General features: G+C 33.7%; 3 protein-coding genes and 2 long non-coding RNA genes across 15 annotated transcripts; 1 reads left to right on the forward strand and 4 right to left on the reverse strand.

The window, feature by feature from the left end:
* Positions 1 to 3,758: 3,758 nt before the first annotated feature.
* On the reverse strand, positions 3,759 to 78,253 carry LOC126890584 (uncharacterized). Its single transcript, XM_050659649.1, has 3 exons — positions 78,076 to 78,253; positions 37,403 to 38,360; positions 3,759 to 4,124 (listed from the first exon to the last, which is right to left on the reverse strand). The coding sequence occupies exons 2-3, from the start codon at positions 38,343 to 38,345 to the stop codon at positions 3,847 to 3,849; spliced, it is 1,221 nt and encodes a 406-aa protein (XP_050515606.1). The 5' UTR covers positions 38,346 to 38,360; positions 78,076 to 78,253; the 3' UTR covers positions 3,759 to 3,846.
* LOC126890586 (uncharacterized) lies at positions 16,082 to 26,788 on the forward strand. Its single transcript, XR_007700382.1, has 2 exons — positions 16,082 to 16,920; positions 26,203 to 26,788. It is a non-coding gene; the product is annotated as an uncharacterized LOC126890586 (long non-coding RNA).
* LOC126890585 (uncharacterized) lies at positions 25,901 to 27,699 on the reverse strand. The gene is made up of 2 exons (XR_007700381.1): positions 27,348 to 27,699; positions 25,901 to 26,950 (listed from the first exon to the last, which is right to left on the reverse strand). It is a non-coding gene; the product is annotated as an uncharacterized LOC126890585 (long non-coding RNA).
* A 29,609-nt stretch (positions 78,254 to 107,862) lies between the features above and the next one.
* LOC126890758 (uncharacterized) lies at positions 107,863 to 240,050 on the reverse strand. 3 transcript variants are annotated; one of them, XM_050659929.1, is made up of 4 exons: positions 239,907 to 240,050; positions 150,070 to 150,247; positions 122,572 to 123,262; positions 107,863 to 108,152 (listed from the first exon to the last, which is right to left on the reverse strand). In XM_050659929.1, the coding sequence occupies exons 2-4, from the start codon at positions 150,196 to 150,198 to the stop codon at positions 107,881 to 107,883; spliced, it is 1,092 nt and encodes a 363-aa protein (XP_050515886.1). In that variant the 5' UTR covers positions 150,199 to 150,247; positions 239,907 to 240,050; the 3' UTR covers positions 107,863 to 107,880. The 3 variants fall into 3 exon arrangements, with proteins under 3 accessions (XP_050515886.1, XP_050515885.1, XP_050515884.1); XM_050659928.1 differs by lacking the exon at positions 239,907 to 240,050 and adding an exon at positions 183,418 to 183,542; XM_050659927.1 differs by lacking the exon at positions 239,907 to 240,050 and adding an exon at positions 183,343 to 183,542.
* Positions 134,460 to 135,931, reverse strand: LOC126890759 (uncharacterized). 9 transcript variants are annotated; one of them, XR_007700451.1, is made up of 3 exons: positions 135,447 to 135,931; positions 135,209 to 135,412; positions 134,460 to 135,174 (listed from the first exon to the last, which is right to left on the reverse strand). XR_007700451.1 is itself a non-coding variant. In XM_050659935.1 (3 exons), exons 1-2 carry the CDS (start codon positions 135,696 to 135,698, stop codon positions 135,239 to 135,241), a joined length of 426 nt encoding a protein of 141 aa, XP_050515892.1. In that variant the 5' UTR covers positions 135,699 to 135,931; the 3' UTR covers positions 134,460 to 134,936; positions 135,209 to 135,238. The 9 variants fall into 9 exon arrangements, 6 of the variants coding, with proteins under 6 accessions (XP_050515892.1, XP_050515891.1, XP_050515890.1 ...); XR_007700449.1 differs by having other exon boundaries at positions 134,460 to 135,106; positions 135,175 to 135,412; XR_007700450.1 differs by having other exon boundaries at positions 134,460 to 135,038; positions 135,107 to 135,412.
* Positions 240,051 to 243,793: the final 3,743 nt, after the last annotated feature.

The following is a 243,793-nucleotide window of genomic DNA, read 5'->3' on the forward strand; positions in this document are numbered from 1 at the left end:
GTCTTTTGGGATAAAACCCAAAAATATCATATAAATACCTTAACTCTACCAGTTTCTGTTGCAAATTTTCATATTTCCGCCTCTTTCGGGATACACAATTATTCTCTGATGACTTTTGTGGTATTTTAAACACTGTCTAATAATTTTTATAAAACTATTTGGAAAGCACTTGTGATCAGTACACGCACAGAAAAAAAACAGTGATGCGCGGACGTCACTTGTCAAGAAGCTTAATAATCTTCTTTTTCTTCTTCTGCTTCTTTAAACTGTGATCAGCGGCCCGAAAAGACCACTACCATAAGTACAAATGTTCGAAATGTTATGTGAAGGACAATATATATTATTGTGTATCAATTTGGCAATCAAAGATAGAATAAAAATTTTATTTTTGAAGATATTCTTCTTTAGCGGCGAATCGATTGAGTGTAAAATTTGATTGAACCACGCGCATGCGCACACCGACAGTATGGTATTGGTGGTTATACGGGCTCTGATTGGGTGTTGAAATTTTGAAATGATCTGTCAATAATTGTTCAATATGGAGGTTATCGGTAAACAAAAATATTGTATAATATTAGTTTTTATTGATGTGTGGACAGAAATAAAATCAAATTTATAATTATAGTGACTTTTTAAATAGTTTTGAAAAGCCGCAGGTACGTAATTCTAAATGTTTCAGAAATACCTAATAGTTTCAATACCTATCAATTTGGAAAATGTAAACAAAATAATGTAGTTACCTATTAGTAGGCAATGCTTTAATATACATAATCTGATTACGAACAAACTTTCTACAAATCTTCATCTCATATATCGTTTTCTTACTATATATTTTGTTGTATTTTATTTCGACAAAACTCAAACTAATAATTTTATTAAATTCATATAAATTAATGGTGTAAACGTTTAGTTTGTGTATATTCCCACATGACGTATACGAGAGTTTGGTGCAGTTTGAAATGCCGTCAACTTTCGTACGGTGGGGTAGACGTGAAGTGGGTTCGAGTCCCAAGACAGTTATTATTTTTTTTATTTTTTTTATAGATTTTATGATTGAAGTATATTATTATATAATTTTTGGAGATATTCTTCTTTTTCGAAAGTGGTAGATAAGAAAGTTAGTTTGATTTTTAAATAAAATAAGTACAAATAACCTTTTAAGTATATTTACTTCGTTTAAATTACCTATTATATAATAGAAGAATATCTTCTTACGTGCGTACAAAGTACACACACATTCTTTTTTTTAATATAACGCGGGCACATAAATTTGATACACCTTGTATATTGATTTGTAACTATTTATTATAAAGTAGTTTTTAAGAAATGGGTTTATTTTTAATGAGTTTTTTCCCTGAAAAATAAAATACATTAGGAAAGAAAGTGATATGAATAGACAATAATTGTTCAGGGTATTTGGAGATTATAACGGTGCTTTGTTATGCACGAGGCCAAAAGCCACAGGTAATGATATCCTTAGAAAATAATGTAAAAGAAAATTTGGAATTTTAATCTATTTTTGTGTAACCCCGAGTAAATTTTGTAGAATTTCCCGAAAGTAGTTATTATGATGGTAGGAATATTTTGAAAGTATGAGGGGGTTTTTTGAATGCAAAAAAGAATGGTGAAGAAGAAATATCTCTGATTGGTTTGGCAATTTGGAATGGGAAGGAGAGAAGGTTGAATTTTCAGATAGTTTTGGAAAAAGGGATTATTATGTGATCGGCATCGCTGAAGAGCAGTCAACGTTTTTGTGGATAGTTAAAAAGCAAGTACCAGTGGTTGTTTGATAGTGGAGAACGGAGCTGAAAAGTGAAACGAGTGACAGATCAAATTGAGAAGAAATACCTCTTTGATTCTGTATTATTGTGAGAGGGAGAGGAGAGAATTTTGGAGTTGTTTGAATCGAGTACTGGTTAAAAGAGGTCTGGCTCGTTGTTTCTCTGGAGAATTAGTGCTGGTATGCTGCTGGATTGAAGCTTGAGAACGGAGAGGGCTTTGATGCGTAGCCTAACAAAGTCAACAAGGGAGAGCTGTTTGGGTCAAGAGGAGACATCATTATGAGTGAAGCAAAAGGTCAGTCAATTTATGTGAAAGATATTTTTATGTTCGGAAACTAAAACTTTGAGTAAAAGCATATGAATTAAGATTCCAATATTTCAAAAATTAAATAGGAAATATAAGTAATTTTGCGAATACCTAAATTTGTTTGTTTAGCTTGTTTTATCAAAGTCATCGGAAACAAACCGATAAATTTTTATTTGAACTAGAATAAATTTAAGTGGTAAAAATTTCATTCGGACAGCTATGTCCACAGGTTTTAATTGATCGATTTTTAGAGTATTGATTTTGATAATAAAAGGTATTTCTGTATGCTTATCTTATATTTCTATTTATTTCCCTTTCCTATTTTTCTTCCGATAAGAACCAACTAAGAGATACTGAAACCACGAGAGAAGATAAATATAACATAAGATAATTTAGATATTTTTTGTATTATAAAAAGGCACCATGAAATTTTTTCTTAATTTTTTGTATGATTTGCGACAATTGGATAATTGACTAAATAATTAATTAGAGTAATCAAATAAAGACTAATTGATATAAAAGTAATAAAAAGTAGATCATAACAATATAGATATAAAAATAAGCCTAACTTTTGTTTTTATTTTATCCCTATGAGCATTCGAGAATCTGGTCAAGTTTGGAGCGCTGTAAAACATATATAAATAATTAGAATTAAACAACTTTATAGTGAAAATTGTTCGCTGAAAAACCCTCTACAAAATTGCTATAGTGTTATTTTATCTTAAAATGAACTAAAAAAAAGTTATAACCTCCAAAAGGAAACTTTTTAAAAAAATTTTACATATTTTTGTTAATATCTTTTGTTGGTCACTTGACGATAAAAAGTAATAAAAACAAAATTGTATAAAATTTAATTTGCTACATTTTATGTTTAATTAGATTTTCCGTAGGGTTGGTAGTTTACGAGATATGGCGCGAAAACCCTTTGCTCCATATCTCCAAGATGGCGGCCGGGGGACAAGGTTGGCGACCCCAAAAACTTGAACTTAAACTTCTACTGATCCCCCCTACACATTAAAGAAATAAAATTGACTCCTCTAACAAATGCAAGGTATGGCTTAAAAAATGTAATATTTTAATGGAGTAATATTATTTAATCAACAACTCAAAATGTTCCCGATGCCATGTCAAATATTTTAAATTGTGACTGATTGTCAATGTCTGACTGATAATATTCTATTAGACTGAGTGCGTCGTAAGACGAAGATAGATTTGGAAAATATTACCACGGACATTGTGTTCATTTTTTTCTAATCCTGAAAAAACCAATAAATATTTTTAAAAAATTTAAACGCAGAATGAAATACTAAATTATTACCGAGGGCCGAAAGTCCCTTAGAATAAATAAAAAGTTTATTTTGAATGAGATATTTAAAATTAAAAATCACACTAAATTTTCTCTTAGATTTTGACCCCTGTAACTTATTAAAATAAACATTATAGAAGTTCTCAGGGGCTTTCAACCCTCACTAGTAACATAATCTTTCATTCTGCGTTTAACATTTTCAAAAATATTTATTAATTTTCTCAGGATTCGAAAAAAACGAATCCCCATTTGAATAGCATTGCAGCCGAAAATACGTACCCTTAATATCATAACCCTTAATATTATATTACCGTTAATATTATATTACTCTTAATATCAAAAACCCAAAATAAAATTACAGCAATATGTAAAAAATTTTATATTAATATTGTATTCACACTGTACCTACCAAACTAAAGTACTAAGTAATAAAAAAAAATTGCATCATAATATTATTGATTTTTGTGATCATTTCCTCCATAATGTATAAGATATCGTGGATAATATGTATTATCATCATATTTAACATATACGTGGTGATTTTCTTTGACACTTGTATCGTAACCAAATGGAGGAATCTTCATGTTTGCTGATCCTATACAACAGTTCGCTACTAGAACTGAGACTAGGATCATCACTTTGTTGTAAGTTGCATCTCCGTAGTGAGTGGAATAATAGGCAATGGGTGAAAATGAAACACCTTGACCAAATTGATATCCTTTGTAAGAACCTGAAAGAAGATAGCTTAACTATGTACAGGATGTTTGGTAATGAATGGACCATAGCTTAACCTTAGATTTCTGAGCTTAAAATAGGTCGACTTAAGCTAATGTACCTTAGTAGGAAAGTTAATATACGAAATACAGGGTGTAAATGTTAAAGATTTATTTTATTTATTTTTGAGTATTTCCGGACAGACAGGGGATAACAACACGAAATTCGCGTTTTTGGGAAGAGAAACCTAAATTCCCCACCAAAAATTATACATTACTCAGAGGTCGCCACATACGTTTTTCAGCGTCATTTAATACGTTAATTTTTTATCCCCCATTCTATATAATTTTGAGATCAAAATTTTTAGTCCACTATTATTTTTACCTTAAAAATGTATACCACATTCATCTCGCTAGACTCAACCATTTTTGAGATAAACGCATTTTAAATATACGGTGCAAAATTCAATTTTTTAAAAAAAAAAAAAGACTAAGTTTTCACTCTAATGGCATATAAAACAACATAATGCTATTCTACATCCCACCAGAATGAAAACAATGGGAACCTTCTCTGGTTACACCTCCGAGGCTTCTACAATTTGCAAGCCGTACAGATGCTGAGACTAAGGAAGATGAGGGAATTGTACAATTTACAATTCACGTCCCATCTGCTCAGCGCGGAAAAGTTCCAACGAGAATGGTTCCCTTCATACTCCACACAGAGTAAATGTAAATCAAAAATGAATAACCATTTTCAATTTCGTTGCAAAACGAAAACACAGCCGAACCATATTCTAGTCCAATCAGAGAGTGCTGCAAGCACCCCTACCGGTTTCGAAACTTATTAGTCTCTCATCAAGAGGCACATATGCTGCTCTCCCTGATCCAACCAAAACAAACCCCAGCGTGCAGTCCCGGATTGCAACGAACGAAATGGCATAGATGCCCTAGCGGCAACTGCTAGCAAAACGACTAAGTTTTCACTCTAATGGCATATAAAACAACATAATGCTATTCTACATCCCACCAGAATGAAAACAATGGGAACCTTCTCTGGTTACACCTCCGAGGCTTCTACAATTTGCAAGCCATACGGATGCTGAGACTAAGGAAGATGAGGGAATTCTACAATTTACAATTCACTTCCCATCTGCTCAGCGCGGTAAAGTTCCAACGAAGGGAACCATTCTCGTTGGAACTTTACCGCGCTGAGCAGATGGGACGTGAATTGTAAATCAGTTCGTTTTCGGTCGTCGATGTGACCAGTTGTGTTTTGTTTTGGTTGTCATCACGACCAACTTACTCAAATTTGTTTAAGTGTTTTTGTTATTGTTTTGGAGTGTTGTGTAACTAAACTCGTTGTAAGTGTTACCAGATTTGTTTGACTATTCTACATTTTGTTTACTTTTTTTACATTCAACGACCCAATTAAATATTGCTTAACCTTGACCACCATGATCTACAATTGTGATATTTGCTTGATTGAATTTTCCGAAAACAACAAATACAAGATACGTTGTCATGGGGACTGTAGACGATATTTTTGTCTCAAGTGTTCTGGTCTCAATAAAACCACCTCAAAAACTCTACTAGATCCAAAAAATGCCCATTTAAAATATTTCTGTACATTATGTGATTCACCTAGCTCAGATGTTTAAATGAAAAAGTAACAAATTTAACAAAAAATCAAATACCACAAGAGAACTTTGACGCCTTACTTCAAGTTACTAAAAAACTCACAGATAATTTACCTGTATTTATAGAGACATATGATTTATTAGCAAAAAATGACGACAAATTAGACTATCTTACAAAAAAAATTGACGAGATTCATAAATTAAATAACTTGTTAAATCCTGAGTATCTTTTAAAATCCATAAGGCAGGTGGAACAAGATATTTTCAATATATCGTCAGTTTTTTTCGGCTGTTCAAATGACACGATTAAAATACAAGTCCAAGATACAAATTCATCTGAGATAAAGTTGGGATTAGAGAGGCTCTCTTCACACATCAGTGAAATATCTAATCAAATGTGTAATCTTTCCAACAAACTACCTACTATACCAACGAAGAAAGAGGTATCGAAGAAAAACATAGTATATGCCACTTCAAGTACCCAAACAGAAGACACCCAGCATTTCGAAACCAGTACATTCAAAAAAACAAAAATTGTAGAAGATAAATGTCACTTTGTCGTCATTAGCAACTTAGCCCCAATATACACACCTATACAAGTAGTTCATTACATTAAAGAGAAGCTAGGTATCAAGGAATTTATAAGATGTTACGCCCTCCTTAAAGATGCCAACTCAGATACTGGCTCCTCATTCAAAATAGGTATTAAGTCTAAAACATCTATTGACTTATTATTTAATAAAGAAATTTGGCCACTGGGTGTAAACGTTAAGTGGTCTACAGAATCCTTATACTCCGAACCAACGACTTCATCTGAGACAGATATAAATCGGAAGAACATCAGAAGCACGGTTAACTTGGAAAATCCAATTACCATTCCAAGTAACAACAAGAATGAAGTTGATACCACAAATATACTGACAGACAAGCAGGCCATTGCAATGTCCAAATCTAAAGATCCTTTCCGTTCTCATATTAATTTCATTAAGAAGGATACTTTAGAACCATCGATAAATATGGATCCTTTGACCCCACCAAGAGTTAGATTGACCAAAAACTCGAATAGTCGATATCTTTTAGCCAGATTAAGGGAACCGGATATCTTGAAGGCCATTAAAATTCATCTTGCTTTTCTACACGACCAACCTGCATCAGTATTTTATGATGGGTATACCAACACAAGTGTTAAACTGTTTCTGGCTTCCGAAGGACTTCCGACTAAGAGTGAAGATCTAAGAAAAATTCTTCTAGAATTAAACGATGCTTATGGAATCGGTGCAGATGAAGTAGACGCTGATCTTGCTGCTTTTAGGTCTTTTCTCTCTTCGGAAAGAATTATTCACCTGCAAAAATCAAGGGAATGTCACCGAAATTATTATTCCACTAGCTCTCCAAGACGAAATTTTTAAATAATACGACGTGTTCTGAGGAACTAGAAACCTCGAATAATTTTAGTGATGACAACTTTAGTATGGTTCTGATTAATATTCGTTCTATAAGAAATAAAACTGACGAATTGTTTTTGTTTCTAGAGATATTAGGATTTCCCCAGATAGTTGCTGTTACAAAACACTGGCTTGCAGTCAACGAGCCTTTTTTTGTAGAGAAATATACCACAATTGCTAGGTATGATCGTCCAAACTCAGCTCATGGAGGCACCCTAATTCTTTCTGCAAACAATGATTTTTCTCTGATAACAAAATATGACTTTTTGTTGAATGAAGCCTTCTTTGAATTTTCCTTAGTTTTTAATAAAAATCTTAATCTTTACATTATTTGCATCTATAGATCACCTGACCCTTCCGTGGAACTATTTTTTCAGAACCTGCTAAATTTGTTAGATGACTTGCCTCACAAGAGCAGAAAAATTCTATGCGGAGACTTCAACATAAATTATGCTGCTGCTTGTGCTACCCAAATGTTCTTGGTCAACATATTTGAATCATATGGTCTCTCAATGCACGTTAATTCTCCTACAAGGACTACAAAAACTACATCTACCATAATTGATTATATTGTCTCCGATTTCTCACCCCTTATTTTTGCTCTACAGTTATTAATGCGGAACTATCGGATCATGAAGCAGTATATACGAAATTTAACATCTTCAGCAAACCCTCCTCGAAAACCCGACGTTTAGGTAAGATTTTTTCCGCTCGGAATTTTCATAAATTTCAAAATTTATGTTTAACTTCTGACTGGCATTTTCCTTCTACGGACGTGGACTATAATTTCAGTGTTTTTTTGGAGAAGCTTGTCTGTATCTTCAATAAGGCATTTCCTTTAATTACGATTAAGCCAAAACGTCGCAAACCCTGGACTACCAAAGGTATCCGCATATCAGCAAAAAATATGCGTTCACTACTTTATATCAAGAAATTTACTACCAACGTATCTGTCACTCAATATATCACCAATTACAGAGTCACATACCTAAAACTCATCAAATCAGCTAAAAAAGCCTACTATCAAAATCGTCTGGGAAGCTCCAAAAGTGTTGCAAAAGAAACTTGGTCCATAATAAACGATCTTCGAAATAAAACCCACGCAGCTCAAACATTTGCCCTTCCAAACCCTGAAAATCTAAACGAATACTTCATTAACGTGAGTAAAAATATAACATCAACTATTCAGTCTCACCAAGATCCCATTTCCTATCTCCCTAATTCAGAAATTGTCTCGAATTCATTCTTTATAAGACCAATCTATAAATCTGAATTGATCCAAACGATCAATAGTATCAAAAGCAAATCATCTTGTAGTACTGATGGACTATCCATAAAAATCTTCTCAAATCTCACAGGTAATGTGTTAGAACTCCTCGTGTCACTAATTAATCATTCCTTTGAAAACGGTAAATTTCCAGAGTGCCTAAAGACAGCCATTATTATTCCTCTTCATAAAGGTGGCGAAAAATCTAATGCCTGCAACTATAGACCTATTGCCCTACTACCGGTACTCCAAAATTATTGAGAGGCTCATAAAAACCCGACTTATGTCCTTTCTCTTTGATAACAATATTTTATCACAAAATCAGTTCGGCTTCTTAACTAATAAATGTACAACTGATGCCATGTTTTCTGTACTTCACGAGGTTTACCAAGCACTAAACAATAATCTTTATACTGCCACTGTTTTCTGTGACTATTCCAAAGCTTTTGATTGTGTAAATCACAACATTTTGATTAAAAAACTTAATTACTATGGAATTCGAGGTATTTCTTTGAATTGGTTCAAATCTTACTTAAATAATAGGAAACAATTGGTTAGAGCAAATGATACTGACTCTAGTCTCAAAAACATTATATGTGGAGTACCACAAGGTTCAGTATTGGGTCCTCTACTTTTCCTGATCTTTATAAATGACATCACTAATTTAAAAATCGATGGAAAATTTTTCTTTTTGCTGATGATACCAGTATCACTTGGAGCAACTCAGCTATTGCAACTCTTCATGCAACTATAACTTCTGATCTTCTTACGATAAGGGCCTGGTCTGACTCTAATTTACTCTCCTTTAACGTGGATAAAACGGTAGCATTATCATATAAAGGTGCTCTTCAACCCCTGCTTGTGAATAGCAGCCAGATCTCTACCGTTGATTCTGTAAAATTTCTTGGTATTCTTTTAGACAGCAACCTCAAATGGTCCCTTCATTTCGATTTGTTAAGTAAGGAACTCGCCTCGGCCTGCTATGCCATAAGATCTGTTTAACTGTTCTAAGATCTGTTCTAAAATAACATTTTTTCTTTATTCGAGTCTCATCTTCGATATGGTCTTCCTTTTTGGGGGTCTAGTACAGCTGCCCAATTTGATGTTATTTTCAAATTACAAAAAAGAGCAATAAGATATCTGTTTGACCTCAGAAGAACAACCCATTGCAGAAGTTACTTTAAAGATCACGAAATTTTAACTCTTCCATCTTTGTATATTTTAGAAACTGTTTGCTTAATTCGTAAACACATGCATGTCTTTCCAGCAAGGCCTCATCATGACTACTCCACCAGAAATTCAACTTCTGATGTCTATTTACCGATCCCGTCTTCTGAGTTAGTAAAGAAATCTATACTATATTCCGCAAAAAAACTATACAACCATCTCCCTTTACAACTCAAATCTGCAACATCCTTTCTCAAGTTCCGTAAAATGACAAAAGCTCATTTATCTAAAAGACCATATTATTCAGTAGAAGAGTTTCTTAATGACTAACTAAGAAATCACAGTAATGTACAAGTAACTAAAGTGTATTATTTGGGTGTCACATACAGCAGCTTAAACTTATTAGTTCCTTTGTTTGTGTTTTATTATATTATGTTGTATGTTCAATTTTGCAATATATAGTAATTTTGCAATATATTGGTTTTTGTTTTTTTACTTCACTTTTTTAACTTGTTTATATTTTTTTTATTGACGATTTATCTAATTTTATAAAATTGTATTTATTATTGTTATGTATATCTTTTTCGTGAATCTATGTTAAGCTTTGTCCATAAAATTGTATAATTTTCAGTGACAATAAAGCATATTTCTCTCTCTCTCTCTCTAAATTGTAGATTCCCTCATCTTCCTTAGTCTCAGCATCCGTATGGCTTGCAAATTGTAGAAGCCTCGGAGGTGTAACCAGAGAAGGTTCCCATTGTTTTCATTCTGGTGGGATGTAGAATAGCATTATGTTGTTTTATATGCCATTAGAGTGAAAACTTAGTCTTTTTGCTAGCAGTTGCCGCTAGGGCATCTATGCCATTTCGTTCGTTGCAATCCGGGACTGCACGCTGGGGTTTGTTTTGGTTGGATCAGGGAGAGCAGCATATGTGCCTCCTGATGAGAGACTAATAAGTTTCGAAACCGGTAGGGGTGCTTGCAGCACTATCTGATTGGACTAGAATATGGTTCGGCTGTGTTTTCGTTTTGCAACGAAATTGAAAATGGTTATTTATTTTTCAATTTTTTGAATTTCATTGTAGTTGCTAAAAACCATTTGACATATCCTTTTCATACTTGGCAACAAGTGTAGGTATTAATACTGTACATCCTACTAAATAAAGTTAAACAAACTTTTCTGACTACTACCAGTGGTGTACGATGAGGGAAAGTGAATGGTTGACCCTTCCCAAATTCTACGCCACTCGCTGAATTGATATTTTAGTTCAATTTTTGGATTGTCCAATACTTTCTATGTAAATAATATACTCTTCATTAGTAACGATGAAGTCATTAGTTTTCGAGATATTTGAAATTAAAACGAAGTGACCATAATACATTAATAAAAATAACTGTGCCGTTTCATTTTAACTTCAAATATCTCGAAAACTAATGACTTTGATCGTTATGAATGAAGAGTGTATTATTTACATACTACAAAAGTATTGGCGAATCTAAAAATTATACTAAAATAGCAGTTCCGTCAGTGGCGTAGCATTTGGGAAAGGTCAACCATTCACCATTCACTTTTACCTCTGGTAGTAGCCAGAACCGATTATTTAACACAACTTAGTAGGGTGTACAATACATACACTTTCTGCTAAGTATGATAAGGATAATATGTCAAGTAATTTTAAAGCACCAGGTACAAATAACAGTTCACAAAGTTCTAAATAAAGAATTAATTTAAAAAAATTATACTTTAAAACTATTTGACATATCCGTGTGATACTTAGCAGAAAGTGTAGGTATTGTAGACCCTACTAAATTATGTTAAATAATCGTTTCCGGCTAGTACCAGAGACGTACGACAGAGGAGAGTGAATGGTTGACCCCAACCAAATTCTAAGTCACTGACGGAACTGCTATTTTATCATAATTTTTAGATTATTCATTACTTTGTATATAAATGTTATACTCTTCACTCGTAACGATAAGGTCATTAGTTTTAAAAGGTAAAAATAAAACGGCACAGTTATTTTGATTAGTGTGTTATGCCCCTTCGTTTTTAACTTCAAATATCTCGAAAACTAATGACTTTATCATTACGAATGAAGAATATATTATTTACATAGTAAGTATTGGAGAATCGAAAAATTGTACTAAAATAGCAATTTCGTCAATGGCGTAGAATTTGGGAAGGGTCAACTATTCACTTTCCCCCGTAGTACGCCACTGGTAGTAGCCAGAAACGTTTGTTTAACATAATTTAGTAGGGTCTACAGTACCTACACTAGCTGCTAAGTATGGCAAGGATATGCCAAATGGTTTTTAGTAGCTACAATGAAATGCAAAAAATTGAATTTTGCATCGTAGATTTAACATGCGTTTATGTCGAAAACGCTTGAGTTAAGTTAGATGAATGTAGTATATATGTTTTAAGTAAAAATAATAGGAGAATTAAAGTTTTGATCTCAAAATAACGTAGAGTGGGGGATAAAAAAATTGAACCTATTAAATGAGCGCCGAAAGATGAATGTGGCCCCCTTTGGGTAATATATAATTTTTGGTGAGTAATTTTTTTTGGTTTCTCGTCCCAAAAAAACCTAACTTAACAAATTTCTTGTTTTTATCCTATGTCTTTTAGGAAATATTCAAAAATAAAGAAAATAAAAGTTTAAATTTGACACCAATCGTCAAGTAACATACCTACATTAAAAACAATCGATACTTTAAAGTACAGAAAAACACTACAACTTACTGTATTTTTGTGGAGCCATCATCATAACTTAAAAAGTTTCACCACATGTAGCAACAAACTACCGAGGTAGGCGGTGTTGTCGAATTTTTCAAATGGGTATATTTGACTGATAAATAGGAAGTCCAATATGCTGCAATATAGGACGCAGCGATGCACAACCCGAATAGTCACCGTGTAATAAATTAGTAAACATTGTCCAGCTGGCTGGACCTATGGACTGAGGAGGTTAACCAAATTTGAATCTTCAGGTTTCGCTTGACAATACTTATTAAGCTTGCTAGCATAAAACAGACGTGTTTCAGGTGCATCTTAGTGCAATTTACTATTTTTGAAAATAACCCTGTATTTCGGTTATTATTTCGGTACTTCGGTATTTCGTACTAAAGGTAAGTTAGTTTAAATCGACTTATTTTAACCTCAGAAATCTAAGGTTAAGCTATGGGTTATTCTTTACCAAACACCCTGTACACTGTATATGTCTAAGTATAATATCTACTGCTTATTATCATGTTCGATTATCACTTCCGCTTTTTCCAGAAGTTTTCACCAACTTTATTTGGATAGGGTTTTAAAGATCAACAAATTTGACAGGCAAATTATAATTTTGAATCAACTATTTTTAATGGGAAATAAGCCACAATTTTACAAAAAAATGATTGATTGAAAAATAGTTGATTACAAAAATGCCACAAGGAAATAGCTTCAGAATATAATTTTGAACAGTGATAACTTATTTATTTACAAAACCTAATCTCTGAACACTTATTAGTACCAATAAAAAGTAAAGTTTTTAGGAATATAAATCAGAGTCTGATCTTTAAATACAGAGTGTTTACACTTTAAATACATCATTCGTATGTCCATCGTGTATGTGCTCTACCTTTGCTTCTTCTGTGTACTCTTGGTCTCCACACTGTAATTTTTTGAGCCATTCCCGTCATTCACTGTCATGCACTGTACGGCAGTAACGTACTGATAGATCCGCGGGCCCTGGTTCCAGTTGGGATGCGGGCCCCCCGCCCAATGAAAACACACGTCGTATATCAAAAGTTTTTAATAAACATTAAATATAAAAAATCATCATACACTAAGTAGCAAAATTAACGCACCACCTTAAAAATGGGACTTTTTGATGTCTCATATTTCCTAAACTTGTTTTCCGATTTAAGCGATTTTTTGATGTTAGCGATATTTTTAACAATATCGCTGTAATAATACTGTTGCTAGACAGGTGAATCGTCATTGTATACCGGGTGGCAAATCAAAATGGTGTTTTTTCTCAAAGTTCGAAACACCCTGTGGAGAATTGTAGCATTTATAAAATACTAACATTAAAAACCAACTATAGCATCACGTTTTCTTCACATTTTGTTTTTTAATTCATTCAGTTTTATTGAAAAATAAAAAAGTTAGGTATTTTAACAACTAGCCATGTTTTTCGTCAATAAATCCTTATTTTTTGCTTAGTTTAATAAGCAAGCCTAAAGTAGGCTATGATAAATTAACAATTTGATAAATGTCAAATTGTTAACAGTCAAAAAATATCTTATTTGTTGTAAAAATTAATAGATTTATTAGTTATGTCTAAGACTACGACAGCGTTTGCCACCTCCTAGAACCTTACAAGAGCTAGAAACAGTAGCTCTCGAGACTTGGAATGATATTATTAAAGACGAACTAGCAAACCTAAGACTCATAATCCAAGGAAAACTATCAGGAAAGAGAAATGTGAGACGTAGGAGGATATCCTGGTTGCGAAATTTAAGGGAGTGGTACGGGTGCAGTTCAATACAATTGTTCAGAGCTGCAGCCAACAAAGTAAAGATGGCTGTGATGGTAGCCAACCTCCGATAGAAGACGGTACTGCAAGAAGAAGAAGAAGAATATTCCGCAGGGTGTTCCGAACTTTCAGAAAAAAAAACACAGTATGATTGGTACACCCGATATACAATGACAACTTACCTGTCTAGCAACAATATTATTAGAGGGATATTGTTAAAGAATAAAGCTATAACATATGACAGCCTTCATTACTGTTTAAAATTTCACTATCTTTATTTTTTTTCAACTGTCCCTGCAAAATTTATGATTCTTTCTTTGATATTAGGTATTATTTTAAAATGCTACCTCTGAGGTTCTGCTTCTATCTTTATATCTTTGACTCTCTAGTTATGTAATAAAATTTACAATTATGTCAAAATTCGATTTTATTTAGGACAGTTAATTCTGAGCAGAATTTTCACTAAAAATTTATTGACATTTAAAGGGCATTTTGCTGTAAAGAGGATTTACAAACGAATTTACTATACGTAGCTACCTGTTGGCCCTATTCTACTGATAAACAGTTCCAGTAGTGGCAGCACGCAAAATAGAATTATATTTTAGTGACGCCACGTTGCCTAGCAACCGTCGATTCTTCCATTGTGAAATTCGATTTTGTGACGTCAGCAAAATAGAATTCTATTTGGCGTGCTCTCACCCCTGATGGGTTTTCCCAAACAATAAAACTTGTAATAAAGCCATTTAGTAGATACATACTTGGAATAATGTAATAAAGTTATTTAGTAGATACCCCAAGAATGTGTGTGTGTGTTTTGTTTTATGGCACTGGAACTAAGCCAATTAGCCAGAACAAGTGTGTAAAAGTTATAAGGAAAATGCTTCAGGTAAGTATTAAATTTCACATAATGTGTATCTTATATTATATCTTATATTTAATGAACAACACATATTATTGTACATAATACTCAATATAATATTAATGATTATCCTTATAATGTAACTGTATTTTTTTTTAATATTATTATTTTTTTTAATATAGGTACGTATTGTTTTTTTTATTTATTTTTTTTTATCTTTATTGTTTACTTTTTAATTATTTTTTTTCCAATCAATAAATTTGTTAGTTATCACAAAGGAGATTTAGAAGGAGTGCTAATTTGCCGAAGGGTCGTCTCGGCGGGGTATTGTAACACGGGGGAAGGGACCCCTGGAATGGATACAAAAGAGTAGGATTTATGTTAGTGTGCTTATAATTTAAATTTACATTTAACCGTATGTTCATAAATAACCTCATATACTCGTATATCCTCAGTTGTAGGTAAGCTCGACAAGTTAAAAGGTGTGTCTATTTTTAATTTATATAGATTATTAAGTAGTGTAGAGATCTCCTGTTGAATAGACGGGCATTCTAATATAATATGTTCTAAACTACCATGTTTTCCGCATTCGCAATAATCTACGTTATGGATACCTAAACGGTGTTTATATTCCGGACACATTGCATGGTTACTTCTGATTCGTGAAATTGTTTTTATAAAATTTCTATTTTGTACATTAAAAAACCATGGTTTTGTTTTTATTTTTGGAAGCAACAATTTAAACTTTTTCCCAGAGTTGGATTTTTCGTATTTTTCTTGCCATTTAGTTTTCATAGTTATTAACATTTGGCTTACGTGATTGTTCAAAGGTAGCTTCATGTTAATCATCTCCCCCTCTGTAGTAGCTCTTTTTGCTAATCTATCTGCTATCTCATTATATTCTATCCCACAATTACTTTTCACCCAGGATAATGTAATTATCTTTCCATTTTTATTTAACTTTGTAAGTACTGACTTCATATACATCTTTCATTAAATCGTCATACTGGTCACAGTTTTTCGATTTCTTTCTAACGCATTAAATTGTATGTGACAGAAAAATAGGCACATTGTAACCCAATACTCTGGGTATTGGGATTTGGAAGAAAAAGAGCTGATGAAAGAGGGGGAAAAGAGAAGAGAAGAGGGTTAAGATACTAATGGAGAGTGGCTTAGCTCAGACGAACAAATCAAAGAGGCAGAGAGACACTATATCTCAAGTGAGGACTCGGGCTAGCTTCAGTGCACTAAATATTGGCTTTAAAATATACAAACAGAGATATGGGATAATGAAGGGGTAGAAACAAGGAAGAAAATGAGACTGGTTAATGCGAGAAGGGAACGCAACGAGATAAGAACGCTGGAGACAGAATAATATGAAGATACGACAAGGAAAGAAGAAGAAAAAGGGCGCCAACTCGAACGAACAGCTCAGATTTCTGAACCGAGGATTTGAAAAGTTCGAGATTTTTTGAAATAAAGAAAAACAGAATAAACGACCAATAAATAAATGACAGTGATACAATGACCTGAAATACAAAAAAAAATATTCACTATTTACCTTGTTCTGCTATATTATCAACTGGTGATACGAGACTGAAATAAAAATCAACCTTACTAAGAACAAATATATTTATAATATTTCACAACTTACAATGTATCCATGATACTTATAAAACATGTGAGATAAACAATAGTGGTGGAGTTGAGAAAAATAACAATCCAGAACCCAAAGGGTTACGCCAAGTAAATTACCACCGCTATTGCGCAATATAAAAATATCAATAACGAAAACCAGGTCAGTGTCCGTAAGCGTAGCAAAATCCTATACTATGGTTAGTATACTAATATTAATTGATCCTAGACTAGATAAGGTATAGTTAATACTAGAACAACTAATGGTTACACAAAAAAAGTTTAATACCTTATCTAGCAGAGACTTAAAGGGTGACGTACTCACCAATCGAACTATTAAGTGTCCGAAACAATCGAAATACCAGATCTATGTCTAAGTACTATACCTAAGTAAACATAGATGCTGGAAGCTATATAAAACTAACAAAATGAGTTTGGTTAAAGACTTATCCAGAAATATTATTTAAAACCTATCGACAATCTTTATATATGTCTTAATTCCCCTTTCCCTTATCAATTAATTTATTTTATTTGAATATTTATTTATTATTTACCATTACCTAGCTTTATTTAAAATCCTACTTCAAAAACCTATGTATATAGTGTAGTATAGGTACCTGTTATATGCATATAAACAGTTTACACAAATTTATTACTGTAGAGTAAAAACCAAAATATTTATAGGTATGAATTGAAATAAAGAAAAAAAAACTCTTATCTTTTGCAACTCCTGGGTATATTCATAGGAAGGTCCACTAGATTTGGGAAATCTCTGGGCACTATAACATCTGTGTGGAGCGGTCTGAAGTTGAGAGGTTCTGTGGATGTATTTGGTGAAACGGGTCGGTAATGGTTTATGATGTCCTACTATTAGTTATATAAAGTATGTTTATCCATTTATTTATCCATAAAAAAAATCCAATTAAGTATCCAAATTAGTTATATAAGGTATATTTAACCATAAAAAAATCCAGCTAAGTATCCATATTATGGGTGGAATGGAAATATGATGTAGAATGTAAAACGAACCTAAAAATACACATTTAAGACCTCTAGCCACTCTCTATAATGCAATTACATCCATTTCCCCGGACCCAAACAAAGCATTGCTGTCCCAAACAAGTAAACATTAGGTTATGTCCCGTCAAACTTGTCAATCTGATCAATGTCCCTTTCTGACATTTTCGCAGCTGCGCGTTTATAGAATGGTCTACACACTTACCAGTTTTTCAAATGGATTCATAAAAACCCAAAAAAAACCAATATGAATGCCACACCTTATACGCACTAATAATAAAAAAAATATCAAAGCACTCTCCTAACAGGACATAAAAACATGATTAAATGTTGGGTTACGATGAAACGGTAGCAATATGTATATGTACATATATCAGAACAGAAGGATAAATAATTTGATTTCGCTTACCCTGGGATCTCTGATACGTGACCACGTGGTATAATTTATGTTATAATTTCTTGAATTCTTGTTTTTTTGTTATTTGGAGATTGTCTGTTGAGTTTCCTGATGTTTAGTTTACTGGTGGTATGTAATATATTTAATTTCAGTCCATTATTTTCCCAGAGTTCGTCTACAAATAGCAACAGCTCACGTATCAGAGCGGATGTTCTTTAACCAACTGATTTTACTATTACGAGTTTCGCTTATCTCTCCGTCCCGTTGGTCGTTCGGCCTGCGCCGACACGTCGAAGCGTTAGGGAGTTATAAAGATACATAGGCGCATCAAATAAAACACTTACGGGGTAGCAATAAATGCTACATTCTCCCCTATCTTCAGTAAAAAAAAGGAAAACTTCCAGAAGTTTCCTTTTTTTTTTTCTTCAGGGATGACATGATGTTAATTTTACCACCTAAACCATTGGCAAAGGAGAGACCGGACCGAAATCAATGACGCAGTAAGAGAGAGATAGAGAATACGCGAGATACATTGAATTACGTTTTTCATAAGACATAACAGAGAGGGGATGTGTAACTGACCAGAGTTATCAAACGAGATAATGTAATTTAATTTAGTAGGACTACAGGTTAAGAAAGGAAGAAGATACAAAAAGAAAAAAAAATAAATTACATCTTAATCACCTACGTTTTAACTACAATACTATAATCTTATAGAGAAAGTTAACTATTTACACTACTTATCATCCATTCTCAAGTGTTAGTATAAACCTCATTAAAACTACATTATGGTTGTATATTAACAACCCTTTAAAATACTACTACCAAGAACCATTTACAACAACTAACCTAAAACGAATCCTATCAATATACCCAACAATGACACCAGAATGACCAGATTCTATTAATCACCCAAGAGTTCACTGAGGGCCTAATTTATTAGGACTAGTTAAAACTATATTACTAGAAACCTAAACATATAAGATGTGGTTCTGGATATCAAGAACATAGAAAATTCAAGGTAAAAATAATCCATAACATCTCTACTAGCTTTCATAGCAGTAGGAAGACATAATAAGGTAAAGACCCTAGCAATGCCACTATACTCATGGTATAGGGTATGCAAAAAGGTAAAGATACTGGCAAGCCCGCATCTACTCTTGGTAGAGGGTCTGCACAAAGGTAAAAGACATTAAATGTCCTAATTGTAATACCTAAACTGTACTATTTACGTGGTCCAATTCCACACTCACGACAAAGACAGTGAAGGACAGATTCTTAGGACTCTATACACAAGATAAAGGTAAGAGGTATACTCAATCAAGATATAGATAAGTGACAAACTCATCAAGGTAAAGGTACAACATGAACCCAAGATAAAGGTAAAGATAACGTCAATTCAGGTAAAGATAACGATAAACTCACATCTACCTTTTCATATTTAAGGCAGAAGAACATCTACTAGCATAATGCTCATTAGAGAGACAAATAAGGTAACTCACATACTCACATCCAAGCAGGTGGTGGAGAGAGAGGTAAACAACTTCAGGTAATGAGGTATATTAAACTCGAATCGTTTAAAATAAATAATAGTATAGGAGATGACATCGAAGTCAAATGGACTTACTTACTGCCGAATATTAGAACGATCCAATTCTAAATGACACATTCTAATTTCAGCCTAAGAGACACTCAAGGAACAACTGATAGGTATTAATATATTTCTGAGCCAAGTGGAGTGCACAAGTCCAGGGTGATCAATCCTGAACCCACGCTAAAACCCTGACACAGTTAAGTGACTATATAAGTTTTATGGCCATGGTTCGCGACCCATGCAAAACCATAAATCAAAAGAGTATTAAAAAAAACAACATTCCCTAACTATCCCTGTAAATACCTATTCAACCAAGAACTCAAGATGGGGAAAATTCCCATTATCCATCCTGTACTCCTATGATAAATACTTTGTTCTTTTAAGAGACAGCTAACAATAAAATGACCGAGTTAGTAACCGGGCTTTAGTGACCGAGCTACTAAACAATATTAAGATAAGATAAAAATTTAAAAAAAAATGGATGGCAAAGACATATGTTGGCCAGGCAAACAAAACAGGTAAATAGATCTTAAATAAACAAACTGGTCCCTTACACGTTAATCTTCGTCTGAAGATGAATAGTCTAAATTATCAACCAAGTTATGTGGACCTACTGTCTTATCCTCGAGTAGGTCTTTAATATGAAACCTTCCCAGTTTCTTACCAGTAGAAGTTTCCTTTAACTCATAAATTAAAGGAGAAATAACTTTAATGACAGTACAAGGTATGTATTTTTGACACAGCTTGGCAGATTGGAAATTCACTTTATCAGATTTGACAAAATTTTTCTTTAAAACGGAATCTCCAACCCTGAAAGATAAGGCTCGCTTTCTCAGGTTATAATGGCACTTATTTCTGTCATAAGATGCCTTTAAACGTTTTCGAACATCAACATAAATATCAGGAAGATTCTGAATGTCTTCTAAGCGGTGTAACTTATCTGATATAGTAGGAAAATTTGTGTCATTTTCTGAGATTTTACCAAAATAATCACCAGAGAGAGGAACATGACGACCAAACATTAAATAAGATGGAGGACATTTGGTTACTTCGTGAGATGAAGTCCTGATCGCTTGTACTATAGAGTGGATATGGGTATCCCAAGCTCTCTGATCAGGAAATGAATAAGATCTTAAAGCAGTCACGATTGATTTATTAACTCTTTCCGTATGATTAACTTGTGGATGATAATTTGCATTGTACCAGATCTTTTGTACATTATATTTTGTCATGAGATCACGAAAAGCCTTAGCTGTGAACTGGGGTCCATTGTCGCATGACACGATCTGTGGGACTCCATAAATCAGGAAAACTTCATTCTCCAGATACTTAATAATAGATGAAGTAGTTGCCTTAGGCATGGTATGAACCAAAGGGAATTTGGTAAAGTAATCAACAACTACTAAAGCATATTGCGAACCTTTATATGATCTAGGATAAGGACCAATGAGATCTAAAGAGACAAGTTGAAAAGGAAAATCAATCCGTCGATAACTACCCATTAAACCTGGTTGAGGAAGATTTGTCGACTTACACGTAGCACAAATTTTGCATCGAGCGATATAGCCACGAATAGTCTGGCGCATCTTCGGCCAGTAATAAAGTTCGGATATACGACGAAAAGTTTTGTAAAAACCAAAATGAGCTGCAGTAGGATGGTCATGAAAAGTGGCCAAAACCTCTGCTCTATTAGGAGTTGGAACTACTATCTTCCACTCCGACATTCCAGTAAGGGCATCCATAGAACTTAGCACATGTTTATACAAAACACCATGCTCAACTTTAAAATCAGGAAATTTGCCTGGTACATTCTGTACATCATACAACATTTTTTTATACCAATCATCTGGTTGTAACGAAGATAAGTCTAACAAATTAATATCAAATGTCCTAGAAAGTGCATCAGCGACTACGACGCCTGCAGCCTTGCGATGAACGATTTTATAATCGTATTGTGCCAAGTTTAAAATCCACCTAGCCAAACGAGGAGATGGGTTCTTCATGCTTTGTAACCACACCAGACTACTATGGTCAGTTATGACTGTAAAAGAACGACCCTCAAGAAAATATCTGAAATGTTCTATGCCCGTAATTATAGCTAACAACTCTTTTTCAGTTGTAGTATAATTTTTCTGGGCTTTATTTAATTTCCTGATTGTGTAAGCTATAGGGTGTTCTTCTCCATCAACGATTTGATACAGTACACCTCCAGATGCGGTGTTTGAACAATCTGTCATCAAATAAAAAGGTTTATTAAAGTCTGGGGCTACCATAACTGGGGAATTTGTGAGAGCCTCCTTGATTTTAATGAAAGCTTCATTAGCTTCAGGAGTCCACACAATATTTTGTCCCTTTTTCCTATTTTGAAGCAAATCAGTGATAGGGGACAACAAGGTAGAATAAGACTTAACGAACTTCTTATAATAACCCACCATTCCTAACAATCTACGGACCTGAGTGGTATTTTTAGGCACAGGAAAATCACGAATAGCTGACACTTTGTCAGGGTCAGTATGAAGGCCATGTGAATCAACAACATATCCTAAAAACTTAATCGAGTCACGACAAAAGCTGCTTTTGTCTAAGTTAATCGTCAAATTTGCATCTTTGAGACGCTGAAACAACTGTTGCAATACAGAGATATGAGTGTCGAAATCAGGAGTAATGACTAGAATATCATCAAGGTAATATTGACAATAGGGATCTAAAGCAGGACCTATTACCAAATCCATTAATCTACACATAGTCTGGGGAGCAGACACCAGACCAAAAGGCATTGTAGTAAACTGGTACAATCCTTTGCCACTTACTGCAAAGGCAGTAAGCTTCTTACTCTCTTCGCTTAATGGAATCTGTAGAAATGCCTTCTTTAGGTCAATGGATGAAATGTATTTAGCATTTTGTAGCTTAGTGAGGATGATATCTATACGAGGTATAGGATAGGCATCCCTATTCATCGTAATGCTGTTAAGTTTACGTCCGTCGAAACAGACACGAAAAGTCCCATCCTTCTTCTTTGTTAACCATAAGGGGCTACAAAAGCTGGACGAAGACTGCTCGATAATACCAAGCTTAAGCATTTCATCCACCTCCTTTACCAAGCTTTCATGCCAGGCTTGAGGCAAGGGATATTGGTATTGCCTGAAGGGCTTAGACGAACCCACTTCAATGTGGTGTTCGATGAGGTGAGTTCTACCTAACTGATTCTTCGAAGAGATAGAAGAGAATGATTTGATAACATTATCCAACTGTTCTAACTCCTGAGCATTAAGTTTACTCATATCTTTAACTGCATTCACACAAGAGACATTAAAAGAGGACACAGATAAGGAAAATTCAGTAAAATTTAATTCACTATTAAACGTTCTCAGAAAATCCATCCCTAGGATAACTGAATTCTTAACAGAAGGTATAACAAAAAATGTAACCATCCTTGTACACGAACTAACAGAAATCTCAGTTGTAAACTGACCTAAAATCGGTTGAACTTGACCATCTGCTGTAGTCACCTGCAAACTCTTATCCATTCCTATCTTAACATTAGAATTCTGGAGAAATTCCAGACCTAAAGAACCCAAATAGAGATATTGGACCCTGTGTCCAGCAAAGCTAAACAAGAATGTCCCAAGATAGAGATTTCAAGGTACGGACGATTATCCTTGGTTTTACGGACTAACAATGAATTTATGTCAACATCAATAAGTGAAGGTAAAGGATTACTTGGAGAAACTACAGAAGAATCACACTGTACATAATCGACTAACGTTGTCCTCTTTTCGGTTGGTGTTTGCCGTTCTGAGGTCGTTTGTCTTTCGATAGAGGGTGAGATGGTTGACTTGTCGAAGCTTGTGCTTCCAGGCTCGAGAAACCAGTTCCTTGGTTTTGAGGATTTTCGGTAGTATTCCCTGTATCTTGATGAGGGGCGGCTGCCAGGGACGATCCACCCCTTCTCTCGTTTCCCGAACAGAATTGGCATTCGAATTTACGGACCCCTTGACGTCCACATCCATAGCAAAACCGAATTCTAGGCTCAGGACAGTCGTAGTACCCGTGTCCTTGCTGACGACAGTTCCAACAGATAATCTTCGAATTAAAGGTAGATACGTTACCAGACCGAGAATAATTTTGCCTACCAGAATAGGATGATTCATGATTTTTAAAATTAGAACGGCTAGGGACACTAGATGCAGTGTCAGAAGACCATGACAAAACTTCTTCCAATTTCTTACATTTTTGAGTAAGATCCGCAATAGAAGAAATGTCTGTAAGTGCCAGACTGGAATGATACGCTGGCAACAAATTTCTGTTAATGATCCGGACAATATGAGATTCAGAGAGAGGAGTCTCCAGACGTTTACACAGACTAACAATCTCGTTAATAAATATGGTAACTTTCTCCTGTGGAGCTTGTTTGCGGGATTTAATTTCGTCCAAAAGGCTGTCTTCATAATTGTAAGGAAGAAAATCTGACCTAAGTTTGGCAACTAACTGTTGCCATGAAGCAAAACTACCTCGGTTATTGAGGTACCAAGTAAAGGCTGAATCCTTAAACAAGTCTCCTGCCGATGAAAAGCATTCATCCTCGCTGTTGCCACGCGCTAGACGCAAACATTCTACTTTCTCCAAGAAGCTAACTACATTTTCATCAGAACCACCAGAAAAACGTACACCCCATTTATGAATAGGAGCCGACCTAATAAAAGGAAATGAATTTACCGAGACACTAGCGTTATGAGGAGTGGAGTGAGCCTGTGGAGTTACTTTAAACTCAAGTTCTCCTTCCAGATTAAGAATCTTGAAGTTAAGAGACTTCTTGATGGCATCCTCTTCATCGGTCGCTGACTCTAACAAATGAACCCTACCTGAAACATGACCTAAACGGGAAGTCAAACGACCATATAACACATCATTATGGGAGCCAACAAAAGAGCTAATTTGGGCCTTGAGATCTGCAATAGTGACTTCTATTTCACGGACCTCATCATCAAACTTTAGGTGGAAAGCTGACAGAACAGCATGACTCCGATTTGCTGAAGCTTGCTTTAAGGCACCTCTCAACAAGACTACTTTAGCCTCATCCGTAGTTAACGATGGGTCGGTCAGCTGACGAATTTTTAATTCATAATCCAATTCAGGAGTTAGCAGATGCTCTACCTTAAAAGATGCCATTTTATGCAACTGGAGAATACACTTGAGAATGCGATATAAAAGTAGGCAAAGTTCAACTTACTCTCTATCCTCAAGCTAATGTTCACTATGAATGGTTTTACCAACAATGCTTATTTGTTCGGTCCAGCCGCTAATCCTGATGCAATTCACTGCTGTAACTCCAAAGAAACCTAAAATTTTAAGAGAATGTTACTTCAAGGTAGTGAAGTGAGCTATTTGGATGCTACGAACTTTTATAACGATGACGTTATTGATGTTAAGGTATTTAGAATTTTAAAATTTAAATTTACTTTAATTATTTTTAGTCCAAAATAGATCTCTAGTTAATAAAAAAAAACAAAGCAATTTATTCAGTCTATCCAGTATATAGCAAAACAAGTTTATTTAATATCTATAATAGATATAAAATAATGTGCAAAGCAAGTTGAAGTAGAAAAATAAATGTTAAAATACAACTACCCCAGAGAAAACCAAAAGTTCAAGGAGATATTTTTAAAGCCAGAAGTGCAAAAGAAGCCACACGTTGGGTCAGAGCCAATTTGTAACCCAATACTCTGGGTATTGGGATTTGGAAGAAAAAGAGCTGATGAAAGAGGGGGAAAAGAGAAGAGAAGAGGGTTAAGATACTAATGGAGAGTGGCTTAGCTCAGACGAACAAATCAAAGAGGCAGAGAGACACTATATCTCAAGTGAGGACTCGGGCTAGCTTCAGTGCACTAAATATTGGCTTTAAAATATACAAACAGAGATATGGGATAATGAAGGGGTAGAAACAAGGAAGAAAATGAGACTGGTTAATGCGAGAAGGGAACGCAACGAGATAAGAACGCTGGAGATAGAATAATATGAAGATACGACAAGGAAAGAAGAAGAAAAAGGGCGCCAACTCGAACGAACAGCTCAGATTTCTGAACCGAGGATTTGAAAAGTTCGAGATTTTTTGAAATAAAGAAAAACAGAATAAACGACCAATAAATAAATGACAGTGATACAATGACCTGAAATACAAAAAAAAATATTCACTATTTACCTTGTTCTGCTATATTATCAACTGGTGATACGAGACTGAAATAAAAATCAACCTTACTAAGAACAAATATATTTATAATATTTCACAACTTACAATGTATCCATGATACTTATAAAACATGTGAGATAAACAATAGTGGTGGAGTTGAGAAAAATAACAATCCAGAACCCAAAGGGTTACGCCAAGTAAATTACCACCGCTATTGCGCAATATAAAAATATCAATAACGAAAACCAGGTCAGTGTCCGTAAGCGTAGCAAAATCCTATACTATGGTTAGTATACTAATATTAATTGATCCTAGACTAGATAAGGTATAGTTAATACTAGAACAACTAATGGTTACACAAAAAAAGTTTAATACCTTATCTAGCAGAGACTTAAAGGGTGACGTACTCACCAATCGAACTATTAAGTGTCCGAAACAATCGAAATACCAGATCTATGTCTAAGTACTATACCTAAGTAAACATAGATGCTGGAAGCTATATAAAACTAACAAAATGAGTTTGGTTAAAGACTTATCCAGAAATATTATTTAAAACCTATCGACAATCTTTATATATGTCTTAATTCCCCTTTCCCTTATCAATTAATTTATTTTATTTGAATATTTATTTATTATTTACCATTACCTAGCTTTATTTAAAATCCTACTTCAAAAACCTATGTATATAGTGTAGTATAGGTACCTGTTATATGCATATAAACAGTTTACACAAATTTATTACTGTAGAGTAAAAACCAAAATATTTATAGGTATGAATTGAAATAAAGAAAAAAAACTCTTATCTTTTGCAACTCCTGGGTATATTCATAGGAAGGTCAACTAGATTTGGGAAATCTCTGGGCACTATAACATCTGTGTGGAGCGGTCTGAAGTTGAGAGGTTCTGTGGATGTATTTGGTGAAACGGGTCGGTAATGGTTTATGATGTCCTACTATTAGTTATATAAAGTATGTTTATCCATTTATTTATCCATAAAAAAAAATCCAATTAAGTATCCAAATTAGTTATATAAGGTATATTTAACCATAAAAAAATCCAGCTAAGTATCCATATTATGGGTGGAATGGAAATATGATGTAGAATGTAAAACGAACCTAAAAATACACATTTAAGACCTCTAGCCACTCTCTATAATGCAATTACATCCATTTCCCCGGACCCAAACAAAGCATTGCTGTCCCAAACAAGTAAACATTAGGTTATGTCCCGTCAAACTTGTCAATCTGATCAATGTCCCTTTCTGACATTTTCGCAGCTGCGCGTTTATAGAATGGTCTACACACTTACCAGTTTTTCAAATGGATTCATAAAAACCCAAAAATAACCAATATGAATGCCACACCTTATACGCACTAATAATAAAAAAAATATCAAAGCACTCTCCTAACAGGACATAAAAACATGATTAAATGTTGGGTTACGATGAAACGGTAGCAATATGTATATGTACATATATCAGAACAGAAGGATAAATAATTTGATTTCGCTTACCCTGGGATCTCTGATACGTGACCACGTGGTATAATTTATGTTATAATTTCTTGAATTCTTGTTTTTTTGTTACTTTGGAGATTGTCTGTTGAGTTTCCTGATGTTTAGTTTACTGGTGGTATGTAATATATTTAATTTCAGTCCATTATTTTCCCAGAGTTCGTCTACAAATAGCAACAGCTCACGTATCAGAGCGGATGTTCTTTAACCAACTGATTTTACTATTACGAGTTTCGCTTATCTCTCCGTCCCGTTGGTCGTTCGGCCTGCGCCGACACGTCGAAGCGTTAGGGAGTTATAAAGATACATAGGCGCATCAAATAAAACACTTACGGGGTAGCAATAAATGCTACAACATCGGTGATTACATTTCGTCGGTGACATTTTTATAACATTTATTCTAGTTATTCTAGTTGTCGATAGATGGCGCCATAATAAAAAAATATTTTTTTTTAATTAGATAATAATATTACAAATATAATCTGTATAATTTATAAGACTATACAAATCAAAGAAAATACCATTTTATAAATACAAGAAACACATTTGATTTGTTTTTATTCCAAATTGAAAATAAAATGTGAAAACTGTCAGATTTAACTAAAATGTCATGTTAGAATAAATGTCATAAATGTGTATTATTGTGGTATTATAATATCACCCTGTACAAAATATGTTTAAAACTCATTCAAAGTCATTAATCCATGTAGTATCTGTTCTTGTATCAATAACCGCAAGTAACATTGAATTGTCATGTTTTGTTATTATTTAAATGTGTATATAAACATTAACTCGGTGGAGAAAGATTATTGTACTCAGTATTTAATTAATGTAAGGTAGGTCGCTACTGATATATGTAAACAGATTGTTATGGTTAGTCATTGATGGAGTTGAGTGTAAATAATATAATGTATTTGAACTAAGAAGAGAGTTTTAATTAATTACGACCTAGAAGAGAGTAACATCACACTATTTAATACATGGCTGATCCTGCAGACTAGAGGAGGTCTTCTGAAAGGAGCAGAGATGGTGGCGCCAGCGTGGAAACGGAGACGGCGAAGATGGACCAGGACGAAGATGCAGAGAACCCAGGGAACAAAGACAAAGTGATAAAATGTAAGTAAGAATGTCTATCTTTATTAAAAATGCTTCCCTCGTTTTTATATTATTATTGAACATTGAATATTTATCTTTGCTGATTTTTGAATAATTTATGAAGTATCGATTTTTTTTAAGAATATCTATAAATTTTGAAACATGAAGTGATTTTTGAATTGAATATTTTTATAGAAGTTTATTATATATGCTATTCTTGAATTTTTATTGAATTTATTTGAAAAATCTATCCGATTTCGATTTTTAGTACGGTTATTTTTGAATATTTTATGGAATCTCGAATTTTTTTTTCAGAAATTTCTATCGAATTTTGAGATATGAACTGATTTTGAATATTTTTATCTAACTTTTGCATATGCTATTTTTGAATTTTAATTGAATTTTTTTTTTTCGATTATGTATACTATTATTGAATTTTATTAGCCAGTTGTTTTTGTTATTGAGTATATAGATACATTTTCATCGATTTTGTGTTAAATTTTGTATGATATGAACCTGAATTAATAATTTTTTGAGTGATAAATGATATTTTTTTAATGAATAATGATTAGGGATGACATACAACAAACATTGCTGTAAGCAAGAGATATATTTTTAACGAACCGACCTGATGCGTCGAGATAAAGAATTTGGAGAAGAACTATATAGATAAGAAGAAGAACTAACAATAGTATTAGCTAAATATTATGAGACAACTTGAGACAATAAGAAACCCACTGCTCTTGTCAAATTGGGAAGGTACTAAGTGATTTATAGAAGCTTGAAAGCTTATTAGAGACCCACTCTGTGTTTTGAGAGTACCTATTTTATTCATGATTATTCGTGAATAAACAACGGCCTCAAAGCAAGGGATTGAGGTTGTGATATTTTTAGAAGAATTTGAACCGCATAAAATACCTATTTCGTGTTTTGAGTTAACTATACCACCTTAATGGTGCGTACAGATCAGGGCGAAAATTCGGGTTAATATTGGCGGAGAACTAAGACATCCGAGTGAAACCTCTTTTATTAAGGTAAAACGAAGGTATCGGAGCTAGTATATGAAGTGATGATTATGATGTTATATGAAATGATATATGAGATAAATGATATATGATTGTTATATGAAAGATGTATATAAAGATGAATTATGTACACTGTAGAAGTGTTATTATGTGGAGAAAATGAAGAAATATAGTTGTAGTACCAGACAAGAAGAAGAAGAGAAAAAAAGATAATTTTTTTAATAAAATATGTGGGAAAAATGAAAGAAGACACATAAAAATTGCAAGAAAAGAAGCAAAATTAAGAGGATACTAAGCAAATAAGTAGCTAATCATTGAAATATGTCTAAGAATTAAAGCTGTAAATTTTTTTTTCTCTAAAGTAATGTAAATTATAAATAACTTATTTTTAAATTCAGGTTAAATTTTCGCGGAAAATGGAAGTATTTGAATTAAGAATAGACAATATCTTACAATAGTGTTAGTAGATAGTAAGTAAAGGGACGCAAAAAGTGAAGTTCTTAGAGAGATTAAATCTTTATTATAGGTACAAGAGAGTTATTAGAAGTTTTTAGAGACACATTAGAAGTTTTTTAGAGAGATTACATTTTTATTATAGGTACATTATTTTAGAGTTAGTAAGACATATATAAATAAATCAAAAGAAGACTGAAATAGGAATTATTAATAGAGTAAAGGATACATTTTTTTTACTTATTCGAGTAATATTAGCTTAGCTTAGGACTTTTAGGTAGATACGAGATTTTTAGTTAGGTATTCCCCCGCTTATATGAGATGCCTATAGGCTCTAAAAGACTATTTAAAAGTAAGGATCAATTTCATTCACTTTGGACACTGTTTTGAGGAAGTGAATTAGTGAACGAAAAAAAAAGGACGAAAAGACACGACGTGAAAGTACGTGAACTAGTAATAGGTTATAAAATACCAGTTTAGTATAGGGAAAATATGAACTTTTGTGTAAAATAGGAAAAAGAATATACATGTTTAGGGAAAAATTGATTGATCTGAAATGTAATGTTACAGTTAGTTAGCATAGTTAGGAAATTTAATTTTTCAAAATAGTATTAGGTAACCATAAACATTTTTGTAAAAGGGAAAGAGGAGCATCACATTTTAAAAATATGTAATTTTAACTTAACAAAACGGGGAGGTGTGGTATTATAATATCACCCTGTACAAAATATGTTTAAAACTCATTCAAAGTCATTAATCCATGTAGTATCTGTTCTTGTATCAATAACCGCAAGTAACATTGAATTGTCATGTTTTGTTATTATTTAAATGTGTATATAAACATTAACTCGGTGGAGAAAGATTATTGTACTCAGTATTTAATTAATGTAAGGTAGGTCGCTACTGATATATGTAAACAGATTGTTATGGTTAGTCATTGATGGAGTTGAGTGTAAATAATATAATGTATTTGAACTAAGAAGAGAGTTTTAATTAATTACGACCTAGAAGACAGTAACATCACACTATTTAATACATTATCACGGACTTACCCTTTTTCCTATCATTTGTTACGCACTGAAAAATGATCATGAAAAGGACAATATATTAGTGCCGGATAGGGATTGAGCATAGATTAGTGCATTTTTAATTCCGACTATCTCTGCAGTGAATATTGACGTTCCCTTAGGCAGTTTATACAGACGCTTTATCTTTTTATTAACGTGATAAAGAGTCAAATCGGTATTTCCATTAATTACAGAACCGTCAGTAAAGATGTAAACATGATTTTCCCATTGATGATGAATTTTATTAAGAAAATATTTATTTAGTAATTTTTCCGGGAGTCTAGGGTAGTCATCGATTAAATGGAATACAGGGCGATTATCGTAGTGTTTAAATGACGTGAAGTTGTTAATAGTCAATATATTGTCCTTAATTTCTGGGTAGTTATAATAACTTTCGATCAATAGAGGAGTTTTTTATATTTCCAATATCGATTCGTTAAAACGTCGATAGTTAACTGATGAATTGTGTGTGTAAGATTGTCATTTTTGAGTATATCTTAAATAAGTTTTTATTACTTAAGAATTGTCTCCTTAACAGAAGTGGAGGTATGCAACTTTCCGCCTCCATAACAACTATGGGTGTAGATTTCAGATACCCATTACAGATTCGTAGACATTTATTTTGGATTTGATCAATCTTTTTAAGCAAATATTCGGATCTGCCCCCCCCCCCCCCACTTACTATGGCTGAAGACTTTTATGATGTTTATAGCATTTTAAATTTTAGATGTTATATAATGAATATGAGATTTCCAGTTAAGTTTCGTATCTAGAGTAATACCTAGATACTTAATTGAAGCTAGGTACGGGACTGTGTAATTTTTTATTGTTATGGAAAATGGATGATGAAACCTCTTCCTAGTAAATGTAACAGCTGCTGACTTATTTTCTGAAATGAAAAATCCGTTATTCTTTATCCACTTTTCTAATGAACCTGAAGCTACCTCTAAGTTTTGATGACATTTTTCTATATTTTGTTCCTCCGTATATATACATATATCATCAGTATATTGTAATATTTTTATATTCCTATGGAATATAGTATCCAAGTCAAATGAGTATATAATTTACAAAATAGGACTTAATATGCTGCCCTGAGGAAGGCCTACAGCGGCTTTTTGAGGACCTATTAACTTGTCTACTGTACGAATATAAATATTTCTTTCGTTGTACAATTTATAAATATTAAAAATAAGTAGTTCCGGTAGTTTTAGCTTTTTCATCTTGTCCATTAAAATGTCTAATTGAATATTATCGTACGCTCCTTTTATATCTATGAATAAACAGGTTGTTGAAAAATTGTGTGAGAATCCACTTTGTATGTCAGTAACTAGAGTAGTCACATTATCTAATGTTGAACGATTTTTTACTAAGCAAAATAAAATGTTGAAATAATAAATATGTTATTTTATTTTAAGCTTTTATTAAAAAAGATAAAATAGAAGAATGCATGAGAAGAACAATAAAGAATGAAACCAAAAATGTATGTAAGGATGGGGCCAAGTAGGGAAAATGTAAATGTAAATGTAAAATTAATAATAAAAGATTATTATTGTAAGTTTTGAACATATTTCATGTCATGGGACATGAAATTACGAGTGGCAGGGATAACCAGACACATGAACTGAATAGAAGAATCGTTCTTGGGTGGGCAGCATTTGGAAAACTGAGAGAAACTTTTAAAAGTGAGTTGCCCACATGCCTAAAGAGAAAGGTATTTGATCAGTGCGTCCTCCCAGTCTTGACGTACGGATCAGAAACACTTACCTTAACTAAAGCCTCGGCTACCAAACTAAGAGTCACGCAGAGAAGAATGGAGCGCTCAATGTTAGGAATAACTCTGCAAGAGAAAATCAAAAACGAAGAAATCAGGAGAAGAACAAAGGTGACTGACGTCATCGAAAGGCTACCCAGGTTGAAGTGGAGATGGGCAGGACACATTGCCAGAATGACAGATGGGCGATGGACAAAAAGGTTATTGGAATGGAGGTCAAGCGAAGACAAGAGAAACGTCGGTCGACCGCCTACAAGATGGACTGACGACTTAAGAAAGCTAAATAAAAACTGGATGAGAGCGGCGCAGGATAGACGTGGTTGGAAACGAGGGGAGGAGGCCTATGTTCAGCAGTGGACATTTAAGGCTGAATGATGATTGTAAGTTTTTATTATTACCTCAAATGCCATTAAAATAATAACAAAATCCTTTTACCGAGTTTCCGGTACTTTTCGCAACCTCGTTTTCCATTTAAGTTCAAATGGCCACTTGGGTGTTACGTAACGTTTAGGTAGGGGGAGGGGGATACAGAAAAACGTTACGGTGCGTTACATGGGGGGAGGGGGGTCAAAAATCCTCAAAAATTGCGTTACGTAATACTTGAACGCTCCCTTACTGCGACAAGTAAAAATAACTGTTTTTCGGTCTTCTGCTGTTCGGTCTAGTGAGGTTTCGGTAAAGTGCTTTTCGGTCTAATGAGTTCGGTCTACTGCTTTCGGTCTAATGATTTCGGTCTCTTTACATTAAACCATGACTGCCATAGTTTAATAGAACCAAATCCGTATTGTCTATGGCATCTTGTAACCTGTTACCCTGAGAATTGGTTGTTAAACATCCCCAAGCGGTGTGATGAGCATTGAAATTGCCCCGATTACACATGGCTTCAGGAGAGATTCCAAAAACTCGCCCCACTCATCCGTCCCTATGGAACTTCTTGGAGTAACATAAATGTTTACAAAAAATATACTGATTTTGTTGGTTGATAGTAGTTAAATACAGTTTGCTTGCAATTTATTGGAGTGTCTTACAATAATCTCATTATATTTTAACTTTAACTTTACCAGAAAAGCCACCCCGCCGTACCCGTCAGGGTGGTCTTCCCTAATAACGTTATAACCTGCAAAATTTACATATTTTGATGGCTTAAACCACGTCTCTGAAAGCATAGCAATATCTATATCTTCATTTATTAACATATTTTGAAGATTTTCTTTATTAGATATAGCTGATCTACAATTCCACTGGCAAATCTTAAAACACCTCATCATCAGATATTGCATTAAATTTATCTTGAATAATACTAAGTAAATTTAATTCTTGAATTTCAAATTTATTTTGTTGTTTTAAGATTCCTATAATGGATAAAATTAAACCTACTAAAGCATTTTCCGTAACAGTGACACAAGTCTCTTGATGAGACTGATTCAATGTTAAGTTTGATGTGTAATTTTGATTTTCGAAAACGGCTGTCGATGAACTCGGTAAATGTATTGGTGATATAATTTTTTTGTGTAAATTCGGTGTATTATCCTGTTCTTGAGACCTCACGAACCTAGGTCTTTTGTGAATAACCGCAGAATGCTGGGAGTACACCGAACTCGACTTTTGCCCGCTTGGCTGCATTTGGGAAGAAGGAAATATATTAGATTGTAACTGAAAATCATGAGAATTATTGTTTAAATTATGATTACTGTCGGCTATATATTTATTGTTTAAAATTTCGGTACGGTCCCGGATTTTTATTAACCACTTGTGCATAAGTAACTTTAGGGGTTTTTTTGTTAGCTTCGACATAGGATAAATTTTGCTCAGTCATTAATTTTTTAATTGCTTTTTGTCTATCGAATTCTGGACACTCTTTTATTTCATTTGTATAATGTTATAATAATGTTATAATAATCCCACTACAATAGAAACATGTTTTTTCTACTAAATTTTTTTTAAATCTGTTGTCTCGTGTCCATCTTTACACTTTAAACAGCGAACGTTACTTTTACACTGCTTAATTAAATGTCCGTACCTATAACAATTGAAGCATAAAAGGACCTTTTGCTAGTAGGGTTCTACCGGAATTCTTACATGAGTAATGCATATATTGTGGTAACCTAGATGCTTTAAAAGTAACAAAAAAGGTTTTTGTAGGCACGGATTCTTTAGTACCGTCCTGTTTAATTACTTTGCGATTCATTCGTTTAACTGCCTCAACACTAAATTTACAATGCATATCAAATGGATTTATTTTCCCTTTAACATACTCTTCATCAAACTCATAATCTATATTTCGTATTATACCAAATTTATGTGTAATGAATTTAGGGATATATGCCAACAAATTATATTTCTTTAAATTAACCGATTTTAATAAATTATTTGCCGATTTATAGTCTCTTAATTTAATTCTTAACCTATTACGCCCTATAGAATCGATGCAATTAATTTTGGAATCCAACTCTGGATGTTCTTCGAACAAAATATCTCCTATTCTAATTGCGTTTAATTTACCATCGAATTTATCTAGACTATTTTCAACATACACGTAAAAAGGAGCGATATCTACATTATTATAAAAACTTGCAATACGTACTGCTTTCTGTTGTATATCTGTTGTTGTCTCCGTATGTTTTACGTTAGAAATATTATTAGTACTTACATTTGGAATGTTGATATTTTCTATTATTTTTTTGTCTAATACATTACGTTGTGATTCGACATCCATATCCCAATTATTTGGGACATCCATGTCACCACTGGATGGAGGTTGAGTTCCAATTTGGGGGGCTTCACCACCTCCCTCGGTGGCACTCATATTATACACTCACTGTTAATTAAGTTTCTTATAAAATCTACTGCACTCGAAATTTTAACACAATTATTCGAAATTGGACACTGGTATTAATTACTTCGCACTCAATAAATCGACCGGTCGATTCAATGATTACGAACGAACTGACCCCAAGGATATACCTGCTATGAATAATTTTAAGAAAGTATTATCTAAATGTATTTAGGAAACTATTTTATTTATGCAGTATTTTCTAATACATCAAAACATGCCGCAATATGCCCTTAATTAAATAAATATGAATAGCATACCTACGCATTTATAAAGAAACCCACAAATATGCTGCATGATTATGCACATGCATTTTGTATATAATCCTGGCTCCATTTTAAGTAACTACACAAAAATAAAAATTTATTAAGCAGCTATATCTCCTAATTTTTATTTTTACTTGTGTAGTTCAAAATGTCCCTATCAAATTAGAAAAAAAAAGAAACAAAAAGCGTGTTTGAGCGGGCCCCTGCGGAGTCCGGGCCCTGTTTCGGCGGAACCATGCTCTGTACGACATCTGTAACGCCTGTTTTTTTCTTATTATTTTGTTTCTAGCCATGTCTCTGAGAGTCAATCCAAGTAACGACCGTTTCATTCTCCTTGAACAGATGAAGTGACAATCGTCCATAGAGGCAATAACCCACCAATAAATTGTTGGTATAAAGAAAGAAGAAGAATTTTTTTTGGTATAAAGATCAGACAACATATTTTGATAAAATTGTGATATCAGATCCAATTGTCAGAATCTGTAAATACAATAATTAGTCCAGTCACTGAAGGTTTTCACCTCAAATTTCGTTGAACCTCCATCGATTTTAATGAAAATTGGAGTAGAAAGAGGATACCTCAAGAACCAAAAGTGACATGGGACCAACTTGCGCTTTAACCCTAGAGGTAGATATCTCCCCTTCTCGGGGCTGAAATTTATTTTATTAGAAATGACCCCATAAATCTATAAACGAAATAGAAAAACTTTTTAAAAAATAAAACTTAAGCTTTTTTAACCAACTTAAAAATTTTTCATGAATTTCCCCCGAAATTTGCTTCAAATTTTGGTTATTTCACGTTAAAATACTCGATTTGGGAGTTGACGAATAAGAACAAAGAACAATTTTTAATGAGCTACAACTTTGCTTTTACTGGGTCAATAGACTCCATGAATACACCATTTTTTTATAAGCTACATTTTTACTAAGAATATTTTTTCGATAAAATTCTTACTTTTTGTGTTACTTGCGAAAAACCGGCTGCGAAACCAGCTGCTTTTGTGTTACTTGCGAAAAACATTTTCACTCACAAATAACTCGTAAAGTATTTCCTTAGATCAAAAACTCTATAGAACAAGAAAGTTCTTAGAATTAGTCAATGAATCCATTTCCGGACTTTTTTTAAACGTATGTTTCTTTCACCCCCGAGAAGGGGTGATTTTCACCCCCCAAGTAAAAGCAACCAACGGCATAAGTTCAACTTTAAAGTAGAGGGTAACTAGAACCTAAATCCAAATTTTCAAGCAAATCCGTCGTTACGCTGAAAATTACACTCCAAATCGGTCATTTACTGTGCTAAATGAATGGTTTCAGATTTTAAACCACATGCCACATGTCAGATTCTTGACATGTATGTACGTACTCTTTGCGTTAAATATCCTGACTATTTTAGTTTTTGGGCCATTTATAGGTGGTTTAAATTATTTATTTTACTAGTTCAATTAAATATACTCCAATATACTCGAAAATTTATAGAAATACTTAGGATGAATGTACTTACATATACCTATGTACCTTTTTTAAATTACAAAAAATACGTACCTTTTAATCTCCAATTAAAATTTTCTTGGCAAATGCCGTCAATATTAGACTTCTTCGTGCCATGAAATAAGAGTTTCTCTTCAAGACTTATACCCCTTTTCACATATTCCAATTTTTTAAGTTCATATTGCAGTAATAAATATGTATTATGTACTTTCTCAATGCTATGTACTTTAAAAAACTTTTTATTGGTGCTAAAGAAAAGTTGTTTGACCGTTCTAAATTCGTTTGAATCTTGATTTAAAATCTCTAGCTTGTAAACATTTTGATTGTCTATAAACATAGTAAGAGTTCTCGAACTATAAGCTCGATATATTTCATTTAGTAGATTGTTGTTTTGGACAACTTTTGTGCCAGTGGAATTTTGTGAAATAACCAAGTTCCGGAAACTCCTCAACACCATATGACTTCTGTGGTGCAACGATTCAACATTAGAATTTTTTCTCTTTTGATCTGATAAATTATCTTCTTTATTTTTTCGTGATGAGTCTTCCTTTGGGCGTTCCTGCTCTTGTTGTGGCTGAATTATTGTATGTCTTTTAGAGCCGGCATAGGTTATTCTTAGGGTATCCATATCTCTTTTGGTTGTTGAAGGTATTGGTTTGGTTGGAATGTTTGACTGCCTTTCAAATCCATCCAGCAGATTTGGAATTCTTTGGGAAGTACTTGGACGTTTGAGGTAAGTGGCATTTTCATTTTGGACAGTAGTGCTAGTTCCTGGAGGCCTAACATTAGATATTCTTCTGTTATCTATCTGTGTTCGATTTGATTGTCTTGACGAGCTTCGTCTTAATTCAGTTTCTATGGTAAATATAGGATCGTGTGTTGAAGTTATGGGGTCTCCATCGGAATTAACAAAACCAGTATTATCACATGATATGACGGATGTATCTGGATCTACTTTTTCGTATAAAGTAGAGCAACAGCAACATAGGTTTCCCATTTTGAATTTCTTTGTCTAAAAAACAAGAGATTTCCTGGTTAGTATAATTTAATGAGGCATATGACAGATCGGGATAAAATTTTATAATAATACACACAGCGGCAAAATTCACGGAACATCTTAAAAATGGGACATATTAGATATCTTGAATTTTCTAAACCTGTTGTCCGTGATTTTTTTAGTATGTTATAGCCTTGTTATTTAAGGAAATCGATGTAATGTATATGTAACCGTCAAGGAGCATCGGAGTATATAAAGATATTCTATATTCTTATTATCTGATAACAATATAAACAAATTTGCAACATCATTTTCTCAACACAGGTACTCCATGGGGCTCTATATTATATTGCGGAATATTCATCCACTCTGTACTCATCCAGATTCTTCTTATGACATGCCAAGATCTTCTAAGTTTAGCCACATGACAACTACCATATTCCACACATGTTCGATAGGTGACCAATCAGCTGATTTTGATGACCACTCCAAAGTCTCTATACTATATTCTTGTATGAACTCCATGGTTTCACGGGCAATATGAGGTTTTGCTTTATTCTGTTAAAAGACTGCATTTGGAATGCTTTGTAGGTAGAGATGTAAAACCGGTGGAAGTACCTAACCAGTATATCTCATATACGTCTCATCAGATATCGATTATATCTTCTTCTGTCTGTCACGCTTTAATATAATCGCGCATGTTGTTTGGATTGCTTCTCTCTGAAATTTAATCTGAAAATTTAATTGGCATTGATTGAGACGGCCTGAATGTGTTGAGCATTTGTTCCTTATATGTATACTAATGGAATATTACCTCCCTCACCATTCCCATTTTGTATTGTAGGAAAAAGTCGCTATGAAAGAAACCTTAGCGCGAAAAGTGACATTGACTTATTCCTTATTTGTAAATCAATTTAGATTAGTTAGGACCCTGGATGAAGAGTAGGTAGGTACACTTATTAGTTAGCTTAATGTTTCCACTTCTTTTTTTTGTATTTTTCTCTGTTTCTTATTGATGAATACCTAGTGTGTATATGTACATAATATGCTTGTATTTAATATTTCAGCAAACAATATTAATTATCTATCCTGGCTGAATGGATTAAGCAATCCAAAGCCATTAAACAATATATTTTATCATATTATCTCAAATAAGTATCTTATCTATAGTTGATAGTAACACTTGAACCATGTAGACGTAAATAACATACTTACTAATTAATATCATTTTCTTATTGTCACAATTACCTATATTCAGAATTATTTCTGTAGTTCCCCAAACTTTCGTAATACTTTATAATATTTAAACGTACAATAATATACATACATATACATATACATATATATATATAAATATATATATATATATATATATATATATATATATATATATATATATATATATATATATATATATATATATATATATATATATGAAAATTACTAAGTTCTCGGGAAGAACCGCGTTGAGAATTTATAACTCGACGTTTCGGCACCCTTTTTGGAGCCATTATCAAGAGGGGTATGGTTCCGTTCGAGTTCGGGGTCTCAATCTGCCTACTCCCCTCACTCGTGACGTACCAGTAGTGTCTTGTTCTCTAGGAGAACGGTCAAGCGGCACTGAGGTCTCAATCTGCCTACTCCTCAGTGTCGAGTGACGACCTGTCTTCGCCTGTGTAGCTCCTTTTATACTCTCAGTGCGCGCGGGAACTGTATGCGCGGGAGAGGCCTGAGTGGGATCGACTGACGTGGGGATTCGCCGAAGCAGCGGTCGCCATGTTGCCGGCAGTCTTTTGGCGTCATCGCGTGTGTTTAGGCTGTGAGGGCGTTTTTCAATTTCGATGGCTTCACGGATGATTCTCGATTTTAAGGAGCGGACAGGGGCGATGGTTTTTGCTTTCTCGAAATCTATTTGGTGACCTATCTGAATATGATGTTGGGCAAGGGCTGAAGTAGTGTCGGAATGTTTTACAGATATGGAATGTTCGTAGATACGGTTTTGGATTCGTCGGTTTGTCTGTCCTATGTATGTCCGTGGGCAACTGGAACAAGGTATCTCGTAGACACCATGGTCTTCATTGGGGATTTGGTCTTTTACGGATCTGACAAGATTGCACAACTTGGAGTGAGTAGTGAAGACGGTTTTGATATTTAGAGGGGTAAGAATTCTACTAATCTTGTCAGTGACACCTTTGATAAAAGGTAGAAAGATTTTGGGTTGATCGGGCGGCAAGTTTTCTTTATTAGATGGAATGGGATTTAGATGTTTCTGAATGCTCCTATTGATTTGGGTTTTATGGTAGCCGTTTTGTAAGAGTGTTTGCCTTATTGAATTTATTTCAGATGGTCTGTGATTGTCGTCACTAAGCCTTATAGAGCGAGAAACAAGAGTGTTGACAACTGAACTGAGTTGGGCGGGGTGATGATGTGACTGGGCATTGAGATACCGATTTGTATGGGTGGGTTTTCGGTACACGGAATAGGAAAAACTGTGAGGTGGCTGTTTTTGAATAAGTACATCAAGGAATGGTAAAGACTCCTCAGACTCAACTTCCATCGTGAATTGAATACTGGGGTGTATTCCATTCAGGTGGGAGAGGAAGAGATCTAACGTATCTTTACCATGGGGCCAAATGACAAAAGTGTCATCAACGTACCGTAACCAGCAAGTGGGTTTGAGATTTGATGATGACAGGGCTATTGTTTCGAAATGCTCCATGTAGATATCAGCTATTACGGGAGAGAGAGGGGATCCCATTGGGGCACCTTTGATTTGACTGTAGAATTGATTTTGGAATGAAAAGTATGTGTTAGACATGCAATGTTTTATAAGAGATAATGTGTCTTGGGGGATTTGATGTTTGGAGTCCAAGATGGAAATGGTTTCATCAATAGGAATGTTGGTGAATAAAGAAACAATGTCAAAACTGACTAGAATATCTGAGGATGAGATAGAAATATTTTTCAGAAGATCAATGAAATGGAAAGGATTTTTGATGAATGACAAGGCGTTTTCGGCTAGTGGTTGTAGGGATGAGGCGAGATGTTTTGCCAATTTCTGAGTGGGGCAATTGTATGCACTGACGATGGGTCTTAGAGGAACGTTGGGCTTATGAATTTTTGGAAGTCCGTATATTCTTGGAATTCGGGACGATTTTTCTCTGGGTGTAAGAGATTTTTTGATGTCTGGAGGTAGAGTCGACTTATTTATGATAGATTTGGTCGTTTTTTCTAGATAGGTAGTGGGATCGTTTGGGACTCGTTTGTATTCTGTAGAATTAAGAAGTTCGGACATTTTGTCGAAATAATTAGAAGTGTTGAGAATGACGGTGGCATTACCTTTGTCTGCCGGAAGGATGACGATGTCAGGGTTGTTGTAGAGTTCTTTAAGGGCACGTCTTTCTGAAAGACTGATATTTGTCGGTGGGGGTTTGGAAGTACGGAGAATTCTGGCGACATCTTGTCTGGCAATTTCGGCTTGGTCGGAAGGAAGATGAGAAATAGCTTCTTCAGTTTGACAAATAATTTTCTCCGTTGGGATTGAAAGAGGAGTGACAGAAAAATTGAAGCCTTTAGACAGAGCTTTGGTAGCTGAATCGGATATGTTAACATCTGAGAAATTGCGTACAACAGTAGAAGGTTGTTGATTTGAAGGTGGCTGTGGATTTTGATGAGCGATGAGTGTGGCTAGTTTGCGTTTCTGGGTTTGGGTTTTGGTGTCAGAAATGTGTTGAGCTTTTTGATGAGAAAGGCGATCGAAAGTGTCCCATAATAATGGATGTATATTGTGAGAGTGGATATCATTGTAGGTTTTGAAAAGTCGGGAATTTGTTGTGTCTAAGTTGCGGCGAGTAGAATGAATTGAATTTCGAAGAAGTGAAAAGCCCGTTGTTCTAAGAATTCTGGAAATGGATGGAGATTTAGTATGATGTTTTACTTGAAGAGATATTGGAATAACCTGATGGTCACGACATGATTTGAGAAAAGCAAGGTCGCAGAGAAGACGGTATTTACGTGAAAGAAGATTAGAAAAGGATTTTGTAAGAATGAAAAATTCCTCCCCGTAGAGGCGTATAAAATGAATAAAATGTTCAAATGTTCCGAACATATATATATATATATATATATATATATATATATATATATATATATATATATATATATATATATATATATATATATATATATATATATATATATATATATATATATATATGTATACAATACGTATAATTATATTATTATATAGGTACATCATATACAGGATGAAGCAGATAAAAGGCCTATTAGAAATATCTCGAGAACTAAAGGCAACAGCATCATGAAAATTGACATGAAGGGGTTTTGAAGAGTGATCTATTTAATAAAAATATTTTCATCTATTTGTTACTTCCGGTTATACTGGAAGTTGCTTATAACTTCGTTTTTTTAAATAAGACACCCTGTATATTTTTACATCTTTGTATTCTCCTCGATGTCTTCTTTCTTAAAATATGAGGTTTTGTATTGTTATACAGGGTAGTTTATAAGATAATTACGTTTTTTTGTTAATTTCGTAGCAATTTTCCCACCTTGTAGAATTGTAGTAGTTTGACATTTAAAACTCTATTTATGTTCAAATCAGTTTTAGTATAGTCTAATATTGTTAAAAATTATTAGTAAAGCTAAATGTTGAATTTTAGTATACAAGGTGGGTTAAAACTCGGAACGATATTTTCTGAGAGTTTTCTAAATGGATCACCCTATATTTTAGTATTGTAATGAAATGATATTTTATGTTAATTTTTTATTTCTTAAGTATTCCCTATACCTAACTGCTTTAATTTGTGCTAAATTGTTAATAGCACCAACAATCTTAACTACGGATCTATTTTAATAGCTCAACCATTATTGGTAATTTTAAGTATCAGTCTAGATTAATATGTATTTATTTCCGAAAAATTATTTGTGATTGAATATTTTCACGGCCAACCTAATAAAATTTCACGTATTTTTTGTTGCAATTAATGTTTGGCTTGAATCACCAATAACTCACAAATTAAAGCAGTTAGGTATAGGGAATACTTAAAAATAAAAAAAGTACCATAAAATATCGTTTCATTACAACACTAAAATATAGGGTGTTTTATTTAAGAAACCTCAGATAATACTCATTCCGAGTTTTGACCCACCCTGTATACTAAAATTCAACATTTAGCTTTACTAATAATTTTTGACAATAGTAGACTATACTAAAATTCATTTAAACATAAATAGAAATTTTTGATGTCAAACTGCTACAATTCTACAGGGTGGGAAAGTTGCTACGAAATTAATAAAAAAAACGTAATTATCTTTTAAACTACCCTGTATAACAATACAAAACCTGATATTTTAAGAAAGAAGGCATCGAGAAGAACTCAAAAATGTAAAAATCTACAGGGTGTCTTATTTAAAAAAACGAAGTTATAAGCAACTTCCGGTATAACCGGAAGTAGCAAATAGATGAAAATATTTTTATTAAATAGGTCACTCTTCAAAACCCCTTCATGCAAATTTTCATGATTCTGTTACTTTTAGTTCTCGAGATATTTCTAATAGGCCCTTTTTTCTGCCTCACCCTATATACATGTGTAACAAAAATGCAAGGCATAAACTAAATCACATATTCTGGGACCAAAGGTAGTTCGATTGAACCTAACTTACCTTAGTACAAATGTGCACATAAAAAAGTTACAGTACTTGGAAGTTACAAAATGAAAATTGATTTTTTCCATCGTTACATCCAAAACCGTAGGCGTAACCAGGGGGTTTGGGGGGTTATAACCCCCCATTGGGATGAACCTTGAGCTCTAGGAGCTTACCACCATACCCCCAGAGACCTTCCAGTAGTTGTAACCCCCCCCTTTCCAGTAGTTGTAACCCCCCTTAGGATCATCCTGGTTACGCCTATGTCGAAAACTATTCGAGTTTTTTTATTGAAAATAAATATGTCATTCTTATGGCAGAAATTCTATATTTCAAAAAAGTAACTGTGAAATTTGTGGACCCATAAAAAATTATGGAGATTCTGTTCCCTTAAATCCCCCAAATATTTATGTACGTTCTAATTAAATTATTTTATTTTAGTACCATTAGTTAAACACAACGTTTTTAGGTTGAAAACTTTGTCTTTTATTTAGCAGATGCCGCTACGCACCGACTACCACACGTCAGTTGCAATGTGGGGACTAATAGATGTCGAAAATTTGGCTTAGGGCAGAGATAGCAACCTATACATTATCTGAAGAACCTCTAAAAAGAGGTGAAATCGTCGATAAGAGTGATGGTTGCGCTCTCTGAACTAAGTAAAAATTAAGACAGTTTTGGCTTCGCATTACAACTGAATAAAAATGGTATACATTTTTATTTTATTGCATGAATACAAATATATTTTAGATATCTGGAGAACTAAAGGTAACTAAATCATGAAAATTAAAGTCAAGGGGTGTTGAATAGTGAACTATTCAATGAAAATATTGATTATACAGGGTGAGACAGATAAACGGCAATTAAAAATATCTCGAAAACTAAAGGTAACTTTTGATTAATTATTTATATGGGAAATAAGCCACAATTAAAATGAAAAAAATAATTTTATTAACGTTTCGACGCCCAAATCGGGTGCCGTTGTCAAAATACAAAATATTACTAAAATAAACAAAAGAGTTGTTGTTAAGCAAAAAAATTTGTTTAAACTTTAAAAATTTAAAAAAAAAACAAAAAAATTCAAAAGGTTTAAACTATGCTGTTACTCATCCATCTATTCCAAAATTAGACATAATCAGCTCAGTGGAGAAAATATCCCAGTGTCTACCAACTCATGAAAAAGAACAATATAGGGTACTATGTAAACTTGAATTGGAAAAGTCTAATCAAATTGAACAGAACATCAGCAAAGAGGAAATGAAAGCTTTAAAAACTTTAAGAAATGATGACTCCATAACAATCCTACCAGCGGATAAAGGCAATGCAACTGTAATAATGAATAAAATACAATATGAGGACAAAATTACAGATCTAATTACAAATGGACCTTATAGCAAATTAACGAAGGATCCAACGAAGACACTGGAAAACAAAATATATAGAACTTTATTCAAATTTAAAAATGATCTAACATACTATCAAAGAAAATTAATGACACCTCACTACAGTAAGACACCACATTTTTATGGAGTGCCGAAAATTCATAAAGCGGACACACCACTTAGACCCATTTGTAGTACCATCAATTCTCCTTGTAGTGAACTATCAAAATTATTATTAAACATTCTAAAACCATCTGCTAATAATGATGACACTTTTATAAAAAATACAAAACATTTTTTAAACAAATTATCAACTATTGAATTTAATCCAAATAATATTTTAGTAAGTTTTGACATAAACAGTTTATTTACAAATGTACCATTAGATAAAACTTTAAACATAATCAAAACGAAATTAGAGAATGATAATACATTGGCAACTAGGACAAGACTAAATGTATCAGCTATAATGGAGTTATTGACATTATGTACCAATAATACCTATTTTCAACTAAACAATGAATTCTATAAACAAAATTTTGGTCTAGCAATGGGCTCTTCTTTATCTCCATTATTGGCTAATATATTTATGGAGGATTTCGAAACTAATATTATTTCTAAACAAAATTTAAAACCCACAGTATGGTGGAGATATGTAGATGATGTGTTTTCAATATGGCCTCATAGATCAGAATTGTTGGATACGTTCCTGAATATTATAAACGATCAAGAAGAGACAATAAAATTTACAATGGAAAAGGAATACAATAACAGCCTACCTTTCCTCGATGTTTTGATCTCAAAGAAGGATATTGGATATGAGACTCAAGTGTATAGAAAACCAACACACACCAACAGATATCTCAATTACAAGTCAAATCACAACATCAACGTTAAAAAGGGAATCATTAAATCCTTATATGATAGAGCCAAAATTACTTGTTCTAACGAAAATTCCTTTTTAGCAGAAAAACAATTGTTAACATCTGTTTTATTAAAAAATGATTATCCTTTATCGTTTATAAATAAGGAATTGTCAAGATTGGATCGAATGGAACAGAACAACTTAGAACGGGATCCTACAACATTCACCAGAAATAATACGAGGAAAATATCAATACCATATATAAAAGGACTATCCGAGAAACTTAAAATAATAGGAAATAAATTCAACATTTCAACAACATTCAAAACAACAAACACATTGAGATCTATTCTATCTAAAACTAAACCTAACAATGATCAAGAAAGAACAAAGAATTGCATTTATAAAATACCTTGTGAATGCGAACAATTTTATTTAGGTGAGACATCAAGACCATTAGACGTTAGAATAAGTGAACATCAATCTTATATTAAAAATAGAGAATTTGAGAGATCTCAAATATGTCAACACGCATGGGATAATGAACATAGAGTTCAGTGGAGAGATTCAAGTATAGTCCTAAAAGAATCAGATAGTAAAAAGAGAAAAATCAAAGAAGCGGCTCTAATTATGCTAAATGAAACCAATTGTGTCGCAAATTCCTCGGTAGAATGCAGTAGGATGTGGTTACCCATACTGAAAGAGGAAGTCAATAGAAAGAAAATACCAAGATTAGTAAATCAATAATATCGAGCTAGTACATATTTTATATTTTAGTATTACTTATATATCTAGTATTATTAATATTATTTATAATTTAAACACGTTACAAGTCAGAATTTGGTATTATTTTTTGAGAGTAAATTAATGTAAGACTAAATACTTACGATGTCGGGATAGTATCGCAAGGTTTTTTCCTGGTTTTCCCTTGTGATTTACTATGAAGTCTCTAACGCGAGAATTTTACTGTCGTTGCATTTGGTTGTCTTTTTAAAGACAGATCACATGCTATAATTTTTTATGACGGATATTCTTGATTTGGGGTTGATATCATGTAATCGAATGAACTATCTTTCAGTAAGTCGTCCCAGGAACGCAACTCATAAATATTGGCAATATCATTTTAAAGTCTTCTACTTTAAAATGTATAATATATGTCTGAATTGCCAATATAAATGAGTGAGATTAAATAAATTATTAGAAGAATTTTTTTGCTTAACAACAACTCTTTTGTTTATTTTAGTAATATTTTGTATTTTGACAACGGCACCCGATTTGGGCGTCGAAACGTTAATAAAATTATTTTTTTCATTTTAATTGTGGCTTATTTCCCATATAAATAATTAATCATAAAAATTCCACAAGGAAATAGCTTCAGAACAACATAAAGGTAACTTTAGTATTACATTTGAAATCAAGGGGTTTTGAATAGTGAACTTAAAACCAATAGAAGGTCTCGCGAAAGCTTTTTACTCGAGTGGTGATCATACGATAGAGCCATCTTCTCCGATGGCCGGCACGAAACAATTTCTTAAAAATCTTTTTATACCTATCGAACCACTGAAGTAAATGTTTGGTTGTAAATATAAAAAGTATTTACATCCTATATAACAGCGTTCTATTGCTTATATATGTATTATGTACCAGTTTCCTCTTGGTGTTAATTTGCGTTCTCTTGAGGAAACTTTATGAAACTTATGACCACTCACTAGAGATAAGAACACGACTGGAAAAGGCACTTAGGAAAGTTATATGCAACCGCCAGCTGGGTATCTCACTGAGAATTAGAATACTTAAGTAGGTACTAATGCTCCAAAAAATGCAAAATGCTAAAAAAACTGCTCCAACTTATAATCGAAGGCAACATCAATAGAAGGGGACCAGGAAGAAGACGGAACTCTTGGCTTAGGAACCTACGACAAAAAACGAATATGACCTCCATAGAACTATTCAGGGCGACTGCAAATAAGATTAAATGGGCAAATGTGCCTTATGGCCAACGTTCTTAATGTTAAGGTACCGTAAGAAGAAGATTAATGTGTGTCCAAGAGAACTAAGATACGGTCGAAATATTGTTTGAAAAATTTTTTTTAAACAAATTCACAAGAATATCTGTTTTTATTGCGAACGATTTTTTTTAGATAATTTGGGTTATTTTGAGCAAAAAAGGTCTCTTGTAATTTTTCTCTAAAATTGATTGTTGTCGAGTTATATGGCCATTTTCGCATTTTTCAAATTATAAATCGAGTATAATTCGACAACAATCAATTTTAGAAAAAAATCACAAGAGACATTTTTTGCTCAGAATGTCCCAAATATATAAAAAAAATTTGTTCGAAGTAAAAAAATAATAATTTTTGTGAATTTGTTTAAAAAAAATTGTTTAAAAAATTTTTCGACCACGTCACCGCTCGTCACCCTGTGGATATATTATAAGGACCTCGTTTTGAGTAAGTTTCTGCAAAAAAATGGAATCGGAATAATTTCATCAACGGGGGCGACGATAAATCCTGGACTATAGCGCTAATTGTTAATTCAAAATAACAGCTTTCTAATAAAATAATGGCAAAAATCTCTCCAGGACCTTGAAGAAGGGATTTGAAACTTGATTTGGTGACTTTTTGAATTTCATAATAATAATGTTTAATCGAGTTATTAAGCCTTGAAAATGGCCATTTCCGCATTTTTCAAATTTTTAATCGCATAAAACTCGACAACAATCAATTTTAGAAAAAAATGACCGGAGACCTTTTTTGCTCAGAATAAGCCAATTTATCTAAAAAAAATTTGTTCCAAATGAAAAAATTATTTTTGTGAATTTGTTTAAAAAAAAATTGTTTAAATTTTCGACCACGGCACCGCCCGGCACCCTGTGGATATGTTATAAGTACCTCTTTTTGAGTAAGTTTGTGCAAAAAAATCGAATCGGAATAATTTCGCTAGCGGGGGCGACGATACTGCCCGGTCTATAAATCTAATTTTGTTTCTCCTGTAAATAGACCAGGGCATTTAGCACTAAAAACACCCGAATAAATAAATTTTTAAATACATCACCTAGAGACTTGCAGTTTTTCGCATTATGTTCAAGATGACGTCAGGAAAAAAGTCTACTATTCAAAAATGGGTGGAAATGCATAATTGCACTGTAAAGTGCATAAAATGCATCCAAAACTGCATAAATATAAAAATAAAGTCAAAATCAGTATACTAAGGAACAAAATTTATTATTTGGGGGGTTTTTGGGGTCACTGAATACGATTACGCCATCATATTACGGATCACATGGTGCCCAAGGTCACGGCAAGAGACGTCATCTTCTGGAGTTTCGATGGTTTTCGACATTAAGTCGATGCAAACGGATTACTCACGGGTTTTAGGGGTCGCTAAATACGAATATGACTCTCCAGAATTGACCTCCGGAGTACCTGGTGCCCAGGGTGCCTACTAAGGCACGTCATCTTCTGCAGTTTCGAGAGATTTCGGCACTTAATTGATGTAACTGGACTACTCGGGGAGTTTTTGAGGTGGTTACATACGAGGATGCCATCAGGACAGACCTTAGGATCACCTGGTGCCAAGGCCACTGTAAGGGACGTCATCTTCTGAAGTTTCGAAGGCTTTCGGTATCATATTGATGCAAACGGATTACTTACGGGTTTTTGAGGTTGATAAATACGAATATACGATCAACACCGACTCTCTGTGCACCTGGAGCCCAAGCTCACTGCAAGGGACGTCCTCTTCCGGAGTTTGAGAGATTTCGGCATTAATTGATAAAAATGGATTACTTGGGGGTTTTTGAGTCGCTAAACACGAATATGCCATTAGAATAGACCTTTTGATCACCTGGTGCCCAAGGTCACTGCAAGGGACGTCATCTTCTGGAGTTTCGAGGGCTTTCGGTATTAAATTGATGCAAACGGATTACTTACGTGTTTTGGAGTGGCTAAACACGAATATGATCTCAGAATTGAACTAAGGAGTATATGGTGACCAGGATCGCTACTAGGGCACGTCATCTTCTGGAGTTTCGAGGGTTTTCGACATAAAATGGATGCAAATGTATTACTTGGGTTTTTTTGAGGTCGCTAAACACGAATATGCGAGAAATTTCGGCAATAAATTGATTCAAATGGATTACTGAGGGGTTTTTGAGGTCGCTAAATACGAATATGCCATCAGAACCGAATCCCGGAGAAACTGGTGCCCAAGGTTATTGCTAGGGGCGTCATCTTCTGGAGCTTCGAGAGTCTTCGGCACTAAATTTATGCAAACGGATTACTCATAGATTTTTGTGGTTGCTGAACGGGAATACGCCATCAGATCTCACCCTCGGAGCACCTGGTACCTAAGGCAATTCAACTTCTGAAGTTACGAGGGTTTTTGGCATTCAATTGATGCAAACATATTTCTTACTAATCGGATTTTGGAGTTGTTGAACACGATTGCGTCATCAGAACAGACGCCAGAGCACCTGGTACCTAGGGCACGTCATCTTCGGGAGTTTCGAAGGTTTTCGGTATCTAATTAATGCAAATGGATTACTCATGGGTTTTTGGGATTTATGAACATAAATACGCCATCAGAACAGACACCGTAGCACCTGTTGCCGAAGCTTATCTTCTGTAGTTTCGATAGTTTTCGGTACTAAATTACTATAAACGGATTACTCTTGAGTTTTTGGGGTTGCTGAATATGAATATGCGATCAGACCCAACTCACGCATTATCTGGTGCATAGGGCAGGTCATCTTCTGGAGTTTCGAGTGTTTTCGGTACTAAATTGATGAAAACGGATTACTCATGGGTTTCTGAGGTACCTGAACACAAAAACGCAATCAGAATAGACACCGAAGCACCTGGTGCCTAAAGCACGTTATCTTTTGGAGTTTCGAGAGTTTTCGGTACTAAATTGATGAAAAATGAATTACTTTTTGGTTTTGGGGTTATCGAATATGAATATGGCTTACATGAGGAATTCTGGAGTATCTTTTGATTACGGTAATCACTAATAACGTCAACGCATAATAACACCTATATAGAAAAAATAAATAGATCAACAGAGTAGAGTTCGTATTCCGCAAACCCAAAAACCCATGAGCAATTCATTTACATCAATTTAGTATCAAAATTATTCTAAACTCCATAAGATGATATACCTTAGGCACCAGGTACCAATCTTTTTAATGCCAAAAACCCTCAAAACTCCAGAGGATAACGTGCCTTAGGCCCAGGTGCTTTGGTGTCTCTTCTGATGGAGTATTTGTGTTTAGCAACCCAAAACCCGTGAGTAATCTGTTTGCATCAATTGAGTACCTAAAATTTTCGAAACTCTAGAAGATGACGTGCCTTAGGCACCAGGTCCTCCGGTGTTTGTTCTGATGGGGTATTCGTGTTCAGCATCCCCAAAAACCTATAACTAATATGTTTGCATCAATATAGTACCGAAAATTTCGCCTAGCGGATGACGCCCCTTGCAGTGACCCTGGGAACCAGGTTCTACTATGATTTGTTTTGATGGCTTGTTAGTGTTTACCGACCTCAAAAACTTCCGAGTAATTTATTTTCATCAATTTAATGCCGAAAGTCCCTAAAACTTTAGAAGATGGTATCGCTTGTAGTGAACTTGGCACCAGGTGCACAGGGGGTCGGTTGTGATGGCATATTCATGTTTAGCGACCTCAAAAACACTCCAGTAATCCATTTGCATCAATTAAATGCCGAAAGCCCTCGAAACCCCAGAAGATAACGTGCCCTAGTAGCGACCCTGGGCACCAGGTATTCCGAACTTCAATTATGATGGCATATTCGTGTTTAGCGACCCCAAAAACCCGTAAGTAATCTGTTTGCATCAATTTAATACCGAAATCCCTCGAAACTCCAAAACATGATGTCCCTTGCAGTGACCTTGGGCACCAGGTAATCCGGTGGTCTATTTTGATGGCATATTCGTGTTTAGCGACCCCAGAAACCCGTAAGTGATCCGTTTGCATCAATTTAATACAGAAAGCACTCGAAACTGCAGAAAATGACGTCCTTTGCAGTGACCTTAAGCACCAGGTGACCCAAGGGTTTGTTCTGATGCCATATTTGTGTTTAACCACCTCAAAATCCCCCCGAATAATCCAGTTGCATCAATTTAGTGCCGAAATCCCTCGAAACTCCAGAAGATGACGTGCCTTAGTAGCGACCCCGGGCACCAGGTACTCCGGAGGTCAATTCTGATGGCATATTAGTACTTAGTGACCTCTAAAACCCGTCAGTAATCCGTTTACATCGATTTAATGCCGAAAACCATCGAAACTCCAGAAGATGACGTCTCTTTCACTGACCTTGGGCACCAGTGGATCCGGGGGTCAGTTCTGATTGCGTAATCGTATTCAGTGACCCCAAAAACCCCCGAAATAATAAATTTTGTTCCTTAGTAAACTGCTTTTGAGTTTATTTATACAGGGTGTCCCGAAAAGATTGGTCATAAATTATATCACACATTCTGGGGTCAAAAATAGTTCGATTGAACCTAACTTACCTTAGTACAAATATGCTCATAAAAAAGGTTACAGCCCTTTGAAGTTACAAAATGAAAATCGATTTTTTTCAATATATGGAAAACTATTAGAGATTTTTTATTGAAAATGGACATGTATCATTCTTATGGCAGGAACATCTTAAAACAAAATTATAGTGAAATTTGTCCACTCCATAAAAATTTTATGGGGGTTTTGTTCCCTTAAACCCCCCCAAACTTATGTATATGTTCCAATTAATTCATTATTGTGGTACCAAAAACTGTAGCGACTATAGAATGATAAGCCTTATGAGCCACACCTTGAAAATCTTTCTACGTATCATCCACAGTAGAATCAGAGATAAATGTGAAGAAGACCAGGATGAAACACAATTTGGCTTCAGAAATGGACTGGGAACCCGAGACGCACTCTTTGCACTAAATGTGTTATTGCAGAAATGCCGAGATCAAAGGAAAGACGTCTTTGCTGTATTTATTGACTATGAGAAGGCCTTTGATCGAGTACAACATCACAAATTAATTAAAATACTAAAGGATAAAGGAGTTGATAGTCAAGATGTACGAATCATAGAAAAATTATACTGGCGTCAAACAGCGACAGCTTGCATAAATGGAAAATCAACAGAAATATGCAAAATACAAAGAGGCGTCAGACAGGGTTGTATACTGTCCCCACTGTTGTTCAATTTGTATTCAGATAGAATATTTAAGGAAGCGCTGCATAATTTGGAATGGGGTGTGAAGGTTAATGGAAGATATGCAGACGATACAGTTATTTTAAGTGATGATATGAATGGATTACAACACCTTTTAAATGGGGGTCCGGACAAATAATCCCCGGACAAATAATCCCGGACAAAAAATCCCCACAAATTATCCCTGGACAAAAAATCCCCGGACAAAAAATCCCCACAAAAAATCCCTACAAATAATCCCCACAAATAATCCCCGGACAAATAATCCCCGGACAAAAAATCCCCACACAAAATCCCGGACAGATAATCCCCATAAATTTTTTTGGACAAAATATCCCCACAAAAAATCCCGGACAAAAAATCCCCAAGAAATATTTTTGCCGAATAAAGTTGTCAAATGAATGCATATAATCCAAGGATGGTACTAAACTAAAGATGAGAAATTTAGACTGTCTGTCCGTCGGTACGTCCGACCGCGAATATAACTACTCCGTCATTATGCCAGGTAGAATGACAAATGGGGTGTCGAATGAACGGTTATAATCCAACGATGGTACTAAAGATGAGCAATTTGGTCAGTCGGTCTGCCTGACCGCGAATATAACTCCTCCGTCACTGTACCAGGTAGAATGACAAATTAGGTGTCTAATGAAAGCTTATAACCAAGGATGGTACTAAAGATGAGAAATTTGACGAAGGCAGTCTGTCCGTCAGACCGCGAATGTAGCTACTCCGTCATTATGCCAGGTAGAATGACAAATGAGGTGTCGAATGAAGGGTTATAATCCAACGATGGAAATAAAGATGAGAAATTTGGTACTTCGGTCTGCCTGACCGCGAATATAACTCCTCCGCAACTGTACCTGGTAGAATGACAAATAAGCTGTCGAATGAAAGCTTATAACCAAGGATGGTACTAAAGTTGAGAAATTTGACCAAGGCTGTCTGTCCGTCTGTCTGTCAGACCGCGAATGTAACTACTCCGTCATTATGCCAGGTAGAATGACAAATGAGGTGTCGAATGAAGGGTTATAATCCAACGATGGAAATAAAGATGAGAAATTTGGTACTTCGGTCTGCCTGACCGCGAATATAACTCCTCCGCAACTGTACCTGGTAGAATGACAAATAAGGTGTCGAATGAAAGCTTATAACCAAGGATGTACTAAAGTTGAGAAATTTGACCAAGGCTGTCTGTCCGTCTGTCCGTCAGACCGCGAATGTAACTATTCCGTCATTATGCCAGGTAGAATGACAAATGAGGTGTCGAATGAAGGGTTATAATCCAACGATGGTACGAAAGATGAGCAATTTGGTTCGTCGGTCTGCCTGACCGCGAATGTAACTCTTCCGTCACTGTACCAGGTAGAATGACAAATAAGGTGTCGAATGAAAGCTTATAACCAAGGATGGTACTAAAGTTGAGAAATTTGACCAAGGCTGTATGTCCGTCTGTCCGTCAGACCGCGAATGTAACTATTCCGTCATTATGCCAGGTAGTATGACAAATGAGGTGTCGAATGAACGGTTATAATCCAACAATGGTACTAAAGATGAGCAATTTGGTCCGTCGGTCTGCCTGACCGCGAATATAACTTTTACGTCACTGTACCACGTAGAATGACAAATAAGGTGTCGAACGAAAGGTTATAACCAAGGATGGTACTAAAGATGAGAAATTTGACCAAGGCAGTCTGTCCATCTGTCCGTCCGACCGCGAATGTAACTACTCCGTCATTATACCAGTTAGAATGACAAATGAGGTGTCGAATGAACGGTTATAATCCAACGATGGTACTAAAGATGAGCAATTTGGCCCGTCGGTCTGCCTGACCGCGAATATAACTCCTCCGTCACTGTACTAGGTAGAATGATAAATAAGGTGTCGAATGAAAGCTTATAATCCAAGGATGGTACTAAAGATGAGAAATTTGACCAAGGCTGTCTGTCCATCGGTCCGTCCGACAGCGAATGTAACTACTCCGTCATTATACCAGTTAGAATGACAAATGAGGTGTCGAATGAACGGTTATAATCCAACGATGGTACTAAAGATGAGCAATTTGGCCCGTCGGTCTGCCTGACCGCGAATATAACTCATCCGTCACTGTACTAGGTAGAATGATAAATAAGGTGTCGAATGAAAGCTTATAATCCAATTATGGTACTTAAGATGAGAAATTTGACCAAGGCTGTCTGTCCATCTGTCTGTCCGACCGCGAATTTAACTACTCCGTCATTATGCCGGGTAGAATGACAAATGGGATGTCGAATGAACGGTTATAATCCAACGATGGTACTAAAGATGAGCAATTTGGTATGTCGGTCTACCTGACCGCGAATATAACTCCTCTGTCACTATACCAGGTAGAATGACAAATGAGGTCTCGAATAAAAGCTTATAATCCAAGGATAGTACTAAAGATGAGAAATTTGACCAAGGCTGTCTGTCCATCGGTCCGTCCGGCAGCGAATGTAACTACTCCGTCATTATACCAGTTAGAATGACAAATGAGGTGTCGAATGAACGGTTATAATCCAACGATGGTACTAAAGATGAGCAATTTGGCCCGTCGGTCTGCCTGACCGCGAATATAACTCATCCGTCACTGTACTAGGTAGAATGATAAATAAGGTGTCGAATGAAAGCTTATAATCCAATTATGGTACTAAAGATGAGAAATTTGACCAAGGCTGTCTGTCAATCTGTCCGTCCGACCGCGAATGTAATTACTCCGTCATTACGCCAGGTAGAATGACAAATGAGGTGTCGAATAAACGGTTATAATCCAACGATGGTACTAAAGATGAGCAATTTGGTCCGTCGGTCTGCCTGACGGCGAATATAACTCCTCCGTCACTGTACCAGGTAGAATGACAAATTAGGTGTCTAATGAAAGCTTATAACCAAGGATGGTACTAAAGATGAGAAATTTGACGAAGGCTGTCTGTCCGTCTGTCCGTCAGACCGCGAATGTAACTACTCCGTCATTATGCCAGGTAGAATGACAAATGAGGTGTCGAATGAAGGGTTATAATCCAACGATGGTACTAAAGATGAGCAATTTGGTCCGTCGGTCTGCCTGACCGCGAATGTAACTCTTCCGTCACTGTACCAGGTAGAATGACAAATAAGGTGTCGAATGAAAGCTTATAACCAAGGATGGAACTAAAGTTGAGAAATTTGACCAAGGCTGTCTGTCCGCCTGTCCGTCAGACCGCGAATGTAACTACTCCGTTATTATGCCAAGTAGAATGACAAATGAGGTGTCGAATGAAGGGTTATAATCCAACGATGGTACTAAAGATGAGCAATTTGGTCCGTCGGTCTGCCTGACCGCGAATGTAACTCTTCCGTCACTGTACCAGGTAGAATGACAAATAAGGTGTCGAATGAAAGCTTATAACCAAGGATGGTACTAAAGTTGAGAAATTTGACCAAGGCTGTCTGTCAGACCGCGAATGTAACTACTCCGTCATTATGCCAGGTAGAATGACAAATGAGGTGTCGAATGAAGGGTTATAATCCAACGATGGAAATAAAGATGAGAAATTTGGTACTTCGGTCTGCCTGACCGCGAATATAACTCCTCCGCAACTGTACCTGGTAGAATGACAAATAAGGTGTCGAATGAAAGCTTATAACCAAGGATGGTACTAAAGTTGAGAAATTTGACCAAGGCTGTCTGTCCGTCTGTCCGTCAGACCGCGAATGTAACTATTCCGTCATTATGCCAGGTTTTTTTTTTTATTTAAACAATATAAATACACCTAATCTACAAGATTAATCAGTATTTTTTCTTTAACCTAATTTCCCTAAAAAATGTTTGTAAACTAGATGTCACCTGGTCCATCCTAGCTTTTTTTTACATGAAATGTCCACTTCTTTGTTGTGGCTACACAGCACAGCACTGACTCTGCTTTTCACTAATTGCTCACGTATTTGTTGTGGCTACAATACAATGCACAACAGTAACTAAGCCCGGCACAACTTCACACATTACACGAGCTCGAACGGTTTAGTCCTCTTGAGCCTTCGCATCTGGGGTTCGTTGACAAGAAGCTGAAGTGCTTCATGGTTGGGATGCTTATGGAGCCTGTCTTCATGTCTCCTGGCGACTTTCTTGATTTCATTTGGAATAGATTCGATTTTAAGATCTCTACGCAAATCGTCGTTCCGAACATACCAAGGAGCACATACAATATTCCTTAATATTCGGTTCTGGAGCGTTTCTAAATTTCGGTAATTACTTTTTTTGGTACAGCCCCATAATTGTAGGCCATAGGTCCACACCGGTTTCAAAATCTGTTTGTAAATTAGTACTTTGTTCTGGATGGAAAGTTGAGAGTACCTACCTTCAGTCTATCGCTAGTAGATTAACGACACACGTACATTTTTGTGCTCCTAGTAATTTTCAAGATTACGCTGTAAATAATAATAATTTCGCAAAGAAATTTTGCATACCAGTTTCCATATACCAATAGTCATTAGTGGTTGTAAAAAATTTTGTGTAAAAAAAGTGCAATTACAGTGAACATAAACAACTGTGAGTACCATTTCACAATTTATTAATAATAAAACAAACTATACTAATTACATACCAGTAAAAAACCCGATCATGCCTTCTACCTCAGTTTGTTCTAACTGCTCCAAAAACATAGCAACAGCTGACCGTAAACTTCAGTGCGATGGTTGTAAGCGACAAATACATATCACATGCACGGATCTTTCTTCCGACGATCGCGTTACTCGACAGAAAATTCGTGGGATAAGTATCCTATGTAATTCTTGCAGCTCAAATATCTCTAATTTTTCGGAAATAAAAGATCTTTTGCTGGACTTTAAAATGGAAATTCGTACGAAAATTAATGATTTTGAAAGTAAAATAACTGAGTTAAATAACAAGCTCAGCCAAATTGACTTGTTTAAGTCTACCGAATTCACGGATAATATTGCAAACGAAGCTGTAGATCGCATGACACGTGCGAAGAATATTCTAATCAGAGGCGTTCCAGAATCTTCCTCTGGGGATGCACAACGCAGAAAAGATGACGACGCAAATAAGATTAACCTTGTCTTGGCAACTGTTGGCTGTCAGGAAAAGCAAATCACTTTCTACAGAGTCGGCAAAGCGAACCAACGTTTTCCCCGAATGATAAAGGTAGTAATGAGTTCGGAATACCACGTTAAAGATATTTTGAGAAATAAAGCAAAACTTTTGGAAAACAAAGCCACGGAAAAATTCTCAATAATTGACGATAAGACGCCCATCCAACAAACACGCTTAAAAGAACTCCGAAATGAACTAGAAATTCGCAAAAATAACGGTGAACATGACTTAACAATTAAATACATTAATGGCACTCCCAGAATCACGAAATTTCGTTCATAATTTTTCTACCGATAGATTTAATGATTGGCTATTTCTATATACGAATTTAGATTCACTTTCTGCAAAATTTGATGAATTTGTATGCACAGTGCAACTTCTTCAGCCACACATTATGTGTATTGCTGAATCCTGGCTTAAACCCTCAATCCCTGATTCTTCTGTTAACATCAATGGATATACAATTTATCGTAAAGACAGAGAAAATCGTGTCGGTGGTGGTGTATGCATTTATTTATCTAATATTATTACCACAACTTTCAAAATTAACATTAACCCATTAGATATTCCTGGAATAGATGCTATTCACGTGTCTATTACTAAAAATCCATTTTGCCTTAATTTAGTCTGTATATACCGTCCACCTCTTACAGTACTTGCACACGATAATATTATGTTTACTAAACTTGAAGAACTATCATCTCTCGATAATCTCATTATTACTGGAGATTTTAATTTTCCGGAGATCACCTGGCCAATAACTTCGTTATCTGACACCGAAAACTCTCATAATTTATTTAAAAGTTTTGTAGTAAATTCGAACTTAATACAGCTCATTACAGAACCTACCAGATTTAGAACTAATAACCAACCATCTACTTTAGATCTGGTGCTTATTAACGACGAACAGCTGATTTCATCTCTCGAAATCAGCTCTCCTATAGGAAAGTCAGATCATGCAGTTATAACGGCTCACATCCAATTCAATCAAATTCTACCCCGCAAAAATAATATTGTAACATACACCATAACAGATTTTTCTGAAGTCGACGCTGAATTCTCTCAAATCAACTGGAATTTGTTTTTTGCTGACTTAAACGACCCTTCATCAATGTGGACTGCATTTCTCGATACCGTCCACAATATAATTTCTAAAAATACTACCATCCATAAGACTTATAAAAACAATCTTAAACCGTGGATTAATCAAACGGCAACAGAAAAAATTAATCACAAACGACATCTCTGGCGGAAATTTAAACAGACCGGGCTTTACAGCGATTTTCAAAACCACCGCAGATTTTCAAATAATTTACAAACATTTCTAAAAACTTTAAGACGTAATTTTGAAACAAGTGTTATTGAAAGCGGTAACATTAAAAAAGTTTACAAATACATAAGATCCTCATTGACATCTAAAGTGTCCATACCTTTACTACAAAAACCTAATCAGACTTTATGCTCTTCTGACACAGATTCTTCCGAAACTCTCTCCTTAGCATTTTCATAGGTTTTTACTAAAGAATCGAATGATGGCAATCTACCTCCTATTAGGTGTAACCGTGTCGGCGCATCCTTAGAGCAAGTCGAATTTACAGTGGATCATGTCAAACAACATTTAATGAAACTTCGCACAGTCGCTTCACCTGGTTTAGATGGTTTAACACCAAAAATGTTAAAAAGATGCGCAGACACGCTTGCAATACCTTTAACGTTAATTATGCAGACTTCTTTTATCCAGAATTCCTTACCCCCTAGTTGGAAATTAGCATCCGTCACCCCTATTTTTAAAAAAGGCAACAAACTCGATCCCAACAATTATCGTCCGATTAGCTTGCTGTCAGTAGTTGGTAAGGTCATGGAAGCCATTATTTCCGAGGAGATGACTAAATTCCTTCTCCAGGAACATGTCATTCCAACACAACAACATGGATTTGTGTCTGGCCGCTCTACTCTAACCAATCTCCTACATTGTGTTAACGACTGGACGCTATCCCTTAACAGTTCGCAGCCGGTCGACGTTGTTTATCTAGACTTCTCTAAAGCCTTTGACCGTGTCCCTAAGCGCAGACTTCTACATAAGCTAGAACATTTCGGAGTTCGCGGTACTTTACTTCGTTGGATAGATGATTTCCTGACAGATCGACATTACAAAGTTAGAGTTGGCGAATCTTTCTCACAGGACAGGTTAGTGGAAAGTGGAGTGCCTCAGGGTTCTGTCCTCGGACCTCTGCTTTTTACGGTTTATACCAGCGATGTTCCTTATTATGTTTCCAGTAAAATATCGTTCTATGCTGATGACACAAAAATATATGCCAATCCTATGACAAACCAGTTAACCCTCCAAATGGACTTGGACTCTATCTTTACTTGGTGTTCCCAATGGTTACTACCCTTAAACGCGGAAAAATGTGTAGTGCTTAGAATTGGTAAAAATAACCCACTTGTGCCGTATTTTGTTAACGGGCGACCTTTAGATTCAGTGTTCTCGTATAACGACCTTGGTGTTATCGTAAACAGCAGTCTAACGTGGTCCGACCACATTACTTCTATTTGTAAACGTGCGAACTCCAGACTATATCTTATTCGGAGGTGTTTTTCGAGAGTTTCAATGCAGTCATTCTGTAAACTTTACACTATTTACGTAAGACCGATTCTTGAATACGCTGGTCCAACGTGGCATCCTGATTTGGTTCGAGACAAAACATTGTTGGAAAACGTCCAAAGAAAAGCAACTCGAATTCCATTGGGACTGAGAAGACCCTCCTATGCAGAGAGACTTAGTATGGCCAATCTAACTTCCTTCGAACTTCGTCGACAACGTGGAGACTTAATAACCACTTTTAAAATATTAAAATTCAGTTTCGGAAATCTCGACGAAATGTTTACTATAAACCAAGATGAACGCCTCAGAGGTCACCAGTTCAAACTTAAAAAAGAGAACTTTTCTACGAGATCAAGGCAGAACTTCCTACCAAATAGAGTGTTCGAGAGTTGGAATAACCTTAGTGATAACATTGTCACGGCCCCCTCTACTAACACGTTTAAAAACAGACTTGACCGTTTCTTATTATAGCTGAACTATTTTATTTTTTTTTATGTAAACAAAAATTATATCTTTTTTCTTTTGTTTTATATTGTATCTACTAGTAGGTTAGTTATGTAATTTCTTTGTTTTTGGGCATAATAGGGACTTGTCCCTCTGCCCTTGCTTATGTATAATAATAATAATAATACCTATTAGCCAATACATATTTTTGTACTTTATCTTCATCTGTTCAGTTTTCTTTTTAACGTGCTCCTTCCATTTTAGTTTGACGTCGAGATTTAAACCCAGGTATTTCGCTGTTTTTTTATTAGGAACAACGTTGTTGTTTAGGATAATTGGAAGATTATTGATTTTCTTGTTAGTGAAGTTAATATGAACTGACTTCTGTTCATTAAACTTTATACGCCATTTTTTGGACCAGCCTTCTATACCATTAATTGCATTTTGTAAGTTAATCGTAGATTCCTCTATAGTTGCTCCTATTGTCATGACTGCTGTATCATCAGCAAATGTGGCCAGTTGGATGTTTTCCCTCTCCGGAATGTCAGATGTGTACAAAAGGTATAGTATTGGTCCAAGAACGCTACCTTGTGGAACCCCTGCATTTATTTGCTTTAACTCAGAGTACTCGTTTTCCATTTTAACTCTAAATGTTCGCTGGTGTAGGTATGACTTCAATATTTCAACGAGTTGCATAGGAAATATTTTCTTTAGCTTCATTAACAGACCGTCGTGCCATACTTTGTCAAATGCTTTTGCGATATCCAGGAATACTGCCGAACAAATTTTGTCCCCTTCCAGTGCTTTTTCTATTTCAGTTACTATTCGATGGATCTGGTCAATTGTGGAGTGTTTATCACGAAATCCAAATTGATGAGTTGGAATAATATTTTTTTGTTCAATTATATGGTTCATTCTTCGTAGTAGTAATTTTTCAAACACCTTTGAGATTATGGATAGTAAGGAGATTGGCCTGTATGATGTTAATTCATGGTTATCTTGTCCTACTTTTGGTATCATTATAACCTCTGCAGTTTTCCAAAGGATGGGAACATATCTAAGCCTAAAGGATGCATTTATTAGTGTAGTAAGCTTTACTATGGCTTTTCTAGGTAATTTTTTTAGTATCTCACCATTGATCAGGTCAAACCCAGGCGCTTTTTTTGTATTGATGTTTTTGATTAATTTTTGAACTTCTTTTGTAGTAGTCAGTTGTATGTTAACAGAATCAAAAGCTACTGGTTCATCGTCTACATGAGTTTCCCCAGGGTTTGGCTGAAATATGTTTTCTAAATAATCAGCGAACGCATCCACTTTCTCTTTGGGATTTCTTGCCCATGTTCTGTTTTCTTTTCGTAGAGGAGGTACATGCTGAACTGGCTTATTTATCTTTTTGGCTGCCTTCCAAAGGGAGTAATCGGTGCATTCATCATCAGTTAGTTCTCTCAGGTACTTATTGATTGATTCGTTTTTAATTTTCGAGATTTCCCTTTGCAGCTGTTGTGTGAGCCTATTAAGCTTATTTTTATTTTCTTTAATTCGAGTTCTTTGCCATATCTTCCGAGCCTTTCTTTTTTCCTGTATCAAGTCTCTAATTTCTTTGGGGTAATTGTTTCCTACTGTTTTTCTTTGGATTATAGGTGTGTTGTTCCACGCTGCCTGCTGGATGTTTATCATAAATAGATCGGTTTCTTGTTCCAATTGTTCTGTCGTTTGAATAAATCCACTGAACTCAATTTTCTCATTAATTTCTGATTGGAAGTTTACCCAGTCCGTAAACTTATTGGTCAACGCGGGTTTCATTTCAGTGGTAACAATTTGCTCACTAATTGTTAGTAGAATTGGAGAGTGGTCAGATATAAGCTCCTCTACATCCTCTACTTTTATAAAATTTGTTGCTACACCTCTGGATATGAAAAAATCTAGGAGGTCAGGGATTCTGTTTGCATCACTTGGCCAGTAAGTGGGTTTCCCAGTAGAGTGCCATCTACAATTGTGTCCGGTCACAACATGCTGCAATTCTTTACCTTTAGGTGTTGAGAGTCTGGAGCCCCAACAGGTATTTTTTGCATTAAAGTCTGCGCCAATTATGTATTTTTCACCCAAGGTTGACAAGAAGTTAGCATAGTCTTCTCTTTTGAGGTTATGTCTAGGAGGGAAATATGCAGCTGCAATGTTAAGTGTGTATTTCTTAGTTTTAACACTGATAGAGGCACATTGTATTTCTTCGGTTTCAATTTTTTCACGTTCCCAGTGGAGAATACTATTTTTAACAGCGACAGCAGCTCCGCCTCTGGCTGAATTTTGTGGGTGTATGGCTTGATAGATTTGATAACCTTGCAGCTTAATAAATGATTGTCTAGTTAGATGTGTTTCTGCAATTAGGCATATGTCTATTTTTTGTGTTTGTAGGGTTACTAATAACTCTTGCTGGTGTTGTAAGAGTCCATTTGTATTCCATTGGAGTATCCTAAGGTCCGGGGGCATTATAGTCTTATTATGATCGGCTTCTGATATTTTCAAGTCTGTCCAGCCTTTCAAGTACTTTTTTGTTAAATTCTTCTTGTTTGCTCATTTTCTCCATTATTTTTTGCAGCATTTCAGTTACTGTGTCTGTATTATTTTCAGTTTCTGGTTATGCTACTTGAGCATAAGATACTCCAGCTCTTCTTAAAGTTTGGTGTCTATCTTCCATATTTTCTATATTTAATCTGCTCTCAAGAGCCTTGTTATTTATATTTTTATTTCTTAGTGTTTGCAGAGCTTTTGCAGTGCTACATCCTCTATAATTAGCTGGATGGTCATTGCCGCAGTGAACACATTTTGGAGCTATATTTTTGGGTTTTTTACAGTCTTTTGTTAGATGTTTTCCAATGCATTTGACACATCTTGGTTCCCTTTTGCAGTAATTCTGTGTGTGTCCATATTCCTGGCAGCGCTTGCATTGGGGCAGTAATTTAGGTTTTCTGAAAGCCTCTATTTGTACTCTCATATTTAATATTTCATTAATGGCATATATTTTTTTTATATCTTCATCTTTATCAAAGGATAAAGTAAAAAGCGGAAGTGGCGTTTTATCTTTCCCGGTTAGTATTTGATTTACCTCCAGTATTTTGAAGCCTTTGTTCTTTAGGTCTTTTACAATTTGTGCAGCTTTGCATGACTGGTGTAAGTTTCTTGCAACTACCTTGACAGGTCTTGACTGTTTGAGCAATTTGGTATGTCGGTCTACCTGACCGCGAATATAACTCCTCCGTCACTATACCAGGTAGAATGACAAATGAGGTGTCGAATAAAAGCTTATAATCCAAGGATAGTACTAAAGATGAGAAATTTGACCGAGGCTGTCTGTCCATCGGTCCGTCCGACAGCGAATGTAACTACTCCGTCATTATACCAGTTAGAATGACAAATGAGGTGTCGAATGAACGGTTATAATCCAACGATGGTACTAAAGATGAGCAATTTGGCCCGTCGGTCTGCCTGACCGCGAATATAACTCATCCGTCACTGTACTAGGTAGAATGATAAATAAGGTGTCGAATGAAAGCTTATAATCCAAGGATGGTACTAAAGATGAGAAATTTGACCAAGGCTGTCTGTCAATCTGTCCGTCCGACCGCTAATGTAATTACTCCGTCATTACGCCAGGTAGAATGACAAATGAGGTGTCGAATAAACGGTTATAATCCAACGATGGTACTAAAGATGAGCAATTTGGTCCGTCGGTCTGCCTGACGGCGAATATAACTCCTCCGTCACTGTACCAGGTAGAATGACAAATTAGGTGTCTAATGAAAGCTTGTAACCAAGGATGGTACTAAAGATGAGAAATTTGACGAAGGCTGTCTGTCCGTCTGTCCTTCAGACCGCGAATGTAACTACTCCGTCATTATGCCAGGTAGAATGACAAATGAGGTGTCGAATGAAGGGTTATAATCCAACGATGGTACTAAAGATGAGCAATTTGGTCCGTCGGTCTGCCTGACCGCGAATGTAACTCTTCCGTCACTGTACCAGGTAGAATGGCAAATAAGGTGTCGAATGAAAGCTTATAACCAAGGATGGTACTAAAGTTGAGAAATTTGACCAAGGCTGTCTGTCCGTCTGTCTGTCAGACCGCGAATGTAACTACTCCGTCATTATGCCAGGTAGAATGACAAATGAGGTGTCGAATGAAGGGTTATAATCCAACGATGGAAATAAAGATGAGAAATTTGGTACTTCGGTCTGCCTGACCGCGAATATAACTCCTCCGCAACTGTACCTGGTAGAATGACAAATAAGGTGTCGAATGAAAGCTTATAACCAAGGATGGTACTAAAGTTGAGAAATTTGACCAAGGCTGTCTGTCCGTCTGTCCGTCAGACCGCGAATGTAACTATTCCGTCATTATGCCAGGTAGAATGACAAATGAGGTGTCGAATGAAGGGTTATAATCCAACGATGGTACGAAAGATGAGCAATTTGGTTCGTCGGTCTGCCTGACCGCGAATGTAACTCTTCCGTCACTGTACCAGGTAGAATGACAAATAAGGTGTCGAATGAAAGCTTATAACCAAGGATGGTACTAAAGTTGAGAAATTTGACCAAGGCTGTATGTCCGTCTGTCCGTCAGACCGCGAATGTAACTACTCCGTCATTATGCCAGGTAGTATGACAAATGAGGTGTCGAATGAACTGTTATAATCCAACAATGGTACTAAAGATGAGCAATTTGGTCCGTCGGTCTGCCTGACCGCGAATATAACTTTTACGTCACTGTACCACGTAGAATGACAAATAAGGTGTCGAATGAAAGCTTATAACCAAGGATGGTACTAAAGATGAGATATTTGACCAAGGTAGTCTGTCCATCTGTCCGTCCGACCGCGAATGTAACTACTCCGTCATTATACCGGTTAGAATGACAAATGAGGTGTCGAACGGTTATAATCCAACGATGGTACTAAAGATGAGCAATTTGGCCCGTCGGTCTGCCTGACCGCGAATATAACTCCTCCGTCACTGTACTAGGTAGAATGATAAATAAGGTGTCGAATGAAAGCTTATAATCCAAGGATGGTACTAAAGATGAGAAATTTGACCAAGGCGGTCTGTCAATCTGTCCGTCCGACCGCGAATGTAATTACTCCGTCATTACGCCAGGTAGAATGACAAATGAGGTGTCGAATAAACGGTTATAATCCAACGATGGTACTAAAGATGAGCAATTTGGTCCGTCGGTCTGCCTGACGGCGAATATAACTCCTCCGTCACTGTACCAGGTAGAATGACAAATAAGGTGTCGAATGAAAGCATATAGCCAAGGATGGTACTGAAGATGATAAATTTGACCAAGGCTGTCTGTCCATCTGTCTGTCCGACCGCGAATTAACTACTCCGTCATTATGCCGGGTAGAATGACAAATGGGATGTCGAATGAACGGTTATAATCCAACGATGGTACTAAAGATGAGCAATTTGGTATGTCGGTCTACCTGACCGCGAATATAACTCCTCCGTCACTATACTAGGTAGAATGACAAATGAGGTGTCGAATAAAAGCTTATAATCCAAGGATAGTACTAAAGATGAGAAATTTGACCAAGGCTGTCTGTCCATCGGTCCGTCCGACAGCGAATGTAACTACTCCGTCATTATGCCAGGCAGAATGACAGATGAGGTGACGAATGAACGGTTATAATCCAACGATGGTATGTACTAAAGATTCACGCACGCATTTCGTTTCCGAAAGTTGCACTTTCCCGCACGGCGTGCGTGAAGGTAAATTTTTTCCGCACGGCGTGTGGGAAAGTAAAATACCTTGTAATATGGCATTATAATATATTATAATACATTCAATAAACTAATATTTAGATATTATTTACTAATTTTTTTAAAATTATCTTATTGTGTTCATGTTTTAATGAAATTACTGCGATAATTCGATGAAATAAAATTATTTTGACATAATATTTAAAAGTCAGATCAGTCTTCTTCTTCTTCTTTAAGTACCGTGCCCAAATTTTTAGGCGTGGGTAGCTTCCATAACAATTTGCCGATATCGTTCTCGATCTTGTGCGGCATGTAACAATTGATCTGCTGATAAGCCAGTCCATTGACGAAGGTTTCGGAGCCATGAATATTTCTTTCGACCAATTCCTCTTTTTCCGTCGATCTTTCCATTGAGTATTAACTGCAGCATCCTGTATCTGCTACCTCTCATTATATGCCCCAGATATTCAAGTTTTTTTTTATCATCTTCATTAAGTCATCTTCGCCTTGACCTACTCTATTTAAGACTTCTGTGTTTGAAATGCGTTGAACCCAAGATATTCTGAGCATTCTACGATACGACCACATCTCAAAGGCTTCTAATTTGTTCATCATGTTAACCTTCATGATCCAGGTTTCACATCCATATAGTATTACAGGATACACATAACATTTTAGGAACTTGATTCTTAGTTGTAAGTTCAGCTGAGAGTTGCTCAGAATAGATCTAAGTTTCATAAATGCTCCTCTTGCAATTTCTATACGAGTTTTAATTTCTTCATCCGGATTTAGTGTCTCGTTTATCCAACATCCTAGGTATTTAAAATGGTTAACTTTTGTTATTGATTTATCATTGACAATTAGTTGCATAGGGCCGACGTCTTGTTTACTAACCACAAGTAACTTTGTCTTTGTTGCATTTATGTTAAGTCCGTTATTGGAGACATATCAGATCAGGAGAGATATCAGATCAGTAGACAACTACAATGGTTTTGAATTGTCGTCATGGAAATGGAAACCAATATCGTCGTCGTGGTAACCCATTATATTGAAAGTTTGGTTTTGACTACCTTGTCAAAGAATTGATTTGTGTATGTTCACTTCTAAATAAAAATTGATATAACTCTATTTTTTGTGGTTTTTTTCCAAACGTACGGCCCTAGAAAAAATATTATTCCTAACTCGTGCGGAAAGTGTCTTCCCCGCACTCGACTGCTTGCCCGAACTCCGCTATAGCGTCGTTCGGGTCAACGGCAGTCTCGTGCGTGAAAATATTACTTTCCGCACTAGTTAGGAAAATAACTATTTTATGATGTCGATATTTTCCGAGTTGTGGGGGAAAATAGTGACAGTTAGAGTTAGAGCATAACTATTGAATTGTCTCGATAATGAGTTTTACGATAAAAATGTAGGTACCTATACAAAAATAGAACTTAGTAGATGGAATTAACTTTTACATAATTTTGAGCTCTTTCATTTTTTTACGAATATTTAAAATTGTTTCAAATATGATTTCCTACAATTTCTTTTTGACAATGTTTGTCGTGCGGTTGATATTTTTTGAGTTAAGCGGGAATATATTAAAAAGAGGGGAAGCATAATTATTGAATTAAATCTTGTTTTCGAGCTGCCCCAAATTTTATAATTCTAACCTTTAGGGGAGGTCAATACTGCCGTGCTAAGCCCAAAGGCGGTAACTGATTTTTTATCGAAAATGACATTTTTGTATTTCTAGGTAGGTTTCATTATATTATAATGCTTCTACAACTCCAAAGACTTTGTAAATATATTCTAGATACCCATTATAATAGTTCAACAACTCTAAAGACTTGATAAAAATATTCTAAATACCTATAATCTACGTAGAAATACAACAATCTCATTTTCGATAAAAAATCAGTTACCGCCTTTGGGCTTAGCACGGCAGAATAGTGGTATAAATTTAAAATTGCGACTGAATTCCGCTGAAGCGTTAGCCGTCATCTTGATTTTAAAGGAGAACCGTTAATGCTAAATAACTCCACTATTTTCAACTTTTCTACTCTACTGCTCATTATTTATAATAATGAGCAGTAATATTTATAATAATGTAATAGGTAGCAAGACTGTTTAACGCGCTCTATCTGAATCTGCGTTCCATTAGTGTACAGATGGGCAACCGCTTTTTGGTACGAAAATATTGATTAGCAATTAAATTTAAGCATGAATTGTAATTTCGATTACCAAATATCGAATTCCGAATTCCAATTGTGAGTTCTTTCAAAAATCGTGCAGCATATGGGGAATGAGCTAAGGCTCTGGGAATCATGTTGTAATTATTCGCTTATATTAAATCTTTTGCTCACTCTGCTTTGTATAACCCTGTTCAAAACATTTCCTATTTGTGATGATAATTGCTGGTCCTGAAAACGATAATATTGGTTGTAATACAAAAAAAACCTGTTTATTTTTGTAAATTTAACGTAAAAAGTATTTAGTCATCATCATCATCATCAATGACGTTATAACTCTTCGAGACTCGTTGCCACATTTTTTATTATTTAAATCAATACAGATGTCCACGATGTGATATTTGATACCGTTCACGTTATCAACATAAATAATAAAAAATTAATGTGTTCCTCGGTCGATTATAGAAATGTCACATCAGCAACTTCTTAATTATCGTGTTTTGACTGGAATAAGGATGTGAATTTTAATCGAATTTTTAACGTGCATACAAAGTGCACATACAGTTTTTTTGGTTTATGCTTATTTTTTATTATAATAAATATGTTGATTTTCACCCAATCTTGAGCAAAAATTTGGTTTTGACTTCTGAGTAATACTAAAAAGTCAAAAATCGTTACAACTAAAAAATCTCGACAGAGTTATGCTCGATAAACTCATAAGCTAATAAAATATTTTTGATCTTTTTGATTCACATGATTCACTGAGCGTTGGCTTATTGTTTAATATTTTTCCTTATTTTTTTTTTAATTCATCGAATTATAGTGAATAAATATGCTTATTTAATTTAAAAATAAAATAATACTTTTTTTTTTCTTCTTGATGTGCCTATCCGTGACGAATGCTGGCGATCATCATGGCAATCTTCACTTTATCTGTAGCAACGCGGAAAAGCTGCACAGATGTTGTGTTGAACCAGGTTCTGAGGTTCTTTAACCAGGATGTTCTTCTTCTTCCTGGACCTCGCTTTCCAAATATTTTTCCTTGCAGGATGGCTTGTAGGAAGGCATATCTGGATTCATTTCGCATAATGTGTCCAAAGTATTCCAACTTTTAAGATTTGATGGTGGTTAATACTTCTCGGTTTTTCCCCAATCTTCTATAAGGACCTCCTCATTTGTGACCCGATCAGTCCATGGGATCTTAAGAATTCTATCATACGTTCAAAAAAATTTAAAAAAATATGCTTGAAATATTTATTTCAAACTCGATGCTCACCCCACCTTAAGGATAGCTATGACACGATTTTAATAGGCAAGCCATGCAAGTCGTTTTTGTCTATGTATGACATTTAATTAAAAAAAAAACGTTTTATGCGGAAAGCAGATGGATGCAGGTCGACATAAATATATTCGGATCTTAGACTATAACCTTGTTAGTAGGAAATCGTTTGTAGTTTCGTAGAGTTTTGCTATCAGCCGTTGATGATTTGCCGATGAACGCTACGTTCACAAGAGCATGTGTTAACAAGTAATTGGACTTCGTAAGTCCTAGGTTTTCATCCAAAGTAATCGAAAGTAGAACTGGAAGTCGATATTTGAACTCTTCGAGTAACTTTGCGTCGATGCATATAGGATTTTACTAATTTTGGATCATCTTCATTTACATTCATATCATACTTTGAGTCACTTTAAAACAGGTACTTGCGGTTGCAACTCTAAAACTGAAGTCCGATGTCAAATTACTCATTTCTAATACCATCCTTGTGTTATAAGCTTTCATTCAAAACCTCATTATTTGTCATTATATCTGTATTAATACGGAGGAGTTGTATGTAGGAGGACAGACGCAAAGACACTCATGAAACCGGAAGTATATATTTGTCCTCTCCTTGCGAAAGCTCGTCGAATAATATATCACTTTTACTATTCCGGTGACTTTAAAACAGTACTTCCGGTCGCATTTCTAAAACCGGAAGTCCTTGGTCAAATTTCTCACCTTTAGTACCATCCTTGGATTATAAGTTTTCATTCGACACCTCATTTGTCATTCTACCTGGTACAGTGACGGAGAAGTTATATTTGCGGTCAGGCAGACCGACGGACCTAATTGCTCATCTTTAGTACCATCGTTGGATTATAATCGTTCATTCGAAACCTCATTTGTCATTTTCCCTGGCATAATGACGGAGTATTTACATTCGCGCTCGCACGGACAGATGAACAGACAGCCTTAGTCAAATGTTTCATCTTTAGTACCATCCTCGGTTATAAGCTTTCATTCGACACCTTATTTGCCATTCTAGCTGGTACAGTGACGGAGGAGTTATAATCGCGGTCAGGCAGACCGACGGACGAAATTGCTTATCTTTAGTACCATCGTTGAATTATAACCATTCATTCGACACCTTATTTGTCATTCTACCTGGCATAATGACGGAGTAGTTACATTCGCGGTCGGACGGACACATGGACATCCAGCCTTGGTTAAATTTCTCATCTTTAGTACCATCTTTGTATTATAAGCTTTCATTCGACAACTCATTTGTCATTCTACCTAGTACAGTGACGGAGGAGTTATATTCGCGGTCAGGCAGACCGCCGGACCAAATTTCTCATCTTTAGTACCATCGTTGAATTATAACCGTTCATTCGATACCTCATTTGTCATTCTACCTGGCATAATGATGGAGTAGTTACATTCGCGGTCGGACGGACAGATGGACAGACAGCCTTGGTCAAATTTCTCATCTTTAGTACCATCCTTGGATTATAAGCTTTCATTCGACACCTCATTTGTCATTCTACCTGGCATAATGACGAAGTAGTTACATTCGCGGTCGGACGGACAGATGGACAGCCAGCTTTGGTCAAATTTCTCATCTTTAGTACCATCCTTGGATTATAAGCTTTCATTCGACACCTCATTTGTCATTCTACCTAGTACAGTGACGGAGGAGTTATATTCGCGGTCAGGCAGACCGACGGACCAAATTTCTCATCTTTAGTACCATCGTTGAATTATAACCGTTCATTCGATACCTCATTTGTCATTCTACCTGGTACAGTGACAGAGGAGTTATATTCGCGGTCAGGTAGACCGACGGACCAAATTGCTCATCTTTGGTACCATCGTTGGATAATAACCGTTTATTCGACACCTCATTTGTCATTCTACCTGCCTGGCATAATGACGGAGTAGTTACATTCGGGGTCGTACGGACAGATGGACAGACAGTCTTGGTCAAATTTATCATCTTTAATACCATCCTTGGTTATAAGCTTTCAATCGAAACCTTATTTGTCATTCTACCTGGTACAGTGACGGAGGAGTTATATTTGCGGTCAGACAGACCGACGGACCAAATTGCTCATCTTTAGTACCATCGTTGGATTATAACCGTTCATTCAACACCTCATTTGTCATTCTACCTGGCATAATGACGGAATAGTTACATTCGCGGTCGGACGGACAGATGGACAGACAGTCTTGGTCAAATTTATCATCTTTAGTACCATCCTTGGTTATAAGCTTTCATTCGACACCTTATTTGTCATTCTACCTGGTACAATGACGGAGGAGTAATATTTGCGGTCAGACAGACCGACGGACCAAATTGCTCATCTTTAGTACCATCCTTGGATTATGAGCTTTCAGTCGACACCTCATTTGTCATTCTAGCTAGTACAGTGACGGAGGAGTTATATTCGCGGTCAGGCAGACCGACGGACCAAATTTCTCATCTTTAGTACCATCGTTGAATTATAACCGTTCATTCGATACCTTATTTGTCATTCTACTTGGCATAATGACGGAGTAGTTACATTCGCGGTCGGACGGACAGATGGACAGACAGCCTTGGTCAAATTTCTCATCTTTAGTACCATCCTTGGATTATAAGCTTTCATTCGACACCTCATTTGTCATTCTACCTGGTACAGTGACGGAGGAGTTATATTTGCGGTCAGGCAGACCGACGGACCAAATTGCTCATCTTTAGTACCATCGCTGGATAATAACCGTTCATTCGACACCTCATTTGTCATTCTACTTGGCATAATGACGGAGTAGTTACATTCGGGGTCGTACAGACAGATGGACAGACAGCCTTGGTCAAATTTATCATCTTTAGTACCATCCTTGGTTATAAGCTTTCATTCGACACCTTATTTGTCATTCTACCTGGTACAGTGACGGAGAAGGTATATTCGCGGTCAGGCAGACCGACGGACCAAATTGCTCATCTTTAGTACCATCGTTGGATTATAACCGTTCATTCGACACCTCATTTGTCATTCTACCTGGCATAATGAAGGAGTAGTTATATTCGCGGTCGGACGTACCGACGGACAGACAGTCTAAATCTTTAGTAGCATCCTTGGATTATAAGCATTCATTTGACAACTTTTTTCGGCAAAATTATTTCTTGGGGATTTTTTGTCCGGGATTTTTTGTGGGGATATTTTGTCCAAAAAAAATTGTGGGGATTATCTGTCCGGGATTTTTTGCGGGGATTTTTTGTCCGGAGATTATTTGTCCGGGGATTATTTGTGGGGATTAATTGTGGGGATTTTTTGTGGGGATTTTTTGTCCGGGGATTTTTTGTCCGGGGATAATTTGTGGGGATTTTTTGTCCGGGATTATTTGTCCGGGGATTATTTGTCCTAGCTTCTTTAAATGCCATTGACAGAGTGGGAAGAGAGTTTGGCCTAAATATAAACTGTTGAAAAACAAAGTACATGGTATTTAGCCGTTTGGCCCATCAAGATTCACGGTTATATGTTGATGGTCATATGATTCAAAGAGTACCCAGTTTTAAATATCTTGGTTGCCATATTACTGAACAACTAGATCCAGATAAAGAGATAAAATGTAGAATCGAGATAGCCCGCACGACATTTTTAAAAATGAGGTCATTCTTCTGTAATGATACCTTGCAACTTCAACTTCGAAAGCGCATGATTAAATGCTACATTTGGTCAGTCCTCTTGTATGGTGTCGAAGCATGGACATTAAAAATATCCACCATTAACCGTTTGGAGGCCTTTGAAATGTGGCTGCACAGACGTATTCTAAAAAAACCATGGACGGCTATGCTGACAAATGTGGCAGTCCTTAAGAGAGCAAATGCTACCCGTGAGCTGCTTGATAACATCAAATATAGAAAGATGGCCTATTTTGGACACGTAGTAAGGGGAGACCGGTATAATATTCTTCAACTTATTATGATGGGTAAAATCGAAGGACGCAGAGGAATTGGTAGAAAGCAGGCCTCTTGATTGAAGAATATCCGGGAGTGGACAGGAATAAAGAAAGCAGAACACCTATTTAGAATAGCTCGAGACAGAGACAGTTTCGCCATGTTAATCGCCAACGTCAAGGGGACTTGATAGGGCACGTTAAGAAGAAGAAGGTACCAATAGTTAATAACAACGTTTTTAAAACTTTTTTGCCTCTTAGTATTTTTTCGATAAGCCAGTTTTTATCGAGATGCGGCTTATTTTTTAATATATTTACATAAAAATTTTATGGGGGTTTTGTTCCTTTAAACCCCTCAAATATTTGTGTACATTCAAATTAAACTATTATTTTGGTACCATTAGTTAAACACAGTGTTTTTAAAACTTTTTTGCCTCCTAGTCTTTTTGTGATAAGTCACCTTTTATCGAGATGTGGCTTCTTTTTCAAAATATACCTAAAAATGCAAATTATTAATAAATTTTCAGAATATTAACAGGTCTCTATAATCGTACTTGACCATATACAAATACGAGTATGTGGTGGATTCGACAAATATTAAAAATATCTCGATAAACAGTGGCTTATCGAAAAAGTACTAGGAGGCAAAAAAGTTGTAAAAACATTGTGTTTCACTAATGGTGCCACAATAATAATTTAATTGGAACGTACACAAAATTTTGGGGGGTTTAAGGGAACTAAACCCCTATCAAATTTTTATATGGCGTACAAATTTCACTTTAATTTTTATTTAAGATATTGCTGCCATAACAATGCCACATGTCCATTTTCAATAAAAAATCTCTAAGAGTTTTCGATATATGAAAAAAAATCGATTTTCATTTTGTAACTTCAAAGGGCTGTAACTTTTTTGTGTGCACTATTGTATATTGGTAAATAAGGTTCAATCAACCTATTTTTGACCCCAGAATCTGTGTTATAATTTATAACCAATCTTTTCGGGACACCCTGTATATTCATGCAGTAAATGCCCTCGTCTAAAAATACACGTTTTTGTTTAATGACAGTATAGAAATTAGCATGCGGTCTGTTAGTCGAGGAAATGAAGCTGAAAAAATGGCAAAACCTCGCAATTTTTTCGTCCAGCATCGATTTGTACAAAAATTTGGGATTAGGCTCATTACACCCTCTAGTTCATTTTCTATATTAAGCCGTTGTACGCTTTTGGTTTTTTAAGGGTGAAAACTACCCCTAATTGTAAAAAATGATAAAATAACATTTTAAACTTTAATATTGTCAACATTTGGTTCTTATTAGTTACATAATGATTGTTTTATGATTTAAGATATACTATCATAATATTTCAACCCTTAAAACCAACCTTGTTGGAGCTATAAAAAAAATTTACTTATCCTAAAATAATAATTTCGGCTTGCATCGATTTACATAAAAATTTGGGATTAGGATCATCTTACCCTGTACTTCATATTCTATATCATGTTTAATGGCGTTGATTATTTTTAGGGGTGTAAACTACCCCTTATTGTCAAAAATTGTATAAAAACATTGTAAAATTTAATATGGGTAAAATTTGGTTTTGATTGGTTAAATAATTATTGTTTTATACTTTAGGATATATTATCATAATATTTCAATCCTTAAAAACCACCCCTAATAACATTGCAGTTTTTATAAGTAGATATATTAATAGATCAATACAGAAAAAAAGTAGAATTAAATAATTACAAAAACATGTATTTACACAAAAATACGAATTTACAAATATGTACAAATACAAAAACAAATAGTTTTTTAGTCATCTTCCAGTATACGAACCGGTTCTGTGGTATTATACATACATTGAACATTATATAAGCGGACTATCCGAATTTTTCGAAAAAAAAAATTGTTTTATAAATAGCTCCTTCATTTTTGGCGATAAAAAGTTTTTTCAAAATTGACTTTGTAGAATTATTGAAGAGTTATAAGACTGTGCAAACCAAATTCCGTAAGATCCCTTAGTTTTCAGTTAGGGTGGGTTTAAAAAGCTCGAATAAGGGGGTGTTTGTTCGTAAATAGAGATTTTAAACAGATATATCTCGCTAACTGTTCACTGTAATGAAAATCTATGCACAAGAAAATTTTAGTTATTAAAAAAAGATACAATTTAGTAGTCCATAATTTTTTTCGTATCTCTAGTATTTTCGAAGATATTTTGAAGTAAAAGCGGAAAAATGGGAAATTCCAAAAAATTTATTTTTTTTAAACTTCAATTTTTGTAAAATTAGGCCTTTTAAATAGGTCAAATTTCTTGGGTGTATTGATAACACAAATTTAAAAGGAATTACAGAAAGGTAAAGACCAATTTTTAATTAGGAGGGTAGTTAGGGGGTTGTTTTCATTGATTTTTTCATAGAGAAAAGCAGGTACCGACGTTTTTTATCATAAGTCGCTTAATTTTCAGGCTAGAAACTTTTTATTATTATTTTTTGAAAGGCGTAACTGTATAATTGAAAAAATATTATTTAAGTTTTCCTCGAAAAATGCAAAGTGTTTCCGTTATTTTACTTTGAATATTTCAAATTATGCATTTGACGAAAAAAGCTTACTTTTAACATGCCGTATCTCGGTTTGTATTGGTCTTAAGGATATTACAGAAAAATAATTTCGTTTGTGTTACTAAAAAATACAGTTTTGATATCTACAGTTTTTTTGATTAAATATTTTCGAGGTATTCTCAAAAAAGTCGATTTTTTCATCGAAAAACTGTTACTTTCAAGCGCGAATAATTAGAAAAATATTAATTTTACGAAGAAAATGTAAAAAACATTTTTTTCTTAGAATTACTTTTTACATCGATTTACATGGTTAAAATGTAATAAAAAATTCCCGCCCCCGAGATGGGGTGGGAACCACCCCCAAGATTTTAGCGTACAGCGGCATGATATAGAAAATTATCCTTGGACTATTCTCTACCTTCTGTGAAAATTTCAAGTAAATCCATGCTGGACGAAAAAATTGCGAGCCAAAATGCTTCATTTCTTCGACTATGTTGTTTTTGTTCTACGGCGTATTTCTTCGTTTGGGATTCGGTCTCTCAGGGAGACACCTAACATCTGGCGCTCCATAGCCCTCTGAGTTACGCGAATCTTGTTGAGAATTTAATAATAAATAAATAATACACAACAAAATAAAACATTATTATTGTCATAGAAACAACCTTACTTTTTTAAAAAGTTTAAAGTAACAGTTGTCCTGGTACCATGGGTATAATAACAATTAACTTAAATTATATCATTTTTAATTACCTTGATTCCCTGACGATTGGAATATTTGTTAAATAATTACTATTTGCACTTTCCTGATTTTTTTGTTGCACACATTATGGGTATATTATATCACATATACAATACACTTGTATCTGACTACCTATCTAAACAGCGATATTGTTGTTTTGTGTAATCTTATCACAAAATAATATTTTTCGTCAATTATTATCCATATAGATAGTTTATAACGCGAAAGCATTGCATAATATCAGAAGGTGCTGCATGCGCAAAAGAAACAGTGATGTTTTGTAGATTCCTGAGAAATTGCTAACGAAGTTGCATTTGACCAATTTATCTTACTTGTCACTGACCAGCATCTTAAAAACATTATTGTTAAAATTTTCGGTGTTAATTTTCCTTATATGACTAAGAAAATAATAAACATCCTGGCTTAATAGTATATTAAGTATGGAGAACGGTAAGGGTTTTATACCGATCGAAGACAATTGTTTGGAGGAGGAGCGGCGCGACGACGACTCCAATTATTGTCTGAGATCGGTTACCCTTAACGTTCGACATGCTTATAACGTTTTTTGCACGATTGATACCATTATAAATTATAAAATTAAACATTTTCGTCATATTGACTAGTTTCATTCATTTTATCAAGATAGATACTTTGGTTGTTAGGTAGTAACTAGGGTGCATAACAACAATGGAGAATTGAGTTTTTATTTAGTTGTCAATAATTTTAAGTACAATTTTGATTATTATAAATTAAAATATGAGCGAAAGTGAATTTGAAGAAATTGAACGGGCTTGGGAAGAAGGGTGTTCCGCAATTATTCCCGAAAAATCCAAAATCCGTTATCAAAATACCTACCAAAGTTTTAAAAAATGTTGCGAAGGCAAGAATTTAAGAATCGAAGAAAAGACTCTATTGGCATATTTCGTTCAAAGACATATGTAGTTGAAAGCTCCTGGAAGCCTCTGGGCAGAATATTCAATGATTAAATCCACCGTTTTTCTTTATGATGGCATTGATATTTCCAAGTTTTCAACTTTGACCGCGTATTTGAAGAGAAAAATGTTGGCTATAGGCCTAAGAAAGCGAGCATTTTTACACGGGAGCAATTTGAAAAATTTCTGATGGAAGCACCGGGTGAAGAATTTCTAGTTCACAAGGTAATATAAGCTAGTTTAGGTAAAAGAAATACTCTAATGAAGATTTTTTCATAATTTGTAGGTCGCAATGATATTGGGAATATCTGGTGCCTGTAGAAGAGAAGAATTATATAATATTACTATGAATGACATCCAACAAACCGATGGTTTAATGATTGTAAAAGTACCCAATACAAAAACGAACATCCAGCGTACTTTTACAGTCGTTAATAAACCAGACGATAAAATTCCATATTTAGAAATTCTGCAAAAGTATATAAAACTTCGTCCATTACAAGTAAAATCAAATAATTTGTTCTTAAGATACGCCAAAGAAAAATGTTGTGCTCAAGTAATAGGGAAAGGGACAATCGGGGGCTGGCCTTCTCAAATTTCCAAATTCTTAAATTTGCCTAATCCCGAGAACTATACTGGCCATTCGTTCAGGAGGACACCAGCAACGCTTTTGGCTAATAAAGGTGTTGAAGTCCTCGGATTAAAGCGTCATGGAGGTTGGCGTTCATCGACAGTGGCAGAAAGCTATGTAGAAGATTCTCTTCAAAATAAAATAGATTTTGCCGAAAAAATATTGTGCAATACTAGTAATACTACTAATGTATGCGATTCTGCAGGAGTTTCTGTTAGAAGTGAAACCACAGCCCAAACAAGTGGGATTTCATTAAATAATTTAACAAATTGTACCATAAGTTTCAATATTAATAAATAATTCGTTAGTTTTCTCTATTCTTTTAAAAAATAAATTAAAATTAAGAGATTTTTTAACTCGACGGTAAGTGAATTACTTACAGTCGAGTTGGAGTACTTACCGTCGAGTTGGATTACTTACCGTCGAGTTGCTAGTAAATGTCACCTACTGACGTAAAATCTGTCACGGTAAACAGTCAAAAATGATCAATCGTGCAAAAAAAACATTTTAGAGACTGGTCCGGATTAATAAAACAGAATTTTTTAAGAAAAACAGAATATAGAGACGAATTTGGAATGGTTATAGCCAATCTTCATTAGCGGAGTCGGCACTAGAAGATATTTATTGAAAAACAGTTTATGAGACCATAGACAAAAATAAAGAGAATAAAAAGAATCGGGAAAGAATTACGACAATGAAACCAAGAAGCTAAAAATTCTGCAATAGGAAAAAAAAGAAGCGAGCGTATCACAAGTACAGTGGAATCCCGATAAGTTGGCCCCCGATAATCCGGAAGTCCGGCTAACCCGGACCGATTTTTATCAGACAAATATTTCAGCAATAAAAATATATGTAATATAATATTTGAGAGATAATGGGTATTTGTGTAATTTGAACTACATAATATGTTAGAACTTTTTTAAACAATGATCTTAGTCTTCACTGATATTAAATAACATAACATCGTTGCGTTTGAGACCGTATTGTGTGTATTACAGTCGTATAGTCGTATTGTTCTCTTCCGTTCTGTAATCGTTCGTAAATCTATTTAGATTTTGTGTTTGCCTGTTTTTTTGTCTACGTAATAGCAACAAAACGTAAAAATGTTGTAGTGACAATGGAAAAGAAACTAGAAGCTTTAGGTAGAATTGATACGTAATTTAGATGTGTACTGTGCATATATATTTCATGTTATTTCAATTATAACGGAGTTTATCTGTAATTATACCGCATTTTATTAATTTTTACCATTTTCTCCAGCTAACCCGGATTTTCGATAACCCAGATCGGCCGCGGTCCCGATTAATCCGAGTTAACGAGGTTCCACTGTACTTGCAAAATAAGATTAAAGAATAGAGGTAAATATACAGAGAAATTCGGTACAAAACGGATATCAAGGCAGACACATCTAATCCAAGTAATGAAGCTTAAAATATGTAGTACAAAGCTTCGCAATTTTTACAGAATGGATCGATTTGCTTGAAAATTTGAGAATAAGTAGTGGATAGTCCAAGGATCAAAATCTATATGATGCCGAAAGGGGCTTTTACCATGGGGGTGGTTGCCACCCCATCCCGGGGAGTGGAAAATTTGCATTATATTTTGACCAAAAAAGTTGATAAAAATATTCATTCTAAGCAAAAAACACTCTATACATTTTTTTGATAAAATTAATAGTTTTCGATCTATTCGCTATCGAAAGTATTAGTTTTATATCGAAAAAATCGATATTTAATAAGTTTTCTGCTAATAACTCCAAGAGTTTTCGTTTTATCAAACAACTTTACTTAACAAAAATGTACATTTTGAAAAATTAAACAAAACCGTTTTTTAAGATCTTCTTTAAGACCAATAGTAATCGAGTTATACTTTATTATATGTTAGCTCTTCTTCGTCAAATGCTAAATATTGTAGTTTCAAAATCAAAAGACGGGAAACCTATACATTTTCCGAGGATAACTTATGCAAACTAATTTAAATCATTAATGCCTGGTTGCACCAACAGATCTTAAGTTCCAGATTAGCTAAGCTCTACTTATAAATAGGGCCTCCTTGAGTATCACTTACGTTGCACCATAATTTTAGAGTCTTGCCTTATTATCAATTATATCTATTATTATAATATGGTATTCTTATTGTAATATATTATAACTATATTATATTAATTCTTATGATATTCTCGACTTAAGCTTAAGATCTGTTGGTGCAACCGGGCATTAATAATATCTATCTCCAGAAATAAAAAAAGTCTCTAGCTCAAATATTAAGTGACTTATACTGAAATGAATGTCAGTTCCTATATTTTTCAGCGAAAAAGTGATCGGAAGCAGCCCCCTAATTACCACCCTAATTAAAATTAGTATTTGACTTTATTTTTGGTCTTCTTTGTTTATACATTATTAATGGGTTCTAGAAGTTTAATCGACATCGAATGATTACTTTTTAAATTAATGGAGTTAAAAGCGAATAACGAATTTTTGTAGTTTGGAAATAAATGGCCTTTTCTTCAGAATAGAACGATTGGCATCAGAGATACGAAAAAAATAATAATTCGGGTAAACATAATACTTTTTCTACGACCCATAAAAATGAAAGTCCGTCCACTTCTACAAATTCAAACAATTACGAACGCGAACATTCGTCAAATTCAAACTTTCAAGGTCCTTCGTTTCAAGGGCAAGAACCGTTTACAAATTCCTTTTCTGCTTTGTCCGTAAACAATTTAAACATATTTCTAGCTACGGCCAAAGTAACCATTTTCGACAAAAACGGGAAACCTTTAACGGCCCGATTGTTACTCGATACGGGAAGTCAAAATAGCTTTTGTACCCAGTGTCTCGCCGATAGGCTGGGCTACAAGCCATATGACATATCTCTAAACATTTCTGGCATAGGCCAAAGTAATTCGGTTTCAAAAAAGATGGTCAACATAAAAATACATTCTAACTATAATAAAAAGTCTTTCAAAATTTCATGTGCCATCTTAGAAAATATTACTTGCAATCTTCCACAGTTCCGCATTCTTACAAAAAAATTACCAATTCCAAGGGACGTTTTTCTCGCCGATGATTCCTATCACAAACCTAGTCAGGTAGACATCTTGGTTGGGGCTGATTTGTACTACGACTTAATTCTTCCTGACATAATTCCTCTGGGCCCTAGGCTTCCAATTTTGCAGGCTTCTCATCTGGGGTACCTAATAGCCGGCGTGATTGCTCCTCACTTGACGGCACCTACAGTAGCAAACAATGCTTCTGGAGATGTTGCTCTACTTTCTACGTGTAGCACGGACGAGCTGCTCACGAAATTCTGGAACATGGAAGAACTTTCTCAAAAACCTATTCTGTCGGAAGCTGACGAGCTGTCCGAACAAATATTTCAAACTACAACAAAGATCCTTGAAAATGGACGCTTTGAAGTAGATATTCCATTAAAAAGTGCACAAGAACACCAATTACTGGGTGATTCATTTTCTATAGCCAAACAGCGTTTTCTGTCACTTGAAAATAAATTCCAAAAAGATAAAAAATTATTTTTCGAGTACAAAAATTTCATTGACACATATATTTCTTTAGGGCATGCTGAATATGTACCTCTTTCGTTCGTAAATGAAAATTCGGACAAAAAATATTTTATTCCACATTTATGTGTCATCAACGAACAAAATAAAAGTACAACTTTGCGTGTCGTCATGGACGCTAGTTGTAAAAGCTCTACAGGAAAAAGTCTGAACGACATTTCATTAAAAGGGTATCAGGTTCAACCCGATTTATTCGACATTCTGGTTCGTTTCAGGCAATACAAATTCATATTTTCCTGTGACATTCAAAAAATGTTTCGACAGACGTGGATCAACAAAGATCAACGATTTCTACAAAATATTCTGTGGAGGGATGATACCCACGATTCTATAAAATGTATTCAATTAAATACTATCACATACGGGACGAATAGCGCCCCGTTTCTTGCGACGAGGGTCTTGCAAGAAATTTCAAATAAAAATAAAGTTCAATTCCCATTGGCCTCGCATTTTCTCGAAAACCAATTATACGTAGATGATGGTTTATGTGGGTCAAATAATATTCAAGAATTGCTCGAAATACTTCAGCAATTAAATTCTGTTCTAAACCGCCATGGGTTTACTTTACATAAATTCCATTCAAATTCATCCATATTCCTACAACAAATCAACCCAGAACATTCAAAAAATACTACTCAGGAATATGACCTAAATTTCGATTCCACTTCCAGTAAGGTTCTAGACCTAAAATGGGACCCTGCGGAAGACCAAATAACAATTTCCGTCCCCGAAAATAATTTTTGCCCACCAATAACAAAAAGAAAAATCCTATCTGCGTTAGCGCAATGTTTCGACCCTCTGGGACTCATCAATCCGTTTATTGTTAAAGGCAAAATGCTTATGCAGAAACTCTATCTGCAAAAAATTCACTGGGACACAGAAATTTCGGACAAAACTATTCTAAACGATTGAAACAACTTTCTACAGGACTTGTCACAATTAAAACAATTAAAAATTCCTCGTTTCTATTTTTCTGAAAAAATAATTCTGAAGGTTGAGCTTCATGGATTTGCAGACAGCAGCATGGCAGCTTATGGCGCATGCGTATACCTAAGAACTTTCTATTCAGATGAGACCATCTCTTGTGCATTAGTTTCTTCCAAATCAAGGATAACTCCGTTAAAGACGGTAACACTTCCTAGGCTTGAGCTGTGCGCAATGGTTCTTCTTTCAAAACTTGTTGCAAAAATAATTTCTATCTTTGAAAATCAATCTATAAAATTTCATTCAGTCAGCCTCTGGTCAGACTCCCAAGTAGCTCTGTCGTGGTGTAAAAGTCATCCAAGTCGGTGGTCGGTTTTCGTGGCTCACCGGGTAGCTCTTGTCCAAGAGTTGACTCAAAACTTTACATGGCTTCACATAAAGTCTGCGCAAAATGCCGCATACCTTCTTTCTCGAGGAATGTCTGGTTCTGAAATTCTCAATAGCGACTTGTGGTGGCAAGGTCCCAAATGCTTGCGAGATAAAAATTTCAATATTTCCAATCTAGTAAATGACAAAGTTCTCGAAAACCTGCCCGAGGAAAGAAAAATAAGCCTCGTGGTAAATTCTAATGTGGAAAATTTCTGGATAAAAATTTTCTCACGTTTCTCAAATATTTCACGCTTAAAACGTACAGTAGCGTACGTATTTCGTTTTATTTCTAATTGTAAAAAACAAAAAATTTCTGAACCTCTTTCTGTTGCGGAGTTAAATTATGCAATGGATTTCATCATCAAGCAAATACAGGGTGATGCATTTTCAAAAGAAATTTCGGCGCTTAAAAATAACAAATTTATTTCAAATAAAAACATCATTTCACTAAAACCAATTTTAGATTCTTCTAATTTTCTCAGAGTTGGAGGCAGACTTACGAACTGTCCCGACATAGACTATTTGCAAAAACATCCGATACTGCTCCCATCCAATAATCCTATCGTCAATCTTATCATCAAAAATAAACATCTCAGATTGGGACATGCTGGTGCGCAAACAGTTCTCTCAAATCTTCGTTTGAAATTCTGGCCTCTCGATGGTCTAAAGGAAGCAAAACGAATCATTCGCAACTGCACCACATGTTTCCGATTTTCGTGTGCTCCTGCACAACAGCTTATGGGTAATTTACCTGAAGATAGGTTGTCCATTACAACAAGACCCTTTCAAAAAGTGGGTGTAGATTATGGTGGACCCTTTCTGTTAAAATCTTCTTCACTCCGAAAAGCGCCAAAAATCAAGGCATACATAGCCATTTTCGTGTGCATGGTGACCAAAGCTGTGCACATTGAGGTTGTTTCTGATCTAACAACTTCTTCCTTTCTATTAACACTTAAAAGGTTCATTTCCCGACGTGGTAACCCAACCGTCATTTACAGTGACAATGCCACATGTTTTTCTGGTGCAAGAAACCAACTCTATGACTTACACAAATTTTTTCAAAATAAGTCTAATTCTCAAACCATTATGGAATACCTTTCTGAAAATCAAACCTCGTGGAATTTATCCCCCCTAGATCTCCTCATTGGGCTGGGCTCTGGGAAGCTTCAGTAAAAAGCGCAAAATATCATATGCGTAGGCTAATAGGCTGTTCTTCTTTCACTTTAGAACAGTTTTTCACTGTCATGGTTCAAATTGAAGCTGTGATGAATTCAAGGCCTATCTGTTCCATGTTCAGCGACCCTTCAGATTACACCTTTCTCAGTCCTGGGCATGTACTTTTGCAAAATAAGATTAAAGAATAGAGGTAAATATACAGAGAAATTCGGTACAAAACGGATATCAAGGCAGACACATCTAATCCAAGTAATGAAGCTTAAAATATGTAGTACAAAGCTTCGCAATTTTTACAGAATGGATCGATTTGCTTGAAAATTTGAGAATAAGTAGTGGATAGTCCAAGGATCAAAATCTATATGATGCCGAAAGGGGCTTTTACCATGGGGGTGGTTGCCACCCCATCCCGGGGAGTGGAAAATTTGCATTATATTTTGACCAAAAAAGTTGATAAAAATATTCATTCTAAGCAAAAAACACTCTATACATTTTTTTGATAAAATTAATAGTTTTCGATCTATTCGCTATCGAAAGTATTAGTTTTATATCGAAAAAATCGATATTTAATAAGTTTTCTGCTAATAACTCCAAGAGTTTTCGTTTTATCAAACAACTTTACTTAACAAAAATGTACATTTTGAAAAATTAAACAAAACCGTTTTTTAAGATCTTCTTTAAGACCAATAGTAATCGAGTTATACTTTATTATATGTTAGCTCTTCTTCGTCAAATGCTAAATATTGTTGTTTCAAAATCAAAAGACGGGAAACCTATACATTTTCCGAGGATAACTTATGCAAACTAATTTAAATCATTAATGCCTGGTTGCACCAACAGATCTTAAGTTCCAGATTAGCTAAGCTCTACTTATAAATAGGGCCTCCTTGAGTATCACTTACGTTGCACCATAATTTTAGAGTCTTGCCTTATTATCAATTATATCTATTATTATAATATGGTATTCTTATTGTAATATATTATAACTATATTATATTAATTCTTATGATATTCTCGACTTAAGCTTAAGATCTGTTGGTGCAACCGGGCATTAATAATATCTATCTCCAGAAATAAAAAAAGTCTCTAGCTCAAATATTAAGTGACTTATACTGAAATGAATGTCAGTTCCTATATTTTTCAGCGAAAAAGTGATCGGAAGCAGCCCCCTAATTACCACCCTAATTAAAATTAGTATTTGACTTTATTTTTGGTCTTCTTTGTTTATACATTATTAATGGGTTCTAGAAGTTTAATCGACATCGAATGATTACTTTTTAAATTAATGGAGTTAAAAGCGAATAACGAATTTTTGTAGTTTGGAAATAAATGGCCTTTTCTTCAGAATAGAACGATTGGCATCAGAGATACGAAAAAATGGTTAAATATGAAATTGTACCTTATTTAATTCCCAATATCATGGTTTGCAAAAATTTTTCCTACAGCAAAAATTGAGTGAGCTATTGACAATTAAATCTTGTAATAACATGCAAAACCACCTTTACCAACTCTTTCAAAGTCACCTCTTTTTGCGACTGAGGATTTTAAAAAGATTTAATATAAATAGGCTCATAGATCTTATAAAAAACCTACAAAATTCTTTTTTACCAAACTTTCCAAGATAAAAAGTTAAAAAGTTACGGTTAAGAAATCAATATATTTTTTTGAAAAAAAAAAGGAGAAATCCAATTGGAAGCATAATAATGTAAGTTAATGGTATTTTTAGTCATTGCCCTTATTTATTCTTCTTTATTTATGTATTATAAATAGATTCTAGAAGTTTGACTGGCTCAGAATGATTACTTTTTAAAAAACTGGAGTCAAAAGCAAATAACGAATTTTTGTAGTGTGGTAAAAAATGATATTTTCTTCAGAATAGAAAGATTAGCATCAGAGATACGAAAAAATGTTTAAATATGAAATTGTAGGTTATTTAGTTTTCAATAATTTGGTTTTAAAAAATTTTTTCTACGGCAAAAATTGAGTGAATCGTAAATGAATATATTATCGAAAAACATTGATTTTTTAGATATAAAATTAACACTTTCGATAGCGAATAAATCGAAAACTATTAATTTTATCAAAAAAATGTGTAGAACGTTTTGTGCTTAGAATGAATGTTTTTATTAACTTTTGTGGTCAAAATATAATAAAAAATTTTGACCTCCGAGATGGGGTGGCAACCACCCCATGGTAAAAGTGCCTTTCGGCATCATATAGATTTTGATCCTTAGATTATTCACTACTTATTCTCAAATTTTCAAGCAAATCGATCCATTCTGTAAAAATTGCGAGGTGAAAAGCTTCGGTTCCTGGACTAATCAACAATCGTGGGAGAAGTTTATTAGTTTTTTGTTTACAAAATCATAAAACAAATGAACAGAACACATAAAGATACCCTCCAGTAAGAAATTAAAAACGAACAACTCCACAATAATATTTATGTATCACCGTTTTGGTGTCCGTTTCAAAACCGCAATGTATTTGAATTTTCTCTCGATTTTAATCGTGTGTAGGGGCCAAACGAAAGACAAAAACAAAGAACTTTTTTTTCTTCGATATACATTTTAAATTATGTTCTGTTGTGATTTCTAGCATTTCTTTCGAATTTGAAATTTTATGTAAGTTCCCTATTATACCTGTTCCCTCACGAATTATAACTTGTTACAGCTATGTCCTATAATATGCATAGGAGATTTGGGCTGAAGTATGTTTTATTCAAACAATAATACTCGTACACCCCTAGATTATTTCAACAATTCAAGCGATATCCGCTTTTCTGTGTTGTTCAAAATCAGAGCTTAAACTCTTGAAAACTTGCGATGTACTTTTTACAGCCAATATGGGAAAAGCATTTATAGTCCAGACTGTATCGTCGCCCTCGTTAGGTAAATTATTCCGATTCTTAAACTTACTCAAAAAGATTACCATATAACAAATCCAGGAGGTACCGTGGTCGAAAAATTGTTTAAATATATTTTTTAACAAATTCAAAAAATTAATTTTTTCACTTCGTACAGTTAGTTTTTTTGGATTCTTTGGGTCATTATGAGAAAAAAAGTCTCGTGTGATTTTTCTCTAAAATTAATTGTTGTCGAGTTATACGCGATTTAAAATTTGACAAACGCGAAAAATGGCCATTTTTAAGACTTAATAACTCGGTTAATAGTTATTTATGATATAAGTGTTAAAAGTACAATTTTAAGGCACGCATGTGAACGTTTGCAGAATGAGCGAAGCCAATTCTGCAATTCACATGAGTGCCTTAAAAATGTACTTTTTAACACGTATATCATACAATATTTTTTCTACAAACGTCTTATATATCAACAATTATAATTTTTTCATTCTCAATTACAGGACAATATCTACAAAAACGTTTACTTGAACTTGACTGACATTCCATTTTTATATTTTTCTTGACATTACATCAAAACTGCCTATACTGTCAATATGTAAATCATAACAACTATATGTATAATAATATCTACTTTTATTGTTGTATATTCTAACAAATTTTAATAGTTTTTTTCTACAAACGTGTTAAAAATGCAATAATACATTTTAAATTAAATTTTAAAAAACCTTTTAAACCACCTTTTTCAAATTGCACAAGTTGTACTATTAATATTAGATAAGATAATAAATGAAATATAAATATTTTGACGTTTCACAATTTGACAATTCACTTTTAACTGCAGTGCCTTAAAATTTTTAAAGCCTAGTGCTTTAAAGTAGCATTTTTAACGCTACTATGGAGTGCTAAAAATTGCATTTTTAACACGGTTGTAGAAAATAGTTATTTATGATATAAGTGTTAAAAAAGTACAATTTTAAGGCATGCATGTGAAAGTTTGCAGAATGAGCCAAGCAAATTTTGAAATTCGCATGAGTGCCTTAAAAATGTACTTTTGAACACGTATATCATGAAATATTTTTTCTACAAACGTTATAAATTTATAACCATTATGTGACCATTATATGACCCGTAAAAGGTAGAACTGGTTGTCTACACTCGAGGGGAATGTCTAAAAATTCTTAGCGAAAATATTATACCGTTACATAAACTTGTTTTTTCTACAAACGTGTTAAAAATGCAATAATACAGTTTAAATTAAGTTTTAAAAAAACCTTTTAAACCACCTTTTTCAAATTGCGCAAGTTGTACTATTAATATTAATGTTAATAAATGAAATATAAATATTTTGACGTTTCACAATTTGATAATTCACTTTTCACTGCAGTGGCTTAAAAATTTTAAACACTAGTGCTTTAAAGTAGCATTTTTAACGCTCCTATGGAGTGCTAAAAATTGTATTTTTAGCACGGTTGCAGAAAAAAATTATTATTATAAAAGTCAGAAAGTGACTAAATCAAAGTTTAAAGCCCCCCACCCCTACATGATCTTGAAGAAATTTGTGTCAATAATTTATGAAGCTGTTATTTTTAATTATTATCAATGAACACTAACAACGTATTGAGGCGGCCGTGAATGTGAGTGCGAGTAAGCGAACGGTTCCACGAGCGACAAATTGACGCTAGCAGTAGCAGTAAAATGAAGCGTGATAAATGAAATCAACAGCGGTAATACTGGGCGGCTCCTCGTAGCTTTAAATTGTCGCTCAAGATCGGGAAAAGGCGAGTCCTCAAGGTCATGTTGCAGACGGATGTTCAAAATCTCTAGATATTATAGTTTTGTCCGTTTTGTCCTTGAATACAATCATTTACTATAGACTGTAATACATACAACTCTTGACATTTCCCATTACATTTGAGGAAGCAAAAAAATAGCGCCATCTAGCTGTCTTGCAGTGATAACCAGAGCAATCTAACCTTACATTTATAAAATTGCTTTATTATTGTTCTTGTATAAGTGTTTGAACTATTTCTATTTTAATTTAATTTAGCAAAATTAGCTCGTTATGCAAAAATTAACAAAATTAATTTGAATGTTTACGTCAAATTTTACGTTGTCAAAACGTAGTTTCACCGCAAGCCGACAGTGGCGCTAGTGGCAACGTGCTTCGAATGATTCCAGATTTCTGTGGGAGTTGGATTAGACGGCGCTGAAAAATCTCTTTAAATTTACTAAAGCTAAATTTTTCACAGTTGATTACTGTGATTGTGTAGAGAAACATACTGCGGTCGGTCAAGCGAAACGTAGAACAGGGGTTACTGAGAGGGTATCAAAGTTGCTTTCCTACGAAGGTACCTAATTAAATCCATTTACTAAGGCTGAAAATCAGTACACACATTATAAATTGAATATAAATGAAAGTTATTATAGTCGGCCAGCTGTATGACGGGACAGAGCCGGTCGGTCGGCCCCAATGAATGTACAGGGTTATTCACTATATTGAACCCCTTGTAAACTGCTTTATTTACAGAATTACAATAGAATGTAAAATACAAAAGTTATTCGATTTTTTAGTTGTGATTTTTTGACATATATATCGTACTAGTGACGTCATCCATCTGGGCGTGATGACGTAATCGACTGTTTTCTTTAAATGAGAATAGGGATCGTGTGCTAGCTCATTTGAAAGGTTAATCAATTCTCTATAGAGTACTACCCTAACAACACAAAACATTCCAGGAATGTACTATCAAAGGTCTATTAATGTTTGAATGTACTGGACATTCAAGGAACATTCGGTGAATATCTGATTAAGTTATTCGTGGAATGTTACCACAACACATTCTATGAACATACTACCAATGTCCTATATTTTAAGAGAGGTCATTTACTATTTAATTTGCATTCATTTTAAAATTTGCTGCGCGTGTATATGTATTTAAGCAATCCAAACCACGTGACTTCTGGTTCTGGTTGGCATGGCATACAGGTTACAGAGGTTATGTTTGTAATATCATTTCATTTCATCATTTCACTGTTTATCGTCATATTTTGGATTCATTTGGATTTCGTTTGCTGTATTTTGTGAACTTTATAAACTTTACCACACTGCAAAGTGATTATTTAAGGAAATTATTATTGGAGACACCAGATGTTTGGAGAAAGGTAGGGCAAACAATTTTTATCAATGTTCATTTTTCTCTGATATTTATCAATATGGATGAATTTTGCAAGCCATAACATTATTTCTTTTATTGTTTTAGATATTTATTGAAGCTGAAAATAATTGGGGATTTAGATCCATATACAATTCAGTCAGAATTGGATTTTACCATAAAGTGCATTCCACCAAATTACTATTATAGATATTATAGATGAAAGCATACAAAAGCCTTCAGGCACATAAATATTTTACAGCTGGATTTGTTTTTAAAGTTGGATTAAAGTTGGAAGTCACAAGCAACAACTTCGTAAGTACCTACAAGAATATTGAGGAAATCCAGCTCCTGGATACTACTGGGCAAACTAGAAGATTGAAGAGGACAAAGCCTTTTGAACTAGTTTGAGTGATAGTGAAAAGCAGAGCATAATGCTTGTGTGCATGTGTATGTTAGAATAGTGCGGTTAGAAAAGCAGAGCATAGTGCTTGTGTGCCTGTTAGATTAGATAAGAGACGCTATGGGTAAGCTCTTCATTTTAAGGAACAGTAGTAATTTAGGTTAAATTAAAATTGCTCATTTGTCAGAGTTATGACCAGATTGTAGTTCTAATGAACAATTCAATACAATGAATCGTCATCGTAGTGATGATTATGGAAAAAAATATATGACAAGATGTTGTGCAATAAAAATGTTTATATTTATCAAGGATGTATTATTTGGTATGGCTACATATACAGTCGGAAAAATGAAAGAATACCCATGAATGAACATATAAAACACGCTGTATTTTCCTGTCACCGTGTCACAAAGAAAATTGTCCAGTGCAAGTAACAATAATTATTACATGTACTTGTGCTGACCAGTTTTTTGTGTGACACGGTGACAGGAAAATACAGCGTGTTTTATATGTTCGTTCATGGGTATTCTTTCATTTTCCCTATTGTACTTCTGGTATATCGTCGGTGATGTGACAATACCTCCTATCTGCTTTTTAATGAATTTTGTAGGAGATGAAAAACTTCTTTGGGCCACCTCGTGTTTTCATATATTTTTTGATTTATTTTGTAGTAAATTCAACTATCATCTATTTACTACAAAACAAGTCAAAACTTACGTATGAAAACAGGAGGTGACCGTAAAAAATGTTTTTCGTCTCCTGCAAAACTCATGAAAAAACATATAGGAGGTATTGTCACATCACTGACGATATATTTCAGAGAATGTCTAAAAATATACTTTGAATGTCCTAAGAACATTCATGGAATGTTTCAACAAGACATTCAGTCTAAACAATATACTGTGAATGTTCAAAGAACATTCGTAGACATTCATGGAATGTTCCAACAATACATTCAAGAAATGTTTAAAATGCTGACACAGCACTTTCCTGGGACTTTCCAGGGACGTTCGTGTGCTTTTGGGGACATTCCAGGAATGTTTTCAATGTCCTGTGTGTACCTTCTAGGAACATTCCTGGAATGTTTTGTATTATTAGGGTATAAACATTAAGATCATTATTTATACAGGGTGTCCAATTTTTTTTTTGAATTATTAATTAAACAATTAATTTAATTAAAAAAAAAAATTTTTGACACCCTGTATAATTAATCATGTTAATGTTTATATAAGTGAATAGAGAATTGAATAACCTTTCAAATGAGCTAGCACTCGACCCCTATTCCCATTTAAAAAAAAGTAGATTACATCATCACGCCCAAATGGATGACGTCACTAGTAGGATATATATGTCAAAAAATCCTAATTAAAAAATCGAATAACTTTTGTATTTTACATTTTTTTCTAATTCTGTAAATAAAGCAGTTTACAAGGGGATCAAAATATAGTGAATAACCCTGTACATTCACTGGGACCGACCGACCGGCTCTGTCCCGTCATACAGCTGACCGACTATAATAAGTTCTATTTATTATATTTAATTTAGAATGTGTGTACTGATTTTCAGTCTTAGTAAACGAAGCAACTTTGATACCCTCTCAGTAACCCCTGTTCTACGTTTCGCTTGACCGATTGCAGTATGTTTCTCTAGACAATCACAGTAATCAACTGTGAAAAATCTAGCGTTAGTAAATTCAAAGACCTTTTTCAGCGCTGCCTCTTGGACTAGATGTATTACAGTCAATAGTATTTGATACAGTTGAGCCCGCGAGTCTTTACCCGTGCGTCATTAATACCTGGCGAGATAAAACACATACTTTTTATTTAGCATCATTCTCTTCCACGCATGAAATTAATGACAAACCAACTGCCGCCTGTTATTAAGTAAAAACACATGTTATTAAACGCTTTTCTTTAGTTCAATAGTTTGCGTCAAATTTTAAACGTTAATTTGACTGCCTTTTTTTCAATGCAAATGAATGAAAATTTGCAGATATATGCATTCGCGGGAACAAAACACAAATAGTCAATAAAAAGAAATTGTTTATGTTTATAAATTGTTTAAATAAATAAAAACGATTTTAAAGGAAAATGCTTAAATTCTTTTGTTTTTTACCATGTAGAAACTTGAAACTTTTACGGATTGTAGCTAATGATATGAACTATAAATAATTTCACTTTTTGCGTTAATTGTTTATGTTATGCTTTATAAATAAACAATAAAATTTCAACTTTTGAACGCTCATATATTTGTTTATATAAACATCGGCGCTTATTCGTGTCAAATTTCAATAAGATACGAAACAAAACTTCAACCAAAACTCGAATTCAAAAAAATCGTGTTTTTATCGTAGTCTTAGAAAAACCACCGGTAGAGACGTTTCGTGCTACAATTAACATTAGAATTCGTTTTGGCGTATCAATTCAAAGTTTGTTACGAACCGTTTAGTCCAGAAAGCCACTGCGCATCCGCTAGGAAAAATATTCTAATTCAGATTTTTTGCACAATCTTACTCAAAAAGGACTCCTTTTAACAAATTTGGATGTTGCCAGGACCAAAAGGTGGTCAAAAATTTTTTACACGTTTTTTTTTTGTTTTTTTCTAAAAATTATTTTTTTTGCATGGAAAATAGTTTTTTTAGGTTTTTTGGATCATTCCAAAGAGAACAGGTCTTTAGTGACTTTTCTCTAAAAATGACAGTTTTTGACATATAAGCGATTAAAAATTGAAAAATTGCGAAATCGGCGATTTTTGACCCTCAAAAACTATGTGAAAAACTGAAAATTTGAATGATGTCAAGGTAGGTAGATATTCTTTAAACAGCGATTGATGAAATCCCGAACAGTTTTTTGCAATACAATATTCAAAACTCCTTTGTTTTTCAATTGCTAATCAAGCGTGCGCGACACTATTTTCCACCGACAGTATGGTGCAAATGAAAGGAATAAATTCGTTATTTCGTAAACCGGCGATTTTAAGGAAAAATCCCAAAACAGGTCGATTTTTATTTTTAAGATATTGTGGCATATATGGTATACTAGTGACGTCATCCATCTGGACCTGATGACGTAATCGGTGATTTTTTTAAATGAGAATAGGGGTCGTGTGCTAGCTCATTTGAAAGGTTCTTCAATTCTCTATTTAATAATATAAACATAATTATTTATACGGGGTGTCCAAAAAAATTTTATTAAATTAAATTATTTGAAAAAAAAGAAGTAGAAGGACACCCTGTATACATAATTATGTAAATGTTTACATTGCTGAATAGAGAATTAAAGAACCTTTCAAATGAGCTACCACACGACCCCTATTCTCATTTAAAAAAATCATCGATTACGTCATCACGCCCAGACGGATGACGTCACTAGTATACCATATATGCCACAATATCATAACTTAAAAATAGAAATCGACCGGTTTCGGGATTTTTCCTTAAAGTCGCCGGTTTACGATATAACGAATTTATTCCTTTCACTTGCACCATACTGTCGGTGGAAAATAGTGTCGCGCACGCTTGATTAGCAATTAAAAAACAAAGGAGTTTTGAATACTGTATTGCAAAAAACTCTTCGGGATTTCATCAATCGATGTTTAAAGAATATCCACCTACCTTGGCAACATTCAAATTTTCAGTTTTTCACATAGTTTTTGAGGGTTAAAAATGGCCGATTTCGCAATTTTTCAATTTTTAATCTCTTATATGTCAAAAACTATCATTTTTAGAGAAAAGTCACTAAAGACCTTTTCTGTTTGGAATGATCCAAAAAACCTAAAAAAACTTTTTTCCATGCAAAAAAAATAATTTTAGGAAAAAAAACAAAAAAAAAAAACGTTTAAAAAATTTTTGACCACCTTTTGGTCCTGGCAACATGCAAATTTGTTAAAAGGAGTCCTTTTTGAGTAAGATTGTGCAAAAAATCCGAATTAGAATATTTTTCCTAGCGGATGCGCAGTGGCTTTCTGGACTAGTTAAACATATTCAACGGTCATTTATAAAAAAAAGTGTGTTTCTGTGACCTATGTGCTGTGAATGTTATGTCGGTTCGCTAAACTCAGACACAACTGCCTAGTGATTTTAGTAAGTAGGTAATTTAGCCAATTTGATAAAATTGACAAAAAAATAATTACTAAATAGTTAATAATTACTAAATAGTTAGTAATTTTGACAATTTTGCGAAAATTGGCCAAAAACAAAAAATTTACCTACTAAAATCACTAGCCAGTTGTGTCTGAGCAATGCCGGATTTAAGGGAGGGCAGGCTGGGCAGCTACCCGGGGCCCCCACAAAATCCCAAACATAAAAAGTTAGCACATTATTCACATAAAATAATTTTTGTTTTATGCAAACATTTTTTTTGGCCTTAGGTTTAAGACCTATTTAGCCAGACAATTATTTATTAATAAGTAAAAAATTACATTTTATAATAATATATACATATAAATACAGTAAAATAATAAAAATAATATATAGTTTATGCCGGTCAATTATGCAAACATAATTATGTATATCAAAAATAATTTCTTATTTATCGTTATCTTGAGTTGGCACTACGCCACTGAGTATAATAACATTGATCAAAACATTGCTTACTCCACATTTACAAAGTTTGAGCTTACATTTGAGTCAAACTTGCCTCCTACGCCTACAATAATTTATTTGTCTTCTAAATCATATTCTACATCATGCATATTTTTTAAATACCCTTTTTGCATGAATTGTAAAATACTCAGAACATAATCAAGTGGAATTCAGTCTTTTTATTGGGTCATAATTTGGTTACGAGTTTGACCTTAAATTATCACGTTGACAAAAATTGTGGCATAAGCAAATCTGAAAATCTGGCACTAAACCACTCATTTGTTTTGTGACTTTGTGCTACTTGCAGAAAGAATAATAATTGTCAGCTGTAATACTATTTACGATAATCTAGTAAAACAGCAATATTACTCACCACTCACCTGTTTGTATTATTTCGTACTGTTACCCCTGTTGAAAAAGGTTTTACTTTATTTTTGTGATAGTCTAGAAGTTTTCTATCTAGTATTTGGAGGGTTGGGGACTTTTAAAATATAAAAATTTAAATAAAGTCATGCTACTCATACAAACATGGTCAGGCCAGGCCGGAAAATATTTAAGTTGCACATTGGATTGTTAACTGTTAAATAATTGGGATACAAGTTTAAATGCTAATTTCTAAAATCATTCAAAAGGTGCGTATTAAATAAAATTGTGCTGTGTGCTCTCATTGTTACTGGTACCTATCATAGTCCATTGACTCACGGTTTTTTTCTGAAAATTTTAAAGGACCGCTTGAATTGACATGAAATTTGGCATACACATAAATAATAACATGTCAAAGAAGAAAAGTGAATTTTGCCGATTTGTGCTTTTGTCCTGGAGGTGAGTTTCACCCCCTCCTCGGGTATGAAAAAATAAGTTCAAAATAAGTCCGGAAATGGATAACCTGACGAATTCTAAGCAACTTTTGTTCTATAGGATTTTTTCACTAAGTTAATACTTATGTAGTGTTATTATTTTAGTTATTCATCATCATCAGTAGCTCGACAATCATTTTCGGTCCTGGGCCTCGATTTTTGACCCTTCGCTTCGTTATCGAACGTATTCGCTTCGTATCTGTTTATTATACGAAACGAATACGTTCGATAACGAAGCGAAGGGTCAAAAATCGAGGCCCTGGCTTGTTCTAGGATTTTCCGCCATTCTGTTTTGTTCCTCGCTTTGTTTTTTCAGTTGGTAATCTTAAGTGTTTTCAGATCTTGTTCCACTTGTTCCATGTATCTAAGTTTGGGTCTTCCCTTTGACCTTCTCCCTACTGGTGTCTGCCTCATTATATGTTTTGGTGTTTCAGTCTTCAACATCCGTTCAACATGGCCCATCCAGTGCAGACGTCTGATCTTTATGGGTGTTATGACGTCGGGTTCGTTGTATGCTGCGTAAGGGGGTTGTTTCTCTGGAATCCGTTTGATGCAGTATAATTCCATCATATAGTGGATCTCTGTTTTGTTTTAACTTTTCTTTGAAGAAGTCTGTGATTATTTCAGTTATTTGCAGTAAATTTTCGAGTAAATATGTTCATTTTTCAACAAAAAAACACGTTTTTAGACGGTTTTTTGCAAATGACTAAAAAAGTAAGTATTTTATCGAAAAAACATTCTTATCAAAAATATAAGTGTAGCTTATGAATAAGTGAAAAAAAATGGTGTATGTATGAATTCTAGAGAGCAAGTCCAGCCTTGCTGTCTCTAACTACAGTGGAGAGTGATCATTCTCAAAACTATTAATTAAAAATCGTCTTCAGTCTATGATGGGCCAAGAGCGTTTCATCTCTCTATAATGAGCATTAAACACGATGTCTTAAGGAACTAAATAGATATGTCAGACATAATTAAGGAATTTTCAATTCAAAAATCTAAAAAATACCCAGACTTTAACCATACATTTTACAATATTTATTTTTAATATTTTACGGTAACAAGTTACACCTATTGTATTTTTTATTATTTAAAAATATATTTATAAATGTAGATCAACATTTTTTTTTTATTTTTAAAAGGGAAAACTTTATACTTGGCTGCATACCATAGTTATAACAACAATTTTTTAATGGTAGGAGGTAGGGTCCCACACCAATTCTGCCCAGGGGCCCCCACACTAATTCTGCCCAAGGGCCCCCACTGCCTTAAATCCGGCTCTGTGTCTGAGTTTAGCGAACCGACATGTGACATCGCCCAATTATTAAGGGTCCAGTGTGAAGGTATGTACTAAATATTTGACGCATAAATATTTCCTGCGACAATTTGTACTAACTAAATAACTGCGTTTGAGATTTTTTAACTAATACTGGAAATTTTAAACTTTTACCATTAATGCTTTTACTAAAATAAAACAAATACATTTTTTATTGAAATTTTAAATCTTTTCAAACACTTTTTTTTAAGACCAAGTTAACAAGTTTATGCGAATTACTATAAAGTCCCAATTTCCAGATATGTATAATATTTTTGATAACATAAAAATACTTTTATTGATTTGTAAACAAATAATACTATAACTTTCGCTAACAATCAGACAAGTGCCAAAATTTTCAAAATCACGTAATCTGACGGAATCGTTGCATTTTTTGTGTAGTTTCATAAACATTTTTCACTGAACTAACATCATGTCAATTTTTTTTATTGATTATTATTAAACGCTTTTCTTTAGTTCAATCGTTTGTGTCAAATATTTTGACGTTAATTTGACTGCCTTTTCTTCAATGAAAATGAATGAAAATTTGCAGACATATGCATTCGCGGGAACAATACACGAATAGTCAATAATTTTTTATGTTTATTAATTGTTTAAATAAAAAAACACGATTTTAATGGAAAATGCTTAAATTCCCTTGTTTTTTACAATGAAGAAACTTGAAAGTTTTAGAGATTGTAGCTAGTTATATGAACTATACATAATTTCACTTTTTACGTTAATTGTTTACGTTATGCTTCATAAAAAAACAATAGAGATTAAAATTTTTTGCCGATTTCGACTAATTTTCATGTTTGTTAATCATGTTATGTTTTATACATTTATATTTTAATAAACATGATGATATATGTTAATGTTTGAAAAGTGTAAGACTAATAAGTAAAAAATAAAAATATATAAAAAAAAATTTAGGAAACGCTTTTCTTTAGTTACGAGTGACTAAAATTAAAAATATTATAAAAAAATCAACTAAAAAGCAAAAAATAAAAAAAATTCAAACACATTCGTTAAAGAAAAGCGTGGGGCGAAAACCGTTTATTCGATGCCTTAAAAGCCTTACGCTTTTCTTTAACGAATGTGTTTGAATTTTTTTATTTTTTGCTTTTTAGTTGATTTTTTTATTATATTTTTAATTTTAGTCACTCGTAACTTTAACGTTAGCAGGAAAAGCGTTTCCTAAAAAATTTTTTTTATATATGTTTATTTTATGAACGATTTAGACTCAGTGCATTGAAGAGAGATAGGTACAAAGAAAGACGATTGGGGATGTCTTCACATATTTTAAGTACAATTTCTGACGTTTTCGTTTGTTTACTTTTGTGGCTGTCAGTTTGTTGAATTTTTTGCTGTTATTTTGTCGAATTTTTGCATTTTGAAGTTTTTTATGGTATACAAACAGTTGTTTTCACAACTAATTTTATATTGGAGTTAGACATTTTGTAATAAGTTTATGTTATTTTACGATAAATTTTGACAACCTACAAAGCTAACCTCATTGTTGACACAGTTGAATGCTTGTGTTTAAGGTTCCGCCAAAGTGAATAAAATAACAAAAAGAAAATATGTTATTGAATTCTTTTATAAATATTGTTTATTTATTTATTAATCAATGATAATAAAATAATTTTTTCTACGAGCGTGCAGAAATGTCCACTTTCGCGCACGCATTTTAGTTTAGAAAGTTTCACTTTTCCTCACGCGTGTTACTTTTCCGCACGCGTGTTACTTTTCCGCACGCGGTTTTTACTTTTCCGCACGCGTGTTAATTTAGATATGTTAATATGGCCTTAAAGTAATTATAATACATGCAATAAACTAATATTTAGATATTATTTACTAATTTATTTCAAATATATCTTATTGTGTTCGTGTTTTAATGAAATTAACGCGACAATTCGATGAAATAAAATTATTTTGACATATTCGAAAGTCAAATCGGTAGACAATAACAGTCGTTTTGAATCATCGTAATGGAAACCAAGATCGTCGTCATGCTAACTAATTATATTGAAAGTTTGGTTTTGACAACCTCGTCAAAGAATTAATTTGTGTATGTATTTTCATACTAAGAGGATCGGTACGTATTTTCGGCTGCAATGCTATTCAAATGGGGCTTCATTTTTTTCGAATCCTGAGAAAACTAATAAGTATTTTTGAAAAATTTAAACGCAGAATGAAAGATTACGTTATTAGTGAGGGCCGAAAGTCCCTGAGAACTTCTATATATAAGTTACAGGGGTGAAAAACTAAGAGAAAATTTAGTGTGATTTTTAATTTCAAATATCTCATTCAAAATAAACTTTTTATTTATTCTAAGGAACTTTCGGACCTCGGTAATAATTTAGTCTTTCATTCTGCGTTTAAATTTTTCAAAAATATTTATTGGTTTTTTCAGGATTCGAAAAAAATGAACACAATGCCGTGGTAATATTTTCCAAATCTATCTTTGTCTTACAACCCACTCAGCCGAATATAATATTGTCAGAATATATTGTCAGTCAGACACTGACAATCAGTGACAATTTTAAATATTTGACATTGCATCGGGAATATTTTGTGTTATTGATTAAATATTATTGATATATACTGTATTTGATAAATAATTGATTTAAGACGTGAACTTAATAAAAAGTTAATTATTGTGTATTATTTGTGGAAGATCCAAGCAGAGAATACATCAGGTTAATATATTCTGTGATCCAAGTATTTTGTTGTTAAAGATGTTCAAAATTGTAAGCGTTCCATAATAATATATTATTAAAAAATCACTTTACCACTTTTCCTCTTTTCTCGATTGAGTATTAGTTTTTGTTGTACAAATAAATTATTACAATCACTGAATACATAGTTAGTAAAAAAATTATCACATTTATTAACTGAATTAATAATTTGCAATTATAAAAATAACAGTTATCCAAGAAAATTCAAAAGCCATCTCTTTAAATTAATGATGACATTTTCAAGTAGAATGACATTTTAGTAATGTTTACATATCCATACCAGTGTGAATTTTACTACACGTAATTTGCCGTGTAAAGACAGAAAAAGTAGGGATACACGTAAAATATTTGCGAATTATGTACCCATAGCCTTAATTAAATTAATTGATTAAGATTTGGTAATTTTTTAAAGACTCTTAGAAAAAATATTGTTCCTAACTCTTGCAGAAAGTCTCTTTTCCGCACTCGACTGCTTGCCGAACTCCCGCTTCGCGTCGTTCGGCAAACTGCAGTCGCGTGCGGAAAATAATGACTTTCTGCACTTGTTGGGAAAATAACTATATTAAGCTACTTCAAATGTAGCTGTAATTATGCACCAAAATTTTAAAGCAAAACTTAAATTTGACATTCTATTTGTTTGATAACGTCAAATTTTATACTATAATCCGTGATCGGAATACCTAATATCCACTTGCCGTTGCGTTTAGTACATTTCCGACTTATTTCGTATGCTTTAAATGATGACGCACGGGTAAAGACTGGCGGACTCAACTGTATAAGGGCAAATCTACCAGTTTAAGTATACCTAAATTTTATATAGGGATGGTCATTTCTAAAAATTCCTTTTGTTGTAAGATTAACACGTGCCTTTGCAATTGTGATAAAAATAGGACCTTTAAAAATTCAAGACCAAGACGTGTCGCTATGCACGCTGTAAATTGTCGACCTCATTGAGCCATGATTTTACAGCTGTGCTGCCGCCGTAATTTTACTGCTACTGCTAGAGTGAATTTGTCGCTCGTGGAGCCGTTCGCTAAGATGCACCATTGGACTGCCGGAATGGTGCACCTCTTTCGCACTCACATTGACGGCTGCCTCAATACGCTGCGCGCTGTTAGCGCTCATTGATGATAATTAAAAATAACAGCTTAGTAATAGATTAATGACACAGATTTCTTCAGGATCATATAGGGGTGGCTTTAAACTTTTATTTAGTAACTTTCTGACTTTTATGTTAATAATTTTTAACCGAGTTATTAAGCCTTGAAAATGACCATTATCGCGTTTTTTTATTTTTAAATCGGGTATAACTCGACAACAATCAATTTTAGAGAAAAATCACACAAATCCTTTTTTCTCATAATAACCCACAGAATTTAAAAAAGATTTGTGCACAGTGAAAAAATTGAATTTTTGAATTTGTTTAAAAAAATTGTTTAACCAATTTTCCTACCGCGGCACCTCCCGGCACCCTGTGGATTTGTTATAAGGATCTCTTTTTGAGTAAGTTTGTGCAAAAAAACGAATCGGAATAATTTACCTAACGGGGGCGACGATACAGCATGGTCTAATTATTCATTTTGATGGTTATATTATAGTAAAAACCGATGCAAGGATTGAAAGTTGTTGAGAATAAATCCCATAGCGTATATAAATTTTACGGATCATATCGTAGAATTGTATTTACACTTAATTCCAAATTCCAACAGACAATGGAGACAACAGCAGATGGAAATCATTATGATCTCTGTTTTTAATATGTAGTATACAGGGTGTAACAAAAATACAGGTCATAAATTAAGTCGCATATTCTGGGACCAAAAATATTTCGATTGATCCTAACTTACCTTGGTACAAATGTGAACATAAAAAAATATATAGGCCCTTGAAGTTACAAAATAAAAATCGATTTTTTCCAATATATTGAAAACTGTTGGATATTTTTTATTGAAAATGGATATGTGGCATTATTATGGTAGAAACATCTTTGAAAATAAATAAAAGTAAAATTTGTCCACCCATAAAAATTTTATGGGGGTTTTGTTCCCTTAAACTCCCCCCCCCCCTCAATATTTGTGTACGTTCCAATTAAATTATTATTGTGATACCATTAGTTAGACACAATATTTTTAAAACTTTTTTGTCTCCTTGTATATTTTTGGTAAGTCAGTTTTTACCGAGATATTTTGAATATTTGTAAAATCAAACACAAATTTTTACATGGTAAGTAAGATAATACAGATGGTAATAATATGAAAATTTATTGTGAATTTACATACTGTAGGTACATATTAGGTATTATATTTTGAAACATATTAATATCTCGATAAAGACTCGTTTATCGAAAAAATAATAGGAGGCAAAAAAGTTTCGAAAACATTGTGTTTAACTAATGATACCACAATGATAATTTAATTGGAACCTACACAAACATTTGGGGCGTTTAAGGGAACAAAACCCCCATATTTTTTTATAACATATTAAAAAAGAAGCCGCATCTCGATAAAAACTGGCTTATCTAAAACATTGTGTTTAACTAATGGTACCGCAGTAATAATTTTATTGGAACGTAGGCAAAAGTTTGGGGGGGTTTAATAGAACAAAACCCCCATATAATTTTTATGGGGTGTACAACTTTCACTGTTATTAGTTTTTTGAGATTACCCTACCATAAGAATAGGTACCACATGTCCATTTTCAATAAAAAAATCTCTAATAGTTTTCGATATATTGGAAAAAATCGATTTTCATTTTGTAACTTTAAAGGGCTTCAACATTTTTATGGGCAGATTTGTACTAAGGTAAGTTAGGTTCAATCGAACTATTTTTGATCCCAGAATATGTGATTTAATTTATGACCTGCAATTTTGTTACACCCTGTATAATGTAATGTTTATTTACGCACTTGCCATTTTTTATAAATCACCTTAAATTTAACTTAAACTATTATAGCAGTCTGGTTACATAAAAATGTATTTTCAGTAGTAATTTCACAAGAGCTCTAAAATTATCGAATTTTCCCGAGTGACACTTTGACAGTTTTAATTTCACGAACCGAAGGGGAGTGAAATTATGTCAAAGTGTCACGAGGGCAAAAATTCGATAATAATTTTAGAGATCGAGTGCAATTTGTTGTGATTATTTCATGAATAAAACTGTTCAAAACCAAAATTTTATTATAATTGATTTATGTAAGTACAAATTAGTACAATTAAACACACAGTTGTTATAAATATTTAACGGTTGAAAGTCATCACTTTTATAATTTTTTTAACATTAATTGTCATTAATGTCACTGAATGTATTTTTTCGTAGCAACGAAGGGCATCTGAGGTAATATACTTGACGACGGGATATTATCAAAAATTATCAGTTTAATTTTTATTTCTGTAGCTTTCTATTGGTCAGAATCTCCTATGAATGAAATAATCAATATTATTCTTAATAGTACTTAGTCAACAATTAAAACTTCTTCTTATAGTTTTTTCTCCTATTAGAGGTTGGCTATCATCACAGCTATCCGTACCTTATTGGGGGCTGCTCTGAAAATATTTACTGAGCTGCAACTCCTGGTCAAAAAATCCGGACACCTTAAAAATGGGTCATTTTTGATGTCTCGAATTTCCTAAATATGTTGTCCGATTTAAGTGATTTTATTCTTTAACCTGGTGCACCAATCAGATGTGGTTTTTCTCAAAGTTCGCCACACACTGAAAGTATGAAAAACATAATATGTTCGCAAATGCTTCGTTTCCGAAATACGGGGTGTTAAAATTTCTCTTACAAACTGAGGATTTATGTATTGCTGGAAAGCCGGTTGAGATAAATACAAAAGAAATTTGGTGAGTTTTAAGAGGTAGTTATTGAACATTTCTTGATATACAATTAGGAATTTTATATTCACCATTGGCGCGCGTACGGGTAATTTCACCCGTACGTATAATGGGCTGAATTTTTATAGAAAAAATTAGTACGCCACTTAGATATTTCAAATTAAAAATCATTTTTGAATTCCTCGTTTAATTTACAACAAAAAATCTTTCTTTTTTTATATAACGCGTCGTTTTTATGCAAAAAATAAAACATCTTAACTTATTTCGATATTTTATTTTTTGCATAAAACGGGGCCTCACAAGAAAAAACGGCAAGAAAGATTTTTTTGTTGTATATTGAACTAGGAATTCAAAAATGATTAGTAATTTAAAATATCTCATTGGCGTATTCATTTTTTCTTTAAAAAATTCAGACCATTACCCGTACGGGTCAAATTACCGGTATGCGCGCCAATAGTGAATATAAAATTCTTAGTTGTATGGAAAAAAATGCACAATCAATACTTCTTAAAATTTATTAAATTTCATTTGCATATCTTAACCTTTTTTAGAGCAATACATAAATCGTCAGTTTGTAAGAAAAATTTCAACACCCCATATCTCGGAAACAAACTGTACATACGTTTATAAAGCAAACTGTCATTACTTTTCGATGCAGAATTACCCCTTAAAGTTTGTCTTAATTATTTAAAGTACTGATGAAAAACATGGCTAGTTGTTAAAGTACCTAAATTTTTTATTATCCAACTTAAGCGAATAAATCAAAAAACACAATGTAAGAAAACATGAGACTATAGTTGTGGCGAACTTTAAGAAAAAATATACAATGACGATTTACCTGTCTAGCAACAAATATTGTTAACGATATTGTTAAAGAATAAGGCTGTGACATATTAAAAAGATCTCTTAAATCGGACAAATGGTTTAGGAAATTCGAGACATTAAAAATTACCCATTTTTAAGCTGTCCGGATTTTTTTGACCAGGAGTGTATATCACTCTCTAAGTAGGTTTGTCAGCCAGGAAATTCTTCGTCTTGGAGTGCCAGTATGACTAAATCTGGATAATAATAATATCCAGAAATTCAATAAAATAGTATAATATATCGACACCCCCATCGAACAAGGTTGTAACTCATTTTTAGCGATTTTACAGGAGAGGCAAAAAACGAAAACCAGAATTTTTAAAAATTTGTAGCGAAATTATTAGACCCTTTTACACTAATGTGATATGATATTTTATAACATAATAAGGGATTACTGTGAGATGTATGCTTTGTAATTTTATTAGCTATTGAGAATCTTGAGTTTGATTGAGATGCAACCTTAAGATTAAACATGAGTATTCGTAGAAAAAGGTTGTAACTCGCCTAACAACCATTTTACACTCTCCGTGTTAATTATTTTTCCCGTTTAACTATTAAAAGGTTGTATATTTTGAGTTATTTGCAATATAGCTAGGAGAAAATTAGTTTTTCTGGTATATTTAAACAAAATATCAACTCACAGTTTACACAATTTTAATTGGAAATTATAAATTTTACAATAACAGTAATATTCAACACAACTTCTGTCACTATGAAAAAATCATGGTATAAAATATCTCAAATTTTTCGCATTTTTATTGCGTATCTATAAATATTTAATTGTAAACCATTTTACTTTATTACTTTACTCTTTTACTATTAATATCTACTTCAAAATTAACATGTGTGCCCTTAAATGGGTTAAAATTTAGAATTTGCTTCTGATTTATTTCATTTACGGATTTAGGCTTGCCTGATGCTTTGGCATATCGTATCATGGTTATCCATTGGTGTGGAGCATATACGACTCAATGTTTTTTCTGTTTTTCTATAAGGGCATGCATTGAATCACCCTCGTTTTGTGAATGTGGTATTTCTAAAAATATATGTGTAATGTTAATATTAAACTTTTTCACTACATAGAAGTACGTAGCAAACACTATTCGATACTTATTTTGTCCACCGCAACTACCAAAAAGGAAAAAAACTCCGTAAATCCGTTTTTACTTTTAGTTCGATAATTTGACTTATGAGATTCACCATATGTTTAAATACGTTATAAATTAAACATACGTGCAACAAAGTTGTAACTCATTTAAAAACCTTGTTAATCGTCAAGTATAAAGAAAGTAAATATTTTACATAGGGAGTATCCAGTGTTACTGCCTTCTTCAAGCTAAAATGGAGTAAAATGGCATACGTAACTTAAAATGCAACTTCTTATTAGCCAAACTATTGAGAATTAAACTATGTCGTTTATATTGACGTGTGCGCAATTTTTTGCTGAATTTGCCTGTGTTGAAATCTGAAAAAAGATGTAACTTGAGTTACAACCTTGTTCGATGGGGGTGTCGATATAAAGAAATTACAAAATCAGTAGACTTTATTCAGCTAAACTACTTTCATAATGTATAAGATATCGTGGATAATAGGTATTATCGTCATATTTGACATAAACCCGTTCGTTTTCTTGTATACTGGTATCACACCCGTCGGGTGGTATCGTCATCTCTGATGTTCCTAGGCAAAACTTGGATACAATGACTGACGCCAGAATCATCACTTTGTTGTAAGTTTTGTCTCCGTAGTGAGTGCAGTAACTGGCCGAAGGTGAAAAATTAACACCTTGCCCGAATAAATGCCGTGTGGAAGTACCTAAAAGTAGAATTAGTTATAGTAGTCCAGGGTAATAAGGATTATCGCAGGACACTCAAAGATCCTGGCAGCTGACTACTTTTTTAGTTATTGTAGACCTATAGGAAGAAAATCTACCTGTTTCCTGCCTAGAGTTCTTGTCTGTTTTTTAATTATTAACAATTTATTGCACAAATCGCGATTTTTTCGATTTTTTGCACCCTATTCAAAAGCTAAACAATTGACATAAAACTACAAAATTTTATTTTTTAGAACATTGAAAAACCTTCAAAATACCGATTTTTAAAAATTAAAAAGTTAATTTGTTGCTTCACAAATTATTGCAAAATAAATGAAAATCAATATTTGTTAATAACTTTTACTAAATTTAACTTAGAATTTTAGGGTTTCACCCAAAGTTGGTTATTTTGGTACTTAACAAACTCTCAAAATTTGAGACCGATCCATTAATTAGTTTAAAAGTTATTCAATTTGTTTATCCCAGAGACATTTATTTTGCCATAACATAAGACAGAAAATAATAAACATAGGTCAATTATTCTGAGTATGCTAAACGAAGGTAGAAGACTGATAGTAACAAAATGTGTTAAAAAAAGATGAAAAAATTAATCAATATAATCAAAAATCCTAATGCCAAATTTTTGAAATTTTGTAGTTTATAAGCATTTAGAATAACTTGACAAATATTGTCCGTAGGAACAATCTTTTTATATATTCGGAAAGCTAGTATTTTACCCCGAACTTTCATATACAAAAATTTAGCGTGGGTTCATTAGGGACAAAGTTAGCCATTTGTTTTTTTTTTAATTCACAGCTAATTTGTTTATAATAATTAAGGAATTTCATTGATGCCATTTGAAATAATGGGATTTGTATTTGTTGTTAAAAAATTTGCATAAACATTGTATCTTCACAGCACCCTCTACGATTTTTCAAAATTGTAGTTCAAACGGTTACTAGGGAGAACCTACGAATCCGAGTTAAAATACCGAAAAAGCAATTTCAAACTAATACAATTTTCTGTATCTCCGGATAAACTCAATGGATTTTCATCTTTATTTTTTAATTCGTATGTAATTTCTACGTACATTACAAATATGCAATTTGTTTATAAATTTATTAATTAATAATCAGTCTAATTTGTTTAAACAATTCTTGAAAAAATATTTTTTTACACAAATATATTTTTTTAATCATAGTATCATTAATGATCATATACAGGGTGTATGCGTAACTTTGCACCATATGGGAAACTTTTTTAATATAAATTTTACGAAAAAAAGTCATTATTTATAAAGTGCTCTGCATAGTCTAAAACCTAAGATGCAATCATCAGATATCAAATTTTGTCAACAGTATACGAGGTATGTCAAAAAATATTAATTTCGCTCAAGAGCAAACTACCTTTATACTTCAAAATATCAAAAAATTTTATTATGAAAAGTTATTTGTAATTAAAAACCATATTCAAATATGCAATAACAGCCTTCTACGTGAAAAAAAAAATTTCTAAGATTTTCCTAAATTACCGATTCCGAACATCATTTTTATTTATTAGACATGTAATAACTCTTTTATTAATAATTTTAGGAAAAAAAACTTATTCTTCATAAAAATCTGCGCATGGTCTAAACCTCAAGATAAAACCATCAGTTTTCCAAGTTTGTTAATTTTATACGAGGTGTGTCAAATAATATGAATTTAGAAAGAATAGAGAAAGAATTCTTTCTAAATTCATATTATTTGATACACCTCGTATAAAATTAACAAACTTGGATCAGTGATGGTTGCATCTTGAGGTTTAGACCATGCACAGATTTTTATGAAGAATACTTTTTTTCCTAAAATTATTAATAAAAGAGTTATTACAGGTCTAATAAATAAAAATGATGTTCGGAATCCGTAATTTAGGAAAATCTCAGAATTTTTTTTTCTCGTAGATGGCTGTTATTGCATATTTGAATATGGTTTTTAATTACAAATAACTTTTCATAATAAATAATTTTGATATTTTGAAATATAAAGGTAGTTTGCTCTTGGGCGAAATTAATATTTTTTGACATACCTCGTATACTGTTGACAAAATTTGATATCTGATGATTGCACCTTAGGTTTTAGACTATGCAGAGCACTTTATAAAGAATGACTTTTTTTCGTAAAATTGATATTAAAAAAGTTTCCCATATGGTGCACAGTTACGCAGACACCCTGTATATATACACCGTTCTTAGGCGTCAACGCCCTTCGGTAGGGATCTATGGAGGAGTATTACCAAGCCGCAAGCCCTTATCTCTTGCCGTACCGCTCCTCCATAGGCCGATCAGACGCCAGTTTATTCCAGACCAAGCCGTAGACTCTATTGAGTTTTATACTACTGCGTTGGCCTTTTAATAATTTCTTGACCTGGCTGAGGCTCGAACCATCGATCGCAAACAACTATGCTTGTCGATCGACTGCGCCTTTGCGAACTGGACCGTCTAGACTAGACCGACAATTGATGATCATACAAAACGTTAAAGTTCACTTTAATAAATAAATTATTTTTATTAGATAATTATTTATTGAAGATAATTTATTTATTAAAGTATAACTTAACTTTTTCTATGATTAATAATGATAGTCTGATTAAAAACATGGATTTTTGGGGAAAAATTATTTATTCAAAAATTGTTTAAACAAATTAGATTGTTTATTAATTAATAAATGTCAAATTGCAAATAGACAAATTACATATTTGTAATGTACAGAAAAATTACATACAAATTAAAAAAAAAAAGATCAAAATAGATTCAGTAGATCCCGAGATATAGAAAATAATAGTAGTTTTAAGTTGCCTTTTTTAGTTTTTGAACTCGTGCATTTGTCGGCTCCCACCTCCCCCTTCACTTACCACGACTAGTCACCAACTAAACAACATTTTTAAAAATTCGTGTAGAATACTAACTTTTCGAATATGTAAAATGATTTTTTCTACGGACAATATTTTTAAAGTTGTTCTAAATGTTTATAAACTACAAAATTTCAAAAATTTGGCGTTACTATTTTTGACTATATTAGATAATTTTTTTTATCTTTCTTTTAGTACATTTTGATAGTATCACTTTTCTACTTTTATTTGACATAGGCAGAATTATCTTATCTTCATTATTTTCTGTCTTATGTTATTGCAAAATAAAGGTCTCTGGGATAAACAAATAGAATAACTTTTAAACTAATTAATGGATCGGTCTCAAAAAGGGTTTGTTAAGTACCCCAATACACAACTTTGGGTGAAACCCTAAAGTTCTAAAGTAGTTTTAGTAAAAGTTATTAACAAATAACGATTTTCACTTATTTTGCAGTTTGCCTAGCAACAAATTAACTGTTTAACTTTCAAAAATCGGCATTTTGAAGGTTTTTCAATGTTCTAAAAAATTAAATTTTGTAGTTTTATGTCAACTGTTTAGCTTTTGAATGGGGTGCAAAAAATCGAAAAAATCGCGATTTTTGCACTAAATTGTTAATCATTAAAAAACGGACGCGAACTTTAGGCAGGAAACAGGTAGGTTTTGTTCGTATAGGTCTACAATAACTAAAAAAGTAGTCAGCTACCTGGATCTTTGAGTGTCCCGAACATGGTCTATTTCCAGCTTATTACCCTGGTCTATAGATGATATTAATAAGTAGTTTATAAGATGACAGTATATTTTTAATGTTAATTTCTTTTTAATATATTGTATAACTTCATTCTACCTGAAGTAATATAAAACAGTAAAAATGTCCTGTAGAAGTTCCTAGGAAAAAATATTTGTGTAGATGACATTACTAAGAGTTTGTAAAATGCCAGTATGGTATTTAAGAGGCTACATCAGCGCGTCATCAAAACGGAAAACACGTTCCAAGATTGCAGCTTTAATTTTGAATATTTTGTTGAGATATTTGGCACACTTATTCGTAATATCGTAAAGAATGGCGGTACAGGGCCAAATTTGAGAAATATGTTAGTATGTGGAAATTACTCTATAATTAAATAAAATATTACAAAAACGAGCATGAATCGCCATTAAGAAGAACAAAAAAATACACTTTCAACTTTTTTATCCCATGTCTAGATTTTGTGTCACATGCAACAACTAAAATTGATTATCTATAACAAGAAATTGAAAATATTAAGTATAACTAATAACTTAGACAACATAGAGAAATATACACGTCATTTTGACAAATCTGAGTCGATTTTCTAAGTGTAATAACCAGTGGCGTGCTGGCCATATAAATTAACCGGTGCAATCACCGAGAGGCCGCGGCCTCTTTAGGCCGGTCAAATAGGTTTTCACAAAAATTTTTAGATGTAACAAAAAAAAATTTTTTTAATTTCTAATCGGGTGTTAATTTGCTAATAATATTTAAAACATTTAAAAAAATCAAATTTTTGAAAAATTGTGAAATCCAGTTTAAGTAAATGAGTAAGACTCTATGTATAGTAGTATAGTCTATATACTTAAATATATTGCTACAGATAATATTATTATTTTCACACATACAAGTATATTTATGGTTTTCCAATTTCCTTCAAACATGTATGTACTCTGCAGAATTAAAAAATGGAAAAACGTCTTGCTCATTTTTGACCCAATTATTGAAAGTATCTAAAAACGATTTGATCAAGACAAATAAAATCGTTTTATGATGATATAGACACCCTACATCCTAGAAATTTTGATACAATAAAAAAATGGTATACCTTTGATGGCATTTAAATCATTTACTGAAAAATTAAGAAAGTTTTATCCTACCATATCTGCGACTGAAATTAGAGAAGAACTCATGGATTTTGCTGATAAATGATTGTATTAAAAAATAGGATTTTGCAAAATTCTGAGATTATAGAAGATAGAGTTAACCTTTAACTACCCGCCCATCAAGTTATAACATAACTACACGCGTGGCGTACTTTATACGCCACAAGAAAATACACTTAAAAACAGCGAATTTGTTTATTTTTTTTTTTAAATACACTTACTTGTTTGTTATAAACCTTATTCGGCATCAGTGAATACTTGGAGTTCCTTATCAGTAAGCCAATTGGGATTTATAACTGGAATCATGGAATAACTGAATTCCATGATAAATAAAATTACTAAAAAAGAATGTGTGTGTACTGTGTACTTTGTACGCACGTAAGAAGATATTCTTCTATTATATAGGTAATTTAAACGAAGTAAATATACTTAACAGGTTATTTGTATTTTATTTAAAAATTAAACTAACTTTCTTATCTACCACTTTCAAAAATTTTTTATTAAAATAACGAAAAATAAAAAAAGTACTCGTCCAGGATTAGAACCCGCGACCTTCCGTGTGCTTCCATTCTCTGTCCCACCGCTCTGCCAACTACGCCATCGAGCCACTTGAATTGACACGTAAGTTTCGGATATAATTACACAACACGGCGACAAACTGTAAAAATGTTATGCCTACATATTTTATTATTTTACTACAGGGAAACACAAATCCAAAAACACAAGAATTATAAGAAATAATACATTTCCTAAAACCACTAATATATTCTTTTAATGACTTATTTGCACGGTTACAGATACATACATACCTATCTTGAAAGATTAGCAATCATACTGTCAGAACTACATACTGCCAGTGTGCGCAGGCGCGTGGTTCATGTACAATTTTACCCTCAATCGATTCGCCGCTAAAGAAGAATATCTTCAATAAAAACTTTTTTGAAATGTAATTTTTTACAGGAGAAAAAGTATTGTTTATAATGAAAAATATATTTTGTGCCATAATGACTAAAAAACAATTGAAATATGTACTCATATTACGACTTATATCAATATAGTCGTGGCGTATAATGTCCACCACCGGAAACAACAAATAATAAACTGTAAATTACGATCTTCCCAGAATGCCGATTATAACGAAACTAAAACCAAATTGTAAAGCACATTCCAGTGATAGGTTAGAGAGATAAACAAGGACAAAAATGAAATTTTTAAATATATTTGAAGTAGAATTCTTATATCTGGCGTACAAAATACGCCAGCGCGTGTAGTTAAAAGTTAATGATGAATATGTTCAGCCTACAGAAAATATGAAGGATAATATTATTAATTCAAGTGATAATGAACATGAAGTAACAAATGACAACGTTGATATCGTAAAAACCTCACCTCCGTGTGGTACTAAAAAGTGTAAAGATTATATAGCTTGCTGTTACGCTGTTTTGCATAAGTACAACTTATATCAGTGCGTGTCTTATCCAAATTTAAAAGTATAATATAAAGCATTTATTAACTCTTTCAGTGACACAAGTATCTTGCGAAAAGAGCTTTTCAACATTGAATTACATAAAAAATCGGTTAAGAAGTACTTTAACACAAGATCACTTTTATGCTAATGGCTATAGAAAAAGAAGCTTTGTATGAGCTTAAAAATGATGAAATAATCGACGAATTTGCTCAAAAATCTATTTTATTGCGGAAAAATTATTGATCGAGAGTTAAGTAATTATTTTATAAAATAATTGCAAAAGAATATTTAGATTATTGCGTTGTGTTAACATTTTAAATATTGTTAAATTAAAATATTTGCACTGTACTTGTATTTGTAATCCCTTGTATAATTGATTTAGTAAAATGCAACTTAATACATAATTGAAAAATTCTCAATTTTATTTTACTTGTACATGCCTTACTGCATACAATATTGTCATTCATGTCAGTTATTATTTGTAAGATTTATTATTCTTAAATGAAAAAATATAGCAAATTAAGAAAAAAATCATTGAATTCAAAGTTTTATGTTTTTTTCAAAAATAATTTATGTTTTCGTTTTTTTTTTGTTTTTTTAAATACCGAATAAAACATTCTGATAATAGAAGGTAAAATGAGGATGGGAGGCCGCTTTTCTATAAAATCACCGGGCCGCTTGAAAACTTCCAGCACGCCACTGGTAATAACACGATTCTTTTATCTGTTCTGTTATCTGTATGGATATATTATATATTCAGTGCAGTAGTGTATTATTTTCGTAGATATTGGAATTCGTTAGTGTTAATCCACAGGGAAGTAGTGTTTGTTTATAATTAATTTATATTTTTGTGTAATAGAACTACATAAGTAGCCCGATCAAAGAACGCAAAATTTTACGAAAACCTCCAAAAAAATAAAGGAAGGATGAAAATGTGGGAATAGGTAGTTGAAATTGTCTATTATTATATAAGAAAAAGTTTACAATTCTACATCCCCTCCATTTTACAAAAATTGGAAAATACGGGGTGAAAAATTTTTTCTCGGGTGTGAAAAAATATACGTTCAAAATAAGTCCGGAATTGTATAAAATAACTAATTCTAAGTAACTTTCGTTCTATAGAGTTTTTTTACTAAGTCAATATTTTTCGAGTTATTTGCGAGTGAATGTGTTCATTTTTAACAATAAAAAATGTTTTTGGACGGTTTTTTGGAGATTTTTGGTTTACTCAAAAAGTAACTATTTTAGCGAAAAAAATATTTTTATTATATATACCATCATAAATGAAATCTAAAAAGTCCTCATAAATCCGACCCCTGCTAAAAAATTTACGCGGGGTCAAACGTCACCAAATATGGTTTTTAGCGATTTTCAGCGAAACGGTAAGTTTTATCGTAAAATTAGTTCTAACAACAAATGTAGATTAGATAATTATCTATAAAAAATATCTTAATAGTTTTTTTCCTAAGAGGCACTGTTTTTGAGATACAACGATTCAAAGAGTTGAAAGACTTCTAATCGTCATAATATATGTATTAGTACACCAGGTATATACATCACTGAAGCTGTAATACAAGTAAACATAATATTCTACGGTCAACTTAACTTATATTACACATAATAATATAAGATTATAAATATAATAATGTTTCTACTATACAGCTTGCGGTCTACCGAGGTATGCAATCCATAAGCTGTATTTACAGTGCCAACAAAAAAATCTTTACAAAGTGAATGTAACGCGAAAATAATAAGAATTATTTGAATTTTACGGCTTAATCCCAACAAAAATACACAACAAAATACAACAAATGACAAAGTATTAACTTATAATAATTCTTTTTATTTATGCGCCTTAGTTCAATTTGCAAAGATGGGTTTTGTCGGAATAAACACGTTCGTCAGCTAATCTAATCACTCTACCTATTCTCTTCTCCGAAGGGTTTGAACATAATAATGAAAGACAACTTTCTAGGCAAAATGTTTATTGCTAAGTACTAATAAATACTTACGCAAATTACACCGTAATTTTCCTGGGTGGCGAAATCCTTCAGGTAGATGACACCCTCGAGGTATTAATTAGTCTTGAGTACTACTCCGGAGTGAAAATACGTGTTAAACCTATATTTTTTTATCGTGTATTTCGTGTTATTTTCATTGTTATAACAAAAATGTCAGAATATTGTTTTATTTGCCCGTATTTGCGCGTATTATTTGACGTAATGATAATTGAAACAGCCATAGAGCAATTCAATTTAACAAATACAACTATTATTGTAGGTGAAAATGTAGACTTGCTCGTATTACTCACTGGTAGAACTCCAATCGAAAAAACTACCTTTTTTTACAACCTGGAAAAGCTCAACACCAATCGGAAATATATTCATCGAAAAGTTTATCTACTTTTGCCAAATGTCAAAATCATATACTATTTTTACACGCAATAACTGGCTGTGATAAGACATCTGCATTTTTCAGGAGGGGTAAAACGACTGTTTTTAAAAAACTGTTTCAAAATGTTTGAAAAACAAGATTTACTTGAATGTGCTGAAGTTTTAAAAAAAAGTAATTCAACTCCACAAGAAGTTATTTCCAACGGAATTAGCTTTCTTCTCTCTATGTATGGAGCGCCTAAGAAAAGTACGTGCTTAGATAAGTTTCGATATGCATGTTTTTTTAAAAGTACTCGAAACAAAAAACAAGTGCAGTTATCTTATCTTCCTCCAACCTCAGCGGCTGCTCATCAACATCTTTTTCGGGTATATTACCAAGTTCAAGTGTGGCTTGGTTATCAGCTAGATCCAAAAGACTGGGGATGGAAATTAGTCGACAGTTCATTAGAACCAATTCAAACTTTACTCCCCCCTGCGCCGAAAAAACTCCTGAACACAAGTTTTTGAAACTGTAAAAAGGGATGTAGCGCTAAATGTGGTTGCAAAAAAGTTGGACTGTTTTGTTCGGTAGCATGCACTAATTGTCAAAACCGGTCGTGCTCCAATGTTGAATCACCAACAATTGAGGATTCATTTGATTCTATCGAGGAGCCACACGATGTGTCATTATTGGGACAATTTACTTGCACCCAGGATGAACAAGAAGAAGAAGAAGAAGAAGAAGAAGAACTAGAAGATGAAGAAGAGGAAGAAGAACAATGAGAAGAAGAACAAGGGAAGCAGAAGTATTAGAAAATTATTAACCAGTTTGATAAATTTCCCTTTTTTTTTAATTTATACCGCTTTATATAAAGTTTAATCATTTTTAACCCTTGCCAATATCAATTATTAAATAGCTTTAAATTAAACAGAATCATAACAGATCCGTGGAATAGGTCTACTGGGGAAACCACGTTAAAAAACGCGCTAAGTACGCTATCTCAAAGGTGGTGTGGAAACGTGTGCGCATATTATAACGATTACCACTTTTTGAATCGTTATATCTCAAAAACGGTGGCTCCCAGGAAAAAAAGTAATAAAGCATTTTTTATAGATAATTATCTAATCTACATTTTTTGTTAGCACTAATTTTACCATAAAAAGTACCGTTTCGCTGAAAATCGCTAAAAACCATATTTGGTGACCTTTGACCCCGCGTAAAATTTTTAGCAGGGGTCGGATTTATGAGGACTTTTTAGATTTCATTTATGATGGTATTTTTAACAATCCTGCCAATTTTCAGCTTGATGGTAATTTTTGTAGCCTCGGATGCGTAAGTTGACCGGAGTATAATGAAATGTAGGTTCTTCTTTGTCAAATTCCAAATCGAATATTTCAATGTGAAATAACCAAAAAACGGAGCACTTTTCGGGGAAAATTCATTACAACATTTTTAAAGTGTTTAAAAAAGGGTTTATTTTTGTTTTTTTAAAAAAACTTCTAACATTAAAAGTAAGTGAGTTACGCTCAAAATATTGTTGGTCCCTTTTATTTTTTTTTAATTTTGAAAAAAATCGTAATTGTTTATGGAATTAACTTAAAAACAATTAGGAATACCAAAAATCTCAAAGGGTACTAAAATGTACGTTTTGCTTTTCTGAATACTTTTGATTTTTTGTTTTCTTGTTAGACAAAAATTGGTTATACTATGGCTGTTCAAAATTTGACTAAACTCTTGACTAGTTACTCGTTCAAGCCATTTTAACTACAGCTTTTTCAAAACGAAGCACTTTGAACCGATGAAACTTACAAATCATATAAATAATACATAGACAAAGTAACCTGTGAAGTGGTAATGTTAAAATGTATATGTGATGCTAATTAGGGGGTGATTTTCGCGATTTCTTTACCAAAAAATAAAAGGGAACAACAATATTTTGAACGAAATTCACTTACTTTTAATACTACAAGTTTTTTTTTAACAAAAATAAACCTTTTTTTAAACAAAAATAAACCTTTTTTTAAACACTTTAAAAAAGTCAAAATTAATTTTCCCCTATAGGTGCTCCGTTTTTGTGTTATTTCACATTGAAATATTCGATTTGGAATTTGACGAAGAAGAACCTACTTTTCATTAGCTGCAACTCTGCTTCTACTGGGTCTACAGACCCCATGTATAAACCATTTTTTAAAAAATTTTATGGGCTATATTTTTGCTAAGACTATTTTTTTCGGTAAAATACTTACTTTTTGAGTTATCTCAGAAAAACCGTCCAAAAACATGTTTTATTTTGTTAAACATGAAGATATTTACTCGCAAATAACTCGAAAAGTATTGACTTAGTGAAAAAACTCTATAGAAGAAAATTTGTTTAGAATCAGTTATTTTATCCAATTCCGGTTTAATTTTGAATGTATTTTTTTCATCTTCGAGAGGGAGTATTCCTCCTCCATTTTTGTAAAATGGAGGGGATGTAGAATTGTAAGCTTTTTCTTATATCATAATAGACAATTTCAACGGCCTATTTCCAAATTTTCATCCTTCCTTTATTTTTTTGGGGTCAGATTGATCGGGCTAAAGTTGTCGTACTATGTAGTTAAAAAAATAGATTATTATTAATTGTGAGTTTTATAGGCAAATTTATATTTTACGTAAAAATATTTCAAATTCTAGGTTTTACGAGATTTTTTATTCTAGAAATATCATCAATAGTTTAAAAAAATGGGAAAAGTTTATCAAACGAAAATAAACTGAGGCCTTCCAAGAAAACGTCCACAGTAAAAACCGTGCTAAGGTCATGGGAAAATCAAAATTAGAGCCACCACAAATTTTAATAATGTAGTTATACTGAATTCGCTCTATCGAGATTCACTTTGACACTGACATTAGTAATTTCTTTTTTGGGAAATTCAGTTGTCAGATGTGACTGGAAATTACTACACAACCAATGTACCTTCTCATAGCCAATATTATTAATAGTGAACAGACATAAAAATAACATAAACCTTACGCTAATCAATAATTATTTATTTACATCATTATAATGTATTGATAACAAATGAGAAAGTTATTTATTGTACAACATAAAAATATTTTGTAGAAATTAACTTCACAAAATTTTATGAGATTAGTAGACACTCCCACTATTTCTAATAATTCTTCTTTTTTTATGAAAGATTAAGTTAATTTAAAAAAAAAAACAAAAAAAAGAGAAAGAAAAATTAGCATAGTTGTATTTATTAGCATAGTAAGTAGACATTGTTATTTGTAAGCTTTACTTTTTATTATTCTTTATTTTTAAGTGTATACTGGACAATTTTGTACTTATGAATGAATAATAATTTTATATTTAATTACGTGGCTAAAGGTTACAACCAAGGCCACAATCAGAACAAAAAAAAAGTTAATTTCAGCAGCTAATAGCGTGAGGTAGGAATTTTTGTGTTGTATGTTTCCTATTCCGAATGTGTCAAAAAAAACCTCGCGAGAGCGAATGTAGTATAGTATAAGAAGTAATCTACTATTGTCATAAATAAAAAAGTTTCCCATATGTCGTTCATTCCTTGCGACTAAACTATTCGATATATACGTCTATGGTAAAACTTATAAGTAGAGCTTGGTTTATTTTTATAAATATTTATTTAATAATAATAAAATTGTTTTCTATATTACTTCCATTTAGCGCGCCTACGAGTATTTTGTCACAATATTGAGTCTTCATCTTAGATAGTGTCAAATACAGCCGACGCACTGTTGCCAAAGTATCGCAAAACTTTTAAAAAAGTATATGATACTATCTCTCGAACTAACACTGATGACGCGCTGATGTGGCCTCTTAAAGACGGCAATCAAAATATAAAGAGGGCTTCAAAAATATGGAATAAATTCATTTTTTCGAGAATAGGCCACTTAAGAGAAAAATCTCAGACAGGAGATTTTTATATTCTAATTTTTTGACATCATATGTCAAAAAATTATAATATAAAAATCTCCTGTCTGGGATTTTTCTCGTAAGTGGCCTCTTCTCAAAAAAATGAATTTATTCTTATGTATTTATTCTTATGAATTGATTCTTCGTTTGTCGGGAGAGTTTCTGGACACCCTGTATATAGAGTGTGTCTGCGTAACTTTGAACCATATGGGAAACTTTTTTAATATAAATATTACGAAAAAAAGTTATTCTTTATAAAGTGCTCTGCATAGTCCAAAACCTAGACGTAATCATCAAATATCAAATTTTATCAACAGTATACGAGGTATGTCAAAAAATATTAATTTCGCTCAAGAGTAAAGTGCGTTTATATTTCACAATATCGAAAATGGTCATTAAGAAAAGTTGTTTGTAACTAAAAATTATGTTATAATCTTGAAAATTTTCCTCAAATAACGGACACCCAACATCATTTTTATTTATGATAGCTCCCTTATTATTAATTTTACGAAAAAAAAAATTCTTTATAAAACGTTCTGCATAGTCTAGCAACTAAGATAAAATTATAAGATATTAATTTTTGTCAATTTTATACGAGGTATGTCAAAAAATATGAATTTCGCTGAAGAGTAAAATACCTTTATTTTTCACAATATTGAAATTTTTGTTTTTATAAAAAGATGTTCAGAATTAAAAACTATGTTTCAATATGCAATTGTATCCTTCTAGTTAAAATATTGTGAACTATAAAGGTATTTTACTCTTGAGCGAAATTCATATTTTTTGACATACCTCGTATAAAATTGAAAAAAATTGATATCTTACGATTCATCTTAGTTTTTGACTATTCAAAAATTTTTATAAAGAATAATTTTTTTTTCGCAAAATTAATAATAACGGAGTTATCTTAAATAAAATTTATGTTGGATATCCGTAATTTGAGGAAAATTTAAAAAAAAAAAAATTTTCAATTACAAGAGTGTAAATGCATATTATAACACAGTTTTTAATTACAAACAACTTTTCTTAATAACAATTTTTGATATTGTGAAACATAAAGGCACTTCACTCTTGAGCGAAATTAATTTTTTTGAACATACCTCGTATATTATTGATAAAATTTGATATCTGAGGATTGCATCTCAGGTTTTAGACTATGCAGAGCACTTTATGAAGAATAACTTTTTTTCGTAAAATTGATATTAAAGAAGTTTCCCATATGGTTCCAAGTTACGCACACACTGTATTATATACAGGGTGTCCAGAAACTCTCCCGACAAACGAAGACCGGAGATTCCTCAGATAATTTGAAGATAATTTAACCCAATTCATCTAGTCCGAAAATGCTTCTTAAGCGAGCTAGAGCTCTTTAAAGATGGCGTCTTGTAATTATTTTTTTTAAATAGCTCCAGAACGCCTCTATTTAGAAAAACGAAAACTGGTACGCCTATTTATCTTCCATAGATAAATCGATTCCACCATTTGCGAATTTCTAGTACTGGTCATAGGTGTCCGTTTTTGGAAGGTCAACGGTTATTTTATTCCATAACTTTTTTGTCTTTTTAAGTATTTTTGATACTGGATTATTAAATGAAGTATTTTAGTACTAAAAGATACTCTTACTTTGAGTCGGTAGGATGCATCGTTTTCTAGAAAAATCGATTTGAAAATTTTTCGTTTTTTGAATTTGAAAAAAATTTTAAACGATTTAAATTCTTCACATTTAAAAAAATATATTTCAAAATGATTTAATATACAGGGTGTTCCGTTTAAAAGAACACAACTTTGGATCATTTCGTTGTATAACTTTCGTTGTATAACGCTTATGAATTATATCTCTTTTTTCAACTTGAATAAAATGCTTACCAGTTAATCTCCAATTAAAATTTCCTTTGCAAATGCAATCAATTTTAGACTTCTTTGTGCCGTGAAACAACCTTTTCTCTTCATATATTATTTCCCTTTTATTATATTCCCTCTTCTTTAAATCATATTGCAGCAATAAATATGGATTATGTATCTTCTCAATGCTATGTATTCTATTTATATTGTTGCCCAAGAACGCTTGTTGGATTCTCTGAAATTCGACCGAATGTTCATTTACAGGCTCTAACTTGTAAATATAGTCAAACTCTTTGAAAAATTGGGAAAATTCATTATCGATGTTACTTTTGATGAAACTTTCGTAGTTACTTTCGATGTTACTTTCGATGTTACTTTCGATGTTACTTTCGATGTTACTTTCTAGGTTACTTTCGATGTTCCTTTCGATGTTACTTTCGATGTTATTTTCGATGTTACCTTCGATGTTATGAACTGTTAGAGATGGAACACAAGCTGATATTTTGTCATTTTTTGTTGTATTTAGCTTGATTTCCAAATTTCGTTTTAATTCTTCTTTTACCATGAATGTAAGATTGGTTCTTAAATTACCAATATCTTCTTCGAAATGAATGAAGCCATGGCTATTACAAATATCACATGGTAAGTTGACTGTTTCTGGAAAAAGCTTTTCGAGCAAAGTTTTAGGGAAACAGCCGCATAGGTTCTTCTTTGTCTACAAAATAAGACATTTTTAGTTAATATAGTTTAAGAAAGAGTTTTAAAGATAGAAAACAAAAGAAAACAAGATGAGAATGCGAGCACTGGGATAACAGAAACTTTACTTACGGCTAGCAAACACTATATTATGTATATGCTTCTTTTCATGAGTATTTTTCAGTGCGTCACAAATGATAGAAAAAAAGGTAAGGTATCCGTGATGATAATATACATTTTAGTGACATGACATTTTAGTTAAATCTGACAGTTGTCACATTTTATTAGCAATTTGGCATAAAAGCAAATCAATTGTGTTTATTGCATTTATAAAATGGTATTTTCTTTGACTTGTATAGTCTTATAAATTGAACAGATTATATTCGTTGATATATTATATAATTTGTAAATAATTTTTTTTTCGATTATAGCGCCACCTATTGACAACTAGAATAAATGTTATAAATGTCACCGACGAAATGTAATCACCGACGTGCGTTTTTTTCTGTCACTTGCAATTTAATGCGTTAGAAACAATTCGAAAAACTGTGACGCACTGAAATATCCTCATGAGAAAAAGCATATTACTACATATAATTGTATGCAATATAGAACCTGAATTTACATGATATACTACATTTCTTTAGTCAAAAATTCAATTTTTCAACATTGAGATCGGTTATATCGAATTTGGTTTGAGATATCGAATTTGCAATATGATACTCGAAATCTACGTAAAAACAAATTGAATTGATATATCATAATATGCCTTAAGTCGAAAATTCGTATTTTCGACTTTGAGGTCTGTTATCTTGAAGATGGTTAGAGAAATTCAAATGCCATTTTCAGATTTGGATTCAGGAGACAAAACTACATGAAAATCCATCGGTAGATCAACTCCAAGCAACGCAGGGGCGGCGAAGCACAAACGAAAGAACGAACAAACAGATTTTGCGAATTATAAACAAAGTTTTCGTTGAACTTAAGACAGAGAAAGAAAGTACATTTATCTGAATATTCGGTTATCCAAAGTTATGCCTACGCTACTTTGAACAATCTATTTTTTTTTGTTTACTGTATTTTACAAATTAAGCGAACTACAATCGTGTATTGGATATGCAGAGTGTACACCGAAAACGAAATGGATATTGGATATCTTCCAGACATTGTTTGTGAAAAAAATGCTGAACCAACTGCCGTACCCAGCGCCGCCGAGATAGATCAGCGGATCATGATAAAAAGTAAAGAGCGGGTCCTGGCAAAAAATAAAGAGAAAAAAGTTAAAGATTTTTACTATTTATACTGGTGGAAATATGCAGATGAAAGGAAGAATACTATTGATGAATGCCAAACAGGATACCCGATTGCCATTGAAGAAGTCACGTTAGCTATTAAAAACATTAAAGATGGTAAAACTGTAGGGCCTGACAAGTTTTGTGAAAAAGAAACCTGGTCTATAATAAACGATCTTCGAAATAAAACTCATACAGCTCAACCATTTTCCCTTCCAAATCCTGAAAGTCTAAACGATTACTTCGTTAATGTGAGTAAAAATATAACATCAACTATTTTGCCGCAACAAGATCCCATTTCTTATCTCCCTAATTCAAGAAAGGTCTCGAATTCATTCTTTTTAAAACCAGTGGATAACTCTGAACTGACCCAAACAATCAATAGTATCAAAAGCAAATCATCCTGTAGTACTGATGGACTATCTATAAAAATTTTCTCTAATCTCACAGAAAATGTGTTGGAAATCCTCGTCTCACTAATTAATGATTCCTTCGAAAAAGGTAAATTTCCAGAATTCCTAAAGACAGCCATTATTATTCCTCTTCATAAGGGTGGTGAAAAATCTAATGCCTGCAACTATAGACCTATTGCCTTACTACCGGCACTCTCCAAAATTATTGAGAGACTCATTAAATCTCGACTTATGTCCTTTATCGTTGATAACAACATTTTATCTCAAGATCAGTTCGGATTTTTAACTAATAAATGTACCACTGATGCCATGTTTTCTGTACTACATGAGGTTTATCAAGCACTAAACAATAATCTTTATACTGCCACTGTTTTCTGTGACTATGCCAAAGCTTTTGATTTTGTAAATCACGACATCTTGATAAAAAAACTAAATTTCTATTGAATTAGAGGTATTTCTTTGAATTGGTTTCAATCCTACTTGAATAATAGGAAACAACTAGTTAGAGCAAATGATACTGACTCTAGTCTCAAAAACATTGTATGTGGAGTACCGCAAGATTCAGTATTGGGTCCTCTTTTGTTCCTTATCTTTATAAATGACATCACTAATTTGAAAATTGATGGGAAAATTTTTCTTTTTGCTGATGATACCAGTATCACTTGGAGCAACTCAACTATTGCATCTATTCATGAAACTATAACTTCGGATCTACTGACGATAAAGACCTGGTCTGACTCTAATTTACTCTCTTTTAATATAGACAAAACAGTAGCATTATCCTATAAAGGAGCTCTTCAATCTTTGCTTCTTAATAACAGCCAGATCAGTACCGTTGATTCTGTAAAATTTCTTGGTATTTTTTTAGACAGCAACCTCAAATGGTCCCTTCATATCGATTCGTTAAGTAAGAAACTCGCCTGAGGTTGCTATGCATTAAGATCTGTCTCAAGGGAACTCAATTTAGCATCTTCTAAAGTAACATATTTTTTGTTGTTCGAGTCTCATCTTCGATATGGTCTTCCTTTTTGGGGTTCTAGTACAGCTGCTCAATTTGATGTTATTTTTAAATTGCAAAAAAGAGCAATAAGATATCTGTTTGGCCTCGGAAGATCTACACATTGCAGAAGTTACTTCAGAAATCACGAAATTCTAACACTTCCATCTTTATATATTCTAGAAACGGTTTGTTTAATTCGTAAACACCTTCATGTCTTTCCATCAAGGCCCAATCATATTTACTCCACCAGAAATTCAATCTTTGATATTTATTTACCGATCCCATCCACTGAGTTAGTAAAGAAATCTATATTATATTCCGCAAAAAAACTTTACAACCATCTCCCTTTACAACTTAAATCTGCAAAATCTTTCCCAAAGTTCCGTAAAATGACCATAGCATATCTATCTAAAAGACCATATTATTCAATAGAAGAATTTCTTAAGGTGATACAGTAGCGATCAACAGGTAGCCAAAACGCGTTCCAAGATTGCGGCTGTAGTTTTGAATATTTTTTTGAGATATTTTGCACACGTATTCATAATATAATAAAGAATGGCGGTACAGAGCCCAATTTGAAAAATATATTAATATGTGGAAATTACTCTGTAATTAAATACAATATTAAAAAAACGAGCCTGTACCGCCATTAAGAAGAACAAAAAAATACACTTTCTTCAAATAAACTTTTTTATCCGATGCCTAGATTTTGTGTCATTTTTGAACTACTAATGAAATAAAAAATTGTAGTAGTTCCAAAATGACACAAAATCTAGGCATCGGATAAAAAAGTTTATTTGAAGAAAGTGTATTTTTTTGTTCTTCTTAATGGCGGTACAGGCTCGTTTTTTAATATTGTATTTAATTACAGAGTAATTTCCACATATTAACATATTTTTCAAATTGGGCTCTGTACCGCCATTCTTTATTATATTACGAATGCGTGTGCCAAATATCTCGAAAAAATATTCAAAATTACAGCCGCAATCTTGGAACGCGTTTTCGCTACCTGTTGATCGCTACTGTTTCCTCTTAATGAATAACTAAGAAAATTGGGTTTCATACGCAGTAGCTTAGTGTCAATTCCTAATGTTGTATTTTATTTGTTGTAAGTATGTTCAATTTGCAATTTATATAAATTTTGCAATTAATCGTTTTTGTCCTTGGTTTTATATCATATTTACTGTATATTGACGATTTATCTAATTTTAGTAAATTGTAGTTGTTGTTATTTGTTAATTGTTGTTTGTTTGTTGATATTATTTTTCTTTTGACTGTATGTAAAATTGTAAGAATTTTCAGTGACAATAAAGCATATTTCTATTCTATAATTCATAAGTCTTATGGATGGATAACCAACAAGCAACTGACAGGTTAAACAGTTACGCATACCTTGGTGCCAACATAAACAGCCAATGGAACCACTCTATTGAAATAAAACAACGCATAGGCATAGGAAAAGCAAGATCAGTGTCCATAAGGTTCTTCTCTTTTCTTCTCTTTTCAGAAGTCACGATTTACCACTTGGTATCGAAATATCTTATATTCAATTATTGAATATAATAAACACTAAGGATAGAATTAAGCGAGTTATTAGACAGGGCGACACTGTCTCCGCCCATCTATTTACTGCAGCTTTCGAGAATGCATTTAAAAAACTGTATTGGGCTAAAAGGAGAATAAATATTGATAGTGCATATCTGAGCCACTTGAGCTTTGCAGATGACATTGTCATTATAGCCGAGAGTTTAAATGAAGCTCATAAAATGATGGAAGAACTATGTAAAACAAGCAATGGAACAAAGAACAAGTTGGCCTGACCATAAACTTTCATAAATCTTTCATAAATATTTCTTCATAAATCTAAATGGCATGACCAATTTAGTTTCAAGTGATGTTATGCGAGTAGGGGGGCACGAAGTACATCAAGTTTTTAGTAATCATTTCTCTTCTAGATCTTCCTGCGGCTCTTCTCCAAAAATCCATTTGCATTGCTCTCAGCGTAGCCAGTGTTGTTTCTTTCAGTGGTCATACCTCACAGCTGTATAAAGTGATACTTTTTACTATAGTCTCATATATCCTCTTTTTATGTTCTTTGATGATGGATTGGTCCCATAAAATGCTGTTTAACATTGTGACGGCTTTTCTCCTTGGCGTATTTCTCTCTCTTATGGCTTTGTCTAATGTTCCATCGTGCGAAATAGTGATATAGTCGGTTCGCTAAACTCAGACACAACTGGCTGGTGATTTTAGTAAATATTTTTTTTGTTTTTTGCCAATTTTGCCAAAATTGGCAAAATTACTAAACTATTTCATAATTATTAACTATTTAGTAATGTTTAGAGTTTAGAGGCAGAGTTTAGTTGTCACCTAAACACTGCCATGTAAGGTTCTACCTACAACTTTCCAACTAATATGGTTGATGTCATGTGATGCCAGGGGTTAATCTGGAAATATTTTTAACACCCTTCAAAATCAGATAACATAATGTAACCCCAACTGTTTAAAATCAATTTAAGAGTTTTAACCCGTACATTTTGGTGGCTTAAAGCATGTAAACCTGTGATAACACTGATGATGGAATATTGATTCCCAAAACATTTTGTGATACAGCCCTTTTTAGGTATTTTAAATACATATACCTTTTACAAAATAAGGTTTTTATTTTTTGTGATTTGTGGTATACAGCCAGTACAGGAATTTTTCCTTGTGATATATTTAGTATGTAATTATTTTTTGCCAATTTTACCCAATTGGCAAAATTACTTACTGGACAATTCGACGTAGATCTCAGGATCGAATTGTTTTGGTAATGCCCCTTTGTCCGCTTCTTCTCGATCGACGATGGTAAATAAATGTTTGAGTGTGGAGTAAAAATATGGTTTTATTGACAGCTACGTATAATTACACTAAAGATGTTGTTCAGGTAACTTTCTATGATAGACTGTCTTTAATGACAGCTACTGATAATAATTACACTCGGCGTAACTTCTAAGAACGACTTACGCACTTGTTAACGAGGTAACTATTTCAATTAGACTGCAACCCAAAGGGACTATTTTGGGTTGCAGTCTAATTGAAATAGTTACCTCGTTAACAAGTGCGTAAGTCGTTCTTAGAAGTTACGCCGAGTGTAATTATTATCAGTAGCTGTCATTAAAGGCAGTCTATCATAGAAAGTTACCTGAACAACATCTTTAGTGTAATTATACGTAGCTGTCAATAAAACCATATTTTTACTCCACACTCAAACATTTATTTACCATCGTCGATCGAGAAGAAGCGGACAAAGGGGCATTACCAAAACAATTCGATCCTGAGATCTACGTCGAATTGTCCATTGGTCCTTCGACAAAACAACATCTAAAGGGCGTTAATTGGATTGGAGCTTCGAAAGAGACGACCAATAGAAAATGTTTAAACACATTATAATATAAAATAACAATCATATAACAATAATCCTAACACTTATGCCCGATTTCACCAAGGATACCTAAACAGTTGCCTTATTAAGTAATTCTTATCGATAGGAACTTCTTATCTTAAGTCAATACTTAGGAACAATTGCATTTCACAACTAAAAGAAGTGCTTATCTAGGAAATGCTTTCCTAGGTATTACCTAGGGTACGTTTGAACTATTTTTGATAAATAAAAAGAAGAATAAGATGACCTTTCCTTACTTTTTCGATTATTTGTCATTATTGTTAGTTTGCCAATTTGGTTTTGTTCAGTTTTGTACTGTTATAGTTATTTTATTTAGTAGTTAGATATTTGTGCATTAAGTTTGTATATAATAAATATAGTCTTGTATGTTATTTGTATATGTACAGTGAAATTGAGGAAAATAAAAGAGTTGTAAATTTCACATATGACGAAAAATTGAAGTTAGTTGAATTGTCATTAATGAAATAATTTTAAAATAAATAATATGTTGAAAATTGCTTTTTATTATTAATTTTTTTATGACACACTTTTAGTTATATCATGAATGGGTTTTTGAAACACAACACTAGTTTGTTAGGTAGTAGGTAGACTACATAATTTTGTTAACAGACCTATAAAAAACTCCAAAGGATTTTCTATATTTTCCAACACATATTATATTAATAATATAAAAGAAAATACAAAATTACAACTAATAATATACCTAATATTACAGAATAACAGAAAAATTAAGGTAAGAAGCAAATTATTGACAAACGTCACAAGTACATTAGTCAAAATTGTAAAAATATAACCCGACTGTCAACGATAAGTAATACCTAAAGTTTAGGGAGATCGAAATCCGTATCCTAACGTAAGGTAATGCTTAAGCGGTTTAGGCAATTCTTATCGTATGGTGAAATCCGTTTTAGAGTTAGGAAGTACCTAAATCCACTTAGGTAATTCTTAAATATTTAGGTATCGTTGGTGAAATCGGGCATTATTCACTCGGTTTTTGAATTATTATTTCACCCGAGCAGTGCTACCTATAACGTGAATATTTAGAATTTATGATTCAGCTAATCTGTTTAATTCAAATCTAATCTATTTAAGTGAAACTGTTTTAAAGTGTTAATTAAATTTGGTTGTGATGCTGTGTTTTTTCGAGCTCTCATCGAGGAACTCATCTCCCCGAATAGCTACATTATGATCGTATATATTGATCGACTTTTAAAAATCTACTTCAAGTAGGTTCCTTGGGAACAACAACAAGACACCAACGCCATCTTTTACCGACAATGGAAGAGCTGTGGCAAAATTTAATTTTCTCACTATATGCATACTTGCTGACTTTTTCCTCCTTTTCAGGTCTGCATTTGACCGTTTTAAAATGTTAAAAATATTTAAAGTGTGATGCTGTGTTTTTTCGAGCTCTCATCGAGGAACTCATCTCCCCGAATAGCTACATTATGATCGTATATGTTGATCGACTTTTAAAAATCTACTTCAAGTAGGTTCCATCCGGCTCGAAGGACCAATGGACAATTCGACGTAGATCTCAGGATCGAATTGTTTTGGTAATGCCCCTTTGTCCGCTTCTTCTCGATCGACGATGGTGAATAAATGTTTGAGTGTGGAGTAAAAATATGGTTTTATTGACAGCTACGTATAATTACACTAAAGATGTTGTTCAGGTAACTTTCTATGATAGACTGCCTTTAATGACAGCTACTGATAATAATTACACTCGGCGTAACTTCTAACAACGACTTACGCACTTGTTAACGAGGTAACTATTTCAATTAGACTGCAACCCAAAATAGTCCCTTTGGTTAATTTATAATCTCGTCAAAATATACAATTCATCAATAAGTTGCATGACAACCGAACTACGGACTTTGTATGTTGAAATATTGCAACTACAGTTTAAAGGAAGCTATTGCAAAACTTATAAAGTTCAATTGGAAAATATATTATTTGGCAATTTATTAAGTTTGCAGGTTGAATGGACTCTAATTATTAAAATATTACTCGATGTTTCCCAATGTTTCAATTATACACGGTGAAACTATAAAAGTTTAGGAAGTTAAGAAAAAATGTGAGATTACAAATTAAGGGATTAATTTGAGATTGAACACTTACTAAAATCACTAGGGTGTTGTGTCTGAGTTTAGTGAACAGACTATACCTAGATACTTGTGCTTTATCGTGGTCTTATCGTCTAATATGAGATCTTTTTGTTCTCCTCTAATGCACGAGTATTCGGTTTTCTTTTTGTTTACTTCTAGACCCCATATATCACAATCTTGAATTAATTTTAGTGCCATATAGTTTAAATCGTCATAATCTTGAGCCATTATTACTTGATCGTCTGCAAAGTGTAGCGCATATACCATAGTGTTGGTAAGTGGTATCCCCATTGTTCTACATTTTTGTTTCCATATTTTTAAAGCACTTTCGAGGTATATTTTAAAAAAGTGGGGGACAGGCAACATCCTTGCTTTAATCCTTTTGATGTTATAAATCCTGTTGTTATTTGTGTCCCTGTTTTTATTTTTGTTATTGGTTGATTGTATAGCACTTTGACGGCTTTTATTAATTCTGTATTAATATTCGTGCTTTCCATTGATTACCACAGCTTCTTCAGTGGAACGCTGTCATAGGCTTTCCGTAAGTCGATAAACAACATATGAATTTCTTGATTCCGTACCATCTTTTTTTCTATTATCTGAGTTAAGGAGAAAACGTGGTCAATAGTGGATCGACCCGTACGAAATCCTGCTTGTTCTTCTGCTTCGGAATCTAAGTATTCTCTCTCGATTCGGTTCTTTAAAACCTTCTCGTGTAGTCGACTGATAGATCCGATTACAGCTATTCCTCGGTAATTTTCACAATTATTTTTATCACTGTTTTTATGTATAGTACTGAGATATGACATCTTCCATTCCATAGAGATTTCGCTTGTGTTTATGCATTCTTGAAATAGTTGTCGAAGACATTCGTACAATTTGTTCGTTCCGTACTTTTTAACAATTCTCCGGGTATATCCCCTAGTCCGGGTGCTTTGTTCCTCTTCAGCTGTTTACATACCTTTTTTAATTTTCTCTGTTGTTAATCTTATTGGCGAGCCGACTATTGAAATTCTATCTTGGTTTTGATTTTTATGTTCTTGAAATTCGACACTATTCTCTACCAAAAGTTCTTTAAAATACTCCTCCCATTCTTCAGGTTTTATGCTCTGTATTATTTATTTATTGGGCTTGCGTAGCTCAGGCGGTAGTATGCTTGGCTCGAGTGCTGGTAGACCGGAGTTCAAATCCCACCGCCGGCAAGAACAACTAGACATTTTTAAAAATTTCTATAGGCCCCAGGTCGACTCATCCTGAATAAAAATGAGTACCTTTGGTAAAATCAGGGGTAATAATAGGCGGATGAAGCGTAGCACTGGCCCTGTTACCGTCCTTGTATACCGTAGGCCCTAGATATAGCAGACTACCCTGCTATACTCCCAAAGCCACGTGAGCACTATGAAACGGGAGACTATTATTATATTATACACACACATGTCCAAAAGTTTGGAATACGTACAAATAATATATCTACGCCTATGGTGGTTTCATAACTGTTGTTGATATTCATTTTAAAGCGTTTTTACACGAAAATGATAAAAACTTTGAATCGTTTTTCTATCATTTTGCCCATTTTGGTCACATTCAACTGATTATCGTATTTACACATTATTTCAGTCTGTGTTTAAATTTGAATTGAGCCGTTTAAAAATGCCTAGAAACGTGATACCTCACTTGGACAGATCTAGAGTAAGTGCTTTGTTACAACAGGGCTTTAGCCAAAGTAATATCACGAATATTGTTGATGTTACCCAGAGTGCTGTATCTAAGATTAAAAAAAATTTCAAGAGACAAATGACGTCAAGGGTCGTCCCAGAAGTGGTGGAAGTCGATGTACAACAGCAGCACAAGATCGGCAGATAACATTGAGAGCTCGACGAAATCGTCTGGAATCCACAAGTGCCAGAGAAATTTTTAGGCTGCAAGGACTGAATATTTCACAGCAAACAATAACATGTCGACTAAATGCGGTAAATTTGTATCGTAGAAGGCCCTTACATGTTCCTAAACAAACCTATTAACACAAAATAGTAAGATTGCAATGGGCTACAGAAATGGTGCAACGTGGTCCTAACTGGAATAACGTGATGTTATCCAATGAGTCAAAAAATGGCTTGGTGTCTGATTCGCGAAGAACACTAGTTTGAAGGGCCCAAGGACGACAAGCCCGACTAGAAACAGCCCAACTGCGTGTCCCGTTTGAAGGTGGCAATATTATGGTTTGGGGTGGTATTATGAGTGGTACACGGACGCCACTGCTGGTTCTGGAGAGAAGTGTCACTGGTGCTGTGTACATCGAGAAAGTTTTAAATCCTGTCGTATGCCTATTTTGAGGGGCAGTAGGTGATGAATTTGTGTTTATGCATGACAACGCACCTCCTCATCGAACAGCAGTGTTAGATTTTCTAACATAAAGCTAATTATCATTTCTACTTATATAAGAATCTTAATAAAATTCGTCGAATCATTGATAATTTCAAACGAACACATCTGCCCTTTGTAGCTTCCAAAATTAACCAATTCCGAGAAAACATTTGCTTGTCCCGTGGCCTCCCATTTCAGTCGGCGATACAAGGACCCGTGCACTACGAAAACATTCTAGGTTAAGATATATCCGGTTCCCAGGGTTTGGATCGAAATTAAGAACAATTCTTTCAACTTGACAATGTGTGAAGCTGTCTTGCTGTCGGATTTATGTATCCTTAAACCAATAAAGGCCTTTGTCGTTACTGGACTAAATTAAACCTTCTGTTTATTTCTGAACGTAAATTAGACACGCATAGGACATTGATGAATGAGTTCCACTTCTTTTTGGGGACCCAAAGGAAAAAGGAATCCTTATGCCTAAGTCGTTTTTAGTCTCTCGTCTCTCAATCACTTATTCGTCAACTACCGAGCTATCGGTCGCGTCTCTCGCTCAACTCTGAAAGTATTCACGTCTCGTATTTTCGTATCGCATTACACGGTTTTTCACGCGAATCTTCTCTCACTTGTTACTAATCACATGTTTCACTCTTAAATCGCGGTTCACTTTACTGTCAATTGCACATAGCAAATTTATGTATGTTTTTTTGTTGTAGTAAAAACAATAATAATTATTTTGTACGATACTTGTAAATATTAGTGTTTGTGTTAAATAAACTAATTATCTCACACGTATTTTAATCATTTCAACACCGATTTACACCTTGCTTCGACTCGACAAAGAATATCAGAGTCTAATTATATCAACCACTATAGAAGCTGGTTCCCCTCTTGTGTGAAGGACAGGAGATATTCACCAGGTCCTTTTACCACAGGTGAAGCGTCCTACACATAATTTGGTACCCCTGGTGGGACGATTCAAAGAATCGTCTGCATACCCAGAAGCAAGGCTCGCGGTGTTGAAATTGAATCGAATCGTTATCGGCTGTTCCGGTGATCGTATTACCTCTACTTGGACCGTTGCTGTCCCGCTGACCGCCTCCACCTTGGACCGTTGCTGTCCCGCTGATCGACTCCACCTTAGACCATTGCTGTCCCGCTGACCGTCTCCACCTTGGACCGTTGCTGTCCCGCTGATCGCCTCCACCTTGGACCGTTGCTGTCCCGCTGACCGCCTCTACCTTGGACCGTTGCTGTCCCGCTGATCGACTCCACCTTGGACCATTGCTGTCCCGCTGACCGTCTCCACCTTGGACCGTTGCTGTCCCGCTGATCGCCTCCACCTTGGACCGTTGCTGTCCCGCTGACCGCCTCTACCTTGGACCGTTGCTGTCCCGCTGATCGACTCCACCTTGGACCATTGCTGTCCCGCTGACCGTTTCCACCTTGGACCGTTGCTGTCCCGCTGATCGCCTCCACCTTGGACCGTCGCTGTCCTGTTGACTGCCTCCACCTTGGACCGTTGCTGTCCCGCTGATCGCCTCTACCTTGGACCGTTGCTGTCCCGCTGACCGCCTCCACCTTGGACCGTTGCTGTTCCGCTGATCGACCCCACCTTGCACCATTGCTCTCACGCTGATTGCCATCCAACTTGGACCGTCGCTGTCCCGCTGACCGCCTCCACCTTGGACCGTTTGCTGTCCCGCTGACCGCCTCCAACTTGGACCGTTGCTGTCCCGCTGATCGCCTCCACCTCGACCTGGGGCTGCTCCCGCTGCCCGCCGCCACGCTGACACCGTCCCATTCTTCAAGAACAACGCTTTCTTGACGCATACTAAGGTAACATCGCAATAATAAAAAACTTTATGAACTTTTATTTTATTTCCTTAAATATTACTCCACATATTATCATTAACTCAATAAGTTTGTGTACGCATGTGTTTTTAAAGGACAATTTATTTGTTTACTCTTTATTTTTCATATATATCTGCTCATCTCTTTTTTAAATATTTTGCATAATTTTTATTTCTTTTTACACTACATACTCACTCTATTTTCAACCACGATCTCTCTTTGTGTACAGTTAAAATCACAATATTTACAGATTGTCACTGGACAATCAATATTTTAATTTTTTAAATTTTATATATTTTAATTATGGACGCACTGAAGAGGGAGATTGGTACATGCAAATCATCATTTGAACGAAATGTAAACTGGATAAGCAATTTTCTCGAAAGTCAAACTGATACATTTGAACTTAGTCACAGAAGAACGCACTTAATTAATGCATTTAATAATTATAATGATATTTGTAATAAGATAGACACTCACAAAAATGCTGATTTGCACACAGAAAATAGAGAAGAAGTTGAAAATAAATACTTCTCTGCTATGTCTCGAATTGACGGTAAATTGGCGCAATTCACGAAAGTTAATTCTTCTTCTTCGGTACCTTCTCAGTACCAACACGGTAATCATGCTAACTCCAACGTACGCTTACCACCTGTTTCTGTTCCTATATATCATGGTGAGCCCAGTAAATGGGTCTCATTTTACCAATTGTTTTCCTCCATTATAAAGGATAATCAAACACTCACCAAAGCTCAAAAGCTAATTTATTTGAAATCTTCCCTCCGCGGAGAACCCTTAAATTTAATTGATTCGCTTGACGTAACTAACGAAAACTTTGATCTCGCTATTGACATACTCGAAAAGAAGTACGACAACAGTCTTGCTATTATCAATTCTCACATCAATCTTATCATAGATTTCCCTACACTCACAAGGAGCAACTATCGGTCACTAAGTGATTTTACAAACGATTTAAAAAGAAATATTGACTCCCTAAAGGCTCTACAAGTTCCCGTCGAATCGTGGGATTATCTCTTAATTAATTTAATAACAAGAAAGCTCGATTTTGCCACCAAACGATATTATGGGGAAAGAAGAGATAGAAATTACACTCCCACAATTGTCGAACTTTTTGAGATCCTCAATGAACGCTGCAACATTCTCGCAGACCTCACAAATATTCCTGAATCAAAAAGGGACAAATCACACGCTAAATCTAACTCCACTTCTCTTCTCTCAAATACATCTCCACCTCTCTCCTCTAGTAATCATATCAAATGCAATTACTGTAATAATTCAGCGCACAAAATATATTCCTGTAGGCAATTCGCTGCCCTCTCTCACTCAGAAAAATATAATTTTTTAAAATCGCGAGACATGTGCTCTAACTGTCTTGGTACAAAACACACTCATGCTCAGTGTACTTCTCGCGGTTGTTTTATTTGTTCTAAAAACCATCACACCCTTCTGCACCAAAACTCGTATGCAGAAAACATTAAACGTACTCGTTCTTCTCACGCTTCTCACCACGAAGATAATCGCAATGCAAGCACACATGTAAATTCTGCTAGATTTACACCCTATGCAGAAACCGCTCAACAGAATAGTAACAGAAATACACGTTATAATGCTTCTCGTTTTAATAATGATGCAAATTCGCAAGCACAAGTTGCTGATGCTCGCAGTCTCTCACCCCGCACCACAAATGCCATAAATTCCACTAACTCACTCCACGCAAATATTGCTCAGCCATCTTATTTTAATGACTCTCAAGAAGATGAATGTAACCCTAACGTAGCTCTAACCGTTACAAATAAACCTTTTACACACTCTTCGACTCTTTTACCCACCGCTCAAGTAATTTTAATTGACAAATCTGGAAATGCCATATTTGCTAAGGCAATCCTTGACTCTGGTAGTCAAAATTCTTTTATAACGGAAAATCTCGCTAATAAAATTAATCCCGAAATTTCTGGCAATGAACTAAAAGTTTGTGGCATTGCCCAAAGTTCTCTCACTTCGAAATCAATGGCAAAAATCATGCTTTACACACCTGGTTTCGAACGTAATGTCAATTTAAACTGTGCAATAATTCCAAAGATTTCTTGCCAGCTACCGCAATTAGATATCAACCCTGATTTTCTTAAAATTCCAAAAGATCTCAGCCTGGCTGATAAATATTTTTATATGGAATCAAATATTGAAATTCTGATAGGAGCAGATGCTTACTACGAAATCCTCTTACCGGGTATCGTAAAATTAGGAAAAAATCTACCCACACTCTTCAATACAATATTTGGATGGGTAATCGCCGGTAATATTCCAAACGCAGCCCATTCTAAACAACAAAACATTTCTTTATTTTCTCACTCTACAAATGTGTATTTTGACAAAATCAATTTAACCCATAAAACACCATCCGAGAATTTGAATATTGACGAATCATTTCCTATCCCAAGAAAACGTCTAAAATCTCATTTTAAAAGGCATTAACAAAAATGAAAATATTTCTTCCCTTTTTAGGAAACACAGTTCAATAACCGACCTTACCCTCAAAATATTACCGCTAGCATTGTATAACTAGACAATGCCTCTATCTACTCAAGTACCCAAGTCACCCGCACTTTCACTTGTTGACAATAAATTTGAAAAATAAAAACACCACAACAGTTCACTCAGGGCAAAACGCCTATAATTTATGACACATTTACAGTTACCCGCGACAACTGATTTGTAAATTTAGGTCAAAACCCTTTTGTACAAAATAGTATATACACTAAGAAAAATGAAAAAAAAAACAAGTTTTGTTTATTATTGTAAAGAATTATCTCTTGATTTTTCGCAATTTATTTGTAAATATAATTTTTAAATAACTCACAACTGAAGATAAAGTTTCCCATAATCTCTTCTTCTCTCAAGCAAATTTACTAAAAACCGCACTCTCTCTCTCCCTCTCTCGCTCTCTCTCTCTCTTTCGATCTCTCTCTCCCAATCGCTATCTCTCTCCATCGCTCTCTCTTTCTCTATCTTGCTCTTAACATTTATTTTTCCTCCTCTGGCGCGGGGGGCAATTTATGTTAGATTTTCTAACATAAAGCTAATTATCATTTCTACTTATATAAGAATCTTAATAAAATTCGTCGAATCATTGATAATTTCAAACGAACACATCTGCCCTTTGTAGCTTCCAAAATTAACCAATTCCGAGAAAACATTTGCTTGTCCCGTGGCCTCCCATTTCAGTCGGCGATACAAGGACCCGTGCACTACGAAAACATTCTAGGTTAAGATATATCCGGTTCCCAGGGTTTGGATCGAAATTAAGAACAATTCTTTCAACTTGACAATGTGTGAAGCTGTCTTGCTGTCGGATTTATGTATCCTTAAACCAATAAAGGCCTTTGTCGTTACTGGACTAAATTAAACCTTCTGTTTATTTCTGAACGTAAATTAGACACGCATAGGACATTGATGAATGAGTTCCACTTCTTTTTGGGGACCCAAAGGAAAAAGGAATCCTTATGCCTAAGTCGTTTTTAGTCTCTCGTCTCTCAATCACTTATTCGTCAACTACCGAGCTATCGGTCGCGTCTCTCGCTCAACTCTGAAAGTATTCACGTCTCGTATTTTCGTATCGCATTACACGGTTTTTCACGCGAATCTTCTCTCACTTGTTACTAATCACATGTTTCACTCTTAAATCGCGGTTCACTTTACTGTCAATTGCACATAGCAAATTTATGTATGTTTTTTTGTTGTAGTAAAAACAATAATAATTATTTTGTACGATACTTGTAAATATTAGTGTTTGTGTTAAATAAACTAATTATCTCACACGTATTTTAATCATTTCAACACCGATTTACACCTTGCTTCGACTCGACAAAGAATATCAGAGTCTAATTATATCAACCACTATAGAAGCTGGTTCCCCTCTTGTGTGAAGGACAGGAGATATTCACCAGGTCCTTTTACCACAGGTGAAGCGTCCTACACAAGCAGCAGTACAAAATTTCCTGGAAGAAGAAGGAATATTTACATTACAGTGGCCCTCGAATACCCCCGATATGAACGTTATTGAACATGCTTGGGACATTCTCAAGACACGCATCAAAAAGCGAAACAATCCCCCTTTTACACTTCGCGAACTAAGTATGCTGCTCGTGAAGAATAGGAGAGAATTCCGCAAGCCCAGCTCGACCAGTTAATCGGCAGCATGTCAAATCGCCTAAAGGCATGCATACAGGCCAATGGAGGAAATACTAATTATTAGTTTTATTAAAAATTATTTTTTCTTTACGTATTTATTTTTAAATGTAAGTTGTACTTTCTAAGTTGTTCCCTCCAAAAGAATAAATAATTTTTTTGCATATCGTTTATCTGGTTTTGAGATTTATTTAGTATTGTTAAGAATTGAAACAAAATAATGTTTAACTCTTCAGAAAAGTTTATATATAAAAATCAATAAAAAGACGAAATATTCCAATATTCCAAACTTTTGGATATATGTGTATTATTATTTCTTTATTCTTTTCTTTTCTCAAGTTTTTTATCAATTTCCAGCTTTCTGTGCTTCTGGTTCCTCCTAGATATGTATTTATTCGTTGGCAGTTTCTTTCCCAAGACTCGTTCTTCTTCTTAGAAACTTTCCTTCGTAATTCTGCTTGTTTTTCTTTATATTTTATTTTATCTTGTAATGATTTGGAGCTTAAATATTGTTGGTATAATTGTCTTTTACATTTTATTTCTTCCTCTATTTCGCCATCCCACCAGTATGGATTGTTTACATTGGGTTTTATGTAGTATCCCATTGCTTCAAATGCTGCTTCGTGTAAACAGTTTTTTATATGGGCGTATAACTGGTAGATATTTTTAGGGGCAATCGAGCCCCTAATAGCGAAAGACAATCACATTTGTGAGATTTAGCGTCGTATAGGCTTGGGACGTATATTATAAACCAGCGGCTCCAACCACTAGCAGAAAATATTATTGGAGAGTATCAGACGGGCTTCCGACGGGGAAGATCGACACTGGATCAAATATTCACAGTAAAACAGATCTTGAGCAAAGCATGGGAACACGATATTGATGTTCACAACGTGTTTGTAGACTTCAAACAGGCATACGACTCAGTCAAAAGGAACAAACTATACTATATATTGGCTGAATTGGCAATACCACACAAGTTAATAAGACTCATTAAAGCCACAATGGATGAAACTCAGGCATGTGTACGAATACAAAACCACCGGACAGACTTTTTTAACATTTCGCAGGGACTAAAACAGGGAGATGGGCTGGCCCCAACATTGTTTAACCTGGCACTGGAGTATGCGGTTAGGCAAATGCAAACTGGACGAGGAAATCTACTGATCAACCGAACGGTTCAACTGGCCGCTTATGCTGATGATATTAATATTATGAGTAGAACATCAACAGGAGCACAGGAAACATATGCAGAGTTAAAAACACAAACAAAAATGCTAGGTCTGGAAATTAACACAGAAAAAACAAAAATAATGACTCAGACGAGAAGAAATATAGTCCCAGAAAACATTATACATGAAGATGACATTGAAACGGTTGAAAAGTTTACATACCTGGGAGTAGAAATATATGCCGACGGATCAGAAGATGGAGAAATAAGGAAGAGAATAACGCAGGCAAACAGAGCTTATTTTGCCCTCTCCCATATATTTCGGTCAAAAAGTGTCCACCGAAATACAAAGATGAGAATCTATAAAACCTTAATTCGACCAATAACATGCTATGGCAGTGAAGTCTGGGTGCTGAAAGAAACATCCAAAAACAAACTCGACACATTCGAAAGGAAAGTACTTAGGAGAATACTAGGACCTGTGAGGGAAAACGGAATCTTCAGAAGTCGATACAACAACGAGCTTTATCAACTTTATAAGGAAACGCCCCTGTCAGACTTCATTAGATTACAAAGATTGCAATGGGCCGGACATGTGATAAGAATGGGAGAGGATAGGCTACCAAAACGAGCACTGAATGCTAGAATGCAAGGAAAGAGACCGGTTGGGAAGCCACGAAAGCGCTGGGAAGACACAGTAAACAGCGACGCACAAGCCCTTTTAGGAGTCCGTGTATGGAGAAGAGCAGCCACAGACAGGCAAGGGTGGAGGCAAAAAATAAAGGAGGCCAAGGCTCAATTTGGGCTGTAGTGCCGTAGAAGAAGAAGAAGGCTTGGGATGGGCAGCATTTGGCAAGATGCGATATATTATCCTAAAAAACGCTACCGATTTGCTTGAAGAAAAAAGTTTACAAAAAATGCATACTGCCGGTAATAACATATTAATATGGTTACGAAACTATAACTTTAACTAGGACACATCCTGCAAATAAATTGAGAATAACCCAAAGAAAAATGAAAAGAGCAATGTTGGGAATTACAAGAAGAGATATGGTACCAAATGTGATAGTGAGAGAGAGAGCTAAAGTGACAGGTGTCATAGAAAAAATTGCGCACACCAAATGGAGATGGGCTGGATTTGGATGGTTTAAATGAGAATAGGTGGACCAAAAGACTCATAGAACGGAGACCTAGAGAAGATAAAAGACACCGAGGTAGACCACCAAAAAGATGGATGGATGGCTTGGCAAAAACAGTGGGAAATTGGATACAGAAAGCACAAGATAAAGAACAATGAAAGAATATGGAGAAGACCTTTATCCAATAGTGGAAGCAATAAATTGAGGAAGATCATGATGATGAAGATCAAAATATTTATCATTAGATGCTATTTCTTCTACGGTATTATACAAAGTAGAGGCTTGGACACTTTTTGAAGATTCTTTAAGAAAACTCGAGACCTTCAAGATGTAGTATTACAGATGCATTTTAAGAATTTCATGGGTGGATCAAGTGACTTATGTTGAGGTCCTACGTAGAATGGGCAAGGAATGCGGAATTATTAACACAGTCAACGGGGCAGGATACAGAAACCCTCAGTAGAAATCTCAGAAAAAGTATAAACTTATTTAATGGAGTAGTAGAAAGTATAATTTCGACAATAGGAATGGTAAGCGAAACTATTATGGTGACTTACAAGGAAAACTATCTGAAAAACACAAAAGAATTCGAGAAGCAATACAAGTAAGATCGAAGCTATTTAACAAAATCAGAAGTAACCAAGACTGGGATGCTTACAGGTATAAGCTAACGCTATACAATAAAGAAGTTCGGAAAGCCAAAAGAAATTCATGGAGATCGTTTTGCGATATTACAGATATCCCGGCCTGCTCTCAAAGTCCTGACAAAATATGGTGCAACAATCTACTACTATTGTGACGTTGGGGGTTGCAAGACACTACCCCGAACAAATGAACTTAAACTTTTTCCATAAACTTTATTCTTATATAATTAAATTTACAATTAAACTACGTAGAACTTGAGATAGGTCTGGGATAATCCATTGCCCCGGAGGTAATTAGATCCCCTGACTACGCGAGTGAGAGTGTAACAACAACAACAACAACAACGTATCAGGTACACGACTTTCCTATTTATATCTGTTATAGTTAAAAACAGTGCCAATATGTATTACCATATATGGTGAGGTACTATAAGTGTAGTAAGAATGACGTGTGCTTTCTTTGCAGTCTTTCAAATAAGTTCAATACTTTGAACTTTGCTACTGTCGTAATAAATTATACAAATTGCAATTATAATATTATGACCTTATTTTTATAACAAAGGAATTAGGAAAATTCCGTGAGGGTTGTCGTGTACCATTACACTATCTTTATACAGGACGAAACCAATAAACAATTGAGGAGCCAAAAGCAGATATTGTAATTAGACAACCCATCGGTGCAACATCAATGAGATACAGCTTTGACCATAAATTCAAAATTATTAAAATAGGAGAAGGTTGAATGCTCGAATATATGAAATTTATTGGAACAAAAGAAATATCGAGCACCTAGTAAAGTATACTTTCGCTCCTAGAGCGTCATCAAGGGCGTTTCGACAAATCAGGAAGGTATCCTATTAGAATGTGGCATTTTTTTGATGGGTGTGATGGTAAATTTAACAAGTAATATTTAACACAGACTGGACAAAAGACAAAACGGATTAAACAAATTATAAATGGCAGATATTGATTGTTCCTCCGTATCTGATATCCAAATGTTGTACCGGCATTTTAGTCCTGTCGCCAGGGGGGGGGTACAACGGCCTCCTTAATTCAGATGGACTTACCCAAGTTTTTTTATGTATTTTGACCCGTAGAACACGAATTTTTTGGATAACAGTTGATCCCGATGTCGATAAGATTGTTATAGACAAAGAACTTGAGGAATCACATAACAGCGATTTTTTGCAAAACAAAACATTATTTTGTATTTTTTGGGTGATTCTCAGCAAAAAATGGTCTTACAAGTTTTTTCGTAGGATGCATAGTTTTCGAGATAAACGTGGTTGAACTTTCAAAAAATCGAAAAAGTGCAATTTTTGAACCCGAATAACTTTTGATTAAAAGATAAAATAGCAATTCTGCTTACTGCATTTGAAAGCTCAAGTCAAATTCTATCGGTTTTGATTATTTGCATTGCTAAAAATTAAGTTTTTATTTGTTAAACAAAGCCATAAACACATAGTGTTTCCCGTGCCCAAATGCATGCGTTTTAATGTACGTAATATACGTATAAATTGTCTGTATACGTGCCTACTCGTTCGATTTCAAATGAGAAATGCATTGAAAACATCATTCAATCAGTATGTGTCTATAGCGTTGTTTAACAATAAAAAAATTAATTTTTAGCAATGAAAGTAATCAAAACCGATAGAATTTGACTTGAACTTTCAAATGCGGTAAGCAGAATTGCTATTTTATTTTTCAATCAAAAGTTATTTGGGTTCAAAAATTGCAATTTTTCAATTTTTTGAAAGTTCAACCGCGTTTATGTCGAAAACTATGCATCGTACGAAAAAACTTGTAAACACTTTTTTGCTTAGAATGATTTAAAAAATACAAAAAAAATGTTTTGTTTTGCGAAAAATCGCTGTTATGTGATTCCTCAAGTTCTTTGTTTATAACAATCTTATCGACATCCGGATCGACTGTTACCCAAAAAATTCGTGTTCTACGGGTCAAAATACATAAAAATACTTGGATAAGTTCATCTGAATTAAGGAGGCCGTTGTACTCCCACTGGCGACAGGACTATTTATAATTTGTTTAATTTGTTTTGACCTTTGTCCAGTGTGTGTTAAATGTAATTTGTTAAATTTGACATCACTCACATCAAACAAATGTCACATTCTAATAGGATCTAATAAGTCTAATAAGAACTGCTCGCGGGCGAATCATCTTCTTCACGTATCAAATTTTCAGTCTAAAATCTAAAACTTTCATCACAGAATACTATCGTAAATTTTATGTCATTTTATTTTTTTATGATAGTATTCTGTGACATAAAACGGATCGACAAAAATTGGAGGCAAACAGCACAAAACAGAAATACATGGAAAAGACTGAGGGAGACTTATATCCAGCAGTGGATAGATCCCGGTTGAATGATGATGATGATGATGATGATGATAAGGATAATGATGATCATCATAAATGCTTTTAGGCCAGAAAATGAAGCTAAAAAATGGAAAAACCTCGCAATTTTTTCGTCCACCATAGATTTGTACAAAAATTTGGGATTAGGCTCATTTCACCCTCTAGTTCAGGGTTGAAAAATTCTTCTTCATCAAATTTCTTTGTCTCGATGCTTTAAAATGATACTTATAGCATTTGTGTCAAAACATTTTTTGGACAGTGCAGGGAAATAACTCCACCAAAACGATTGGCGGGTACACAGCGTTCGTTCACAGTATAGTTTTCCGGCCCGGGAGACATTTTGAACATGTCATTTTGGCCCGCGCACAAAAGTGCGGGCCCACTCAAAAAATTTGCCCAAACCTGCGTCCATTTTCTATATCGAGCCGTTGTACGCTTTTGGTTTTTTAAGGGTGAAAACTACCCCTAATTGTAAAAATTATAAAATAACATTTTAAACTTTAATATGGTCAACATTTGGTTTTTATTACTTAAATAATGATTCTTTTATGCTTTAGGATAGAATATCGTAATATTTCAACCCTTAAAACGACCCTTATTAGAGCTATATACATATAAAGAATGTATTTATCCTGAACCAATGATTTCGGCTTGCATCGATTTGCATAAATATTTGTGATTAGGATCATCTCACCCTGTACTTTATATTCTATATCATGCTCAAGGGCGTGGAATATTTTTATCGATGTAAACTACCCCTTATTATCAAAAATTATATAAAAATATTGTAAACCTTAATATGGGTAAAATTTGGTTTTGATTGGTTAAATAAGGATCGATTTATGCTTTAGGATATAATATCATAATATTTGAACCCTTAAAACCACCCTTAATAATATTGCAATTTTTATAAGTAATTTAACAGATAACAGATCTATACAGAAAAAACGTATGGTATATGTTTTTGTACGTAAAAAAAATTACGTAAAAAATCATTTATTTTCACAAAAATACGAATTTACAAATACAAATACAAATACAAATACAAATACAAATACAAATACAAATACAAATACAAATACAAATACAAATACAAATACAAATACAAATACAAATACAAATACTAATACAAATACAAATACAAATACAAATACAAATACAAATACAAATACAAATACAAATACAAATACAAATACAAATACAAATACAAATACAAATACAAATACAAATACAAATACAAATACAAATACAAATACAAATACAAATACAAATACAAATACAAATACAAATACAAATACAAATACAAATACAAATACAAATACAAATACAAATACAAATACAAATACAAATACAAATACAAATACAAATACAAATACAAATAGTTTTTTAGTCATCTTCATCGAGATCGATATCATCTTCTTCTTTCGAATTTTCGGGCTATTCGAATTTTTTGAATAAAATATTCGTTTTATAAATATTTTATAATTATAGCTCCTTCATTTTTGGTGACAAAAAGTTTTTTCACAAATGATTCTGTAGGGTGATTCGTTAGTTTTTAAGTGGGGTGAGTTTAAAGGGCACGAATAAGGGGGTATGAAGATCAACTTTAATTAGGAGGATAGTTAGCGGGTTGTTTTCACTAATTTTTTCGTGAAAAAAGTAGGTATCGACGTTGTTTTGATCATAAGTTGCTTAATTGTTATACTATAAACTTTTGTCTTTTGTTTTTTGAAACATCTAATTGTATGCTTGAAAAAATATTCTGTAAGATTTCCTCGAAAAATACAAAGTTTTCCCGTTAGTTGGGTATGAATATTAGTATAGTATAGTTGATCCAAAAGATGGCATAACCCAGACATCCAAAGTGAAAGTTATCCTTCAACACCAAATTGTTCTATATGGTCCACACAATGTCCAGAAAAAAGTCACACCATTTTGAGCGTCGGGCTGGGGGGGGGGGGGGAGAGGGGGGAGAGGGGGGAGAAATAGGTAAATTCGTAGTTTTTTAAGTTTTTCGCCAATATTTCTAAAACTATGCGGTTTAGCATGAACAACCTTCTATACAAAATTATTCTACATTAAATTTGAAATAAAAAAGACCCTATGCATAATCTTCCTAAAATGAATGGTTCCAAAGTTACGGAGGTAGTATAGTATCATCATCATCATCCTGGTGCTACAGCCCTTAGAGGGCCTCGACCTTCTCAAGCGTTCTACGCCATTCTGTTCTGTCCCTTGCCTGCCCTTTCCAGTTGCCGACTCCGATCTTCTCGGCATCTTGTGTTACCCCGTCCATCCACCTCAACTTTGGTTTACCTTGAGCTGTTAGAATCCTTTTTATCATGTTCGATTCAGGGGCTCGGGCTACATGTCCTGCCCACTGCAGGCGATTTCGCTTAATTATAGTGATAATATCTTTTCCACCCAACGTTTGCTTGTAGATATTCTGCAGTTCAAAGTTATATCTACGCCTCCGTATTCCGTTCTCACAAACCGCTCCGAATATCTTGCGTAGTACCTTTCTTTCAAAAATTGATAGAGCGGATTCATCTGTTTTAGTTAGCGTCCATGCCTCTGAACCATATGTGAGAACGGGGATTATCAATGTTCTATCCAGCCTTATACAAGTTTTTTGAGACAGACCTTTGTTAGATAAGTACTTGTCATTATTGGGGTTAACCGATGTCCCTAGATATATGAACTCTTTGACCGCTTCGAAGTTTTGGTCATTGATGATTAGATCTGCATCAACATTTCCAGCTCTTGTGTTTGTGTTGGTCGCCATGAATTTTGTTTTATTTTGATTTATATGTAACCCCATTAGTTCTGCTGCTGCTACTAGATCGGTTAGGATTTCCGCAGTTCTCGCCCTGGTTCTTGTTATAATGTCCACGTCATCTGCATATGCAAGAATTTGGACTGATCTATTAAATATTGTTCCTCTGCTATCTAAATTAGCGTCTCGTAAAACTTTTTCTAAGGCTACATTAAAAAGCTGACACGCCAGCGCATCTCCCTGCCTTAACCCCTTATGTATTTCGAATGGGGTTGACGAGTCGTTTTGAATTTTTACTGCTGATAGCATCTTCGCCATTGTCACTTTTATGACATAGTATACCTGGTCCAAAAAATGGCCTAACCCAAACATCCAAAGTAAAAGTTTTCCTCCAACACCAAAATGTTCTATATGGTCCACATATTGTTCAGTAAAAAGTTACACCATTTTGAGCTTCCGGTTTGGGAGGAGATGGGAGAGAAGCCGGTAAATTAGTAGTTTTTTAAGTTTTTCGTCAATATTTCTAAAACTATGCTTTAGCGTAAACAATGTTATATACAAAATTGTTCTATATGAAATTCAAAACAAAAAATGTTCTATACATAATTGTTATAAAATCAACGGTTCCAGAGTTACGGAGTATGAAAAGTCGAGGTTTTCGATACTTTTTATATTTTATGGCCAATATTTATGACATAACTATACCAAAAACCCAGACATCCAAAGTGAAAGTTATCCTCCAACACCAAATTGTTCTATATGGTCCACATAATGTTCAGAAAAAAGTCACACGATTTTGAGCGTCGGGTTTGGGGGGGAGAGGGGGGAGAAATCGGTAAATATAAAAGTATCGAAAACCTCCACTTTTCACCCTCCGTAACTCTGGAACCGTTGATTTTATAACAATTATATGTACAACCTTTTTTGTTTTGAATTTTATGTAGAACATTTTTCTATAGAACATTCCTTACGCTAAAGCATTGTTTTAGAAATATTGACGAAAAACGTAAAAAACTACTAACTTACCGACTTCTCCCCCCCCCCCAAACCGGACGCTCAAAATGGTGTAACTTTTAACTGAACAATATGTTGACCATATAGAACAATTTGGTGTTGAAGGAAAACTTTTACTTTGGATGTCTGGGTTAGGCCTTTTTTGGACCAATTATACTATACTACCTCCGTAACTTTGGAACCGTTCATTTTAGAAGGGTTATGCATAGGGCCTTTTTTATTTCAAATTTAATTTAGAACAATTTTTGTAGAAGGTTTTTTATGCTAAACCGCTTAGTTTTAGAAATATTGACGAAAAACGTAAAAAACTACGAATTTGCAGATTTCTTCCCCCTCTCCCCCCCAAACCCGACGCTTAAAATGGTGTGACTTTTTTCTGAACATTATGTGGACCATATAGAACAATTTGGTGTTGGAGGATAACTTTCACTTTAGATGTCTGGGTTTGGGTCTAACTATACCATACTATATTTCAAATTATGCATTTGCCGATAAAAGCTAAGCTTTAACATGCCGTATCTCGGTTTGTGTTGGTCGTACAGAAATTATAAAAAAAGGATTTTGTTTGAGTTTCTAAAAGATACAATTTTGGTATACAGTTTTTTCGATTAAATGCACATTTTTCGAGTTATTCTTAAAAAGCACTCTAAAAATGTCGATTTTTTCATTTCAAAACTGTTACTTTCAACCACGAATAACTCGAAAAATATTAGTTTTATGAAAAAACTTAAAAAACATTTTTTTCTTAGAAATAATTTTCCCTCGATTTCCATGGTTAAAATGTAACGAAAAATTCCCACCCCTAGATGGGGTGTTAACCACCCCAAGGTTTTAGCGTACAGTGGCATGATATAGAAAATAAGCCTTGGGCTATTCGCTACCTTCCGTGAAAATATCAAGTAAATCCATATTGGACGAAAAAATTGCGAGCCAAAATGCTTCATTTGTTGGCCTCTTTATAATCTTACTATTTAAAAAGTAAACATAAAAAAGACTGTAACAAAAATATAAAATCAAGACTTACCGATTGAATGCGTGTGAAAAATGTCGTCCAAAGAGGAAAAATGGGATCGTCAATTTTACTTTTCAGTATTATCGTATACGGAATAATAAAGAAAAATCGACGATTGTAGTACAGCAAGGAGAAAACCATAATTTGCTTTGAAGATGATTCAGTATTTACAACCAACAATGATGATAACCTACGATATAATAGTAAACATATTACTGGAAAAAGTATATTATAATATTGTAATGATTTTAAATAAAACGAAAGGTATTAAATAAAACTATTTATTTATTAATCGGATATTATATTTAAAACCAAACTAAAGTAATAACACTGCTCCTCTATACGAATACAGTGAATACGTTGTGAAATAAAAAGAGATGAAACTAGTAGAGGTGGCAAATTATCGGTGTAAACTTATAAATTTACATTACAATATAGTGGAGTCAATGTAGTTTTTACTAACGGAAAAAGTCTAACAAGATGGAACTTTTTATAATTGTTAAATGTTATACCAGAGAACAACGAACACACATTGTATTCGTTGTTCTCTGGTTATACTAAAACGGTTATTGAAAAGAATCAGCAAAGGGAAGCTAGCTGAGCCTTGAAACGATGCAGGAGCAGATTGGACTTCTGTGTGTAATGAAACAAAAATCCCCAATTATATAAGTTTATATAACCCCGAACTCTGACCCGGGAGTTATACGATATATATGTTAACAGTTACTCGGTATGAATGCTAATTTATTTATTGAAGTTACATCTTGACTCAATGATTATAATGATTATAATGATTGAAGCTATGAGAATCCATGATTATAATGTACCCTTTTCTTAGTGGCAACATGTTTCTGGGTCATGATCCACGCGTCATGGTATTATAAAAAATATTAAAGAACAAATGATGTTTATTAAATCATCAGCATTAATGTGTAATACCCCAAATACAAATATTGTTTACGTTGTGTAATAATTAACCAAATTAAGCGGGCCGCACATGCTTATATACAATAACAAATTGTGTCATTGCTATACTGCTATACAGAGTGACAAAAATATTGTTTAATTTTCGGATATGAAATAGCTGCTTAATAACATCAAATATAGAAAGATGGCCTATTTTGGACACTTAGTAAGGGGATACCGGTATAATATTCTTCAACTTATTATGATGGGTAAAATCGAAGGACGCAGAGGAATTGGTAGAAAGCAAGCCTCTTGGTTGAAGAATATCCGGGAGTGGACAGGAATAAAGAAAGCAGAACAACTATTTAGAATAGCTCGAGACAGAGACGCTCGCCATGGTATCGCCAACGTCAAGGGGACTTGATAGGGCACGTTAAGAAGAAGATATGAAATATAAATATTTGAGATTAAATAACATATCAAAAAGTTCTAGTACAAAAGTTGATGCTTAATTTTTTTATTAAACAAATTAACTGCAAAATTAGTTGTTTTTTATAGTAGGGGAGGAAAGTATGCTAAATTTGCAGTTACTCGAGCGATTTGGGGACCTATTGGGTTGTGAAGAGTAGGTAATAAAACCAAAAAATATAAGTAAAGATTTCCATTTTAGTGGGGACTTTCCATTTTTTTAATTTAATTTTCCATTTCCAACAATCGTTTTTCCGTTCATAACGCCATCTATCCACAATTCGAAAAAATGTCTCGAATAAAAATTGTCTATTTTTACGTAAAGAATCCAAATCTGCAATAAAAATTGGGGACTCCTATTTAAGATTTTAAAGTAACCCCCCACCCACCTCCGTGGGGGATCGTGTTTGGTGCTATTCGATAGATTTTTCAAAAATATTGAATATGTGTACATATTTTGCAATTTTTTAATCTGATGTTCAGTTGGTGAAATATTGGTGAGGGGTAGTTTTTGGGTATCATTCGATAGATTCTTGAAAAATATTGAAAACGTACTTTCTAGTTTTTCGATGTGACGTTCATTTCGCGAAATATTCGCTTTTTTTTGTGAAATTTTGTGACTCACCCATTTCCTTAGGCCCCGCTCAAATCGTGAGATATTTAAATATACACTCTTTTGCATGTACTTAACTTACCTTATCTTAATCTGACGATTTCGAGTTTTTTTTAAGGATATATTTTTTTCGGACCCCCCTTAACACGTTGACGGACGTCTATGACGTCTAATTTCCATTGATGTAATGTGACACAACGTCTATAGACGACATTGTTAAAATAAAGAGTTGTGTATCTACAAAATACATCTACAGATGCATATGAAATGTGACACGACATACATGATCGTCGTCCACATGTTTACAAAAAATGTTAATAGTCCAGAGAAATAAGATTTTTCTCGTGACACATCCCCCTCCAGGCCGAAACCATTTTTTGAGTAGTATGGACATCTATATTAATAACCTATATGTTTCCTGCTGCCGATTTTGATGATATACATAGTTATAAACAAATGAAGATCAAAAAACGGCAAATTTTCGCTTTTTTCGTCTATAACCAAAAAGTTCAGCATTGTAAACAAATTTGAGAGTAAGAAACTCATAAATCGTCTAAAAGATTTCAATATAGCGTTCGCTGAATATGTCTATCCTTATTGGTTGCTTAGAAAATTGCAAAATAAATTATAAATTTTGAGTTTTTGTAAATATTCATAACTTCTGTAAAAATTAACTTAGAACCTTCTTATTACACGAATTGCTGAGACTTCTGGTGCTTAAATTATATTTTAAATTTCAAAGGAATTGGTCAAATAGTTTAAAAGTTATTTAAATTGTTTATCCCAAATTCATTTTTTTGCAACACTATAAGTCAGAAAATTATGAGGTTACAGTAAGACTTCTGACATTTTATGGAAGAAGAACATTTATACTATTGACCTAATTAAAAAAAAATGACAAAAACTAATTTTAAACAGTGTAAAATTATATTGCAAAAACACGTTGAATTTTTTATTTACTTATAAACAATTAGAATAACTTTTTAACCGTTACCCGTAGAAAAATTATTTTTTCATATTTGGAAAGACTGAATTTTTATACACATTTAGAAAGGAAAACAATTGTCCTAGCACAATTAGGGAGCCCCCTAAACAAAAGTTAGCCCCCCCTTTTTTTATTTCACATGTTTTTGCAAAATAATTTTACAGTATTTAGAATTATTTTTTGTCATTTTTTTTAAATTAAATTAATAGTATAAATCTTCTTCTTTCATAAACTATCCAAAGTATTAGTGTAACTTCATCATTTTCTGACTTACAGTGTTGCAAAAAAAATTAATTTGGGATAAACAAATTAAATATCTTTTAAACTATTTGACCAATTGCTTTGAAATATAGGGCATGATTTAAGCACCAGGAGTCTCAGCATTCCGTGTAATAAGAACGTTTTAAGTTAATTTTTACTTAAGTTTTAAATATATATAAAAACTCAAAATTTATGATTTATTTTGCAATTTCCGAAGCAACCAATAAGGATAGACATATTCAGCGAACGCCATTGTGAAGTTTTTTGTACGATTTATGAGTTTCTCACTCTCAAATTTGTTTAAAATACTTAACTTCTTGGTTATAGACGAAAAAAGCGAATATTTACCGTTTTTTGATCTTCATTTGTTTATAACTATGTATATCATCAAAATCGGCTGCAGGAAACATATAGGTTATTAATGTAGATGTGCATACTACTTAAAAAATTTGGTTTCGGCCTGGAGGTGGTTGTGTCACCAACATGATATTTTTTTTCCTTATTTCTCTGAACTATAATGAGTCTATGTTTCCATATACTCAAAGTGCTAAATAAATTCAGCAATTTTCCTATTCTACTTTGCAAAATTCATATAGTGTCACAACACTTATACATATAAGTCAACGTGTTAACAAAAACTCCCCTGTATTAAGAGCCAATATATGGTAGAGGTACATTTACAGGGTACAAGGTTTCTCCCTAGGTGATAATCTGACGCGCTCGAGCAAATGCAAAAATCCCCGCTTGGGCTCCTCTACCATTAAAAATACCTACAAAAATATAAATTTTAGAAAAACTGGACCATCGAAAAAGTCGTAAAATTTTACACAAAAAACGAGTGCGGGAATTTGAAAAGGTAATAGAAGAAATTTCAAGCGTGAAAATCGCACCGAAGCAATTAATCCAGTCATCATTTACAATCCAAATGGAGATACCGGTAACAGTGATTATTGGAACTCTAATTCTTGATTACACCGTAATATGTTTTTATTTTCCCATTAAGAAAAACTTATTTACTAAAGAATGTTATTGTTATTATTTTGTCAGTAAATAATAGGTATGTACTTACCAGTACAATTTAGAAAAAGTAGAATTTGTAGTTTTCTTCTAATTTTGCACTAATAATAATTGTATATTTCTCTTAATGAATATAAAATACATTGAGTTAAAACCGTATTTTTCTATTTATCTTAGACAGTGCGACAAACATTGGGAGACATTGTTATTAACTTTCTCAGCACAGCGGACCGTTTAAGCCAAAATTGTCATCTCTATTTCAAAATTTTCGCAAATTCGTAAAATATACTATTGTTTGTTTTTTAACCAAGAGGAGTGATTCAAATTTATCGCGCCGTATGCTTGTTTCTGATTGGTCCAACCGCAGGCAAGTTTACTCCACTGTTATTAAAATTTGACACTAGTGACATTTATGAAATTTTGGCACTTCTGTCATTTTATAGGTTAATTAAGTATATCGGCGATTTTTTGTGTTTTCTGCATTATTCCTTTAATTTTTAGATTTTTAGTCTATTTTTATATAAAAACAGTTGTTTTTAGAACTCTTTAGCGATGTTTAGTATAATATAATATGTATGGATTATCATCGAAAGCTGATATGATCAATGAAAAAAGAAGATGAATTTGGTGACTTTTCTAGTAACTTTCTTGGGTGTGAATCTGTCTTTCTAGTTTACTCCTCTTGGTAAAAAAATCAACTAAGGTACTATTCGCTCCGTGCATGACCGACACGACACCTAGCGTAGTCACCTGAAATTTTTGGCGAACACAATTTGACGTTAAACATATGATACACATATGGAGACCTGTAAGGAGTGGAAACGCAATGCATCGTTTGTGGGCTAACTTTTCAACCTCTAAGGCAGGCCGCACATCAAAGAAACATGAAACGTAAATTACGTTTCATGGAAATAAACCAATGCTAAACAAATATACATCCGGCCATTTATGAAACTCTCCGAAAATAAAAATGTGTCATGAGCATGAATCACACTCGTTTCATTGGTAGGCGGACTCTGAGATTTGTTTAGCAGTGTTTTAGTTTCATGAAACATGTTTTTCGTTTCATGTTTCATGTTTTTCGTTTCATGTTTCTTTGGTGTGCGGCTTGGCTAATACAGCTTTCAGCAGTGACCGCCAGAGGCGCAAGAGTTCGAATAGATGCTACAAATACCTTAGCTCTTATGGACTTATTTAATATTTAACTCATTTTATTAATGTTTTTAGCGAAATTAGACATTAATTTATTGGTTGATTAGTGCTGAATATGTTTTATGCCAAAAATAAATTATTTTAACTTTATAACACATCGACGTGTGGTAAAAAGTGTATTATTTCTATACCATTGTAGATGGAGGTGTGCTATCAAATTTAAATTTGTCATTACTTTAATGTGGGACAGCTTATTTTGAGGCGGAAATATTTTGTCATATTATTATCTAATAGGCCTTGGGCCCACATATAAAATTATTATTTATGACCACACCGTTGAAACTTTTTGTACTTGTAATTTGGGTGGAGTCGGACAAATTTGGAGCTTGGCGCATTATGGTAGTGGGGCGTTTATCTGTCAAGCGGTGACGAAGTTGTCAATTTTTTGCAAGAAAAAAATTTATAACCACATCGGTCATTTTATTTTAATCAATGGTTTTTATCATATAAATAGCGAAAACAATTTTGCCGGACAAAAATATTGGGGCATATGACGGGTCGGACACGCTAAATATGTCAAATTTATGAAAAAAATAAATTTATTACCACATGGATAATTTTAACTGAATCTACCATAAAACCTTTTTCAAATAATGTGGTAACCTTGTCGGACAATTTTCACGGGGCATATGCGCAGTCGGATGCGCCGAAGATGTCAATTTCCTGAATTTTTTTATTTATTACCATTTTTCCGACAAAATTAGTAGGTTATAAGTAATTATATTCTTAATCAAAAAATCAAAGTGTCGGACAAAAATATTGGGGGCAAATCGACAGTCGGACAAAAAATTTAATTTATATTGGTAAACTATACTTTTAAACTATGCTGGGTTCGTACATCCCTTATCTTTACAACCATTTTTCCGACAAAAGTAGTAAGTTACAAGTAATTATATTCTTAAACAAAAAATGTAATTGTCAAGTTGACAAATGCCAAAGTTATAATAATTTTTGGATCTCTTACAGAAAATATTGAATTTTGGCGGTTTTTTCGTAGAAAGTGTGTTGGTTTTTGTTCCCGTTTGGTTTTTTAATTTGTTATTTGCAGTTTAGAATAGTTTACTGACAATTTAGTTCTTCTGATTAGGTAAGGTATTGGAAATTTTATTATACTATAGTATTAAGGTAATATGGACGATAAAATAGGCGGGGATCAGCCCCCGCCTAAACAGGATCCACCTGATAGAAGCGTTATGAACTCAGAAATGGATATAACAAAAGATAATGGTAAAGTTTATGATATCCAGAACAGGTATGCAGCAATAGATATAGGTCCCTTTTATGTCATTGTTGAACCAGTAGATAATAGCTATCGTTTATCACCAGTAAAAGTAGGTCATTTTCTTTTTAATAATTCTAATTTTAAAAACGAGGTTGTTGACATTAAATTAATAGGTAGAAACAAAGTAAAAGTTATATTTAAAACATTCCATACAGCAAAGAAAATCATTGAACATGAGGTTATTAAAAAAAATAATTTAATTGCTTACATTACCTATGTTTTTTAATCACAAGAAGGGTATAATCAAAGAAATTGACACATTTTTAACTGACAAATATATATTAGATAATATTGAGAGCGAAAGAAAAGTAGTACAGGTAAAAAGAATGACGAAGAAAATACTAGGCCCAGATAAGGAGGTACAATATGTACCTAGACAAATGCTTATCGTGACATTTTTAGGTAATAATTTACCACAATATGTAAAAATAAATTTGGTCAGGTTTGTAGTAGAACCATATGTTTATCAAGTGGTCCAGTGTTTCAAATGTATAAGGTATGGACACACAGCAAAGTACTGTAGAAGTACCACAAATAAATGTAAACGATGTGGCCAAATACACGAAAATGCAGACACTCAAGAATGCACAAAAGAAGAATATTGCATACATTGTGAAACAAATGGACATCAGTCTATTTCCAAACATTGTCCCAAATATTTACAGCAGGTAAATGTAAAAAAGATTATGTCACAAAAAAATTTATCTTTTAAGGAAGCGGAATTGTTAGAAAAAAATTGCAGTTACTCTAAAGTAACTTCTAATAATAGATTTGATGTATTGAACAATTTGGAAAAATTTTCACAAATGAGTCAAATTGATAACTCTGATATATCATCTACGCCAACCAGTTCAAATAAAAATTGGGTACCACGACCACAATCACAACCAAAAAAGCGTAAAGCTATTTCACCGATTATTATAGAAGAAACACCAAATTTTCAAAACAAAATTAAAATAAATAATTCAATCTTACCTAATCCGCACAGAGAAGACTTTCAGATATACAAGGAAAAATTAGAAATGATAGTAATGCAAAAACTACCTATAATATTCGAAAATATATATAAAAAACTTAATCTAGATGTCACAGAAATGCAGGTTATAAAAGAGACACAAAATGAACTAAAAAATTTATTAGGATCTATTCAACAAGATGCTGGAAATCAAGAAAATGAATAAGGAGTTTAATATATTACAGTGGAATGCAAAGTCTATAATAAAAAATAAAGCAAATCTCTTAAATCATATAAACCAAACACAAAACGTTGATTTAATTGCACTAAATGAAACTTGGTTATCACCTAACCAAAGTTTTAGATTAAATAATTATAATTTTATAAATAAAAGTAGAGCAGATGGATATGGTGGCGTAGGAACACTTATAAAAGATCATTTTTGTTATTCTGAAATAAAATTTAGAAACAACTTTAATACAAAAATAGAAATTTGTGCAATATATATAGAAGACCTCAAAATATCAATCATATGTATATATAAACCACCAAATGTACAAGCTACAAAAAATTATTGGACGAACATATTTACACAAATACAAGGAGAAAGTATAATTTGTGGGGACTTCAATGCACATCATAGCATATGGGGCTCGGTGCACGACAATATTCAAGGTAAAAATTTAGCAGACGCTCTAGAAAATCTCAATTTTATTGTTTTAAATGATGGTAGACCTACAAAAGTTACTAGACCAAATGAAAATCCTTCTCCAGTGGATCTAACACTTACTTCACTAATCTTGATCGGTTTCATAGGATGAAATCCTTTAGATGATACGCTAGGCTCAGACCACTTTCCCATAAGTACAATCTTAACAAGGAGATGTAATAACAGCATAATACAACCAAGTAAAAAATGGATTGAATCTTCGGCCAACTGGGAAAACTATCAAAATATTTTAACACACAGCATGGAAAATGAAAGTATTACTTCCACTGAACACAATTTTGAACAGTTAGTCTCTAATATTAATAAAGCAGCTTGTGAGGCAATGAAATGCCGCACAGCCGCTAGTAAGAAAAACACAAGACCAGTGTGGTGGGATAGAGATTGCGACGAGAAAGTGAAAGATAGAAAAGACGCTTTAAAGAAGTATAATAGAGTATCAAATTTTCAATATTATATAGATCTACGCAAAATACAAGCACAGTGTAAACTACTATTCAAACAAAAACAAAAAAAATGTTGGGTAGAATTTATCAATCAACTAAATAAAAACACACCAATATCAAAAATTTGGAATTTTATTAAAAAAATATCAAATAAGAATAACACTCACAAAAAACCTCTACTAACGCAATCAATTATTGAGGAATTATTAGATACATATGCACCAACTTGTGTACCAAATATATTAAAGACTATTGATAATAATATGCATGTAATAGATTGCAATGAGCTTCAAATTCCGTTTGATCTTGAAGATTTGGAGGTTGCAATGAAAACAGCGAAGAATACTACTCCTGGATATGATTTTATTACCTATGAATTAATTTATAATTTGCCCATAATAGCTAAGGAGCAATTAATTAAAGTTTTCAATAGTTGGTGGGTAGGAGAGCAATACATAGATCATTTTTAAAAATATATCATACAACCATTATTAAAAGCTAATAAAGACAAAAATTTATCCAAGTCATATCGACCAATTTCTTTAATGTCATGTATAAGTAAAACCTTTGAAAGATTAATCAAAGCTCGATTAGAATGGTTTTTAGAATCAAATTGTATTTTACCTAGTACACAGTATGGATTTCGCCGAGGTCTTGGATCATTGGATGTAGTAACAAAGCTAGATACAGATATACAAATTGCGATGTCTAAAAATGAGTAGCTAGTTTGTTTGTTTCTGGATATAAAAGGAGCTTATGATTCAGTAGATCTTAACATACTAAAATATAAAATGTGTTCACTTGGTTTCAATAATGAAATCTGTAATAATATATTAAATCTATATACTAATAGAACAGTATGGTTAAAAGATCATAGAAATATACTACACGGACCAAGAGTTGTAAATCAAGGTCTGCCACAGGGTTCAGTATTAAGTCCAACATTATTCAACTTATATTCTGCTAGTATTCATAGTTTGTTTGACGAAAATATTAAATGTTTACAATATGCAGATGATATCTGTATATACTCCACCCAAAAAACCTACGACGACTGTCTACGATCATTGAGGCATATAGTTGAAATTATTATACAATGGACAAATGAAAATAATATGACAATGTCCACAGAAAAATCCAATATTATGTTTTTCACCAGGCATAGGTTGCGCGCACCGGGAAACGTAACCTCGAGTGGGCGTACTATACCAGTGGTGAATCAGTATAAGTATCTAGGGATAGTACTAGATAATAAACTTCTGTGGACTAAACATATTCAATACATCAAAGGTAAGTGTGAAAAAAAAATAAATATACTAAGGTGTATTACCAACAGAAAATGGGGTGCAGATCCCAAAACAGCTTTATTGTTCTACAATGCTTGTATTCGGTCAGTCGTGGACTATGGGTGTTGGATATATGGATCAGCAAGCAATACGAACTTAAAAATTTTAGATCGGATACAATACAGATGCTTGAGAATATGTTTAATTGCAATGGTATCCACTCCAATAAACGTTATGCTAGCAGAGTGTAATGAAATCCCATTAAATTTACGTAGACAATTTTTAGCTCAAAAATACTGCATAAAGCTAAGAAACACTGAGTCAGACCTTTTAACAAATCTGGCTTTATTAAACATGGAAAACTTAACTAGTAAATATTGGAGAATAAAAAATTCACCACCACTAACAGATGCATTCATTGAAACCAGGAATTATACAGATTTACACAAGAGTAAATTATTACCAATTTATAAATTTCCGTATAAAACTTTGATAAAAAAACCCAGAATCATAATTCCTAAATATACAGAATCAAATCATTTAAATAATATTTTAGTAAAATCTATACTGAGCGACTTTGTGGATTACAGAGTAATTTATACAGACGGTTCTAAAAATCAAACAGGAGTAGGATGTGCTATGTATGTGCAAAATACCCATCAACATAATAATTACAAATTATCTAGTATTAGTAGTATTTTTATAACTGAGATTATAGCCATCGAAAAAGCTCTAGAATGGATCAAAGAGAATAATATTGAAAAAGCTGTGATAATAACAGACTCCAGATCTGCAATATATGCAATTGAAAATACTAATTTTAGTTCATACAAATCAAAAATTTTATGTAATATAAAAAATAATTTGTCTAAAGTGGAAGTAGTATTTATATGGGTAAAAGGGCATGCCGGTATACTGGGTAATGAGAAAGTGGATGAGTTGGCCAAATATGCAATAAAAAAAGGTGAGATACTAACTCACATCTTATCGACAGATGCAATAAATGACATCAAAGTTAGAATAAATAAAATATGGAAAAAAGAATGGAAAAATATTACAAGCATGTCAAAAAATTTATATTTTTCTTTACATCAAGAACTTCCTCCGCCACCTGAATACATATTTAAATATAACCTGCCAAAGCAAGATATTTCTACTATCGTCAGATTAAAAACTCGACACGGGAAATATGAGGCACATCTGCACAAATTAGGAATAATTAATTCATCAGTATGTTTTTGTGATAATGTTTCGATTAGAGATTTAAACCATATTTTCTTGGAATGCAAAATTAACGAGAGATATATAAATCAATTATATTACAATTTACGACAAACACAAGTTCATTTTCCAATTGGTATAGAATATCTACTAAGTTGTCATAAAATGGAAACATTTAAATTACTCATAAACTACTTGAAAGAAACAAATATAATCATTTAAGTGAAATACGTATAAATATAACAAAACTAATAAATTGAGGTAAAAATAAAATAAAAATCTGTGGCTAACGGACTCGCATCCAAGCCATCTTTTCACACACACACACACACACACACACACACACACACACACACACACACACACACACACACACACACACACACACACACACACACACACACACACACACACACACACACACACACACACACACACACACACACACACACACACACACACACACACACACACACACACACACACACACACACACACACACACACACACACACACACACACACACACACACACACACACACACACACACACACACACACACACACACACACACACACACACACACACACACACACACACACACACACACACACACACACACACACACACACACACACACACACACACACACACACACACACACACACACACACACACACACACACACACACACACACACACACACACACACACACACACACACACACACACACACACACACACACACACACACACACACACACACACACACACACACACACACACACACACACACACACACACACACACACACACACACACACACACACACACACACACACACACACACACACACACACACACACACACACACACACACACACACACACACACACACACACACACACACACACACACACACACACACACACACACACACACACACACACACACACACACACACACACACACACACACACACACACACACACACACACACACACACACACACACACACACACACACACACACACACACACACACACACACACACACACACACACACACACACACACACACACACACACACACACACACACACACACACACACACACACACACACACACACACACACACACACACACACACACACACACACACACACACACACACACACACACACACACACACACACACACACACACACACACACACACACACACACACACACACACACACACACACACACACACACACACACACACACACACACACACACACACACACACACACACACACACACACACACACACACACACACACACACACACACACACACACACACACACACACACACACACACACACACACACACACACACACACACACACACACACACACACACACACACACACACACACACACACACACACACACACACACACACACACACACACACACACACACACACACACACACACACACACACACACACACACACACACACACACACACACACACACACACACACACACACACACACACACACACACACACACACACACACACACACACACACACACACACACACACACACACACACACACACACACACACACACACACACACACACACACACACACACACACACACACACACACACACACACACACACACACACACACACACACACACACACACACACACACACACACACACACACACACACACACACACACACACACACACACACACACACACACACACACACACACACACACACACACACACACACACACACACACACACACACACACACACACACACACACACACACACACACACACACACACACACACACACACACACACACACACACACACACACACACACACACACACACACACACACACACACACACACACACACACACACACACACACACACACACACACACACACACACACACACACACACACACACACACACACACACACACACACACACACACACACACACACACACACACACACACACACACACACACACACACACACACACACACACACACACACACACACACACACACACACACACACACACACACACACACACACACACACACACACACACACACACACACACACACACACACACACACACACACACACACACACACACACACACACACACACACACACACACACACACACACACACACACACACACACACACACACACACACACACACACACACACACACACACACACACACACACACACACACACACACACACACACACACACACACACACACACACACACAAAATGTAATTGTGTGACAAAAATGTTGAGGCAAACGAACAGAAAACTTAATTCTTTTAGGCTATCGACGAGGAGGTATTATCAAAAAAAAAATTAAAACAGTTTTTCTCGGTTATTTTTGAATCTATTTAGCTGAAAATAGGTACACACGCTAAGTAAAACATTTAAAAAGGTATGACGAAGAGCTGTACCCAAAATTTTCTTAAAAAATTTTCCGACAATAAAGAAAATTTTAGAAAAATTGTGATCTGATAATTTGTGTACATACTCCTTGAACAACGACAAACGTCGTTCTATAGTTTTTTTCGAATTAAAAAAAAACATTTCCGACAAAAGTATCAGGTTATAAGTAGTTATATTCTAAATCAAAAAAATCTAAGTGTCCGACAAAAATATTGGGGCAAATCCAAAGTCGGACAAAAAATTTAATTTTTTAATAAACTATACTTTGAAACTATGCTGGGCTCGTGAATCCCTTATCTTTACAACCATTTTTCCGACAAAAGTAGTAAGTTACAAATAATTATATTCTTAAACAAAAAATGTAATTGTCTGACAAAAATGTTGGGGCAAACGAACAGAAAACTTGATTCTTTAGGATATTGACGAGGAGGTATTGTCAAAAAAAATTTTAAAACAGCTTTCTCGGTTATTTTTGAACCCATTTAGCTGAAAATAGGTACACACGCTAAGTAAAACATTTAAAAAGGTATGACGAAGAACAGTACTCAATATTTTCTTAAAAAATTTTCCGACAATAGCGAAAATTTTAGAAAATTGTGATCTGATAATTTGTGTACATACTCCTTGAACAACGACAAACGTCGTTCTATAGTTTTTCCCGAATTAAAAAAAACATTTCCGACAAAAGTATCAGGTTATAAGTAGTTATATTCTAAATAAAAAAATCTAAGTGTCCGACAAAAATATTGAGGCAAATCCAAAGTCGGACAAAAAATTTAATTTTTATTAATAAAATATTCTTTGACACTATGCTGGGTTCGTCCATCCCTTATGTTTACAACCATTTTTCCGACAAAAGCAAATTATATTCTTAAACAAAAAATGTAATTGTCTGACAAAAATGTTGCGGCAAATGAACAGAAAACTTAATTCTTTTAGGCTATCGACGAGGAAGTATTATCAAAAAAAAATTTAAAACAGTTTTTCTCGGTTGTTTTTAAATTGATTTAGCTGAAAATTGGTACACACACTAAGTAAAACATTTCAAATGGCATAACGTAGAGCTGTACCAAAAATTGTCCCAAAAAATTTTCCGACAAGAGGGAAACTTTGAGAAAAATCGAGATCTGATAATTTGTGTACATACTCCTTGAACAAACAACAATCGTCATTCTATAGGTTTTTTCCTCGAATTAAAAAAAAACATTTCCGACACACGTAATGCGTTCGTGCATCCCTTATCTTTACAACAATTTTTCCGACAAAATAGTAAGTTACAAACAATTATATTCTTAAATAAAAAATGTAATTCTCTGACAAAAATGTTGCGGCAAACGAACAGAAAACTTAATTCTTTTAGGCTATCGACGAGGAGGTATTATCAAAAAAAATTTTAAAACGGTTTTCTCGGTTATTTTTGAATCCATTTAGCTGAAACTAGGTACACACGCTAAGTAAAACATTTAAAAAGGTATGACGAAGAGCTGTTCCCAAAATTTTCTTAAAAATTTTCCGACAATAGGGAAAATTTTAGAAAAATTGTGATCTGATAATTTGTGTATATACCCCTTGAAGAACGACAAACGTCGTTCTATAGTTTTTTCTCGAATTTAAAAAAACATTTCCGACAAAAGTATCAGGTTATAAGTAGTTATATTCTGAATCAAAAAATCTAAGTGTCCGACAAAAATATTGGGGCAAATCCAAAGTCGGACAAAAAATTTAATTTTTATGAATAAACTATACTTTGAAACGATGCTGGGTTCGTGCATCCCTTACCTTTACAACCATTTTTCCGACAAAGGTAGTAAGTTACAAGCAATTATATTCTTAAACAAAAAATGTAATTGCCTGACAAAAATGTTGGGGCAAACGAACAGAAAACTTAATTCTTTTAGGCTATCGGCGAGGAGGTGTTATCAAAAAAAAAATTGAAACAGTTTTTCTCGGTTATTTTTGAATCGATCTAGCTGAAAATTGGTACACACAATAAGTAAAACATTTAGTAGGGTATGACGTAGATCTGTTTCCAAAATTTTCGCAAAAAATTTTCCCACAAGAGGGAAATTTTGAGAAAAATCGTGATCTGATAATTTCTGTACATACTCCTTATACAAACGACAAAGGTCGTTCTATAGTTTTTTTTCTCGAATTTAAAAAAAAACATTTCCGACACAAGTATCAGGTTATAAGTAGTTATATTCTAAATCATAAAATCTAATTGTCCGACAGAAATATTGGGGCAAATTAAAAGTCGGACAAAAAATTTAATTTTTATTAATAAACTATACTTTGAAACTATGCTGGACTAGTTAATCCCTTATTTTTACAACCATTTTTCCGACAAACGTAGTAAGTTACAAGTAATTATATTCTTAAACAAAAAATGTAATTGTCTGACAAAAACGTTGGGGCAAACGAACAGAAAACTTAATTCATTTAGGCTATCAACGAGGAGGTATTATCAAAAACAATTTTAAAACAGTTTTTCTCGGTTATTTTTGAATTCATTTATCTGAAAATAGGTACACACGCTAAGTAAAACATTTAAAAAGGTATGACGAAGGGCAGTACTCAAAATTTTCTTAAAAAATTTTCCGACAATAGGGAAAATTTTAGAAAAATTGTGATCTGATAATTTGTGTACATACTCCTTGAACAACGGCAAACGTCGTTCTATAGTTTTTTCCCGAATTAAAAAAAAAACATTTGCGAAAAAAGTATCAGGTTATAAGCAGTTATGTTCTAACTCAAAAAATCTAAGTGTCCGACAAAAATATTGGGCAAATCCAAAGGCGGACAAAAAATTTAATTTTTATTAATAAACTATACTTTGACACTATGCTGGGATCGTGCATCCCTTAACTTTACAACAATTTTTCCGACAAAATAATAAGTTACAAACAATTATATTCTTAAACAAAAAATGTAATTGTCTGACAAAAATGTTGCGGCAAACGAACAGAAAACTTAATTCTTTTAGGCTATCGACGAGGAGGTGTTATCAAAAAAAAAATTGAAACAGTTTTTTTCGGTTATTTTTGAATCGATCTAGCTGAAAATTGGTACACACACTAAATAAAACATTTAATAGGGTATGACGTAGATCTGTTTCCAAAATTTTCGCAAAAAATTTTCCCACACGAGGGAAATTTTGAGGAAAATCGTTATCTAATAATTTCTGTACATACTCCTTATACAAACGACAAAGGGCGTTCTATAGTTTTTTTTTCTCGAATTTAAAAAAAAACATTTCCGACACAAGTATCACGTTATAAGTAGTTATACTCTAAATCAAAAAATCTAATTGTCCGACAAAAATATTGGGGCAAATTAAAAGTCGGACAAAAAATTTAATTTTTATTAATAAACTATACTTTGAAATTATGCTGGACTCGTTAATCCCTTATCTTTACAACCATTTTTCCGACAAAGGTAGTAGGTTACAAGTAAGTATATTCTTAAACAAAAAATGTAATTGTCTGACAAAAACGTTGGGACAAACGAACAGAAAACTTAATTCATTTAGGCTATCGACGAGGAGGTATTATCAAAAAAAATTTTAAAACAGTTTTTCTCGGTTATTTTTGAATCCATTTAGCTGAAACTAGGTACACACGCTAAGTGAAACATTTAAAAAGGTATGACGAAGGGCAGTACTCAAAATTTTCTTAAAAAATTTTCCGACAATCGCGAAAATTTTAGAAAAATTGTGATCTGATAATTTGTGTACATACTCCTTGAACAAACGACAAACGTCGTTCTATAGTTTTTTCTCGAATTAAAAAAAACATTTCCGACACAAGTATCAGGTTATAAGTAATTGTATTCTAAATCAAAAAATCTAAGTGTCCGACAAAAATATTGGAGCAAATCCAAAGTCGGAAAAAAAATTTAATTTTTATTAATATACTATAATTTGAAACTATGCTGGGTTTGTGCATCCGTTACCTTTACAACCATTTTTCCGACAAAGGTAGTAAGTTATAAGTAATGATATTCTTAAACAAAAAATGTAATTGTCTGACAAAAATGTTGGGGCAGACGAACAGAAAACTTATTTCTTTTGTGCTATCGACGAGGAGGTATTGTCATACAGTTTTTAAAACAGTTTTTCTCGGTTAATTTTGAATCGATCTAACTGAAAATTGGTACACACACTAAGTAAAACATTTAAAAGGGTATGACGTGGAGCTGTACCCAAAATTTTACCAAAAAATTTTCCGACAAGAGGGAAAATTTGAGAAAAATCGTGATCTGATAATTTGTGTACATACTCCTTGAACAAACGACAAACGTCGTTCTATATTTTTTTTTCTCTAATTTAAAAAAAAATTCTGACACAAGTATCATTTTATAAATAGTTATATTCTAAATAAAAAAATCTAAGTGGCCGACAAAAATATTGGGGCAAATCCAAATTCGGACAAAAAATTTAGTTTTTATTAATATACTATACTTTGACATTATGCTGGGATCGTGCATCCCTTACCTTTACAACCATTTTTCCGACAAAGGTAGTAAGTTACAAGTAATGATATTCTTAAACAGAATATGTAATTGTCTGACAAAAATGTTGTGGCAAACGAACAGAAAACTTAATTCTTTTAGGCTTTTGACGAGGAGGTATTATCAAAAAAAATTTAAAACAATTTTTCTCGGTTATTTTTAAATTGATTTAGCTGAAAATTGGTACACACACTAAGTAAAACATTTAAAAGTGTATGACGTAGAGCTGTACCCAAAATTGTCCCAAAAAATTTTCCGACAATAGGGAAAATTTTAGAAAAATTGTGATCTGATAATTTGTGTACATACTCCTTGAACAAACAACAATCGTCATTCATAGTTTTTTTCTCGAATTAAAAAAAAACTTTTCCGACACACGTATCAGGTTATAAGTAGTTATATTCTAAATCAAAAAATCTAAGTGTCCGACAAAAATATTGGGGCAAATCCAAAGTCGGACAAAAAATTTAATTTTTATTAATAAACTATACTTTTAAAGTATGCTGGGTTCGTGCACCCCTTATCTTTACAACCATTATTCCGACAAAAGTTGTAAGTTACAAGTAATTATATTCTTAAACAAAAAATGTAATTGTCTGACAAAAATGTTGGGGCAGACGAACAGAATTATTTCTTTTATGCTATCGACGAGGAGGTATTGTCATACAGTTTTTAAAACAGTTTTTCTCGGTTAATTTTGAATCGATCTAACTGAAAATTGGTACACACACTAAGTAAAACATTTAAAAGGGTATGATGTGGAGCTGTACCCAAAATTTTACCAAAAAATTTTCCGACAAGAGGGAAAATTTGAGAAAAATCGTGATCTGATAATTTGTGTACATACTCCTTGAACAAACGACAAACGTCGTTCTATATTTTTTTTTCTCGAATTTAAAAAAAATTTCTGACACAAGTATCATTTTATAAATATGTAGTTATATTCTAAATCAAAAAATCTAAGTGGCCGACAAAAATATTGGGGCAAATCCAAATTCGGACAAAAAATTTAGTTTTTATTAATATACTATACTTTGAAACAATGCTGGGTTTGTGCATCCCTTACCTTTACAACCATTTTTCCGACAAAGGTAGTAAGTTACAAGTAATGATATTCTTAAACAGAATATGTAATTGTCTGACAAAAATGTTGGGGCAAACGAACAGAAAACTTAATTTTTTTAGGTTATCGACGAAGAGGTATTGTCAAAAAAAAATTTTAAAACAGTTTTTCTCGGTTATTTTAGAATCGATTAAGCTGAAAATTTGTACACACTCTAAGTACAACATTTAAAAGGACATGACGTTGAGCTGTATCCAAAATTTTCCAACAAAATTTTCGACAAGGGGGAAAATTTTGGAAAAATTATGATCTGAAAATTTGTGTACATACTTCTTGAAAAATGACAAACATCGTTCTGTAAATTTTTTTCTCGAATTAAAAAAAATTCCAACAAAAGTAGGAGGTTATAAGTAGTTATATTCTAAATCAAAAAATCTTAAGTGTCCTACAAAAATATTGGGGCAAATCGATGGTCGGGCAAAAAATTAAATTTTTAATAGCAAACTATAGTTTTAAGCTATGCTGAGTTCCTGCATCCCTTATCTTCACAACCATTTTTCCGACAAAAGTAGTAGGTTATAAGTAATTATAGTCTTAAACAAAAAATGTAATGGTCTGACAAAAATGTTAGGGCAAACGAAAGAAAACTTATTTTAGGCTATCGACGAGGAGGTGTTGTGAAATAATATTTTAAAACAATTTTCTCGGTTACTTTTAAATCGATTTAGCTGAAAATTGGTACACACACTAAGTACAACACTTAAAAGGGCATGACGTAGATTTGTGCCCAAAATTTTCCAAAAAAAATTTCCGACAATAGGGAAAATTTAGGAAAAATTGTTATCTGATAATTTGTGCACATACTCTTCGAACAATGACAAACATCGTTCTGTAGTTTTTTTTTCGAAGTTAAAAAAATCCGACAAAAGGGAAAATTTCGAAAAATTTTTCGAAAATTTGGGAAATTCTCTACGTTACGCCCTTATATTATAAGGAGTATTTCTACAAATTTTCAGTTTGATCTATGTAGAGCTAACCGAGGAATATTGTTTATAGTTCGCTTTGGCCTCCTTGATGCTTATTATTTTTTTATATCCCAGAGAACGGCTCTTCTCGTACTTGTGACACTATATATATGTACAAGAAATTTTCTATTTTCTAAATGTGACTGAATTAAAAAAATTGGGACAAATCCAATCTTAAAGTATAGGGAAAGACTCGCCCATCCAAATGTCAACCATCCATTTTGGTCCAAGGGTGTGGATTTTACGGCCCTTCCCATTTAGGGTCTGTTTTTCGTTCTCGTCCCCAAGACTCCCATAAATTTCAAAAATTTAAGTCCGACCTTTTCAGCTTCTTATAGTACTGATCATTACCTTTCCAACGCATGTTTAATTTTGAAAATTGGTTATACCATTCAAAAGTTACCGATCTCAGAAATTTTATTTAATTTCTATTTAAAAAGGGAAAAATGTTTTTTTATGTGTGTATGTTTGTGGAAAAGTTACACCGATCTGATTTTTTTTTCTATGTTTTAAGAGGGGGTCAGGGCTGATTCAGAACCGGTGTAGCTTGTGACTTTCGACCACCCTTAAGCCAGCTATAGGACTTGGTAGGTACAAAACGGCATATTTTTTGGGGGTACATACATATCTTAGGTTCAAGGAGAGACAGGAAAACCGCAAATACACCAAATTAATAGCATTGAGTTAAGCTTTCAAATAGGGCCTAAGTGGATAGGATCAGAGATAGACATTGCTCAGTACAGCTGAAAAACTGAAAAACTAAACTTTGAAAATTTTGGTTTTTGGACAATTACTCAAAATTTCAACCTACGAATTGCGCCAATAACTGAGGAGGACTCTAGACGCGTCTAACGGTGTATACCTCATATCAGGAAAAATTCGAATTTTTAAGTTATAACCTTCATAAATGTGATCAAATCTATTTCCTATGGGAAAAACGGTTTTTCAAGCTCAATAGTTCCGATAATAACTTCAGTTATCATACTTGACCTTGGATGCATCCGACACTACTTCTCACATTTAGTGATCAAAATCTGTTATACCGATTAGAAGGTATCTAGTTCCAAAAGTATAATCCATTTGACCATTATCGCCGAAATGGTTTATGTAGTTGTAGTGCGTGAGACGCTAAATTTAATAGAGCAATCCGAGTTCATTTACCGGCCATTAATAGTACATTGTTTACCGGGTAGGAAAAGCTTAACATTCCTGGACGACTGTGAAGATTGCTAAGTCGAGGCGCAAGCCGAGACTTAGCAACACAGAGTCCAGGAATGTGGCTTTTCCTACGAGGTAAACATACTATTTTTCCGCAAATCGTTTAAAATTCGACAGATATTGATTGATTTAAAAAAAAAAACGCGATAATTTTATTCCCAAATAAATGGTGCTTTGAAATTCCTAATAAAATTACTTGGGTTACTATGGAAACGTATTGAGGTTGAATTGTCAAACTTGACGCTTATAAATTTAATTGCTGGTGTTCTCGAAAGTAAAATGATAAGTGATGATGAAATTTCCATTCCTGGGACTCCTCCAGAGCTGGTTGAGGCAGTGAATACTGCTTCATTAGAATTATTGCCAAAGAAATCAAGAGAAAAGTACGAAAATGCATACAGACGTTTTATGGATTATTAATAATTTTCTATCATTTATGTAGAACACTAACAACTGTACGGAAATATCATTTCCTTACAGTAAGGAAATGACATTTCCTTACAGTAAGGAAGTCCTGACTTTTTCTTCAAGAAATTTTGACAGGAATGTCAAAATTTCCTGGCGATTTGCGGAAAAATAATTTTTTATTCTATTTCGAATAGAAAAAAAACTCTAGTGTACATTCAATGGACACTAGATCATTTGAGAGATAATCATAGAAAGGCAACCAAACGTGGAATCGAGAAACAATATATTCAACTTCATACATTTAATTTATATACAGGGTGTTTGGTAAAGAATGGGTCATAGCTTAACCTCAGGTTCCTGAGGTTAAAATAGACCGATTTAAGCTAACTTACCTTGGTACAAAGTTTATAATAACCGAGATACAGGATGTCAAATTAAACTTTTTTTTTATTTATTATTGAATATTTCCTGACAGGTATGGGATAACAACATCAAATTTGGTAGGTGGGGGTTTTTTGGGTTGAGAAAACTAAATTCCCTACCAAAAATTATGTATTGTTCAGAGGGCGCCACATACGCCTTTCAGCACCCATTTATTACGTTCCATTTTTTTTATCCCTCACTCTGTATAATTTTGACATTAAAATTTTTATTCTCCTATTAGTTTTACTTAAAAAAGGTATACTTTTTCATCTCCCCAAACTCAACCGTTTTCGAGATAAACGCAATTTAAATCTGCGATACACCATCATTTTTAGCATAATATCGTTGTAGTTACACCCGAAAAATAACTTAATACCATAATAATTTTGCCAGTTCTCAAATTTATGTCATTGCATCGCAAATTCCATTTGAAGAAATTTGCGATACATTTTTGGGTAATTTTATGGTTTTAAGTTATTTTTCGGGTGTAACTACAATGATATTATGCTAAAAATGATGGTGTATCGCAGATTTAAAATGCGTTTATCTCGAAAACGGTTGAGTTTAGGGAGATGAAAGAAGTATACCTTTTTTAAGTAAAACTAATAGGAGAATAGAAATTTTAATGTCAAAATTATACAGAGTGAGGAATAAAAAAAATTCAACGTAATAAATAAGTGCTGAAAGGCGTATGTGGCGCCCTCTGGGCAATGCATAATTTATGGTAGGGAATTTAGTTTTCTCGACCCAAAAAACCCCCACATACAAAATTTCATGTTGATATCTCATACCAGTCAGGAAATATTCAATAATAAATAAAAAAAAAGTTTAACTTTGACACCCTGTATCTCGGTAAACGCCCCATTATTTTTGTCCGACAAGTGATCCAATATGCATTACACATGTAAAAGAACATTACAAAATAAAAATGACATCTGTGGTAATAAATAAAAAAATTCCAGGAAATTGACATCTTCGGCGCATCCGACTGCGCATATGCCCCGTGAAAATTGTCCGACAAGGTGACTACATGATTGTAAAAAGGTTTTATGATAGATACCGTTAAAATTATCCATGTGGTAATAAATTTATTATTTTCATAAATTTGACATATTTAGCGTGTCCGACGCGTCATATGCCCCAATATTTTTGTCCGACAAAATTGTTTTCGCTGTTTATATGATAAAAACCATTGATTAAACTAAAATGACCAATGTGGTTATAAATTTTTTTCTTGCATAAAATTGACAACTTCGTGACCGCTTGACAGACAAACGCCCCACTGCCATGTTGTGCTAAGCTCCAAATTTGTCCGACTCCACCCAAATACCAAGCACAAAAAGTTTCAACGGTGTGGTCATAAATAATAATTTTATATGGGGGCCTAAGAACTATAACTGTAACATTTATATACCAATGGTATTTAAACTGCAAATTAATTGATATCAAAAAGTTTGTTAGTTGAAAAAATTGAACTTGTTACTGTAGTTCATTAAGTTTATTGATGAAAATTTTTTTGAATTACATATTCCTTTTATAAAAATTTAAAATGCTTCTTCTTTTATACATTTCATTTATATTCTGAAAGCTTATATAGTGTAGGAAACAGAGGTTGAACCTTGCAAAATGGACACAAGTCCGGTTTTATTTTTTTTTTCGTTATATTAAGGGGTGCTTATTATAAGACTAACTTTTTCTGAAAAAATTTCGCCCCGGAATCCCCCTTTTCACCCCTTTAAAGGGGGTAATTTGTGGTTTTTGCGGAACGTAGCCCTTCCTGTACCTTTTACAAAAAATTTTTTTTATAGAAATATGAAGAGGACTATATTATCTACGATTTATTTCCCGACAGCATATGTCTATCATCCACCGTTTAGCGGGGGTGGCGCCCCAAAGTTGACAAGTTTTTAAAAAAGATGTTTTAAAAAAATATATTTTTCCCTAACTGTAACGGAAATTAAGAAGAAATCCTGCGGCAATTATTCACAAATAAGTGACTGATTTTTTGGTATAGGTTTCACTTAAGGGTAATTGCCCTATTTTTAATTACAGGGTGTTACATTTTAAAAAACCCCTTTTTATACCATCTGAACCGCTTATGCTAGAGTAAAAATACTTTCAGCGATTACCCATGTACTGGTTCTATTTACAAATTTGTATAATGCACCCCCATTTTTCCCCGGGACCACCCCAAAAAAAGAAGAATTAATAAATAAAGTGATTTTCTTGGAATCCTTCACACACAATGCTCTTTATTAATATGCTTCATATATCATTTTGTGCACGTTATTATGCATGGACACTAAAAGCGATTTCCTAGTGCAACCCCTGCAGCCAAAAAAAAATAAAATGGGGGGTTGAAATTTTTTTTGTTTTTTGCTTTTTGATCCATATGGACATATGCTTAATCAATAGTGCTTTTCAAAAATATATATGGTTATTGCAACATCCCTTCGGAAACCACCCCTATCCTTGAAAATATACTGCAGAAACTACCCCTATCCTTTGGCGAGGATGTTTTTACGATTTTCTCATTACCTATGCATTATTTTTAAACAAAACTTATACAAGGTTAAAGACCACTATTTACTCTAAAAATTAGGTCCTATTCATTTTTTTTTTTCGTATAAGCAACCGTTACGGCACAGTGGCGCCGTAAACCTCATATATGCTTTGGCGGGCTCCAGTTTTTGTTTTTTTTTTTTTCGTAATATGTTTGTTTTATTGATAAAGTACTTATGTAAAATAAAACAACACAGTGTAACCTACAAATTATGACCTATGCACATTTTACAATCTTTGCGCCCCAAAGCCACAGTGGTGGCCCAAAATCAATTTTTGGGCATATACACGCATTTTATTGCATTATTGCTACCTTAATAGCACAATATTTACTCTTAAGTGGTCGCTAAGCAGTGGCGGATCCAGGGAGGGGTGATGGGGGTGATCACCTCCCCCCCTCTCAAACAAAGTGATATTATATTCAAAGATTATAAAAATATTCTTTTATTTTTATAGAAATACTTATATTATTATTTTTATAAGAATGGCGTACTTTTTATGCTTTAGCGACAGTGGAGGATCCAGCATCGTTAAGAGGGGGGTGCCAATTGGCTAAATTTCTATAAAAATAAAAGAATATTTTTATAATCTTTGAATATAATATCACTTGGTTTGAGAGGGGGGGAGGTGATCACCCCCATTACCCCTCCCTGGTCCGCCACTGCTTAGCGACCACCTAAGGGTAAATATTGTGCTATTAAGGTAGCATTAATCCAACAAAATGCGTGTAGGTGGCGAAAATATGCAAAAATTGATTTTGGGCCACCACTGTGGCTTTGGGGCGCAAAGATTGTAAAATGTGCATAAGTCATAATTTGTAGGTTACACTGTGTTGTTTTATTTTACATAAGTACTATATCAATAAAACGAACAGATGACGAAAAAAAAAACAAAAACTGGAGCCCGCCAAAGCATATATGAGGTTTACGGCGCCACTGTGCCGTAACGGTTGCTTATACGAAAAAAAATGAATAGGACCTAATTTTTAGAGTAAATAGTGGTCTTTAACCTTGTATCAGTTTTGTTTAAAAATAATGCATAGGTAATGAGAAAATCGTAAAAACATCCTCGCCAAGGGATAGGGGTAGTTTCTGCAGTATATTTTCAAGGATAGGGATGGTTTCCGCAGGGACAATGCAATAACCATATATATTTTTGAAAAGCACTATTGATGAAGCATATGCCCATATGGACCAAAAAGCAAAAAACAAAAAAAAAATTTCAACCCCTCATTTTATTTATTTTGTTTTGGCTACAGGGGTTGCACTAGGAAATCTATTTTGGTGTCCATGCATGGGTAATAATAGCGTGCACAAAATGATATATGAATCATATTAATAAAGCGCATTGTGTGTGAAAGATTCCAAGAAGATCACTTTATTTATTAGTTCTTTTTTTTTGGGTGGTTCAGGTGAAAAAATGGGGGTGCATTATACATATTTGTAAAAAGCACCAGTACATGGGTAATCGCTGAAAGTCTTTTTACTCTAGCTCTAGCATAAACGGTTCAGATGGTATAAAAAGGGGTTTTTTAAAATGTAACACCCTGTAATTAAAAAAAAAGGCAATTACCCTTAATTGAAACCTATACCAAAAAATCAACCAATTATTTGTGAATAATTCCAGCAGGATTTCTTCTTAATTTCCTTTACAGTTAGGGAAAAATATATTTTTTTTAAAACACCTTTTTTAAAAACTTGTCAAATTTGGGCCGCCACCCCCGCTAAACTATGGATGATAGACAGATGCTTTAAAGGGGTGAAAAGGGGGATTCCGGGGCGAAATTTTTTCAGAAAAAGTTAGTCTTATAATAAGCACCCCTTGATATACCAAAAAAAAATAAAACCGGACTTGTGTCCATTTTGCAAGGTTCAACCTTTGTTTCCTACACTAATATACAAATGTTAAATTTAGTTAATAAAACTATATATCTATGTAAATTAACTACAGACGACAGTCTGACTTTTAAAAAATTAGTGTTAATTTTTGTGAAATATTTTGTCTCAAAAAATGCATTGTTTCGACAGAAAAACTTTCAAGATCCTCTTACTATTATCGTTATAATTTTCAGGTTAAAATAAAAACCAATAGCAGATAAAACACAAATTTTATTTAGACCGAAGTAAATAACATACAAGCTAATATAATCTGTGAACGTTATAAATAACATAAAGACAAATCTCTTTAAAAAGTCTTGCATATTAACTTTGTTAAGTTCCCTTTTGAATTTTTTATCGGAACGATAACTCGATATAAATCCCGGTACGAAGCAAGTTCTTTTAGTGTAAGCTTTCTTGGCACTCATATTTAAATAATATTAACCACCAAAACCAGTAATCTTATATTAACTACGAATAATTAATTATTTTCGAAATTTTCCCATTCACTCCAATGCAAAACTAGCATCTATCTCTACGCCAGCGCCGCCCTAGCGAGAAACCAAGCCAACAGGCAAAATCGTGTACACAAATTTCAAGGTCGTCCTATCTCGATTCCTCTCCTCTGTGTAGGTCTCCATAGATACACGGTTCTTAGACATTACTACGGTTGCCTAGATCGACTAACCAATGAACATTAAGGGTGCGATTACGTCACGAGAGTGTACTGTCATTTGAATCGTAATATATTTTTTTCCGAATCCTGAGAAAACCAACTATTTTAGAAAAATTTAAACGCAGGATGAAAGATTACATTATTACCGAGGGCGGAAAGCCCCTTAGAATAAACGAGCAGTTTCTATTGAATGAAATATTTGAAATTAAATATCACACTTCTCTTTTATTTTCAGCCCTGTAACTTATTAAAATAAACATTATAGAAGTTTTCAGGGACTTTCGGCCCTCGGTAATAATGTAGTCTTTCTTTCTGAGTTTAAATTTTTCAAAAATATTTATTAGTTTTCTCAGGATTCGAAAAAAATGAATGCAATTAAAACACATTGATAATTTTGACATGCGTCAAAATTTTGCATTAACTCAATGTAAAATTCTAAACTATTGAATTACAGCTTCCCTAATTATTTTACATCAAAAGACATTAGAAACTATTTGTAGAGGATTGAAATCTGTATTGGAAACAACTGTTAAAATTGGTCTACGTAATTAAACATAAGTATTCCAAAATTTTGTAAAAATGTAATACATTTTAGTTTTCAGCCCAAACTTAGGCCACACACAATGCAATAATGTTCACATTTTTGAACTGTCAATATTTTTATTTTATCATCTATTGTTTAAAAACAATACAGTCGATAAGATGCCCTCAGTTGCGGAGAACGAATTAATAATAAAGATTTTTTATTCAGTCAATGGTGTGAGCACTGTCAGTTAAATAGTAACGTGTAGCCTAACTTTAACACGCATACCTATTGTGGCAAATGTATCATATTTTTCAAAATTTTGGAATGCATTTAAATCGTAGAACAATTTTAACTTTTGATTTTAATACAGATTTTAATTCTCTAAGTATTCTCTCATGACTTTTGATGTAAAATAATTAGGGAAGCAGGAATTCAACAATTCAGACTTTTACATTGAGTTTCCTATGGCCCTTTTTACGATTCACCACCCGGTATAAGATAAAATGTGTACTATTTGTCTTATTATTTTATAATAACCCAAATAATACACATATATACACAATAACACATTCAATGATCGAAAATCATTTAAAAATATGGAAATGTAAACTCTTGTGACGTAAAGTCAAAAATATAAGTCTCCCCACCACCGTCGGACAAGGCAACCGTAATAAAGTCTAATAACCGTGCCATAGATACACATAATATTGACAGACATATTTGACTATTTGACGTTAATGTAGGTAATCTTTATTTACCATTTTTGATAAAATTTATTATACAAACAATAAGTTCGGTTGTCACATAACGTCAAATTAAAAAGCGGATAATTAGAAGTTCTCTGAATAAAATATAAATTTTAAGGGATTTTCGTCACTTTTTCGTTATAGTTTAGTTGCTGGTTTTAACATTAATTAAGTGTACATCGAAAGCAATTAGGCAAGGCCGCTTCGTCCATAAGGGCGGAGAGGGGCGGTGTCCCCCGGCGCCGAACCAAAAAGACGCCGGTAGGTGCCGAAAAAAAAACTGACAATACCGAAATTACTAGAAATATTCGTAATATTTTAGTATCTTGTAAAATTGAAAATTTGCCAATCGTAGGTAGATATAAAAATAGCAGTTATTATTACTTTGAACCCCTAAGTGTACGAACTGTTACTTCTCGCATTAAATTGAACTATTACTCCATTCATGCACGGTAAAATATTGCAAAACCTCTGAATTTTAAAGAACAGCTTGGATTAACATGACATTTGGCATACACATAGCTAACAAGTCAAAGAAGAAAATGATATTATGTGTCGACGTGTGCTTTTGCCATAGGAGAGTACCACCCCTTCACGGGGGTGAAAAAATATACGTTCAAAATAGGTCCGGAAGTGGATAAACTGACGAATTTTAAGTAACTACATATACTAAATTTACATTCAAGATGCAGTAGAAATAAACAAACCAAGACACGTTAAATGCTACTAAAAGCACTGCCGAATCATAATTTATAATGTATATACTTTGGAAATCATGATTTGGGATTTAAAATGTAAATACATTGTAAATTAGGATTCGGGCGCGCTCCTAGTAGCGTTTAACGTGTCTTGGTTTGTTTATTTCTACTGCAGCTTGATTGTAAATTTAGTATAAAAAGTTAAGTTGTTCTAGAAAGTTTTTATATCTCTTAAGTCAATATCTACTTTTTAAGTTTTAAACCACGTTTTTAGACGTTATAAAAGTATCTTATCAAAAATATATTCTTAGGAAAAATTTTGAAAAAAAAAGCCTTTCCTTGAAAATTTCAAATTATTATTTTTTTTATTTAAAACCATTTTTTTTTCAAAATTAAGCACGTTGAAATGGTGAAACTTCCAGATCATATAGTGAAGTGAAGTGATCATATCTATGATATAAGTGAAGTAAATTTATTGTAAAGCTGTAACGATTAATTTCATTTGGGATGCTTATTAAGCGGAGATTTTGACGATATTTTTTACCAAAGAAAGGCACCAACTTTATTTTTAGAGATACTGGCTTACTTTTGCTACTAGAGACTTTTTTAAAAAACAAAAATAAAGCATTTTCTAAAGACTTTAGAACAGTTAAAACGAGTTTTGCCCAAAAAGTGCTTCATTTTTTGGTTATTTCACGTTGAAATGTTCGATTTGGAACTGGACGTATAAAAACCCACTTTTCTCGAGCTACAACTCTTCCTCTAAATACTAGTTCTACCGACTTCATAGTCTAAGAGCTAGTGAACCCCCCGACTAACGGTCGTCCTGTAAGGCTAGAAATTTGTCTAGTGATAATTCATAGCACACCAAGGCTAAAAACCATGACCTGGCAGGCATCAGCTGTGCACGTGTATCTACCAGGTGAATCGAAAAGTGCAAATTTAGGGGGTAAAATAAACTTTCTCCTGTAAAGTTTAAATTTAAGTATGTGTTTGAGTAAGTCATTTAGAAGAAATGTGTACAATGACAGGCGATTCTGAAGAGCATAAGACCTTGCCAGGCGAGGGGAAAGATTATCGGTTTTTCCTAAAATTATTTTCTTTTGCATCGAACATCGAAGTTTTTTTAGGTTTTGTGAATCATTCCAAACAGAAAAGGTCTCTAGTGATTTTTCTCTTAGGTTAATAGTTTTTGTTATATAAGCGATTAAAAATTTTGAAAATTGCGAAATCGGCCATTTTTAACCCTAAATCGGACATTTAACTAAAAATTTCAATGTTGCCAAGGTAGGCAGAGATTTTTTAAAAATTGATTGATGAAATCCCGAAGAGTTTTTTGCAATATAGTATCGAAAACTCCTTTGTTTTTTAATTGCTAATCAAGCGGGCGGGACACTGTAATATAAGTGAGGACGTTTGAGTTTGCATAAATTCATTATCTCGAGAAAGGGCAAATTTGAAGAGAAATCCTCAGACAGGTCGATTTTTATTCTTAAATTAGGGCATTTTGGCATATACACAATACTAGTGACGTCATCCATCTGGGCGTGATGACGTAATCGATGATTTTTTTAAATGAGAGTAGGGGTTGAGTGATAGCTCATTTGAAAAGTTATTTAATTCCCTATTCAGTATTATAAACATTAACATAATTATTTATACAGGGTGTGCACAAAAATGTTTTCTTCTTTTTTCTAAATTAATTTAATAAAAAAAATTTTGTACACCCTATAAATTAGCTATGCTTATGAAAAATTTCATGTCAATCCAAGCGGTTCTTGGATTTCAATCCATGGAGCAAAAATCGTGAGCAAATGGACTATAATAATAATTATACAGGGTTTTTGGTAAAGAATGGGCCATAGCTTAACCCTAGATTCCTGAGCTTAAAAAATGTATGAAGCTAACTTACCTTAGTACGAAAGTTGATAATAACTGAACTACAGGGCGGTAAAGTTTAACTTTTATTTTATATCTTAAATATTTTCTAACAGGCACGGGATAATAACACGAAATTTGGTAAGCGGGGTTTTTTGAGATGAGAAATCTAAATTTGCCACCAAAACTAATGTATTACCCAGAGGGCGCCACATACGTCTTTCATCGCTCATTTAAGAGCATACAGTAGCGTGTCATCAATATAACTTCGGGAGATAGTATCATACCCTTTTTCGAAAGTTCTGCGAAACTTTGGCAATAGTGGCAATATTTGCCTTTATCTAAGATCAATACTTTGACATAATACTCATAGGCGCGCTAAATGGAAGTAATAGAAAATAATTTTGTTATTAGTAAATAAATATTTCAAATTTCGTGTTGTTATTCCATGCCTCTCAGGAAATATTCAAGAATAAATAAAATAAAAGTTTAACTTTGACACCCTGTATTTCGGTTATTATCAACTTTTGTACTAAGGTAAGTTAGCTTAAATCGACCTATTTTAAGCTCAGCAATTTAAGGTACCATAAGCTATGGCCCATTCTTTACCAAACACCCTGTATATTTATATGTTCTCTGATAATGTAATCGTTGTTTTTGTAAATATTTACAGTATTAATAATAACTTATCAGTATATTACTTTCCTGCTGCTGAAAATCTAAGAGCAGAAACAAACGGTTACCCAGAAGGCCATGCTAAGAATCACAAGGAGACAGAATACCAAATAATATCAGGCAAAGAACAAAAATCAAAGACGTAGTAAAACATGTAGCAAAAAAGAAATGGAGATGTGCTGCAGGTCATGTGGCAGACAAGAACGTTCAACAACAGCTAGACTAGAAGATTATTGGAATAGCGACCGCGGGCGGACAATCGGATAAACTAAGCAGAGATCGACCACCAACGCGCTGGAGTGACGATGTAAAGAGAACTGCCGGGAACTGGTTAGGTGGTAGCTCAAGAAAGGGAGACACGGAGAAACTTAGAGGAGACCTATGTTCAGCAGTGGACGATAATGGTTAGATTATGATAATACTTTCCTAACACATCACAAATAGTTTGTAGGTATACCGTATAAAGAGCCATTCAGCTACAAAAAACTACTTAAAAAGGAAGGGGGAAAGGGGCGCCTAAAATTACTTGCCCCGGGGCGCTTGAAAGCCTTGGCGCGGCCCTGAAATTAGGTAGTGTGAATTATTATTGCCAGATTTTAACATTAGCTGGGCCTATTGAACTATTAATTTTGTGGTGTGTGTGCGTAACACAAAATGGAAAAAGATGACGATAGGAATATACCACCAGATCGGGGAAGGAAAGAAAGTCAGTACTTATGAAAATATAAATATAAATAATAAAAATCATTAACGGCAATAATAAGGTAAGCGAAATATCTATTAGAAAAATATTACTCAATCATTATTCGGCAAAGTTATCATGTTTCGCCGCTACGGGCGCTGGCATAGTTTTGTGTATCGCCACCATGGTCATGCACTGAGCGAATAGAAGTCAACCTTAAGATATGTAAAACAATTCAACATCATCATCTACTGCATCCTAAGCCATCATAATATTGAATACTTAAAAGTAGCTGTATACAGTCGCACTAATATTTGATAAAAAGTAAAAAACGTGACAGAAAAAACAATGGCTAATATCAATATAACGATAATAAATATAATGCAGTTGATAAAAACCCAAAAACAATTGTGTACACAAAATGAACTAACCTAGAATTTTTCGTAATCTTCTTTTATTTGTGCATACATAAAAATGCCCTTAATAATATATTTCTTTAATATTACCTTAGTTCCTTAAGGATTTAGATATTATCAAGTTATTTATTCTCTGGACTTCCCTGCTTTCTATTGTAGGTACTTATTATGGTTAGATAATATTATGTACGCAATTCAACATATACAATGTATATGATATATTTGCGTAAGAGCAATGTCGCTGAATTATTTTTAATCTTATCACAACAACATATTTTAGATTAATAATTATTACAAGAATAAAAAACCGCTAAACGCCGTAAAAATGAGTGGCGCATAAAATATTCCAGCTATAAAAGATCTGATATGAATGTTACGTGGCGCGAAAATGGATTTTCATTTGATGCAAAACAAAACTTTAGTTTTATTTTAAAATATTTTTCCATAATATTTGCTAAATTTGAAGTAAACGCGCCACAAAAGAGTAACTTTGATACAGTTTGAATTTTGAAACTCTTTTGTGGCGCGTTTACTTCAAATTTAGCAAATATTATGGAAAAATATTTTAAAATAAAACTAAAATTTTGTTTTGCATCAAATGAAAATCCATTTTCGCGCCACGTAACATTCATATCAGATCTTTTGTAGCTGGAATATTTTATGCGCCACTCATTTTTACGGCGTTTAGCGGTTTTTTATTCTTGTATCAGGAGTTTTTCAAAGGTATTTATAAATTAAATGTATGAAGTTGAATGCAATGTTCCTCTATTACACGTCAAGCTTTATAAATTGTCACCTTTGTTGCATTATCTCCCAAATGATCTAGTGTCCATCGAACGTACACTAGATTTTTTTCTATTCGAAATAGATTGAAAAAAAAATATATTGAGATGGCCGGTAAATGAAGTCGGATTGCCCGTTGCCAGATCAAATTTAGCGTCGTAACCAGTACAACTACATAAACCATTTGGGGAATAATCGTTAATTGGATTATACTTTTGTATCTTAATAACTTCTAAACGGCTTAACAGATTTTGATCAGTAAACATGAGTTTGAAACGTATTAACCAGTAGTATCTGATGGATCTAAGGTCAAGTATGATAACTGAAGCTATTACAGGAATTATTGAGCTTTCGAAACCGTTTTTCCCACAGGAAATAGATTTTATCATATTTATGAAGCCTATAACCTAAAAATTAGAATTTTCCCGGATATGAGGTATACATCGTTAGATTCGTCTTGAGTCCTTCTACAAACGCAAGTTATTGGTGCAATTCGTACGTTGAAATGTTGAGTAATTGTCGAAAAACCAAAATTTTCAAAGTTTAGTTTTTCAGTTTTTCGGCTATACTGAGCCGTGTATATGTCTGATCTTGACGGCTTAGACACCATTTGAAAGCTTAAGTCAACACTATTGATTTGATGTATTTGCGGTTCTCCTGCCTCTTCGTGATCCGAATATATATACCCCCAAAAAATATGCCGTTTTGTACCTACCAAGTCCTATAACTGGCTTATGGGTGGTCAAAAGTAACAAACTACACCGATTCTAAATCGGCCCTGACCCCCTCTTTAAACACAGAGAAAAATATCAAATCGGTTTAACTTTCAAACACACATACATACATAGCCACAAATATTTTTCCTTTTTTAAATAAAAATTGAGTCACATTTCTAAGCTCTATAACTTTTTTGGTATAACCGATATAACCGAATTTTGATATAACCGAATGGTATAACCGATTTTCAAAATTAGACATGCGTTGGAAAGGTAATGATCAGTTCTATTAGAAGCCGCAAAAATTGGACCAATTTTTAAACTTTTTGGGAGTTTTGGTGACGAGAACGAAAAAGAGGCCCTAAATAGGAAGGGCCGTAAAATCTACACCCTTGGACCAAAATCGATGGTTGACATATAAATGGGTGAGTCTTTTCTGAACTTTAAGATGGGAGTTGGCCCAATTTTCAATTCAGTCAGATTTAGAAAATCGAAAATTTTGTGTATATATAGTGTCGCGTGTAGGGTGGTGTGGGTGTGCGCCACTGGCGAGAACTGCCGTTCTCTGGTAATGTTCAAAATTAGACATACGTTGGAAAGGTAATGATCAGTACTGTTAGAAGCCGCAAAAGTCGGACTTAAATTTTCGAAGTTTTTGGGAGTTTTGGGGACCAGGACGAAAAACAGACCCTAAATAGGAAAGGCCGTAAAATCGACACCCTTGGACCAAAATGGATGGTTGACATATGAATGTGTGGGTCTTTTTCTGAACTTGAAGATGGGAGTTGGCAAAATTTTCAATTCAGTCAGATTTAGAAAATTGAAAATTTCGTATATATAATAGTGTCGCGTGTAGGGGGGTGTATTTCTGCGCCACTGGCGAGAACTGCCGTTATCTGGTAATCTTTCCGATATAAAACTAACAGCTTCGATAACTAATAAATCGAAAACTATTAATTTTTTAAAAAAATGTATAATGAACATTTTTTGCTTATAATTAATATTTTTACCAGCATTTGCGGTAAAAATATAAAAAAAATTTCCACTCTCGAGATGAGGTGGCAACCACCCCATAGTAAAAGCGTCTTTCGACATCATATAGATTTTGATCCTTGGACTATCCACTACTTATTGTCAAATTTTTAAGCAAATCGATCCATTCTGTAAAAATTGCGAAGTGAAAAATTTCAGTTCCTGGACTAATTATACATTTGGAGCTCTATAACTTCTGAACAGCTTACCTAATGTTGATCACTAAACATGAATTTGAAACAACGTATTGACAAGTAGTATCTGATACATCCAAGATCGAGTATGATAACTGAACGTATATTGAGCTTGAAAAACCCAAAAAATTTTTCCCATAAGAAATAGATTTGATCATACTTATGAAGCCTATAACTTAAAAATTCGAATTTTCCCAGATATAAGGTATACACCGTTACACGCGTCCTGAGTCGTTCCACAAACGCTCAGTTATTGGCGAGATTCGTAGGTTGAAATTTTGAGTAATTGTCGAAAAACCAAAATTTTCAAAATTTAATTTTTTAGTTTTTTGGCTCTGGTGAGCACTGCGTATGTCTCAGCTTGATCGCTTAGGCGCCATTTGAAAGCTTAACTCAACCCTATTGATTTGGTGTATTTGCGGTTTTCCTGTCTTTCCTTGAACCTAAGATATATACACCCAAAAAATATGCTATTTTGTATTTACCTAGTCCTCTAGCTAACTTACGGGTAGTCAGAAGTCAAAAATTAGACCGGTTCTGAATCGGCCCTCACCCCCTCTTGAAACACAGAAAAAAATTCAGATCGGTTTAACTTTTCCACACACATACTGATGTGATCTTGATTATTGATATGAGATAATATTCTTATATGTCACTTAATTTAATCAATGTATTAATACTAATCTAATTAATTAACCAGATCACATATCAATATGTTTTCAATCTCAGGGCGAATTATAAATTAATTACTTACTTTCGTGGCTTCTAAATATTTCTCAATGGTTCCTAATCGGGATAGAAAAGAAAAGAGTAAAAAAAATACACATATGGGTTACAATTATAATCAAAATATTTTTTATTTTATTTAAAAGGCAATCAATGCTTAATATTTGCTATTTCTTATTATTCTTAAACATAACATTTACAAATGGGAATCTTATTTCCTTTTGGTTTTCAATTGAAAGTTTTTATTAACATTTAACTATTAGGAGTTATTAGGAACAACTCTATTTAAGTTTGATGAAGCTTTTCTGATATTATTGATTATGTTATTCAATTTTTTATGTGGAATTTAATACGAAAAACCCATACATTCATGTCCAAACAAATGAGACTGACCTTTTCCTGGTGAACTGAAAATGTCCTCACACAAGACCCGTTTCCTGCTATCCTTGGCTGCGATCAAACCTCGTCCTGGCTTCCAGTAATGTTCTCCTTTGAAAAACTAGCTCGTATAGCTCTCGTTCCTGCGTCTGTCGTGATGCTGTGTTCTACCTTTCTCGAAACTGCTATCAGCTACCGGGACACTCTTGGCTCAAGGAGGTTCTTTTACTCTCGACCTGGCCTACTTCTCGTTCCACGATAGATACTCCACACTCACGGAACTACATCGGCTTTCTCACTCTCCGTACACTACCGTCTACTACTCGACTTCACTTCTCGACAGCTCAAAACATTCTGCTCTCACTTTCTCATCCATTCCCCTACTTTCTAAATATCCCTTCCAGATTCACAAATCAATCTTCCACCACCAACTCTCATTCGTAATATTCCTCAAAACCAATTTTTAATCTTTCTAAATATGCTTAATGGATTTCAAAAGAAAATATGTAATTCCCATTCTAAAATACTTTCTAACTATTTACAAATTTTAATGACCTATTCTCTCTTTCAAATGAGTCTTATTTAGCATAGGCTAATGATCGAAACCTTCCGCGAAAAACGATAATGAACTATCATCTATTTCACTGAGTTTTATTTAGCATAGGCTAATGATCGACCTTCCGAGAAGAACGATAATGGTACGCGTCATTCACTTTGTTTATCTAAGCACATTGTTCCGAGTTTCGTACGCTTATTCTAATCACTTCTTAAAATTAAATATAACAATTTGTTGTATACAGATTGTTCTAAATTTATATGCCCGAGGTTGAGAAAATTAAAAATATTTTATATTAAAGTGAATTTTGTTTATAATTATCAAATTTTAATTTTTATATCAAATAGAAATATAACAAATCCCCGCCTTGTATTCGATAAAATTTATCTGCATTTTTAAATAAATTTTCTCGAGGCAAAACCAACTCCCTGTATATTTCCTTACTTTAATCTACGTCTTATACCCCTTCTTCTTGTATTACTCTAATTAGTCCCACCTGTAGAGTAATTGTTTCCTTATTTTCAGTGTCCTCATCCTGTGTTAGAGTGTCGGCTATTATGTTGTCTTTCCCTTTTTCCCATATTAATCTTCTGTCTTTTTCCTCAGATTTTTCACATACTTTTATCGTGTATTCTGCATCCTCGTTTTCATATGCCTCCTCTTCAAATGCCACTGTTTCGATCATATCTTTTTCGCTTTCATTTTTTTGCTTTATTTCTTCTTCTCCTGAGCTCGTCTCTTCTTTTGAGGAATCCCAGGTTTCCTTTGTTTCTGATACTCTCAAATTTTCTTCTTCTGAGCTCAACTCTTCTTTTGAGGAGCCACAGGTTTCATTTTCTTTTGTCTTTTTCTGACTTTTTCTCCCTTTTCTTCTTTGTCCTTGCTTCGTTGCCAAATTCATTTCCACTGTTTGTTCTTTACCTGATTCGTCCGTATTTTGTTTCTCCTGTTCCTTGTCCTGTTCTTCTTCTTTTTCTTCTGTTAGATTCATCGTATTATTTTTAAAATCTATCACTACATGTTTTTCTGCCAATTCGTCAACTCCTACTATCATGTCATGTGACATGTTTGGCATTATTACACATTGTAGTGCATACATCTTCTTACCCAGTCGTACCATTACTCGTATGCCTTCATTTATAGTTGCCAATGTCCGTTTGTTTGCGCCCACTAAATTTACCCTAGGTATTTTGTAAATTAAATTTGTTAAGTTAACTTCTTCTATTAGTTTTCTGTTGACCAATGTTATTTCAGATCCAGTGTCTATCATAATTTTAATTGGTTTCTCGTTGATAAATCCATCCACAAATTTTAAATTAACTCCATTTTTCTTTTCGTTGTTTCTTGCCAATTTAATAAACTCCTTGGGGTTACAAAAGATTCCTGTTTGATTTTTGGTTTTTAGTGAGCGCCGTCGTGAAAAAACGCCGGTTGCTCATCGTTGTTTATATTTTCGTCATAATGTCTCTCTCCGTCATATCCATCTGTCTGGGTATTATTTACTTCTCTTCTATTTTCTCTTGGTCTGTCGGATCTGTTTCGGTTTTCTTGATATCCCTGTTCATTTTGTCTACCATTATTTCTGTTTTCTTGATTTGAGCGTGTGGTGTTTCTATTCTGGTATTCTCGATTTCTGTCCTCATTCCATTGCCTATTTCTTTGTTCATAATTTCCTCTTCCGTTGTCTCTATTTTCGTTTTCCCTTCTGGGATTAAAATCTCGTCTTGTATAGTCCCTCCTATTTTGATTTCTATCTCTGTAATCCTGTGTTTCTCGGGGCCTGTAATCTTCTCGCGATCTTCTTGATTTTGTTTCTCTTACACGTAATTCTCTTATTTGTAGGAATTGGCATAAACTATCTATGTCTTTGTAGTTTTGCAATGTGATATGGTCTTCCAGCGTTTCTTCGAAATGTCTTGCAATCAGTTCGACTAATTGTTCCGATGAGTAATTATATTGTAAATGTTTTGCGTTATAGTAAATTTGTAATGCATATGTCCTTTCTGATATACCCATCCTATCATTGTATTTCCCATTTTGCAATTCCTTGTTAATTTCCAATTGTTGGACTTTTACCCAGAAATAATTCAAAAATTTTTGTTCAAATTGTTGCCAACTGTCAAATTCTTCTTCTTTGCAATCGAACCATAGGCTTGCTTCATTTTTGAGATGGTTTCTGATAGTTTCTTTTGCTGTTTCGAAATTTCCGATGTGTTGTATTTTCTTTTTCAGGCTATTTATGAACGGCACTGGGTGTAATCTTCTTACATCCCCGCCAAACCTTATCTTCACGTCATCTGTGCTATGTATAACCATTTCTCTTCTTTCTCCGACATTTTGTTGCGTCCGGTTTTCGGTGACTTGTTTTTCTATTTCTGTGATTCTTTTTTCCACTTCTTCTCTGTCTACTTGAATAGCATTTTCCAACTTATTTTCCAAATTTTCTAGTTCCTTTTTCTGGCCATTCGTTAACTCCTTTATTTTATCTTGAATTTTCATTTCATACTTTTCTATGCGTTCCTCCATTTTCTTGTTGTTCTCTTCTATGGCTTGTTTTGTTTCCTTCTGATTTTCTTGCATTATTCTTTTTGTTTCATCCATTTTTTGATCCAATTTTTGTTGTGTTTCATCCATTTTTCGTTGTGTTTCCTCCATTTTTTGATCCACTTTATCCATTTTCTTTGATGTTTCTTCCTGATTTTTCTCCATTGTTTGTTTTGTTTCTCTTTGATTGTCATCCAGTTTTTGTTGTGTTTCATCCATTTTCTGTTCCATTCTTTGTGACTGGAGTTGCATCATTTGTAATAATTTATCTATTCCTGATAATTCTTGCTGTTCTGATGCCATGATTGTCTTGTCTAAAATATCTTCTTGGTCTGAATTATTCTCTTGATTTGAATGTTCTTTTTGTTTTTTGTTGTCTTTGCTTTGGCTTCTTGTCACAGACATTTGTTTTCAAGAAGTACTGTCCCCGCCAAATATGAAATTTTACTAGTATGTTACCAAGACGACTTTTTCTCACCCAAATATTATAAATTGTCAATAAATATATCAAATGTAAATATCGTAAAATAAAATATTAAATCAGTTATGTAAAATTTGTACCTAAAGAGATCTAAAATTTTATGTTATCAAATGTAAGTATCTCACTTTTTACCACAGGCATATAAATTTTTAAATACCGGCTTTACTCTTTCTATCCTTCAAATTTGCCACTAGAAATACTTTACAATGCTTTCCACGTTGGACGACAGTTGATGTCATCTTGATTATTGATATGAGATAATATTCTTATATGTCACTTAATTTAATCAATGTATTAATACTAATCTAATTAATTAACCAGATCACATATCAATATGTTTTCAATCTCAGGGCGAATTATAAATTAATTACTTACTTTCGTGGCTTCTAAATATTTCTTAATGGTTCCTAATCGGGATAGAAAAGAAAAGAGTAAAAAAAATACACATATGGGTTACAATTATAATCAAAATATTTTTTATTTTATTTAAAAGGCAATCAATGCTTAATATTTGCTATTTCTTATTATTCTTAAACATAACATTTACAAATGGGAATCTTATTTCCTTTTGGTTTTCAATTGAAAGTTTTTATTAACATTTAACTATTAGGAGTTATTAGGAACAACTCTATTTAAGTTTGATGAAGCTTTTCTGATATTATTGATTATGTTATTCAATTTTTTATGTGGAATTTAATACGAAAAACCCATACATTCATGTCCAAACAAATGAGACTGACCTTTTCCTGGTGAACTGAAAATGTCCTCACACAAGACCCGTTTCCTGCTATCCTTGGCTGCGATCAAACCTCGTCCTGGCTTCCAGTAATGTTCTCCTTTGAAAAACTAGCTCGTATAGCTCTCGTTCCTGCGTCTGTCGTGATGCTGTGTTCTACCTTTCTCGAAACTGCTATCAGCTACCGGGACACTCTTGGCTCAAGGAGGTTCTTTTACTCTCGACCTGGCCTACTTCTCGTTCCACGATAGATACTCCACACTCACGGAACTACATCGGCTTTCTCACTCTCCGTACACTACCGTCTACTACTCGACTTCACTTCTCGACAGCTCAAAACATTCTGCTCTCACTTTCTCATCCATTCCCCTACTTTCTAAATATCCCTTCCAGATTCACAAATCAATCTTCCACCACCAACTCTCATTCGTAATATTCCTCAAAACCAATTTTTAATCTTTCTAAATATGCTTAATGGATTTCAAAAGAAAATATTTAATTCCCATTCTAAAATACTTTCTAACTATTTACAAATTTTAATGACCTATTCTCTCTTTCAAATGAGTCTTATTTAGCATAGGCTAATGATCGAAACCTTCCGCGAAAAACGATAATGAACTATCATCTATTTCACTGAGTTTTATTTAGCATAGGCTAATGATCGACCTTCCGAGAAGAACGATAATGGTACGCGTCATTCACTTTGTTTATCTAAGCACATTGTTCCGAGTTTCGTACGCTTATTCTAATCACTTCTTAAAATTAAATATAACAATTTGTTGTATACAGGTTGTTCTAAATTTATATGCCCGAGGTTGAGAAAATTAAAAATATTTTATATTAAAGTGAATTTTGTTTATAATTATCAAATTTTAATTTTTATATCAAATAGAAATATAACAATATATATATATATATATATATATATATATATATATATATATATATATATATATATATTGATGCACGTTAAGTTGTGACTTCCGGTATACAGAAGAGGCTGTCCGACTTCCACCTTTTCTACTAGGAAATATTTTTTAAAAATTGTGTATTTGGTAAAAGGGGGGCTTATAAAATGGGTCTACCTATTGAGGGGAAAGGATTTACCAAAATAAATTTTGTATATATATACGTATATACCGAAGCGTACAGCATACGTTATGGCTTCCATATATAGGGTAGTTCAAGGTGCGTTGTCACTTCCAGCGGTGTTGTCATATTTTGGAAGTCACAACGACTCGTCTGCTGATTTACCTCTTACTTTAAGCGTAATGTGTGATCTTTTGAAACTTTTACTGTGAATACAGTTGTAAATGCAGTTCTATGTTTTAAAGTTGTCTATTTAAATTAAAAGATTGATATTCTTTTGATTAAACAGGTTTACAAAAAAAATACATTTCGGAATATTTGACGAAACCATATGACTAGGGGGTTTTTGGGGTCGCTGGTCACGAATCCGGGGTCCGCTGACCTCTATCACGTCAGGTAATGGTAGTCTCAAGGTCAAATCAAGATAAACCGACAGTCGCTCTGAAAAAGTATATTAGGGGGTTTTTGTGGTCGCTGATGACGAATTTGTGTCCGCTGACCTCTATCACGTCTAGCTCAAGGTCATTTCGAGGTCAAATCAAGATAAATGGACACGATCGCTCTGAAAAAGTATATTAGGGGGTTTTTGGGGTCGCTGATCACAAAACTGGGGTCCGTTGAGCTCAACCGCGACAGGTAAAAGTCATTTCAAGGTCAAATCAGTTTTGTGGACTTGTCCTGATTTGGCCTTGAAATGACCATTACCTTACGTGGTAGAGCTCAACGGACCGCAGTTTTCATGATCAGTGACTCCAAAACCCCTATGTTTTCAGAGCGATTGTGTCGATTTATGTTGATTTGACCTTGAACTAGACGTGATAGAGGTCAGCGGACTAATCATTCGTCATCAGCGACACCAAAAACGCCCTAATATACTTTCTCAGAGCGACTGTCGATTTATCTTGATTTGACCTTGAAATGACCTTTACCTGGCGTGAAAGAGGTGAGCGGACCCCGGATTCGTGATCAGCCACCCCAAAAACCCCCTTGTAACATGGTTTCGTCAAATAGTCCGAAATTTAGTTTTTTTTGTAAACCTGTATTATTTATGATATGATTGATATTTATTTTACAAATACTAATATTTTATTATTGCTGCAAAATGGATTTTTTGGAATTAATTAAAAAAGTGTTATTAGTAAGTAATTTATTTATGAAAATTATATCAAAAATTTTAATAAATAAATTTGAACTTATAGGAAATTTTAATATTTATTATTTTTCTTGATTAAATTTTGAATTTTAGATTTTATTACAGGCACCGTCCTTTTAATTTTTGATGTACCAATAATAATGTGTAATAAGAAAATTAAATGGCTAAATACACCAGGTGGGGTTGAGCTGCTAAAAAGCTATCTAGATCCATCTTTTTAGAGCAGATTAGTCCCAGTCTGCTACTCGATACTATTGACTGTGCTTCTCCAGTTCTTTCTATCCTCTGTCTTTTTCTGCTAGTCTCTAATTCCTGCCCTATATAAATTTTCCTTTACTTCCTGTAACCATTTATTCTAGTTCCTCCGCGTCTCCTTCTAACTCCGGGTTTCCATTGTAAAATTGAGTTTATAGTTGTTACGCTACCTGCTCTCCATATATGCCCCAACCATCTAACACTGTGCTGAAATCTGAAAATCTGGAATAATATCTACCCGGGTCGAAACATTTTTTTTAATATATGAAAATAGTTATTTATGAAACTGTTCGTGAAGTATGCTTTTTACGAATGCACGTGATGTTTAGAGCACAAGCGACAACGGAGCGAGTGCTATACATCGCTTAAGTTCGCAAAAAGTACTTCACGCACAGTTTCATACAATATTTTATCTACGATAAACAAATAAAAAAACTGTAACTCTTCATCACTGGAATTCATTCCTATTCTACAATTTTTAGAACTTATTTAAACATTCTAATTTCTTTCAAACCACAAAACTGTCAAATTTTTTTTTGTAATTTATTGCTCATTATGTCATCACCATGACAACGCGGAAGTTAAGGATATTTGATTATATGAAAGTGTGTCAAAAACAGTGCGAAAAAGTAAATCCCGTTTAAAATACATTGTTACTTCACGCACACGTTATCCATTAAATAGATCGATGCAGATCGGCCTTATATCGGATCCTCTACTATTAGTCCGTTCGCTGACGGTAAAATATTGCAAAACCCATAAATTTTAAAAAACCGCTTAGATCAGGGGTGGGCAATTACTTTTAAGCGCGGGCCAAAATGAAAGTTTCAAAATGTCTCTCGGGCCGGAGGACTATACCGGATATGTACGCTGTGCCCACGCGAATTTTTTTGGTGTAGTTTATTCCCTGCCCAAGAAATAAATACTATAAGTATTATTTTAAAGCATTTGGACAAAGAAATTTGACTGTTAATAATTAGAAAATGGTAATAATAAATTGTCCTACTTGGGAATACATGCGAAAAACTTGTGCCCAGTAAAATATGTCACGTAATTGAAAAAAAAATGGTCATTATATTAAATCATAAGAAGATCCAGAAAAAGAACCAGATAAAAAATGAAGATATTGAGCAAGTGGACAAAATGAAATACTTACTTAGGAGTCTGGATTACGGAAGATTTAAATTCGAAATCATAAATTGGATCAAGAATAGAGCAATTGAGGGTAGACTTTTTGAAGATGAGGACATTTCTGAGTCACCAAAGACTCAATCTGCAAATCTGATATTAGTTGATAAAATGTTGTATATCCACTCTATTCTTTTTTATGGTGCCGAAGCTTGGATTGTTAATGCTGACTTAATGAGAAAGCCGGAAGCTTTTGAGATGTGGCTTTTTGGGAGAATTTAGAAAATACCATGGACCGATCATATACGAACAAAATGATGTTGCACGAAATGGAAAGAGACAGAGAACTTTTGACCTCCATTAAAAGGAGACAGACAGCATATTTACGGCACATGCTCAGAAATGATATGTACGAGTTGTTCGAAGGAAAAAGGGGTCCTGGTAGACGACAAATATTCTGACTGAAAACATTTGAGACTGGACCGGGTTAAACACACAGACGCTTTTAAGAAAAGCAGAAAATAGAGACGAATTTGCAATGGTGTTTTAGCCAACCTTCATTAGTGGAGTCGGCGTTAGAAGAATAATAAAAAATTAATGGTAATTAAATAAATCAGTTATTGAAAGATTTTATTTTCTTATTTATTTATATTTTAACGATACAAATTAATTTATATTGATACATATTTTGTAAATATACCTAATATTAAATAAAATTATAAAAAAAAAGACAAACATTAAACGTTAAAATTAATAGAATACTCATTATAAGTATAACTTCTATAATAGTTAATGCGAAACGTGAAATCGCGAATGTTCATGTGATATTATTTCTTCAAAATTGGGATCCAAATCACTTGTAGCAAACCTTAATACCGAGTGTAGATTTTCGTCAGTAATTTGTGATCGATATTTATTTTTCGTGGAAACCATCAACGAAAAAGTTCTTTCACAAATATATGTCGAACCAAATAAAACTAGGTATTTTTGAACATAGTTTAAAAAATGTTTAAAATGTTCTGTATTCAAAGCACCGTAGAAAGCACTCAATTCGTTTGATTGAACATTTTCTTTTTAAATTATTTGCCTGTAAGTCAATTAATTCTAGCTGAATTTCAACAGGAGCTTCTTGCACATCGAAATTGAAAGGTTGACTAATTAATGACAAAGGTTTTTCAATAGCTTTGAAATCTTGAAATCTTCTTTGGAATTCAGTATGCAGGTCTTGTGTTACTGAACTATATTTAAGAAAATCAGAATTTTTCAATAATTCTCGTCGTGTTTGTAATGATGGGAAGTGGTTTAATATTTTTTTATTAAAGTTCTCAGCAAATAAGTTTAGTTTTATCATAAATGCTTTGACATTTGAGTGCATATTGAAAGCGAACTGGTTTTTCCCTTGTAAATTTACATTAAGTCCATTTAAATATTTTACAATATCTACAGAAAACGACAAATCGTTTAGCCATGCCTCATTTTGCAATTCAGGAAAATCATGTAGTTTTTCTTTTATCTACAAGAAGGATACTATTTCATCAAGCAAATATTGAAATCTGTCCAAAACTTTACCGATGCTAAGCCATCTCACCTCAGTGTAGTAAGGAATTTCGTAAAAGTCACTTTCAATTTCTTTCAAAAATTCAACAAACTGTCGATGATTTAAGGCACGTTCCCGGATAAAATTTACAACTTTTGTCACAACAGTAACGACGTGATTCAATTTTAAAACTTTTCTACATAACACTTCTTGATGAATAATGCAGTGTAAAAATTATATGTCTTGTTCTGGCTGCAACTGTTTTACTTTGTCGCTGATTCGTTTTAGTAAGCCCACATTTTTCCCTGTTAAACTAGGACAACCATCCGTAGTGATGCTTACTATTTTGTTCCAAGGTAAATTTACTTTAACTAAACACTCTTCAACAGCGTTAAAGAAGTCTTCACCGGTAGTTGTATCTTTCATTGGATGCACACTAAGAAGTTCCTCGCGAATTTCACATTTTTTGTTAATGCCCCGAACAAATATTAATAATTGACTTGTGTCAGTAATATCGCAGGACTCATCCAACGCCAGAGAACAATATGTAAAATCAGCAATTATTGTTTTTAGCTGGTCGAGTAAATTTCCTGAAATATTTTCGATCCGTCGTACTATTGTTCTCCTTGACAGGCTTAAATTTTCAAAAATATGTTTTTTTTAGGACAACATATCTCCGACACTTCTACCATGCACTCTTTAACAAATTCTGCTTCAGAAAAAGGTTTACATAACTTAGCAATTTTGTGTGCAATAACATAACTTGCTTGTGTGGTAGATTTCTCGATGTTACTTTGTTTGCTAAAAATATTTTGTTGTTTATTTAAGTTTTTTGCTAAGTTGTCTGCAGCATTTTTAAGTTCTTCTAAAGAAAACGATGCATATTTTGGATGTTTTGATGTAAAATGCCTCTTTAAATTATATTCCTTGAAAACAGCAATGGTTTAATGGCAAACTAAACAAATTGCTTTCTTACCAATGTTCGTAAAAAGGTATTTTTCTGTCCATGCTTCATTAAAATTTCTGCATTCCAAATCAACTTTTCTTTTTTTAGATTGTATCATTTTGCAAATGCTTACAAATAAATATTTTAATACAATAAAATAAAAACAATGTTTTCAAATTTTACTTACAAAATGTCCTCCACTTTTTCAATTTATTATATATTTGCAAAATAACACACACTGTATCAAAAGAAATATGAGGAGTAATAGGAAATAGGACCAGTGCTAAATCAAAATAAACTTATACATGTCTTTCCAAGTAGTTGTAAAACTTCAGCAAGGTAACAATGAATTTTATGCTGAAGTAGGTATTCCAAACAACCATACTTAATTCAGATTTAATAAATAAAGAATCATATTATTGGGACCAAAGTGCTGAGGTATTTAGATCATAAACTGTCAGTGATATGGTTGAAATAGATACCCAAACACTGACTGCTTGTCTTGAGACCTTGAGAGGTAAATAGGATTATTAATGAATAAACAATTATGAATCTCCGGGGATTTCCCTATATTTTAAAAGAAATTTAAAGTAAATAGTTACAATTAAACAGTTTTTAAAAATATAGTTAGCTAAGGCTGTTCGTAATTATAATACTCTCTATTATTTATATATTTAATAATTTATGTGAACACTATGCAAACTATTACTGTTGATTTCAACAAAATCACATAAAAGGGATTAAAAAGATTAGGTACTTGCGGGGTTTTTCAACGGGCCGGACAAAGTAAGCGAAAGGGCCGGACCCGGCCCGCAGGCCGGCTTTTGCCAACCCCTGTGCTATAGCCTTATTCTTTAACTATATCGCTGTAATAACATTGTTTCTAGACAGGTAAATTATCATTGTATACTGGGCGTACCAATCAAACTGGTTTTTTTTTCAATTTTCACAACACCCTGTGGAATATTCTAGCTTTTATACAATATTGAAATTAAAACCCAACTATAGCCCCAGGTTTTCTTAACGTTCTGTTTGTTATTCATTCGCTTATGTTGGATAATAAAAAAGTTAGGGACTTTAACAACTAAACATGTTCTTTATCAATACATGGTGTTTCTAAATAAGTGCGACAAACTTTAAGGGGTAATTCTGCATGAAAAAATAATGATCGTTTACTTGATAAAGCTATGTCCGCAAATGCTTGCAAATATAAAATTCTTTTGCCAAACGATCATTATTTTTTCATGCAGAAATTACCCCTTAAAGTTTGTCGCACTTATATTTAGAAACACCTGTATCGATAAAGAACATGGCTAGTTGTTAAAGTCCTTAACTTTTTATTATCCAACGTAAGCGAATGAATAAAAAAACAGAATGTTAATAAAACCTGGAGCTATAGTTAGGCTTTGATTTAAATATTTTATAAAGGCTAGAATATTCCACAGGGTGTTGTGAAAATTGAGAAAAAAAACCCAGTTTGATTGGTACACCCGGTATACAATGAAAATTTACCTGTCTATCAACAATATTATCATAGCTATTTTGTTAAAGAATAAGGCTATAACATATTAAAAAAAATTACTTAAATCGGACAACAGGTTTGGGAGATACGAGACATCAAAAATTACCCATTTTTTTGGGGTGCCCGTTTTTCGTGCCGGTGAGTGTAGATTAAATTAGAAGTTCATTGTAAAAAAGGAAGTAAACAAAAACACGAGAAAAATGAATTTATATAAGTAAATAGGTAAGTAAATATTATAGATTAAAATAAGTACAGAAAATATATAATTATAGAGATATATAATCACTTATTGTACCTTCATTTAAGGCTAACTTTAAAAGTAAAGCAGATCTACTATTATTCATGTTTAAAAACAAAAGGCACACAAAACACTAAGTACGATTAGGACCGCGAATCTACAACAGATAAATGTCTGGAAACCGTTACACAGGGTTGCCAAAAAACGGAAGTCACACCGAGCGGTGTGGTATACGGAAGACGCTACGCGTTGTGTACATAGCCTGTATAGTAGCACGGGAGCGACACTAGCGCTGGTGATATACCGTCGAACTAAAATCTGATCTTATGAGTATGTTAGATACGATATGACTTCCAGCGAAATTTTTAATATAAGCCTACTGATACCATCTAGTAGCCAAATTCGTAAAAATATAGGCAAAACGTTGTGACTTCCGAAATTGGAAGTCATAACGGTATATATGAAGTAACAACGTATTACGAGAATCTACTTTGGAAGTCACATGGATACATGTATCAATATATATATATATATATATATATATATATATATATATACATCCTACTATCAATTTGGCATCGATACGTTATGCATTTACCATCGATTTGGCATCGTCTTGCAAAGTGGCATCTGTATATCGATGCCACTTTACACTACCTTAATAACTTTTTTTCTGCACTTGTTACCAGAAGTCTAATCAACTCGGTAGTTAGAGATTTGATTTCTTGATGTTACTTTAATATATCAGCTTTCTTTGTTTATCCCTTACTAAGTTATATAAGTTTATTCCATAAAATGTTTGAGTCCAAAATGATGGTACAGTGAAAATATTATATACATTTAGTTCAGTGTTTTACCGTTTTGTCGCTGCCGCTATATACATGAAAACGTATATCCCACTTTCATTATCAATCATTTTGGCATCAGAAATTTGGCATCACTGTTGAATATAATATTATCCACACCGAAAAATAGGCAATTTGAGAATGTATATATTATTTTCATCAACAAATCATTCTGGCATCATGTTGTTTTCACCCAATTTTGAAAAAATGTGAAAACTTTGTATTATCCACGTCCGTCTGTCTGTAATCACAACTCCTCCGTCAACATACCAGCTAGAATGACAAATGAGGTGTCAACTGAAAGCTGATAATCCAAGGATGGTACTAAAGGTGAGATATTTGACCTTGGCGGTCTGTTTGTCGGTCTGTCCGACCGCGAATATAATTCCTCCATCATTATACCAGGTAGAATGACAAATGAGGTGTCAAATGAAAGCTTATAATCCAAGGATGGTACTAAAGGTGAGATATTTGACCTAGGCTGTCTTTCCGTCGGTCCGTACGACCGCGAATATAACTCCTTCGTCATTATACCAGGTAGAATGACAAATAAGGTGTAAAATGAATGCTTATAATCCAAGGATGGTACTAAAGTTGACATATTTGACTTATGCGGTCTGTGCGTCGGTCCCTCCGACCGCGAATATAACTCCTCCATTATTATACAAGCTTGAATGATAAATGAGGTGTCAAATAAATGCTTATAATCCAAGGATGGTACTAAAGGTGAGATATTTGACCTAGGCTGTCTTTCCGTCGGTCCGTACGACCGCGAATATAACTTCTCCGTCATTATACCAGGTAGAATGACAAATGAGGTGTCAAATGAAAGCTTATAATCCAAGGATGGTACTAAAGGTGAGATATTTGACCTAGGCTGTCTTTCCGTCGGTCCGTACGACCGCGAATATAACTCCTCCGTCATTATACCAGGTAGAATGACAAATGAGGTGTCAAATGAAAGCTTATAATCCAAGGATGGTACTAAAGTTGACATATTTGACTTGGGCGGTTTGTGCGTCGGCCCCTCCGACCGCGAATATAACTACCAGCTTGAATGATAAATGAGGTGTCAAATAAAAGATTATAATCCAAGGATGGTACTAAATGTGAGATATTTGACCTAGGCTGTCTTTCCCTCGGTCCGTACGACCGCGAATATAACTTCTCCGTCATTATACCAGATAGAATGACAAATGAGGTGTCAAATGAAAGCTGATAATCCAACGATAGTACTAAAGGTGAGATATTTGACCCAGGCTGTCCTTCCGTCGGTCCGTACGACCGGGAATATAACTCCTCCGTCATTATACCAGGTAGAATGACAAATGAGGTGTCAAATGAAAGCTGATAATCCAAGGATGGTACTAAAGGTGAGATATTTGACCTTGGCTGTCTGTCCGTCGGTCTGTCCGACCGCGAATATAACTCCTCGATCATTATACCAGGTAGAATGACAAATGAGGTGTCAAGTGAAAGCTTATAATCCAAGGATGGTACTAAATGTGAGATATTTGACCTAGGCTGTCTTTCCGTCGGTTCGTACGACCGCGAATATAACTCCTCCATCATTATACCAGCTTGAATGATAAATGAGGTGTCAGATGAAAGCTTATGATCCAAGGATGGTACTAAAGGTGAGATATTTGACCTAGGCTGTCTTTCCTTCGGTCCGTACGACCGCGAATATAACTTCTTTGTCATTATACCAGGTAGAATGACAAATGAGGTGTCAAATGAAAGCTGATAATCCAAGGATGGTACTAAAAGTGTGATATTTGACCTAGGCGGTCTGTCCGTCGGTCCGTACGACCGCGAATATAACTCCTCCGTCATTATACCAGGTAGAATGACAAATCAGGTGTCAAATGAAAGCTGATAATCCAAGGATGGTACTAAAGGTGAGATATTTGACCTTGGCGGTCTGTCCGACCGCGAATATAACTCCTCGATCATTATACCAGGTAGAATGACAAATGAGGTGTCAAATGAAAGCTGATAATCCAAGGATGGTACTAAAGGTGAGATATTTGACTTAGGCGGTCTGTGCGTCGGCCCCTCCGACCGCGAATTTAACTCCTCCATTATTATACCAGCTTGAATGATAAATGAGGTGTCAAATAAAAGATTATAATCCAACGATGGTACTAAAGGTGAAATATTTGACCCAGGCTGTCCTTCCGTCGGTCCGTACGACCGGGAATATAACTCCTCCGTCATTATACCAGGTAGAATGACAAATGAGGTGTCAAATGAAAGCTAATAATCCAAGGATGGTACTAAGGGTGAGATATTTGACCTTGGCGGTCTGTCCGTCGGTCTGTCCGACCGCGAATATAACTCCTCGATCATTATACCAGGTAGAATGACAAATGAGGTGTCAAATGAAAGCTTATAATCCAAGGATGGTACTAAAGGTGAGATATTTGACCTAGGCTATCTTTCCGTCGGTTCGTACGACCGCGAATATAACTCCTCCATCATTATACCAGCTAGAGTGATAAATGAGGTGTCAAATGAAAGCTTATAATCCAAGGATGGTACTAAAGGTGAGATATTTGACCTAGGCAAACTTTCTGTCGGTTCGTACGACCGCCAATATAACTCCTCCGCCATTATACCGGGTAGAATTACAAATGAGGTGACAAATGTCAAAGTTTAGTAAAAATGACTCAAAATTAGTAAATTCGTATATCAATCCACGCAAAGTTTCACGTAAAATTCAAATATCGTCTTCCAGTTCTACTTTCGATTACTTTGGGTGAAAAGCTAGGACTTACGAAGTCCAATTACTTGTTTTGTTTAAAAATAAGGCATATCATAGACATGCCTTAGGCATCATAGAAGACAATGACACAGAAAAATCAAAACACAGCAGCATGTCAAAAAGGCCTTAGTTATGTATCTTCGGTCCTGTTAGTCCAATCGTGATGTATAGCACCTCAAATGATAGGATTTGACAAACAGAATACAATGACATAGAACATTCAAATACAACAGCATGTCAAAAGGGCCTTAGTAGCGTATCTTCGGTCCTATTAGTCCAATCGTGACGTACAGCATCTTAAATAGTAGGACTTCATAAATAGAATCAAATTTGACACAAACAAATCAAATACAGCAACAAGTCATAAGGGCCTTTGTTATGTATCTTCGGTCCTATTGGTCCAATCGTGACATACAGCAACTCAAATGATAGGGTTAAACGAACAGAATACAATGACATAGAATAATCAATTACAGCAACATGCCAAAAGGTCCTTATTTACGTATCTTCGCTCCTATTGGTCCAATCGTGGAGTACAGCACCTCAAATAACTGGATTTGTCAAATAGAATACAATGACATAGAAAAATCAAATACAGCAGCATGTCAAAAGGGCCTTAGTCTTGAATCTACGGTCCTATTGGTCCAATCGTGATGTTCAGCACCTCAAATAATAGTATTTGACAAATAATATAAAATGGCACAGAAAAATCAAATACAGCAACATGTTAAAAGGGCCTTAGTCATGCAGCTTCGCTACAATTGATCCAATCGTGACGTACAGCGCCTCAAACGATGGGATTTAACGGGCAGAATGCGGCTGTAGACAAATCAAAATGGCGGCATGTAATAGCACCTTAAAATTGTAGAAATAAAATGGATTAACGCACAGAGGTGTATGACATATTATGTGACAGTATTTAACAAATTGAATACGATTACATATGTCCAGTTTTTGACAAGTGACTTCTCTACATGATAAACGCGAAAAGGCTCCGTTCGTTCACTGTTCGACATAGGCCTCCCGTTCACTGCATATATCCACTGCTTCCTGGAGCCGTGACATAAGAGGATAGAATTTAACCTTCGGAGTACGGAAATTATTTGACTTACTTAGATTACGATGATGGGTCAAGCGTGACCCATTCTCATTTTATTTATAAGGATGTTTTAAATAGTCAGTATTATCAAACAGTATCTTTAATTCAACAAAAAACAAACAAAATCCTAAATTATTGTATTTAAATTTTTTAAGATGGTTACCCATGGGCATAATATACTAGTTCGCTCCGGTGGCGCGGCGGCCAGATTTTAATACCTTACAGAAAACGGGCATAGGTAAATTTGCTCCGGCCATATATTTGAATACAGTGGAACCTCGATAAGTCGGATTAATCGAGACTGCGGCCGATCCGAGTTATCGAAAATCCGAGTTATCCGGAGAATATGGCAAAAATTAATAAAACACGGTATACTTACACATAAACTCCATTATAATTGCAAAAACATGAAATACATAAAATATGCACAATACATCTAAATTACGTACAGTTGTATACATACAGTATTGTTTATTTCTTGGTAAAAAACTTGGTCAAAGTGAAAAAATGTTTGTTTTGTCTGATGAAAATCGGTTCGGGTTAGCCGGACTTCCGGGTTATCGGAGGCCGACTTATCGGAGTTCCACTGTACGTATACCCGTAAACAGAGACGGCTGCGATTTACGTGTACCTACAAACATATTGAAAATATTCTTCGAAATCCGAAGACCGGGTCAGGACTGACCCGGCATCATAGATGTTACGTAGAGGAAAAACTGTAACTTGCATGTTCACGAATTATATACGAAAAAATAGATTGAAACAAATAAGGAGAACTTACGATCAATCAGATTTGTAAAAAAATTATTTCATAAAATATTCAGAAATAACTGAATTTCGGGTCACGCTTGACCCAGTCTTCGTACTCCGAAGGTTAACGAATTAAACGACAAAGAAGACTAAACAAGGCAGCGTGCGGGAAAAACAGGACCATCCTTTGTATACTCCACAGGAAAGCATTATATATTCAACGTTAGAATTATGTTATAGTATAAGGGTATATATTTTTAAATGATAAATATATTTTTTTATTTAGTACATTCCGTACGTTTTTTAAACATGATCAGGAGAATTTGTTGCCTGAAGTCTATAAAAGAATTTCCTAACAATCCTTGTGTTATGGATTATTTTTGAGAATGTGTTTAAAAGTTAGCTTACATGCTTATTGTTCAATGGTCTTATCAGTTTTAAGCGCTTGTCTTTTTGTAGGGCTATTAATTGTGATTTCAACCATTCTTGCGGGACAATGCCTTTTCAGTAAATGAAGTGAATATTGTTATACATTTAATTTTTTTCCTCAATTAATTGGATGCCCCCTACTGGTGTTTGGTCTAAGCTTACAGCTTTTCCCCATTGAAGCTATTTTATAACTAATTATAATTAGGGGTACGGAATTTTCGCAAACAAAAACATGAATTTCGCATTTACTTTTTTTATAATTACAAAATTTCGCATTTATTTTTACGAGTAAAACAACAGAAAACATTAAGTAAAAGCTAGCATCGTTGTAATTTCGACATTCGACTCTTTAAGAGCTGTTCTTCGATCTGTCACTACAATATTATATGTGCTGAAGAATCGTTCTGCGTCTACGCTGTTCGTTGGACTCCAAATGCTCTGTAATGCTGCTTTAGCAAATGACGGAAAACTGCACTGTGTAGCAATTGTGTCTTGTGTCACACAGATATAGGTCATCTGTTGCAAATTCTTTGACTCGATCACTCAAAATTGTTTTAGGGCGTCCCATTTTAGGGGATACTTTAAGTAACTTTATGTTACTATGAAAACTTTTTTGATAGACCATGTTCTTAATAAAAATTGACGGAATGAGCACTGATTGTCCTGTTTGACTAATTTATATGTTTAGAAAATAAGAATTAGCCGACTTTTATTCCTACTTAGATTTTTACCAATACAAAAGACCGAAATGCAGATAACAACAGTCAGATTATTTATATTTCTCAAAGAATCAACATTGAAAAATATCAATTCCTTATCTTATCTTTATCTATTTAATGATGAACAATGAAAGTTCCTTCTGTTTCAACACGTGTTAGAAAAATAAACAACCTTTCAAAAATTATGTACAATAGAAAACTTTCCGTAAAATCTTTCCATGCCTTATTTACTACGTAACTACCTACTTATTTACGGGCGAGTTGGGCACCTGCAGGTATTTCGGGGAAATAAACAAAAACTCCATATTTCACATTTATCGCATTTATGTTCAAAATTTCGCCGAAATTCGCATCTATTTCGTAAAAACGAAAATTCCGTACCCCTAATTATAATAAAACAGTTGGTCCAGAATCATTATCTCGTTGACTGTTTCTTGTTTATCGTTGATAATTCTGCCGTTTGAACCTTCTGATAATCCATATATTTTCTCTATCTGCTCTTAAAGTGTGTTTATTATATTATTTTCTTTCTCATTTAATTTACACCGATCCAGACTAGTATAGCTCCATATAACAGTTCTAGTTCTGCAGTAACGAATCAATACTTTTATTTAGCACATTAATTTTTGTTTTGTCTTCGGGTCTATTAAATAATTTTCTTGCACTGTTTCTCGCAATTTTTAATTATCCATTTATTACTCTACTTGTCTTATTTTTTGAATATACGACTTGAATAAAGACTTTAATGTTTTTCCAGTCGTTATTGTTTAGTAGACTGGAATATTGAGATATTAATTCTTTACATTACATATTTGTCTTTCGGTGATTTTCTATTATTAATATGAAGCTGGAAGTGTTAGGTTACACTGGTTTTTGATATTTGGTCCAGAGTTCCCTCTCAATTCTTTTGTCGGATTTCTCTTTAATATTATCGCAGCTGCATGCACTGGTACTAGGTTCTGAGTGCTCAGGTGACCTTTGAAGGACTCCCAATTACTCTATTTCGTCCACTTCTTCTGAGGTGGGTTCAGAAAAGGATATCAACTTCTATTCCATTATTCCATATCTATTTATATGCCATCTAATGATTTTATTTTAAATTTAGCTGCTTGATCTTCTTCATGAGTAATAAAATTTTTGTTATTTTTGCTACTTAGCATAAAGCATTAGAAAGTCTGTAAGCTTTTTTTGTGAACTGCTGAAGTGCGTCCTATAAAAGTAGACATATTTTCATGAAAAACATTTTTTCATGAAAATTCTTTAATTTTATTCAATATGTTCAATACAGCGATTTTAACGGTTTTACAAATTTTTTATGTCGATGCCGTGCGCATAATACTATTCTGAAAGCTCTGAAAAATAGTTATTTTTTTCTTCAATTATCTCAGCTGATTTTTTTATTTACGATTCATTTCTTCAGATTTGGGAACACTTAATAATCGGAGGGGGCCAAGTCAGGAGACTAAGCCGCATGAGAAAGTAATTCGAACCCCAACTCGAATTTTTGCTACTGTGACAACGCTCTTGTGAGTCGATGTATTGCCTTAGGTCTTGAGAACACTTTAAAGAACACTTTTTTCTTCTGTTTATAGAGTCGTTTTTCATTCATCACATACCGGAACTCACCACATAAATTTTGAAGACCCTGACATCAAAACTGTATTAAATTATATGTGATCTAAGTAAGTTATAGAAAAAGTCAGAATAGATAGAGTAGAACACTTATAAAAAAATTGTAACAAGCAATTGGACATCGTAAGTTCTAATTTTTCACCCAAGGTGACCGGAAGTTGAACCGGCAGTCGATATTTGAACTCTTCGTGTAACTTTTTGTCAGTTGATATGACGGATGAATTTTGTTCACCGACAGACATGGACGAACAGACAGGCATGAAACCGGAAGTATGTATTTGTTCTGGTCTTTCTTAGTCGCGTTGAATAATAGTTTGTACTATTTCGACGAATTTAAAACAGTACTTTCGGTTGCAACTCTGGAACAGCCAGTCCGAGGTCAAACTTCTCACATAAAATATCATATTTTGGTTATAGGCTTTCATTTGACACCTTATTTGTCATTCTTTCTGTCCTACTAACAGAGGAGTTGTGTTTATTGACGGACAGACATGGATAATTCTATGTTTTCACATTTAATAATAAAAACAATAATTATATAATTCAGTTAACCTGACTATGTCATTGTGATAATGACTTCTTATCTAAAAGTGACAACGGCAATCATTCCATTCACTCACGGTAAAATATCGCAAAACCTCCAGATTTTAAAGAACCGCTTGGATTGACATGAAATTTGGCACACACGTAGCTAAGATGCCAAAGAAAAAATGAGATTATGCCGATATGTTCTCTTGCCCTGGATGTGACTTTCACCCCTTCTTGGGGGTGAAAAACATACGTTCAAAATAAGTCCGGGAGTAGATAAACTGACTAGTTCTAATTCTAAGCAAATTTTGTTCTATAAAAGTTTTAAACGGCTGAAAATATTATAAGAATTTTTTGCTCTACATTGTGCTTTCTATCTATACCTTTAAGGAACGCACTATTTTCGGGGACACCCTGTATATGATCTGTAAGTTGCATTGGTTAAAAATGCTTATTTTTGAAAGGGGTTTTATTGAAAGGGCTCTAACGAATCACTAGTCACGAGTATGTATATGCAAATTTTAAACAGCCATATCTTAACCAATTTTTGTCTTCCAGAAAATCAAAAAATCCCAAATATTTAAAAAAGCAAAACCTACATTTTTTACTCTTTAAGATATTTGGTATCACTAATAATTTTTAAGTTATTTTGAAAAAAGTCTTTTTTTTTCAAAATTAATGATTTAAAATTTACTTTAAAACCAAATTTTTTCACAAATAAGCCCTTTGAACTGATGAAACTTACAAACACAAACAATACATAAAGTTACTTGTGAAGTGGTAACGATTAATTCCATTTGGGCTGTTAATTAGAGGGAGATTTTTACGATATTTTTAACCAAAAAATAAGGAACAACTGTATTTTGAGCGTAACTTGCTTACTCTTGCTGCTAGAAACTTTTTAAAAAAATAAAAATAAACGTTTTCTTAAACACTTTAAAAAAGTTGTAATAAGTTTTCCCAGAAAAGTGTTTCATTTTTTTTTATTTCACGTTAAAATATTCGATTTGGAATTTGACATATAAGAGCTTATTTTTCACTATAGTCTGTTTTTAAACCAAGAGGAGTTAATTCAAATTTCCCGCGCCGTAAACCTTGTTTGTAATTGGTACAACCTCAGGCAATTTTACTCATATCAAATTTTGACAATAATGACATTTATAAAATTTTAACACTATTGGCATTTCATAGGTTAGTTTATTTATTTTATCAGCGATTTTTGCATTTTCTGCGTTATTCCTTTTATTTTTAGATTTTTAGTGAATATTACCGTCAAAGGCCGATATGATCAACCAAAAAAGAAGATGTATCTGAAGATATTTCTAGTGACTTTCTTGGGTGTGAATCTGTCTTTTTACCCTAATAGCACAAGGACGTCCAATGGACGTCCATAGGACGTCCTTCACGGACTTTAACGACGTCCGTTTACGTCCGAGGAACGTCCTTTATACGTCCTATTTTGGTCCAAATGTCGCGCTACCGAACGTCCATTGGACGTCCATCTAAGGTCCGAGGGGACGTAAATTGGACTTTAATCGGACGTAAATTGGACCTTAATCCGACGTCCTAGGGGACGTAAATTGGACCTTAACAGGACGTCCTAGTTTGGTCCAAAGCCACATTGCCAAATGTCCAATGGACGTCCACCTAACGTCCGAGGGGACCTAAATTGGACCTTAATCGGACGTAAATTGGACGTTAATCGAACGTAAATTGGACCTTAATCGGACGTAAATTGGACCTTAATCGGACGTCCTAGGGGACGTAAATTGGACCTTAACAGGACGTCCTAGTTTGGTCCAAATGCCTCGTTGCCAAACGTCCAATGGACGTCCATCTAACGTCCAATGGACGTCCACCTAAAGTCCGAGGGGACGTTCGGTGGACGTCAATTGGACCTTCATAGGACGTCCCAGTTTGGTCCAATGTCGTGCTGCCGAACGTCCATCTAACGTCCTGAGAGGACGTTCGGTGGACGTCTAGCGCCGATATTTAGACCTGTGGAGAATGTATTGTGGGAAATAAAAAATACATTTTTTAAGGAACTTATATTACATCTTATATTAAATTACAATTATTGGATATTACATTATTTACATTAAATTACAATTACACTTCTCCAAGAAATTAACGCACCACCTTAAAATGATGCATTTTTGATGTCTCGAATTTCCTAAACCTGTTGTCCAATCTCAGTGATTTTTTTTATAATATTATAGCCTAGGCTACAAGGTTACCTCCTTAAGCTTGTCATGAACGGGGAGCTATACTGTAATATATTATGTATATTATATCATATCACTCCCTATAGTAATGAGTGAGCCTGGAGACACGGAACTAATGGTTCCGTGTGTGCAGGCTCACTCATTACTATAAAGAGCTATGTGATATAATATATATTACAGTATATAGCTCCCCGTGCATGAAAAGCTTAAGGAGGTAACCTATAGCCTAGGCTATAATATTATAAAAAAAATCACTTAGATGGGACAACTGGTTTAGGAAATTCGAGACATCAAAAATGCTCAATTTTTAAGGTGGTGCGTAATGGGCTGTATATTATACATATACATATTATTTCAAATCGACACCTTGCTCATTTGGAGATAATGGACAATTTCTTAAAAAGAAGATATTCTATCTATGTATACTTATTATACAGAGAGCAGGTAAAGGTTGGAATAAATTCATTTTTTTTTTGAGAATGGAGGATTTTGGAGAAAAATCCCGAAACAGGTCAATTTTTGTTTTTAAATTACGACTTTTTGGCATATATATCATACTAGTGACGTCACCCATCTGGGCGTTATGACGTCATCGATGATTTTTTTAAATGAGAATAGGAGTCATGTGATAGCTTATTTGAAAGGTAATTCAATTCTCTATTCAGTAATATAAACATTAACATAATTATTTATACAGGGTGTCCAAATTTTTTTTTTTGATTAAATTAATTGACATGGAAATAAGAATGTATGTAATTTATTTAATTCAAAATACATTTTACTGCTCTCAGAAAACAAAAAAATGTTTATTTGAAAAATATTCATGGCTTTTCGCTTAAATTAAATATTCAAACTGTCACGAGGCTGGTGGGTGGCTGCTTTAATATTGAATTTAAGCAAAAACAATATTTATTTGCCAAATAAACATTTTTTGTTGTCTTCTGATAGCAGTAAAATGTATTTTGAATTAAATAAATTACGCACATTCTTCTTTTTATGTCAGTTAAATTAATCCAAAAAAATTTTTTTGGACACCCTGTATAAATAATTATGTTAATGTTTATATTACTGAATAGAGAATTGAATTACCTTTCAAATGAGCTATTATACGATCCCTATTTTCATTTAAAAAATTCATCGATGACGTCATCACGCCCAGATGGGTGACGTCACTAGTATAATATATATGCCAAAAAGTCGTAATTTAAAAATAAAAATTGACATGTTTCAGGATTTTTTTCCAAAATAGTCCATTCTCGAGAAAATGAATTTATTCCAACCTTTACGTGCTCACTGTATAGTGTAATATTATATTATAATATTATAATAATCATTCAACTTTTGTCTAATTTTTTTTCATCCGCCTTCGCTTTCTGTCTTTAGATAATTCAATATTATAAATAGATTATAAAATACTGAGATAAATACTTTTTGCTTACTAGGTACAATAACCAACCCAATCTGTTTGACAAAAGAACCGTTATGGGTAAAGGTAATAAGTTAAGACGAACAAAAGGCGACCGCGACTTTCCTTTAACAATTGTAATTCAAAATTCAAGGAAGTCTATACTTTATAGAAAATCAAAAAGATTGGCTAGAATACAAATATGTACTTATACAGAGTGTTTGGTAAAGAATAGGCCATAGATTAACCTTAGATTTCGGAGGGTAAAATAGGTCGATTTAAGTTAACTTACGTTAGTACTAAAGTTGATAATAACCGAAATACAAGGTGTCAAATTTAAACTTTTATTTTATTTATTCTTGAATATTTCCTAACAAGCATGGGATAATATCACGAAATTTGGTAAGCGGGGTTTTTTTGGGACAAGAAATCTAAATTCAACACCAAAATTGATGTATTGCCCAGGAAATAATCAAGAATAAAATAAAAGTTTAAATTTGACACCCTGTATTTCGGTTATTATCATCTTTCGTACTAAAGTAAGTTAGCTTAAATCGACCTATTTTAAGCTCAGTAATCCAAGGTTAAGCTATGGCCTATTTTTTACCAAACACCCATAAGATTGAAAAATGTATGAAAAATATACCAGAAAGAATAAGAAATATATATCAAAGAGCATGAAAAAATATGTAAATGTAATAAAAAACGTAAATAATACCAATGTTTGGATACCAGTTGTCCTGGCTGGTGGTTTTTTCCATCATTCTCGGTGAGTTTGTCCTCTAGGCCATCAGGGATCGATAGGCTATGTCCAGACGGTGGTAGCAGCAGAGTCTGAATGCTTCCTTTTTGGCGTTCACTTACCAAGAAGTGACTGGCTGCAACGTGGAGCTCCAGTAGCTGTCTGGGGTTGATGGCTCCGAAAACTCCTCATCTGATCGAGGAATCAGGAACATAGACTGTTTCGGCACTTCAGAAAAACTCCAGGAGCAGGAATCCTCAGGGTGGTAGATTAAAATGTTGTGCGCCTATGTCAAAGGGGCACATAATAATCCATTGGATGGGCTTATGCATTGATGCTCTAAATGGCCCGATGAGGCGGTCGGACTTTGTGTTATGTTGTGAAACAGCGTCTTCATAGTTTTACGTAATATATAGTATATGTATAAGTATATTATACTTTAATTCGTATATACTATAATTTCTTACATTATGAAAATCAGTGGTTAATGAATAAAACTCTACGCGGGAGCCCTAACGACGACAACGACTGAGAGATCAACTCTCCAACTTCGAACTGATATCGGTGGGTGAATCGAAAATCTATCGCCTATCGTTATAGTTTTGTGAACAGAGGAACCAAGTAGTGGGGGTGATTTTCAGACGTCCACAAAAAGTCCGTATTTCGTCCAGTACGGACGTCCAAAGGACGTTCGTATTTATTCCACCATCGGACGTCCACCATCGGAAGTCCGAAGGACGTACATATTTAGTCCACCGTATTCATATTTATTCCACCCGAAGTACGTCCAACGTCGGACGTCCAAAGGACATCCATTTATAGTCCATAGACATTAGGACTAAGACTGGACCTGGACCTATTTTGGGCACGGCCACGTATATTCAACTTCAAAAAGATGCTCTTAAGATTCATTTTTAGTACAGATACATTGATAAAAATTATATTTTTGCTTACTAGAATTAATTAGCAAACTTATGTCATCTTGGTAACTAGAATAATAAAACATTGTAACAAATAATTTACAAATAAGATTTTCACACTTTACAAAAAAAAAACAAAAACATGTTTAGAATATTAAACTGTGCAATTTTGAATTAAATATAATTATCTTTTCGATGTAAACTATTTTATTAACATAATTAAGTTAATATTTTATTGAATTATTTTGCTATTTTATCCCGTAATTCGTATAATATGTCGAATATGGACGATCAGCAAACGTCCGTATTTCGTCCAGTACGGACGTCCAAAGGACGTTCATATTTATTCCACCCGAAGGACGTCCAACATCGGACGTCCGAAGGACGTACATATTTAGTCCACCGAAGGACGTCCAACGTCGGACGTCCGAAGGACGTACATATTTAGTCCACCGAAGGACGTCCAACGCCGGACGTCCAAAGGACGTCCATTTATAGTCCATGGACGTTAGGATCAAAAATGGACCTATTTTCGACGTCCAGAGGACGTCGTGTGCTATTAGGGTTATTTTACCTACTCCTCTTGGTTTTAAAACAAAGCTTAGCAATAACTCTGCTTCTACTGGGTCTACAGACCTGACACATATACCATTTTTTCACTTTTCTATAAGCTATATTTGCTATTTGCCAATTTTTTTTTTCAATAAAGTAGGTACCTACTTTTTGAGTTATTTGCGAAAAACCGTCTAAAAACGTGTTTTTTTTTTTGTTGAAAAATGAACATATTCACTCGCAAATATCTCTAAAAGTATTGACTTAGTGAAAAACTCTATAAAATAGAAGTTGCTTAGAATTAGTCAGTTTATCCAATTCCGGACTTATTTGAACGTATTTGTTTTCATCCCCGATAACGGACGAAACTCACCTCCAGATCAAAAGCACATATCGGCACAATATCACTTTTTTTCTTTAACATATTAGCTATGCGTGTCCCAAATTTTATGTCAAACCAAGCGTTGCTTCAAAATTCTGAACAAAAACCGTAAGTAAATTAAATGAAAATGTAAAAGGTACATTCCATGTCAAATCACTCATGCAAAAAAATTTGGATCTCCGATTTGTCTGAAAATTGGTATATAGCTTCTGCGGGACGTAAAAAGAAGATATTTAAGGTCAAAAAATCTTCTTCTTCTTTTTTTCTCAAAATGTTATTTTATGCGATTTTACAGTGATTTGGTGTTTATTTAAACAAATTTGCATTTTCTGTCGTAAAGTATCAATGAAAAACATAATATTTTAATAGAAATGACTCAAAAATGTCATTATATGGCATTATAACAAGTTATTTTGAATCAAAACAAGATTTTGATCAAATTTTATAGTGTAAAAAACGTTAAAATACCGTTTTTTACATTTTCCTCCATTCCCAAAATACATCATCATCGATTTGGCTAAAAATTTGCCCGCAGATAGCTAAAAGATAGGATGTTTTTCACGCACATGTTTACTGATGTATGTAGTGAAACTAATAATTCCTGTTTCAAAGAAAACCAAATAGCCGTTTCAATTAAAAATAAATCAATAAAACATGACATAATATTTACAAAAGCAGACAAAGGTAACACTACTATTGCTATCGACAAACGAGACTATAATAACAAAACAATAGAATTTTTAACTAACCAAAACAGTATAAAACTAAACAAAGACCCCACAGAAAAATACCGAAAACAAATTAAACTAGCCATTGAAAATTCAAAATCAATACTAAATCCAACAGAACAGAAATACCTTAATATTATGAACCCACAACCTCCTAAATTATACTCTTTTATTAAACTACACAAACCTGACCACCCAATAAGACCTGTAGTTTCTTTTTATACAGCTCCGTCATATAAACTTTCAAAAAAACTGTCAGATATTATTACAGAATACACTAAATTTTCACCTAAATTCACCGTAAAAAATACACTAGAACTAGTTAATAAAATACAACATTTTCAATTGCCCAACAACTCCAGACTAATTTCATTTGACGTAAAAAATCTTTTTCCTAGTGTTCCTCCTACAGAAACTTTTGTTTTAGTTAAGAATCTTTTAGACCATAATAGTACAAATCCGATCATTGCATCTGAAATTTTACACCTTCTTGAAATTTGCATAAATCAAGACTATTTTGAATTCAATAATCAAATATACACAAACAACAGTGCAGGACTTATTATGGGTAATCCTCTAAGCCCATTGCTATCAGATATATTTATGAACCAACTTGAAACAACAATTTCTAAACATCCCGTATTTAAACAGTTCTTATATTGGTGGAGATACGTGGATGATATACTAGTATGCTTTACAGGAACTAACAGACAACTTGACCAATTTCTATCATATATTAATTCACTTCATAATAATATTGAGTTTACAATAGAAACAGAACAGAATAACTCCATAAACTTTCTAGATGTAACGATTTCCAGACTACACAACAAACATGAGTTCTCCGTATATCATAAACCTACCCATACTAACACAACTATACACAATTCATCATCCCATCCTACACAACACAAATTAGCAGCCTACCATAGCATGATACATAGACTGACAGAAATTCCCATGACAAAAAATAACTTCGAGATAGAACTAAACATCATTAAACAAATAGCAGTAAACAACGGCTATAACGAACAAACAGTTAACAAAATTTTAAACCAAAAACTCCATAAGAAAGCCCTGAAATTAGTGTATCCACCACCACAGAAAGAACCCAGTACTTTCTGCTCTCTCACATATACTGGCAAGATAACAACAAAAATAGCCAGATACATAAAAAAGAAAGGAATAACACCAGCTTTCAGAACTAACAACAACTTAAGCAAATATATTAAGAACAATAAAAGTCGAAAGAGAAAGCAACTACAGAGTGGTGTGTACAAACTAACTTGTGGTGACTGTCCGAAAACGTACATCGGTCAAACTGGCAGAACTTTTGACAAACGGATAGCAGAACACAAAAGGGCATTCAACAATAGAAAAACAGACACTTCTACATACGCACTTCACCTTCTAGATCATAATCATTCTTTCAATGAAGAGTTTCAAATTCTACATATTCAAAATAAAGGCCTTAAGCTATCTTTTTTAGAATCTATGGAAATTAATAAACTGAAAAATACAGATATAATTCTGAATGACCAACTCGAGACAAACAGCTCCCCACTCCTCAACCTCTTCAGTTGAAGACTTAAAAAGGCAAACACATTGTAAACTATATCACTTGAGAAAGGCACTCCGCCGAAACAGCTGTAGTCACTTAGTTATAATAAATTTTGTGGAAGTTAGAAAACAAACGTTTTCAGTGTTTTACTGTTAGATAAAAGATAGGACTTTAAGTGGTTAGAAGGATTTGAATTATATTACAATACCAAAAAAGTTACATGCAGTAATATCATACTCAAAAGTATATATTAGTCCAGTCGGGATAGCATTTGACCTTGAATGCCAAGCTGCACAAAAATCTTTAGGGGAGTCAATAGTAGCCTAAATTTAAAATCGCGAATGAATTCCTCCGTTACGTTAGCGGCCATCTTGATTTTAAAGGAGCACCTGTTTTGCTCAATATCTCCGCCATTTTTAACTTTTCCACAAAAATGGAAGGAACTGAAATTGTTCCAAATAAATCGTATTTACAATTATTACAATTTATTTTTAACAATTTTTGTCGTGAGGTCGATATTTTCGAGTTAATTTTACTTACAGTAGACGCCTATATTTTTGACTATAATATTGCATGTAACTTTTTGGGTATTGTAATATAATTCAAATCCTTATGACCACTTAAAGTCCTATGTTTTGTCTATCTGTGGGCAAATTTTCAGCCAAATCGATTATGATGCATTTTGGGAATGGAGAAAAATGTAAAAAAAAACGGTATTTTAACGTTTTCTACACTATAAAATTTGATCAAAAGCTTGTTTTGAATCAAAGTAACTTGTTATAATGCCATATAATGACATTTTTGAGTCCCTTCTATTAAAATATTATGTTTTCCATTGATACTTTACGAGAGAAAATGGAAATTTGTATAAATAAACACCAAATCACTGTAAAATCGAATAAAATAACATTTTGAGAAAAAAAGAAGAAAAAGATTTTTTGACCTTAAATATCTTATTTTTACGTCCCGCAGAAGCTATATACCAATTTTCAGACAAATCGGAAGTCCAAATTTTTTTTTGCTCCAAAATTGAGTGATTTGAAATGGAATGACACAAAATTAATTTTTCAAACAAATATTTTAAGTCGTTATGAGAAAATTATAATTTAACAGATGAAATAAAATAAACACAATTCAACTCGTAAAATATTTGGATCCTTACCAGCCGAACCAGCCGAACAGGTAAAGAACCCACCTTTTATATAGTTTCTAATATACCTTTTCTACCTGGCCTCAAACCCTCGATATTTTTAACTCGTGGCAACCTCGATTGATGGCAAATAGATCGCAAATACACATTTTTATGTGGTGGAAGTCAAAATGGCTGTGAAGTGTAAAAATTTTTGTATATAATTTAAATTTTTAAAATCAAAATTTTAGAAAACTGAGAACGATACAGGGCATTAAAAAATGCGCTCAACAAACATACACGAATTAAAATTCGAAAATGATAGTATTTCTTAGTGATGCCAAATGACTGCAACATGAAAAGATGACATAATGATAGCGGGATGTATATATATATATATATATATATATATATATATATATATATATATATATATATATATATATATATATATATATATATATATATATATATATATATATGTATATATATATATATCTATATATATATATATATATCTATATATATATATATATATATATATATATATATATATATATATATATATATATATATATATATATATATATATATATTCTTGAATATTTTCTAACAGACACGTGATAATAACACGAAATTTGGTAAGCGGGGTTTTTTGAGATAAGAAATCTAAATTTGCCACCAAAACTAATGTATTACCCAGAGGGCGCCACATACGTCTTTCATCGCTCATTTAAGAGCATACAGTAGCGCGTCATCAATATAACTTCGGGAGATAGTATCATACCCTTTTTAGAAAGTTCTGCGAAACTTTGGCAATAGGGGCAATATTTGCCTTTATCTAAGATCAATACTTTGACATAATACTCATAGGCGCGCTAAATGGAAATAATACAAAATAATTTTGTTGTTAGTAAATAAATATTTCAAATTTCGTGTTGTTATTCCATGCCTCTCAGGAAATATTCAAGAATAAATAAAATAAAAGTTTAACTTTGACACTCTGTATTTCGGTTATTATTAACTTTCGTACTAAGGTAAGTTAGCTTATATCGACCTATTTTAAGCTCAGCAATCTAAGGTCCCATAAGCTATGGCCCATTCTTTACCAAACACCCTGTATATTTATATGTTCTCTGATAATGTAATCGTTGTTTTTTGTAAATATTTACAGTATTAATAATAACTTATCAGTATATTACTTTCCTGCTGCTGAAAATCTAAGAGCAGAAACAAACGGTTACCCAGAGAGCCATGCTAAGAATCACAAGGAGACAGAATACCAAATAATAGCAGGCAAAGAACAAAAATCAAAGACGTAGTAAAACATGTAGCAAAAAAGAAATGGAGATGTGCTGCAGGTCATGTGGCAGACAAGAACGTTCAACAACAGCTAGACTAGAAGATTATTGGAATAGCGACCGCGGGCGGACAATCGGATAAACTAAGCAGAGATCGACCACCAACGCGCTGGAGTGACGATGTAAAGAGAACTGCCGGGAACTGGTTAGGTGGTAGCTCAAGAAAGGGAGACACGGAGAAACTTAGAGGAGACCTATGTTCAGCAGTGGACGATAATGGTTAGATTATGATAATACTTTCCTAACACATCACAAATAGTTTGTAGGTATACCGTATAAAGAGCCATTCAGCTACAAAAAACTACTTAAAAAGGAAGGGGGAAAGGGGCGCCTAAAATTACTTGCCCCGGGGCGCTTGAAAGCCTTGGCGCGGCCCTGAAATTAGGTAGTGTGAATTATTATTGCCAGATTTTAACATTAGCTGGGCCTATTGAACTATTAATTTTGTGGTGTGTGTGCGTAACACAAAATGGAAAAAGATGACGATAGGAATATACCACCAGATCGGGGAAGGAAAGAAAGTCAGTACTTATGAAAATATAAATATAAATAATAAAAATCATTAACGGCAATAATAAGGTAAGCGAAATATCTATTAGAAAAATATTACTCAATCATTATTCGGCAAAGTTATCATGTTTCGCCGCTACGGGCGCTGGCATAGTTTTGTGTATCGCCACCATGGTCATGCACTGAGCGAATAGAAGTCAACCTTAAGATATGTAAAACAATTCAACATCATCATCTACTGCATCCTAAGCCATCATAATATTGAATACTTAAAAGTAGCTGTATACAGTCGCACTAATATTTGATAAAAAGTAAAAAACGTGACAGAAAAAACAATGGCTAATATCAATATAACAATAATAAATATAATGCAGTTGATAAAAACCCAAAAACAATTGTGTACACAAAATGAACTAACCTAGAATTTTTTATTGTAGGTACTTATTATGGTTAGATAATATTATGTACGCAATTCAACATATACAATGTATATGATATATTTGCGTAAGAGCAATGTCGCTGAATTATTTTTAATCTTATCACAACAACATATTTTAGATTAATAATTATTACAAGAATAAAAAACCGCTAAACGCCGTAAAAATGAGTGGCGCATAAAATATTCCAGCTATAAAAGATCTGATATGAATGTTACGTGGCGCGAAAATGGATTTTCATTTGATGCAAAACAAAACTTTAGTTTTATTTTAAAATATTTTTCCATAATATTTGCTAAATTTGAAGTAAACGCGCCACAAAAGAGTAACTTTGATACAGTTTGAATTTTGAAACTCTTTTGTGGCGCGTTTACTTCAAATTTAGCAAATATTATGGAAAAATATTTTAAAATAAAACTAAAATTTTGTTTTGCATCAAATGAAAATCCATTTTCGCGCCACGTAACATTCATATCAGATCTTTTGTAGCTGGAATATTTTATGCGCCACTCATTTTTACGGCGTTTAGCGGTTTTTTATTCTTGTATCAGGAGTTTTTCAAAGGTATTTATAAATTAAATGTATGAAGTTGAATGCAATGTTCCTCTATTACACGTCAAGCTTTATAAATTGTCACCTTTGTTGCATTATCTCCCAAATGATCTAGTGTCCATCGAATGTACACTAGATTTTTTTCTATTCGAAATAGATTGAAAAAAAAATATATTGAGATGGCCGGTAAATGAAGTCGGATTGCCCGTTGCCAGATCAAATTTAGCGTCGTAACCACTACAACTACATAAACCATTTGGGGAATAATCGTTAATTGGATTATACTTTTGTATCTTAATAACTTCTAAACGGCTTAACCGATTTTGATCAGTAAACATGAGTTTGAAACGTATTAACCAGTAGTATCTGATGGATCTAAGGTCAAGTATGATAACTGAAGCTATTACAGGAATTATTGAGCTTTCGAAACCGTTTTTCCCACAGGAAATAGATTTTATCATATTTATGAAGCCTATAACCTAAAAATTAGAATTTTCCCGGATATGAGGTATACATCGTTAGATTCGTCTTGAGTCCTTCTACAAACGCAAGTTATTGGTGCAATTCGTACGTTGAAATGTTGAGTAATTGTCGAAAAACCAAAATTTTCAAAGTTTAGTTTTTCAGTTTTTCGGCTATACTGAGCCGTGTATATGTCTGATCTTGACGGCTTAGACACCATTTGAAAGCTTAAGTCAACACTATTGATTTGATGTATTTGCGGTTCTCCTGCCTCTTCGTGATCCGAATATATATACCCCCAAAAAATATGCCGTTTTGTACCTACCAAGTCCTATAACTGGCTTATGGGTGGTCAAAAGTAACAAACTACACCGATTCTAAATCGGCCCTGACCCCCTCTTTAAACACAGAGAAAAATATCAAATCGGTTTAACTTTCAAACACACATACATACATAGCCACAAATATTTTTCCTTTTTTAAATAAAAATTGAGTCACATTTCTAAGCTCTATAACTTTTTTGGTATAACCGATATAACCGAATTTTGATATAACCGAATGGTATAACCGATTTTCAAAATTAGACATGCGTTGGAAAGGTAATGATCAGTTCTATTAGAAGCCGCAAAAATTGGACCAATTTTTAAACTTTTTGGGAGTTTTGGTGACGAGAACGAAAAAGAGGCCCTAAATAGGAAGGGCCGTAAAATCTACACCCTTGGACCAAAATCGATGGTTGACATATAAATGGGTGAGTCTTTTCTGAACTTTAAGATGGGAGTTGGCCCAATTTTCAATTCAGTCAGATTTAGAAAATCGAAAATTTTGTGTATATATAGTGTCGCGTGTAGGGTGGTGTGGGTGTGCGCCACTGGCGAGAACTGCCGTTCTCTGGTAATGTTCAAAATTAGACATACGTTGGAAAGGTAATGATCAGTACTGTTAGAAGCCGCAAAAGTCGGACTTAAATTTTCGAAGTTTTTGGGAGTTTTGGGGACCAGGACGAAAAACAGACCCTAAATAGGAAAGGCCGTAAAATCGACACCCTTGGATCAAAATGGATGGTTGACATATGAATGGGTGGGTCTTTTTCTGAACTTGAAGATGGGAGTTGGCAAAATTTTCAATTCAGTCAGATTTAGAAAATTGAAAATTTCGTATATATAATAGTGTCGCGTGTAGGGGGGTGTATTTCTGCGCCACTGGCGAGAACTGCCGTTATCTGGTAATCTTTCCGATATAAAACTAACAGCTTCGATAACTAATAAATCGAAAACTATTAATTTTTTAAAAAAATGTATAATGAACATTTTTTGCTTATAATTAATATTTTTACCAGCATTTGCGGTAAAAATATAAAAAAAAATTCCACTCTCGAGATGAGGTGGCAACCACCCCATGGTAAAAGCGTCTTTCGACATCATATAGATTTTGATCCTTGGACTATCCACTACTTATTGTCAAATTTTTAAGCAAATCGATCCATTCTGTAAAAATTGCGAAGTGAAAAATTTCAGTTCCTGGACTAATTATACATTTGGAGCTCTATAACTTCTGAACAGCTTACCTAATGTTGATCACTAAACATGAATTTGAAACAACGTATTGACAAGTAGTATCTGATACATCCAAGATCGAGTATGATAACTGAACGTATATTGAGCTTGAAAAACCCAAAAAATTTTTCCCATAAGAAATAGATTTGATCATACTTATGAAGCCTATAACTTAAAAATTCGAATTTTCCCAGATATAAGGTATACACCGTTACACGCGTCCTGAGTCGTTCCACAAACGCTCAGTTATTGGCGAGATTCGTAGGTTGAAATTTTGAGTAATTGTCGAAAAACCAAAATTTTCAAAATTTAATTTTTTAGTTTTTTGGCTCTGGTGAGCACTGCGTATGTCTCAGCTTGATCGCTTAGGCGCCATTTGAAAGCTTAACTCAACCCTATTGATTTGGTGTATTTGCGGTTTTCCTGTCTTTCCTTGAACCTAAGATATATACACCCAAAAAATATGCTATTTTGTATTTACCTAGTCCTCTAGCTAACTTACGGGTAGTCAGAAGTCAAAAATTAGACCGGTTCTGAATCGGCCCTCACCCCCTCTTGAAACACAGAAAAAAAATTCAGATCGGTTTAACTTTTCCACACACATACTGATGTGATCTTGATTATTGATATGAGATAATATTCTTATATGTCACTTAATTTAATCAATGTATTAATACTAATCTAATTAATTAACCAGATCACATATCAATATGTTTTCAATCTCAGGGCGAATTATAAATTAATTACTTACTTTCGTGGCTTCTAAATATTTCTCAATGGTTCCTAATCGGGATAGAAAAGAAAAGAGTAAAAAAAATACACATATGGGTTACAATTATAATCAAAATATTTTTTATTTTATTTAAAAGGCAATCAATGCTTAATATTTGCTATTTCTTATTATTCTTAAACATAACATTTACAAATGGGAATCTTATTTCCTTTTGGTTTTCAATTGAAAGTTTTTATTAACATTTAACTATTAGGAGTTATTAGGAACAACTCTATTTAAGTTTGATGAAGCTTTTCTGATATTATTGATTATGTTATTCAATTTTTTATGTGGAATTTAATACGAAAAACCCATACATTCATGTCCAAACAAATGAGACTGACCTTTTCCTGGTGAACTGAAAATGTCCTCACACAAGACCCGTTTCCTGCTATCCTTGGCTGCGATCAAACCTCGTCCTGGCTTCCAGTAATGTTCTCCTTTGAAAAACTAGCTCGTATAGCTCTCGTTCCTGCGTCTGTCGTGATGCTGTGTTCTACCTTTCTCGAAACTGCTATCAGCTACCGGGACACTCTTGGCTCAAGGAGGTTCTTTTACTCTCGACCTGGCCTACTTCTCGTTCCACGATAGATACTCCACACTCACGGAACTACATCGGCTTTCTCACTCTCCGTACACTACCGTCTACTACTCGACTTCACTTCTCGACAGCTCAAAACATTCTGATCTCACTTTCTCATCCATTCCCCTACTTTCTAAATATCCCTTCCAGATTCACAAATCAATCTTCCACCACCAACTCTCATTCGTAATATTCCTCAAAACCAATTTTTAATCTTTCTAAATATGCTTAATGGATTTCAAAAGAAAATATTTAATTCCCATTCTAAAATACTTTCTAACTATTTACAAATTTTAATGACCTATTCTCTCTTTCAAATGAGTCTTATTTAGCATAGGCTAATGATCGAAACCTTCCGCGAAAAACGATAATGAACTATCATCTATTTCACTGAGTTTTATTTAGCATAGGCTAATGATCGACCTTCCGAGAAGAACGATAATGGTACGCGTCATTCACTTTGTTTATCTAAGCACATTGTTCCGAGTTTCGTACGCTTATTCTAATCACTTCTTAAAATTAAATATAACAATTTGTTGTATACAGGTTGTTCTAAATTTATATGCCCGAGGTTGAGAAAATTAAAAATATTTTATATTAAAGTGAATTTTGTTTATAATTATCAAAATTTAATTTTCATATCAAATAGAAATATAACAAATCCCCGCCTTGTATTCGATAAAATTTATCTGCATTTTTAAATAAATTTTCTCGAGGCAAAACCAACTCCCTGTATATTTCCTTACTTTAATCTACGTCTTATATCCTAACTTACTATCTACTTCATGTAATTCTGTCTTTTATTCGTGATATTTGTATACATCGTGAATATTATAAATTCCTCGGATCTTTTCCGAGTTCCTGTGCCTCAACTCATAACTATTTATCCCATTTTCATTATTCACGATGTACGGGCCTTCGAAAACAGGCATCAACTTTGCGCAAATGCCCCCAGGAAGATTTGATACTCGTAATGCCCTCACGAGTACTTTTTCACCCTTTTGGAAAGTCACTGGTCTTCTTTTTCTATTTTGTTCCTGTCTTTGGATATATTTTTCGTTGCTTCGCCGTAATCTTCTCTGTACGGTTTCAATCACCTGTTGATATTCTTTTGGCTCTTGGTCTTCCCATGGCCTTATCGGCAGTACACCCTTCATGATGTATTCTGGGGTCTCTTTTGTTACTGTGCTCGGAATTGTATTTAGATACCTTTCTATTTCCGCCATTTTCCTGTCCCAGTGGCGATGTTGACCATCTGTTGCAATGCGAAGAAATTTCGTCACTTCCTGTATGAATCGTTCCGAAGGATTACTCTGTGGATGCCTGATGCTGACAAAATTTGTCTCTATTCCTCGTTCTCGAAGTTGTCCCTTGAAACGATCATTTCGGAAATACGTTGCATTGTCCAGTAGAATCTTTTTTGGTGTTCCTACTATGGCTATAAAATTGTCGATTTTTCTTAATATTTCCTGCCCCTTTGTGGTGCGGCAACTATATAAATTTACGTATTTTGAAAACACATCCACCATTACCAGAATATGTTTGTTCCTTTTAGTGGTCATAATTAGATCGCTTAACATATCTATTGCTACAATGTCTAGTTTGTTTCGGGCTTCAATATTTTTGGCAACATTTTCGTTTTTGAAATTCCGACTCTTATATTTTTGACATACATCGCACTTCTGGGTAATTTCCTTTGCAATGCGGTAATCCTGTCGGCTGATGTAATTTTCCCTAAAAACGAGCCAAACTTTTCTGCTACCGATATGCCCATTGTCCTCATGTAATTTCTTTATTATCTTTTCGGCCAATGTCTGTGTCACTAAATATAGTTCCTTTCCGTCTATTCTCTTAAAATATATGTCATTTTCTATTTCCGCTCTTCTTTTCTCTCATTCCTCTAGGTCTTCTTGGTTTGTCCTTATCTCATTTAACGAATATATCCCTTCTTCTTGTATTAATCTATTTAGTCCCACCTGTAGAGTAATTGTTTCCTTTTTTCCGGTGTCCTCATCCCGTGTTAGAGCGTCGGCTATTATGTTGTCTTTTCCTTTTATATATCGGAACTCAAAATCATACTCCTGTAATAATAGAATGCCTCTATGTATTCTATTATTTACTAATCTATTATTCATGATATGTACTAAAGCTGCATGGTCTGTTTCGATTGTGAATTTTGCTCCCAATAAGTAAAACCTCAATTTGTTTACGCAATATAGTACACTGGCAAACTCCAATTCTGTAACACTATATTTTCTCTCATGTGTTTTAGTCACTCGAGATATAAAACATATCGGCACTTCTTGGTCGTTTTGTATTTGAGACAGAACTCCTGCAAATTTTTGTATGGACGCATCATTTCGGAGTATAAAAGGTAAATTGTAAATGGGGTGGTATATTTTCGTTCCTTTTGCGAATTCTCGTTTTAATGTTTCGAAAGCTTCCTCCTGTTCTTCTTTCCAATTCCATTTTATTCCTTTTTTAAGCAACTTTATCAGAGGGATTTCCTTTTGGCTCAAATCGGGAATCAGTTTTTTAAAATAATTAATCGTGCCAAGAAAACCTCTCAATGTTTTCAAATTCGTTGGTCTTGGGTATTCATCTATGAGCTTGACTCTGTCTTCGGATAATCTTACTGTTTTGGTGTCCAATTGAAAACCCAAATAAATGACTTCTTTTTGAAAAAATTGACATTTTTCAATGTTTAATTTCAATCCCGCTGTGTCCAATTCTTCCAGAATTATTTCTATGTGTTTCAGATGACTCTGAGTATCTTGTGAAAAAATTAATAAATCATCGATATAATGAACTATGAAATCTTCGTGGCGATTCAAAATGGTATGTAGAGCTCGGACGAGTGCAGCACAAGCACTCTGCAATCCAAACGGCACTACCTTAAACCGGTAGACAATACCATCAATAGAAAAAGCGGTGTAGTTTCTACACTTTTCAGCTAACGGTATCAACCAAAAACTGTGTTTTAAGTCAATTTTCGAAAATATGTGAGACCCGGTGATTCTTCCAAAAATGGCCTCGATGTTTAGAGGTGATTCATATTGTGATACTGTGTGCTGGTTGATATTCCTGGCATCTAAACATAATCTCAATTCTCCACTGCTTTTCTTTACTATCACAATCGGGTTAACATACGGTGAATCACATCTTTCGATGATTTGATCTTCCAACATTTTATTTATTTCTTCTTTCACCTCTTGTCGATACTTGTATGGAATCGGGTAAGTCTTTGATCGAAAATTTCCCAAGTTTTTCACCTCAAATGAATGTTCGTACTTTTTAGCCACTCTGTTTTCCTCATTGATCAAATTTTCGTAGTTTCTTAACATCAACCGCAATTCTTTTTCTTTCCCTTCTCCACATATCAATTTTCTGTCTTTTTTCTCAGATTCTTCACACAAGTTTACCGTGCATTCTGCATCCTCGTTTGCATATACCTCCTCTTCAAATACCACTGTTTCAATCATATTCTTTTCACTTTCATTTTTTAGCTTTATTTCTTCTTCTCCTAAGCCCGTCTCTTCTTTTGAGGAATCCCAGGTTTCCTTTGTTTCTGATACTCTCAAATTTTCTTCTTCTGGGCTCAACTCTTCTTTTGAGGAGCCACAGGTTTCATTTTCTTTTATCTTTTTCTGACCTTTTCTCCTTTTTCTTCTTTGTCCTTGCTTCGCTGCCAAATTCATTTCCACTGTTTGTTCTTTACCTGATTCGTCCGTATTTTGTTTCTCATGTTCCTTGTCCTGTTCTTTTTCTTTTTCTTCTGTTAGTTTCATCGTATTATTTTTAAAATCTATCACTACATGTTTTTCTGCCAATTCGTCCACTCCTACTATCATGTCATGTGACATGTTTGGCATTATTACACATTGTAGTGCATACATATTCTTGCCCAGTCGTACCATTACTCGTACGCCTTCATTTATAGTTGCCAATGTCCGTTTGTTTGCGCCCACTAAATTTACCCTAGGTATTTTATAAATTAAATTTGTTAAGTTAACTTCTTCTATTAGTTTTCTGTTGACCAATGTTATTTCAGATCCAGTGTCTATCATAATTTTAATTGGTTTCTCGTTGATAAATCCATCCACAAATTTTAAATTAATTCCATTTTTCTTTTCGTTGTTTCCTGCCAATTTAATAAACTCCTTGGGGTGACAAAAGATTCCTGTTTGCTTTTTGGTTTTTAGTGAGCGCCGTCGTGAAAAGACGCCGGTTGCTCATCGTTGTTTATATTTTCGTCATAATGTCTCTCTCCGTCATATTCATCTGTCTGGGTATTATTTACTTCTCTTCTATTTTCTCTTGGTCTGTCGGATCTGTTTCGGTTTTCTCGATATACCTGTTCATTTTGTCTACCATTATTTCTGTTTTCTTGATTTGAGCGTGTGGTGTTTCTATTCTGGTATTCTCGATTTCTGTCCTCATTCCATTGCCTATTTCTTTGTTCATAATTTCCTCTTCCGTTGTCTCTATTTTCGTTTTCCCTTCTGGGATTAAAATCTCGTCTTGTATAGTCCCTCCTATTTTGATTTCTATCTCTGTAATCTTGTGTTTCTCGGGGCCTGTAATCTTCTCGCGACCTTCTTGATTTTCTTTCTCTTAGACGTGATTCTCTTATTTGTAGGAATTGGCATAAACTATCTATGTCTTTGTAATTTTGCAATGTGATATGGTCTTCCAGCGTTTCCTCGAAATGTCTTGCAATCAGTTCGACTAATTGTTCCGATGAGTAATTATATTGTAAATGTTTTGCATTATTGTAAATTTGCAAAGCATATGTCCTTTCTGATACACCCATCCTATCATTGTATTTCCCATTTTGCAATTCCTTGTTAATTTCCAATTGTTGGACCTTTCCCCAGAAATAATTCAAAAATTTTTGTTCAAATTGTTGCCAATTGCCGAATTCTTCTTCTTTACTATCGAACCATAGGCTTGCTTCATATTTGAGATGGTTTCTGATAGTTTCTTTTGCTGTATCGAAATTTCCGATGTGTTGTATTTTCTTTTTCAGGCTATTTATGAACGGCACTGGGTGTAATCTTCTTACATCCCCGCCAAACCTTATCTTCACGTCATCTGTGCTATGTATAACCATTTCTCTTCTTTCTCCGACATTTTCTCTGTCTACTTGAATAGCATTTTCCAACTTATTTTCCAAATTTTCTAGTTCCTTTTTCTGGCCATTCGTTAACTCCTTTATTTTATCTTGAATTTTCATTTCATACTTTTCTATGCGTTCCTCCATTTTCTTGTTGTTCTCTTCTATGGCTTGTTTTGTTTCCTTCTGATTTTCTTGCATTATTCTTTTTGTTTCATCCATTTTTTGATCCAATTTTTGTTGTGTTTCATCCATTTTTCGTTGTGTTTCCTCCATTTTTTGATCCACTTTATCCATTTTCTTTGATGTTTCTTCCTGATTTTTCTCCATTGTTTGTTTTGTTTCTCTTTGATTGTCATCCAGTTTTTGTTGTGTTTCATCCATTTTCTGTTCCATTCTTTGTGACTGGAGTTGCATCATTTGTAATAATTTATCTATTCCTGATAATTCTTGCTGTTCTGATGCCATGATTGTCTTGTCTAAAATATCTTCTTGGTCTGAATTATTCTCTTGATTTGAATGTTCTTTTTGTTTTTTGTTGTCTTTGCTTTGGCTTCTTGTCACAGACATTTGTTTTCAAGAAGTACTGTCCCCGCCAAATATGAAATTTTACTAGTATGTTACCAAGACGACTTTTTCTCACCCAAATATTATAAATTGTCAATAAATATATCAAATGTAAATATCGTAAAATAAAATATTAAATCAGTTATGTAAAATTTGTACCTAAAGAGATCTAAAATTTTATGTTATCAAATGTAAGTATCTCACTTTTTACCACAGGCATATAAATTTTCAAATACCGGCTTTACTCTTTCTATCCTTCAAATTTGTCACTAGAAATACTTTACAATGCTTTCCACGTTGGACGACAGTTGATGTGATCTTGATTATTGATATGAGATAATATTCTTATATGTCACTTAATTTAATCAATGTATTAATACTAATCTAATTAATTAACCAGATCACATATCAATATGTTTTCAATCTCAGGGCGAATTATAAATTAATTACTTACTTTCGTGGCTTCTAAATATTTCTTAATGGTTCCTAATCGGGATAGAAAAGAAAAGAGTAAAAAAAATACACATATGGGTTACAATTATAATCAAAATATTTTTTATTTTATTTAAAAGGCAATCAATGCTTAATATTTGCTATTTCTTATTATTCTTAAACATAACATTTACAAATGGGAATCTTATTTCCTTTTGGTTTTCAATTGAAAGTTTTTATTAACATTTAACTATTAGGAGTTATTAGGAACAACTCTATTTAAGTTTGATGAAGCTTTTCTGATATTATTGATTATGTTATTCAATTTTTTATGTGGAATTTAATACGAAAAACCCATACATTCATGTCCAAACAAATGAGACTGACCTTTTCCTGGTGAACTGAAAATGTCCTCACACAAGACCCGTTTCCTGCTATCCTTGGCTGCGATCAAACCTCGTCCTGGCTTCCAGTAATGTTCTCCTTTGAAAAACTAGCTCGTATAGCTCTCGTTCCTGCGTCTGTCGTGATGCTGTGTTCTACCTTTCTCGAAACTGCTATCAGCTACCGGGACACTCTTGGCTCAAGGAGGTTCTTTTACTCTCGACCTGGCCTACTTCTCGTTCCACGATAGATACTCCACACTCACGGAACTACATCGGCTTTCTCACTCTCCGTACACTACCGTCTACTACTCGACTTCACTTCTCGACAGCTCAAAACATTCTGATCTCACTTTCTCATCCATTCCCCTACTTTCTAAATATCCCTTCCAGATTCACAAATCAATCTTCCACCACCAACTCTCATTCGTAATATTCCTCAAAACCAATTTTTAATCTTTCTAAATATGCTTAATGGATTTCAAAAGAAAATATTTAATTCCCATTCTAAAATACTTTCTAACTATTTACAAATTTTAATGACCTATTCTCTCTTTCAAATGAGTCTTATTTAGCATAGGCTAATGATCGAAACCTTCCGCGAAAACGATAATGAACTATCATCTATTTCACTGAGTTTTATTTAGCATAGGCTAATGATCGACCTTCCGAGAAGAACGATAATGGTACGCGTCATTCACTTTGTTTATCTAAGCACATTGTTCCGAGTTTCGTACGCTTATTCTAATCACTTCTTAAAATTAAATATAACAATTTGTTGTATACAGGTTGTTCTAAATTTATATGCCCGAGGTTGAGAAAATTAAAAATATTTTATATTAAAGTGAATTTTGTTTATAATTATCAAAATTTAATTTTCATATCAAATAGAAATATAACAATACATACATACATATCCACAAACATTTTCCATTTTTTAAATAAAAATTGAGTCATATTTCTGAGCTCGATAATTGTTGAATGGTATAACCGATTTTCAAAATTAAACATGCGTTGGAAAGGTAATGATCTATGCTATCAGAAGCTGCAAAGGTAGGGCTTAAATTTTTGAAATTTTTGGGAGTTTTGGGGACGAGAACGAAAAACAGGCTTTAAATGGGAAGGGCCGTAAAATCCACACCCTTGGACCAAAATGGAGAAGTAACATATGGATGGACGAGTCTTTCCCTAAACTTTAAGATGGGATTTGGCTCAATTTTCAATCCAGTCAGGTTTAGAAAATCGAAAATTTCGTGTATACAGTGCTAGTCAAAAGTCCGTACCCCCCCCCCTCGTATCTTTTGAACGGTTATACCTATAATAGTGAAATTTGGAGGGAAAAAATAAACGGACGTAATCTTCTTAACTAGTCATGTCAGGTGACGTAATAGTGACAGATGACTTTACAGCGCCACTGTGACAGATAATTTTAAATGGGACTTTATGACAAGTGATACATCGTTTGAAAGGTATTGAAAATACCTACTCAGACATACTAATTTTGTTTAAGTTTAAGCTAATTTTGATAAATAAATGAAATAAATATAAAATTGTAGTTTCGCATTTAATTAAAAAAATTCTAAATTCCGCCTATGATTACTTGTCAAAAAGGTTCATGTTGTCGTAAAACTTACTAGAGAATTGAAAAACGTCAACTTATTTGACAAAAAAACTATAGATGGACATTTGAATTTTTATTAATTAAATGCGAAACTACAATATTATATTTATTTAATTTATTCACCAAAATAAAAATCAACTTAAACCCAAAAAAATTAGTATGACTGAATAGGTATTTTGAATACCTTTCAAACGAGGTATCACTTGCCATAAGCTCACATTTAAAATTATCGGTCACAGTGGCTCTGTAACGTCATCAGTCACTATTACGTCACCTGTCATTAGTAGTTAAGAAGCTTACGTCCGTTTATTTCCTCCCTCCAAATTTCACTATTATAGGTATAACCGTTCAAATGATAAGAGGGGGGTACGGACTTTTGACTAGCACTGTATATAGTGTCACTTGTAGGGGTGTTGTGCGCCACTGGTGAGAACTGCCGTTCTCTGTGGATCGTTTAAAAAGTGTTAAAGTAAATAAATAAACTTTGTAAATCAATGATTGTGAAAAAACCGTAAAATAAAAAAAAATAATAAATAAATAATAAAATTAATTTATTCGATTTTAAAAATATTATTTAAAACTTTAAAATATAGCAAACATAGTCTGAAGCGTTGTTCTACAGTACCGCCTACCGTACCACTTTTTTGTAATTCTATTTCAATGATACTCTTTGGGATAGTAGAGCATGCATTTGAAATTACAAGTCTTCTTATCTCTATTTGTGACTCATTTATATTAATATATTTGTAGGAGTGAAGAAGCGTATTTGGCAGAACTACACTCGGGTGCAAAAAAGTCGATCCACTTAAAAATTTGGTCATTTTTGATGCTCGAATTTCCTAAACCTGTTGTCCGATTTAAGTGATTTTTTTATTATATTATAGCCTTATTCATTAACAATATCGCTGTAATAATATTGTTGTTAGACAGGTAAACTCTCATTGTATACTGGGTGTACGAATCAAACTGTGTTTTTTTCTCAATGTTCGCATCACCTTTTCGACTATTTATAAAATACTGAAACTAAAACCGAACTATATCCTCAGGTCTTCTTAACATTCTGTTTTTAGATTCATTCGCTTATGTTGGATTATAAAAAAGTTAGGTACTTTAACAACTGGCCATGTTCGTCATCAGTACAGGGTGTTTCTAAATAAGTGCGACAAAAATTAAGGGGTTAATTGTACATGAGAAAAAAAAATGTGTGTGTACTTTGTACGCACGTAAGAAGTTATACTTCTATTATATGATTTAAACGAAATTAATATACTTTTTATTTATATTTTGTTTAAATATTAAACTAATTTATACTTACTACTTCTCAAACATTTTTATTAGAACAGTGCCAAAAATTAAAATAATAAAAGAATAAAACACACACAAACACATTAAACAAGCCACAAATGATGTCTGAACATTAATTGTCGAAAATTTTTTTAACTAAATACGTATTTTCTGAAAATACAATTATATAATAAATATACTTACAATCATATAGGTCTGGATCCCGCGTATGAAAAAAAGTTGATTAATAGCAAGCTGAAAATTTGTTAATAGCTTAAGGGTGCCTAGTCGGATAAACTTTGATATATGGGAACACTGGAACAGGGGCAGTTTTAATTGTGGAACAGGTTAAAAATTTGGAACGGCCACACCACGAAAACGGCACATTTATTTTGTCCGACAGAACAGACTTGAACTCTCCGAACAGAGATTAAACTCTCATGCAAAAATCAGACTGCTATTTATCACCTGTCATAATTCCTGTCATTTGACAAATTCTACATGTTCCACTCATTAAAACTCCCATTTGGTGATACATAGCAGTCTGATTTTTGCATGAGAGTTTAATCTCTGTTCGAAGAGTTTAAGTCTGTTCTGTCGGACAAAATACATGTGCCGTTTTCTTGATCTGACCGTTCCAAATTTTTAACCTGTTCCACAATTATAACTGCCCCTGTTCCAATGTTCCCATATATCAAAGTTTATCCGACTAGACACCCTTAAGCTATTAACAAATTTTCAGCTTGCTATTAATCAACTTTTTTTTCATACGCGGGATCCAGACCTAATAAAATGTAATGTAAAAAAACAAAAAAGAAAGTTTCTATTGGGACTCGAACCAGCGCTGATAAGCGCGGTTGGTATTGGAATTCATTCGCCTTCAACGATTAGCCACGGACACTATGTGTCATTATTTACGAAGATCGACTAACTAAACGGATTAAACTTGTGATATTTTGATATTTTGAAAATTGATCAAATTATTTTAATTTTGAATTGAAATGATTTATAATTGAAAAAATACAACAAAACATAGAGTAAGAAAACAATATATTAGGTGAATATTGATAGAAATTTTGATGGTAATCAAATTATATAAATAAAAGTATTACATACTATGTATTTTGGCAGATCAAATAGGTAGGTTTATACGCATGATACATTAACAATTATTACGTACCTGTTGCTTTTAAAAACTATTTAAAAGTCACTACAATATTATAAACTTTTTTGTTTCTGTCCTCACAACAATAAAACTAATATATTATACATTTGTTTACCTTTCCCTTTACCTCCAAACCACAGCTGTCCTACAGCTGCCATATCGGATAATTTTTGACATGTCATTTGAACATCCAATCAGAACAAAGTTATAATGCGCATGCGCCGGGCTGATAGGTTTTAACATATAAAAATTCACCCTCTATCGCCGGTAAAGAAGTATAACTTCAATAAGGAGAGTTTGCTTGATAATCATATGTCCGCAAACGCTTCGTTTCTGAGATACGGGATGTTTTATTTTTTTTACAAACTGACGATTTATTTATTACTTTTAAAACCAGTTGAGATATGCAAATCAAATTTGGTGGGTTTTAAGACGTAATTGTTGCACATTTTTTGACACACAATTAAGAATTTAATATTCACCATTGGCGTGCATACGGGTAATATGATCGGTCATAATACCTGTTTTTACGCCAATGGTTAATATTAAATTCTTAATCAAACAAATGAAATAGACAATGTGGAAAATCCCCTTACGAATAACTCACACATCCACTATTTCGGGCTGGGAAAAATTTTCTGAATAGAATCAAAGATTTAAACACCAGTTCTCAGAAATGTGTTTCGCCCTCTTCAACCCCCCTGGGCTCATCGGTAAAGATGAGAGGTTGAATATCTTTAGACACATTCCATCAAAAAACAACATCCGAGACATAGACATAACAGGAGCGTATATCTACGCATCATCTGACAATGACAGTCTCAAGTTTTAATTCCCTAATTACTTAAAGTAAAATGTATGTTTAAAAAACAAAAAAAAGAAGGGGATTTTTCCACATTCTCTATTTCATTTGTTTGATTTTGTTACGATTGGTCGGTGAACCAACTTTGTATCTTTTGATCACTGAGTGTGTTCAAAGATTGACTTCTTTTTTTTTTTTTTTGTTTTTTAAACTTACATTTTACTTTAAGTAATTAGGGAATTAAAACTTGAGACTGTCATTGTCAGATGATGCGTAGATATACGCTCCTGTTATGTCTATGTCTCGGATGTTGTTTTTTGATGGAATGTGTCTAAAGATATTCAACCTCTTATCTTTACCGATGAGCCCAGGGGGGTTGAAGAGGGCGAAACACATTTCTGAGAACTGGTGTTTGGATCTTTGATTCTATTCAGAAAATTTTTCCCAGCCCGAAATAGTGGATGTGTGAGTTATTCGTAAGGGGATTTTTCCACATTCTCTATTTCATTTGTTTGATTTTGTTACGATTGGTCGGTGAACCAACTTTGTATCTTTTGATCACTGAGTGTGTTCAAAGATTGACTTTTTTTTTTGTTTATTAAATTCTTAATTGTATGTCAAAAAATGTGCGATAACTACGTCTTAAAACCCACCAAATTTGATTTGCATATCTCAACTGGTTTTAAAGCAATAAATAAATTGTCAGTTTGTAAAAAAAAAATTGAACACCCCCGTATCTCGGAAGCGAAGCGTTTGCGGACATATGATTATAAAGCAAACTGTCTTTATTTTCTAATGTAAAATTACCCCTTAGCCTTTAACTACCCGCGGATCAAGTTATAACATAACTACACGCGTGGCGTACTTTGTACGCCACAAGAAAATACACTTAAAAACAGCGGATTTGTTTAATTTTTTTTGAAAAAATACACTTAGTTGTTTGTTATAAACCTTATTCGGCATCAGTGAATACTTGTAGTTCCTTTTCAGTAAGCCAATTGGGATTTATAACTGGAATCATGGAATAACTGGATTCCATGATAAATAAAATTACTAATAAAAAATTTTTTTAAATGTGATTTTTTACAGGAGAAAAAGTATTGTTTACAAAGAAAAATATATTTTGTGCCATAATGACTAAAAAACAATTAAAATATGTACTTATATTACGACTTATAGTAATATAATCCTGGGGTATATTGTCCACCACCGGAAACAACAAATAATAAAATGTAAATTACGATCTTTCCAGAACGCCGATTATAACGAAACTAAAACCAAATTGTAAAGCACATTCCAGTGATAGGTTAGAAAAATAAGCAAGGTCAAAAATTAAATTTTTAAATATATTTCCAGTAGAATTCTTATATCTGGCGTACAAAGTACGCCAGCGCGTGTAGTTAAAGGTTAAACAATTTTTAGACCACGGCACCGGCCGGCACCCTGTGGATATGTTATAAGGACCTCTTTTTGAGTAAGTTTGTGCAAAAAAAATCTAATCGAAATAGTTCCGCTAACGGGAGTGACGATACAGTTGGACTATAGCGCTAATTGTTAATAACTAAAAGTAACAGCTTTGTAATAAAATAATGCCAAAAATCTCTTCAAGACGTTGAAGAAGATATTTGAATCTTGATTTTGTCACTTTTTGAATTTTATAATAATAATTTTTAATCGAGTTATGAAGCCTTGAAAATGGCAATTTTCGCATTTTTCAAATTTTTAGTCGCGTATAACTCGACAACAGTCAAGCAAGAAAAATAAGCAAGGTCAAAAATTAAATTTTTAAATATATTTCCAGTAGAATTCTTATATCTGGCGTACAAAGTACGCCAGCGCGTGTAGTTAAAGGTTAAAGTTTGTCGCACTTATTTAGAAACACCCTGTACTGATGACGAATATGGCCAGTTGTTAAAGTTGGATAATAAACTTTTTTATTATCCAATATAAGCGAATAAATCTAAAGACAGAATGTTAAGAAGAATTGAGGCTATAGTTGGGTTTTAATTTCAGTATTTTATAAATGCTAGAATAGTCCACAGAGTGATGCGAACTTTGAGAAAAAAAACACAGTTTGATTCGTACACTCAGTATACAACTACAGTTTACCGGTCTAACAACAATGTTATTACAGCGATATTGTTAATGAATAAAGCTATACCTAACATGGTAAAAAAATCATGGATATTTTGAAGTAAAAGGTGAAAAATGGGAAATTCCAAAAATAATTGATGGATTCGACCGTTACTTGATGGAAGTTCATTTTATCTAATAATAAAACACTGAAAACGTTTGTTTTCTATACTTCCACAGAATTTATTATAACTAAGTGACTACAGCTGTTTCGGCAGAGTGCCTTTCTCAAGTGATATAGTTTACAATGTGTTTGCCTTTTTAAGTCTTCAACTGAAGAGGTTGAGGAGTGGGGAGCTGTTTGTCTCGAGTTGGTCATTCAGAATTATATCTGTATTTTTCAGTTTATTAATTTCCATAGATTCTAAAAAAGATAGCTTAAGGCCTTTATTTTGAATATGCAGAATTTGAAACTCTTCATTGAAAGAATGATTATGATCTAGAAGGTGAAGTGCGTATGTAGAAGTGTCTGTTTTTCTATTGTTGAATGCCCTTTTGTGTTCTGCTATCCGTTTGTCAAAAGTTCTGCCAGTTTGACCGATGTACGTTTTCGGACAGTCACCACACGTTAGTTTGTACACACCACTCTGTAGTTGCTTTCTCTTTCGGCTTTTATTGTTCTTAATATATTTGCTTAAGTTGTTGTTAGTTCTGAAAGCTGGTATTATTCCTTTCTTTTTTATGTATCTGGCTATTTTTGTTGCTGCTCTCTCACACATACTGGCAAGATAACAACAAAAATAGCCAGATACATAAAAAAGAAAGGAATAACACCAGCTTTCAGAACTAACAACAACTTAAGCAAATATATTAAGAACAATAAAAGCCGAAAGAGAAAGCAACTACAGAGTGGTGTGTACAAACTAACGTGTGGTGACTGTCCGAAAACGTACATCGGTCAAACTGGCAGAACTTTTGACAAACGGATAGCAGAACACAAAAGGGCATTCAACAATAGAAAAACAGACACTTCTACATACGCACTTCACCTTCTAGATCATAATCAATCTTTCAATGAAGAGTTTCAAATTCTGCATATTCAAAATAAAGGCCTTAAGCTATCTTTTTTAGAATCTATGGAAATTAATAAACTGAAAAATACAGATATAATTCTGAATGACCAACTCGAGACAAACAGCTCCCCACTCCTCAACCTCTTCAGTTGAAGACTTAAAAAGGCAAACACATTGTAAACTATATCACTTGAGAAAGGCACTCTGCCGAAACAGCTGTAGTCACTTAGTTATAATAAATTCTGTGGAAGTATAGAAAACAAACGTTTTCAGTGTTTTATTATTAAATTCCAAAAAATTTATTTTTCTTTAAACTCCAATTTTTCTAAAATTGGGCCTTTTAAATAAAGTCAAACTTCTTGGGTGTATTGATAATACAAATATAAAAGGAATCACAGAAAGGTAAAGAACAATTTTTAATTAGGAGGGTAGTTAGGGGGTTGTTAGCACTGATTTTTTAATAGAGAAAAGCAGGTACCGACCTTTTTTTGATTATAAGTCGCTTAATTTTCAGACTAAAAACTTTTTATTATTTTTTTTTAAGGCCTAACTGTATACTTGAAAAAAGATTATTTAAATTTTCTCGAAATATGCAAAGTTTTTCCGTTATTTTACTTTGAATATTTCAAATTATGCATTTGACGAAAAAAGCTAACTTTTAACATGCCGTATCTCGGTTTGTATTAGTCTTAGCGATATTACAGAAAAATAATTTGGTTTGTCTTACTAAAAGATACAATTTCGATATCCAAAGTTTTTTTGATTAAATGCATATTTTTCGAGGTATTCTCAAAAAACCCTCTAAAAAAGTCGATTTTTTCATCGAAAAACTGTTACTTTCAAGCGCGAATAACTCGAAAAATATTAGTTTTACGAAGAAAATGTAAAAAACATTTTTTTCTTATAATTACTTTTTACATCGATTTACATAAGTAGTTAAAATGTAATAAAAAATTCCCGCCCCCGAGTTGGGGTGGCAACCACCCCCAAGGTTTTAGCGTACAGTGGCATGATATAGAAAATTAACTTTGGACTATTCCCTACCTTCTGTGAAAATTTCAAGTAAATCCATGCTGGACGAAAAAATTGCGAGCCAAAATGCTTCATTTCCTCGACTATATTGCTTGATCCTGTGTTGGGTGTTTAAACGTATTTACTACATTGAAATGTGTTTTTTTGTGCATAAAATATTGAGTAGAAGTACCTACTTATATTTTTGATGGAGATAATTTTTATAATTTTTGTTTACTGCGCTGCCGCAAGTCCGGTCCTGTCACCGGTCTAAAACTGGTGTGCATCAGTGCATCCCGAACTGTTTCAATTGTAGCTGTAGGTTTTTGTTTCTATTTATACAAATTGTATTTACTATTTTAATTACTTATATAAAAGTTTTTGTTACTCACGTCAGGTTGAGTCGGTTGGCATCAACACTGCACTATAATTTGTTGATAGTATTAAAATGAACAAATTTTTGTTTAGGATTAAACATTTTTAGATCTAAAAATGACAGAGCGGTAAAGCTTGCTATGTTATACGCAATGACGTATATTGTCACTTGTCTTTAATAATTTAGTTATGCCACTCTCAGGGCCGTCTTCCTGGTCTTATTTTATTGAAAGTTGCTCTCTCCATTTCGATTTTACTTTTAATCTCAGAATCTGGATTTACAATATAGATCTTGCGTAATAATGCAAGATATTATACAGTGATGAGCACACTAATAACCGGCAAAATAACGCAAAAGATGGAAAACATATTAAGTTGTGAGATGAACCTACTAGAGGTGTTAAATTTAGCGATAGTAATTTATAAATTAACATTATATTAACTAAAATCAATGGGAAATACCCAGTAGCTGGCTGTATACCATAATTAAAAAAAATCATACAGAAGTAAAAACTTCGTTTGTACAATAGTATAAAAAAAAGTTTATTAAAAACCATTAAAAGTCATCCAAAAGGATTCGCAAAACGTTTTCGATCTAGATCAGAAGACTGAAGATGATCTGATCTAGATCGAAAACGTTTTGCTAATCCTTTTGGATGACTTTTAATGGTTTTTAATAACTTTTTTTATACCATTGTACAAACAAAGTTTTTACTTCTGTATGATTATATTGACTGTTTCCCACCTTTAGACGTATCGGATGAGTTTGAGAAATGCCACTGTCACAGTGACAGTTTTAGTTGAAATACTCGTCTGATACGTCTAAAGGTGGGAAACAATCAATATAATGTCAGTTTATATGTTACTATCGCTAAAGTTAACATCTCTACTAGTTTTATTTCTTTCTATCCCACAATTTAATACGTTTTCCATCTTTTGCGCTATTTTGCCGGTTATTAGCGCGCTCATCACTGTATATTGTATAACAACAAGGATTCAGATCCGGAAGATCCTGCGTAGACGCCGCGCCGTATTTGTATTGAGACAAATCACAGAAAAGGCCATCGAGTACAATAAACCAGCATATCTATTTTTTATAGACCTGACAAAGGCTTTCGATCGCATCCAAGTCAGAGACGTCTTACACTTACTGTAAGGTCAGGTGGGGTAACTGTGTATTCGGGGTAAGTGTGTAAATTCAAAATATATTTTAATATGGTTATATACTAGTATCGCCATCTATGACTCTGTAAAGAAGAATACAAATGCTTAAAAGGTAAACTGAAACCAAGATTCGGTTTGTTTTTATTTGACTATAGTCTAAGAGCTAGTGAACCCTCCGACTAACGGTCTTCCTGTAAGGCTAGAAATTTGTATAGTGATAATTCATAGCACACCAAGGCTAAAAACCCAGACCCGGCAGGCATCAGCTCTGCACGTGTATCTACCAGGTGAATCGAAAAGTGCATAGTTTAGGGGGAAAATATACTTTCTCCTGTAAAGTTTAAATTTAAGTATGTGTGTTGAGTAAGTCATTTAGAAGAAAATGTACAATGACAGGCGATTCTGAACAGCATAACACCTTGCCAGGCGAGGGGAAAGATTAGGGGTTTTTCCTAAAATTATTTTTTTTCACCGAACAAAGTTTTTTTTAGGTTTTTTGAATCATTCCAAACAGAAAAGGTCTTTAGTGATTTTTCTCTTAGGTTAATAGTTTTTGTTATTAAGCGATTAAAAATTTTGAAAATTGCGAAATCGGCCACTTTTAACCCTAAATCGGACATTTAACTAAAAAATTTAATGTTGCCAAGGCAGGTAGATATTCTTTAAACATTGATTGATGAAATCCCGAAGAGTTTTTGCAATACAATATCGAAAATCCCTTTGTTTTTTAATTGCTAATCAAGCGGGCGCGACACTGTAGTATAAGTGTGAGGACGTTTGGGTTTTCATACATTCATTATCTCAAAAATGGGCAAATTTGAAGAGAAATCCTCAGACAGGTCGATTTTTATTTTTAAATTAGGACTTTTTGGCAATAATACCAGTGACGTCATCCGTCTGGGCGTGATGACGTAATCGATGATTTTTTTAAATGAGATTAGGGGTTGTGTGATAGCTCATTTGAAAGGTTATTTAATTCTCTATTCAGTAATATAAAATTAACATAATTATTTATACAGGGTGTACAAAAAATTTTTCTTCTTTTTGTCTAAATTAATTTAATAAAAAAAATTTTTCTACACACTGTATAAATTATTATGTTAATGTTTATATTACTGAATAGAAAATTAAATAGCCTTTCAAATGAGCTATCACACAACCCCTACTCTCATTTAAAAAAATCATCGATTACATCATCACACCCAGATGGATGACGTTACTAGTAATAAATAATAATAAAATAACCAGACTTCAGTACACTAGGTACGACATCTATATGAACTAAACGAAAAGATTTCCCTGGTATACAGAAGAAATCTTCTCCGGTAGCGGACGTGAAAATGTAAATTCAAAGTCTTGATAAAAGACGATGAACGGCAAAAGATATCTTTTTATATCACAGATTTTCCTACAAAGCCACGTTATTCGCTACACATTAGTCAATTACGGAAAAACCGTGAAATGAAAGAATTCGGCGATTGCATTTTATTTCACTCCGACCACCACCGATATCCTACACGACGTGTTTCGTGGTCATGTCAACCACTCGTCAGGGACATCTAGGTGGATGGTCAAAGCGTAACAAAATGCATTGGGCCTTCCCGGCAATAATAAAATAACCAGACTTCAATACACTAGGTACGACATCTATATAAGCTAAACGAAAAGATTTCTCTGGTATACAGAAGAAATTTTCTCCGGTAGCGGACGTGAAAATGTAAATTCAAAGTCTTGATAAAAGACGATGAACAGCAAAAGATACCTCTTTGTATCACAGATTTGCCTACAAAGCCACGTTATTCGCTACACATTCGTCAATTACCGACCACCACCGATATCCTACACGACGTGTTTCGTGGTCATGTCAACCACTCGTCAGGGACATCTAGGTGGATTGTCAAAGCGTAACAAAATGCATTGGACCTTCCTGGTAATAATGAAATAACTAGACTTCAGTACACTAGGTACGACATCTATATGAACTAAACGAAAAGATTTCTCTGGTATACAGAAGAAATCTTCTCCGGTAGCGGACGTGAAAATGTAAATTTAAAGTCTTGATAAAAGACGATGAGCGGCAAAAGATACCTCTTTGTATCACAGATTTTCCTACAAAGCCACGTTATTCGCTATACATCCGTCAATTACGGAGAAACCGTGAAGTGAAAGAATTCGGCGATTGCATTTTATTTCACTCCGACCACCACCGATATCCTACACGACGTGTTTGGTGGTCATGTCAACCACTCATCAGGGACATCTAGGTGGATGGTCAAAGCGTAACAAAATGCATTGGGCCTTCCTGGTAATAATAAAATAACCAGACTTCAGTACACTAGGTACGACATCTATATGAACTAAACGAAAAGATTTCTCTGGTATACACAAGAAATCTTCTCCGGTAGCGGACGTGAAAATGTAAATGCAGTCTTGATAAAAGACGATGAACGGCAAAAGATACCTCTTTGTATCACAGATTTGCCTAGAAAGCCACGTTATTTTCCCATTGTTTTCGCATTGAAGCAGGGAAAGAGATATTAGGGTGTATGGGGAAAGCTGATTAACCATGGATAACGCTGGACGCAAAAACAAAAATCAAGGAAAGAAAAGCAATCAAAACCGAATTGATCAGAACAACAAACCCAATAAAACGAAAAGAAACGCAGGAAAAATACACAGAAAAAAATAAAGAAATTAAAAAAGAAGCCAGAACAGATAAAAGGCTGTATATGGAACAAAT

This window comes from Diabrotica virgifera, chromosome 8 (assembly GCF_917563875.1).
Source record: "Diabrotica virgifera virgifera chromosome 8, PGI_DIABVI_V3a".
Classification (NCBI taxonomy): Eukaryota; Metazoa; Arthropoda; class Insecta; order Coleoptera; family Chrysomelidae; genus Diabrotica; species Diabrotica virgifera.

Coding starts and splice junctions, on each gene's coding strand:
- LOC126890584 (XM_050659649.1), bottom strand. CDS start 38,345: ATGGGAAACCTATGTTGCTGTTGCTCTACTTTATACGAAAAAGTAGAT. Junction 4,125..37,402: donor TTTTAATTGGAGATTAAAAG/GTACGTATTTTT, acceptor ATCTTCTTTCAG/GTTCTTACAAAGGATATCAA.
- LOC126890759 (XM_050659930.1), bottom strand. CDS start 135,698: ATGCGTCAAGAAAGCGTTGTTCTTGAAGAATGGGACGGTGTCAGCGTG. Junction 135,209..135,412: donor CGGGACAGCAACGGTCCAAG/GTAGAGGCGATC, acceptor CAACGGTCCAAG/GTGGAGGCGATCAGCGGGAC. Junction 135,039..135,106: donor CGGGACAGCAACGGTCCAAG/GTAGAGGCGGTC, acceptor CAACGGTCCAAG/GTGGAGACGGTCAGCGGGAC.
- LOC126890758 (XM_050659929.1), bottom strand. CDS start 150,198: ATGGTTTTCTCCTTGCTGTACTACAATCGTCGATTTTTCTTTATTATT. Junction 123,263..150,069: donor TTTTCACACGCATTCAATCG/GTAAGTCTTGAT, acceptor CTTATTTTGTAG/ACAAAGAAGAACCTATGCGG. Junction 108,153..122,571: donor TTTTAATTGGAGATTAACTG/GTAAGCATTTTA, acceptor TTCTACTTTTAG/GTACTTCCACACGGCATTTA.